The sequence below is a fragment of the Schistocerca cancellata genome, chromosome 2 (genome assembly GCF_023864275.1).
Source record: "Schistocerca cancellata isolate TAMUIC-IGC-003103 chromosome 2, iqSchCanc2.1, whole genome shotgun sequence".
Taxonomy (NCBI): domain Eukaryota; kingdom Metazoa; phylum Arthropoda; class Insecta; order Orthoptera; family Acrididae; genus Schistocerca; species Schistocerca cancellata.
The window spans coordinates 208784966-209062532 of record NC_064627.1 but is presented as its reverse complement, the minus strand read 5'-3'; the positions used below and the strand labels follow the sequence as shown (position 1 = coordinate 209062532).

At 41.1% G+C, this 277567-nt stretch overlaps 2 protein-coding genes across 2 annotated transcripts; one reads left to right on the top strand and one right to left on the bottom strand.

Moving 5' to 3' along the window:
• Positions 1–23863: 23863 nt before the first annotated feature.
• On the top strand, positions 23864–92811 carry LOC126161540 (N-acetylglucosamine-6-sulfatase-like). The gene is made up of 9 exons (XM_049917465.1): positions 23864–24266; positions 58655–58714; positions 71862–72065; positions 79984–80142; positions 87468–87638; positions 88090–88291; positions 88623–88936; positions 89170–89286; positions 92316–92811. The coding sequence occupies exons 1-9, from the start codon at positions 24132–24134 to the stop codon at positions 92469–92471; spliced, it is 1518 nt and encodes a 505-aa protein (XP_049773422.1). The 5' UTR covers positions 23864–24131; the 3' UTR covers positions 92472–92811.
• Positions 92812–99863: 7052 nt separating this feature from the next.
• Positions 99864–210445, bottom strand: LOC126161539 (N-acetylglucosamine-6-sulfatase-like). The gene is made up of 9 exons (XM_049917464.1): positions 210314–210445; positions 169763–169822; positions 154765–154968; positions 150872–151030; positions 147003–147176; positions 128266–128467; positions 118972–119282; positions 108292–108408; positions 99864–100707 (listed from the first exon to the last, which is right to left on the bottom strand). The coding sequence occupies exons 1-9, from the start codon at positions 210443–210445 to the stop codon at positions 100552–100554; spliced, it is 1515 nt and encodes a 504-aa protein (XP_049773421.1). The 3' UTR covers positions 99864–100551.
• Between the last annotated feature and the right edge of the window lie 67122 nt (positions 210446–277567).

Sequence of the window (277567 nt, the reverse complement as noted above, 5' to 3'; positions counted from 1 at the left end):
AGCGAAACCAAGGACAAAAGGGGAACCAGGAGATTGAAATTAGACCAGCAAATCCTAATGCACGTCAGAGGATGGGGAGTCTGACAAGGGATTGGCGCTAGTCCATAGGACTCCACCACATCTCTCACACAAAGAAGTTCGTGGAATAATAGTAGTTTAAGTGGTGTACACAGTAGAATAGGCAAATATATGAACCGTTGTTCGGGGAACAATAATCGTTGCATTAATAGATTCAGATTGTTAAAGTATTAACACGCTGCGTTTTCTCGCATAAGAATTTACTGCTGCTAACTTTTTGTTTTGTTTATGTTCGCGACTACCTTTTCATGAGCAATGTTTTTGTCCTTTCCTGTCTGGTGTCCATGTTGAGGGATAATGATGAGTGAGGAGATGTAGCACAAACGAGCGCATACAAGAACGTGCTCTTAGAAGTGTTCTGAGAAGTCGAGATATGGTCCATAGCGGCCACAACCAGTTCGTGAGACGTTCATACCAATGCTTGCAGGCACGCAAGATTGTGGTATACTGCGTGATTTCGAGGATGAATATGGGCAGTATAGTTTTTACAAAGATGCGCCAGCATCGTTGTCTTGCAAGTCGAGGTGAACCTGTGAGCGTTTGACTCCAATGGTGCCCTAGACGGTAGAATTGCGGGCATAAAGCCTACGATGCCAATGTGCTAGTTGGGGATTTAGTGTGCTGCTCGTGACTGTCACAGATGAATAACCAAGGAATTATACTTGGATATTCGTGACATACTGTGTAGCTGGCGTGCGGTGGGCGACGGAATCCAACAGGAACCAGTCCTGGCTCGGTCATATTACATTGCCTCTGGAAAGGTGCCCTTTGATCGCTAAAACAGCATCACATAGAAAAAAGAAGTTGCAACTATAAATGTATTGTCTTGTATAGCCGTGGCTATCCCAGTCTCTGGAGTTTCAGTGAGGCGTAGTGAGAACTCGGAGGCCGTGTCGTACGGCGCGCATATCACTGTCGTCGTCAATAGTGGCGAGCAGCGAGACATCTCAGCGTAACAGGAATTATGTAAGAGTATTGTATAAGGTAAAAAAAGGAGAGTACCATATACTAGGATAAGTTAAACTTTAGGATTTAACAATAACTATATCATTAATATTGTGGGGGTTTTCTACCACAAGTGTTTGGCGCACGCCTGTTGGGATGCTATTTTTCAGGTCACCAAACCACAGACCCCGAGATGGAGGGACGATGGGCGAGAGAACGTAGAATAGTTGCATGTTCTTTATAACTCAGTAAAACTTCCACCTGCATAATAACATAATTTATTCAAAAGACATAGAATGTAGATCGTTGGCAAATGGTAGTTAACTCTTGAGCATGTCTACTGTCGCTCTAATTAAGTAATAGTAATATTAGTGCGGGCCCGCACATTTAGTTGTTCATCCAATATAGCGTCACACACCATGTACAGTACTGAAATTGGTCTCTACACAAATATCAAGATAAATTATTTCCATGTCTAGATTAGATACACCAAGAGTTTGTTATAATGATAGCCATAGATTGATAACTGTAAAATTAAAATAAGAGTGTCTGAAATGACAGACCATCAATGTATCGTTATGTAAATTTATTATAACATAGAAGGTCATGGGAAAAAGTTAGGCAGAAGATTTTTGTCAGAACTGTGCAGATGACGGGAATCGGGGCAATGCAGAAGCCAGCCGGAGCAAAAACAAGAGGTCATCGGCTATCTGCAAGAAGGGGAGCGTCAGCACGCCACCTGATGAGAAGGGCGCGGGAGCGTCCGGTCCTACAAGCTGACAGTCACCGGACCCTATACCTGAGGGATTAGGCGGCAGACAACCCTCGCCGGGCCACAACCGAAAGTGAGGCTGGCCGTTGACACTGACACGTGACCAGGACGCAACAGCCACCTAGCTCTCTGGACGCGGCAGCCGTTTGGAGGGATTCCCTGTGGCATACCATGTTGTTGTGAGTACACAAAGAAGATCACGTACAGTGTCAGAACCTGCGTCTCATGTGCCTCAGGACAGAAAGGGACGCTATATACTCACCTGTTTGAGTTTTTACAACTAACTAGCTATGGCCGATCTGCATACACAAAGCAGTATCATGCCACAAACTCTAACAAATGAATTGTCTCATTTCTAACTTGTCCTCTCTATTAGACAGCAGTTGTAGCAATCGTCGCTCCTAGTTTGATCCTGTATGGATGACCTCACACACTTGTGGGGTCACTCCACGTGCCATCATCCCTCGTCGAACTTCAATATTGGGAAACGTAAAGTGCTGCCCAGGGAGAGAAGAGATCTGGACTAGTGATGCATCCCAACTAGTAGACCTCAGAGACAATTAATCGACATGAGGGGAGCCTATCACTATGACTTCCTACCATACTGCCATGATCATATGCATGGCTCTTGCTGCAATCTCAAAAGCGTACTGCAGATGCTCCAGCACACCCTATTGCTGTTGCAACAACATAGCAACAACACCTGACGTTTAGCCCTATGTGATGTCAGTACTGTGGCCTCATCCCAAAGGCCCCCTCCGATGCCCAATACATGGAACCACGTGCATCAATGCATATGACTCAACATACCAACGCTCTCAGAGAAACTAACGAATTTGTGAAGTGCTTCGAATATTTCTAACAATGTGATCTAGTGCCTCATTCTCAGCACAGTCGTGAACATTGTGCAATATGCAAGCACAACTTGACACCCCATGAACCTTGTTTTTTTTTTTTTAATTTCTTTCTCTAGTGTTGTTTTTGTAATGTATGTTATACCTTGTATGTGTTTGTGAATTTGCATTGTAATTCTTATGTAAGTGATACAGTAGGGCGCACAAATTACAAATTACTGTATTGTTCTCTACACCATGTTTTTTTGTATTCAGTATTTATTGTTGTGTGTATGCAAACAGTGTGCCTAAAGTCCCCATAAACTGAAGCAGATACCACCACTGTCATTGTGAATGGACCATCAGTTCAGGGAACATTTTGTAAAGGTTATTCTTACTGCAGGGAGACAGAATGAATCGGGGGTTGTAATTAGATTCTGAAAGCTCACAAAGAGATTGTTAACTCAAAGAGTATCATGTGTGAGTGAGTTCAGACGCCGACACTGTCATAAGAGTGGGAGCGACACGCCCAGATGGGCCGGAAGGGGCGACTGGGCTAGAGATTCCGTTACTTCGCAGAAACTTAGTGAAAACCGTTTCTGGCGGGCTACCAGCGAGACGTGGGAATGACTTGTGTTCCCAGGTAGTCTTGGCGGGCAAACTCCCGCGTTTTCTGCAAAATCGTAACTGTGATTGGCTTGCTCAGGGCATAGCTCCGTGACGTAGCAAAATCGGCGCAGAAATTGGCACCAAGAATCTCCATTGGTGGAATGGTAGTGCTTCGGCAATAGAGTGGAATTTTCCGCTGGTTTTCGAGTTGCTGATTGGAACGTTTAACCACGGCCACTGTCGTGGGGGCGGGAATGTGCTGTGTTCGGCTTGTACGGGTGCTCTTGAAGGAGTCGGCTCTCGCCTTTCGGTCGGAGTAGGTTACAAGTCTGAGCTCTCGCTGCTCTGAACAGCCTGCCTTCCGTTGGCTGTCTAATATACTTTTATTTAATTGTAACTGTTTGACGAAGTTGCTCGAATTTCGATTTCAACGTAACTTTCCCAGTACAGTAGGCAATTGAGCGTTCTGCGTACAAGCAGCCTATGTTGTCTGTCTTGAGCAGTTTTGGCTAAAGTTGACTGTATCGGAGTTACTGTGTGACTTCGCTTGTTAAAATCAATCACTGTACCGTCAGTGATTGTGTGGCGAGCCTTCTTCGTCTCCCTCAGAGACGCATTTGTATTGCTAGGAAGTCTTTAGTCTGGAACAACCAGACAAGGATAATTTGTTTCGGGATATACTCGCAACATTATCACTACGACGGGACGTCGAAGCAACCAGCCATCGCCTCCGGTACGCCAGATCGTGTTCTTGCAGTTAAGAGGACAGCTTGGTAATGTACGTCCACAGCACCGGCAGATTAGCGATTTTCCTAGGTGATAATCAGAGCTCAGCAGAGCACGCCTGTTCGCCATTTTCTAACTTTGTTCTGTGTTGGGTGTTCATTGTCTGAGTTCTCACTACTGTAGCAGCAATTAATGTTGGGTTGGCTGTGTTTTTCTCTTAAGATTTGAGTTGCAAGGAATTGGCTACACATACCACTTCGTCATAAATGTCACAATCTAGTTTAGGGACAACTTCACCCTCACAGCATTTATTCGAGTATCCAATCTGAGCCAATTTGATGTATTGTAAATGTTTCATGTGTTTTGTTTATTATTTTGAGTTTAGTCATAATAAATCATATTGTTATTTTGGACAGAACTTTCATTCTGTTAATTGGTAGAGAAGCCTTTCATTTCTCACTACGTTAATGAAACTTTCCTTTATTTAATTAATTTATATCAAATTAAATTATTGCAGGTGCCAAACTTTTCTACTCCACTTGCAGGGTCGATTACAGTCAGTTCGCGTTTCTTTTTAATCCGTGTGCAACAGCAAAAGTCGGAGTTACAATAGGGGGGGGGGGGGTTTACAGCATCATTTACATATGAAGTTTCTAGAAGAATTTAGTGTTAAATACGCTGCTAGCCCCGGCGCCTCGCAAGGTATGATATACAAACACCTGACTAAGCAAGACCTCAGCTCCGTCACATAGACAGCAAAGCGATCTTGGTCTTATCTTTGTATGTCATTCTCTGCAAAAATAGACAGTACTTTGTCAATATACTTATTACGGTATTTTCTATAGAGTCATTATTACCTGATTGCATCTGAGTAGCTTTAGCAATAATATCACTCTCTTTACATGTATCTTTTCGACTTTCCTCTTTGTTAGGGCCACATTTGTCTATTGCTATCTTCAAGTCAGCTGTCGATGCTGTAATGGTTCTATCGTCTCGTTCAGCCTGATATTACTCTTTAACCCTTTCTCAAGTAATTTTGTTTCTTTATTGTTAAAGGAGGTTACAGTAAGGGAGACCAGCTTTGTCGCAAATGTAAACACACCTTTACCAGAGTGTGGGGGCAGCCTGTTGTGCCAAGTGTACGGTTGTGTAAGACCTTCTAGTTTATGTTCGATCATCTGGCCTTCCTCCCAAACAATGACATTAATAAACTGTAACATAACATCAAAAGTAATGGCATTAAGTAATGAAGCTGTGGAAAAATATGCATTGTAACCTAGGACATTTGAACTAACTTTCTTTACACACAATTGTCTGATTTCATTGGCAATTATAGTCTTAGCACATCTAAACATAATATGACTTGGGAATTGGTTCCTTTTTTATTCTAATAGACTTGTGCACATACACCGGAATTAACTTTTTCTCCAGGCATTGTTTGTTAAATTTGATGTTCAGTGATGCCTTCATAGTTTTGTATTTCAAGTTTTGTAGTTACGACACTCCCCCTATCTCTGCCCAACCAGACAGATTATTGTGAAACTTTTTCCGTTCATCCTGGGGTTGGCACAGCAGCCAGTATGTATGTTATAAAAAACAAGCAGTCTTGGTGTTAAAATTTTTATTATTTCCCAATGATGCGTTTCAGCTTTATTGAAGCATCTTCGGATTGCCCTACAGAAGAAAAACAAAATTTCATAATAGTGGTGTGATCCATTGTAGTGAGATTGGATCACCAAGGAAACAAAAAAGAACTTATTGACATTTGGTAGTGATCAGTACATGAGGTCATCATCAGTTTTCTGCTATATTGGCAGATCCTTTGCCTCTCCATTTTCTGCGATCCATTGCTTCCTTCTTAAGGCTGCTGTATGTTGTACCGCCCATCACGTCATCCAGTATCTGTAATCTCTTCCTTCCTCGCTTCCTTTTCCCTTCTACATAACCTCCTAAAACTGTCATTCTTTCTTCATATATTCCCAATCCAATTTCTTTTTCTTCTTTTTATTACGTCTAGTAACTGTTTTTTCTCTCCCACTCTTCTCAGTACCTCTTCATTTTTTACTCTGCCCATTCAACTCATTCTTTCCATCCTCTGCCATGTCCACATCTCAAAAGCCTCCAGCCTTTCTCTGTCTTTCTTTCACAAAGTCCATGTTTCAGTGCCATACAGAAGAATACACCAAACAAAACATTTTATGAGTCTTTTCCTTAGTTCTCTGTCCAGACTGCTGCAGAAAATTCTCCTTTTCTTATAAAGGGCCTCTTTTGCCTTTGCTAGCCTTGTTTTAATTTTAGTGCAGCACTTCCAAGATTCCTAAAATTTTGTATCTGTTCCAATATTTCTTCGTTCAGCATAATTTTTATTTCTTTATTTCCTCCTAGTGCCAATACTTTTGTTTTCTTTGTGTTAGTTTTCGTTCCATAATTTTTTCCGTTAGCTTCATTGGTGTCCACTAAATCCTGTAATTCTTTTTCCCCTGTGGCTAGAAGGAGCATGTCATCAGCAAACCTCAAACAGCCTACTCTCCTTCTTCCAATTTCTACTCCTTTGTCATCTAATGAGCATTGGTCAATCATATTTTCCAAGTAGAGGTTGCGAAGGGCAGGTGATAGACAGCATCCTTGTCTTACTACTTTTCCTAGTCCGATCCAGCCTTATTAAAGTAATGGTTGCCTGGGTTCTACAGGTACCTCTTAGTGACGCAGGCATCAGCGTAGAACTTAAAAACCTCAAACACTTTGCTATTAAGAGTGGCTACAGCGCTCCCATGTAAACAAACTCTATGAAGCAAAAAGGGTAAAGATCACCTTAGTTCTCCTGACAACCCTGTGTTGGAAGCACTAACTATGTATGCTTGCCCTGTTTAAGCAACATTTGATACGATCCTGCTAAACTTTTCAGGAGAACAGACATTCATGGAGGTACCAATATTCAGAGTATGTACATACAAAATTAGACACCGACCAGAGATAAATTCCTAAGTTCAGGCATCTAATTGCTCGAATGTGATGAATGTCAAGCTGCATACATTGGCCAAACTGAAAAACACTGAAATCTATATTTCAAGAACACCTTTTAAGTAAGGAAGGCCTAGTTAAGAAAAACTCAAACTTCACAGATCATATAAAGTCCAGTGACCATCACCCTCCCACTCTGCAAAATTCAAAAATTCTCCACTGTGCTGAAAAAGATAAAAACTCAACATCGTGGAAGAAATGAAAATAGCCAAGCACAAAGCGAAAGCAGACAGGTGCTTCCTAAACCATCAGCTGGCTAGAAGGTACCAAATGTACTTCGACAGTAGGAGATTTTGTTTAATGTTTAAGAGCTAAGCCTTGGATGCTATGTAATTGGATCATGCCACCTACTACATTTTTCAAAAATTTATCCTTTTAAATGTCTTATTTTTAAAGTTTACTGATTTTTATTTTTATTTGTTGCACCCTTTAATGGGTGTTCTATTATTATGCACACTGTGACATATAGCAGCCACTGGCGCTCTTCCACTGATGTAGCTCTTATATTTTTAACAAGAAGGTTCATTATTGTCTGGAAGTTAGATTTTTAAGATTGATTTTTGCTATCGGCTTTTGCTCTGAGGTATCTGTGTTTTATGTTAGGTGCCATATAGATAACCACAGCAGTTTTTTACATTGATGTGACTATATGTTATATTTCATGTTGGTATTTGCATTTATCAGCATTCCACTGAAGTATATTTTACGACTTAGATGCCACACTTGTTTGGCACGTGGACAAGGCATTAACAATGTTAGTCAGTAGTGACAGATTTATGGAGATTCAGGTATGAACAATGTAGTTGGCTATAATACTAGTTGGGACACTCAAAACTGGTATTCGGAGATCCCTATGTACCTGTATGCTTTCCCATTACAGCAATGTATTTTTTATTTGTGATATACTTTAGTTTTTCATTGTTATTCACCTTCATTTCTGGCTATTAATTTAAGCATTTTATCAGCAATTTTAGAGTACCAGTCGTCGATAATAACTGTCATAGTTTGCTGTTATGACAAGATTTAACAACTGAACACCATCGTAACTCCCTGCCAGCAGGTTTCACCTGCCGAGAGCTGCATACAGTAGTCTTAAGACCCTTGCATGTTTTCATTGAATGTGATGTGTGCAGCCAGATTATTCACCTCTAGTATATTTCTGACGTACAGATTTACTGTAAGACTGAGCTTGCTTGGTTTGCACTGCAATGCACTACATGCTGTAAAAAGGTAATCTGCTGCTTCCTTTTTATTTCTAGTGTTCGATGTCAACCTAAGGATAAAGCAGGTTACATATATATTTTTAAGTACTTTTTCGACCATCTTCTGTCTTATTACATTTTACAGGACACCGTGCAGTGTTTTTAAAGCTTTGACAAGGGGCATTTACCTGCTGGGATATTTTATGCACTGGTTGACACCAAATATCAGCAAGTTCTTTTACATTTTCTTGGTAATCCAGTCTCACTAAATGGGGTCCCACCACTATTATGAAATTTTGTATTTCTTCTGTATGTCAGTCAGAAGATGCCTAAAGAGAGCTGGCACACGTCGTAAGGGAAATAATAAAAAATTTTGACACTGTAATCAACACTACTTGTTTCTTCACATGTAGCGTATTTGTAAACTGTTATGGAATATTTTGAATCCAATGCAATAGTTTTGAACTGACAACTATACTGGACAAAGTTCGGTAGAAGGTAAACGAATGAATAAGACAAGCAGAATATAATAGTACACTACAATTAAGAAACGTTGTTGTTGTATCCGAATGCCATTCCACAGACCGCTTGGTCTGAGTTGTTACTGTGGATTGTGGCATTGTTAGTTTCAGAGGGTGGCCAGATGCCCTTCCTGTCGCCACCTTATACCCCCTGGGATGGAAATAGTGTACCCCAGCTTGCGTCTAGTGCAAAACTTTGAAATAGTTCAAAGGTGTTACAAATGTCTGCGAGTCGTGTAACTGAGGTGGGATGTGGGGACCAGCCCAGTATTCACCTAGTGGTATGTGGAAAACCACCTAAAAATCACATCCAGGCAGGCCGGCACACCGGCTCTATGTCGTTAATCCTTCGGACGGATTTGATACAGGGCCAGCGCGCCTACCCAAGTCCAGGAAGCAGCACATTAGCGCTCTCGGCTAGCCTGGTGGGTTATTCAAGAAACGTATTAGGGATTTTTAGAAGTGGCTTCGCACTATACGAAAGAGGACCTGCACATTTCTTAATTTCGTATATACCAGAATTTTCAGATAAATCTACAAGATCACTGGTGCAATAAAAATTTCTTGCTACTGCCAGTACAAGGGCCTCAGCACACACACTTAAAATAATGCAAGGCAACCTGAAATATACATATCTGAAAGGCCTGGAGGAAAGTAAGTAAATGTACACATCTCAGTACTGTAGATAAAAGTTGTGTGATAGACTGCTACAGCTGAATAAAATGTAGTAAAGATAGGTGATGTAAAACAGCAGCACAAAACATAACTGCAGCTCAAATCCATGGATACAATTTTTACATCTACACAGATACGCATGGTGGAGAGTACCCAGTGCCACTACTAGTCATTTCCTTTCCTGCTCCACTCACAAATAGAGCGAGGGAAAAACGATAGTCTATATGCCTCTGTATGAACCCTAATTTCTCATATATTATCTTCATGGTCCTTAGGTGCTATGTATGTTCAGCAGTAGAACCGTTCGGCAGTCAGCTTCAAATACTGGTTCTCAAAATTTTCTCAATAGCATTCCTCAAAAAGAACATCGTCTTCCCTCCAGGAACTCCCATTTAAATTTCTCAAGCATATATCGAGCACTTTTGCGTTGTTTGAACCTACCAGTAACATATCTAGCAGTCTGCCTCTGAACTGTTTCAATGTCTTCCTTTATTCCAACTTGCTACATATCCCAAACACTCAAGAAGTACTCAAGAATAGGTTGTACTAGGGTCTTATGTGCAGTCTCCTTTACAGATGAACCACGTTTTCCTAAAATTCTCGCCGGCCGGGGTGGCCGAGCGGTTCTAGGGGCTGCAGTCTGAAACCGAGCGACCACTACGATCGCAGGTTCGAATCCTGCTTCAGGCATGGATGTGTGTGATGTCCTAAGATTAGTTAGGTTTAAGTAGTTCTAAGTTCTAGGGGACTGATGACCTCAGAGGTTAAGCCCCATAGTGCTCAGAGCCATTTGAACCTAAAATTCTCCCAATAAACCTAAGTCGACCATTCACCTTCCCTACCACAGACCTCACATGCTTGTTCGATTTCATGTCACTTTGCAATGTTATGCCCACACATTTGAATGATGTGACTGTGTAAAGCAGAACACTATTAATGCTGCATCGGAAAACTAAAGGTTTGTTTTTCCTATACATCTGCATTAACTTTCATTGTTGTAATTTAGATCTAGTTGCCATTCATCACACCAACTAGAAATTTGTGTAAGTCATTTTGTATCCTCCTACAGTCACTCAACTTCAACACCTTACCGTGCACCACAGCATCATCAACAAAAGACAACCGTAGATTGCTGTCCACCCAGTCCGTCACATCATTTATGTATATAGAGAACAACGTCAGTTCTAACACACTTCCCTGGAGCACTTCTCATGACAATCTTGTCTGCGATGAACGCTCCCATAGCGGACAACGCGCTGGGTTCTATAAGTTAAGAAGTCTTCGAGCCTATTCCATACGGTCATGCTTTCGTTAACAGCCTGAAAAAGGGGCTCCATGTCAAATGCTTTCAGGAAATCTGGAAATATTGAATCTGCCTAATGCCCTTCGTCCACAGTTCGCAGTATATCGTTTGAGAAAAGAGCAAGCTGAGTTTCGCACAAGTGAAGATTTCTAAAACTGAGTTGATTCATGAATGTAAGCTTTTCAGTCTCAAGATAGTTCGTTATATTTGAAATGACAATTTGTTCAACAATTCTGCAGCAAACCAAAGTTAGGTATATTGGTCCGTAATTTTGTGGGTCCCTTCTTTTACCCTTGTTGTATACGGGAGGCACCTGCACCTTTTTTGAGCCAGTTGGGACATTCTGCTGGGTGAGAGATTTGCGATAAATGCCATACAGGTGAGAGGCCAATGCCGATGCTTTGTAAAACTGAATTGGGATTCCATCCAGATCTGGTAACTTACTTGCTTTCAAGTCTGTCAGTTGTTTCTCTACGCCAGGTATGCTTATTACTATATCGTCCATGCGGGAGTCTGTCCGATGTTCAAATGACGGTATATTTATAGGATTCTCCTGCATGAACGATTTCTTAAATGTGAAATTTAAAGCTTCGGCCTTCATTTTGCTATCTTCAGCTCCCACACCTGATTTGTCAACAAGGAACAGGATGGAAGCCTTAGACTACCTTAGTGGTTCTAATACGACCAGAATTTTTTCGAGTTCTCTGCAAGATCTTTTGCTAAGGTTGACAGTGGTAGCTTCGCGCCTAGGTCTTTTCACAGATGCATGAATCTCTACTAAACTTTGCTTGTCGTCATTTGTGCATTCTCTTTTGAAACAAGAGTGCAACAGCCTCTGCTTCCTTAGCATTTTCCGAATTCCATTATGAAATCATGGTGGGTCTTTCCCATCTTTAATCCACTTACTAGGCACATAACTCACCAGATGACGATTTACAATCTGCTTAAACTTTCCACATAATTCCCCTGCGTCGTTCTTACTGGAATCAAGTGATGTCAGTTCACTGCCTAAGTGAGACGCTAACAACTGCTTATCTACTCTTTCTTGAATAAACACTCTCGCAGCCTTCTTCATTTATTAATGTTCATAATCATAGTAGTTATAATGACATCATGATTGCTAATCCCTGGTTCTACACTGACACTGTTGATGAGGACTGGCCTATTTGTAGCTAAGATATCCCCATTACGTGTGGGCAGCCAAACTAGCTGCTCAAGACAATTTTCAAAAAATGTGCTCAAAAGCACTTTGTGTGATGGTCTGTAGATATCCTCCGCAATGGATCCATAGACATTCCAGTCTGTACTCAGCAGGTTAAAGTCGCCTCCAACTAGTAATGCATGATTTCGGTATTTACAAGTCACTGGCCGCAAACTTTCTTTGAATGACTCTAGAACTGTCACAGTGGGATCAGGTGGCTGTTAAAAACATCCAACAAGTGTGACCAGGTAACTTCACTGTCACACTCAACTTAGACCTCAGTAGGAACAATACGTTTGTCAACTGCCATGAATATTTTCCCACCTATAGCCTCTAATCTGTCTTTTCATTATACATTCCATGTCCTGCTAAATATTTCAGAGCTTTCCACTTCAAGTTTCAGCCACCTCTCTGTCACAAGAATAATTTGGGCGCAAGAATTTTCCTGGAGGGTAGTAAATTTGCGAACTTTGTTATGAATACTTTGACAACCTACTGATAAAATTTTGAAAGTTTAGGTATCTTTACTCTAAATTCCATCAGAATTTCTAAAATCATTGGGGGAAGTGGCAACAAAACGACTATTCACGTTGGTGTGTACAATATATGAGTCTGGCGATATACCATCTGACTTTCGGAAAAGCATCATCCACACAATTCCGAAGACGGCAAGAGCTGACAAGTGCGAGAATTATCGCACAATCAGCTTAACAGCTCATGCATCGAAGCTGCTTACAAGAATAATATACAGAAGAATGGAAAAGAAAATTGAGAATGTGCTAGGTGACAATCAGTTTGGCTTTAGGAAAAGTAAAGGGACGAGAAAGGCAATTCTGACGTTACGGCTAATAATGGAAGCAAGGCTAAAGAAATATCAAGACACTTTCATAGGATCTGTTGACCTGGAAAAAGCGTTCGACAATATAAAATGGTGCAAGCTGTTCGAGATTCTGAAAAAAGTAGGGGTAAGCTATAGGGAGAGACGGGTCATATACAATATGTACAACAACCAAGAGGGAATAATAAGAGTGGACGATCAAGAACGAAGTGCTCGTATTAAGAAGGGTGTAAGACAAGGCTGTAGCCTTTCGCCCCTACTCTTCAGTCTGTACATCGAGGAAGCAATGATGGAAATAAAAGAAAGGTTCAGGAGTGGAATTAAAGTACAAGGTGAAAGGATATCAATAATACGATTCGCTGATGACATTGCTATCCTAATTAAATGATCTGCTGAATGGAATGAACAGTCTAATGAGTACACAGTATGGTTTGAGAGTAAATCGGAGAAAGACGAAGGTAATGAGAAGTAGTAGAAATGAGAACAGCAAGAAACTTAACATCAGGATTGATGGTCAAGAAGTCAATGAAGTTAAGGAATTCTGCTACCTAGGCAGTAAAATAACCAATGACGGACGGAGCAAGGAGGACATCAAAAGCAGACTCGCTATGGCAAAAAAGGCATTTCTGGCCAAGAGAAGTCTACTAATATCAAATACCGACCTTAATTTGAGGAAGAAATTTCTGAGGATGTACGTCTGGAGTACAGCATTGTATGGTAGTGAAACATGGACTGTGGGAAAACAGGAACAGAAGAGAATCGAAGCATTTGAGATGTGGTGCTATAGACGACTGTTGAAAATTAGGTGGACTGATAAGGTAAGGAATCAAGAGGTTCTACGCAGAATCGGAGAGGAAAGGAATATGTGGAAAACACTGATAAGGAGAAGGGACAGGATGATAGGACATTTGCTAAGACATGAGGGAATGACTTCCATGGTACTAGAGGGAGCTGTAGAGGGCAAAAACTGTAGAGGAAGACAGAGATTGGAATACGTCAAGCAAATAATTGAGGATGTAGGTTGCAAGTGCTACTCTGAGGTGAAGAGGTTAGCACAGGAAAGGAATTCGTGGCGGGCCGCATCAAACCAGTCAGTAGACTGATGACCAAAAAAAAATAAAACTCTAAATGCAGTCTGACTTCCCCTGCTGTGTATCGACTGACCAGTGTTCATCTGAGTATCTTAAACTACCACCTACACTAAAAAACCCTCCACAAGTACTCTGGTACCCAAGTAGCTGCTTCCTTTGCATAGTGCAACCCTGACCTATCAAGGGGACACTTACAGATCCATACCTGGTAACACAGACCTATAAATCTGCAGCCATGACTGCCACAGAGTCAACGAAGCCTTTGTTTGAGACCCTCCACTAGACTCCAAATCAAAAACCCAATCAATTCTGGGATCAATGATGCAAAATGCAAGCTCTGCTTGCACCTCACACGCAAGGTTAGCAGCCTTCACCACCTCCGCCAGCGACCTGTCAAACTGAGGGTGGCCTCATAAACCATGCAACAGACGTTTTTGGTGCCAACATGAGCCACAACTTGCAGATGATTGCTTCCTGCACACTCAACAGCCACGGGCAGGGCTGCCTGTACATCTCAGATGAGGCCCCCTGCAGACATACCGAGTGCACACTGGCTTTCTTTCCAGCCCTGAACACTATGTATCTAATGGGTTCCATAATATGTCTAACGTTGGAGCTCCCTGTAACTAGTGAACTCCTCTCCCCATTTTCCTGTTGGAACCTGCTGAAGCAGCAGCCACATGTCCACTCACAGGATGAAGGGATAAAGCCAGATGGCTAGCCTTCATTTTCGCCCTCTGCTCCGAGCATCGTGAACGTGTTACCATCCGCCACTCATCCTGCTGCCAAAGTGAACCCACTGTGTCAGGTACACTAGGACGTACCTTGGCAGCAGATCCCTTGGGCAAAACAAGCAATATCTGAGCTGCTCCATGTGATGCGACAGATTCTCTGCCACCACTACACCCCTAGGCAGTGGCTTGAAAGTGACTGGCCATAGCCAAAAGTGCATTCAGTTGTTCACGAACTGTGGCTAGTTCCTCCTGCGTTTGCACAGCATGCACACATCCTATCCATCCTACCAAGTCTAAGTGCAAGACAAAATTGCAAAAGCAGACAGAATACTGGATGTGCAACTTGCTACGCTCGTGACGTGGTACCAAGGGATTCTGATGCATTAATGAGCTATTTAGGACCGCAGAACGAATGAATTTACATGTATAAAAATGTGATTTGTGGAGATGGAGGCTGTTAAGTACCACCTAGAAACATTGAGAAGGATGTTAGTCGCAAGAGTTCCAAATATTTTCAACTAATTTACAGAGTTACTACTTGAATGTCATCAGTGGTTCTGAAACCTCAAGTTCTGACTTAGCTACCGACAACACAGGCACTCAGGATGACTTTGAAGCTATGAGAATAAATCGGTCTTTTCTCATGTCCTTAGCAACAAATCTTGTTCAACTTTACTTGCACTTTTATCCAGAAAATATCCTAAATGCGAACCTCAGGAAGAAACAAAATGAAAGAAGAAAACAACTACACACAATTTGGACAAACACACACATGACAGATGACACATTGCCACAGCCCAAGAGTTGAGAAAAATGCAGATATTTGAAGAAAAAAAGGAAAAAAGAAAAAATAACTTATCGAGTTATTATGGATTTTACGGGATTTTTTCAGTGTTAACAAACAGTTTAATTTAAATTGTTATGATTATTTTATTAAAAATGGTAACCTGTTCTTACAACCACTTTGTTCAAAATGCGTAGCAACTGAGACAGAGCACTTTGAAAAAGTCCCTGCTAACATTAACAAAATCTTGGACAATGTTGTAATTTGTAAAGGTGTCATTCATCTTCTCTGACAACAGTCAGAGATTTATAGAGTCCTGGGCCTTCCTCAAGCTGACAGCACAAATATTGCTCAAGCTGTCGAACTATGGATCGATCTTTTAGAAAGTACTGATATGGGATCCTGTAACAACGTAATAAAAACACAAAAGAAGCATATGCTAGGGCCCTTCCACGATCTTGCTCGTATGCTACATCCAAGACTAAGAGGGAGCAGACTAACTGCTGGACGAAAAGAAAGTGCAGAATATTGGCTCACAAAAATGCATCCAGGTTGGATTCCAAATGTTATGTCTTTTAGGATTGCTGATCTCGATTATTTTCTTGCCACTATGTTTTCTGATGTAATTGCAACACAGATCAATCCAAACAAATGTTGGAAGATAATGGACTTAAAAAAACGAAAATTATCAACAGGATTTATTACTTTTGCAAAAAAAAACCCATTTTTTTCCCTGCCAGCGCTGCATTCACTGAGAAAATGTCTTCCATCTAAGGACTTGTTTGATCAAAATGAAGAAATAATGTTGGGAGAGACAAGAGCTGAGGAATTAATTAATATCTATAAATATCTGCATGATTCCAGAACGGGGTAATTTGTACTTTACAGCCATTACAATTCTATACAGTTTTTTTTCTTTCATTCATTTTTTTCTGGAAGTATAAATGTTATTTAATCTTGTTTCTTATATTGCAAGACATGATAAAACGCAATATTAGTAAAATAATTCTTGTGACAGTTAACAGTTGCCTTCAATAAAGGTGATCGCTCTTTTTAATTTGTATAATGCTATCTATGTAATTTTCATAATCAAATACAGCTTCTTTTCTTAAAAAAAAACTCACTCATGTTTTTTTTTTTTTTTTTTGGGTCAGGTTAAACTGCAACATCCCTGAAAGTAACACACATTAATCATACATCACAGTTCTAGAGCCAGTAAACCAACCACTACCACTAACAGCAGCACAAACAGGTGATGCGGCCACAGCTGGTGGCCTGCAGCCAATTATCCATGCCTCCTCGCAGCTGAACTTCAGTGCTAGAGAGCGACAACAGCAGCAAATCTTGGCGTAGAAGACGTGAAGGACCCTGACTGCAAAGTGGACATAAATTACTGTTTAATCACCCATCTTCGTGTATTGACAGTGGTCTGCTGACAATATTTTTCCTTTCTGAGGTGTCAGGCTTCATTATACACAAACATGTCATCTCACATTTCCTTTTGATGGCCACATATCTTTTCTGAGGCTCACATTTAGAACCTTTGCTCGACAAAAGTTTAGGTAAAGTTGACAAAGATTCCACTGGGCATTAGAGAGAACAGACATTTCCTGATGCCTTCACATGCCTCTTCAGATTTTTCTTCATTCAGACAGAGTTTAAACTGTTGCAAAAGCTGTTCTCGCATGTCTTCCAGGATTCCACACTGTCTTGCAACTCCTTTGTTATGACGTGCTGATTATCACCGCTACATGACTCTCAGATAATCAGCTCAGTGTCTGAGGACTCAGATTCATTCAACTTTTTCAGCTATAAATCTGCAAATTAAATGAATATATTTACAGACGTTGAATTTTATGGCTGAATCGACACAGCTACAGATGTATTTATGAATGCAGGCTTTGCAGTCTGAACAACATAGTTCACATGTGCAGGAACTGCCTTGTAACTTTGTCACAATCTATGTCTCCTTATTGGTTGGTACTGCTACTTTCCATACCATCTCCACAAATGACATGTTTAGGCTTAAGCTCCTCTGATGACTTACGCTGCTGCCTTATGGCAGACGTTTTGGATGTCACTTTTCCCTCATTCAAATGTAAAGTGTCATGCGAGTAGAGCATAAGCTTATGAACAGTCATGCCCAGTCACTTTTTGGCTACTGTCCCTTCAGGCAAATATGTTTTATTACATAATGCATCCTTCCTAAGCGCATGTTGATGTTAAGGCCGTTGTGTTGTCTGTAACAACATACACAATTTGCAATTGTGGCCTTGTAGTTTTTTTTTTTAATATATGCCGAATTTGGGTCTGTCTTCATGTAAAGTATGGTCTCTGCTAACATTTCCTGGAAACTTTCTCGGTCACTGGTTCCACGAACGTCCTGATACGTTTATAAACCTATACTTGATTTTCATGTCTCTATATCTCTAACACACATTTTTTCACCACACATTGTCAATGTACAGTGAACAAAACAATCAATGCTGTGATGGAGTTGTGGGTTTTCTAGCTATAGCGACTGATCGCAACAGAAAACTCAAACCTATTACGATCAGGCACTTTTATTAAGGTTCGTGTAATTATACAAAACACGAGAAAAACACTACAGAAAATCACAACACACAAATTGTAATCAAAGTCCATCAGACCGAACCCAAAGAACAGCGAGTCCCCAAAGACTTTTTACTTTGCACTTCGTAAGTGGCAGTTACTGGTAATCGATGGCCACCACAGAGCCCCCCCCCCCCCTTTCCCACCGGGGCGTCTTCCTGTGTAGTGGTGAGTGGTGTTGTGGGACGCTAGCTGGTTGATAGAGGTATGTGTGAAGAATCCATGCTGTCTGTGCAGGGTAGACTTGCGCTGGTATAGTCCCCCATCCAGTTGGGGGGCGGACTGGTCAACCTGCACATGTGAACTGGACTGGCACAGAAGATGTCAGTGTTGCAGTACAGGCAGAGTGGGGGATGTGAATCTTGAGCATCCCGTCAGTGCTGAACGTTGCAGCTATGCCAGCCATATCCACCCCTTGGTGATATTTGATGTGGGAGTACACTCACATGAAGTGTCCCCCATGCGGAGGATGAAGATGGATCCCTCGTGGAGCTGCAAGGAAAGCTCATGTGGGCACTCAGAGGCACTGATTGAGATACAAATCTCGTCGACAGTGGACATAGGGGGCACTAGGGGAGGTAGTGGTGAAAAAATAATGTAGTTCAGAAGAAACACTGGAACACTCTGTGGGCGCATTGAGTGCTGACACTTGCGACGGTGTTATGTCACACGGCACATGTGATTGAGCCTGAGGTTGTGAATTGTCACACACAGAGCCTATGTGAAACGAGGGTAGAGTATTGTCATATGCAACAATTGAGCTGCCCACAGGTGTAGGCTCACTGCAGGTATGATCATGGCAGGGCGCAGGGGAGTGGTAGGTCTGTGTGAGATCAGAGTCATCATCTGACACAGGAACACTCGACTCGAGATGGTGTGGTACAGATTCCTTGATCATCCTGGCTGGTTTCACGTGTTGAAGGGAAGCTGTCTGCCAATGGCCACTGATGAAAATGTCCATAGTATTGTCCGTGTGAGCTACTACTCGATGTGGGCCAGAATAAGGTGGCTGTAATGCCGGTTTGACTGTGTCGTCCCGTAACATAACAAACTCGCAAGAGTCTAGTGCTGACTGCAGAAAGACCCGAGGATGGGTGTGTGGTCATGGAGGGGGCATGCAGATCGCAGCTATGTGTGTCCAGACAAGCTCAACTAGAGTAGGGAGGTTGGACAGGTCGACGTCCCTTTCATCATTGACGAACTCTGCAGGGAGAAGTAGGGTCTCACCATACATGAGCTCTGCAAGTGAAGCCTGGAGGTCTGTCTTACAAGCCTTATGTATTCCTAACATAACCCAGGGAAGGGCATCGGACCACTCACCACCGTGGCACATGAAAAATGAGTATGTCATCAAGGTATGCGTAACAATATGTGCAGTTAAACAGAAGTGAATTTATACAACGTTGCCAAATTTTGGCTGTGTTTTTGATACCATAAGGCTAGTAACAAAATTCGTAGAGGCCAAAAGGTGTGATCAACACTGTCTTGTATGTGACTCTATTCCATGGATATCTGCAAATATGCCTTGTGGCAGCCCAAGACACTGAAGATGCGTGCTCTGCTAAGTACTTGCATGAAGTCTTGTATACAAGGTATCGGATAATTGTCTAGTACGGTGTGCACTTTGAGGCAGCGATAGTCGCCGCAGAGGTGCACTGTGCCATCCTTTGTGAGAAGTAAATGTATGGACAAAGACCAGTTGCTGTCCAACAGACGAACAATACCATCAGAAGTTCCTCCGCTGCGGCCTTAGCAAGGTGTAGTTTATGTGGCAGCAGTCAGTGCACTTTATGACACACTAGTGACCCATCTGTTGTGACAGTTTTATGTGTCGTGCAATTCGTGATAGGGTTCAGCTGGGCTGGCGAACCTGCTCGTGGGCTGTCACTAACGGGAATCAGTAGCATCTAACAGTCACTAACCTGATGTGCCAGGGAAGCTGTTCATGTCGGCAGTGACAAAGTTCCACGAGGTGCGTCTATGGTGTCGGGGGCAGCAGCATCAAAGACCCACATGGTGCTTCACCAGTGTTGGAGGGTGGTGGCATTGACAGGCATTGTACGAGGCATCATGCCTCAGTGAGGGCTTGCGTAGCCTACGATATGGTGTGGTTCAATTTGGTGTTGCAGTTGCAGTAATCACTGACTGCAGACTGCTCGGACTGAAGCTGGGCGATGGAAGTTGCAAGGCTGTCCGTCAGTGAAGAACACTCAATGAGAGCTGTGCCAGAATCGTCAATAAGCTAAGGGAGAGGGCGGCCAAGGAGGTGAATTAACAGACAACATGAGTGGATGAGGTGTGATGCAATAATGCGGCTGATTATAGAAGTCTGTCAACAGTCCAAATTGAAAAAGGAAGTCAATGCCTAATACTGAATCTTCTATGTCAGCCATGTAGAAGGACCAAGTAAACTGTTTGCCAGGTATAAGTTCAATAGGTAACTTGGCCAAATTGTCGACACGAAATGGCAGTTTATTTGCTGCTTGAAGATACAGTTTGGCTGGTTTCATGTTCTTTACAGTCAATGTGGGAGCTATGACACTAATGTCCGCTCTGGTATCGACGAGAAAATACTGGCACAAACCTAAATCCAAGGCATACAGATGTGCTTGTGAGGTGGGGGATCTGACAGAATGCAATGTCTGTGGGCACCCTTGCATGTATCCAGGAGCCGTGGGGCCTACTGTGGCCCATGTGCAGTATTTGGGGATGCACAGGGCAGGTGGTAGTTGTGAACAGCGTCCCTGTAAGTGGAGTGGAACCAGCATATGCATGAGTCAGCTGTACTCGTCCCACCTACTGAAACGTCAGGCGAGGGGAAGGTGGGGCTGGCAGACGCTAGCCCAGTTGGGGTGGGGAGGGTCTGGTGCCGGCCTGCTCACGATTCCCTGTCTTGGCCGCTAGATGGCTGCTGTCCACAATACACATGCGCCTGGCCTCTACTGCCCAATGGTGGAATTATATTCACAGGATTACCGACCTTGGCAGTATTAGGCACAGTACTGCATGGAGGGAGGTGGAAGTGCTGAATAATGGCGTATGCCTGGTCTGTCAGTTGTAGTTTATCTGTGAGTGAGACTGCGGTATGTGGGCGCAAATGTAATAGTAGTTCTTGTGGCAGCTTCACCAACCACAATGCCCAGAGCACTAAGTTCGGCAAGATCTTGGTACTGACTTGCACATGCAAGTGTCGCCACAACTGTGAGGGGTTTCTCTCACCTAAAGTCTCATAATAAATAATGTTGTGAATTGTATTGGCTGGCAGATGAGAAAGGCATTTGATGAGTAGTGCATGGGCAGAGGCATATTTCTTGCTCTTAGGTGGGTTAAGCAACAAGTCACTGATGAGATCAGGGTGGTCACGCAGGTGGTTCACTAAACACACAAACTGAGTGCTGTCATCCGCAATACCGTGTATGTCCAACATGTTGTCCACCATGGTAAACCACATCACTGGGTTGTCTGGTTGTGACGGCGGCAGCTTCGGAAGACAACCGGGGACCAGTGCTTGTGGGGGTGTAGGGAAGGCACAAATTATACGGGGATTCTGCACAGGGTTTACTGATGCGAACTGTACCTCACTGGTGGGCGGTGTGTTGCATTGAACGTCCGTTAGCTGTGCAGGCGAGACATGATATCCAGTCCTTGTAGGCAGGAAATCTGTATTGCCACACGATGAGCATGGCACGGCAGGTGTGGAAGTATCAACGTCCGATGCAGATGAAATCTTGAGCAGAGGCAGGAAATCGTGACTAAGCGCTGAGTGACAGGGTGGGACCATGGCAGGTGCATCACCCGAGGTGTGGGTGGGGTGGCAGGATGGGTAGGCATACACATGCCAACATACAGTTGCATGGATGTCCCTTCGACTGGCACGGAGGGGGATACATTAAACAGCAGACCACTCTGAGGAGGGGTCGGCCATCTGTGTGGACCCCGAAACTGGACAGCTGCATGGTCCATGTGCAGTAGAAACTCGGGCTAGGGGTTTCCGTGATCTTGTCCTGGAGGAGCATTCTGTAGAGTGTAGAATGCCAAAGAATGTGTCCACGCCAATGTGTACAGCGGCTGGTGTGGTGTGCCGGTGGGGGTTAGCATCATCTGTCCAATCGAAACTAACACCGGACATACGAACAATCCTGGTGTATTAGTAGCACATGGGGTAAAGCATTGTGCTTCACAGTCGAATGTCCTTTCTGCAGTCATGGTGTCCTATACTGCCGGAAAAACTGGAGTTTGTGACATTGTCTATTGGTGCGAAACCAGTGGTACACAGTGAGTGAATGCAATGTATTTTCGCGACTCAAGGTGACCAATGTGGTTTTTCTGGCTATAGCGACTGACCGCACACAGAAAACTCCAACCTATTATGATCAGGCACTTTTATTAAAGTGCATGTAATTACACAAAACACAAGAAAAACACTACAGAAAATCATAACACGCACACCGTAACCCAAGTCCACAAGACCAAACCCAAAGAACAACGAGTCCCCGAAGACTGTTTACTCTGCAGTTCGTAGGTGGCAGTTATTGGCAGTCGATGGAGTCATTCTTTTGCACCATGCTTTGAAAAATACTTCTGTTATGTCAGACATCAGTTAACATCTGTCTGCACTCACACTGAAAAAGTATTTTTTGACACTTAAAAAAACTTCCATAACTTGACGATCTCGTGTATTCAAAAACATGAGTGAACATGGAAATCCCGGCAGTAATTCATCTAACACAAGTAAAGTTGTTAGTGCAAACCCATATTCATTTAAATTTTGGGTGTTATCTATACAAAGAAAGTTACTTCCAAATTTGTTTAAGATGGTTTTTTGCATTTCATTCATTATTATTATAACAATGAAACCTTCGTTTCGTAGATCATATGTTTCTGGCACAACACCTTGTGCTTTCAGAGCTGGACTGTGAAACTGTTTCCTCCAAGTCCCTCACCTAAGATTTACACTAGTGCAATCGTCTAAGTGTCTTGTTGCCTCACAGTTTAAGTAGTAACTTTGTATTTAATTTTGTATATCTTTTCTTGACAACAAGTTAGGATGCTGCTAACTATTGTCTTGACCCAGATACCTAAAACAGTCACAAATGTTGTCAAATGTAATTTTCGATGCTGTTTTCCTGGATATTTCGTTTCTTTTACATTTCAAGGATCTTAAATTGATTATCTCCCAATAATGATCCACATGTGTACCACAGAAGGTAACTTTAACTTCACAAGATGGGTAAAATGTACGTCCATTCTGGTTGAGCAGAGACCACCAATATAATTATAGCCCAACATTTTTTGTGACGTACATTACTTCCACAGAACTTGAACACCCCATCACAGTGTCACATAAAATATAACTTCGTGCTTTCATCTGCACTTTTAACCCACTGTCCTTATATCCACACAAACACACTCGAAGTATCTTTTTCAACTTCGTGCTTCGTTTCATAAAACTGAGTTTCATGCCAAAATTCGTGAATCTCTTCACAGATAGTTTTCTTATGTATCAAATGCTGAAACATTTCTTTACGTTGGGACTACTAAATTGACAAAGCATACTGCACTTTACCCTCCCGATCCGTTTGGTGTAGTGTTCTCATGTTGCTCGAGAGAGTCTGCACTAAACACAAGTAAATTTTTCATCATGGGTAACTGGATGCTTGCAGCAGATGTGGCGATTCAAGTTTTGTTGCTGCCACATGTAGCAGTGCACCAGTTCCAACTATATTCCTCCATTCTCCAAATGAGACTGTAGCAATGTGGCTGTACAAATACAGACAACAGCCTAACAAATGCGCGCGAACAGAACAAACGTTACAGTACTGTGACAGGCGACAGCACTGACAGAAGAGTATTGCCGGTAGTCTTTCGCTGTCTGCTACCAGAATGCGCTGCAAGCTGCATACCCGAGCACTACCGATTGGCGCCGAGTTTTGCTGTCCGTAGACACAAGTGTTTGTAAACATAAACACCTGTTGTGGCGGGTAATGCGAGGTGGCTAGAAGAGAACTTTTGGCATAATTCCGCTTCATTTGCTTTAAGTTGTCAGTGACGTCGGTTTTAGGTTTAGCTTTCTGGAATGAGAACTCGCGAAAGTGTCGATAGTATTTTATTTTTTCTGACAATCGTGACATGAAAGGATGAAGTAATCAGATTAATCAAGGTGAAGGACAAAGCATAGGATCGGAATGACAGCTTCAGCTATTAAATTTTTCTTTAAACTTACAGTAGTTGTAGCAATTTCACGATGCAGCAGCGAATCGACCAAGCCAAATTTCGTTGTTATTCTTACAGATGATCAAGACATAACCATTGGTGGAATGGTGCGTGAGTATACGATATAACCTTTACGTCTTCCATCACATTTTCGTGCTCTCAGATACAAAATTACTTACGCGTTCTTTAAACTGATGTTGTCATTAATCCCTTGAGACGTGAATAGTTAAAACGAGCATATGAATGGCGTGATAGAACAGCAGTATGTTTTGTATATCTCTTTCTGTACGAAAACGTTGTTAAATTATGTGAATAATTCTTCAGTTTCCAAAGAGAAAAGAATAATAAATTATATTATTCGGGCAACGAATGTTTTGAAACCGTTTGACTGTTGCCCCTCCTTTAGTAATCTCTGTTATGTTTCTAAGAATGTATTTCTTATAAAAATAGCAAAATTCAGGCCCCGAAGCAACCATTTGTACTCCCTACAGCATTCCAGTGGTGGATATCGAAACGTGGACAACAGCAGAAGTGATTTTGAAATAAAATGTTGCTCATAAGTATGTAACTGTTCGTATGTTAAAACGAAGGTATGCATCAGTGTATTTAAAATTTATCAGTGCCCTGCAGCTGTTTAAAACAACAATAACATGTGTCACTCCACTAAAAGCTTCAACTACATCTACATCACTTAGAAAGCTCACCTCCTGCAATTAACATTTATTTAATTACATTATTCTGCACACTTCTGTATTTATTTATGCTTTAAGAATCAGCAATTAACATTTATTTAATTACATTATTCTGCACACTTCTGTATTTATTTATGCTTTAAGAATCATACAGTTATAAAAAAAACAACGTGATTTTCAGATAGGCCTGCCACACATTTATTTTGTTGGTGAAATCATTTGTAAAAGCGTGAATATATAAGAAAGACTATAAGGCACTGCAGACAGAAATATTACATAACTGAGAATGTTATCCCAATTATGCAATGGGTATAACTCTATCCATGTTGGCACTTAGTAGTAAAGATTATCTGTGGAACGAGTGTTAATCTAATCTAGATGACAAACCATTATTATAATTATATTCTGAGCATACAGTGGCACTCTTGAGTTTCTCTTTTTCTCTCAAAATATTTTGGCCACAGGACAATAGTTCCCCAATTGACAGCTGTTCACTATATTACACCTTGAAATTTTCAGACGTATTTCATTACTAAGTACCACTGTCTTCCAGAGCGAGTTCTATTATTACTTTTTTTTGTGCATCTTGAAACTCACAGATTTGTGCTTATATATCACACCTAGCTTATATCTCATTCCTATCCTCATTTTCATGTAAGATTGTCAGTTTCTTAACTAGATTACTATCACATCTACTTGGTCTACATTTGTGCTACTGATCTCAAATTATTAACTCCCCATTGCTGATGTTTACAGTGAACATTATCAGTCAGAAATTTGCTTATTAGGAAGGTATAAGATTTGACAAATGCTCGAAAACTTCTCTTTTGTTACTATTTAATGAGAGAACATAAGTACCCCAGAAATGCCCCTAGTGTTTCATTCAAAAGATCACCTCTGTGGTTTTCCCTCTAGCATGGAGAACTGTCAGAAAATGGTTACACTCATGGCCAGGTGAAACTCAGATTTTGTGAAGAATGCAACCCAGTAGTTTATTCTTTGAAGTGAGAGACCACATGTGTTCGGTGTTTATTGTGTTTCAGTTGTGGATATTGTTCGTGAGCTATATTTACAGTGAGCTGTTTAGTTCTCATGGGTGCAGGCTTAGATTTGGTTGTTTATTAGGTTTAAATAAGCCTAGTGAGGATAGTAAATGCACTGAAGTTCATGGTAATGTTGTTCTGCTTTGACCAGTGTTATTATTATTGTATATAGTGGCAGTTGGCCCTGACCATAAATAAACGAAAACTTAGATTGTCCGAGGGGTGAGGAGCAGTGCAGGGGAATAAGCCCCTCCTTCCTGTCGAAGGGCTATCAGCCTATGCCCATGTTCTATGCTTCCATGAAAGCAGAAGCATCCAATTCCACTCATCTGCTTTGACCCATGATGTCATCAATATGACAGAAATGGTTACTTCCAGCATATACAAAATGGCGACAATGATGTCACTACATACACACGCCAACAAATGCAAACAAAAATAAAAATTAAACATTAACATAACACTCCAAAAATAAAATAAAACTAACTGGACAACCGCAGAAAATTGGGGGTTTAGGTTGGGAACAAGCTAAATATACAACAATAAAAAAACATCGCACCATTCCAAAACAAATAGTATCCAGCAAAAAAAAATTAAATTACAGCATTCTGCTATGCCAAAAAACCACAGGAATAGGACACTGACCTATATTGCTCAACTGCAGCTATCAATACCAAAAAATCAACACCTACAACTCCGAAAAGTATAACCAAAACACCAACAGCTCAAACACCCGACAGTCACAACAACAATTAACACACATCCAACTTACCGTAAATATACAGCCGCAGCAAAACATCACAATTACCAGGGAATAAAACCAAAACAAAAATTACTTACCAACAAAAGCCTCCGACAGTACCACTGTTGGCCACCAAACGTGCGCGCAGACACACACACACACACACACACACACACACACACACACACACACACACACACACACACACACACACACACACAGAAAACAAACAAAAAAAACAAAATCACCCACAACCTGCCACCCATAAATCTACCCCAATCCATCCGTTGTCACCTTCGAAAAAAAACACCACCAACAAAGAAAAAATACAATCAGTCACACCTTATAAAAAACAAAAACTGCAACCAAACTGGTCCTCTCCAACATAATTTCTAAACACCCTCCCCCAACCTATAACATATCCCATTAACCTCACAACCAATACTCACAGCTCCTCCATCCCTTACACACACATACCCAGCCCTCTCAACTCACCACCCTCGGCCTATATGTCCTCGCCACAGCCCTCTAAAAGGTACAAACAGTATAGAAATTCTCAGGGATGATACTCATCTGAATGAGACTGTAGGTTGGAGAGTGCCTTTTTTCCCGCCCTATAACTGATATAATTCCCCCCCCCACCCCCCCCACCCCCCCCAATCTGTCTATCATGTTAGTACAAGCACCAGTGTCACAATCCTTAAACTCCATTCTGTAGTTTACTATTCAATGACTATAGCCGCTCTTCTCATGAAAATGAATGCATCATAAATTATAGTACTACCTCTTCAATATATTGCTCAATCAGACCCACTAGTTCCCTTACACTTTGACCCTGCAAAACCCTAAAAACACAATCAGCATAACCGCCGCCCAAAATAAAAGCCACCCCCCCTCCCTCAAACCAACCCAAGAACTGCCCCTCCCATACTTCTTCTTACTGAACTGTGATTCGTCAGTTTCAACAATCACCCCCAGTCCAGCTAATTTCCCTCTACACTTCACGTTCTCCGAACAAACCTCTCAGCAAAGTGAAAACTAATCCAAAACAGCCCTCTCATTCACACCAGTCTCATGTGCTCAATAACTTATAGAGGACCAATAACAAAATCAATAAGGAAGCAAGACAATCTCCCTCATGGCCAACATAGTTTTCTCGAACCAAGTACCACATCTTATCAACCACCAAATACTGTAACACCAATAATGCCACATATACATGTCACTGGTCTGAGCTGCCAGAACTTTCGTCAACCTCATGTTTCAACCTCATGTTACCACAAATGTGACACTTAACATATTCAGCAATAAGATTGAACATCTTACAGCAATTGTATGACAGACATCATGTCATCACCCATCACAGAACATAATGATACACTCATGTACTTCACTGCCATATCCATACCTAACAAAAAAGCAATAAAAAAATTAGGCTTCCTTCTACACAACAAACACCAAACAAATCAGAGCATACGGAAATGGCAAAAACATTAAAGAAATAAAGAAAAACCCTTAATAACTCACTGAAAACACTTCCACAACCCTTGTTACTGCATCAACAATATAAACTCAAAACTAAGTTAGCAAGATGACAATCAGAACTCAAATGAACCCAATACTATGCATTAAACACCACTTGTCTACATCCACAACCAGAGGACACCATCAAGTACAACACAACATCTACAAACCACGCCATAGTGACCTCACACACAACACCACCATTACGCCACAGGTCAAAGCAGACAGGTGGAATCAGACAATTCCGTAGACTGACGTAACTGTCATAGGGATTGGTGATTCCTTTTGCTCTGGTGAGAGTCACTTTCAAATCCCTTTATTCATCAGGATTAATCTCTTCACGCATTTCAAAAAAGAAAAACAAAAAGTCAGCTTTATGTGGGAACATTAGTTAATGTTGCAATTATATAAGCATTATTGTCAATCTGAGCAAAGAAGCATCAACAGGGAAAATAATAAATGATAGTTTGTTAAAGTTGTTAAGTGGGTTTCTGAAATGGGCCAGCTGTAATGTTGGCAAAAAACTCATCCAGTTTCATACTGTCAATAATTCCCCACCTCCTGTTAATGTAGTGTACCAACAGAAAATAATAAACACAGTATTTCTCAGGTGTCTATATTGGTGAAAACAGATAGTAGACCTACTAAAACATTTTGGTACAGCAGCTTTTGCCAGAAGGCAAATTGCCATCTGTAGGGCATAGAAATAAGTAAGTTAACATATTTTCATATAGTGGCAGTCTATGGAGTAATATTCTTGAGTAAATTCTCACTTAGCAAAAAGTATTCACTGCAGAAAAGAAAGAAATTACAAGTGTGGGAGTTGTCATGTGCACATCTTTCAGGCGTCCGTTTAAGCATTCAGGAATATTAATCAAAGTACACGTAACCCCCCCCCCCCCAGGGGGCTCGCCACTCTTTGGTGGGTTCGTGCTTGGCTACCAAGGGGCCTCAGCCTTTGCAGCTTCTTTTCCCTTGTGTGCTGCATGTCTGTCCTCTTGTTATTCTTTTTCCCGTCCCTCGGGGAACATGTCTGGGGTGTTATTAGGAATGTTCTGCATTTTCTGTCGCTAACATAAGAACAGTCTCACCACTGTTTTTCATTCCCTTTTCCTTTCTTTGCTTCCCTTCTGCTCTTGTTCCTCCACTTCGGCATTTGAGGTTTCTCTTTTTCTTCTTCCTCCCTGTCTGCTCCTGAAGACCGGCTCACAAGTCTGACGTGTAACAGGTGACGGGGTTACGTGTAATTCCCAACCCCAGGTCGACAGGTAGGGTTCGCACGTACACCCTGGTACAGGCCAGGCCCAGGGAGGGGTGATTGCCTGAGCTGCAACCTTCCCAAATTGCTGACTGGTCACTCTGTCAGGTGTTTGGGAGGTGGGACCTGAGATGTGAATGATCACCTACGGCAGGTGTGCCCCCTTGTGAAGGAGGCCCCCAGTTCGAAGGAGTGCACCATCGGAGACACTGGCTATCATGGGGGATTTTCCCGCAATGAGCCAATCATCTTCCCAATCAATGTCTACAAAACATAAACATAATGAGGCTAATGATTCAAAGATCATTCCTGCTGCACCATGGTTCCTCGTGGTCTCAAGTACTGAAGATGGTCAGTCCTTTGCCATAGAAGATCCGTTTATTATTCAGAAAGGTGTTGATGCAATTGCTGGCCGTGTGAAATCCTGCTCTCGCTTATGGAATGGCACTTTGCATTTGGAGACTACTGATTATCAAGCACAACAACTGCTTGCCGCCTCACTTCTCCACAGCTACCCTGTTTCTGTCGAGGCTCATAGAACTCTGAATTCTTCCTGGGGTGTTGTTTGCACTAGGCTGCTCAATGGTCTAACCGAGGCTGAAATCCAATCTTACATCTCTGATCAGGGTGTCATTGCTGTCCATTGGGTGATGAAAAAGCTAGATTCCTCCTTGGTGCCCACCCACACTCTTTTCCTCACCTTTGATAGAGTGGTGCTTCTGTCCAAGATCAAAGCAGGCCATGAAATTATCACAGTCCGACCATGCATTCCGAACCCGATACGCTGGTACCATTGTCATCATTTCAACCACACTAGAATGTCTTGTCGACACCCAGCCAATTGTGTAACCTGTGGTAGGGATGCACACGAGGGCGACTGTCTGCCTCCTTCTCCACACTGTATCAACTGCAAAGGCGGCCATGCCACCTCCACTGGAGATTGTCCTGTGTATCTTGATGAGCGGGCTGTCCAAGAGATCCGGGTAAAGGAAAAAGTGCCTTACCCAGTTTCTTGGAAGTTATTGGCTAGTTGCAAACTCTGTGTTCTCCCATCTGGCACCTGTAGTTCTATTCTTGTTAACCCTTGCTCCATGAAGGACATGGCCATGCAGACATGTGATCTCAAATTCAGCTCTCAGGTTGTAAAATCGCCCAGTGTCAAGGTAGCATCACTATCCCCCCATCCAGCTATGCAACAGGCCACCAAACTCTCACCTCAAGAGGCGAAACCACCAGCTACACAACCGATAGACTGGAAAGGACAGAAGGAGTACTCCTGTGCAGACTTCGTACATCCCTCCAGCCAAACAACACCCGAGTCTTCCTCTGCTAACCGGAAAGGCTTGAAGAAGTCCACTAAAGGCAAACAGTCTTCTCCTTTGCTGACTCGAAGATCCTCTTCAACAGTGTTGCCATGTGATACCTTAACTTGACTGGCCTCTGTGTCGCCAGTGTGCATGACAAACCATTTTTCAGCGTTGGACTTGCAGACTGACAGCACGCCCAAGCCGATGCTTCTGTGGATCCCATAGAGTAGGATCCTCCTCCTTCTATGCCCTGTAGCAGCGACTCTTCACAGGCTCTCACTCAGCAACTGCTGAGATGACATCCCTTCATTTCTTTCCTCATCATGACCTCCCTCCAATAGAACGTTTGCGACCTTCGGTCCCACAAAGTGGATTTACAGCTGCTTTTAGCATAGCAGTGCCCCTTTGTACTCTGCCTTCAGGAAACGAAATTGCGTCCTAACGACCACTTTGAGCTTTCACAGACTTCCTTCAGCTTATTGGGCAGTGATCTCACCCATTTTTGCTACTTGGTAACTTGAATGCGCATCATCCCCTTTGGGGTTCTCCCAGGACCTGTCAGAGAGGTGCCCTCGTGGCTGATTTTAACCAACTTAACCTCTTCTGCCTTAACGTTGGAGCACCCACTTTCCTTTCCAACTTCTCGCACACCTATTCCCATTTGGACCTATCCTTCTGTGCTGCCCAGCTTGCCCATCGTCTTGAGTGGTCCGTTCCTTCTCACACCTACTCGATCAGCCATTTCCCATGTACTATCCTTTTGCTGACTCCTACCCCACCAGCATGCATACCCAAATGGCTACTTACTAAGGCTGACTGGCAGCTTTACTCCTCCCTGGCGACCTTCGAAGAACAAGATTTTCCCAGTTCTGATGACAAGGTGGAATATCTCACAAATGTTATCCTTACTGCTGCAGAACATTCCATTCCTCACACTTCCTCTTTACCACATTGTGTCCCAGTCCCTTGGTGGACTGAGGCATGCTGCAACACAATTCATGCACAGAGACGTGCTCTCTGCATTTTTAACCATCATCTTATGATGCAAACTGCATTCATTATAAACATATGCATGCAAAGTGTCATCGCCTTCTTCGGGATAGCAAAAGAGTTAGCTGGATTTTATTCACTAGTTCTTTTAACAGTTCCACCCCTTCCTCTGTCATGCAGACCAACCTCCTATGGCTCTCTGTGATCAATATCCATTCCCCAATTTCCAGCCTGACAGAAGAAGACGATGTCATCATGGACACTATTCCTATCTCCAACATCTTGGGCCGCCATTTTGTGGACATTTCGAGCTCTTCCCACTATCACCCTGCCTTCCTCCAACGGAAATGAGTCGATACCCATCTCTTCTCCGAATCGCGAGTGCTACAATGCTGCCTTTAGTATGAGGGAGCTAGATCATGCTCTCAGTTCATCCTGATCCTCCGCCCCAGGGCCAGGCGCCATCCACATTCAGATGTTGCAGCACCTTTCTCTTGCGGGCATACACTTTCTGCTTAACATGTACAACTGCATCTGGGCAGAGGACACATTTCCCAGGCATTGGTATGAAGCCATTGTCATACCTATACCTGAGCCTGGTAAGGACAAAAACCTTCCTTCTTCTACCACTCCATCTCTCTCACCCTCTGCGTTTGCAAAGTGAGGGAACGTTATGATTCGTGCCCAGCTGATATGGTGGCTCGAGTCTCGCAATTTACTGATGAATGCACAGTGTGGATTTAGAGCGCAGCGTTCTACAGTCGACCATCTCATTACTTCTCCCACCCATGTCATGAATGGTTTTCTGCGGAAATCCCAGACTGTGGCCCTGTTTTTTGATTTGGAGAAGACCTACAACACCTGCTGGAGAACTGGTATCCTCCGTACTCTTTACACGTGGGGCTTCTGTGGCCGCCTGTCTGTTTCGTTCCGGAATTTTTAAAAGATCAAGTTTTCAAGGTGCATGTGGGTTCCACCGTGTCGAACACCTTTATCTAGGAATTGTCCTCTTTGCTATTGTCATTAACCCTATAATGGCCTGTCTCCCACCGGGCATCTCCAGCTCCATTTTGTTGACGATTTTGCCATTTATTGCAGTTCTCTGTGGACCTGTCTCTCTGAGTGGCATCTTCAGCAGTGTATTGATCCTCTTTACTCCTGAAGCATCGACAATGACTATCACTTTTCCACTGACAAAAATGTCGGTATGAATTTCTGGCAGCGCAATTGGTTTTTCCCACCATCTTTAAATCTTGGGCCTGTTGCCCTTCCATTCTTTGAACTATGAAATTCCTGGGGCTCATGCTCAATGGTAAACTCTCTTGGTCCTCCCATGTGTCTTACCTGGCAGCCCGCTGTATGTGGTTCCTGCATGTCTTCAGTGGTACTTCCTGGGCTGCCGATCGAGCCACCCTCCTCCGTTTGTACTGGTCCCTTGTCCATTCGAAAGTTGACTATGGGTGCTTTGTTTATGCATCTGCACATCCATCCCTCTTATGCCGTCTCAACACTATCTACCATTGTGGCATCCATTTGGCCACTGGTGCCGTTTACCCTAGCCTGGTTGAGAGTCTGTATGCTGAAGCTGCTGAACTACCACTGTCTGATTTTCTCCTCAGCAGGTATGCATGCTGTTTGTCTGCCATGCGTGGCCACCCATCCTATGCCTCTTTCTTCAATGATTCCTTTGATTGCCAGCTTGGGGCATGCTCTTCTGTTACCTCCTGGAGTCCACTTTCGGCAATTGCTACAGCGGCTTAAGTTCACACTACTGCAACTTTCCCGGTGGGTGTGAACCCTTGACCACCTTGACTTCGTGAAGCAGTCCATGTTAACTTTGGTCTTCATTCGCTTCCTGAGGACACTACTCCAGCCTTGCTCTATCACCTTCAGTTTCATGACCTTTGCATGGAACTTCGCGATAGTACCTTTGTATACACTGATGGCTCTTGGACTGACCATGGGGTCAGGTGCACCTTCATCCTTGGCACCTGTGTCTTTCGATATCAGCTTCTGGCATACTGCTCAATATTTTCAGCTGAGCTCTTCACCTGTATCAGGCCACGGAGTACATCCGGCGACACAGACTTTTCAGTTGTGTCCTCTGCTGAGGCTCACTCAGCGCTGTTCAAAGTCTATGTGCACTGTACATCACCCATCCCTTACTGCAGCGGGTCCAGGAAAACTGTCACTTGCTCACTCTTGGTGTAGCCAGTGTGATGTTTATGTGGGTTCCTGGTCATGTCGGTCTGTCAGGAAATGAGGCTGCTGACACTGCTGCCAAGGCTGCAGTCCTCGTACCTTAGCTTCCTAGTTCCTGTATTCCCTCTGATGATCTCTGTGTTGCCATCTGTCAGGAGGTGGTGTCCCTTTGGCATCGCCAATGGCCCTCCCTTCCCGGTAATAAGCTCCGACTTATTAACCCTTTCATTGCCCTGGATGTTTTAACGCGCGCACCTTTGTACCTGTGTAGACAAGTTCAGAGTACCAGGTAGGACTGGTGGCGTGTGTAAACACGTTCAGAGCACACAGGGACAGGTACAAAGGCACTCGAGTTAACACATCCAGAGCAGTTAAAAGGTTAAGCCTCTCCCAATGGCTTGGACAACCTCCTCTCAGTTTAACTAGGCTGCGTATTGGGCACTGCCTTTTTAGCCATTGTCATTTTTTCTGTATGGTGTCTTTTTTCAGCCCTTTCTCCACGTGCTAGTTTTTAGCTGTCTTCTCTTATGTCAATTGGGACTGACGTAAAGCCATTTTTTAACTCCTCTTTGTCTTTGTGTTCTGTATCTTGGACTTGGGTGCATATGACCCCAGTTGGGTTTCACACCCTAAAGCAAAACAAAATCAAACAGTACATGTATTCACAGATGAAATATGTTACCCACAACCCAGTGCAGTTTGAGGGCAATAGAGGTATTCACAAATACAATACTCAGAAGAATAATGATTGCACCTTCAAGTGAACCTACCTTTGGTTCCAGAAGGGAGTAAATTACACAGTTGTAAAACTTTGACAACACACAAGATACGAGGTATATAATCTATTTAAATGAAAGAGGTTTTTTTTTTAAATGCAAGAAGAATAAAACATTGTAAAAATTTGATCATGGTAGTCATATGAAACAACAAACAGAACTGTGTGTTAATGTGTTAAATGATTGTAAAGTATTTTTATACACAAATTGTTTTAGCTTGATAATGTGCTGATATACTTTTTCCCCCTCTACAAGGGATTCACTTTTGTCTTCCTCCCTATGCAGCTACCACACCACATCTGAAAATTGATAAGCCAGTACCGTCTTGCTACTGTTAATGAAAATGTGGACAATTTTATTGTTGTTTCTTCTTCTATTTGCTTACTTTCTCCATTGACAAAGAACGCACAAGAATAGGATTATAAGTTAAGAATAGTAAGACCAGCGACTTCTGTTGAATTTATCATAATGTGCAAAAGCTTCTAGGTTTGAAATCCACATTATTCTTTGTATGACTTATCATATTGCTGACAATTCATGATCTTCAGTAGAACTTCTTTGTTGCATAACATTCACTTCACGTTGGTTTCATTTATGATTCTCCTATCATTTTAATTGGATGACTTCCTCCAATTTTTCAAACAATGAAAAATCCAGGACGGAGTGTAACAATATAATGAAAAGGATAGTTGCCACTCACTATATAGCACAGAATCTGAGTCGCAGAAAAGCACAACAAAAAGACTGTTGAAAAGTTAGCTTTCAGCTGACAAGGCCTTTGTCAAAAATAGACAGCATACATACATGCACACACTCACGCAAACACAACTTACGCACACATGATCAGTGTCTCTGGCAGCTGGATCCAGACTGTGAGCAACAGGGCATTATGGAAGGGGCAACCGGGTGGGAGTAAGGTGGACGCTGGGGCAGGGAGGGGGAGAGATAACAGGGTAGCGGTGGGGAATGATAAAGAGTTGCTGGCAGCCTGCAGGGATGAGGTGGAGAGTGGGACAGCTAGGTGCAGTTGGAAGTTTAGATGGAGGGTGGCGGAGAGAGGAAGGGGGATAGTGGGAAAGGAGAGAAGTAAAAAGACTGGGTGTATTGATGGTGTATTGATGGAATAGAGGGCTGTGTAGTGCTATAATGGGAACAGGGCAGGGGCAAGATGGGTAAAGACAATTACTAATAAAGGTTGAGGACAGGAGGGTTACGGGAATGTAGGTTATATTGCAGGGAGAGTCCCTACCTGCACAATTCAGAAAAACTGGTGTTGGTGGGAAGGATCCAAGACTGTGAAGCAATCATTGAAATGAAGAATGTCATGTTGTGCAGTGTGCTCAGCAACAGGATGGTTCAGTTGTTTTTTGGCCATAGTTTGTTGGTAGCCATTCACGCAGAGAGACAGCTTGTTGGTTGTCATGCCCACGTAGAATGCAGCACAGTGGTTGTAGCTTAGCTTGTAGATCAGATGACTTGTTTCACAGGTAGCCCTGCATTTGATGGGATACGTGATGTTTTATACAGGACTGGAGTGGATGGTGATGGGAGGATGTATAGGACAGGTCTTGCACCTATGTCTATTGCAGGGATATGAGCCATGAGGCAAGGGGTTGGGAGCAGGAGCTGTGTGGCGATGGACAAGGATATTGTGTAGGTTCAGTGGGTGGTGGAATACCACTGTGGGAGGGGCATGATGATAGGTAGTCAAAACCCGGGCAGAGAATGTAATTCAGTTGCTCCAATCCTGGGTGGTGCTGAGTCACGAGGGAAATGCTCCTCTGTGGCCGGACAGTGGAGCTTTGGGAGGTTTTGGGTGGCTGGAAAGATAATGCATGGGATATCTGTTTTTGTATAAGGTTGGGAGGGTAATTATTATCTATAAATGCCTCAGTGAGACCCTCAATATATTTTGAGAGGGACCACTCATCATTACAGATGCGACGTCCATGGATGGCTGGGCTGTATGGAAGGAAAGTCTTGGTATGTGATGTGTGGCAGCTGTCAAAGTGCAAATATTGCTGTTGGTTGATGGTACCTGCAGCTCAGGCCAGAATGCATCTATGAAGAAGGATGGCAGCAGCAATCTGGAGGGGGCAGAGAGAGGGAAGGGAAAGTAGCGTATGAGGGTACAGAGGAACACTGTCTGGCAGCATGTGCAGGGACTAGAATACCAACAAGTGCAGGATCAGAAGGTTGTAGGGCAGGAAGGTGGGGCTAAAGGAACGAAAAGGAGAGGAGTGGGGAAAAACGGGTAGGTGTGTTGGCAGAGGGTGGCAAACAAAGAGGCTGATAGACAGGAATAGGGAGGAGATGATAGGATGATAGGCATTGGAAACTGTTGGGTGGAGGGTGTGGGGGCAGTATGTTACCATTGCTTGAGGCTGGGATAGTTACAGGAGTGGAGAACATGTAAGGATAACTCCCATCTGCACAGTTCAGAAATTCTGGTAGTGGAGGGGAGAATCTAGATGGCTCGGAAAGTGAAGCAGCGATTGAAATTGAGCATGTTATGCTCATCCACATGTGCCACAGGGTGGTCTACTTTGGTCTTGACCACAGGTTAGTGATGGCCGTTCATCCTGGTGGACAGTTGGTTGGTAGTCATGTCAATATAAAAGGCTGTGCAATTAATGCAACAGAGCTAGTAAATGACATGGCTGCTTTCACAGATGACCTGGCCCATGACGGGGTAGGATAAACCTGTGAGAGGACTGGAGTAGGAAGTGCTCGGTGGGTGGACAAGGCATATCTTGCACCTAGATCTCCCTCAGGGATATGATCCTTGTTGGAGGAGGTTGGGATTGGGAGCATCATAGGGATGGACTTGGATGTTGTGGAGGTTGGATGGGTGATGACACTACACTTTAGGAGAGGTGGGATGGGTCTCAGGTAGCATGTCCCTCATTTCAGGGCATGGTGATAGGTAATCAAAGCACCAGCAAAGGATGTGATTCAATTGTCTGAGTTCAGGGTTGTACTGGGTGACAAAGGGGGCACTCCTTTGTTTCCGGTACCTGGGAGCATCGCATTCTGGCCCAAGCTACCGCAATTGGCAGTTGTGTGTGTGAGGTGTGCTTGCTTGTGTGTATGAACGGTGTGTGTTTCTCTTTTGCTGATGAAGGCTATGGCCACAAGCTTTGTGTAAGTCTTCACATCTTCATTATAGTAATTAGCAATCTATCTGTCCGCCCCCGGTAGCTGAGTGGTCAGCATGACAGAATGTCAATTCTAAGGGCCCGGGTTCAATTTATGGCTGGGTCGGAGATTTTTTCCACTCAGGGACTGTGTGTTGTGTTGTCCTAATCATCATCATTTCATCCCCATCGACGCGCAAGTCGCTGAAATGGCGTCAAATCGAAAGACTTGCACCTGGCAAACGGTCTACCCGACGGGAAGTCCTAGTCACATAACATTTATTTTAGCAATCTGTCTTTTCCTACTTTGTTGATACTCTTACGTGGAGTTTCCATTGTTTGTATAAGTAAATGAATTATGCGAGGTGCCTGAATTGTAGCTGAATTCTTCAGCATTACAGTAAAATCTGTTAAAGTTTGCTCTTTTCTTTTTCTTTTGGCTCCTCTCTGTTCCTTATATCAAATGTAAACTGTCTTCAACTCAAAGGTTCTAAGGTTCTTTTCCAGATATAAATAATAGCCACAAATTCACCGTAACAGTGCAGACAGCCAAAATACAGACTTGATGGCTGGCAGACCATGACTGACAACATTTCTCCACAAATTACTTCTATGCTTTCCTTATCAGGCACAGCTGTGAAATTCCTGTGGAGAGTGGTTTCATCAGTTTCCATAACTCATTTGGAAAAAATACAGCAAAATAGGTCATTTGCCACTACATCAAACCAAAAAACACTAACTGAATTGTTACAAAAATGCTTCTAAGACGATAAATACCTGTAACAATGTCATATCAGAAGGTGACACAAGTCTCAGCTTTTCATATCGTTTCATCTTCCATAAGGGGGAATGTTTTCAAGATGAGACCATTTTCAGCATTTGGTTTTCAGATTCTTTACACAGTGACTCTAGTGTCAGAAACTATAGTGTCAGAAACTATCTCACGTAATGATCTAGAAGAGTTATATCATTATTATTCTGTGCTGATCAAAGCAAACTGAGAGAGTGCATTAAATTATGAAGCACACATTATGCTGAAGAAAATGCTTTCTCAGTGTTGCAGAACTTGTCCAATGCCTTTCACAATCATTAATAACCTTAAGGTCAGGGTGGATAAATTACATTATCAAAACATAATTACACCAGTTACATCCACCCAGTAGGCTATACCCCAAGAGATCGTCATCTAAGAAACAGAGACTAGATGCCGTAAGGAATTGCAAGGTTTACCTGGAAAAGTAATTTATTCATGGGAAATTTATCTTTAATGTAGCACTATTTCATGCCTTGAAATGATCTCAGAAACAAAGGAATAAAATTTGATTGGTCATAGAACGTAGTTGACCTTGGAATTTCATGGAAGTGAGAGTATAGTCAGCACTACGTTTCCCAACCTGTATGTCAGGGAGTCATTCGGTCTTAGCAATAATGCCTTTCAAAATGGTGTTAATGCAGTTCTTCCCCAGAAGAGTTCAGACAGGCCTGCACAAAACAACCTATACTTTTGTCCTGGAGCTGTTAAATGTAGCACAGACTATTTTCAGTTTTGGACGAAGTGTTAACAATAATTTATGCAGTGAAAAAAATTTAAATTTTTTTTCTGCAACACATGAAATTATTGATTTATTCAATGCAGATTTAAGATTGCATGAGACAACTGCCCAAAGGCAGCAGTAATGGCAGATGTTCCTAAATAATTATAAAATATATTTCTAATACTAGTAAGTGTGTTCACACTTTATTGAGATTATCCACAGGTCCCACCCCAAACAGGCTAGAAATGTTTCCAATTAGACACAGACTTCCAAAATACTAGTCACCTTGGGTGGCCCTCATAGTAGCACAGTCAACAGCCGCAGAGTTCCTACTATATTCTGTAATAAAATTCATACAGTTTGGCCACAATAAGTTGATGATTTTTACTGGTGTGGCTTGTAGCAGAAAAAATTGGCACTAGTCGTAAGATATTCATTTGCCTCCCAGTGCTGCTAGTATTTCTGTGTTTGTCATGTCTGGCTTTGTCTCAGTACAGTACATGGGTAATAGAGCCAGCACTGTGGGAAGGAGACGAAGCTGCTTTCCCCTCACTGCTCCTCTCCCCTTGCCAATCATGATGTGTGGGCAAGGTGTGACTCATACCATTCCTGATAGCCACCATGTGAATTGTCAACTTACTGTGGTCAGTGTGCACAGGATGATCACAGGATCCTCCAGCTGACAGACCAGTGGCTGAAACATTTTTTCTTTAATGTAGCTCCATCACACTGTATCTGTTTTTGCCAGGGGTTATGGAAAGCCTATGAAATTTAAGTTTGTTGGTGATAAGACCATGTGTAATAGCATATGAGATCTGTAACATCAGTCGAGAACTGGACAAGAGTACACCGAGAAGTTAGAGATGTAACAAATGATTAAATAAACTATACACTGATCTTCTCAAAAGCTGAGAAGTGATTTCTTGTTTTCATTTTTAACCACCCTGGACCCTCACCTCTATATTCTATCATCTGGGATTGTGTGTAAATTCAGTGGTTACATAATCTGTTGCAAAGTGCTGTTGTGGCCTGTTGAACTTGACTGCTGATAGGCTGGACTACTAAAGCTCTATTGGCACAGTGCTTGAATAAAAAAAGACTTAAATCAATTTCACAATGTAGATATGTTCATAAAGTGCAGTTGAACTAGACTGCGCAGTCTATTCAACTGCACTTTATGAATACATCTACAATGTGAAATTGGTCTGTCATTCCATGTGACTGTGTATTATGCGTGTTTTACCTACATGTGAATTGATTGTTGCCTGACCAAGCACTAGTAGCACTTTAATACACCTAGCTTGAAAGTGAACTTCATAGTTCAGAATTAGGCACCAGAATGATAAAATGCAATTTGATCGAATTACAACTTTTGGCCATCATCAATATAATCCACACTAGAAAAACACTCCAACCTACAGTTTCTTCCCACAAGTACAACAATGAATACTGTGGCCAAAGGAGTCTCCGTGCATTGAAATGTTGGCCTTGGAGCAAAACTACCAATTCCACCCCTTGTGTTTCACACACCACCAAAAGCCATCTCATTGTCACCCACCCACTTGCGGTAGGGGCACACTACCTTTCATCATGGAACCATTGACAAATGTTCAAACAGTGTAGTCACATCTATCTCACCAGCCCTGTCACATGAATTGTTGGAATTAGCTCTGTGCAGTGTTTACAGAAAATAGCCAACAACCAGACTAAGATTTGGCAGCAGCCCTACAGTCGACATGGCTTCAGTATACCTCCAGAGCTTCGTAACCATGCCTCATGGTGGCCATTCAGGTGGTGGTGTGTCAGCATAAAAGAGAAGCCACAACCACCTACTATCAATTTCTGGAGTGAAACACTTCTCTTTCCTAGTAAGCAAGATTACGCTGGATGGCCGAAGCAAGAAGGTATCAAAACTAGATTTTCACAGGCAAAGAAAGGTTTCTTCAGTAAAACAGTGTTTCTGTATCTAATATAGATCTGTAAATGAGGTAGAAGTTAGAGAAAGTGTATGTCTGGAGCACAGCACTGTAAGGATGTGAAACATGGACTACGAAATATCTGGAGAAGAAGAATTGAGACATTTGAAATATGAGCCTATCAAAGAATGTTAATAACTAAGTGGACAGATAAAAATCAAAATTAACTGCTAGAAAGAATAGGTGAGGAAGATATGGAAGACAGTTGTCAGAAGAAGGGACAGCTGCAGCATCCAGGAACAGTTGACTTGTTGCTGGAAGAAGTGGCAGATGGAAAAAAATAGCAGGGGTGGCCAAAGGGGCTGAGTATGAAAAATAGCTTGTAAGTGACATTTAGTGTAAAAGTTGCATGAAGCTGAAAATAATAGCCCCAAATGAAATTCGGATAGCATTAATCCATTCAGCATGCACCAGTTCTTTACCTACCTGAATGATTTATTGGAGACACTGAAGGATATTAATAGACACTTATTTTTAGTTTCCTTTCTTTTCTTTTTCAACTTTTCCATTATATGATCAGCTGAAATCTACATTGGTTATTAAAGTGAGATGTTTGTGTGTGTGTGTGTGTGTGTGTGTGTGTGTGTGTGTGTGTGAGAGAGAGAGAGAGAGAGAGAGAGAGAGAGAGAGAGAGTGTTTACCTGTAGTTAGGATTGTAAGCATACTTGAGACAAAGTGTCTTACTTCAATAACCAATGTAGACACTGTTATCTATTTTGCAGTTTGAAGATGGCCATTTAACTGGTTGAAACTAATAATTGTTGTATCCTTCCTTGAGATCTTGGTAAATAAAAAGTTTTCCAAAAGAAGGCTGCAAAACTTTGTTTAAGATAACCTCCTGCAAACTTTTAATGTCAGGCAGTTACACTGGTGTAAAAAAAAATCAAAACAAAAAAAATAATAATAATGATGATAATAATTAACATGGAGTAATAAAATTCCAGGAAGATGCTTGTGTAGGTAACATATTGAAGTGACTAATGTTTCAAAATCACAGGTTAGCTTAAGTGTGAGATAAGCTAGTGCAAATTTTAAATGCTGATACATTAATAACCAGTGTAACCACCAGAATGTTCAATGCAAATGTGCATACATTGTGTTGTACAGGTGCCCAATGTCAGATTGTTGGATAGATTTCCATGCCTGTTGCACTTGGTCGGTCAATGCAGGGATAGTTAATGCCAGTTGTGGATGATGCTGAAATCACCATCCAATGATGTCCCATTTGTGCTGGGTTGGTTACAGATCTCATAATCAAGCAGACAGAGGCAATATGTCAACACTGTACAGCATGTTGAGTTACAACGGCGGTATGTAGGCGAGTGTTAATCTGTTGGAAAACACCCCATAAATGGCAGCACAACAGGTCGAATCCCCAGAATGATGTATAAATTTGTAGTCAGGGTGCGCGAGTTAACCACGAGAATGCTCCTGCTGTCATACAAAATTACACCCCAGATCATAATTCCAGGTGTAGGTCCTGTGTATGTAGCACACAGGCGATGTGGTTGCAGGCCCTCAACTGGCCTCTTTGTAACCAATACACGGCCATCACTGGGACCGAGGAAGAACCAGCTTTCATCAGAAAACATAACAGACCTCCAACCTCCCCTCCAATGAGCTCTTGCTTGACACCACTGAAGTTGAACATGGCAGTGGTTTGAGATCGGTGGAAAGCACACTACAGAGCATCTGACTTGGAGCTGTTGGTGAAGTAACATATTTATAATAGTTTCTTGTGTCACTGTGGTGCCAGTTGTTGCTCAGATTGCTGCTGCAGACACAGTACAATGTGTCGGTACCATACACCAAACATGATGATCTTCCTTCTCAGTAGTGCCACTTGGCCATCCGGAGCCCTATCTTCTTGTGACCATATTTTTGTGACCAACACCACCATCAATCGTGTACAGTGGCTAAATTCCTGTCAAGTCTTCCTGCAATATCACAGAAGGAACAACCAGCTTCTTGTAACCTGATTGCACAATCTCATTCAAACTCAGTAAAGTGTTAATAATTGTGTTTTTGTCACCTTTAACATATTCGTGATTAACATCAACTCACCACATCAAATCTCAAAGGTAACTAACACTCATGACAGTTACAGCGTGTATATCAGGCAAACCTGATTTGCATCCTCAAAGAGGCATTTCTGATACAACTCTTACGCGATTAGTGCGAAGTTTGAATAGACATCTTTCACATGTAGAAACATGCTTACCAATTTTCGTTTGTCCAACAGTTCCTTCTTAGTGTTGTGTTTTGTTTTCCCGTCAGTGTATATTAAAGTAGTGGTTGTAAGTACCTGTCTAAGTAGATTTTGTTATTACAGTAGAGTCTCAATAGTTTGAGTTACAATTAAAAATAAATAAATAAATAAAAAAAGGTTGCAACACAACTTTCTTTTTTTTACTGACATGATAAATAATGAAAACATCATTGCAAAAGATAGTTAGGGGAGAGTACAGCTCAGTGACAAAGCAGACAACAATGCAATCAACACCAACGATTAGCTCGCTGCCCTGTTGCATGAACATCTGTTGTCAGTATGGCACTAAATACTCCGACTGCTGCTGGCTGCTACTGATCAAAACTGGGGAGTTCATAAGCTGCTGTAGTTCCCAGTACCTGTACTGTACAGTGTTGTGTGTCGTTTTGTTTGTTGACTGTGTGTTCCATTGTACACCTTACAAAGATGAGTGCTGTAACAAAAAAGAGGAAATTTGTGCCTTTGCATCTAAAATTAGAAGCACTAAGACGACTTGACAAAGGAGAAACAATAAAAAAACTTGCTCTCGAATATGGTGTTGGTGAAGTTACTATTGGTGACTGGCAAAGAAACCAACTTAAATTGTGTTATAACCTTTAATTCACTAATAAATTGCATGGATATACAAACGTAAAAACAATAGTGGGTTTCATGCTACCAACTCCGTAGCTGTCACTCAACTCCCGTGCCGTGACATGCGGCCGGCGCCGTTCATAGCCAGGTGGCGCTCCCGCGCTCAGCCGAGCTGCGGAGCGCCTCTACGCCGTGTTTGTGTACTGACGTAGCGGCACTTTTAAATCTCGTGGCACTGTCACAACACTTTTCCCCCCTTGAAAAAAAAACACACTCACTTCCTTGGAGACACGGACAGTGCGGAGACATCCATGGCCTCTTGGGAGACCCCTAGAAGATCCCGCGGAGAAACATGAGAATATGGTCGAAAATGTCCAGGACGGAAACCTGTGCATGGAACGTGCCTCCTGGACGAGATGATGGGTGAAAACTCCGGAGCAGCATCCATAGGTGTCGTGGACCTGGAGGTGTGCTCCAGCGAGATGGGTCCCGGAGAAGGCGGCGTCGCGACTGGGGCTGGTTCCGGCGTACTCGGAAGCGGCAGCGACGTTGGCTGCAGCAACACGCACGGGAGATCGGCAGCAGCGACAGGACTGGCTTCTCGGGCTGGTGGAGGCGAAAGAAGGGGCGGTGGCACCAGCTTGGCCACCACTCGTGGGCGCATCTGGTCGTAATGACGAACAACCATGCAGTCCTCCGTACGTATTTCACAAAGCCGGCGGCCGCGAAGAGCCTTGACCACCCCTGGAATCCATTTAGGGCGAGATCCATACCCTCGTGCCCACACGTCGGCGCCCACTGAGTATTTTCCCACATGGGGGACACAGTACTAGGCCTGACAGGGTGAAGCAGGTGCAGTAGAGTGCGCGGTTGGCGGCCATGCAAGAGTTCAGCAGGGCTGCGATCACCCAGAGGCGTGAAGCGATAAGAACTCAGAAATTGCAACAGAGCGTCATCGGTAGAAAAATCAGTAAGGAATTTTTTCATCTGGCTTTTGAAAGTGCGGACAAGGCGCTCGACCTCCCCATTCGATTGTGGATGGAAGGGCGGTGCTGTCACATGATGAATCCCTTGTCCAGTACAAAAATCACGGAAGGCCTGCGAAGAGAACTGAGGGCCGTTGTCCGTGACAATCGTGGAGGGAAGACCTTCTAGCGCAAAAATTTTGGACAAAGCCAGCGTCGTCGCCGCAGTGGTGGGCGACGGACATCGAACCACAAACGGAAACTTCGAGAAGGTGTCAATCAACAGTAGCCAATAAGTGCCGAGGAAGGGGCCGGCAAAGTCAGCGTGCACCCATTCCCATGGCTGCGCCGGATCAGGCCACGGAGAGGGCATTGTACGGGGTGCAGCCAGTTGTTGAGCACACTGACCACACGCAGCGACCATGTGGGAGACGTCCGAATCAATACCGGGCCAATAAACATGCCTGCGGGCCAGGGACTTAGTCCGAGAAATCCCCCAATGGCCTTCATGCAATAGTGTGAGAACATCTTTGTGAAGAGAAGCTGGCACCACGACCCGTGGAGATGCGCCATCCGTAGCCAGAAGAACAACACCCTCACAAACAGACAGACAAAGGCGCAAGGCATGGTAGTTGCGAAGGGGATCCGATGCCCGGCCCTTGGTCCTGTCCGGCCAACCCCGTTGAACAAAACCGATCACCTGACGCAGGACCGGGTCCCGCGCAGTAGCCGACGCGACCTGCGAACCTGTAAGCGGAAAACCCTCGACTGCACGACGTTCTTCCTCATCGATGTGGAAACAGAGTAGTTCATCGCGATCGAAAACCGGGTCGGGGCCCATTGGCAAACGCGACAACGCATCAGCGTTGGCGTGCTGGGCCGTGGGGCGATAGTGAATCTCATAGTGAAAACGAGACAAGTATAAGGCCCAACGCTGCAGGCGGTGAGCCGCCTTATCCGGAAGCGACGCCGAAGGGCTGAACAGAGAGACCAGCGGCTTGTGGTCGGTGATGAGGTGAAACTTAGAACCATACAAAAAACGCTGAACTTTTTCAGAGCATAGATGATAGCGAGCGCCTCCGTTTCGATTTGAGAGTAACGCCGTTGGGCATCGTTGAGGGTCTTTGAAGCATAGGCGATGGGTCGTTCCGACCCATCCTCATACCGATGAGCGAGAACAGCACCTAGGCCATACTGTGATGCGTCAGTCGCCAGAACCAAGTGCTGACCCGGACGGAAGGTGGCAAGACAAGGCGCCGACTGCAAATGAGCCTTCAGGTGAACAAAAGCCTGCTCACACTAGTCGGACCAACAGAAAGGTACGTTTTTGCGTAACAGCTGATGCAGCGGATGAGCCACCGCCGCCGTGGAGGGAATGAATTTGTGATAATAAGCAATCTTGCCTAGAAACGCCTGAAGTTCTTTGACCGTAGACGGCCGAGGGAGAGCGGTGATGGCCGCAACGTGCTGACGTAGAGGACGTATACCTTCACGGGGAGAGCGGTGATGGCCGCAACGTGCTGACGTAGTGGACGTATACCTTCACGGGACAAGTGGAAACCAAGATACACAATGGAGGGTTGGAAGAACTGTGACTTGTCCAGATTGAACTTCAACCCAGCCGAATGCAGAACCCGAAATAATGAACGCAAATTGCGAAGGTGCTCCTCAGTGGAGGCCCCCGTTACAACAATGTCATCCAGGTAGTTGATGCAGCCAGGAACGGAAGCTGTGAGCTGTTCCAAAAACTGCCGAAAAATGGCCGGCGCGCTAGCGACACCAAATGGTAACCGCTGGTACTGATACAACCCACAAGGAGTGTTGATGACGATAAATTCCTTGGAAGATGCATCCAAAGGCAGCTGATGGTATGCCTCCGATAAGTCAAGTTTGGAAAAGAACTGGCCCCCAGCGAGCTTGGTAAATAACTCCTCAGGACGGGGAAGAGGATAAGTGTCAATCAGACTCTGAGCGTTGACAGTGGCTTTAAAATCGCCACACAATCGCAGACTCCCGTTGGGTTTAGAAACCACCACGATTGGCGATGCCCATTCGCTGGAGGTAACAGGAAGGAGAATCCCTGAAGCTGTTATCCTGTCTATCTCAGCCTTGACAGGTGCACGCAACGCCATCGGAATAGGGCGTGCCCGGAAAAACTTAGGGCGAGCTGTAGGTTTAAGAGTAATGTGGGCTTCAAAATCCTTGGCACGACCCAGACCAGCAGAGAACACGGACGAGAATTCAGAACACAAGCCATCCAGCTGTTGATACGGAATATCCTCAGATATGAGGTGCACATCATCATCAATGGAGAACTCGAACAACTGGAAAGCATCATAACCGAACAGGTTTTCAGTGCCCGCATGATCCACCACATAAAACCCAACATAAAGCCCAACTCCAGATACGTGCGAGAATTAATGAGAGTTACTGCAGAGCCAGTGTCCACTTGCATGCGAATGTCTTTCTCCAGAACACGAACAGTAACAAACAACTTATTTGTTTGAGAAAGCACACAGTTAACATCCATGTCCGATGCCTCGTCCTTGTCGACAGGAACGTGAGGGGACCGACACACAGACACAATGTGGCCTTTTTTCCTACATGAATTGAGTGAACCGCCGCCACATCATCGTTCTCCTGGGAAACAGGCAAATTGTCCATGTCGAAAGTTGACTGTACAGCGCCCACATCACACCACGCGTCTATTTGCGCGCCAGCAGCGTGAGACACTTCAAAGGATTGAGCGATGCTGAGAACTTCCGACAACGACGGGTCTGGCAGTTGTAGGGCACGTTGCCGAACTTCTTTATCAGGAGCAAGCCGTAGAATAGCATCCCTAACCATTGAATCAGCATAAGACTCGTGATGAGTGTCCGTGACAAACTGACATTTCCTACTCAGACCGTGTAGTTCCGCCGCCCAAGCCCGGTAAGATTGATGGGGCTGTTTACGACACCGGTAGAACGCCACACGGGCGGCAACGACGTGGGTGTTTTTGCAGTAATAATTAGACAATAAGTCGCACATTTCTTGGAAGGACAGGGAGGCAGGTTCCCGCAGAGGGGCTAACTGAGATAGCAGCTGATAGATCCGTGGGGAAATCCAAGATAGAAATAACGACTTACACATAGGAGCGTCGACAACGCCAAAAGCCAAGAAGTGTTGCCGCAAACGCTTCTCATAATCCTCCCAGTCTTCAGCGGCCTCGTCGTAAGGAGGGAACGGAGGCGGAGAAGAGGACGACAGACGATGAGTAAGCGACGTCGACAATGCCTGAATAGCAGCCGTCAGCTGTGTTTGTTGTGCCTGAATAGCAGCCGTCAGCTGTGTTTGTTGTTCAATGAGCGCTTGCATAAGCTGTTCCATGTCCGCCCAGACACGAACGCGCAATACTCCAACACTGGAAAAAAAATATCCGACCTCGTCGCCAAAAAGTGTTATAACCTTTAATTCACTAATAAATTACGTGGATATACAAACGTAAAAACAATAGTGGGTTTCATGCTACCAACTCCGTAGCTGTCACTCAACTCCCGTGCCGTGACATGCGGCCGGCGCCGTTCATAGCCAGGTGGCGCTCCCGCGCTCAGCCGAGCTGCGGAGTGCCTCTATCGCCGTGTTTGTGTACTGACGTAGCGGCACTTTTAAATCTCGTGGCACTGTCCCAACAAATTGGAACAGTTTTCTTCACAGAAATGCTCACAGGAATCTCTCAGTCGAAGAAGTATAAAGAAGACAGACTTCGAAAAAACAAGTGAGGCATTGTTCATGTGGTTTACCCAACAGACAGTAGAGTGCTCTGATTTCTGGCCCAATCTTGCAAGCAAAAGCTTTATTTTTCAGAAACCAGCTGCAGGAAGGAGATGACGATTTCACCGCTAGTGTGGGCTGGCTCAAGAAGTGGAAGATGAGGTATGGAGTGCGTCAACTAGACGTATGTGGAGAAAAACTCTCTGGTGATGCTCAGGCCGTTTCAAAATTTATCGTCGAGTTTAAAAAAATCATAACTGACGAAAATTTGTCTAATGAACAAATATATAACTGTGATGAAACTGGGTTAAATTTTAAAATGTTACCAGTGAGAACACTTGCTTCTTGTGAAGTAAAAAGTGCTCCTGGGCACAAAAAAAGCTAAGAGCGGCTCACAGTTATGGCAGCTTCAAATGCAACTGGAAACCACAAACTAAAACTAGTTGTGATTGGGAAGTCTGCCCAGCCAAGAGGATTCAGGAATGTATCCATCTCAGCTCTTCTGGTTGTCTATACACATCAGAATAATGCCTGGATGAATCAGGAAATCTTCAAGAACTCATTTGTACCTGACTGCAAGAATTTTTTAAAAGAAAGGGGACTGCCATGCAAAGCAATTTTGCTCATGGATAATGCATCCTCACATCCAAGTGCAGGAGAACTGCAGTGCGACAGTATCCACACCTTGTTTTTCCCACCAAACATTACCTATCTCATTCAGCCCATGGATCAGGGTGTTCTGGAATGTCTAAAAAAATCCTGCATTCCGAAGACAACGAAAGCATTGTAGGAGCTTTGAAGAAAGTGACTTTGTAGGACGTCGTGTACTGGATTAGTGAATCTTGGAGCGAAATAAAGTCGGACACAATTTCTAAGTCATGGAGGAAAATTCTACAGGAAAGTATGCCAGACACAGAAACTGAAGATTGAGCAGATGAGGCTGATCAACCATTGTGTAATTTAATCAGAAAATTGCCAGGGTGTGAAGAGGCAGAAGAGGTGGAAGTAGGCGAGTGGTTAAATTCTGACGAACAGTTGGAAGTGACAGACTCTTCTATAATTGACATGGTTAACATTCCATCACAGTGTGAGTGTGACAAGGATGACGAGGCAGAGGTTGCACTGATGATGAGTCACACTGATGGTTATGCTGCTCTCGAGGCCACCATATGCTATGTGGAACAACAGCCTGAGGCAACACCAACTGACCTACTGCTCCTGAGACGGTGGCATGACATTGCCGCGAGGAAACATTGCAGCTTAGCCAAACAAAAGACCTTCACTATTACTTGTCTAAATAAATCATTATTGTTATTCTGCCAATGCAAATGCATGTGTAAATACTTTTATTTTGATAAAGTTCATATTTTGACCTGTATTACTTACAATATCATAATATTTCTTTTTCCCATTTAAATTTCTATAGTCCGAGTTTTCAATGGTTCGAGGTGGTTCCGGTCCCGTTCACCTCCAACTATCGAGACTCTATTGTACCATCCTTCAAAGAAGTTGGTATTAGTTTATGCTTCTGTCTGTCAATGTATACAGTATCTCATTCCACACTACTGAAAGCTCTTCTCAATGTTGGGACTTGCAGAATACAGTGCGTGAATGAATAAATGAATGAGTTTGTAGAAACAGTCAGGACCAATGGAGAAAGAAAAAAGAACACTTAATGAAAAAAGAAACTGAATGGAAATAAAATGAAAACCAGTGGCAGTAGAACACAGTGACAGTGGGAGACTGAATCTGACGAACCACACAGTCAGATGGTGCTGGCTGTGCACAGTAGATAACATGAGGAAAGTTCATTTTGTACAAAAACATATTCTCGCATATAGCGTAAACCATATCTTCTTCTAAGTTAAGTGAATGTCCATTATGGAGAAACCAGTAATTTTACTGAAATTTCATTTACCATTCTTTCCATTCATGAATCCTTTGGTGGAAAAGACTATGACATTCTTATCTGCATCATTTTATTTATTTTTATCATATGACATACATCATGATAGTCCACCTTTGTAGCTGAGGTGTTGGTGTGCCTAGCTGCTGTGCGGAAGATCTGGCTACTAGGTCAAGAAAGCCGACAATGGCTGAGAGATAGGTGTACTGACCGCATGGCCATCCAAATGATGCCATTGCCAGAGTATGATACAGTGGTTGGTTGGTTACATTGGCCCATCTGGGCCGGAACGTGGTGCTTTGCTTGCTATTTTTACATAATATACATGTATATTCATATAAAAATAAATTCAACATAGTTCATGTTTATGTGGTGCATATTATGTAGCAAACTTGGTCACAAATTAACATTGAATCATTGGATATAATTGATCGCCTGATCGTCTCCTGCAAAGAAATCGATAAAGGGTCCCTTTCAGAATTGTAAAAAATCAGACGGATACTTTCCATCTCTTATATTTTTCTCCCCCCCCCCCCCTAGAATTATTATTAATTACTGTTGTTATTATTATTATTATTATTATTATTTCTTTCCTTTTCTCAGATGTTATGTCTGGTTAAAAATGGAAAGTGATGCGGACCTTGATCACACGTGACTTCCTTTTAACTGTACGGTATATGTTACATTGCATTTAGGAACTTTCAGGTATTTGAACATGTATCAATAATTACAGATTTCTGTAGTTGTATATATATGTTTGGATGTAGCTGTATTGCGTTGATGTACTGGTGGATATTGTGTGGTATGACTCCTGTAGTTGATAGTATAATTGGTATAATGTCAACTTTATCCTGATGCCACATGTCCTTGACTTCCTCAGCCAGTTGGATGTATTTTTCAATTTTTTTCTCCTGTTTTCTTCTGTATATTTGTTGTATTTGGTATGGACATTTCGATTAGTTGTATTAATTTCTTCTTTTTATTGGTGAGTATGATGTCAGGTTTGTTATGTGGTGTTGTTTTATCTGTCATAATGGATCTGTTCCAGTATAATTTGTATTCATCATTCTCCAGTACATTTTGTGGTGCATACTTGTATGTGGGAATGTGTTGTTTTATTAGTTTATGTTGTATGGCAAGTTGTTGATGTATTATTTTTGCTACATTGTCATGTCTTCTGGGGTATTCTGTATTTGTTAGTATTGTACATCCGCTTGTGATGTGATCTACTGTTTCTATTTGTTGTTTGCAAAGTCTGCATTTACCTGTTGTGGTATTGGGATCTTTAATAATATGCTTGCTGTAATATCTGACGTTTATTGTTTGATCCTGTATCATTATTATTATTATTATTATTATTATTATTATTATTTACTTTTTAATTTTTCTCCAAATATTTTAAGTATTGTCATTTATATGGAATGTGCATAGTACATAAAAATATCTAATATTAACCCAGGATCTAGCCAACTTAACTTTAGTACCTATTACAGTCTGTTAATTATTTAGAATCCATAAGTGTAATTAGTTTACCTAAAAACTGTGCTAATTACAAAATACCAGTAATCTAAAACTTCATTATCATTGTTCATATGTAAATATATATATATATCCAATTACCAACTTCCTGATAGAGTAGATGCAAAAGGTATGTAAATAACAGCAGCAATTGTACAGCTAATTATGAAAACATGTTAGTGAGATTTTCCCTCATTTAGTGTCAGTGTAATTAGCTTCTTTAGTTAAAACTGTTACTGGAATAGAATTCCACAACTAAGCAAACTAGTCAGCTTAATTCAATAGAGGTTATTATTTTATCTAAAAGTCCTCATTCAGAAGAATATTCTCCTACTGTTCATTTGCTCAGAAACATAAACCTCTAATTTTAATTTGGGAAAACTTAGTAAACATCAATAGCTGAATTTTCAAATTATTGCAGATTTATAGAAAAGGCAAGGTGGAAACCATTTTCGTCAGTCTCCAGAAGGTTGTGATATCAGCAAGAGCTGTGCCCAAAATTACTGGACAATGTACCACAGACAATTTAGTACAGTTTACAAATCAGAAAATGTACCACAATTTATTCAAATTTAGAGTCTGAGAGTTCGTTCCATGGGTCCAGTGACCATTTTTTGGTGACTGATTGTGAACTAGTAATTTTTGTCATCAGTGGCGTTAATCTTCAGTAATGATGATCATCTACTGTGACAATTGGGTCAGACTGTGAATTGAGTTATTTCCAAAGTATTTTTACTGTGTACATCGTTTTTATATTGATTTGACTGCTAGATTTCAAGGACAGTGAAGAAATGGCTTCAGTGACTGCATTAATAATATACATTTGCAGGTTAGTGTGCTCGAACAATCACATCACAGATCATCAACCGAGAGTAGTATATGGATAGTCAATTATCTGTGCATAATTTAAGTAAATGAGACTCAGTCAGGCCATAAACATTAGTTTCTTTGGTGATCAAAGTGTAGTTAAAATGTTTGAACTGTAACCTTTGTTTGGAACATTTCATTTAATATAGCCTATTTTCAAACACCAACTTTTGAGCTAGATTTGACAGAGGCAAATTTGTACAGATAAATATGGTTACACTGCAGGCTTGATTTGTACGTTCTTTCACCCTGTGTCAGGTAATTTGCTTATTGGAGATGGTATCTTCCCACATTTATGGAAGACATCGGCACTTCTGGTGTGGCCAGTGGATATTCAGTTTGGTGTTGTCTGCACTCTACATGATTGGTTGAAACCAGGGGGCTTCTGTGTGACTGCAAAACTCTGACACTGTGGTGGGCAGTGCTCATGTTATTGTTGTTTACAGACATTGTGAATGTCGGAATTTGAGCTTGTCATTTCCTTAGTAATGACTAACGTTGGCCACCTTGAATTTAGTTATTTGCAATCCAGGGCAGTTATGCGTTATGCATGTGTAGGTGTCGCTTATTATTAATCTTGTGGTACTCTCTAAGAAGAACATTGTTACAATTTATCTCCAGTGGTGGAATACAGCTCTAGGAGAGCAGCCATGCAGTAGGGATGGATTTTGTTGTCTTTCTGATAGTGTCATTTAGCTCCACGTCAGTCTTTTTCAAGTGTGATGTAATGATCCGTATATAGGCACAGTGTTTCAATACCAAATAGACAAGCCCAGTTGCTGATGTATGAAGTGTATTTTTTGTGAAGCCCGAAGAGGTGACGCACCAAAGAGAACTATACTGAGGACCAAAAGTCGTGGCAAGGTACTGGGTGTGATGTTAATAGGGATTGGTTCCTTTACGAGCCCTCAAACCTGCAGTAACCGACTGACATATGGACTTTATAAGGTTATGGAATTGTTCTGAACTGTTTATCACGCCACCTGCATGCATTCACTCAGCATTTCTGTCAGGTTACTCTAATTCCAGAAAAGGATGTAGATGACCTGCAAGAATGTTCACATAATGTGCATCTGTCAGTGATTCTTACTACAAGACAGTGGGCCTAATTGTGACTATGCGAACACAGCCTGGGCCAGAACTGAGCCACCTCCTGCCTGGGCACAGCGTTGTTGAGAAGCAGGGTCCATAACTTCATGATTTATAAGCCACACTTTCATGAATATATTATTTCAATGTCATTGAGACTAAGATTGGTATCTCAGTATAGTTGAGACTAAGATTGGACCATGCCACATGCTGCCACCATGAGATTACCAAAATCTTTTATCAGTTGAACCACAAAATTGTGTTTGGCGAAACTAAAATTTTATGGTATGAATGACATCCCTTTTGTATGGATGGAGTCTTACCTTAGTAACAGAAAGCAAAGAATCACATTAACAAAGTCCACCCCAGAAATAAAGTCAAATTCGAAATGGTGGGAAAATAAAATATGAAATCCCACAAAGTTTGTCAGTGAGGCCATTCCTGATGCATTCATCATGTTCAGTAGGTTCATTCATGAGGGAAAGTGAAATGAGATGAGATCTGCTTTAACAAAGTGAAGCAGGGAAACATGAATGAGTTAATGAATCAACATAAAGCTGCTTCATGTGGGCTGAGATAGAGATATGCATACATAAAAAAATAAATTTCAAGCCAATTAGGAATGCACACTGGGTATTTTTGATACAGTTCCTTTCTGTTCATATAGTCCCTTCCTTCCTTCCTTCCTTCCTTCCTTCCACTTGGGTGGCTTATTAGTAATCCAACCATGAATGCTGCAGCTGTTGCGAAATACATTCAGATGAAATAGTGCCTCTTCTGTAAGAAAAAATTCCACCAAGGAACATCCTCACTATTATAATACATTTTGGCAGGAATATTGCGTACTCAGCTATAAGTACCATCATAATACTATCACTGTCTCTCAAGCAACAGGGGCAGTATGGATGATCAGTGGTTTATGTCATGTGAGGTTAATATCAGGTAGTTACAGCCAGTCAAGTTAGAGGACTGACTGACTTACAGCACCACATGCAAATCCAAAATTCAAGAAACTGCTGTATATGAGGGTGAATCAAATATAAATTAGAATTTTAGTTTTGTAAAACTTCTCGTAAGTAGAGAGCAGTGCGATCTCTGCTCATTGTTGCTTTCATTCCCAGTGATTGTTCTCCACAGCTAGAGCATTGTTATACTGTTTCTTTACTCATAAACATAGTGTCAGAGCAAGAGGTACCAATCTCTCTCTCTCTCTCTCTCTCTCTCTCTCTCTCTCTCTCTCTCTCTTTCTCTCTCTCTCTCTGTCTCATTTCAGGCGCACATCACCATTTGACTGTGTATTACTGTAATTTTTCTTCTGTATAAGCTAGATTTTGGCTTTTACGTCATTATTGTGTACATTTTACCTGATAGCAATGTAAAATCCGAAATCTAGATTTACAGAAGAAAAATGCAGTAATATACAGACAAATGCCGGTGCATTCTTTCAAAAAATGCTTTATGACTGGGGTCAGCAGCATCAAAAACTTTTTATGCATCATCTGTTACATGATGCATTAAAATCAATTTTATCACAACAAAGCTCATTAAACTGTCCAAAATTTTGGAGATTTGTAGCAAAGTTGAGGGACAACTCTCTGAAAAAGACTGAAGGACAGTTGGCACAAACACTTTTTATGAGATCCAGAAACTGTTGAGAAAGCAACTTACTGATGTTGCCCAAGGACTAGCGTGACTCAGGAGAATATTCACACTGTTAGCTAGCTTATTGAAGATGATCACCAAATAACAGTTGCTGATATAGCTATTGAGGTTGGCGTAAGCTACAGTAGTGCTCAGGTGATCATTACTGATAGCCTTAGATTTCAAAAAATGGCCGCAAGGTGGGTGCCTTATCTTTTCACTGCAGAGCACAAACTGTGTCATTAGGTGTGCAAACAGCTACTGACACACTACCAAACTGAAAGGGAACATTTTTTGTACCAGATAGTGACTTGCGGTGAAACGTGGGTGCACCGTTCATCTACATCTACATTTACATGGTACTCTGCAATTCACACTTAAGTGCCTGGCAGAGGGTTCATCAAACCATTTTCATACTACTTCTCTATCATTCCACTCTCGAATGGCGCATGGGAAAAAGGAACACCAAAATCTTTCCGTTCGAGCTCTGATTTCTCTTATTTTATTACAATGATCATTTTTCCATGTGTAGGTGGGTGTCAACAAAATATTTTCGTATTCAGAAGAGAAAGTTGGTGATTGAAATTTCGTAAATAGATCTTGCCACAAAGAAGACCGCCTTTGTTTCAGTGACTGCCACCCCAACTCACGTATCATATCAGTGACACTCTCACCCCTATTGTGCAATAACACCAAATGAGCTGCCGTTCTTTGCACTTTTTCGATGTCCTCCATCAATCCTACGTGGTAAGGCTCCCACACCGTGCAGCAGTATTCCAGTAGAGGATGGACAAGTGTAATACAGGCTGTCTCTTTAGTGGGTTTGTCACATCTTCTAAGTATTCTGCCAACAAAGCGCAGTCTTTGTTTCACCTTCTCCACAGTATTATATATGTGGTCTTTCCAATTTAAGTTGCTTGTATTTGTAATTCCTTGGTATTTAATCGAATTGACAGCCCTTAGATTTGTGCAATATATTGTATACCCAAAATTTATCAGATTTCTTTTAGTACCCATGTGGATGACCTTGCACTTTTCTGTGTTTAGTGCCAATTGCCAGTTTTCGCACCATACAGAAATTCTCTCTAGATCATTTTGTAATTGGAATTGATCATCTGATGATTTTACTAGATGATAGATTACAGTGTCATGTACAAACAATCTAAAGGGGTTGCTCAGATTATCACCTAGATCATTTATGTAAATCAGGAACAGCAGAGGGTCTATGACACTACCTTGCAGAACGCCAGATATCACTTCTGTTGTACTCGATGATTTACCATCAATCACTACGAACTGTGACCTCTCTGAGATGAAATCACAAATCCAGTCACACAACTGAGACGATACTCCATATGCGCACAATTTGATTAATAGTCACTTGTGAGGTACGGTATCAGAAGCTTTCTGGAAATCTAGGAATATGGAATTGATCTGAGATCCCTTGTCGACAGCACTCATTACTTACACCCTTAAATAAAAAAATAGCAGCATGGTGTGACACAAAAAAGACAAATCTGCATGTGCCAAAGCCAAAAGCTGTCTCTTTGCTGGGAAAGTTCTCTCAACATTCTTCTTGGGTTCTAAAGGTTTTCTTTGGATCAATTTTTTCCATGAACACCATACTGTGAACACTGTGTACTGTTGTCAACTTTTTGACCATACAAAACATGCATATCTTTTGAAAAGACATCTATTTCCAATCCGAGATGTGATGGTGCACATAACAAAAAGTTCAGTAGCTGTTGTGGACCACACTATAACCTCCTCCCAAGGATCTGGAGTATCACCCTGTGATTTTCATTTGATTGGACCACTAAAAGAAGCAGTCATAGGACACAGATTTGATTATGATGATGATGGCGCTGTCGGTGTGTTCATGTGCAACTGGCTGCTCTAACAGCCTTGTTCATTTTACAAAAGCAGGACCAAGAAACTCCCTATTGTCTGGGAAAAATGTGTTTCCTGTTAAGGAGACGATGTGAAAAAAAAAGTTAATGTGTATAAATTTTTGTTAAGGTTACGTAAACATATTGAAAACATTCCAGTTTATGTTTGATTCACTCTTGTACTTCCTTTTTTGAACTGTGTGGTTACTTTTCACATACAGTGTGTTATATCTATTTGTTACTGCATTTATCTTCATTCCAGTGCTTCTATCTGTGTTCTTTAATTGAATTTAACCTAACAGTGTTCTTATATGTAACTTATCTGTGTTTATGTGCTCTTTCTGCCCTGAATATCATAAAACAGATTCACCTGGAATGACCTGACTACTTGTCAACAGATTCTCCAAATTTCCTCTGGTCTCTCCCTCTCCCTATCTTCCCCACCTCCTCACTGTTCCTAAAAGTGAAGCATTGTTTCCTTAATCAAATGATACAGTTTTCATTTATTAGATGTTCATGTGGTTGTGAGAAAAAATTTACTCGTACTGAATAGATGAGAAAAAATATTTGTATTCAGCACTGTAAATAAGAAAAAAAGGTCTTATTTCTGCAAAGATGTGCAGACAGATGTTCAAAGTTCCATTGCACATGCATTAGGTGAAACATGTCATGCAAATAATAAAGTATGAAGCACTTTCTTGTCAATGGAAATATGTTATTTGTCTTCTTTTTCTTATTTCATTGGTCAAATAATGATTGGTGGCATGTGATTTAAAATTGTATTTGTGCAGTATAACATGAAAAAAATCCGAGTCACTCAAGCTGATTTTGTTTTATTTTCAGACTCCCATGAAGAAAACACAGAAACTTATAGCCAACGAGGGAATTACCTTCCCTAATGCGGTAAGACTTCTAAGAACAGCTAGGTAAAAAAGAAGTTATAAAATGTGATATATATATATACACACAAAATTCAAGCTTTTGCAACCAACGGTTGCTTCATCAGGAAAGAGGGAAGGAGAGGGAAAGACGAAAGGATGTGGGTTTTAAGGGAGAGGGTAAGGAGTCATTCCAATCCCAGGAGCGGAAAGACTTACCTTAGGGGGAAAAAAGGACAGGTATACATTCGCACACACACACATATCCATCTGCACATTTACAGACACAAGCAGACATTTGTAAAGGCAAAGAGTTTGGGCAGAGATGTCAGTCGAGGTGGAAGTACAGAGGCAAAGATGTTGTTGAAAGACAGGTGAGGTATGAGCGGCGGCAACTTGAAATTAGCGGAGGTTGAGGCCTGGCCGATAATGAGAAGAGAGGATATACTGAAGGGCAAGTTCCCATCTCCGGAGTTCTGACAGGTTGGTGTTAGTGGGAAGTATCCAGATAACCAGGACGGTGTAACACTGTGCCAAGATGTGCTGGCCGTGCACCAAGGCATGTTTAGCCACAGGGTGATCCTCATTACCAACAAACACTGTGTGCCTGTGTCCATTCATGCGAATGGACAGTTTGTTGCTGGTCATTCCCACATAGAAAGCTTCACAGTGTACGCAGGTCAGTTGGTAAATCACGTGGGTGCTTTCACACGTGGCTCTGCCTTTGATTGTGTACACCTTCCGGGTTACAGGACTGGAGTAGGTGGTGATGGGAGGGTGCATGGGACAGGTTTTACACCGGGGGCGGTTACAAGGGTAGGGAAGGTGGTTTGGGGATTTCATTGGGATGAACTAAGAGGTTACAAAGGTTAGGTGGACGGCGGAAAGACACTCTTGGTGGAGTGGCGAGGATTTCATGAAGGATGGATCTCATTTCAGGGCAGGATTTGAGGAAGTCGTATCCCTGCTGGAGAGCCACATTCAGAGTCTGATCCAGTCCCGGGAAGTATCCTGTCACAAGTGGGACACTTTTGTGGTTCTTCTGTGGGAGGTTCTGGGTTTGAGGGGATGAGGAAGTGGCTCTGGTTATTTGCTTCTGTACCAGGTCAGGAGGGTAGTTGCGGGATGCGAAAGCTGTTTTCAGGTTGTTGGTGTAATGGTTCAGGGATTCCGGACTGGAGCAGATTCGTTTGCCATGAAGACCTAGGCTGTAGGGAAGGGACCGTTTGATGTGGAATGGGTGGCAACTGTCATAATGGAGGTACTGTTGCTTGTTGGTGGGTTTGATGTGGACGGATGTGTGAAGCTGGCCATTGGACAGATGGAGGTCAATGTCAAGAAAAGTGGCATAGGATTTGGAGTAGGACCAGGTGAATTTGATGGAACCAAAGGAGTTGAGGTTGGAGAGGAAAATCTGGAGTTCTTCTTCACTGTGAGTCCAGATCATGAAGATGTCATCAATAAATCTGTACCAAACTTTGGGTTGGCAGGCTTGGGTAACCAAGAAGGCTTCCTCTAAGTGACCCATGAATAGGTTGGCATACGAGGGGGCCATCCTGGTACCCATGGCTGTTCTCTTTAATTGTTGGTATGCTGGCCTTCAAAAGTGAAGAAGTTGTGGGTCATGATGAAGCTGGTTAAGGTAATGAGGAAAGAGGTTTTAGGTAGGGTGGCAGGTGATCACCGTGAAAGGAAGTGCTCCATTGCAGCGAGGCCCTGGACGTGCGGAATATTTGTGTATAAGGAAGTGGCATCAATGGTTACAAGGATGGTTTCCAGGGGTAACAGATTGGGTAAGGATTCCAGGCGTTCGAGAAAGTGGTTGGTGTCTTTGATGAAGGATGGGAGACTGCATGTAATGAGTTGAAGGTGTTGATCTATGTAGGCAGAGACATGTTCTGTGGGGGCTTGGTAACCAGCTACAATGGGGCGGCCGGGACGATTGGGTTTGTGAATTTTAGGAAGAAGGAAGAAGGTAGAAGGTAGAGGTGCGGGGTGTCGGTGGGGTCAGGTGAAAGGTTTTGTAGGGGGCCTAAGGTTCTGAGGATTCCTTGAAGCTCCGCCTGGACATCAGGAATGGGATTACCTTGGCAAACTTTGTATGTGGTGTTGCCTGAAAGCTGACGCAGTCCCTCAGCCACATACTCCCGATGATCAAGTACCACGGTCGTTGTTGTGTTTGTTTGTGTGTCTATCAACCTGCCAGCGCTTTCGTTTGGTAAGTCACATCATCTTTGTTTTTAGATATATTTTTCCCACATGGAATGGTTCCCTCTATTATATTTGTATATAAATAGAAAGAAACGTTCCACATGGGAAAAATATATTAAAAAACCTAGATGCTGTGACTTACCAAACGAGAAAGCACTGGTAGGTAGACACAATAAAAAAACACACAAACACACACACACACACACACACACACACACAATTTCAAGCTTTCGCAACCCACAGTTGCTTCATCAGGAAAGAGGGAAGGAGAGGGAAAGACAAAAGGATGTGGGTTTTAAGGGAGGGGGTAAGGAATCATTCCAATCCCGGGAGCGGACACACACACACACACACACACACACACACACACACACATCCATTCGCACATATTGGTATATGTGGGGATGGATATGTGCGTGTGTGCGCGAGTGTATACCTGTCCCTTTTTCCCCCTAAGGTAAGTCTTTCCACTCCCGGGATTGGAATGACTCGTTACCCTCTCCCTTAAAACCCACATCCTTTCGTCTTTCCCTCTCCTTCCTTCTTTCCTGATGAAGCAACCGTGGGTTGCGAAAGCTTGAAATTTGTGTGTGTGTGAACATAGAAACCGCTAGTGGTTTTTTCCCACTCCCCTCTTCCCAAAAAACGTCATCATCAGCCTTATGACTGGTTTAAGGCAGTCCACCATAAATTCCTCTCCTGTGTCAACCTTTTCATCTCAGAGTAGCAAATGCAACATACATCTTCAATTATTTGCTATATGTATTCAAATCTCTGTCTTCCTGTACAGTTTTTACCTTCTGCAGCTCCCTTTAGTACCACTGAAGTTATTCCCTGATATCTTACCACATGTACTATCATCTTGTCAATATTTTCCAAATGTTCCTTTCTGTGCTGATTACTGTGGAGAACTTAATCTTTTCTTTCCACCTGATTTTCAACATTCTTTTGTAGCACTGCTTATCAAAATGCTTGATTCTCCTCTGTTCCAGTTTTCTCACAGTCCATGTTTCACTACCATATAATGTCATTCTTCAAACGTACATTGTCCAAAATTTCTTCCTCAAATTAAGGCTGATGGTTGATAATAGTAGACTTCTAATGGCCAGGAATGCCATTTTTGCCAATGATAGTCTGTTTTTTATGTCCTCCATGCTCCATCCATCATGGGTTAATTTGCTGCCAAAGTAGCAGAATTCCTTTGCTTCGTCTACTCTGTGATCCCAATTTTCATGTTCAGGTTCTTACTGTTCTCATTTCTGCTACTTCTCATTATTTTCATCTCTCTTCAATTTACTCTCAATTTACTCATTAGGCTGTTCATTCCATTCAAAAGCTTCTGTAATACATCGTCACTTTCACTGGGGATAGCAGTGTCATCAGTGAATCTTATGACTGATACCCTTTAATTCTGAATTTTAATCCCACTCTTGAACCTTCCTTTTAGTTCCATCATTGCTTCTTCAATATACAGATTGAACAGTAGTGGTGGAAGATTACATCCTTGTCTTAAACCCTTTTTAATATGAGCAGTTTGTTCTTTGTCTTCCATCCCCTCTTGGTTCTTGCGCATATTGTGTATTACCTATCTTTCCCTGTAGCTTACATCTATTTTACTCAGAATTTGGAACATGTTGCACCACTGGATTGAATAATGGTATGGCATTGATGGCCAGGAGTCACCACATGGGTAAGTCCAGCTGCCAGGTTGCAAGTCTTTTCAGTTGACACCACATTGGATGACTTGCATGTCAGTGCTGAAATAATGATGAGGACAACACAACACAACACCCATTCCCCAAGTTGTGAAAATCTCCAACTCAGCCAAGAATCAAACCCTGACCCACTGCATGGCAGTTAGACATCGAAGGGAGTGGACTTGCACAATTTTATACTGTTGAATACTTTTTGTCTTGATTTTTCTTTAGTCTTGCTTCCATTGTCAGCTGCAATGTCAGAATTGCCAATCTGGTGCCTTTACCTTTCCTAAAGCCAAACTGATCATCTAACTGATCCTCAATCTTTTTGTCCATTCTTCTGTTTACTATTCTTGTCAGCAACTTGGATGCATGAGCTGCTAAGCTGATTGTGCAATAATTCTCATACTGATAGCTCTTGCTATCTTTGAAACCAACATGAATAGTGGTTTTGTTGTCACTTCCCCAATTATTTCAGAAATTCTGGTGAAATGTTGTCTATCCGTACTGCCTTATTTGATCTTCAGTCATCCAAAACTATCTTAATTTCTGATTCTAATATTGGATTCCCTATCTCATCCCTGTCGACTCCTGTTTCTTCTTCTATCACATCACATGACTAGTCCTTCCTCTCATAGAGGTCTTGAGAGTACTTTTTCCACCTATCTGCTCTCTCCTCTGTATTTAACAGTGGAATTCCCATCAGATTCATAATGTTGCTGCTCTTATTTGAATTTCACTGAAGCTTGTCTTGACTTTTTTATATGTTGAGTCAGTCTTTCTGACAATCATTTCTTTTTCAATTTCTTTACATTTTTCAAGCAGCCGCTGTGCCTGACATTCCCTGCACTTCCTGTTTATTTCATTCCTAAGTTACTTGTATTTCTCTATTCCTAAATTTGCTGTAACATTTTCATACTTCCTTCTTTCATCGATCAACTGAAGTATTTCTTCTGTTTCTTCACAGTTACCTTCCTTGTGCGTATGTGTCTCTTTCCAACTTCTTTGATTGCCCTTTTTAGAGACGTCAATTCCTCTTCAACTGAATTGCCTACTCAGCTATTCATTATTGCAGTATCTATAGCCTCATAGAACTACAAATGTACAAAGGACATTAAAAAAGTTGTCTCTAATTTTTTTATTTTTTCCAGGAGAAGAATGAGTGTTTTTGTGAACATACTTGGAACATTTAGCTATACATTGAGCTTACTCAATGTCGCCTCCATCAGCTGTCACACATCTGACCCAACGTTCTTTCCATGATGTAAATGCACTTTGGTAAAATTCTGTGGATTGACTTTTACACAATCGCTTGATACAGGAAAGAAGGTCTTTCTCACTATCAAATGTTTTACCACACAGGTGGGCCTTGAGATGACCAAAGAGGTAAAAATCATACGGAGCCAAGTCCGGACTAAGGAGGATGAGGACCAATTTTCCAACCCATTTTCCTGATTTTTTCATGCATCATAAGGGCTGTATGGGGTTTGGCCTTGTCATGGTGTAGTCTGATGAACTGATTCTGAAGCTGTGGTCTGTGGGTCTTGATGGCACGTCGCAGCTTGTCCAATGAGAAACAGTAACGGTCCCAGTTAATTTTGGAGCCAGGTTCCAAAAAGTCAATGAAAATGACACCACACTGATCCCAGAAGAAGGAGGCTATCACCTTTTCAACCTGTTGTTTGTGAAAGTCTTGGTTTCTTCTTCTGAGGGGAACCCAGATGACATCACTCCATGGATTGGGTTTTGCTCTTGGGTTCGGACAAAAAATGACCATGTTTCATCCTGAGTAATGACGCCGTCAAAACACTGTTTCCACTCTTGAGTAAAGGTCTTCATGAGACCCTCACCCACATTCTGCCTCATTGTTTTCATTTCTCTTGTCAGTAATCTAGGCACCAAACATGCACAGATTTTTCTGTACCAGTGATATCACACTACCCAATGACAAACGAGTCATTTCAGCAAGCTGTCACGTTGTCACACATCTGTCATTTTGGATGATTTGATTAATGGTCTCCTTATTCATATCACTCACTGCCGTCGATGGTCTATGGCATTGTGGGTTGTCCAGTAGAGGGAAATCACTTTCTTTAAACCTCTGCAACCACTGCTGGATACTGCTGCGATCCACTGTGTCCTCCGCATAAACAGGGAGCAACTTCCTGTGAATCGATGTGGCAGAGTCATCGCCGGTCTTGAAGCGGAACACCATCACCGACCATTGTTGCAACCTGACATCTACTTCACGGTCCATTATGGCTCACCTGTAAATAAAAGAAAATACTTTTATATACCAACTTATAGCTAAATGTTCCAAGTATGTTCACAAAAAATTTCATTCTCCTCCTGCAAAAAATATAAAAATTATAGAAGACTGTGCAAAACTTTTCGAATGCCCTTTGTATCTCTTCATTACTTAGCATTTCTGTATCCTGTTTCTTTGTGCATTGGTTCTTCCTGACTAGTTTGTTAAACTTCAGCCTACTCTTCATCATTACTGAATTGTGATCTGAGTCTATATCTACATCTACATTTATACTCCGCAAGCCACCCAACGGTGTGTGGCGGAGGGCACTTTACGTGCCACTGTCATTATCTCCCTTTCCTGTTCCAGTCGCGTATGGTTCGCGGGAAGAACGACTGTCTGAAAGCCTCTGTGCACGCTCTAATCTCTCTAATTTTACATTCGTGATCTCCTCGGGAGGTATAAGTAGGGGGAAGCAATATATTCGATACCTCATCCAGAAACGCACCCTCTCGAAACCTGGCGAGCAAGCTACACCGCGATGCAGAGCGCCTCTCTTGCAGAGTCTGCCACTTGAGTTTGTTAAACATCTCCGTAACGCTATCACAGTTACCAAATAACCCTGTGACGAAACGCGCCGCTCTTCTTTGGATCTTCTCTATCTCCTCCGTCAACCCGATCTGGTACGGATCCCACACTGATGAGCAATACTCAAGTATAGGTGCTCCTGGGTGTGCCTTACAATCAAACATTTGATTTCATAATCTCTTACTGACCATGATGTAATCCAACTGGAACCTTCTTGCATCTACCGACATTTTCCAAGCATACTTCCCTCTCTTGTGTTTCTTGAACAGAGTGTTTACTATTATTAACAGATATTTAATGCAGAACTAAGCTAGTCTTTCACCCCTATCATTCCTGTGATGAACATCACCTGCAACCCTTTCTTCTGGTCCTTCCCCTAGAGCCACATTCCAGTCCCCAGTCAATATTACATTTTCCTCTCCCTTTACTTACTGAATTACCCATTCAGAATCCTCATATACTTTCTCTGTCTTTTCATCCTCTGCTAGTGATATCAGCATGTATACCTGAACCATGGTTGTTGGTGTTGGTCTGCTGTTGATACTGATGATAACAAACCTATCACTGAACTGTTCAGAGTAACTCACTCACTGCCCTGTTTTCCTATTCATAGCAAATTTCACTCCTGTTATACCATTTTCTGCTTATGTTGATGTTACCCTGTACTTGCCTGACCATAAATTCTTGTCTTCTTTCCAGTTCTCTTCATGGGCCCCACCGTATCTAGATTGAGCCTTTGCATTTCCTTTTTCAGATTTTCTGTCTTTTCTACTGCGTTCAAACTTCTGACTTTCTGTGTCCCTACTTGTATAAAGTTATCCTTTTGTTGGTTATTTGGTCTCCTTCTCATGGTCATCTCCCCCTTGGCAGCCCATTCCCCAAGGTCTGAAGGAGAGCTAGTGTGGAATCTTTGGCAGCGGAGAGATCATCATGACATTTTTTTCAGACACATGCTTTCTGCATTCTCAGCCATTGATCACTGCTGATTCTTCTTCCTTTTAGGGGCAGTTTCCCACCCCAAGGGCAAGAAAGTGCCCTGAACTGAGTGTGTTCAGTCGTGGAGAGACAGTTGGGCCTCCTGTATTTACCTGCAGAAGGCACTACTCCAAGTACTGCTATACATGTAAATAAACAGTAGCTCTCCATGTATCTTTCAATCACAAGCTCTTTCTCCTAGAAGAAGAGAGGGAGAGGTCAAGTGAGATCAGACCGGGTGGTGGTGGTGGTGGTGGTGGTGGTGGTGGTGGTGCAGCAGCTGTAGGTTACTCAGAACTCCACCTAAGATGGCTTTCATGATGTGAAAGAGTACAAAGATCTCATACAAGATGGGTAACAATGAGCCAGGACCAAGTTACAAAAAAAAAAAAAAAACAAAAAAAAAAAAATAATAATAATAATAAATCCATAAATTCATCTTAAAACATACTTGTTCTTAATTGGGTAAAAATATAACTTTTCTCTGTGGATAATGATGTAAGGAGAATTTAGTGTTTTGCACAACACGTATAGTTCATGTGAGAGTGAGAAGCGGAGTTATTTATAATTTATCTTGATTGGGGTGGCCGAGCAGTTCTAGGCGCTACAGTCTGGAACTGCGTGACCGCTACGGTCGCAGGTTCGAATCCTGCATCGGGCATGGATGTGTGTGATGTCCTTAGGTTAGTTATGTTTAAGTAGTTCTAAGTTCTAGGGGACTGATGACCTCAGATGTTAAGTCCCATAGTGCTCAGAGCCATTTGAACCATTGTCGCGGAAGGCAAGTTGTCATCTGTCTTGTTGTTCATGGTACACAATCCAATACTCTTATTCTTGAATTAGTTTTTGCAGCAATTACTTGATATGGCTGGGTTTATGTAATAAGTACAAAACATCATTTTCTGATTCCTTTTACTCGAAACATTTGATTCACAAATTGCACTTTAATCAAACTGCATACTGCTCGGCAGTTCCAACTATCCTACTCTTACAACATGCTGTATGACATGGGCACAAATTACTGTAACTGTGCTCCTTGACAATGTTAGTGCCAAAACTTTTTCAGGTCATTGTCTTATTTCAATGCTAATTTTTGAAATTTACAAATGTTTTCCAGTTTTCTGTGTTTGTATTTTACAACTCTTTATTTAGTTGCTTATCAACTGATGTTATGATATTATTATGTGTGTATTCAGTTTTACATTAATTTCAACAAATTGGGACCCATATGTCCATATATTTTATGAATTTTATTCTAACTCTTATAAAAAACACAGTTTATAGATTGTATTCCATAAATTATACCAAAAGTCACCAGTTGCATAAGAAACAGCAAAACATAAGTGTTTTGTTATAAAATCTGCTACATATATAAATTTGGGATAACTTCTCCATTTTCAAAGAAAACACCACCCCCACTGTCATAGAGATGAATGTTGTTATACTAATGAACATCTGCTGATATATAACTTCCATATGACAGTTTGGACAAATAATTCACACTCTGTCTTTTGTTCATCTTCTTCCAGCAAGTTCTTTGCAAGCATTTCTGTTAGCTCTTGCGGTAGTTGCACCTCATGAATGTAAGCTGTGGTCGAGAAATTTGTCAAATAAATTTAACAAAATTATTTGTGCAGCTTAATTAATTTAGTATAGTGTACTTATTTTATGGGGCCAGAGAGCAGTTCTCAATGAGGGTAAGGGAGCATGAATTGGGAGGAGGTGATAGGACAGAAGGGATGGAAACTGTAGAGTGGAGGGTGTGAGGACAGTAGATTACTATAGGTTGAGGCCAGGATAATTTCAGGAGCAGAGAATGTGTGCAGTTCAAAAAAGATGGTGGTGGAGAGGAGAATCCAGATAGACCAGGCTATGAAGTAGCTATTAAAATCAAGCCATGTTATATTCAGCTGCATGTTGTTCCAAAGGGTGCTCCACTTCACTTGTGGCCACAGTTTGGCAGTGGCCATTCACCCCAGTGACAGCTGGTCAGTAGTCATATCTGTATAGAAAACCTGTGCAATCATTGCAGCTCGGCTGCTATATGACATAGCTACTTGCACAAGAGGCCTGATCTCTGATGGGGTAGGATAAGCTTGTGACAGGGCTGGAATAGGAAGAGCTGGGTGAGTGGATTGGGCAGCTCTTGCATGGGTCTTCCCTATAGCAAGGGGTTGGGTTTGGGAGTGGTATAGGTGTGGTCTAGGATGCTGTGGAGGCTTGGATGGAAGACAGAATAATTCTTTAGGAGGGCTGGGAAGAATCTTGGATTAGGATGTCCCTCATTTCAGTATATGATGATGATAATAATAATAATAAAGTCATGATTAAGGACATGGAGCAGTTATTCCAGTCTGGGTGGTATTCAGTGTCAAAAGAGGTGCTCCTTTGTAATTGGTTCTTTGGGGGCGGGGGATTTATATGTAACAGGAAATCTGAGGACTAGGTCTGGGGGTAGAACCTGTCTGTAAAGCCTTTGTCATATATTCAGCATACTGAGCAAGGGAGTTCTTGTCACTGCAGATATGCTGTCCCAGAGTGGTCAGGCTGTATGGGAGAGTTTATTTTGGTATGGAAAGGATAGCAGCTGTTGAAATGCAGGTACTGTTGGTGGGTCGTGGGTTCAATGTGGTCAGAGGCATGGATGAAGCCATCAAAGAGGAGGTGGCCAACGTCAAGGAAGGTGAGGAGGACCAGGTGAAGCTGATGGAAGAGAAGGTGTTGAGGTTGTGAAGGAATGAGGATAGGGTATCCTGGCACTGAGTTCAGATCATGAAGATGTCATCAATGGACATGAACCAGAGCAGGGATTTAGGAGGCTAGAAAGGTTTCCTCTAGATGGCCCATAGACAGAATGACATAGAATGGTGCCATTGCTGTGCTGCGGATTTGTTTATATACCTTCCCTTAATAGCAAAAGTAATTATGTGATAAAGTAAAGGTGTAAATGGAATGAGGTAGAGGATTTGGAGTCAAAGGGACTTTTGGAGAGTTAGTGTTCATTAGCGGGAAACTGTGAGCATGAGGGAAGTTTGTGTATAGGAAAGTGATGTCAACAGTGACGTGTAAGGATCCAAGAGGTAAAGGCGTGGGGATGGTGGGAGTCAGTGAAGGAACTGGTTGGTATCTTTGACATGGGAGGCTCGATTGACTGGAAGTGTTGGTCAATGGGGGTCAAAATTCTTTTAGTGGGAGTACAGTAACCAGCTACATTGTGTCATCCAGGATTGTTGGGTTTGTAGATTTTGGGGAGCATGTAAAAGGTGGATGTGTGGGGTGTCATAGGGGTGAGAAGTGAAATGAATTTGGGGGATAGGTTTGGGGGGGGGGGGGGGGACCTAAGGCTTTAAGCGGGGGTTGGATGTTATGTGAGACTTCTGGGATTGGATGACTATAGCAGAGTGTATAGGTGGAGGAGTCAGACAATTGGCAGAGGTCTTCCGCCAGATAGTTACTGTGATTCTGCAATTCATAATGTCTTGCCACCATCAGCCCCTCCATGCTCTGCCAAGCATTGCTCACTGCTACCCATTCACCCTTCCCCTTCCATTATACATTGCTATCCTTCCTCTTTCTCCGACCACACTCCGGGTTCCTGCTTCTGTTCAGATAGTGGTCATGTGTGTGTGAGGTGTGCTTGTGTAAATTTGTGTGTTTCCTTTCTGGAGAAGGCTTAGGCTGAAAGCTCAATGTGTAACAATCTTTTTGTTGTACCTGTCTGCGACTTAACATGGCATCTTTATGGTGAGTAGCAATATATCCTTTTCATAATATTTTTGATATTCGTACTTGGACTTTCCACTGTCTGTACTCTTAATATACTTGATAAATGGAGCTTTCAGACAACATATTGTCATTTCTGCATGTGCAAAGAAACTGAAAAAGTGAATATTGACATACATTTCTGATGTGTCATTTTGAAACATACACTCATGTGGTGGACAAAGTAAATTTTTAAAGTAGGGCACTTTACAAGAAACTCTGTTTTTGTAGTCTTATTACATACACATACACATACATATTCATTCTGTTTGGGAAAGCATTTGGCACACATGTCAGAAATGTCATTTTTGAAGATGCAAATATAGTTTATAAAGAAGTGAACAGAATGTGAGACTGGCTGAGTGCTGAATTTCTATCACTACAGTATATTTCTATGCCCAACTGTGTGAACTAAGTAACACCTTGTGATAGTTTAACTAGCACTTCTCCTTCCATCATACAATACATTTAACATAACCAATTTATGGAAAGTACTTGTCTGAACATGTTAACATACACTGATGAGCCGAAACAATACGACCATTGTCCAAAAAAGAGACTGAATGCTGGTGAGGTGACTATGACAAAGTGCAGATTGTTATTACCCAGCATTTGTAAACCAAACTTTCAGAAACAGCAAAGGTGGTCATCTGTTCGCATGCTACTGTTGTGAGCATCTATGGAAAGTGTTTGAAAGCTGTTAAAACCACAAATAGGTGACAAGGTGTTGGTTGTCAACACATCAGACTGATTGTGAAGGTTGGAGGCTTGCCTGCACTGTAAAGCAGGATAGATGGTTAACTGTGGCAGACCTGATCACAAATTACAATTCTAATGCAGGCAAAAGAACTTCAGAGTGCATATTTTTGAACATGCGGCTCCGCAGCATGTGCCTATGTTCACCCAGCAATATCATCAATTAAGACTTCAGTGGGCATGGGATCATTGAGTTTGGACCATTGCGCAATGGGAATGTGTTGCCTGGTCAAGTGAATCATGTTTCTTGTTATGCCAGGTTGGCCACTGGAGACTGTATTGTACTGTGGGGGGCATTCACCTGGCCTTCCATGAGACCTATGATAGTAATCGGAGTCACCATCACAGCTGTGGATTATGTGACCATTATTGCAAACCGGCTGCATTCCTTCATGTTTGATTTTATTCCCAATGATGGTGGCATCTTCTAACAGGAAAACTGTTTGTGTCATGGGGTCTGAATCATGTTACACTGGTTTGAGCATCCTGATGGTGAACTCGTGTTGATGTCTTGGCCACCAAATGTGCCTGATCTGAACTCGCTGGAACACATTTGATACTTTATCAACTGCTAGCTCCATGCTCGCAAACCATCATCATATACTTTAAGGGAATTGCATGACCTGTGGATAGAAATCTGGTGCCACATAGTTCCGCAAACCTACCAAGGACTTGTCAAATCCATGCCATGCAGAATCATGGACCAACACATTAATAGGCAATTGGTCATAATGTTTTGGTGCATCATACCTTTAGATTGAAATTATGTTTGTAACACAGAACATAAGAAAAGTTTAAATAAGTGTAAGAGAAGCTTGTAAATAGCAACTATGTTTCACTGCTTGTATAGATAGGACTGAAGTACTCAATGTAACCTGCCACTGTTTTGACATTTACTGTTGCCTGCAATGAAATGACCTGTTGAGTTCTTACAGTTTGTTACGACACCTATATGCTGTCCCAGCAGAACATCTATTTTGACGGGCCTTTACCAGCATAATCATCGCACTGTGAACAATTCATTTGAAGGAAATTGTTTTGGGAGGAAATGGCAAAATGAACTGGAACCATATGCTTTACCAGTTCCTCTGAGATCTCTTGGTTATAAAACATTTTATGCTGGAAAATACCTCAATCAGGTCAGTAAGTTATCTGTTCTCTTTCAAGAACATAATCATTCTCATTTGTGTCTAGGAAATCAAGATAAATAACAATAATATGGAAATTTTAGATAAATAACAATAATATGGAAATTTTACTAAGTTGTTTTTAAATTAGCCTGATACTAACACTGTTCATCATAAGTGTAGCGTAATAAATACTTACTCTTAATGGATTTGGTTAAATAATATTAAAAGTACTTTCAATTTCGTTATGACTTTATTCTGCTGAGAATTACATACATGTTTGACTGAACATAGATTTGCATAAAAGAAACATACTTGGATTGCAGTATGATAAAAATATTTTGACAGGCAAATTGCTGTTCAATGTACTAGCAGTAGCGCTATTAGAGAGAGTATGAGCTTAGATAGGACATGCATGGCACATGAAACTGACTGTTGCTTTTTGCAAGGTATCATGCTGTCAGTCAACTTTAGTGATTTGGGGAAATCATGAGAGACATTACTGTGGGTGGCTAGACAGGGAGTAGAATAATATTCTGCCCATTTAAGTGTCTGATGCGTCACCTAGTTTGTGATACCAAAAATTGTGTTTGGACTCTTGTCATTCTCTGTTGTATTATTTATGATACCCACCAGTCTTTAAGTTTGAAAATGATTTATAAACTATTTCTTTTTGTGGTAATGTTGAATTAGTAAAAGTACATGAAGATCCAAATACTGAGAGAATGTCATCGTTTTGGATTAGTTATCATAGAGAATTATCAGTAAACTCATATTGGGTTAATGTACTGGCCAGTAAATGTTTTATCAACCATTGTGTATTGAGCACCTGCCATCATACAACATTGGAAGCACATGTGGTATTGAACATGGGATACTTGTGCAAAACACAATGCTTACAGACTTATAAATGTCACTGTCTGTTGTGTGACATCCATTGTCATATACAGGCCTTCTCTGTACTTCCCCATACATTAAGTCTTCAGCTGTATGCATTCATGTTTCTTCTGCCCATCTTCTGTCACATACTCACTTTCCATTAATATTGTTACCTCAATTTTATCTTGTAGAATTTCATGTAGATACTTACCTTGTCTACCTCAATTTCATTTTCAGTTCACTGTCCTAGGAATTCCTTCCGTGTATCCCTCCATTGTTTACTCAGCCAACCCTCAGTTCTTGTATTCTTTCATTGTGTAACACAACTAGCTGTTTATTCACATGAAGTGTTGAGTGCTAATGATAAGGGATTCCAAATCGATTCCATATTTCTGGATTTCCGGGAGGCTTTTGACACTGTACCACACAAGCGGCTTGTTGTGAAATTGCGTGCTTATGGAATATCGTCTCAGTTATGTTACTGGATTTGTGATTTCCTGTCAGAGGGGTCACAGTTCATAGTAATTGACGGAAAGTCATCGAATAAAACAGAAGTGATTTCTGGTGTTCCCCAAGGTAGTGTTATAGGCGCTTTGCTGTTTGTTATCTATATAACCCCCATCCCCCATGAACCATGGACCTTGCCGTTTGTGGGGAGGCTTGCGTGCCTCAACAATACAGATAGCCGTACCGTAGGTGCAACCACAACGGAGGGGTATCTGTTGAGAGGCCAGACAAACGTGTGGTTCCTGAAGAGGGGCAGCAGCCTTTTCAGTAGTTGCAGGGGCAACAGTCTGGATGATTGACTGATCTGGCCTTGTAATGCTAACCAAAATGGCCTTGCTGTTGTGGAACTGCGAACGGCTGAAAGCAAGGGGAAACTACAGCCATAATTTTTCACGAGGGCATGCAGCTTTACTGTATGATTAAATGATGATGGCGTCCTCTTGTGTAAAATATTCCGGAGGTAAAATAGTCCCCCATTCGGATCTCCGGGCGGGGACTACTCAATAGTACGTCGTTATCAGGAGAAATAAAACTGGAGTTCTATGGATCGGAGTGTGGAACGTCAGATCCCTTAATCCGGCAGACAGGTTAGAAAATTTAAAAAGGGAAATGGATAGGTTAAAGTTAGATATAGTGGGAATTAGTGAAGTTCGGTGGCAGGAGGAACAAGACTTTTGGTCAGGTGAATACAGGGTTATAAATACAAAATCAAGTAGGGGTAATACAGGAGTAGGTTTAATAATGAATAAAAAAATAGGATTGAGCGTAAGCTACTACAAACAGCATAGTGAACACATTATTGTGGCCAAGATAGACACGAAGCCCATGCCTACTGCAGTAGTACAAGTTTATATGCCAACTTGCTCTGCAGATGATGAAAAAATTGATGAAATGTATGATGAGATAAAATAAATTATTCAGGTAGTGAAGGGAGATGAAAATTTAATAGTCATGGGTGACTGGAATTCAACAGTAGGAAAAGGAAGAGAAGGAAACATAGTAGGTGAATATGGATTAGAGCTAAGAAATGAAAGAGGAAGCCGCCTGGTAGAATTTTGCACAGAGCATAACTTAATCATAGCTAACACTTGGTTCAAGAATCGTGAAAGAAGGTTGTATACATGGAAGAGCCCTGGAGATAGTAGAAGGTATCAGATAGATTATATTATGGTAAGACAGAGATTTAGGAACCAGGTTTTAAATTGTAAGACATTTCCAGGGGCGGATGTGCACAATCTATTGGTTATGAACTGTAGATTAAAACTGAAAGAAGTGCAAAAAGTTGGGAATTTAAGGAGATGGGACCTGGATAAACTGAAAGAACCAGAGGTTGTACAGAGTTTCAGGGAGAGCATAAGGGAACAATTGACAGGAATTGGGGAAAGAAATACCGTAGAAGAAGAATGAGTGGCTTTGAGGGATGAAATAGTGAAGGCAGCAGAGGATCAAGTAGGTAAAAAGACGAGGGCTAGTAGAAATCATTGGGTAACAGAAGAGATACTGAATTTAACTGATGAAAGGGGAAAATATAAAAATGCAGTAAATGAAGCAGGCAAAAAGGAATACAAATGTCTCAAAAATGAGATCGACAGGAAGTGCAAAATGGCTAAGCAGGCATGGCTATGGCTAGAGGACAAATATAGGGATTTAGAGGCTCATCTCACTAGGGGTAAGACAGATACTGCCTACAGAAAAATTAGAGAGACCTTTGGAGAAAAGAGAACCACTTGCATGAATATCAAGAGCTCAGATGGAAACCCAGTTCTAAGCAAAGAAGGGAAACAGGAAGGTGGAAGGAGTATATAGAGGGTCTATACAGGGGCAATGTTCTTGAGGACAATATTATGGAAATGGAAGAGGATGTAGATGAAGATGAAATGGGAGATATGATACTGCGTGAAGAGTTTGACAGAGCACTGAAAGACCTGAGTCGAAACAAGGCCCCCGGAGTAGGCAACATTCCATTAGAACTACTGACAGCCTTGGGAGAGCCAGTCCTGACAAAACTCTACCATCTGGTGAGCAAGATGTATGAGACAGGCGAAATTCCCTCAGACTTCAAGAAGAATATAATAATTCCAATCCCACAGAAAGCAGATGTTGACAGATGTGAAAATTACCGAACTATCAGTTTAATAAGTCACAGCTGCAAAATACTAACGTGAATTCTTTACAGACGAATGGAGGAACTGGTAGAGGCCGACCTCAGGGAGGATCAGTTTGGATTCCATAGAAATGTTGGAACACGGGAGGCAATACTGACCTTACAGCTTATCTTAGAAAAAAGATTAAGGAAAGGCAAACCTACGTTTCTAGCATTTGTAGACTTAGAGAAAGCTTTTGACAATGTTGACCAGAATACTCTCTTTCAAATTCTGAAGGTGGCAGGGGTAAAATACAGGGAGCGAAAGGCTATTTACAGTTTGTACAGAAAGCAGATGGCAGTTAATAAGAGTCGAGGGGCGTGAAAGGGAAGCAGTGGTTGGGAAGGGAGTGAGACAGGGTTGTAGCCTCTCCCTGATGCTATTCAATCTGTATATTGAGCAAGCAGTAAAGGAAACAAAAGAAAAGTTCGGAGTAGGCATTAAAATCCATGGAGAAGAAGTAATAACTTTGAGATTCGCCGATGACATCGTAATTCTGTCAGAGACAGCAAAGGACTTAGAAGAGCTTTTGAACAGAATGGACGGTGTCTTGAAAGGAGGGTATAAAATGAACATCAACAAAAGCAAAACGAGGATAATGGAATGTAGTCTAATTAAGTCGGGTGATGCTGAGGGAATTAGATTAGGAAATGAGACACTTAAAGTAGTAAAGGAGTTTTGCTATTTGGGGAGCAAAATAACTGATGATGGTTGAAGTAGAGAGGATATAAAATGTAGACTGGCAATGGCAAGGAAAGCGTTCCTGAAGTAGAGAAATTTGTTAACATCAAGTATTGATTTAAGTGTCAGGAAGTCGTTTCTGAAAGTATTTGTATGGAGTGTGGCCATGTATGGAAGTGAAACATGGAGGATACATAGTTTAGACACGAAGAGAATAGAAGCATTTGAAATGTGGTGCTACAGAAGAATGCTGAAGATTAGATGGGTAGGTCACATAACTAATGAGGAGGTACTGAATAGAATTGGAGGGGAGTTTTTGGCACAACTTAACTAGAAGAAGGTATCGGTTGGTATTGTTAAGCATCAAGGGATCACCAATTTAGTATTGGAAGGCAGCGTGGAGGGTAAAAATTGTAGAGGGAGACCAAGAAATGAATACACTAAGCAGATTCAGAAGGATGTAGGCTGCAGTAAGTACTGGGAGATGAAGAAGCTTGCACAGGATAGAGTAGCATGGAGAGCTGCATCAAACCAGTCTCAGGACTGAAGACCACAACAACAACAACATCTATATAAATGATTTGGGAGACAATTTGAGCAGCCATGTTAGGTTGTTTGCAGATGACGCCATTGTTTACCAACTAATAAAGTCATCAGAAGATCAAAACAAATTGCAAAACGATTTAGAAAAGACATCTGAATGGTGCAAAAATTGGCAGTTGGCCCTAAATAACGAAAAGTGTGAGGTCATCCACATGAGTGCTAAAAGGAGTGGTAAATCAGTCTAATCTAAAAGCCGTAAATTAAACTAAATACCTAGGTATTACAATTATGAACAACTAAAATTGGAAGGAACACATAGAAGATGTTGTGGGAAGGCTAACCAAAGACCATTTTATTGGCAGGACACTTGGAAAATGTAACAGATCTACTAAGGAGACAGCATACACTACATTTGTCCATCCTCTTATAGAATACTGCTGCACGGTGTGGTATCCTTACCAGATAGGACTGACTGATTACATCAAAAAAGTTAAAAGAAGGGCAGCACGTTTTGTATTATCATGAAATATGGGAGAGAGTGTCACAGAAATGATACAGGATTTGGGCTGGACATCATTAAAAGAAAGGCATTTTTCGTTGCAATGGAATCTTCTCACAAAATTACAATCACCAACTTTCTCCTTCGAATGCAAAAATATTTTGTTGACACTGACCTACATAGAGAGAAACGATCACCACGATAAAATAAGGGAAATCAGAGCTCGTACAGAAAGATGTAGGTGTTCGTTCTTTCCGCACGCTGTGCGAGATTGGAATAATAGAGAATTGTAAAGGTAGTTCAATGAACCCACTGCCAGGCACTTAAATGTGATTTGCAGAGTATTGATGTAGATATAGATGTAGATTCATTCATTCATTCTTTCATTCATTCATTCACACATTGTGTTCCATCAACCACATCAGGAAGGAGTCCCTTTAGGGATGTGGAACGAGTCAAGTTATACATTAACAGTTAGACATGAACAACTGCTGGATACTTTGGTGAAGTATACTAATAACAAATTATATCTAGTGCTAAACTACTCAAATTGATAATTATAATAATTAGTTCTACAACACTTTATACATGTACTTTATGAGAAAAATAGCTATTATTTAAAACAAGAGAACAATGGCTACTATGAAAAAAAGCCACTGCTCCTCCTCCTGTAGTACTCAGCTGCTTTTATCTGATACTTGTAGTTCAAACAAATCATTTTAACTGTACTCAGACCACTGTTATCTTTCTATATGGTGGAGAAACTGGGATCTGATGGTTTTGCATTGTAAGTCCACATCTCACTATCCTAAGTCACAACTGGTAATACAAACTGATGACAAACTTTCCGTTTCAGGTACATCGAAAGTTTAGCTTGAGTGAAGAGGTGCAGTGATTGAAACATTTGATTTATGTTTGGGAAAGTCAAGTTCTGAAACCCTGTTTGGACACTCAGGTTTAGCTACTTCATGGTTTATCTAAACTGATTATAGCATATGCCAAATTGGTTCCCTTAAGTAGTGTGCAGCAGATACCTCATATTTGTTATATGAGAGCTTGTGAATTGTATCTGGTGATCTCATCTGCGTGATAGGAATACAGGCTGGGCAGCATTTGCTATCAGGGGACACAGGTTCCAGTGCACCTGGTACATAGATATGCAAAATAGCATGTAAGAAAGTGATTACTTTCTCTCTTTGAGTACACCATTGTTAGAAGTTGAATAATGTAGGAAAGAAGGGTTGGGAGGAGGGAGGGGGGTGTCAATGATAGGTTGCTCAGAACCCAGGACAACAGCAACTCCTGATGTGCTTGGAGAATCAAAAATGAGGTGGCCTCTATAAGACTGTAGTAATGGCACTATAAGCATACTATCATTTAGGTAGTTCATAATCTACCATCTATGAAGACAATATATATTTGATTTGTAATTTTGTTCTTCATTTGTTGCCAAAGGCCACTAAATCAGCTTTCATAGCCAGAAGGTAGCCAGGTCATATTTTGATTTTAGAAATTGTTGCCATTACCAGTGTGTGGCAAGCAGAGGTTTAAGAATGTTGTCATGTAGTTTATATGCTTGTCATTGTGTATAAAAGCCTTCTGTTAAATACGACACACACCTGCAGTTTAATGTGCTCTGTATACTGTTCCAGAAAAACGTTTACCAGATTGGTATATTAACCTCTATGGCTCCCCTCTTGCTGATTCATTTCCATAGCAAAAATACATGTAAAACTGTTAAAATACATGATTATTACAAGTCATAGCTTTCAAGTGAACTTCAGAAAATTACATTTAAGTGCAAGTTACTTAGTGCATTTCACCCTAAAAATGTCTTTATCACCAGTTGATTAGCAGAAATTATGTTTAAAATGTTTTCATTCTGTGGTATCACATCATGTTATATGTTTGAATAATTTATCATCCAAGCAAAAAGTAATTAGAATGACAGCTCAACATATACATGTCTTGCAAGTTTAAATGTTTTTCTCTGTTGCCTCCACTCCTTGTCATCCTAACACTTCTTGTTGCAGTCTGTCCTTTTTTTTATGTCTTCCCTGTCTGCTACTGATAGTCTTACACCTTATCAGGTTGCATCTGTTGCTACTGTCATATCATTATTTCTCTCTTTGTGTGTCATGATTGTTCTAATTTGAACTGCATTTCTGGGTAACTGCAGCATCTAATCTTCAAAAACACTGATATCCTCCAACCATCCCCACTTCTCAGGCAGTAAATGGCATATGTTTGCCAACTTGTGATATAAATTTTATAAGAAACTGTTGTTGAAAGATAGAAGTCCCTGTAATGGTCATAAATGTGAGTTATGGTTGTGAAACAAAGTCCTTTGCATAGTGATATAGGCATCCAAATAGTACCATTGTTTTGTGGTCTCTTGTCTGAATTGTAAACTTAGTTGGGTCAAAATTTAGTCAACTGTACGTTTTTGTGTAAGTTTAGCTTTTCTTTTTCTGAGGCAAGAAATTTAAAATATTTATTTTATGTTTTGCATTGCAGTATCACAGTGAAAATATTTTGAATCAATTATTTAATAACAAGTTTGTGTGAAAGAAAATGAAAAATAAATAAGTGAAGCATAAATTATAAAATATAAAAATTTGAAGATGTACATGTTTTGTCTAAGTGTATGATAGCACATCTATTGTATCCATTGCAGTATGGAAGGAAAGAGAAGGGAACTGCACATGTTCCACCTGGATGGGACTGGTGGATTGGTCTTGTTGGAAATTCCCGTTATTATAACTACACTCTCTCTGTCAATGGAAGCAGAATTCAACATGGAGATCAGGAGGGTGATTACTTGACAGATGTGATTGTGAGTATCTTTTTAAATCTGAGACATCACAGGAGGCAAGTTGACTTGAAAAACTTGTTGATAATTTATTATATCCAGTCAATATCCAAGTTGACGAGCTTTACAATGATAATTTGAAACTCAAACTGTAGAGATTTTAATACAGCATTTTGCTGCATTAGTTCGACAGCTTTTTGAGGCACATGTTTGTTTTGTTCTAGTGGCAAACTATTGCTCACTCAGAAATCCTCAGGTCTTGAATGGTTTTTACATTTAGATTCCTTTTCTGACTGTGATAATAAATTAAAACGGGTAATACACATTTCTGACAAACATGGCAAAGTGTTCATTACAGAAACAATGTGGGCTATATCTGTGGAATGACCCATTGAAAATGCCACAAGCTGCCAGAGGACAGAATGTTTATTTGATAATTAGCTCCAGTCTAACTGAGCAACAGCCAGTCAGTCTACATTAGGAATTGAAGAAATCAAAACACAATCCTGCTATTGAGGTAACATGAACACATAAAATAACAAAATTATTTACACACACAGCTAAAGGATATATTCCTTCATTCATCCATCCATCCATCCACCCACCCATCCATCATGTTTCATAAATACCACCAAGAAGGACAACATTCAAGAATGTGGAATAATACAAGGTATACATTAACTAAATGCCAGGAAATCGTGGAAATTTAATTTGTGTGCTATATCAACAGCAAACTATTATTGTAATGCTTAGTGCTATTTATGCTTATGATAGCTAAATTTAACTGAGTAAATGAGAAAGCTGCTAATTCAAAAAATATTGTTACCATATCCGTTGAGCTATATAGCTGATGGTATCTGCTATTGATAGCTTAATATTTACTTGACTACAACAGTATGTTTTCAAAGAAAATATTTACTTACATCTGTAAATACTGAGTCCAATTTAAAGAACATTATTACTTGTCATGCAGCTTTACAGTGAAATCATATTAAGGAATAAGTGTATTGGGAGGTGAGTGTAAGAATTCCAAGATCCTCAAAAAGGCTTCTGCAAGATATACGGTTAGTTACTTTACACAGTATTCTTAATGCTTGCACCTGCTGAACAAACACCTTATTTGGTTAAGGTACACTGTCCCATTGCTCATGTCTGCTACATAAACACTTTATTTACTTTCCGCCTCTCCTGTCCTATCACCTCCTCTCAACTCACGTTTGCTCACCTCATTGTGCAGTGCTCTCTGCCAGTGCACTCACTGATCTTTTCCCCTTCTCTGGTCCTCTCCTTTCTGCTCTCTTTTTTCCCCTTCCCTCCCTCCCCCACAGCTTCTCAACTCTACACTAGACAACCCTGTCTGCCACCTCTAGTCTCTGCACACTCCACTGTTCCCTGTTCTCTCATCCACACCCTGCTATCCTCCTCCTTCCCCATCCCACTACACACTACAGATTGTTGCTCCCATTCAACACATTACAGTTGCAGTCTGGCCTAAGCAGCCAGAGATAGCAATCATGTGCCTGTGAGGTGTGCTTGCTTATGTGGATGCATGTGTGTTTTTCTTTTCTGATGAAAGCTTTGGCCAAAAGCTTAATGTGTTGTGCCTTTCTGCAACTCAATAAGTTATCTTTACAGTAAGTAACAATCTATTCATTCCATAATTGTTGTCTTTATTTACTTTAGGTATACTGCCTCAAAATATAGTTCTGTTAGACAAGGAGTGAAAATGAGCTATGCCTTTGTCTTTAGATCAATACATTGAGAGATAATGGCATATCATGCTGAATTGAGCTTCTTGATCCAATTATCAAGACAGTCAACTGTTATAACCTTTAATCACCAATAATTGCGTGGATATTCAAACTTAGAAACAATAGCTGGTTACATGATAACAACTCAGTCTCTCTCATACGACTGCCATGCCGTGACATGCGGTCAGCGCCGTTCGTAGCTAGGTGGCGCTCCCGTGCTCAGCCGAGTTGCGGAGCACCTCTATCGCCATTTGCGCGTACTGTCGTGGCAGCACTGTTAAATGTCGTAGCACTGTCGCAACACTTTTCCCCCCTTGAAGAAAAAAAAAACACTCACTTCCTTGGAGACATGGACAGTGCGGAGACATCCATGGCCTCTTGTGAGGCCCCGAGAAGATCCCATGAAGAGATATGGGAGTATGGTCGAAAATGTCCAGGACGGAAGCTCGTGTGTGGAACGTGCCTCCTGGACGAGATGATGGGTGAAAACTCCGGAGCAGTATCCATAGGTGTCGTGGACCTGGGGGTGCGCTTCAGCGAGATGGGTCCCGGAGAAGGCGGCGTCGCGACTGGGGCCGGTTCCGGCGTACTCGGAAATGGTAGTGACATCGGCTGCATCAACACAGATGGTAGATTGGCAGCAGCGACAGGACTGGCTTCTCGGGCTGGTGGAGGCGAAGGAAGGGGCAGTGGCACCGGCATGGCCACCACGCATGGGCGCATCTGGTCGTAATGGCGAACAACCATGCCGTCGTCCGTACGTATTTCACAAAGCCGGCGGCTACGAAGAGCCTTGACCACCCCTGGAATCCATTTAGGGCGAGATCCATACCCTCGTGCCCACACGTCGGCGCCCACCGAGTATTTTCCCGCACTAGGGGACACAGCACAAGACCTGACAGGGTGAAGCAGGTGCAGTAGAGTGTGCGGTTGGTGGCCATGCAAGAGTTCCGCAGGGCTGCGATCACCCAGAGGCGTGAAGCAATAAGAACTCAGAAATTGCAGCAGAGCGTCATCTGTGGAAAAATCACTAAGGAATTTTTTCATCTGGCTTTTGAAAGTGCGGACAAGGCGCTCGACCTCCCCATTCGATTGCGGATGGAAGGGCGGTGCTGTAACGTGATGAATCCCTTGTCCAGTACAAAAATCATGGAAGGCCTGTGAAGAGAACTGAGGGCCATTGTCCGTGACGATCGTGGATGAAAGACCTTCTAGTGCAAAGATTTTGGACAAAGCCAGCGTCGTTGCCGCAGTGGTGAGCGATGGACATCGAACAACAAACGGAAACTTCGAGAAGGCGTAAATCAACAGTAGCCAATAAGTACCGAAGGAGGGGCCGGCAAAGTCAGCATGCACCCATTCCCATAGCTGCGCCAGATCAGGCCACGGAGAGGGCATTGTACGAGGTGCAGCCAGTTGTTGAGCACACTGACCACACGCAGCAACCATGTGGGTGATGTCCGAATCAATACCGGGCCAATAAACGTGCCTGCGGGCCAGGGACTTAGTCCGAGAAATCCCCCAATGGCCTTCATGCAACAGTTTGAGAACATCTTTGCGAAGAGAGGCTGGCACCACGACCCGTGGAGATGTGCCATCCGTCGCCAGAAGAACAATACCATCACGAACAGACAGACAAAGGCGCAAGGCATGGTAGTTGCAAAGGGGATCCGATGCCCGGCCCTTTGTCCTGTCCGACCAACCCCGTTGAACAAAACCGATCACCTGACGCAGGACCGGGTCCCGCGCAGTAGCCGATGTGACCTGCGAACCTGTAAGTGAAAAATCCTCGACCGCACGACGTTCTTCCTCATCAATGTGGAAACAGAGTAGTTCATCACGATCGAAAACCGGGTCGGGGCCCATCGGCAATCGCGACAATGCATCAGCGTTGGCGTGCTGGGCCGTGGGGCGATAGTGAATCTCATAGTGAAAATGAGACAATTATAAGGGCCAACGTTGCAGGCGATGAGCTGCCTTATCCGGAAGCGACGCCAATGGGCTGAACAGAGAGACCAGCGGCTTGTGTTCGGTGATGAGGTGAAACTTAGAACCATACAAAAAACGCTGAACTTTTTGAGAGCATAAATGATAGCGAGCGCCTCCTTTTCGATTTGAGAGTAACGCCGTTGCGCATCGTTGAGGGTCTTGGAAGCATAGGCGATGGGTCGCTCCGACCCATCCTCATACCGATGGGCGAGAACAGCCCCTAGGCCATACTGTGATGCGTCTGTCACCAGAACCAAGAGCTGACCTGGACGGAATGTGGCAAGACAAGGCGCCAACTGCAAATGAGCCTTCAGGTGGACAAAAGCCTGCTCACACTCATCGGACCAACAGAAAGGGACGTTTTTGCATAACAGCTGATGCAGAGGATGAGCTACTGCCGCCGTGGATGGAATGAATTTGTGATAATAAGCAATCTTGCCTAGAAATGCCTTAAGTTCTTTGACCGTAGACGGCCAGGGTAGAGCGTTAATGGCCGCAACGTGCTGACGTAGAGGACGTATACCCTCACGGGACAAGTGGAAACCAAGATACACAATGGAGGGTTGGAAGAACTGTGACTTGTCCAGATTGCACTTCAACCCAGCCGAATACAAAACCTGAAACAGTGAACGCAAATTGCGAAGGTGCTCCTCAGTGGAGGCCCTCGTGACAACAATGTCATCCAGATAGTTTATGCAGCCAGGAACGGAAGCCGTGAGCTGTTCCAAAAACCGCCGAAAAATGGCCGGCGCACTAGCGACGCCAAATGGTAACCGCTGGTACTGATACAACCCACAAGGAGTGTTGATGATGAGAAATTCCTTGGAAGAAGCATCCAACAGCAACTGATGGTACGCCTCTGATAAGTCAAGTTTGGAAAAGAACTGACCCACAGCGAGTTTGGTACATAACTCCTCAGGACGGGGAAGAGGATAAGTGTCAATGAGGCTCTGAGCGTTGACGGTGGCTTTAAAATCACCACAGAATCGCAGACTCCCGTTGGGTTTAGAAACCACCACGATTGGCGATGCCCATTCGCTGGAGGTAACAGGAAGGAGAATCCCTGAAGCTGTTATCCTGTCTATCTCAGCCTTGACAGGTGCACGCAATGCCACCGGAATAGGACGTGCCCGGAAAAACTTAGGGCAAGCTGTAGTTTTAAGAGTAATGTGGGCTTCAAAATCCTTGGCACGACCCAGACCAGCAGAGAACACGGACGAAAATTCAGAACATAATCCATCCAGCTGTTGATACGGAATATCCTCAGATATGAGGTGCACATCATCATCAATGGAGAACTCGAACAACTGGAAAGCATCATAACCGAACAGGTTTTCAGTGCCCGCATGATCCACCACATAAAACGTGAGGGGCCTGACAGCAGACTTGTAGGCAGTGGAAGCATCAAACTGGCCAATAATAGGAATTTTCTGTTTATTATAAGTTCTCAGATTTCGCGTAACTGGAGACAAGGGAGGGGAGCCCAACTCCAAATACGTGCGAGAATTAATGAGAGTTACTGCAGAGCCAGTGTCCACTTGCATGCGAATGTCTTTATCCAGAACACGAACAGTAACAAACAACTTATTTGTTTGAGACAGCACACAGTTAACATCCATGTCCGAGGCCTCGTCCCGTCGACAGGAACTTTAGGGGACTGACACACAGAAGCAATGTGGCCTTTTTTCCTACATGAATTACACGTGGCCCAATGGTTTGGACACATGGCCCTGTCATGATGTACGAAACAACGTGGACAAGAAGGAAGTGCGGAACGAACCTGCTTCTGTGGTTGCTGTTTTCGCTGTGAGCGTGGCGGCCCAATGCGACGTTGTTGACGCGAGTGAACCGCCGCCACATCATCGTTCTCCTGGGAAACAGGCAAATTGTCCGTGTCGAAAGTTGACCGCACAGTGCCTACATCACACCACGCATCTATTTGCGCGCCAGCAGCATGCGACACTTCAAAAGGATTGAGCAATGCTTAGAACTTCCAACAACGACGGGTTTGGCAGTTGTAGGGCACATTGCCAAACTTCTTTATCAGGAGCAAGCCATAGAATAGCATCCCTAACCATTGAATCAGCATAAGACTCGTGATGAGTGTCCGTGACAAACTGACATTTTCTACTCAGACCGTGTAGTTCCGCCGCCCAAGCCCGGTAAGATTGATGGGGCTGTTTACGACACCGGTAGAACGCCACACGGGCGGCAACGACGTGGGTGTTTTTGCAGTAATAATTAGACAATAAGTCACACATTTCTTGGAAGGACAGGGAGGCAGGTTCCCGCAGAGGGGCTAACTGAGATAGCAGCTGATAGATCCGTGGGGAAATCCAAGATAGAAATAACGACTTACACATAGGAGCGTCGACAACGCCGAAAGCCAAGAAGTGTTGCCGCAAACGCTTCTCATAATCCTCCCAGTCTTCAGCGGCCTCATCATAAGGAGGGAAGGGAGGCGGAGAGAGGAAGACAGACGATGAGTAAGCGACGTCGAGAACGCCTGAATAGCAGCCGACAGCTGTGTTTGCTGTGCTGTCAGCTGTTTTTGTTGTGCCTGAATAGCAGCCGTCAGTGGTGTTTGTTGTTCAATGAGCGCTTGCATAAGCTGTTCCATGTCTGCTCTGTCACAAACACACAAATCCACAACGCAGTGAAAAAAAAATATCCGACCTCGTCGCCAAAAAGTGCACCTTTAATCACCAATAATTGCGTGGATATTCAAACTTAGAAACAATAGCTGGTTACATGATAACAACTCAGTCTCTCTCATACGACTGCCATGCCGTAACAGCCAAGGTGCGGAGTGCCTCTGTCGCCGTTTGCGTGTACTGTTGTGGCGGCACTGTTAAATGTTGTGGCACTGTCACAACATCAACATGTTATTTGCTCATTTCACTCATGAATTATGATGTTGTAATTTGTGTAAATATTCCCAGTCATCCACGCCTGAACGCCTGACTTCCGCGGACTCGCTGAAACCTGTGTATTATGACATACTCCATGGCAATGTTTGGCTGAATATCTGGCTTTGTAGGATGGCTAGACATCTGGTATCTGACCAAACAGCTATCTATTTCATCTTAGGTTTACATGTGTGAGGGAAGTCATGGAGATAGCCACTTCCATGGGACCAGATGATGGACATGTCATCCACATAATGGAAATACCAAGTAGGTTTTCTACTTGAGTGACTTCTGGGCTTCTTTCTATGGCAGTTTGCTTCACAGCTACATGCCATAACAATTATTTCAAAAGTGCCATGTCTTCAGCAGGGCACCTACCTTGTATCTAGGATTAAGTTCCTGATCTGCCTGTTTTTGCGAGTACCATAGTAATTCATTACTATATTGTGTAAGGTGAAAATACAGAATTTTTTAACAAAATTTAGTTTCATTGTGTGTCAACAATGAAAGATAAAGACCAAAGTGAAAAAAGTGTATATCTGTAAATTCATTTTTGTTTTTATTTTATTTGTTTATTTTTTTCATTGATTTGATGTGCATAATTTATGCATATAATATGAGCATGAGCCATTGCTTTCTTGTGTTAAAATTTTCTCTTTTGTATTGAAAAAGAAAGTAAAGGTTTTCTAAAAATTTGCAGACCTCATACAGCTTGGAATTCTTAAAGCAGAAAGATGTTCTGTCCTCTGGTTTTTTTATGATGCTGGCTCCACCAGCACCTCATGCACCATTCACACCTGCACCAAGCTACAGTGGTTACTTCAAGCATGTCACAGCCATGAGAACAAAAAATTTCAATGTTCCCAGCAAAGTAAGTCACATAAAATTTATTATCAAATTCGTTCTACAGGGTGCTCAAAAAGTATCTCCACAGTGTCGTATGATTGTTAGCCATGCGTGCACTTTCGACATTTAATGTGAAAATTTGTAAGTAAAAATGATTATTCAATAAATTAATAACTTGTATTTCACTGAGTTTAATTTCAGTATATTCACTGCGGCATACGGCACCCGCGGCTAACAATCATAAGGCACTGCGGAGAGACTTTTTTTACACACCGTTTAAAATTTGTTTTTTATTATTCCTTAAGCAATATTGTATTTCAATCTAAATTCTTTTTGTATTAAAATCCAACTTTGCCCTGTCTCCTTTAACGCGTCACTGGATGCAACTGAGAACTAAATGTCCTGCAAAAGGACATTGTTTCTGTTAAGTACTCATTGTGTATTTGTGTCTAATTTCTCCTCTTTTTTATCTTCAGCACAAGCACTGGCTTCTACGTATGCCTCCTGAAGAGCTTCCAGCAACTACCTTGAAAACACTTGATACATATTACCATAAACGATGGGAAACATTGTTATCAGTGGATGATATGGTAGAGTCAGTAGTAAACAAATTAAATTCTATGAATGTACTGAACAATACATATATTATTTACACATCTGACAATGGATTTCATATAGGTATGCATTCAAGTTATTACATGCATTGCTCTCAATTGAGAGATTTTTTAAAAAAGTGGAACATAGCATATTATTGACAACAGTAAATGAGTGAGCTGTACTTACTTCAAGATCAAATGAGTAATGCTGTCTCCAATATTTAGGATCAACGAATCTTTGCTTAAGATGTAAATATTTTTTATCTTTGTCTACTGGTTGCTTTGAGAGAATTCTAGCAGTAACCTGTACTTCATGTATGTCAACCTAATTTGATATCTTAATTGTGTTGCTACTCTACAAGCAACAGATTCTTTACTGTTTGTCCATATATCAAGCCATGTTTCCTTTGCAGGTCAGTTTGCTCTACCTTGGGATAAAAGGCAGCCATATGAATTTGATATCAGCGTCCCTATGTTAGTTAGGGGCCCAGGTATTCCAAAGAAAAAGGTTATTTATGATATTGTTTTAAATATAGATTTGGCACCAACCATTATTGATATTGCTAATGCTTCACCTTTGATAAATATGGATGGAAAATCATTTAAACAGTTATTAATATCTGTGAACAAAACTAACAAAAGAGGTTTTCTTGTGGAATATGTGGGTGAAGGAAATGATGAAACAATTGATCCAAAATGCCATTTACCAGTGGATAATGATATCAGTGTAAGTATTTTCCACATTGGAAATATATTGTCTTCATTATACTACTCTCACAAACATTAATTTTCCAATGCAAGCTCAGTATTGTGTACTGCTCTGGATCAGGAGTTGATTCATTGGGGACAATAAATACTGTTGCAGTCGATCTTTATGACCTGATGAGAAATGTAACAATTTAAAAAAGACCACTTTGATGTAAATAAGTTTAACTTTTTGTTTCAAATTTTATGTTATAGCAATGTGTTCAAGCAGCATCCTGCAAGTGTCAGGATTCACGTAACAACACTTACACCTGTCTACGCTATATGTCTTCAGCAGAGAATATTATTTACTGCCAGTTCAGTGACTCAGAGGTAATTATATCTCGGTATATTCTTTAAGAGCATGCATATTTAAGCTGTGGATAGGACAAAATGTTCCCGAACATGACATACAACACTCAATCTACATGACACTGCAATGTTGCTCAGTGTCCCACAATGTGCTGCATAACATTTTGCGACACATTGACGTGATGGAGAACATGTTGCAAGCTCTCGCTCTAAGAGCGAGTGCGCGTGTCGTGTCAGTTCCATGCCATTTGTTGCTGAGTGTAATTGTGTGTGCAACATGACCCTCAACATGTATGTAGTGTGGGGAAATGAAACTGTGCTTTTACTTATTGAAGTTTACCAGAGTTATAATTTGTTGTGGGATACTTCAAACCATATTATCAATATAAAATAAAGAAAAATGACGCATGCCAAAGTGCTTAAGTTTCTGAGAAAAGAAATAGAAGTCTGATTGCATACACTCCATTCATAATTTATCCATGAAAAATAACAGAAAATAACATCTTCAAAACCTACTGGTGGCAGACAAGAGGATATGAAGTTCAGTGCATGGTTTGCGTATGATGCAATGAAGCTTTTGCTGAAGGGGACAACAACTTCTGGTGACTTTGACATGTTGGAGACACACACAAGTCATGTTTTAATTATTTATTGTGAGAATTTACATAAAGGATGCTAAAACAATTATTTTATTGTAGGGTGGATCATGTTCAGTAATCAGAATTGGTAGAATTTTTTCACTCATTCTCCAAAGAGATATTACACATAGAGAGGATAATGCCCCCCTCTGAAATCCCTTAATTTTGTTTTTCATATTTCCATCCCAGGACAGATTTCTTATATTATTTATTGTTTGTTTTGCATTTCTCCCAACTAGAACAAAAAAAACTAAATATGTCTATTTATTACTTCGTTTACAGTAATCACACAAATCTGATTCCATATTTCTAGATTTTCATAAGGCATTTAACACTGTTCCCCACAAGCAACTTCTACGACTTTTAATCAAATTGCATGCTTACAGAATTATCATCTCATCTAAGTTTTGGTTACATAACAAACACACAAATCTAAAAGCAGTGAATTGAGCTAAATATGTGAAGATCACAATTTTGAATAACTTAAATTGGAATGACCACCTAGATAATGTTGTGGGAAAAGTGAACCAAAGACTGTGATTTATTTCCAGAACACTTAGAAGGTGCAACACATCTATGAGAGAGACTGCCTATACTACACCTTGCCATCCTCATCTGGAGTATTGCTGCATGGTGTGAGATCTGCATCTGATAGGACTTAGGAGGCACATCAAAATAGTTCCAAGAAGGGCAGCTCATTTTCTGGTGTCACTAAATAGGGAAGACAGTGTCATGGATGTCATACATGAGTTGGCATCACAGTCATTCAAACAAAGCCATTTTTATAGCAGCAGATCTTTTCATGTAATTTCAGTCACCAACTTTGTCCTCCGAACTTGAAAAAAGTTTGTTGGTGCCCTTCTACGTAGGGACAACTGATAATTGTAATAAAATAAGAGCAGTCACATGGAAAGATTTAAGTGTTTATTTTTCCCATGCACTGTTTGAGAGTGGAACAGTAGAGAAATTGCTTGAAGGTAGTTCGATGAACACTCTGCCAGGCACAAAATTGTGAATTGCAGAGTAGTCATTTAGATGTAAAATTACTAGGATGGAGACTGGCTAGCCAATACTTACTTTCAGGGGGTGAAGTTTCAGTAAATACGTTTAAAAGTGTGGATACTATTTTTAGCTTTTGAAACTGTTAGGTCCTTCCTCTAGGAGGGACAGGTTTGAGCAGGTCACTCGGACATTGTGCTGAGAAGGACACACTAACTTACTTTGTAGAATAAACACCAAACTAGTATCTAATCTCATTTCTCTCGTAACATGTCTAGTTTTGGTTGCCCTAAGTCATTGCCATCTCTGCTAGCCATCTTCTTTCCTCTACTATTTGTATACCACTCACATTTTGTTGTGCCCCCACCCCCTGCTCTCTACTTTGCAATTCATAACACCCTACTCATCCATACATTCATTCATCAGGTTCGATAGACTTTTCCATTTAGAAGTTGATCCTTCAGGTATGTGGAATGAGTCAGAGTATACATTAGCAAAAGACAAGCAAATCGCAGAAACAATGTGTGTGCTGTATTAACAGTAACTATCACTGTACTGCTCAATGCTATTCATGTTTTTGACAGATAAATTTAAATAAGGAAGCTAGAAAGAAAGCTGCAACAGCAAAAAAAAAGCAGTTGCTTTCTCAGCTACACAAAATAGCTGCTATTTATCTCCTGTTGTTAGCTTAATATTTACTTGATCACATTAGTATTTCTCAATTACATATGGTAATTGGAAGTCCTGTTGGAATGTAAATAATTTAAGGAGTAACCTGACAACACAATGAATAGTAGATGTGTTGAGTCATCAAAAGGACACAACTAAGACTGAGGACCTTTTTATATTCAGGCAAATTCTTTTTCTAGCTCAAAATTATTCTTCCAAAATCTATAAAAGCTCTCTGTCTTATTTATGTGTCTTTTGAAGACTTAACACTTCTACTGTTTGTGGAGTTATTACCTTTACTCCTTAAATTATTAAAATAGTTGCCTACATTTTTAAATACATAAGGCTCTTAGCTCTGGGAACTACATTCTTGAGAAAAGTTTTATTTTTGTTCCAGTAAATTATTTTAGTAGCTCATTTTAAATCAGCCTTTGCAACAACTTATAAATGTTTGCTGGAGAAGAAAATGGTATCAAATCTCCGATATTCCTAGAAGTGCTCCTCCTGTTCAGCTGTTCAAACATACCTCACTTACTAATTCAGAACTTGAGTTTAGATGCCCCTGTAACACTGTAATTACCATCTCAGTTTCCCACAAAAGACAGGGATTTTAGTTCGAGTCTAGATTTTGCGCACAATTTTATATCATTAATAGTCACATCCTCAATAGGCACTACACTAATGCATCTAAAATTGCTTTCAGTTTGATGTGGTTTTAATAATTCATTTTTGTTTATATTTCAGAACTACAAAGAAGCTTACAATCTGAATGTTGACCCATATCAGTTAACAAATCTGGCATACAATTTATCCTCAGATTCAGAATCCTGGTATGTGAAAGTACTAAAACATCTTTCATCTTGTGTGGGACTGAAATGTAATTCCTTAATGACCAGATGACACATTTCTTAAAAACTCCAGTTGATCAATGTTTAAGATAATTCACTGAGAAAATATTAGCAGAACTGTTTGTTGTGGTGGCAACACCCAGTAAATTACTGTGTAATTACTGTCGTTTTGTCTGTATCCCATCTAATATGATATGCTGTCTCTACTTTTTCCCCACGGTCACCTAGATGTTGAGCTGGCTCTCACAATGAGCCAAAATGCCTTATCCACAAACATATGTGTTTTGTGGAACCAATAGCTCACTGTGTAAGCTCATTTAAAAGTAATGTGATGATTTCTTAATATTATTTGGCATTAGTGTTAATAAATTTTGTAAGTGATAACACCTAAACTTTGGTGTTTTTTCTTATCTGATTGTATACAGTGTAAACCAATTCTGATGTAAAGAAACCATTACACATAGTGTGTGTGTGTGTCCTTCCCCGTCCTTCTCTAATCAATGAGACCAATGACCTTGCTGTTTGGTCTCTTCCACCAAATCAAGCCATCCCAATCCAAAGCACCACATTCACTTTCAGAATTAAAATACAACTGGTTTGTGAGACTACATCAAGTTATTGATTAAATTTTATAAAGTTGAATAAAAACCAACTACATCTTCATACTTTGTTTTACTGCTCAAGATGGCATTTAGTGCAGTTGTGTCTAATGATCAAGCAAATAGAAATTACACTTCTGCCATAAAAAAGGGAATTTGTGGGAATCGTAATAGTGAAATTCTGAAACTAAACAAACACACTTCAAGTTAACAAAAAGCTGTGGAACTTCTAAATAGTGTTATTTTACATCTAATAAACAAAAATTCTGAGTTGCAGATATCACAACATTGTTACTAACAATAAAACAAGTAAATTGCAAAATGGGAATCAGAAGAGTTACCAAGAGTGGAAAGGAAGTGCCAAACAGGTATCAAACTTAGCAAATGAAATGATGGTCGTGGGTAGAAAGAGTGCAGTGTGCTGTCACAAGTAATGATGATTGCGAGAATGATGATGGATTTTGCAAACAGCATGTTAACAGAAGAACAAACCAGTTCACAAAGGGGGGAAAAAAGCAGAAATCAGTTTCCAGTGATGAAAGGTAGTTAACTTGTGGAATTAGATGGAAAAAAGGCTGTTAACAAATCTGGTAAAAAGAGTTAAGGTAACAGCAACTGCCCTCAGATATCATCAACGAAGTACAACATACTTTTGTTTTCTGACAGCCGTGGAAGAAAGTTAGCTGATACTCATAAAGCCACAAAACTGAAGTTAGCAATGTGATGTAGCAAGTAGCAAGAACAAAAAGCATTGCAATAAAGGAGATTTAGAAGGGACAATCTTGCATGACAATGATTTTGTTGTTAGTGTAACAACTGCAGAAGATGGGGCATTTAATGAAGCCAATATCAGTATTGAAGGTTTAGCTAAGTTCTTAGATTGAAACAAATTGGAAAACATAACTTTTGCTATCATTGTATGCAATGCAAGAATTACAACACTGTGGGAGAAGGCAGATTGCTACTTGCTGTAAAAAAAGACATGTTAAGTTGTAGACAGATACAATGAAAAGATACTTACATAAAGCATTCGGCCACAGCCTTCATCCGCAAAAGAGAGACACATACCATTCATACACACAGGCAAGCATGTCTCATGCACACATGACTGCTAACTCCAACATATCAATGACTGCTTCACAGCCTATGCTGTCTGGATCCTTCTAACAAACACCAATTTCCCTGAACTGTGCAGGTGGGAACTGTCCCTGGAATATATTCTATGTTCCCATAACCCTCCCAGCCTCAGCCTTCGTTAATTCGTTAATCATTGTCCTTACCCATCAGCCCCTTCCTGGTTCCCATTCCAGCACTACACAGCTCTCTATTCCACCAATGCACCCACAATCTTACTGCTTTCCTCCTTTTGTGCCCCCCTGCCCTCCGTCGAACCTCTCAACTGCAGCTAGCTGCCTTACCCTCCTTAACCTCATCCCTAAACACTTCCACCAGCAGCTCATACCCCTAACCTGCCATCCCTCCCCCTACCTGCCCCAATCTCCTTCTTATCCCCACCACTTGGCTGCCTCTCTCATCATATGCTGCTACTCGCATTGTAGCTTCAGCAACCAGAGACTGTGTTTTAAACCAATACATTCCGTCCAAGTCACCCTGTATTGTGAAAATTTAAAACTTCAATTTTCCTTTTGCTGTCTACTCTTGCCACAATTGACTGGTCTAAGAGTAGCCTTGGATCCACTCAGCAGTTTTACATATTATCAGTATTTTCTAGGATTCTTAACTATCTCTTTCACTAATCTATGAGTGTGGAAGTTGTGTGGATCACACCTTTTACAGATGCATAAGTTTCTACCAATTTTTGAATGTTGACATGTCTAAGTTCATTTTTGAACCAAGAGTGCTACAACAATCTGTTTTCTCACATTTTGTTATTAAACCACATTAGGTCTTTTCCATCCTTAATCCACTTACCAGATACACAGTGCTCCAGAACAAGATTAACAATCAATTTAAGCTTTGCATAGAATTCCTCTATGTCCATCATATAGGAACTGAATGATGTCCATTCATTGTCTAAGCAGGATGCTAACAACTTTTACGTGCTCTTTCCATCATAAAATCTTCCCAGACTTCTTGATAGGTTTATTAACTTTTTTTAATTATTCCGGCTGTAATACCACGATTGCTAATCCCTGTGTCTCTACTGACACTGTCGATAAGTTCAGGCCTGTTTGTAGCTTCTAGGTAATAAATATTTTCGTTATGTGTGGGTTGTCTCACTACTTGTTTGTTTTTAGAGAAAGGTTCAGAACTTCTGCACAAGGTTATCTGTCTGTACCATGTGCAGCATCCCAGTCTCTTCTTGATGGGTTAAAGTCACCTCCAACTAATACTGTGTGATTAAGGTACTTCCACTATGCTGAGCATAGACTTTCTTTGAATGATTCAACAGCTGTTATAGTGTAATCAGGTAGGCGGTAAAAAATTAGATGATTAATTTGAGTTGACCTTGTCTGGTTACTCATGTTCAGATAACTTTTCAATGAGACACAATTTTAGTAGATGTAATCTTTTTGTTGACTGCTATGAACACTCCCTCTCCTATGACGATATCCTGTCGGTATATGTTCCATGTCTTGTTAAATATTTTGGAGCTGTCTACTTGGCTTTTGTTCACCTTTCATTTCAGAGTATACTCTGGGTATGACAGCTTTTCTGGAGAGGTTGGTAAATTCAGAGCAATGTGCTGTTAAAATCTTGGTATTTTAAGTGCCTGTACTTTGTACATGATCAGTTTTGCACTCTGCATATTTTGACCGGTGAGCCTTCTATCAGAAGACCGCAAAGTATGACCTAGCCTTAAGCAAATGTTTCTTCTGTGTAGTGCACTCTCACCTATCCAGAGGAATCCTACAGTTCTCTCCCACCAACTTTCCTTCCTTCTATTAGGAAGAAATGGCATAATACTTTCGCATAGCACATATAGAAATAATGAACTCTCAGGAATGTCTTTAAAGTTCCATAATACTGTTCCCCAGATCGTACCCTTGTACCTAGTTACATTTTATAGACAAATGAATACTTGTTCATCACTGAAAACAAACCTCCACAGCAGAATACAGAATCGCTCTAAATTTTAAGAATCCACTCTAAATTTTAACAAGACAAAGTCTATTTGAATATTATTTTTCTGTTATTGTGGTTGTACAAATCAGAGTTAAACTGAATTGTAAGGCACTGTTAATCTTAACTATGCTTGTGGGAGTCCTTGACTCAAACAATTGAGGAAGACAGTGAATGATCTTCCCACAGCCACTGTTAGGACAGTTTATTCACTTGACTGGTTTTTATACTTTAAATCTCATTACCACATGTTTTGTTATTTTGTTGTATATACTGAAATCAGACATCTAACTGTTACAATGCAGATGAAAATTTTTGTTTAAATTATGTGTTACATTAGTGATGTATGTCTTCTTCTGCATCATTATCTGTTTCTCCTTCATCTTCTATATGGAATACAGTGGGCAGTCATTTCACTGGTCAGAGACACAAGTGTATTACATTAGTAGGATTCCAATTTGATTACTCTTCCCACAAAGAACAGAACCCGATTACTCTTCCCACAAAGAACAGAACCCAAAAGGAAAGGAAGCTGCCAAAATGACTGCTCAAAATGACTAAATAGAAGCTGCACTTCCAGCTGTGTATGTTTTAACATGAAGGCAATGTGTAGGAATTTGTTAGCCACGTCATAAACTTGAGTTGCCTTGGCGTTGATGCAACCATCTCATAGATAGTGATTCTCAACCTGTGGATATGGGGAGGGGGGGGGGGGGGGGGAGAATCATGGTAATGCTAAATGGCTAGGCACGAGCTTATAGAAAAGAAAAAAAAGATGTTAATTCATAAACTGATCATATTACTGAAAGAAAAGAAAAGCAATACACATTCTGATAAAATAAGAAATTAAAATTCGTATTTATACTGATATAACCCACTTATAAAGAGGACTGTAGCAGTATTACACAATGCCTCTAATAATTAACTTAGTACTAAACTAAAAGCAGGTTTTATAATTATTAGTTACTCCATAGGGCCAATCTCACAGAGCAAAGTTTTTTGAAGGAGGATTTAGTATTAGAAATAATCTTTCAGAGTTCTTTTTGTGTGTTTAGCTAAGATCTGTATTTTGTTTTCAAACCAGCAAATGCAGAAAACCCAGTTTTGAAAAAGTAGGGTGTTAAAAATGATAACAGTACATAAAGTGCTCTTGTTTTGAATGCAGAAAACTCATCAATCCACCCTGTCTAAAATTCAGAGATCTTAGTATTACTAAATTGTCTCTTAATCATGCCACTTGCTGTGAACTCAATGAAGACTTCTTCTTTGTCAGGTAAGATAACTTCAGGAGTATTTTCATGCACTACCCGTTAAGACAGAGAGCATTAGAGGGCAACTGATTCTGGTTTTGTCAAGGTGCAAGTTGGTTTTATGAAATAGCAATAAATTTACTTATTCTCGGCCATTGGTAATGTTTGTGACTTCAACATTAAGATTCTCAAAGTACATTATGCACACCCCCTCCCACATGCACGCAGAGGCGCGCGTGTGTTTGTATTAAAAAAGGCTACATTGCTATGACCTTTCGGAGGAGTGTATTTTAAATTTAGACTTCCTAAAGCAGTGTTTTAATCTTTTTCCGTACATTTTAAAAGAGTGAATACAACATTTGTACTGGTAAAAAATAAAGTTCTGTTGTACCACATCTCAAAATTTGCATTTATGCTTTTTTTTCAGAAGTTCTGGTGCAGGATTCCAGTACATACCATCACAAATCAAACAGTGTTTTTAAATATTGTTATCATATGAAACAAAATGGGGGAAGGGGTGCAATGAAAACTGTGATTGAGAATTGGTCCATGAATAGGGAAAGGCTGAGAAGCACTGCCATAGAAATCAGGAGAGCAAAAGAGGCAGTCTGTGCCCTGGTGGAATGGAGAATGTCACTCTAGTCCATCAAGAGACAATTATTTGCCTTTTAGATAAGGAGGACCAAGTCCTGGCAAAAAATCAGAAGTGGAAAGAATTCATCTCATTAGTTTCTAAGTCCAGTAAATCATTCTCTTCCAGCCACAAGAGAATAGTAGCCGATCACAAAGATTGTTGAGGGAAGGGTACAATTATAACAGCACCTGTACATTGAAATGGTGTTCTTGTATGGTCACCACATCTAACTGAGTGGAGAGTGGTAGAATGTCTGTATAAAGAACATTTAGTGTGAGACAACATCACAACACCGCCAGCAACCTTGGAGAAAAGATGCTCATGTCTGTGGAGTTTGATGGACAGGAGAAGTGTTTAAACTCAGAAGAGTGTTCCTGAAGCCACTGTGTAGCAATTCGGGACATGCTGGAATAGCCCATGTCTGTCGGAATACACAAAGGACATGAATGGATGCAGGTGATCAGACAGGGTGCTTACGTACATGTCATCTGTCAGTCATATCTAGACATATCATGGATCCCATATCACTCCAACTGCATACCCCTGGCACCATTACAGAGCCTTCACCAGCTTGAACAGTTTCCTGCTGACATGGATTCATGAGGTTGTCTCCATACTCTTACACATCCATCTGCTCGATACAACTTGGAATGAGACTCATCTGACCAGGCAACATGTTTCCAGTCATCAACAGTCCATTGTCAGTGTTGGCAAGCCCAGGTGAGGTGTAAAGCTTTGTGTCATGCAGTCATCAAGGGTACACGAATGGGCCTTTGGCTCCAAAAGCCCATATCAATGATGTTTTGTTGAATGGTTCACACACTGACACTCGTTGATGACCCAGCATTGAAATCTGCAGCAATTTGCAGAAGGGTTGCACTTCTGTCATGTTGAATGATTCTTTTCAGTCATCGTTGGTCCCATTCTTGCAGGATCTTTTTCTGGATGCAGCGATATCTGAGATCTGATGTTTTACCAGACTCCTGATATTCACAGTACACTTGTGAACTGTTTATACAGGAAAATCCCCACTTTATTGCTACCTCGGAGATGTTGTGTCCCATTGCTCATGCACTGTCTATACCACTACATTGGAACTCACTTAAATCTTGATAACCTGCCATTGTAGTAGCAATAACCAATCTAACAACTGTGCCATACACTTGTTGCCTTATACAGGCATAGCCGAGCACAGTGCTGTATTCTGCCCGTTACATATCTTTGTATTTGAATATGGATGTGTCTAGGGAATTAATATCTGTCTTGTCTGTAGAAAAAAATATACTACTTGGCCCTGGCAGAATTTGTGGGGAAGGTGGGGGGGGGGGGGGGGGCAGTGGGCAGGGGGTACTGCTACAACTGAACCCTCAAGGAAATGAAATGTTCGAGGAACTTTTTAAAGGGATCTGGGTAGCTGGACAGTTTACAAAATCCTGTAAGAAAGATATTGTGATTTTGCCAGCATGTGAGAGAGACTTTTTTGCAGATGATCATCAACAGCCTTGTTTGGCTTCTGGGAAAAAAATAATCTTCTGAATAACTTCCAAGGTAGGCACAGAAGCTGCCATTCTAGTCTGAGCAACATAATACAACTGGAAGCAACATAAAAAGGGTCTCTCCTTCATAGCAGGTACCTCCTCACAGCAAGCAACTAAATGTCATCAGCTGTAGCTGATGCTGAAGAGGTTGAAGAAAAGAGCAAAGAATACTGGTATTAAATTTTTCATGAATAAAGCTGTGCATGTCAATTTTAATGTGTTCCTGTATTGTTTCACCACACATAACATGCCCTGAGGAGGTCTGCTCCAACTTCTAAGGTTTTGGTTAGGTTCCTGTAGTGAGATGGGAAGAATAGAGAAATATTTTTTGGTCCCACCTCAGTTGTTGTTGTAGCATATTTGGATTCACACAATCTTCATATCTTAAAAAAGATAAATGCCATTTATCAAGAGAGCATTAGATTGACTTCTGAAGATTAGAGAACAAGCCCCCATACTCATCTCCATACTGAGGCTGGGAAGCCACTACATTCCATCCAGCGGATGCACCTCATGATGTGACATTAGTGCAGATATTGTGCTGTCACCTGCACATTCATCAGTTGCCCGTTCACATTTTGTGTGCATGACACCCATTCATCATGAAGACTTTTGTAGTTCAAATGAAGCATCATTTACCTGACTTAACTGTACCAAGTATAAGTATTTTTTCTCAGTATTGTTCTGTTATCGTTACGTGAGATTGCATAGTGGTCAGCATGCTGGACTCACATTCAGGAGGAGGATGATTTAAATCTGTGTACAATTATCCAAATTTAGGTTTTCTGTGCTTCCCTTAAATTGCTCCAGAAAAATGTTGGGGTGGTTCCTTCAAAGGCATGCCCAATTTCCTTCCCCGCCCTTGACAAACTCCGAGCTGTTGCTCTATCTCTAGTGACCTCAGTTTCTATGGGATGTTAAACCCTAATATTCCTTCCTTCTTTTTCTGTTCTGTTATTAGGTGAAATTTATTATTACGTAAAAATTGTATTTATTTTGCATATCATTGTACAACTGTGCAGCACTCTCATTGTTTTGGTGGACTGTTGCATGCTGCTCCTGCACATGTGGACATGTACTGCAGTGTACTTTCATATTCACTCACTACATCTGCACTCAGCTGGTATGCTAAGTTGTTTAATTGATCTGGGTCTGCATTGATGTCATATGCTTCCTTGAAAGCCTGAAAACCAAATAAAAATAAATCAGATTGTGAACTCTTCACATCATAGGCAATATGTAAAATAAAAACTTTCTGCAGTAATCTATTAAGTGTTCATGTTTTCTCAAAGACAACTATAAACAGTACAGTTAAGATAGCTCATACATATTTTCTCATGTTATTTGTACATGTTGGGAATATAGAAAAAATAGTAGCAGTTTGATTTGTCTCCTTCACTGTTGGATGAGGTGGGTTCTGTTCACCAGTTTTCAAATCATCGTATTTAAATTATTTACACACATGCACAGTAAGTACTCACTTGTTTACTAAATGAAAATAAAAACAAAAGGCATTCCATGCATACATAACCAGATGTTTATGAAAGCTATGAGGTTTCAGTGCTCACGCATTGCTAGGATACGCTTTGTGTGAAGGCTTAATTTTGAACAATCATTAATGAATTATGTTAAAAGCTAGGCATTGTTGTGAGTGTCGTAATAATGTAACCTGCAACCATAATGAGACTGTGAGAGCACAGAGGTGTGAAAGGTCAGAGCAGGAATGTGGATTTGCATGTAGTGTATTTGCTATTGTTAGGTCCTTTCATGTAGATAAAGTAAAATGTCTAATGCTGTGGCATCAATCAATAATTATTTCATTTAATTTAAGTGGAATATACAAACAGCATCTACCTTGTCTTTTATTGCAGACCAGAAATTACTACAAATAAATGTCAGTTATTAATTTATATCTGGATTTCATAATTTTAGACTGTACTTGTGGTGTCACCGCGCAGACACCACACTTGCTAGGTGGTAGCTTAAATCGGCCGCGGTCCATTAGTACGTGTCGGACCCGCGTGTCGCCACTGTCAGTAGTTGCAGACCTAGCGCCACCACATGGCAGGTCTAGAGAGGCGGACTAGCACTCGCCCCAGTTGTACGGACGACATTGCTAGCGACTAGACGTACGAAGCCTTCCTCTCATTTGCCGAGAGACAGTTAGAATAGCCTTCAGCTAAGTCCATAGCTACGACCTAGCAAGGCGCAGTTAACCATATCTGGAGAGAGTCTTACTTGTATTCACCATAGAGATGTACCACACAAGAGAATAAAGTTAAGTATATGAGACGCTCCGTTCTTTTCTTATTAGCATTCATTGAGCATCCTGTTTCAGACTTCACGATATTCTGGGTGAGATTATAGCGTGCCTATTCGGCCCGTCTAAATAACACTGTGTCGGCACTTCTGTCGACACATAACAGTACTAATGTGGAACTCGTGGAAGAGTTAACTAATCCCACTCCTGTGACAAATGCAACAGTGTTGTAAAGTCACACCTTAGCACCAGTCTTGAAGATGTATACTGTCACAAAGGTGGTGGACAAAACAATGTGGACAATCTTCAGTTATGGTCAATCACAAAATATCTTTGTGTAGTGAATGAGCAGTATAAGCACAACAGTCTATTGGTAGAATTTGAAGTCAATGTTACATAGGATATTTAATAGTGACTTTGAAAGTGTTCATTAGTATACCATTATTACAATGACAATCACTGATAATTATGACAGGATGTAGAAAAACAGAATTGATATCAAGTGATATGGAAACAATAAATATAAATGTAGAGTGTAGGGTGTATAATAATGAATAAACACTGCAATGTTGCAAAGCTAATTGGCTAAGATCAAGGATGCATAAATGCATACAGAATGTGGCAAAATTTAACTTCTCAGAATAGGCATAAGTAGGATAGTGGATTTAAATATCTGTTGTCTGGAATGGGTTGAAAACAGTCACCTTTGGATACAGTAGGTCTTATTAATTGATAGGCTTGTAAAGAAAAATTGAAAATTCCCATCCCATGCAAGGCATAATTAATTTATCTTCCTTTTACATATTCATGGTTCATCACTCTATGTGCTATCTTCAGTGATTTGTTTGTTATTCTGCCTGAAAATGTTTTTTGACCTGACAACATATTCTGGACTTTCATATGAATTTTGCTTAGATATTTCTGTATAAAAAGAGTTGATTATTTGACATTAATTTAAATGAGCCTCAGGGGCTCAGACAGCCTTGCGACAGTATTGGATGCAAATTTCTTGACCTCTGCTATCAGGAGCAGAATTGTAGGGTTCCCCTTAATAGGTCAAGTGTGCACTACATGCAGGAAACAGCTACTACAATAGCGGATTATGTGTGGTGTGCACATGGGGCTTTTTTAGGTTAGAAGACCCCTCCCTTGAGAGCAAACACGTTTTGCCTGTAAAATCAGCCACAGCAACCTCAGAGAATCTTGGGCAGTTAAGAGATAGAAAAGATTAGTATGATTTTAGTAAATTGTAGGAGCATCTAAGGAAAGGTCCCAGAATTTGTATCACTTATTGAAGGTTATAATGCACAAATAGTATTGGGAACAGAAAGCTGGTTGAAGCCAGACATCAATGACAACGAAATCCTAAGTTCAGATGGGAATGTTTATCGTAAGGATAGGTTAGTCACCAATAGTGGCTTGTTTATTGCAGTAAAAAATTTGATAAAATCTAGCAAGGTTATCACGGATTCTGAATGTGAATTAATCTGGATGAAACTGAGTATCAAAGAACGGTCAAAAATGGTGATCGGATGCTTTTATAGACCACCTGGGTCAGGATCTGCAGTTGTAGAATGCTTCAGACAGAGCTTGCAGAATATCATTAGTAATTTTCCTGATCATGCCATTGTAGTAGAGGGTGACTTCAACTTGCCAGGTATAGATTGGGAGTGTTATGGCATCAAAACTGGTGCCAGAGACAGGGAATCATGTGGCCTTGTTCTGGATGTCTTGTCCAAAAATTAATTTGAGTAGATAGTTAGAGAACCAACTCTTGACAGTAACATCTTGCACCTTCTGGCAACAAACAGACCTGAACTTATTGAATCAGTTAATGTAGAGGAAGGTATCAATGATCATAAGTCTGTGACAGCATCTATGACGACAGGTCCTACAAGGAATGTTAAGAAATGTAGGAAGACATATTTGCTCAGCAAGGGTGACAGGATACAAATTTCAGAATATCTCAGCAATCAGCATCAAATATTCGGTGATGGGGACGAAGATGTGGAGAACAAATGGAAAAATTTCAAATGCATCGTTCAATATGCCCTAGACAAGTATGTTCCGAGTAAGGTTTTAATGGATGAAAACCTCCACCATGATTTAATAGCCATCTTAGAAAAGTGCTACACAAACGAAGAGCACTTCATGTCAGATTTGTGAGAAGTAAAAACCTAGCTGAACAAACAAAAACCGAACAAAGTGAAAATGAGCGTAAGGAGAGCAATGAGAGAAGTGTTCAATGATTTCAAAATTTAAGACATTGTCAACCGACCTGAGTAAAAACCCTAAAAGATTTTGGTCATATGTAAAATCAGTAAGTGGGTCAAAATCATCTATTCATTCTCTCAGCGACCACACCGGCACCGAAACAGAAGATAACAAAGAGAGGACCAAAACACTGAATTCGGGTTTCCAAAGTTGTTTCACCACGGAAGATTGTAACACTGCCCCTCCTTTCAATTGTCGTGCGAACGTCAAAATGGCAGATATTGAGATAATCGATAGCGGAATTTCAATGCAGCTACAATCGCTTAGTAGTGGAAAGGCTTCGGGACCAGATGAGATACCTATAAGATTATGCAAAAGAACTTACTCCCCTTCTAGCAGTAATTTATCGTAGATTGCTTTAGCAACAAAAGGTACCTAATGCCTGGAAAAAAAGTGCAGGGCATTCTCATTTTTAAGAGAGGCCGTAAGACAGATCCACACAATTATAGACCTATATCGATGATGTCAATCCGTTGTAGAATTATGGAACATGTTTTATGCTCAAAAATTATGACGTTCATGGAAAATGAACGGCTCCTCTATAAAAACCAACATGGATTCTGCAAACAGAGATCCTGCAGAACTTAGCTCGCTCTGTTCCTCCACGAGATGCACAGCGCAGAGGACAATGGTGCTCAATCTGATGCCATGTTCTTTGATTTCAGTAAGGCATTTGACACCATCCCGCATTGCCGTTTAATGGAAAAAATACGAGCTTATGGAGTATTGGAGCAGACCTGCGATTGGATTCAAGACTTTCTTGCAGCTAGAGCTCAACACGTCACTCTTAACAGAACTAAATCGACAGATATAAAGGTAATATCCAGAGTACCACGTGGAAGTGTGATAGGACCGTTGCTGTTCACAATATGTATTAATGATCTAATAGAAAGCGTCAGATGCTCTTTAAGGCTATTTGCAGATGCAGTTGTCTATATAAACGTAGCAATGCCAGAATATAGTAAGAATTTGCAGAATGACCTGCAGAGAACTGATGAATGGTGCAGACTCTGGCATTTGACCCTGAACATAAATAAATGTAATATATTGCGCATTCATAGGAAAAGAAATCCACTACTGTACGGCTACACTATTGATGACAAACAGCTGGAGACAATGTCTGCCGTAAAATATCTAGGTGTCACTATCCAGAACGACCTTAAGTGGAATGACCATATAAAACAGCAGACACAAGACTCAGATTCATCAGAAGAATCTTAAGGAAATGTAACTCATCCACGAAAGAAGTGACTTATAGGGCACTTGTTCGCCAGATTCTTGAGTATTGTTCATCTATCTGGGATCCCTTTCAGGTAGGACTGATAGAGGAGATAGAGAAGATACAACGAAGAGCGGCGCGTTTTATCACGGAATCGTTTAGCAGGCGAGAGAGCGTTACGGAGATGCTAAACAAACTCCAATGGCAGACGTTACAAGAGAGACATTGTGCATCACGGAGAGATTTGCTACTGAAATTTCGGGACAGAACTTTTCAGGAGTAGTCAGACAACATATTACTCCCCCCCTCCACATACATCTCGCATATTGACCACAACAGGAAATTCGAGAAATTAGAGCCAATACAGAGGCTTACCAACAATCGTTCTTCCCAAGAACTATTCACAAGTGGAACACGGTTGGAGGGATCAGATGGTGGTACTGAAAGTACCCTCTGCCACACTCCATTCGGTGACTTATGGAGTATGATGTAGATGTATAGATAAAAGTTGAAGTTAGATGTAGTGGGGATTAGTGAAGTTCAGTGGCTGCATGAACAGGACATAAAATTGGGGAGAAAAGAAATTTGGGGCATCATTTGACTAAAAGAAGGGATCAGTTGATAGGACACGTTCTGAGACATCAAGGAACTTAGTGTGAGAGGGCAGTGTGGCGATTGAAAATTCAGAGGGAAACCAAGAGACAACCACAGTAAGCAGTTTCTAATGGATGCGGGTTACAGTTGTTATTCAGAAATGAAAAGGTTTCCATGGATAGAGTAGCATGGAAGGCTACATCAAACCAGTTTTCGGTTTGAAGACAACAGCAGCAGCTGAAGAATATGATACATATAACAACACAGTAGCTGATATCATAAGCTTTTTGTTTTCATGGTGAAGTAAAATAAAATCTGCATATACTAGTTAAACAGCATCAGTGAAGAAAATATGTGTCTTGACGCATCTAATGCAGTAAGATAACAGTGCCAAAAATTGTAACACCCTAAAATTGCAATATGATATAGCGATTTCGAGTCTGAAATGAAAGAAAAATAGAAAATATCTTGCCATTTTCAGGTCACAAGGAACACAACTGATAGCAAAGTGTAGCAGTACACCTTTCTTATTTTGCCAAACAGTATTGTGATATGAAATTAGAATTATATATTAATACCTTCAGCTGCTGACAGGCATTGATACATATGAACAGGGACAGGTGAAAATGTGTGCCCCGACCAGGACTCGAACCCGGGATCTCCAGCTTACATGGCAGATGCTCTATCCATCGGATCTGAGACACTGAGGGCACAGAGGATAGTGGAACGGCAGGGAATATCTCGCGCACACCTCCCGCGAGACCCACCTTATATATCCACACACTACATTCGTAGTGTCCCTACGCAACACACTCATTACTCATGGAAGACATTCTTACCAAGTCCCGTAAGGGTTCAGGTAATATGTGTGCATCCGCACAGAAGAGGAAGGTCATGGCCGGTATTGCCAGAACTATATACTTATATGGATATGGTGTCTGTTCTTTCGGACATTAGCACTATATATATTTATGTCTTCAACTGCTGACGGGCGTTGATATATATCAATGGAGACAGGTGAAAATGTGTGACCCGATCGGGACTCGAACCCAGGATCTCCTGCTTACATGGCATGTCTGAGAGATGTAGTATTTCATGGCTTGACTGTCTGACATATGTTGCAGCTATCGATACACACACACACACACACACACACACACACACACACACACTCTCTCTCTGACATAAATTAATGTCAGATATCAATTTGTTTTGTGTACTAATAGTTTTCAGCAGAATTCACATAAATCTCCTCAAAATGTTATCTTATTTAAGGTGGAAATATTCAACAAATTTTTGAATGTGTTGGCAGATTTGCAATACTATACTTCAAGTTGTTTTCTTACTTGTGTGTCCATCAGAACTGAAGTCAGTATCTTACTTTGCAAAGTTTCAAGTGATTTACATTAACAACCATTAACTGAACGATCTCAGCATGTTGTGCAATATCCACCAAGCAAATCAGCATGAAAGTTTATCAGAACTAATACACAGTATACGTATAAATTCAATATCATTGTAGGTGTGAAACCCTACTCTTCCTTCCTTAAGTAATATAATTCATAGAGAGCCAGATGATGTTGTTCCAGGCTTACTGCCCATCCTGAATAAGACAAGTCACTTTTTTATGATAAATTTTAGCAGCTTGAGATCTAACAATTCACATGGATATGAATGTCAGGTCCAGAATATCTCTCAGATGTTCAAGCATTTGTTCTCTCTCTTTCTCTCTCTCTCTCTCTCTCTCTCTCTCTCTCTCTCTCTCTCTCTCTCTCTTTCTTCCCCCTCCTCCCTCCCTCCCTCCCTTCCTCCCTCCCTCCCTCCCTCCCTTCCTCCCTCCCTCCCCCGCCCCCACCCCCCACAAACAGTGGAGGCTTTGGTTAAGGGATTTGCAGAACCAGAGGATGTGGCAGAGGACAGTGCCCAGCTGCTGAATGTGATGCGAGAAGTACCCAAATGGCACAGCCACTGAACCAGCAGCTGAGGTCACGAGTGTGATGGCATGTTACTGCTGGTCCCAGTTTGGTGGTGGCCATTAATGGGTTAAACATCTGGAAGTTGTCAAAACCTCACATGCGCAGTAGTTGTAGCACAGTTAGCTATGGGACAATTGCACCAGGTATATGCTATAGGGCATGATGTGTGTGTGTGTGTGTGTGTGTGTGTGTGTGTGTGTGTGTGTGTGTATGTGTGTGTGTGTGTGTGTGTGTGGAGGGAGGGAGAAAGGGGGGGGGGGCGACATAGGGATGGACTAGGGGGACAAGGATGTTGTTTAGGTGGATGTGTGATGGAATAGGTTGAGGTCATTGGCATGGAATAAGTTGTATTTCAGGTGGCTACAGTGTATTTGTTGACATATAAACATTGTTTGGTTACAAAGCACAATAAATAGGGGGGAAAAAAGCAAAAAGGTACTTTACCTCATCATCATCAAACTGGCAATACAGGATATTTTCTGCAGCTGATATACGCCGCAGACAGCTATACGTGTTATTACGTGAATCCTGGCATTTACAAGAACCATCGACGGAGCAATACTGTAAAATTTATAGAGAATTATGTACTTTGGTGCATATGAAAATTGATTTACATTACATACTATTATTAATGGCAATACCTGTTTAAATACTGACTTTTCATGTCATTACAGAGACAAAAATTTTAAATATGGATGATGATTGTCATAAATCCTATTCTTCTCATCAATTTACAAGATTACCCAGTCGTACCATAAATTAAAAAAGACATGGTGCTGGTGTAATATTCTACAATATTGTAATATATAATATTGTACAATATTGCACCGGTGATGTGTGGTTTTTCATTCATAATGTATAAAATATTCTACCAGAGACTGACAGATCCGTCAGTTAATGCAATAACTGAGTCTCATAACAAGTGCTCCACTGTAGTATTAAGTTAAAGTATCATCCAAATTATCCTCAGATTAATATTTGCCTTTCGTAGAAACATATAGCTTACTTAACCAATTAAATTCTTCAGCAATAAACTAAGGTAGATAAAAAAGGCCCTTAAAGACAAGATACAAAGTTATAAAGCTCTGCATCCTGTCCAAGATGGGTAGATTAGGATTGATTGACTGCCATTTCTTCCACTGCCAATGGCATCATTGGATGTGGTATGGAGGAACATGGGGTCACACACCACTCTCCCGGCTGCTGTTGGCTTTTTTAACCTCAAAGCCACTATTTCTCATACAAGTATTTCTTCAGTTGGCCTCCTGAGTGTACCCTGTAACCAGTCCACCCACTAAGGAAAACTCCCTGGCAGTATTGGGTATTGAACACGGGCCTCTGTGTTGCAGTCAGACATGACACTGTGCTATGGAGGCTCATAAAATATGCAATATAGCAGACATATTGCTTGATAAGTAGGTCTGACATCTAGAGGATCGGTGAAATAAGGGCACTGCCCAATCATTCCCAATGTTCCATAGAGCTCATCATAGACGAGAATCTCTGGGATGCAGAGTGTTTATAATATAATAGATAAAGGCCTCAATGTGTACTGAGAAGGGAGTGCTGCGTTCATTTTACTGCAGGGGAAAAACAGATAAAAGGTTGACAGGCAAAACCAAACAATGGGAAGGCTAAGATGGAATAACAAAAATATTATGAGCTAAAATGTGTGGCAGTCTTTATAACTGAATGTACAATGGTCTTTTCATTGTGCCTGTCTGTGACTCCTCATTTCCTCTGTATGGTGAGTAGTGATCTATTGTTTTCATAATATTGTTATAAACAGAGCAATTGAAAATTAGTGACTTATCCCTGGCTGTAGCTGCTCATGTAAAAACACCCATGAATGTGTCTTTTCTTTGGTTACCCAGCATATGAATTTCCTTGAACCAAAGCCACTTCCTAGACCATCTGAAATCTGTGCTTATCCCTCTTCACTCACACATTACCATTCATTTCTCACTACACCAAGTCTACCACATGGTGTAGCTACCATGAATCAAGTGTGAGCCAAACCTCACTTGAAAGTGTTTCTCCTCACCTTAATCAATTTCTTACTTAACAATGTCTTGTCCACCCTTTAGAGTTAGCCACCACAGGTGTACAGCTGTCAGAACCAAAAATGGAAGTGAATGGAAAGCTATAGTTTGAAATTTCGTATACAGAGATCCCATAAGGCAGAGTACTAGCTGTTCTTTTGTATATAATTTATTATAGTTTAATTTCTGAGAGCCTTGTTTTTATATAAAAAAAGTGTGAAGTATTTTAGAGGTGTTCAAAGTTATAGAAAAAAGTTAGTCTAGAAAATTTGCAGGATAATCTCATCTCAATGGACAATGAGGTAATTCATATTCCTGACTAGATTCTGTTGATAACAGAATCCACTCAAAAACTTTATTGGGATACAAGTAAGAATTCATAATGACTAAATGAAATTAAACTAAAGTGATTTTCATCACAAGATTCTCAATCACCAAAAATATGCAAGATTTAAAATGAGTTCATTTGACATTAAGAAGAAACGGTTAAAATGTAAAGGTGCTGTACCAAGTTGAGCATTTCACAGATAACACTTTCTTTTATTTTAAGGAAGTGGCACTCAAATTTTCTCCAGCCACCTTGACATAAATTTATCTCTGTCTCCCTAAATCAAGTTTCAAACAAACTAATTACTAGTATTCAGACAGGATACTACACTCTTACAAAAAAGAGGAAGGGAAACAATGTAGCAGTTGCTGTTAGTTAATATCATTGGGTGTAATTGAGAATGATCTCTCAATATACAAGAATCTGACACAGTATTCCAAGATGGCTCATGTGCCACAAAATAAAGAGGAATTAAACATCAGTTTACGTCTTGCTGACATAAAAATCATTAGATAATTTGGTTCCATAATAGTGAGTAATCTGGTGAGAAAGTGTGTCTAGACAACAAATATATTATGAGCCTGTGGGATATTGACGTAAACGTTGATGCCAAAGGTAAAGACAAGCCAGACAAAGGAATTTTACATCACATCATGTCAAATCGCATGAACCATATTTCACAGATGGGCCAGGAGACAATGTACAAATATAGGATGTGGATTTTATGTAAGAAAAAAACAAAAAGTTGACTTAACTTAATGAATATTACACTGTTAATGCTGATATGACTATAACCTAAAACATTAATTTTAAGAATTTCTGTAAAGACAGATTTCAGTGGGGCAAATGAGTTGCAGTTCAATTCTATCTTAAATACCACTAACAAACGTGATTGTTGGGTTCAAATTAATGATATGAAAATAATAGAGGGAAACATTCCACGTGGGAAAAATATATTTAAAAAGAAAGATGATGAGACTTACCAAACAAAAGCGCTGGCAGGTCGATAGACACACAAACAAACACAAACATACACACAAAATTCTAGCTTTCGCAACCAACGGTTCCTCGTCAGGAAAGAGGGAAGGAGAAGGAAAGACAAAAGGATATGGGTTTTAAGGGAGAGGGTAAGGAGTCATTCCAATCCCGGGAGCGGAAAGGCTTACCTTAGGGGGAAAAAAGGACAGGTATACACTCGCACACACACACACATATCCATCCACACATACACAGACACAAGCAGACATTTGTAAAGGCAAAGAGTTTGGGCAGAGATGTCAGTCGGGACGGAAGTACAGAGGCAAAGATGATGTTGAAAGACAGGTGAGGTATGAGCGGCGGCAGATTGAAATTAGAAATTAGCGGAGATTGAGGCCTGGCGGATAGCGAGAAGAGAGGATATGCTGAAGGGCAAGTTCCCATCTCCGGAGTTCTGACAGGTTGGTGTTAGTGGGAAGTATCCAGATAACCCGGACGGTGTAACACTGTGCCAAGATGTGCTGGCCGTGCACCAAGGCATGTTTAGCCATGTTAGGCATGTTGGTAATGAGGATCACCCTGTGGCTAAACATGCCTTGGTGCACGGCCAGCACATCTTGGCACAGTGTTACACCGTCCGGGTTATCTGGATACTTCCCACTAACACCAACCTGTCAGAACTCCGGAGATGGGAACTTGCCCTTCAGCATATCCTCTCTTCTCGCTATCCGCCAGGCCTCAATCTCCGCTAATTTCTAATTTCAATCTGCCGCCGCTCATACCTCACCTGTCTTTCAACATCATCTTTGCCTCTGTACTTCCGTCCCGACTGACATCTCTGCCCAAACTCTTTGCCTTTACAAATGTCTGCTTGTGTCTGTGTATGTGTGGATGGATATGTGTGTGTGTGCGAGTGTATACCTGTCCTTTTTTCCCCCTAAGGTAAGTCTTTCCGCTCCCGGGATTGGAATGACTCCTTACCCTCTCCCTTAAAACCCATATCCTTTTGTCTTTCCTTCTCCTTCCCTCTTTCCTGACGAGGCAACCGTTGGTTGCGAAAGCTAGAATTTTGTGTGTATGTTTGTGTTTGTTTGTGTGTCTATCGACCTGCCAGCGCTTTTGTTTGGTAAGTCTCATCATCTTTCTTTTTAAATATATTAAATACCACTAATATATCCAAAAGAATCTAAAAAGCTCAGGCACATTGTTAAATACATGTATATCTGCTCTATCTGCCCTGGTCTGAAACCCCTGTAGTCTTGTTAGAATGAGAAATATTGGAAATGATAAAGGACATTAACTAATATATGAACTGTGAAGCAGTTGTCAAAATGTGAAGGTTTTTAAAGAGGTCTTTGAAAAATGTTGTAAGACCAATATCAGCTGTGGCACAGCAGAAACATGTCAGACAAAGGATCCAAAGATCTCTGGTTCAATCCCTAGCCAATCTTAGGAGTTTTATCTCTCTCCAATCAGTTCTTTCATGCCTGGCAATGTTTATTGATGCGAAAAATGTTGACTCGTGGCTTGGTTCAAAGTCCACATTAAACTGTAAGCCCACCTGTAACTGCCAAGGTAAGTCAGTTCAAAGCTCAGAGGAATGGACAGCAGACTACCTCCAAGAGGATCATGCCAGGTAAAGCTCTGTGTTGTTAACAGATCTTCAAAATGCCTCAAAATACTTCTTATAATTTCCTTCTAGCACAAGTAGAACTCAACATATCATTCTCTGTGGGATTAAACCAAAAGAAGTAAAAGTAGCCGTGGGAGTACTCCAAGGCAGTATTACAGGGCCATTACTATTTAAAATATATGTAAATGATTAGCAGATAACATCAGAAGGTCCTTGAAGCAATTTGTGGACAATCCAGTTGGCTGTAAAAAGGTTTCAACATCAGAAAGCTGTAGCGAAATGCAGGAAGATCTTCAGAGAACTGACAATTGGTGAGGGATCTGGCAGTTGACAATTAACACAAATAAATGTAACATATTGCACATAAATTGGCAGAGAGACCCATTACTATTTGGTTACACTATTGATGAAACATTACTGAAAATGACAATAACCATAAAAATATCTAGGAGTAACTGACTAAAGCGGCATAAGTGTAATGATCAGGTGAAACTAGTTTTAAGAAAAACAGATACCAGGCTGATATTCATTGAAAGAATCTAAAGGAAATGTAATTGATCATGAGAGAGAGAGAGACTAATATAGAGTGGTGTGTTTTGTCACGAATTAATGTAGTGATTATGAGAGCATTACAGACATGCTCAGCAAACTCCAGTGGCAGGTGTTACAAGAGTGTTGTTATGCGTCACTGAAAGAGATTTACTGTTAAAATTCCAAGGATGGGTGTTTCCAGAAAACTTGAGCATGTATTGCTTCCTTCCAGACAAGTCTTGTGAAATGACAACTACTAGAAAATCATAGAAAATAGAGTTCACGCAGAGGCTTACTGATACTCCCTTGTGTCTCATACCACTCATGAATGGAGAAAGGTAAGGGAAATGATTGTCATGCATGAAGTACCTTCTGTCACATCCCACAGTGTGGCTTGAGAAGTATAGATGTAGCTATATTCCAAAAATATTAGACCTGGAAGCTGAATGTCAAAAAAGGATTTCTGTACTTCACTGTTGAATTCAGTTATCCAGAATAAACTGATTTCTAATTTTTTAAGTCATACATATTGAAAACATAAATGAACTAAAGCATTTATTAACTCTACAATGTCAGTTTTCCAATTAAGATTGAGATATCTCTGTAGTCTCCAAAACTGGATGCTATATACTTCTTGTATTCCATTATTGGGGAAGCAATTTTTATGGCTTGTGGAGTAACTGAATTGTAAGTATAAAACATTGTAAAAATTTAATGATAATCTGTGTATATAAAAACCCTGACACACACTGTGTCTGATTGTTTGAAATTCCAAGTGCCTGTTGCTATGTTACTGACCTGGAGCTGAGCCACAGTTTTTGTCACACACAAGGTAAACGCCATGAATCTGCGGTGTCTGCTTTTCCATCCTTGTATCTGGGAAGCTACTACCAGTGCAGCAACACATATCCAATTGGAAAATTATTTTCAGCTGAATTTCTTGCCATTAGGAAGTAGCATCAGGAAAATTATTTGCTGTGACTATCATCACAGAAAAGTAAGGGTTTAATCACATAGATTATTGCTTGGATCTGTTCCTGACATTCTTAAACAATCCACTGATTCTTACAACAAGCTCTACCACTCTATTCACTGAACAGAACAGAGGGAAGGTTGCCTCATCAGTAGTGAAAAGATGCTTCATGCATTATAATCAGAAGATTCATCACAAATTCCACATGATTTAGATACATGTGAATTAAGTAGTTTGATGTCCTTAAACACATGACCTTTGTACACATACAGCTTTAGTTTTTTTGTTGTGAATGAATAGTTCCTGATTAGTATATTGGGTATATTTTGGTTGGATATGGGTAAATGTCTCCTCTAACTTCATGCAACTGATAAGGATGGTGTACATGTTCCCCGTCAGTTAGAGGGTAGGACAGCTAGGTGCAGTTGGGAGTTTAGACAGAGGGCTGGGAGATGAAGTAAAAAGACTGGGTGCATTGGTGGAATGAGGGCTGTGTAGTGCTGGAATGGAAACAGGGAAGGGGCTGGATGGATGAGGACAATTACTAACAAAAGTTGAGGCCAAGAGGGTTACAGGAATGTAGGATATATTGCAGGGGGAATTCCTGCCTGCACAATTCAAAAAGCTAGTGTTGATGGGAAGGACCCATATGGCACAGGCTGTGAAGCAGTCATTGAAATGAACGATGTCATACTGGGCAGCGTGCTCAGCAACAGGGTGGTCCACTTGTTTCTTGGCTACAGTTTGTCGATGGCCATTTACGTTGATAGGCGCCTTGTTGGTTGTCATGCCCACATAGAATGCAGCACAGTGGTTGTAGCTTAGCTTGTAGATCACATAACTGGTTTCACAGGTAGCCCTCTCTTTGATGGGATAGATGATGTTTGTGACCGGACTGGAGTAGATGGTGGTGGGAGGATGGATGGGACAGGCCTTGCATCTAGGTCTATTACAGGGATATGAGCCCTGAGGTAAAGGGTTGGGAGCAGGAGTTGTGTAAGGATGGACGAGTGTATTGCGTAAGTTCAGTGGATTGTGGAATACCACTGTGGAAGGGTTGGGAATGATGGTGGGCAGGACATTTCTCATTTCAGAGCATGACGAGAGGTAGTCAAAACCCTGGCAGAGAATGTAATTCAGTTGCTCTAGTCCTTGGTGCTACTGAGTTATGAGGGGAATGCTTCTCTGTAGATGGACAGTGAGACTTTGGAGTTAATGGGAGACTGGAAAGATAAGGCATAGGAGATTTGTTTTCGTACAAGGTCTGTGAAGGCTTCAGTGAGATACTCGGTATATTTTGAGAGGGACCACTTGTCACTGCAGATGTGATGACCATGGGTGACTAGGCTGTTTGGAAGGGACTTTTTTTGTGTTGAATGGGTGGCAGTTTTCATAGTGGAGGTATTGCTAGTGGTTAGCAGGTTTGATATGGACAAAGGTACTGATGTAGCCATCTTTGAGGTGGAGGTCAACATCTAGTAAGGTGGCTTGTTGGGTTGAGTAGGACCAGGTGAAGCAAATTGGGGAGAAGCTGTTGAGGTTCTGAAGAAATGTAGATAGTGTATCCTCACCCTCAATCCAATCACAAAGATATCATCAGTGAATCTGAACCAGGTGAGGTGTTTAGGATTCTGGGTGTCTGGGAAGGATTCCTCTAGATGGTCCATGAATAGGTTGGCATAGGATTGTGCAATGCGGGTGCCCACAGCCATACCTCAGATTTCTTTGGAGGTAATGCCTTCAAAGGAGAAGTAATTGTGGTTGAGGATATAGTTGGTCATGATGACTAGGAAGGAAGTTGTTAGTCTGGAATCTGTCAGGCGATGGGGAAGGTAGTGTTCAATAGCAGTAAGGCCATGAGCATTAGGGATGTTAGTGTAAAGTGAGATGGCATCAACAGTGATGTGCAGGGCACTGTGTGGTAAAGGGACAGGAACTGTGGAGAGTCAGTGGAGGAAATGGTTGGTATCTTTTATATAGGAGGGTAGCTTCCAGGTAATAGGTTGTAGGTGTTAGTCTACAAGAGCAGAGATTCACTCAGAGGGGGCACAGTAACGCCACCATGGGGCATCCTGGGTGGTTTGGTTTATGGACTTTCGGAAGCATGTAGAAGATAGGAGTGCGGGAAGTGATAGAGGTGAGCAGAGAGATGGACTCTGGAGAGAGGTTCTGGGATGGGCCTAAAGATTTGAAAAGTAACTGGAGATCCTGCTGGATTTCTGGAATTGGGTCACTGTAACAAATTTTGTAGGTGGATGTATCTGATAGCTGGCAGAGTTCTTCTACCAGGTAATCCTTGCAATTCAAAACAGGTAGGATTATAAGGCTGGGATCAGTTTTTAGCTGGTGGTCTGTGGTTCTCCCTGTAGATGTATGGTTAGTTTCCATGTTGAGGGATTTGGGGAATGGTGGTGAGGCAAGGTTCAAGGTTAAGAAAGTTATTGGGGTGATTTGGGGGCAGTAGGGATGGATCACAGATGGATGGAGGAGTGACCTGAGTCAGTCAGGGTTCAACATTGGTCTTTGGTTGACTCTAATTGGTAGGGTTGGTGGTGAAAAAGTGTTTTCACCGTAGGGACCAGAGGAAGAACTGAATCACTGAATTTGGGAGTGAGGCCTAAGATGAGGCCTTTGGAAAGGGCTGATATTTCTGTGGGGCTAAGGCTTCTGGAGGAAAGGTTCGTGACTGTGTTTTGGGTTCTGGATTCTGTGTGATGGCGGGAGGGAGTTATGGAGGGTGGGGTAAATGGAGTAGGTCTGAGAGACAGGGTTTGTCATCTATGAGGGGAGTTGAGAGGAGGGGGGGGGGGTTGGAGGTTGTTGTAGAGGTGGTGGACAGCAGTATTCCAAGGCAGGAGCAGGAAGTGAGCAGGGTGGAGAGTTTTTTGAGGTGGTGGTGTGCATGTTGCACTAGTTCCTGGAAGGCAAGAGTTTCAATGTTTGTTATGGGTTCCAGGAATTTGGGATTCCATAGCAAGAGAACTTTGTGGATGGAGAGAAGGTACTGCAACCCCCCAATCACCACCTGCCCTTTGTCTAACTTTCTGACTGCACCTAGGTGCTCTACCCTCTCTCCACACCATCCCTGCACACTCCCAAGTAGCACTTCACTGCTCCCACACCTACCCTACTATCTCTCCCTGTCCCAGCCTCCTCCTTACCCCAACCCACTTGCCACTCCCACCATGCATTTGTGTTTGCAGAGTGTGTGTGTGTGTCATCTATTTTTGACAAAGGTCTTGTTGGCCGAAAGCTTATTTGCGACAGCCTTTTTGTTTTGAAACTTGGTTAGTTTCTTAAATTGTTTTAACCAATGCTTGAATGGCTGTTCTGTGGATAGATCTTATTAAAGTCTGTTTTGTGTTGGCAATGAAACACCACAGGTTGTGCACCAAAGTCAAAATAAAGAAGCTGCCTTTTTTTGTACTGTGACCTCACTGAGCATATAGTACTCACTGTTGCCAGTTTATGCAAGAAAAGAAGTCGTTTCAATTATCATTATCACAAAACGCCATTTTAATTGAAAATTCTTTTCTCTGTTTATTTATAATATAGCAAACAATCTGTGGATAACCTATGCTTTCGGTTACAAGATAATATAATGGAATAATTTATGTAGGTATCAAACCCTGGTTATATGACTCAAGATACAAGAGAACAATTTTTGCACAGTAGGTTAACTCCAAAGGAAGCAAAGCAAATAGAGTTACTGTCCACATATACCATCATTTGGTTCTTTACTTTGTATCTGTGTATGTAGTTATGTTCTTCTGTTAGTTTTGGTTTAAGCAGTTGTTTTTAACAATTAAAATTTACATTACATAAGAGATATTTCTTTAAAAGTGTAGCCATATAGATGCAGCTTAACTCTGTGTCACATATTAGAAGAGCACTTACCCAGTTACCAAATCAGGATAAATTGGAGCAAATCTGATGGCATAAGAAAAAAATGAAGTAAAAGAAAAACTAGATGCTATATTCTAAGCTTCAGGAGGAAGAGCTGTATTCAAAAATAGGAAAAATATATGCAAATAAACTAGGGAAGGTAAAGTCAGTCACTCACATATGACTGTAGGAAGAGAATCAGGTGCAGCCCTGGTTATTTTTTTATTTCCTCCTTCACCTGTATGTCTTTCTATTGCCTCCATCCTTGCTACACTCCCTGTTTTCCTTTCCCTGTTGCTTCATAACCTGGGTTGTGAGTAACTGAATCCACTTTCCCTTTCTTTCCCCTCTCTCCTCCCTGATGAAGGAACATTTATTCCGAAAGCTAGGAACGTAAATTTTCGGTTCTGTTTTTTGTGTATCTATCGGCTGTACTGAGCTGAGGTAAGTACTGGCCAGCCCCTCTATCTCTTTGTTAGTATTTGTCTTTCTATTGCCTTTTTTTAGAGCCTAGATAATTTTTCCTCACAACAAAGTCATTATTTTTCAGTTATGAAAGCTCTAGGTTCTGTGTCTGTTTCTCCCATTTGTTATTTGCATTCCACCCATTCTTCAGTTCTTGGTATTTCAGTACTTGCACTTAAGTCACTTTTTTATGGATCTTGATGTTCACAATCAATTCTTTAAACATTACCTCCTTCCATTTTCAATATTTATGTTCAACCAAATATGTATTAATAAGTAATGCACTTACCATGAGCTTATTATCCAGCACTAGAGGGCAATCTTCATCAACAGTGAGATCAGATCCCTCACCTACATATTCTATTACAAATTCTCTCCCAGTTGTGTTCTGGCCTGCTAAGGATTCCTTAAATGATTTGCCATCCAGTTCCACCAGAGATGAAAGATTTGCAATGTCAATAACAGTTGGTGCAATGTCTATGTTTAATACTGGATCAGATATAATCTGGCCCTTTGGTATACCAGGTCCCCTCACCAGAAGAGGAATCCTAATATCAAACTCATAGGGCTGCCGTTTGTCCCAAGGCATTGCAAACTGACCTGTAACAGAAAAATGTAATATCTATAAACCATTTGTGATTCCTGTAATTTTTTCTTGCCACATCTGGTGGTATACAATAGCAAATTTTTTATTATGAAAAGATGGTTTTCACTTTTATGATTGCACAACAAAGATAAAAAGTTAATCATCAACTGCATAAGAAAACCTTTGTTTGGTTCATTTTACCAGTTCCAACAGTTTAAATTGTGATCTTCAGAAGTGAAACAGGCTCAAATTGTTGACTCTGCAGCTGCTCAACTACAGCTATGAACAAAATCATTTACGATATTGTCCCTAATGCAGGATATTAATTGCTTTTTTAACAATTCGAAAAGGACACTTTGAAAAAATGTACTTCATTGGCTGCATCTATACTTACCTATCACCTGTTGTAAAAAGGAAAACTGTATAATGAGTTCAACAACTTGGAAAGTTACTAGAAGGAGACAAGAGTCTCACACATGTGACATGCATTGTCTGTCACTCAGGCATGTCGTACATGCACAGTCTGCACTTTAATACTGCTAGTAAAAGGACACTTGTGTGACAAATTTCCTGTAGTATCTCCTTTGACAGCGTTTTCCAACGTTTTCACTAATTCTTTTGTAGGTTAAATTATTGGGAACCCATAGCTGCTGGGTGAATATAGTTACTAACCAAATCAAACCAGCTACTAACCAAACCAAATACGGCAGTTTGAGCAAAATAATGGCATGGAAGAACACTCATTAAGCATCCTCCACAAAAAAACATAAGAAGTCTCAAAATTAAAATGATAGATTATTAAATTCAACACAAGAAAATAAAGATAGAAGTGGGATGTCAGCATTTTTTTTTTTTTTTTTTTTTTTTTTTTTTTTTTTTTTTTTTTTTTTTTTTTTTTTTGCGTTTCTGGATGAGGTATCGAATATATTGCTTCCCCCTACTTATACCTCCCAAACAGATCACGAATGTAAAATTAGAGAGATTAGAGCGTGCATGGAGGCTTTCAGACAGTCATTCTTCCCGCGAAACATACGCGACTGGAACAGGAAAGGGAGGTAATGACAGTGGCATGTAAAGTGCCCTCCGTCACACACCGTTGGGTGGCTTGCGGAGTATAAATGTAGTGTAGATGTAGATACATATTATGGTTTTCAGAGCACCATTTGGAAATCATTGACATTGAAGTGATGTATCTAGAAGATAAAAGTTAATTCCATAGAAAATTATTAAAATCTTCTCTGTGTGAATCTAGCCTTTGCTAGTGTATACTGCTGATAAAATCTTCATGGACTTCCACTTGGGTGGCTGCACTGAAATTCTATTATGTTTTAATGAGTGCCAGTCTCATCACTTTCTTGCAATTTGTTGAGATGATGTGAGCATCCCTGAGTGGTGGCCACCTCTCCTCAATTCTTCCCCATGGTGCAGACATGGTGACCCATGATGGTGGAGGGGGGAGGCACAGACTGTCATTTAACTCTCAGCACATTCGGTTCCATCCAGACTCCCAAACAGCTAACTGCTAGGCACTGTCTCAGTGTGTAGCTGTTAATGTTAATGCAGGGTTCCATACCAAACTTAGCTGGTAGCCCTCATTGCTCTTGATGAGACTTTCATGGAGCCTTATCTCAATTGATTCTTCATAATACTCTGCCAAAAGCCACCAGATCAGCACAACATTTTTGTTTTCTCAAATTTGAACATATGTCCCTCATTGAGTCTGTGTTCTGCCACTGCCAACTTACCTTTATGCCCCAGAAGTGGGCATCTACTGTGTTTCTTGCAGTGTTGCATCTATGCAACACTGTGTTTGCCTAATGTGTTGGAGTCCACCCTCATAAGCAATGATATATGCACCAGATAATTGGAGTTTCAGTTTGGCCTTTACCAAGCCAAACATATGTTTCATTTTTTATATTGATCAAAAATTAGTTTCGAAGTTGTTTTTTCTGATGAGTTTAACAATTTTGGCTGAAGGATGCTCAATATAGTGGTTAAAAGCAAAGGCAAATTCCTGTTGCTCTACCTCGTATTTGCAGATAGCTGTGTTGCTTGTTTTCTTCAGTGCACATGTGATCTGCACTTGCTTTATCTATTTTGACAGTGTCTCTTTAAGATGTTGCAACCCAGCTGGGAAGCTGTCTTTGTTGCAAATAGGGAGGTGCTGCGAACTAGAGTTATTAGAATATTGTACTACTGTGCTGAATGATGACAGTTCATTGCATGGAGCTACATATCTGTGTGAGTCTCATTTCTTTTTAAAAATGGAAGACATCCATTCTGTTCTAGCTCCATCATGAACTGTATGTTTTGACAGATATTGCTCAGGTGGTTCAGGAACTAATTCAGTGTGGTTCTGCCGTGTTTCCATGCAATGAATGTGTCATCCATGTAATGGAAGAAGTTTTTAGGTTTGAACCATGCAGTTCTTAGTACCATCTCCTCAAAGTTCCCCATATAGAGACTGAGAATCCCAGCGGCAAGTGACAAGCCTATGACTACTCCAACAGCTTGTTCATTTAAGTCCCCACCACATCTCATGTAGGTTGTAGCTTTCCTGTTTGGGGCTGAGAAAGATCTTCTAAGACTACAGAGGTCTTAGTGATACTTGTGTGAAAAGAGCTAAGCTAAGCTAACAAGCAGGTCACTCTTCTACAGCCACATCCTTTTTAGAGAGGTCATGAATTGAGCCAAGATCTTCCCATGATGAGTGCAATGTTCACTATTGCTTTCAGAAGGGAGGCTAGATACTCAGTCGCTCCATACATGGGCAAATTAAAGGTGTTGACTATTGTCCACAGTGGTACACATTCTTTGTGAATTTTAGGCAGTTCATACAAGCATGTTGCTGCTTGAACTTTGAGAGAGCAGTTTCATATCATCTTTTGTTACAGCTGACACGTAAAGCAAAACTATTATTTTCCTTGCCTTCTTTGGTGTTGTGTCCTATCTTAACTTCCTGTTTGCTGGACCCTGTAGCAGAGTGCTTGTCTTCCAGTGGTAGTCTGCAGCACACAATAGAAATGTAACATGTCCTTTTCAAGCACATAGGCCTATTGTGTTTTATCTTCTCTTAGCAATCAGTGGTTTCCATTCTTTTGTGTAATATTTGATTTTGGAACTTGGGATTTCTTCATGATCCTGCATGTTTCTTGCCTAATTCCCTAGGCCATTTCCACTGGCAGGCCACAGACTGCTTCTTCATCACGAACTCATGACCATATGCAAAGGAAAGCTGCTGCAGAAGGATGACCTGCCTCTGACCTTCACATGCCTACCACTTCAGTACAACTTGGTAATCTCATCAGATGTGGTGGGGATTTGTATGTACAAGTTGATGGAGTACCCATAGGCTTCTCAAAGCTAAAAACTTCTTCTGTTATGTGGATGACACCTTCATCATATTGGAACATGGAAGAGAGCTATGAATAAGTTCCTGGACCACCTGAATGTGTCCATAAAAACTTACAGTTCATCAAAGAGCTGCAAGAGAATGGAGGTCTTCCACTTTTAGAAAGAAAGAAAGAAAGAAGTCCCACACAGATCTTCCAGCTGAGCTACAACATTTTGAAGATAAGTTTCACCAAAAGGGATGTAGTTAAGCACAAATTAGATGTATGTTGAAGAAAACGAGTGACACACAGCTGGGGCAAAAACTTGATAGTAGCGACCCCCACTCCCCCCCCCACCCCCCCACCCACCCACCCACCACCACCATGGAGCATTTGAGATAAGACATCACAAACTGAAAAAATCAGTTTTTCAAACGTATGTTCATTTTGTAGCCCACATCTTCTGAAGAGTGTGGAACATAAAACATATGTGTTTGAGGAAATGTAAGACATATTATTTGGTCTTAAGTGTGCCAAAGAGCAGTGACATGCCTCTTCACACAGCATTCTTCTGTCCCACATCACTATATTTTGCTTTGTGGAATTCAAAAGTGTATATTTTATAATGGAAGCCATCAATTTGCTGCCTCTCTCGCTCCCAGCTGGACGGTGTGATGTCCTAACCCCCTTAAAAAAAAGTCAAAATTACTACTGAGAAGGATTATTTGTCACCAGGAGAATAGGAACTCACAATTAATACTGTGTAGGATTATTTGTGACCGGGAGAATAGGAACTATTCTGAAAATTTACATTCTTTATTGCCTATTAACTAATAACTTTCTCTTTTGCGTGACATAAAATTAAATATAGGAAACATAAAACAAATAAAGACAAAAGACAAGCAAGACAGTAATTTCTTCTATTCTTAGGTCCCATCATTGTTTTCTCTCTAATCTTGCTACAGTTTTTCATGGAGTGCTTTCCTTTCTGCAAAAGAATCTCTTACCCCATAAAAGTTTGTCAAATGAAAAATCAAACTATCATTATCTACTACTGAAAAAGCTGTTAATATGAATAGTTTCTCAATCTGATTACATCTATTTTGTCACTGTCTGCTAGACAAAATGAAATAGATCTTTCTAATATTGCAGCAATTGTAACACATGCCAAATAAATGAGACTGTTTTGGCACAAATGGTCATTTTTGTGAACCTTGTTTACATAAGTAACATGTTGTTGTGGTCTTCAGTCCTGAGACTGTTTTGATGCAGCTCTCCATGCTACTCTATCCTGTGCAAGCTTCTTCATCTCACAGTACCTACTGCAACCTACATCCTTCTGAATCTGCTTAGTGTATTCATCTCTTGGTCTCCCCCTACGATTTTTACCTTCCACACTGCCCTCCAATACTAAATTGGTGATCCCTTGATGCCTCAGAACATGTCCTATCAACCGATCCCTTCTTCTGGTCAAGTTGTGCCACAAACTTCTCTTCTTCCCAATCCTATTCAATACTTCCTCATTAGTTATGCGATCTACCCATCTAATCTTCAGAATTCTTCTGTAGCACCACATTTCGAAAGCTTCTATTCTCTTCTTGTCCAAACTATTTACCGTCCAGGTTTCACTTCCATACATGGCTACACTCCATACAAATACTTTCAGAAATGACTTCCTGACACTTAAATCTATACTCGATGTTAACAAATTTCTCTTCTTCAGAAACGCTTTCCTTGCCATTGCCAGTCTGCATTTTATATCCTCTCTACTTCGACCATCATCAGTTATTTTGCTCCCCAAATAGCAAAACTCCTTTACTACTTTACGTGTCTCATTTCCTAATCTAATACCCTCAACATCCCCCGACTTAATTCGACTACATTCCATTATCCTCGTTTTGCTTTTGTTGATGTTCATCTTATACCCTCCTTTCAAGACACCGTCCATTCCGTTCAACTGCTCTTCCAAGTCCTTTGCTGTCTCTGACAGAATTACAATGTCATCAGCGAACCTCAAAGTTTTTATTTCTTCTCCATGGATTTTAATACCTATTCCGAATTTTTCTTTTGTTTCCTTTACTGCTTGCTCAATATACAGATTGAATAACATCGGGGAGAGGCTACAACCCTGTCTTACTCCCTTCCCAACCACTGCTTCCCTTTCATGTCCCTCGACTCTTATAACTGCCATCTGGTTTCTGTACAAATTGTAAATAGCCTTTCGCTCCCTGTATTTTACCCCTGCCAGCTTCAGAATTTGAAAGAGAGCATTCCAGTTAACATTGTCAAAAGCTTTCTCTAAGTCTACAAATGCTAGAAACGTAGGTTTGCCTTTCCTTAATCTTTCTTCTAAGATAAGTCGTAAGGTCAGTATTGCCTCATGTGTTCCAGTATTTCTACGGAATCCAAACTGATCTTCCCCGAGGTCGGCTTCTACTAGTTTTTCCATTCGTCTGCAAAGTATTCGTGTTAGTATTTTGCAGCTGTGGCTTATTAAACTGATTGTTCGGTAATTTTCACATCTGTCAACACCTGCTTTCTTTGGGATTGGAATTATTATATTCTTCTTGAAGTCTGAGGGTATTTCGCCTGTTTCATACATCTTGCTCACCAGATGGTAGAGTTTTGTCAGGACTGGCTCTCCCAAGGCCGTCAGTAGTTCCAATGGAATGTTGTCTACTCCGGGGGCCTTGTTTCGACTCAGGTCTTTCAGTGCTCTGTCAAACTCTTCACGCAGTATCGTATCTCCCCTTTCATCTTCATCTACATCCTCTTCCATTTCCATAATATTGTCCTCAAGTACATCGCCCTTGTATAGACCCTCTATATACTCCTTCCACCTTTCTGCTTTCCCTTCTTTGCTTAGAACTGGGTTTCCATCTGAGCTCTTGATGTTCATACAAGTGGTTCTCTCATCTCCAAAGGTCTCTTTAATTTTCCTGTAGGCAGTATCTATCTTACCCCTAGTGAGATAAGCCTCTACATCCTTACATTTGTCCTCTAGCCATCCCTGCTTAGCCATTTTGCACTTCCTGTCTATCTCATTTTTGAGACGTTTGTATTCCTTTTTGCCTGCTTCATTTACTGCATTTTTATATTTTCTCCTTTCATCAATTAAATTCAATATTTCTTCTGTTACCCAAGGATTTCTACTAGCCCTCATCTTTTTACCTATCTATCTGATACCTTTTAGTATCTCCAGGGTTCTTCCATGTATACAACCTTCTATCATGATTCTTAAACCAAGTGTTAGCTATGATTAAGTTGTGCTCTGTGCAAAATTATACCAGCCGGCTTCCTCTTTCATTTCTTACCCCCAATCCATAATCACCTACTACGTTTCCTTCTCTCCCTTTTCCTACACTCGAATTCCAGTCACCCATGACTATTAATTTTTTGTCTCCCTTCACTATCTGAATAATTTCTTTTATTTCATCATACATTTCTTCAATTTCTTCGTCATCTGCAGAGCTAGTTGGCATATAAACTTGTACTACTGTAGTAGGTGTGGGCTTCGTATCTATCTTGGCCACAATAATGCGTTCACTATGCTGTTTGTAGTAGCTTACCCGCATTCCTATTTTCCTATTCATTATTAAACCTACTCCTGCAATACCCCTATTTGATTTTGTGTTTATAACCCTGTAGTCACCTGACCAGAAATCTTGTTCCTCCTGCCACCGAACTTCACTAATTCCCACTATATCTAACTTTAACCTATCCATTTCCCTTTTTAAGTTTTCTAACCTACCTGCCTGATTAAGGGATCTGACATTCCACGCTCCGATCCGTAGAACGCCAATTTTCTTTTTCCTGATAACGACGTCCTCTTGAGTAGTCCCCGCCCGGAGATCCGAATGGGGGACTATTTTACCTCCAGAATATTTTACCCAAGAGGACGCCATCATCATTTAATCATACAGGAAAGCTGCATGCCCTCAGGAAAAATAACGGCCGTAGTTTCCCCTTGCTTTCAGCCGTTTGCAGTACCAGCACAGCAAGGCCGATTTGGTTATTGTTTCAAGGCCAGATCAGTCAATCATCCAGACTGTTGCCCTTGCAACTACTGAAAAGGCTGCTGCCCCTCTTCAGGAACCACACGTTTGTCTGGCCTCTCAACAGATACCCCTCCGTTGTGGTTGTACCTACGGTACGGCTATCTGTGTCGCTGAGGCACGCAAGCCTCCCCACCAACGGCAAGGTCTATGATTCGTAGGGGGGGATAAGTAACATGACAGAACATAATTAACAAAATACCAATATCAAATGGTTAATAGGCCTACTATAAGCAAAAGTTTTATGCTAGGAAATAGTTTCACATTTCATTCATATGCTCCATTTTCTCAAGCATAAGATCAAAAAAAAGTAGTAGTATGAAATTTATTTGTTATTGTCATATTCATCCATATAACTTTTGTCATGTCCCCATTTCTTCTCCTTCCTCATTCTAAAAAACAATCTTGTCATCAATAATTCTGTAGCTATTCCTGCCATTGTCAAAACTTATTCTCTGGTTAACTTCACTAACCCTGCCAGAATCACCTGTTTAGTTATCCTGCATTTATCCTCCAGTTAGGCATTATTACTTGTTTGTACAATGCATTTTCCATGCTTATCCAAGACTAGAACTTAATCTGCTTGTAACTGGGGACTGTACAACGGGCTCCTAGTAGTGTACCATCCTGGCAAAAGTTTTCTGTCAAAATTTCATTTTCTTGGGCACACCGAGGAACTAATATGTAATCTTTCAAACCTGTTATTTCTGTTAGTTTTTTATTTCCATTCTGGTAGTCTGCAATCACCTGTTTGAGTTTATTCAGCTCGACTTGTATAGCCCTGTCCCCTTTGGCTGTAGGAAAGTTTGTTATTTCTAGATGCCATGGGGATTCCTCTGGCAGAGACACCATATACACTATGCACACATTCAAAAATCAACTTACCATTCATTCAGAAATCAGCTTAGAATGTGTTCAAAACTGTTCAAAAACCAGCTGGGATGCATTTCAAAATCATGTGAATAATCGATAGACCAATGTGCCCTGGATACTAGGTGCTTTGTGAAACAAGGTTATTTTCTTCAAGCATATGACTTTGGTGCCCCCTGAAATTGCTGCCCGGGGCAGACACCCTGGATTTCCCCCCTCGCCCCTCATCCTAGATCTTGGCCTGTTGACACAGCCATGTACAAACAAGAAGTAGAGGAAGAGAAACTCAGACCTACTTCTTGCACTTGCCATGAGAAGAACCTCTGGTTGTTAGTTCAGAAAAATTAAGTGGAAAAATATAAAATTATTAGTATTTTGGTTAGTTCTGGAGATGTGCTTGTATGATCTGATTTTTGATTCAAATCCTGGTGTGGCACAAATTTTCATTTCCCACATTTACTATATTACAAGTCCAGCATTCCAAAATATATTTCATTTATATCATTTCATGCTGTTACGTTTAATTGATTTCATTTCAGTAAATTTAACTGCTACAAGAATATGTTAGATATTCTAACACAATGTCCACTAATTGGGTGAGAAGTGTGACATGGAACAGGCAAACAAATTAGTTTCGTTGTTCGGTACTTTTCATTGCTGTATCTTTAACTTTATGGAAGCATGTTAACATCAATTTAATGAGACAGACAAGTCAACTATTAATAAAATAAAACTCTTACCTATATGAAAACCATGGTCTGAAGTATATATTATGTAAGTATTGTCTAACACTCCTAATGATTCAAGCTCCATTATTACACTTTCTATTAGATCATCCACTGATAGTAAAGTTTCCCAGCGGTTGCGATAATGTGCATCTAGTATTTCCAGTGTAGATTCTGGTAAGACACTGGGTGACATGCGTAAAAGCCAGTGTTTATCCTGTACAAAAGGAAAAACATATAAATGTTCATATGCAAAATTATTATCATGTTTTACCAGTTGGAAATTTGTTGGCTGACAGTACTGGCAATAATGGAAATTTCTAACACATTAGCAAATGTATTCAAGTTAATAGACACTCATTACTGATTTATATTTTTACCTGGTGGTATGGATCGTAAATGCAAGGATAGGCAGTAGTGATTTTAAATCTGGCACAGAATTGTAATTCATCATAAACATCCATTAACACCATTGCTAGAAGTCAACAACATCAGCCACAATTATCTATTAGCAAGCATTTTAACATTTATTACAATGGCAGATTTTATAATAATGTGTAGATACAGTGCAAGATAACTAAGAAAGGAAACATCAAGGAATAAATTTCAGAGTACATAGAAAATTGCTCTAAATTTCATTATTCTGTATCAGACATAATTAGGAATTGGAAAATACCTACCAAAGAAAATATCATGATATACAATTCATTTTATCTATCAGTTTTGACCTATGGATCAGAATGTTGGACATGGACAAAGAAAGATCTGAGTGAAATACCAGCAACAGAGATCATCTTTCTATGAGGTATGCTGGATTATATGAGAAAGGACAAGGCTATGAAATGAAACAATATGAAACATGCTTCAGATCAACCCATAAAATAATTTCACTATACTACACCAAAATCAAAAAGAGAAGTAAATTTAATAATTTTGTGACCAACAGTAGTCTTTTTGATTCGTCAGAAGCTTTTGGCAATGATATTAAATAAATTGCAGATTTATGTGTTTACAGAAAACTATGTGGAATTACTGACATCTTAGTACTAGAATGTAGAAAGTTATTAATAGTCGAGAGGATGGGAACTTGCTAGTGCAAGGTTTGTTACTAAGTGTAATCTTATTTATTATTTATATTAACGACTTGCTATATAACATAATTAGACCATCTATGTGCAGTTATTTATTTGTTAATGCTGTAGCACTGTCTATAACTTCAGAGACAATAGAAATGTTTGAGTATGAAATAGGTTGGATGACTGATAGTTTTGAAGCTCAGTGTAGTACAAACTCCCTCTGTATCAATCAAGATGGAGCACAAGACCTCCATATTAAAGAGAATCATAAGATACCAATTGACAAGAACTGAGTGCTGTTAATTTCCTTGAGATAACAATTGATTCCAAATTTTCTTGGAGCTAAGTAGTACAGAAGGAAGAGTAGTGACCTTTTTCAAAATAGTTGTTTCTCTCCCAACATACACATCTGAAGTACTCTTGAAGTAATTACCATGATTAACAGTTTGAGTAGATTGGCACTAGTGATAATTTGTTGTTAGTATTTCACGCTGCTTGGTTAGTAATCAAAACTTCTTCGGTTCTGCGTCTGACACCCACCACAACTTAAATATTGATTAATAATCAACATTTGCAGCTAAAGACTTTTGGCATAAGAAGTCACCCTCGTTCTGCCAACAGCCTTGTCAAAAGAGGGCAGAGGCGCAGACAGAGGTTAAGGACACTCTCTTGCCTGTGGTGGTAGGGAGGGGCGGAGGGGGGGGGGGGGGGGGGGGGGGGAACTGCCCTTTCAGGTGGAAGAATCAGCAATGATCAATGGCTTGAGGGTGCAGAAGGCATTGGAAACCTCTGCATTAAAGATACATAATGTGTATCCACAGGACATGTGGTTTGTAATTGAAAAAAGTGTCATGAATATCTCTCCAATGGCAAAAGATACCAGAATAGTCCCCCATTCGGATCTCTGGGAGGGGACTATCAAAGGGGAGGTGACCGTGAGAAAAAGAGTCAGGGTGTGGAATCAGAAGCTTGAACATGGTAGGGAAGCTAGAAAATCTGAAAAGGGAAATGCAAAGGCACAATCTTAGATATAATAGGGGTCATTGAAGTGAAATGGAAAGAAGACAAGGATTTCTGGTCTAATAAGTATTGGGTAATATCAACAGCAGCAGAAAATAGTATAATGGGAATGGGATTTGTTATGAATAGGAAGTCAGGGCAGCGAGTGTGTTACTGTGAACAGTTCAGTGATAGGGTGTTCTTATCAATAGAAGTGAAGTGAATAATTGGCGCAGTAAAAATATTAAGTTAACTGTCAATAGAAGTAATGAAACTGTCAATAGAAGTGAAGTGAATAATGGGTGCAGTAAAAATATTACGTCAACTGTCAGTAGAAGTAATGAAACTGAAAACCATAAGAAAGCAAACCGCAATTGCAGACCTAGGCCTGTGAAAATACATTTATATGCAGACAGTCAAGGAAGGAAATTAAGGGATATAGTTGAGAACAATTCAAGCCACCATATCTCAGCCACAATAAAACCTAGTGCAAAATTTAAAGATGTAGCAGGTTCTTCACCAGCAGAAGCCATGGAACTGGCAGTTTTTCTGGCTGGATCAAATGACGTAGCGAGAAATGAAGGAAAAGACTTCTTGTCCTCATTAAAGAAGAAACTGCAGGAACTACAAAATACAAAAATCCTCATCTTTTCAATACCATTTCAGCATGATCTTCCATCCTGGTCGTGTGTGAATGTTGAAGTGACAAGAGTAAATAAAGAAATGAAGAAAATTCGTAAATACTTTAAAAATGTGTGTTTTGTAAACATAACTAACTTAGGTACTAGAGTCCTGCAGGACCGAGTAAGCGAGCACAAAATACGAGATGGGGCGAGCACACCCTAACTGGATAGGCTGCCCGCACTAGTTCTAGTGACCGAGCATAGAAGCCGTGACCAAATACGTAGCACGCAACTTCAAACACATTACACGTGCCATTATCCGTGTGAGAATGAGCCAGTACGGGCTTCTTATTTTTGGTCTCTCTGTCTCTCTCTGCAATCATGCAGTGTGAGGAAACCAGTGCAGTAAGACGTAAGATTGAAATCAATGTTTACACGTTGAAGAGACGGGAAGGTCTAAAAAGCCAAGTATGGAGCATATTTTTGGTGGTTGTAGACGAAAACAGTGCGTCTACTGGATACGTATCGTGCATAAACTGCTGCACATTATTGTGTTTCCAATCGGGAACCACTCTTTTAAAGAAACACAGTTGCAAGAAACCTCACAAAGATACAGCTCCTTCAGGAATACCGGCAGTAATAAAAAATAGTATTACAGCAAAGTGTGTTGCAATGTGTGCTAAAGATATGAGACCTTTTAATGCTGTTTGCGGTGAAGGTTTCAGATAACTAGGCCATGAATTAATACATCTAGGTGCGCATTATGGAAAAGTTAACGTGGCAGATGTCATGCCACATCCCTCTACTATAAGCAGACATGTCAAAGAACAAGCTGATGCAATACGAAACAATATAATGCCATCTGTTATTGCGGAAGTTATTAATAAAACATGTGCTGCGACAGTTGATATGTGGACTGATTCGCATAATCAGGTGCACTATTTGACGCTTACATTTGATTACATTAACACAGACTGGTCTCTTGTGATCAATGTTTTATTTACAACAAAATTCCTGGACGTTAGGAAGACGGGAGTAAATATTATAAAAGAAAGTGCTCTATGAATTTAGCTGTGTAACGTACCCGTTCTTGGAAACGTTACTTTTGTATTAAAAGAGAGAGAGAGAGGCGTTGGATTTGTACAGTACAGTACAGTACAGAGCAGCGAGCCGTGGCGAAGCGACGTGAGACGTCAGTGGTGACCGGTCGTGCTCGGTTATCCGCGTGTCCGGAATCCGGACATCAGACATGGGGCGAGTACGTGACCGAGCCGAGTGGTGTGGGGCCGGACACTAGCGGCTCGGTCCCCCCGTCAACAGGCGAGCAGTGACCGGTCAAACATTGAGCGTTGCAGCACTCTATTAGGTACAAGATTTCACACTGTTCATGGTCTCCATCTGAATCAACTCGGAAAGAAGTATGTGAGTAATGAAATCATAAAACTAGCCAATGAGTTAGGCATAACAAAAATCGAGAGCTCTAAGTCAATACCACTTAGATTTAAGGAAAACTCTTTTTTAGAGGTAGCAAAGAAGGGCTGAGACCAACAGCTTTGCCCAGATTCACACTGGATGACCAGATTAAAGATAAGAACAGTATAATAAATGTCAGTAACACTAGAGAGAAATATAGCAGTAATGATGAATGCCCCATTAACAAAAACCACTCACCAACTTTGTCTTTCAAGATAGGTTATCTCAATATTGAAAGTATAAATGGAAAACACATAATTTTAAATGAATTTGCAAATGAGAACTTATTTGATGCATTATGCTTAAGTGAGCACTGGTGTAAAGGAAATGAAATATCTTTTCATGTACTAGATGATTTCCACTTAGCAAACAGTTTTAGCAGAGAGCAACATATTCATGGGGGTGTATCAATTTACATTAAGAAGGAATTAATAAATTGTAATAATGAACTAGATCTAGGATTTTTGTGCAGTGAGATACATTTTGAAGCCACAGGCGTATATCTGGATCATTTAAAAATTGCTATTGTATCTCTTTATAGATCACCAGATGGAAGTCCATTAATATTTTTAGAAAAACTTGAGACTTTACTAAATTTCTTTCTTAGTCCTCAGTGGAAGAAATATAGTATTGTGATTGGTGGTGACATCAATGCCGCATTTGTTGTAAACAAAGATGTGCACACTGTAAATTAATTTAAAAACCTGTTATGACAATTCAACTTCATTTTTACGAACTGCAAACCCACAAGACAGTCCACTTGTCTCAACAACATACTTACAAATGTCAATAGAGAGTTACTGTCTTCAGATGTAGCTGTCTTCGATTTCTCGGACCATGACTCAGTTTGGGTAAAAATGGGTACAGATAGGCCTAACATTGAGTATAAGGAGTTTAAAGAGCCTAAAATAGTCATCACAAGACCAATAACGCAAGAAAAATTGTCTAATTTCATGGTCTCACTCAGTAATTATGACTGGTCACATCTGTTTAACAATAATGCTCAGGGCTCTGCCAATACATTGTTTGATAGATTTTTTCATTATTTCTTAAATATATTCGAGACCAACTGCCCTCAATACAAATGTAAAGTTAACCCTAAAAGTAACAGTAATAGACATAGGGATAAGAGTCCATGGTATACTGCTCAACTAGCCAATATGAAAAGAAGGTTGTTTTTGTATAGAGATTCTTACAGACTTCAGAAAACTGATATGGCTAAACAAAGGTACTCAAGAGCACAAAAGGAATATAAGTATGCTTTAAATGAGGCCAAAAAACAACATAACCTAGTCAGCATTGAGTCATCAAAAAATAAATGCAGAAAAGCATGGACTATAATAAATTCAGTGGCCAAAAGCAAGCAGAAAGTTGAGGTAGTAATTTCAGCAGACTAATTTAATAACTACTGTATAAAATCTATTAACCAAATTAGGGAAAGCATTGTGAGGCCACAAGAGACTGTTGCTGATCTCATTAAATACCATAATGTAGACTACACCCTGAACGATAAATTCCTTTTAACAGAGGTCACACCAGATGTTGTTTTGAATCTTGTAAATATCTTTAGACCCTCTGATAGTGAAGATATATATGGTATTTCTTGTAATATGTTAAAAAAGATACTTGGCTACATAGTATATCCTCTTACTAAATGTATAAATAGATGTCTAATTGAAGGAGTATTCCCAGAAGTATTAAAATTATCCAGGGTAGTGCCCATTTACAAGAAAGGAGACAAAAATTGCCCATCTAGCTATCGCCCAGTATCCCTGACACCTATTTTATCTAAAGTTTTGGAATCCATCATCAACTCCCAGTTGTGTGATTATCTGACATGTAATAACATTATTACTCTGGTACAATTTGGCTTTAGGAAGGGCAAATCCACACTCCATGCCATTGACTTCCTGATTAAAAAAGTGCTTAATGCCTATGAAAGAAAAAATTTTGCTCAGGCTACCTTTTGTGATCTTAGCAAAGCCTTTGATTCTGTGGAGCATATTTTACTCCTCAGCAAACTAGTTTATTACGGAATCACAAACAGTGAAGTCGACAACATTTTTTAATCTTTCCTCAGCAACCGTAGACAAATTGTTTGTATTGGTAAACAGAGATCACAGCTAGCTGAAGTTAAGTGTGGTGTGCCACAAGGCTCAGTATTAGGACCTCTGCTATTTATCCTAATGACAAATGATCTACCATCCTACATAAATACTCACTCCATTCTCTATGCAGATTATACCACTTTTTTCAATATCAGCTCAGACATTGATATGCTCCAAACTGTGGCAAATGATACAATATCACAGGCATCAGTCTGGTTCCGAGCTAATGGGTTCCTGCTTAATGAGAGTAAAACTCAAAAGATTGTATTTAGTTTGAGAGATCCGCCAGCAGAAGACTTCAAGAATAATGTTAAGTTCTTAGGTATTGTTATAGATACTAAACTGACTTGGGAGCCACATATTAAATACATTAGTGCAAGGCTGTCTAGAGTGGTGTATTTGTTAAAGAATTTAATAAACCATGTACCTGCGGCCAATGTAAGATCAGCCTACTTTGCTTTTTTTCGAAGTATTATATCTTATGGGCTTTTAATATGGGGCAATAGCTCACACCTTCAGGACATTTTGGTACTTCAGAAGAAAGTAATTCGAATTATCACAAACAGTGATAAACTGGCCCACTGCAAACCACTGTTTATCAACTTAAAAATATTAACTGTGATAAACATGTATATTTACACTGCCCTACTGCATATAAAGAGCAACTTATCAGAATACCAGCGTTAAAGAGATGTACACTTTCATGGAACCAGGAATAGTAGCAATCTTGACATACCTTACTACAGATTATCCAAGTCATTGAACAGCTACGAAGTGGTGGGTATGAAGGTGTTTAATAATTTGCCACTAGAATGGGTAGAAGCTTCATTTGATGTATTTAAAGACAAATTGTTCAGTTGGTTAGCTGCAAATCCATACTACTCACTTCAGGAATTTTACAACTGTAAAATATCATAGTGGTACCGATTTGGAGAGTGCAGCATAATTTCTTTAACTGAATCAGTTATGATGCAATGTTTTCATATTATTTCATTTTAAATATTGTATTTTATGTAAAACCTATGTCACATATTGATCTTTAACCCATGTATACTTGTATATATGTAACTTGATTTTGTCAATTGCTGTAATAGCTAAATGACAATAAAATTTCATTCATTCATTCATTCATTATCAGAATTGACAGCAATCCACCATCAACAACAATAGTTCAGATATATATGCCAACATCGCAAGCTGTAGATGAAGAGATAGAGAAAGTATATGAGGATATTGAAAGGTTAATACAGAACATAAAGGGAGATGAAAATCTAATAGTGATGTGGGCCTGAAATGCAGTTGTAAAGGAAGGAGTATAAGAAAAGGTTACAGGAGAATAAAGGCTTGGGACAAGGAATGAGAAAGGATAAAGACTAATTGAGTTCTGTCAAAAATGTCAGCTAGTTATAGTGAATTCTCTGTTCAAGAATCGCGAGAACAGCAGATATAAATGGGAAAGGCTGGGTGGTATGGGAAGATTTTAGTTTGGGTAAATCATGGTCAGACAGAGATTCCGAATCAAATACTGGATTGTAAGGCATACCCAGGAGCAAATATAGACCCAGATCACAAGGCAGTAGTGATGAAGTGTAGGCTGAAGTTTAAGGGCTTAGTCAGGAAGAATCAATATGTAAAGAAGTGGGATACAGAAGTACTAAGGAATGACAAGATAAATTTGAAATTCTCCTACGCTATAGATACAGCAAGAAGGAGTAGCTCAGTAGGCAGTACAGTTGAAGAGGAATGGATGTCTCTAAAAAGGACAGTCACAGCAATTGGAAAGAAAAATATAGGTACAAAGGAGGTAACTGCAAAGAAACCATGGGTAACAGAAGAAATACTTCAGTTGATTGATGAAAGAAGGAAGTGCAAAAGTGTTTAAGGAGATTCAGAAATGCAAGACACTGAGCATGAAAAAAAGAAATGAATGTCAGAAGGATTGATTCAGCACTCTGGAAAGTCAAAACAAGCTTTGATGAAATTAAAAGTAAGGGAGGTAACGTTAAGAAAGCAATAGGAATTCCACTGTTAAATGCAGAAGAGAGAGTGGATAGGTGGAAAGAGTACATTGAAAGCCTCTGTGAGGGGGAAGATTTGTCTGATGTTATAGATGAAGAAACAGGAGTTGATTTAGAGGCGATCGAGGATCCAGTATTAGAGTCAGAACTTAAGAAGCTATGGAAGACTTAGGCAGAAGGGATAGCTAACATTCCATCAGAATTTCTAACATGACTATCCATGTCCATTTGTAGAATATATGAGTCTGGCGAAATACCATCTGACTTCCGGAAAAATATCACCCAAACAATTCCAAAGACTAGAAGAGCTGACAAGTGCAAGGATTATTGCACAATCAACTTAATAGCTCATGCATCCCAGTTGCTGCCAAGAATAATATACAGAAGAATGGCAGCAAAAATTGAGGATGTGTTAGATGACAATCAGTTTGGCTTTAGGAAAGGTAAAGGCTCCAGAGAGGCAATTCTGATGTTGCAGTTGATAATGGAAGCAAGGCTAAGGAAAAATCAAGACATGTTCATAGAATTTATCAAACTGGAAAAAGCATTTGACAATTTATGAGTAAAAGGGTGCAAGTTGCACCAAATTCTGAGAAAAATGGGGTAAGCTATAGGGAGAGATGGGTAGAATACAATATGTACAAGAGCCAAGGACGACCAAGAACAAAGTGCTTGATTAAAAAGGACGCAAGACATGGATGTAGTTTTTTGCCCCTTGTGTTCAATCTGCACATTGAAGTGTCAATAATGGAAATAAAAGAAAGTTTTAGAGTGGAATTAAAATTGAAAATGAAAGGATATCAATGATACAATTCACTGATGACATTGTTACCCTGAGTGAAAGTGAAGAAGGTTTACATGATCTGCTTAATGAAATGAAAAATCTACTGAGTATGGAAGAAAGACAAAAGTAATGAGAAGTAGTAGAAATGAGAACAGTGAGAAACTGAACATCAGGAATTGGTTACAAAGTAGATGATGTTAAGGTATTCTACAACTTAGGCAGCAAAATGACCAATGACAGATGTAGCAAGGACATCAAAGGCAGACTAGCTCTGGTGAAAAGGGCATTCCTGGCCATGATAAGTCTACTAGTATCAAACATAGGCCTTAATCTGAGGAAAAAATTTCTGAGAATGTATGTTTGGAGCCTAGCACTGTATGGTAGGGAGACACACACACACACACACACACACACACACACACACACACATATACACACACACACACACACACACATCTGCAGTCTCAGAGATCTGAAACCACACTGTGAGTGTCAGCACCTGTGCATGATGAGAGTGGTGACTGTGTGGGGATAAGGAGGAAGCTGGGATGGGGAGGGGAGGGGGAGGGATTTTATGGTGGGAGTGGCGAACAGTGGAGTGTTGTGGTTTAGATGGAGGGCAGGAGAGAAGGTGTGGAAGGGGGAGAGAAATAAAAATAAATAAATAAAAATAAATTAAAAAACTGGGTGTGACGATGAAATGACGGCTGTGTAGTGCTGGAATGGGAGCAGGGAGGGGGCTGGATGGGTGAGGACAGCAACTAACGAAGGTTGAGGCCACAAGGGTTATGGGAACATAGGATGTATTGCAGGGAAAGTTCCCACCTGCACAATTCGGAAAAGCTGGTGTTGGTGGAAAGGATCCTCAAATCCCTCAACATGCAAACTAACCTTACATCTGCAGAAAGAACTGCAGTCCACCATCTAAAAACTGATCCTGACCTTATAATCCTACCCGCTGACAAAGGCTCCACCACTGTTGCTTTGAACCACAAGGATTACGTGGTAGAAGGACTCTGTCAGCTGCCAGTTACTTCCACTTAGAAAACATGCCACAGTGATCCCATTCCAGTAATCCAACAGGATCTCCAGTCACTACTCAAATCCTTAGGCCCATCCCAGAACCTCTCCCCAGAGTCCATCTCTCAACTTAACCCTACCACTCCCCACACTCCCGCCTTCTACATGCTTCCTAAAGTCCATAAACCCAATCTCCCAGGAAGCCCCATTGTGGCTGGTTACTGTGCCCCCACTGAGAGAATCTCTGCTCTCGTAGACCAACACCTTCAACCTATTACTCGCAACCTATCCTCCAATATAAAAGATAGCAACCATTTCCTTGACCGACTCTCCACAGTTCCTGTCACCTTACCACACTGTACCCTGCTTGTCACTATTGATACCTCCTCCCTGTACATTAACATTCCTAATGCCCATGGCCTTACTGGTATCAAATACTACCTTTCCAGATGCCATATGGATTCCAAACCAACAACCTCCTTCCTGGTCTCCATGACCAACTATATCCTCACCCACAATTACTTCTCCTTTGAAGGCATTACCTGCAAACAAATCCACGGTACGGCCACAGGAACCCACATGGCATCATTCTATGCTAACCTATTCATGGGCCATCTAGAGGAATCCTTCCTAAAAACCCAGAATCCTAAACCCCTCACCTGTTTCAGATTCATTTATGACATCTTTGCTATCTTGATTGAAGGTGAGGACACCTTAGTCACATTACTCTAGAACCTCAACAACTTCTCTCCCATTTGCTTCACCTGGTCCTACTCAACCCAACAAGCCACCATCATAGATTTTGACCTTCACCTGAGAGATGGCTACATCAGTACCTCCGTCCATAATAACCACCAGCAAAACCTCCACTTCGACAGCTGTCACCCATTCCATACCAAGAAGTCCCTTCTGTACAGCCCAGCCACCTGTTATCGTTGCATCTGCAGGGACGAGCAGTCCCTCTCAAAATATACCAAGGGTCTCACTGAAGCCTTCACTGACCATAATTATCTTCCCATCCTTGTACAAAAACAAATCTCCCGTGCCTTACCTTTCCAGTCTCCCAACACCTCCCAAAGTCCCACAGTCCGGCCACAGAGGAGCATTGCCCTGGTAACTCAGTACCATCTGGGACTGGAGCAACTGAATTACATTCTCCACCAGGGTTTCGATTACCTCTCGTCATGCCTTGAAATGAGAAATGTCCTACACACTATCCTTCCCACCCCTCCAACCGTGATATTCGACTGTCCACCAAACCTACACAATATACTTGTCCATCCTTACACAACCCCTGCTCCCAATCCCTTACCTCATGGCTCATACCCCTGTGATAGACCTAGATGCAAGACCTGTCCCATACATACCCCTACCACCACCTACTGCAGTCCGGTCACTAACATCACCTGTCCCATCAATGGCAGGGCTACCTGTGAAACCAGTCATGTGATTTACAAGCTAAGGTGCAACCACTGTGCTGCATTCTACGTAGACATGACAACCAACAAGCTATCTGTCCACATGAATGTCCACTAACAAACTGCAGCCAAAAAGCTAGTGGACCACCCTGTTGCTGAACACACTGCCAAACATGATCTCCCTAATCTCAATGACTGCTTCACAGCCTGTGCCATATGGATCCTTTCCACCAACACCAGCTTTTCTGAATTGTGCAGGTGAGAACTTTCCCTGCAATACATCCTACATTCCCGTAACCCTCCTGGCCTCAACCTTTTTTAGTCACTGTCCTCACATATCCAGCCCCCTCCCTGTTCCCATTCCAGCACCACATAGCCGTCATTTCATCACCACACCCAGTCATTTAATTTCTTTGTATTTATTTCTTTTTATTTCTCTCCTTTCCACTACTTACCCCTACCCCCTCTGCACCTTCTCTCCTGCCCTCCGTCTAAGCTGCAACACTTCACTGTCTGCCACTCCCATCACACTATCCCTCCCCCTCCCAACCCCAGCCTCCTCCTTCCCCCCACCCAGTCGCCACTCCCATCATGCACTGGTGCTGCTGCTCGAAATGTGATTTCAGCTCTCTGAGAACGCAGACGTGTGTGCAAGTTGCATTTGCATGAGTGTGTATGTTTATGTATGTGTATGCGTGTCTACTGCTGACAAAGGCCTTAATGGCCAAAAGCTATAATTGTGTGAATCTTTTTGTTGTGCCTATTGCGACTCAGCATCTCTGCTATATGGTGAGTAGCAACTTTTCTTCAGTGAATGTTGAAAAGTAAATGGACTGATAAAGTAAGGAATGAGGTGGTCTGCGCATAATCAGAGAGGAAAGGAATATAGGGAAAACACTGATAAAGAGACGGGACAGGATGATAGGACATCTGTTAAGATGTCAGGGAATCAATTCCAAGGTACCATACTAGAGGGAGCTGTAGAGCGCAAAAATTGTAGAGGACAGCAGAGATTGGAATACATCCACCAAATAATTGAGTATGTAGGTTGCAAGTGGTACTCTGAGATGAAGGGGTTGACACTGGAGAGGAATTCGTGGTAGGTCACAACAAACCAGTCAGAAGACTGTTGACTCAAAAAAAATGTACACTTGATAGAAATATTGATCAGTGATAGCTTCTGACTATTGATGTGTAACTTGACATGTTTCACTATCCCTGAAGTGTGTCCTTCATGGTGGGATTGATGAAACACAATGAATGAATGAGTGAGTGAGTGATTGAGTAACTGCACAACAAAAGAGATATGTATATACTCACCCGGAGGGAACTATACCTTTTTGTTAGTATTCTGGTGATGAGTGCTGTCTATTATGCCTTTATATGTAGTCATATAGCATATTATACCATTAAGTGGGCTCAGGGAAAAAATGTGACCAATGTATTTAAATTATAGAAGAATACAGTGAGGATAAAGGACACAAACCTAGCTTCAAATAATTAAAGACGCTACCATTGTTATGTATGATGGAAGATTGGAAAGTTATGCACAGTAATTTTATGACCAAAACCTTTAAAAAAATCATAAATGAACTTCAATCTTGTACCTACTTTTCTACATGGTCACCAACATTTACAACACATTTCTCTGATTGCAGTACCATATGCCTTGTAATTTCTCCATGGGACCTTAGATATAAAGTACAATACTACAAGGTCCAGGCTGTATTATGGATGCTGGAGTGCCTTCCATCAAAACTTGGCAATTTTCTCACCAATAAGAGCAGCAACAAAGGGGCGAGCATTATCAGGAAGAAGTTTGACACCATTGGCACTAATGTTGTGGTGTTTGTCACAAAGGACACTATGCAGTTCAACCAAAGTTTTACTGTAGGCTGCAGCATTCACCGTAGTCCTGTGTTCATCCAAATTCATCAATAACACACCATGTGTATCCCAGAACACTGTCACAATTACCTTCCTAGCAGATTAAGTCACTTTGAAGTTATCTGTACTGGGGAACCAAGAAGTTTTCACTCCACAGAGGACTGCTTGGTTTCAGGCATGTAGTGATATGCCCATAATTCATCACTAGCGATGATTACTTTAAGAAAGTCATAACCCTTTGGCTGCATGGTGCATTAAGTGATCATGTCTTCATCCGATGGCTCTTCTGGTTGTCTGTCAAGTTCTTAGTCACCCAGCAAGCACTATCTTTACAAAATTTCAACATGTCATGAACAGTACCATACACTGCACCATAGGAAATGTTGAACTGCTGTGATACAGTTTGCAGTTGCACATACCAGTCATACAAAATTGCTGCTTCAATGGCTCTGGCATTCTGTGAGGTTGCAGCTGTTACCAGCTGCCCACTGTGTGGTGCATCACTAAGGTTCACATGCCCCTCTTTAAACAAGGCACACCACCTGAAGATATTAGTTGTCCTAACACACACACACACACACACACACACACACACACACACACACACCATGTATGTCCCTGTGAATTTTATTTGGTTTGCCCTTTGGTCCACAAATATCAAACTACAGTTCACTGTTCTTCACAAGTTGTTCATAGTAACATGCATGCCATGTTTGTTTCTTAGTTCAAGCTTCTATCACTAGAACTGCACATGAAAACAGAATGCCGTCTGTAGTACAAATTATATCATCAAGAAATTTCAACATTCCAGCTGTAATAACAGAGGAGAAAAAAAATTATTGTGCATTACTTTCCTATCTCCCTTCGTATTTTACAACGTGTAATGCATACCAAGGAGAACTACTATGGATACTAGCAATACGACTTGCCCTACTTACAGTACCAGAAACAAGCATTATCTGGTATCATTCCAATGTAACTATATAGAAAACAGATAGAAGTGCTTCGTTAACAAATTAACCAAACTTTTCACTCTCATATTTCAGTGTATCAGGTTGAAGATTGGGAAACACGGAAAAGGAAGGGAAGGTCACTCAGCCACAGGATGAAGAGACCCACCTCTAATGAGGAATTTAACCAATGTAAAGTTCCAAAAATTAGGACATGTTTATTGTCAGTACGTCCCAGAGATGGCAGCACCATACGTCAGATGGAATTTTACCACCAGCAGCAAGAATGAGAACTGTTTTAAATACTTAAAATGGCGATGTTTTCCTTACTTGAACAGCGTGCAATCATTCATTTTCTGAATTTGCGTGGTGTGAAACCAATTGAAATTCATCGACAGTTGAAGGAGACATGTGGTGATGGAGTTATGGACGTGTCGAAAGTGCGTTCGTGGGTGCAACAGTTTAATGAAGGCAGAACATCGTGTGACAACAAACCGAAACAACCTCGGGCTCACACAAGCCGGTCTGACGACATGATTGAGAAAGTGGAGAGAATTGTTTTGGGGGATCGCTGAATGACTATTGAACAGATCGCCTCCAGAGTTGGCATTTCTGTGGGTTCTGTGCACACAATCCTGCATGACGACCTGAAAATGCGAAAAGTGTCATCCAGGTGGGTGCCACGAATGCTGACGGATGACCACATGGCTGCCCGTGTGGCATGTTGCCAAGCAATGTTGACGCACAATGACAGCATGAATGGGACTTTCTTTTCGTCGGTTGTGACAATGGATGAGACGTGGATGCCATTTTTCAATCCAGAAACAAAGCGCCAGTCAGCTCAATGGAAGCACACAGATTCACCGCCACCAAAAGAATTTCGGGTAACCGCCAGTGCTGAAAAAATTATGGTGTCCATGTTCTGGGACAGCGAGGGTGTAATCCTTACCCATTGCATTCCAAAGGGCACTATGGTAACAGGTGCATCCTACGAAAATGTTTTGAAGAACAAATTCCTTCCTGCACTGCAACAAAAACGTCCGGGAAGGGCTGCGCGTGTGCTGTTTCACCAAGACAACGCACCCGCACATCGAGCTAACGTTACGCAACAGTTTCTTCGTGATAACAACTTTGAAGTGATTCCTCATGCTCCCTACTCAGCTGACATGGCTCCTAGTGGCTTTTGGCTTTTTCCAACATTGAAAGACACTCTCTGTGGCCGCACATTCACCAGCCGTGCTGCTATTGCCTCAGCGATTTTCCAGTGGTCAAAACAGACTCCTAAGGAAGTCTTCGCCGCTGCCATGGAATCATGGCATCAGTGTTGTGAAAAATGTGTATGTCTGCAGGGCGATTACGTCAAGAAGTAACGCCAGTTTCATCAATTTCGGGTGAGTAGTTAATTAGAAAAAAAATCGGAGGCCTTAGAACTTGAATGCACCTCGTACTTGCATAGACAGGTAATGCTTACTCCATATTCAGACATCAGTTTTGCTTACTCATGTGTTAGAGAAACGCTAAAAATCATTAGGTTACCTGTTTCTGTGATGTTAGCCAAAGTACTAAAAACTTGGGCTGACTCGATAGTCGATGAGTCAAGGGGTATTTCCTAAAAGACTTAAGTACGCTTTAGTAACACCAATATACAAAAATGGAGAAGGTAAGTACTGGTCACCAATTCTGTCTCACAATTTATTAGTTTTCACAATTGATTTTTTCTTTGAACCAATACAAAGTCAACCAAACACAATGCATAATTTACATAATTTATTTTAATGTCGTAAATGTTCTGTCAATATTGATATCATTTATGTACTGAGGTATGTAATGCCACAACAAGTAAAAATTTGTTGTATATGTAACTATATTGACACATGACCCAGGTGCAAGATCTGCCCAATCCACCCACCCAGCACTTCCTATTTCCAGTCTTGTCTTATATTTATCCTACCCTGCCAGGGGCCAGGCAACCTGTGAAAGCAGCCGTCATTTACCAGCTCTGCCGCAACCATTGCATAGCTTTTTATGTTGGTATAACTTACAACAAGCTGTCCACCAAGATTAATGACAACTCCCAAACTATAGCTTAGACCAAAGGAGACCACCCTGTGGCACAATATGCAGCTGAGCATAACATGCTTAATCCCAATGTCAGCATCACTACCTGAGCCATATGGATCCTCCCCTCCACCACTAGCTTTTGTGAATTGCACAGATGGGAGTTATCCTTACAACACATTCCCTGCTCCTGAAATTATCCTGGCCCCAACCTATGGTAACACAGCAACTGTACCCACACCCTCCAACAGTTTTCACCCTCTCTGTCCTATCATCTCCAATCCATTCCTGTCTCCCAGCCTCTTTGTTTGCTGCACTCTACTAATGCAACTGCCCATCTTTCCCCACTCCTCTTGTTTTCACTCCTTTTCGTCCCACTTCCCTGCCCCACAGCCTCCTGATTCCATGCCTGTTGGCACTCTAGTCCCTGCAGACTGCACTAAGCAGCATTCCTCTGTCCCCACACCTGCACACTACTATCTCTTCTCCTTGTGTGCATTAGGTGTTGTGAGGTGTGCTTGCTTGTGTGTATGAATGGTGTGTGTTTCTCTGTTTGTCTTTTGCTGATGAAGTCTGTGGCCAAAAGCTTTGTGTGACTTTTAATTGTACCTATCTGCAGCTTAACATGTCTTCTTTATGATACATAACAATCTGTCTTTTGCTACTTTGTTGATATTTTTACATAATGACAACATGTACATGAAATGAAAATATAGTCACAGGTCCACCATTAAAATCATAGCAGTGTACAAGTAGTGGATAATGTATGCTCAATATAATCAAAAGAATGAGAAAAAGATGCTGACTTGGGAGAAATATAATCTGCTCATATCCTTATTTAAACTGAAAATGTCCCAGTCTTCTTAAAACGAAATACAAGGTGTATCAAAAAGAATCATCCAATTTGGCATGTTTATATTTCTGAAACGAATAAACATGTACTGTGGATTTTTTTTTTTATTACTGTCTCGTACTGTGCCAAACATAGAACACAAACAGGAAACTCAAAAAGTTTTTTTCCCAATACCTTTTTGTAGGTGTTCAATGTGCCCCTCTTGAGATGCACGGCATATGCCAATGTGGTATTTAAATTGTTCCCACACTGCAGCAAGGGTATCTTGAGTTACAGCTTCCACAGCTGTTATTAAGCAATGTCACTTCATTCATTGTTGTTGGTAATGGAGGCATATAAACAGAGTCTTTTATAAACCTCCACAAGAAATAATCACATGCAGTCAGGTCCGGTGACCTTGTAGGCCAGTGATGTAAGGCTAAATCATTTGGTCCAGTGTGACTGAACCATCATTCAGTAATACTTTGATTTAAAAATTCCAATACTTCCAGAAGGCAATCTGGTGGTGCCCCATCCTGTTGGTAAATGAAGCCATTTGAATCAGACTCCAACAGTGGGAAAAGAAGGTTCTCAAGCATATCAAGATAAGTGCTTCCTGTGACAGTGTTCCTGGCAAAGAAAAATGGACTCTCCTTTACACAAACAACCTGTTTCTCAGAATTGTTGATGCCATTGTCTAATGCTTTGTACTGTAGGAGGATCCGCATCATACTTAGTATGAAAGGCACACTGAACAATTATTACTGACTCGTACTGTGCCAGACATAGAACACAAAGTGCTTTCTGTTGTCCTGATACCATTTTTACTAGAACTGAAGTGGGTGCACACTGCTGCTACCTAGCAGTAACCATGTAAAACTGGAGTGTTTGCTCTTTCCAACAGTTTGTTGTTCATGCAAATATCTCAAATAACGTAATAGTTACAATTTTTTTAAAATCAGAAGACTCTTTGTGATACACGAAACTCCTACCCTGTAATGCAAGGTAAACTTTTAGATGTTTTTCAGTGGAGCATATTATTTATTGTTTACTACAGTAATGGAAATTGAACAGAGAAAACAATAAATAAAAATGAGGGATGACAACCCTTCACAAATATATAAATCATGTGTGTAGTATTTGAACCATTGTTCCTTTCTTGTGTAAGTACATACTCTCACAAACACAACCATACAAAAATATGAGTGCATCCTTCCATGGTGGGAGACAATGGAGTTGCAGTTGGGTGAATTTGAGTGTCTGTGTTGTTGTGTGAGAGATTCAATGTGTGCACTTACACTAGTAGAGTGTTAACTCAGAGGCTGTTTAAATTTCTATATTATTTTGTGTCTCTCTGTATCACATGTCAATCATCTATGGTGAATGGCTGCCTTTCCTAATTTTTACATATTGTTCAGTGGTACAAAACTAGTGTTCACAATTTCTATTAAAAGCCAAATTTTACACTGAATATTCAAGAAATGTGATCCAAATTAAAATACTTACCTCACCAACAGGGAGATTGAAGTTCTGTGTTTTCATAGCTGTAACATTCCTGAAATAGTCTGTATACTTTTTGGAAGGTGTGAAAGGAGCATGTGCAGAAGGGGGGCACAGCATCATCATGAACCCAGAAGAGAGAATGTCACTCTGTCTTAGAAAATCCAAGCTGTATGAAGTCTGCAACATGAACATATATTGTCTCTGTCATCAAATTAATACATAAAAATTAGTTTAATACTTCCTAACAATAATGTACTTACCTTTAGGAGACAGTGGAGGATACATGATAAATGGTAGGTGTAATTATACAAGAGGACAATAACAGACTTCTCTGCCACTAAGTTTGACACTAGTACTTCTTTTGGTCAGGAACGTCCTTTTTGCCAGTGTTGGTCTGCTTTTTATGTCCTCTTGTTCCATACACAATGGGTTATTTTGCTGCCCAAGTAGCTGAATTACTTAACTTCATTAACTTTGTGATCACTAATTAAGATGTTAAGTTTCTCATTGTTCTCATTGCTGCTGCTTCTCATTACTTTCAGTGTTCTTCAATTTATTCACAATCCATATTCTGTACTCATTAGACAGTTCATTCCATTCAACAGATCCTTTAAATTTTCTTCAATTTCACTGAGGCTATCAAAGTCATCTGCAAATCTGATCATTGCTATCCTTTCACATTGAGTTTCAATCCCACTCTTGAACCTTCTTTTATTACCGTCATTGTTTCTTCGATGTATAGACTGAACAGTAGGGGTGAAAGACTATATTCCTGTCTTAATCCCTTTTCCGTTTGTGCAATTTGTTCTTTGTCTTCCTCTCTTGGTTCTTTTATGTATTGTATATTATCCATCTTTCCTCATAGCTTACTGCTATTTTTCTCAGAATTCAAACATCTTGCACCTCTTTATACGGTTGGTTGTTTTTTCCATGTCAACAAATCCTATGAACATTTCTTGATTTGTCTTCAGTCTTGCTTCTATTAAAAACTGCAATATCAGAAATGCTTCTCTGGTGCCTTCACCTTTTCTAAAGCCAAATTGATCATCAAACAGAACTTCAGTTTTCTTTTCCATTCTTCTGTATATTATTTTTGGCAGCCACTTTGATGCGTGAGCTGTTAAGCTGACAATGATAATTCACACACTTGTTAGCTCTTACAGTCCTTGGGATTGTGTGGATGATATTTTTTTCTGAAAGTCAGATGGTATATTGCCAGTCTCATACATTCTACATGTCAATGTGAATATTTGTTTTGTTGCCACTTCCCCCAATGATTTTAGAAATTATGATGGAACATTACCTATCACTTCTGCCTTATTTGATTTTTAAATTTTCCAGAGCTCTTTAAATTCTGATTCTAATACTGAATCCCCTGTCTCATTCTTATTGACCCCTATTTCTTCTTCTGTTGCATCACCAGACAAGTCCTCCCCCTCATAGAAGTCTTCAATGTAATCTTCCCACCTATCCACTCCTCTGCATTTAACAAAGGAATTCCCATTGCACTCTTAATATTAATGTCCTTGCTTTTAGTTTCACCAAAGGTTGTTTTGACTTTCCTGTATGATGACTCAGTCCTTCTAACAATCATTTCATTTCTGATTTATTCACATTTTTCACTGAGCCATTTCAGCTTAGCTTCCCTGCTTTTCCTATTTATTTCATTCCTAAGTGACTTGTGTTCCTAGATTCCTGAATTTCACAGAACATTTTCATACTTCCTCCTTTCATTGATCAACTGATGTATTTCTTTTGTTATCCATGTTTCTTTGCAGTTATCTTCTTTGTACCTATGTGTTTCTTTCCAACTTCTGTGACTACCCCTTTTAGGCGTGACTGTTCCTCTTCAACTGAACTTCCAACTGAGCTAGTCATTATTGCAATATCTATAGCCTCAGAGAACTTCAAGTGTATCTTTCCATTCCTTACTATTTCCATATCCCACTTCTTTGTGCACAACTCCTCCTGACTAGTTTACAGCAGCCTACTTTTCATCATTACTAAATTCTGCTCCTGTGTACACCTTACAGTCCAATATCCAATTTTTGAATCTCAGCCTGACAGTGATGTAATCTGACTGAAATCTTCCTGTATCTCCTAGCCATTTCCAAGTATACCTCCTTCCCTTGCGATTCTTGAACAGAGTATTCGCCACAACCATCTGAAATTTATTGCAGAACTCAATTAGCCTTTCTCCTTCCTTATTCCTACTACCAAGCCCATATTGTTCTGTAATCCTTTCATCTATTCCTCCCCCTACAACTGCAGTCCGATCCCCATGACTATTAGATTTTCAATTCCCCTTACACAGTGAATTACCCTTTCAGTATCCTCATATACTTTCTCTATCTCTTTATCTTCTGCTTGCAACATCAGCATGTATACCTGAACTGTTGGTGTCAGTGTTGGTCTGCTGTTGATTCTGACAAGAACAACCCCATCACTGAACTGTTCAAAGTAACTCACTCTATACCCTATCTTCCTATTCATAACAAATCCTACTCCTGTTATGCCATTTTCTAATGCTGTTGATATTGCCCTATACTCATATGACCTGAAATCCTTGTCTTCCTTCCATTTCACTTCACCTACCCCCACTATATCTAAATTGAGCCTTAGCATTTCCCTTTCCAGATTTTCTAGTTTCTGCATCACAGTCAAGCATCTGATGTTCCACATCCTCACTCATAGAACAGTATCCTTTCATTGGTTATTCAGTTTTTTTATCATGGTCATCTGCCCCTTGGCAGTCCCCTCCTCACTCATAGAACAGTATCCTTTCATTGGTTATTCAGTTTTTTTATCATGGTCATCTGCCCATTGGCAGTCCCCTCCTGGAAATCTGAATGGGGACTAGTCTGAAATCTTTTGCCAATTGAGATATCATCATGATACTTTTTCAGATATAGGCCTCATGTCCTATGAATACACATTATGCATCTTTAATGGGGTGGTTGCCATTGCCTTCTCCATCCTCATGCCATTGATCATTGCTGATTCTTTCACCTACTTGGACAATTTCCCGTCTTAAGGGCAAGAGAGTGCCCTGCACTTCTGCCACTCCTCCACCCTCTTTGACTAGGCTGTTAGTGGAATGAGGGTGACATCTTATACCAGAAGTCTTTGGCTAACATTGCTGATGATTTTTATTCAAAAATTAAGCAGTGGTGAGGTTCAGACACAGGACCAAGACTGCTTTGATTACTAATCAAAGACACTACCCCTAGACCATGGATATTCACTAATTACCAACAATTAATTTTTTCACATTGTATTTTTATTCATTCTGGAACCCTACTTTTTATCACTGTATTGCACATTGATTATTCACAGATATATTATGTAAAGACTCATACTTTTTTCCTACACCATAACAGAATCATTGAAACAGAGAGAAAGTTATAGAAAATTCTGAGACTTGAAAATCGTGTGGAAATTCCTTTTTCCAAAAAAAAAAAAAAAAAAAAAAAGAAAAAAAAAAAAAAAAAAAAAAAAAAAACACACATTTGTCGATGAGCATAATTTTCAAAATTGTTCTTATTATTTGTGACAGTTAACGTATCAACAGTATGAGGATGATAAAATAGTAAAATAAACATATTTGGAATTTTGTCTCAGTTGCACAGCTGTGTATTTGTTCTTGTTCTGCTGTTGCATTCAACAAGTTAAAAAGATGACTTCATTCTTGTGTAGATAACTGCCTTATCATTTGTGTAGTAATTTGCAGAAACATTGATACAAAAATTAAATGATTAAACACTACTGGTCTTGAATGTATATGTAAGCCAAACCGTATAGTTTCCACTTTAGAATAACACTATATGTTGCAATAAACTTACATCACTACCTCATGTAAAGAGTATACTTACAATCAAATCTGTTAGATAATCTTCCTCTGAATCCCCATGCTTTACTTCAGTGCCATTCACAGAGAGGCTGTAATTGTAGTACTGAGAATTCCCAACAAGTCCAATCCACCAATCCCATCCAGGAGGTACATGTGTGACACCTTCACTTGTGTACCCATACTGAAAACATTATGCAAGAGCACAGACTGATTTACACCAATAAATTATGCGATTTCTTACTTTATTGCATAATAAGGCAGTCATAAAATTGAAATTCTAATTGAGAATAAATGTATTTGTATATGAATTAAAATACAAAGATTCTAGAGATATTTCCTTTAGCAAAGAAATACTCAGTTACTTCCCCTGCAATACACTACAAAATAATTCTGTAAATTTACATTCGGTAGGGCCAGATTAAAAATATATTGGAATTTTTACTGTTGTCTGCATGCTAGAAGTCATGATTCTGTCTAACCCATCAAGAAAGTAAACCTTTTTGAATATAAATCAAGAAAATAACAACTCAGAACATGCCTTGCTGTACTATTACATGCACCATTATATAAGTACATTGGAAAGTGGCTCATTATGGCATACAAAGTGAGATGATTCCAAAGGGAATGCTGCTATGTAATGTTAGGCTACTTACAATGTTAGGCTTCCTACAAAAAATATTATACATTATATATTTGATTGACAAATTTCCAATGAAGAAAGAAGGATGAGATCCGAGAGAATGAAGAAGTACTGGGCTGACAGTAAACTGAAAAATTCTTTGTGAAGTTGGCTAGAGTGGCCCCATGAAGGCCATAAAATGTAAATAACAACCACAGCAACAACAACAACAACAACAACAACAACAACAATAATAATAATAATAATAATAATAATATATTTGATTTACAGCCAAACACATCCATTCCAAGAGCATCAAGGCTATGATAAACATGAAAGTTTTGAAATTAATTAGGTAACTATTACTGATCATCAAAGACACGTCCGCAATGAGAGATTAAGCCTTGTGCTTTGAGGCATAGTGGAAAACCAAAATTATCAGAACTGTTTTCATCACTATCTGCAACGAAATGTTGGAGTATACCTTTACTGGTTATTTCCTCAAGGACAATCTGTCTGGCTTAACAGGCCTATTTTCATTTCAAAGATGGAAGTGCACCTCCTCAGAAATCTTAAGCAAGTAATTTGTGGGCAGGTGTAGATCTGCTTATTTAAGCTCAAGCATACTTCAGCCCAAAACTCTTGGTTGTCAAATCTATCTTTGAAGATAAGTCAACAATGGAAATAGGAAATGTTCTGCATGCCAAATTGTTCGGGAGGACGACGGTTCAATCCCGTCTCCGGCCATCCTGATTTAGGTTTTCCGTGATTTCCCTAAATCGCTTCAGGCAAATGCCGGGATGGTTCCTTTGAAAGGGCACGGCCGATTTCCTTCCCCATCCTTCCCTAATCCGAGCTTGCGCTCCGTCTCTAATGACCTCGTTGTCGACGGGACGTTAAACACTAATATCCTCCTCCTCCTCCTGCATGCCAAATTTGATGTCAGTTAGGAGAATTAAAAGAAAAAATCTCCATTTGTGCATAACTGATTTGTATCCGACGAATTGAGAAGATATAACAATGAAAACAATCAATTATTGACAAAATTATTTAATTGTATCTAAAAACAAAGATGATGTGACTTACCAAACAAAAGCGCTAGCAGGTCGATAGACACACAAACAATCACAAACATACACACAAAATTCAAGCTTTCGCAACCAACGGTTGCTTCATCAGGAAAGAGGGCAGGAGAGGGAAAGACAAAAGGATGAAGTTTTTAAGGGAGAGGCTAAGGAATCATTCCAATCCCGGGATTGTTACCCTCTCCCTTAAAACCCACATCCTTTCGTCTTTCCCTCTCCTCCCCTCTTTCCTGATGAAGCAACCATTGGTTGCGAAAGCTTGAATTTTGTGTGTATGTTTGTGTTTGTTTGTGTGTCTATCGACCTGCTAGCGCTTTTGTTTGGTAAGTCACATCATCTTTGTTTTTAGATATATTTTTCCCACATGGAATGTTTCCCTCTATTATATAAATTATTTATTTGGATAGATAAAAGAAAATCCACTTACCAAGCAGTGGCAGAACAGACACGTAAAAGAACACATAAAAGATGGTTGTAACTGGCAAGCTTTTGGACCCATTGGCTTGTTCTTCAGGCAGAAGGATTGAAGGGAAAGGAAGAGTGGTGAAGGAAAAGGACTGGAGAGGTGTAGGAAACTGGGTATATTTTCAGAAAAGTCACCCAGAACTGTGGATCAGGGGAGACTTACCATACAGGATGAGAAGAAAAGATTGATTGTTGGGGACTGCATCAGATGAGATTTGACATTTTCAAATCTTGTCTGATGCAGTCCCCAACAATAAATCTTTCCTTCTCATTCTGTATGGTAAGTCTCACCTGACTCACAGTTCTGGGTGACTTTCCAAAAATCTACCCCCTTTCCTAGACCTGTTGAGTCCTTTTCCTTCAACCCTCTTCCTTCCCCTTCAACCCTTCTGCCTGAAGAAGAGGAGCCATTGGCTCCAAAAGCTTGCCAGTTACAACTGTCTTTTATGTGTGTGTTCTTCCGCCACTTGGTGAGTAGAATTGAGAAGATAGTCTGATGCCACAGAATTATGCAGCTAACCACATGATTGCAAAAAATAATGAGATTAATTAAAAACAAAAACTGTGTTAATAATATGCTCAGGAAACTGACTGGTTCTAAGTGTTAATAATAAAGCTTTTACATGTTGATTCTTGCAAAGAAGACAACAGAAACTAGAAATGGTTAATAATGCTATTGTGTTTCTGCAAATAGTACCATTTCCAGTTTTGAACTGACAGGTTCACCTTCTGATGGCTGTTCATGTTTATATGTGCATGTATATTGTTGTTTACATTAGATGTTGGCTGTTTTTTCCCAACAGCTACTGTAAACAACAAAAAAATGTAATACAAGCATAAACAGCTATCCGAAGATGAACTCCTCAGTTGAAAACTTGTAATGATGTGATTTGCGTAAATAAATATCATTATTGACAGTGGCTGATTGCTGTTTTCTTCGTTTGCCAGAATCAGCTTATATATTGTACACAGCCACAGTCTCAAAAATGTAATTTTTCTACAAAATAGCAGGAAAGAAATTTCGAGCCAAGTGCCATTAATACTGATGCAATACATTTTATTTGTGATGATACAAGTACAGAAATGAAAATACTACTTCTCATATCTTTTAAATTTTGGAACTCCAGGTTGATACAAAGCCCATGTGCCATCAACTAACATATGTTTGAAAGACTTTCTTTGTGGTTTGTCACCTTGGTCAAGTCTAGGGACATGCAACAAAGTAGTGAGAACACAAAAGCACTGAAAATGCATTTTGTGAAAAATGGCACTTAAAATGTTTTCCATTTCCATTTTCCCAAGTGTTCCATGCTTCTTTGTAACCTACATCATCAGCCACTGTGTGAAAATTCCAATCCACAAAACCTTTGGAGCATCCAAACTGCTATTGAGAAATAGAATTTGTATGCAACATACAAAACATCATTAGCAATCAACAGTTTCAGAGGACATTAGAGTAAGTACAAATTATTTGACACATTATTTTGGTGTTCTTTTTCAGTTAAGTTGTGCAGTACTATACTGAACAAAAGTTTCCATCAAAACCATTCATGCTAAAAGAAATACATTTCTGAGGGGAACTGAAGCTATGGCAAAACCTCTGTTAGCCTCTGCATGTGATAGAAAGGGAAATTAGTCAAAATTGCCATTACGGGTTACTGGATCTGCATCAAATCTTGTGCAAGAGATGTTAATTTTATGTTCACTGCACATCACATTTTATGATGGTGTAAAATTTGTACTTACCATATTGAGATATTTTCCTGCATAAAATGTTCTATAGCCATCTGAATTTAGAACTGTAGGAAATGCATATGGCTCAACCTCCTCTCTCCATCTTTCTCCAAAACAGTTTCCTTCCTCTGTGTTGTTAACTGTTCTATGATTGTGCTGGTAAAGTCCACTGATAATTGATGTTCTGCTTGGGCAGCAAACAGGAGTTGTAACAAACTGGAAAAGAAAAATGACTATTGTATTTCCCACAATCATAGTAACAGGTTCTAAATAAGTCTACCTTTTTATCTCTCCTGTTCCTTATCTTCCCTTTTCTCTTTGGTCCTGGCTCATTCTCATCTAGTATCTATGAAGTATGTATGTACAGCAATATAATAAGAGCCAGTACATCAGAGAGAACTAAAGTCACCTACAACTTCCAAGTTGTGTACAGGGTACTGATCTGATAATGATTTGAATTGGAACTTTTGTGTGTAAACTAATCATTTTCATGCTGCAGCAACAAATATGTAAAACAATGCATTCCTCTCACCTACATCAGCTAGATTATTCCATTTTTTTCCGTAGGAAATGCTACTCATTCCACCATCTGGAATTGTTTCTGAAAATACATGATTTGATGCCTTTAATGAATTGTTCACAATAATAGTAACACAGAACTCACCTTCATTGGCTGTATCATAGTTGTACTGAACACTACAAATACACTTCACAACAAAAGTTTGATAAGCTGGAAAAATATTGTCCTGTAATATTTTCTTTCCTTTATTTGTTGAATTTAGCTCTAAGTATTTAAATATTCAATACACTCCATTGATACCCTATTGGTGTGGTATTACTTCTACTACCCCACTTTTTTCTGAAATCAAACATTGGAAAATCCAGGATGAATGTATCAATACGAAAGAAGGAAAGTTGGTACTCACCATATAGCGGAGATGCTGAGTCACGATAGGCACAACAAAAAGATTCACACATAGCTTTCGGCCATTAAGGCCTTTGTCAGCAGTAGACACACATACACACACACACACACTCACGCAAGCACAACTTGCGCACTCGTCTCTGGTCTCAGAGAGCTGAAACTACACTGCGAGCAGCAGCACCAGTGCATGATGGGAGTGGCGATTGGGTGGGGGGAAGGAGGAGGCTGGGGTGGGGAGGGGGAGGGATAGTATGGCGGGAGTGCCAGACAGTGAAGTGTTGCAGTTTAGGTGGAAGGCAGGAGAGAAGGTGCAGAGGGGGGGGGAGGGGGGGGAGGGGGTAAGTAGCGGAAAGGAGAGACATAAAAATAAAAATAAATTAAAAGACTGAGTGTGGCAGTGAAATGACGGCTGTGTAGTGCTGGAATGGGAACAGGGAAGGGGCTGGATGGGTGAGGACAGTCACTAACAAAGATTGAGGCCAGGAGGGTTATGGGAACATAGGATGTATTGCAGGGAAAGTTCCCACCTGCACAGTTCAGAAAAGCTGGTGTTGGTGGGGAGGATCCATATGGCACAGGCTGTGAAGCAGTCATTGAGATGAGGGGTATCATGTTTGGCAGCGTGTTCAGCTACAGGGTGGTCCACTTGTTTTTTGGCCACAGTTTGACGGTGGCCATTCATGCGGACACACAGCTTGTTGGTTGTCATGCCTAAATAGAATGCAGCACAGTGGTTGCAGCTTAGCTTGTAAATCACATGACTGGTTTCACAGGTAGCCCTACCTTTGATGGGATAGGTGATGTTAGTGACCGGACTGGAGTAGTTGGTGGTAGGAGGATGTATGGAACAGGTCTTGCATCTAGGTCTATTACAGGGGTATGAGCCATGAGGTAAGGGATTGGGAGCAGGGTTTGTGTAAGGATGGACAAGTATATTGTGTAGGTTCGGTGGGTGGCGAAATACCATGGTAGGAGGGTTGGGAAGGATAGTGGGTAGGACATTTCTCATTTCAGGGCACGGCAAGAGGTAATCGAAACCCTGGTGGAGAATGTAATTCAGTTGCTCCAGTCCCGGGTGCTACTGAGTTACGAAGGGAATGTTCCTCTGTGGCCAGACTGTGGGACTTTGGGAGGTGGTGGGAGACTGGAAAGATAAGGCACGGGAGATTTGTTTTTGTACAAGGATGGGAGGATAATTATGGTCAGTGAAGGCTTCAGTGAGACCGTTGGTATATTTAGAGAGGGATTGCTCATCACTGCAGATGTGACAACCACGCGTGGATAGGCTGTACGGAAGGGACTTCTTGGTATGAAATGGGTGGCAGCTGTTGAAGTGGAGATATTGCTGGTGTTTAGTAGGTTTGATATGGATGGAGGTACTGATGTAGCCATCTCTGAGGTGGAGGTCAAAATCTATGAAGGTGGCTTGTTGGGTTGAGTAGGACCAGGTGAAGCAAATGGGGGAGAAGTTGTTGAGGTTCTAGAGTAATGTGACTAAGGTGTCCTCACCTTCGATCAAGATAGCAAAGATGTCATAAATGAATCTGAAACAGGTGAGGGGTTTAGGATTCTGGGTTTTTAGGAAGGATTCCTCTAGATGGCCCATGAATAGGTTAGCATAGGATGATGCCATGTGGATTCCTGTAGCCGTACCATGGATTTGTTTGCAGGTAATGCCTTCAAAGGAGAAGTAATTGTGGGTGAGGATATAGTTGGTCATGGAGACCAGGAAGGAGGTTTTTGGTTTGGAATCCATAGGGCGTCTGCAAAGGTAGTGTTCAATATCAGTAAGGCCATGGGCATTAGGAATGTTAGTGTACAGGGAGGTGACATCAGTAGTGATGGGCAGCGCACCGTGTGGTAAAGGGAAAGGAACTGTGGGGAGTTGGTTGAGGAAATGGATGACTTTCTCATTTCAGTGTTGTGAATAGCGGCAGAGATGCAGATGGTTCTCTTGTCTGTCCATAAGACTGTTGCTACTTATTCTCATCTCAAAGACTGGATTTTAAATCTTTGCAAGTTATTCTCATGTAAAGACAGAGCCGTATGTCTTGTGCATTTCACTTTTGTGAGCAAAAAGTGGGAGATATCTAGTAATCGTCAACATTCAGGCAATAAAATTTGTTTAGTTGTTAATAATAATAATAATAATAATAATAATAATTTCAATAATAAACCCCGTGGAGGCCTGGGAAAACAGGGTGTATACGTGAAGAAGGAAAAAAAATTCCCAGATTTCCCGGTTAGAAATACACTTTCTCCCAGGTGACAGTATATATTCCCTTATCAATCCTTTCAATGGTTATGGTCTTATACACGGGCGTACAATTTCCCGGCACTTTAGAAAACGAAACTCGGGCAAAAAGACACGTTTTGGAAACATCTTTGATGTGCAGCAACATGTACGCTGCGTATTTTCGTATTACGAAAGTAGATACTGGAATTCCACCAAACACCGCATGTTACTTTCCGAGTCATTGAAATCGAGAGTTCGATGCGCTTTTGTAGGCCGTTCATAGCTCATGTCACGTGATCTCGCCAGCCGGTGACAGCGGATATTCAGGGCATAGGACACGTGATGTAGTCAGCCAACAGCAACATCACTGTTAAGTAGCACCAACATACAAGCAGGGAAAGTTAATAGTTTAAATTAATATACATAGTGTTGCTGCAAGAAAAGCAAAGTTTTCACATATAATATTGTTCTCACGCTGCAAGAGAAGCTATGCTTTCGCGTATACTGTTGATCTTTTTTGCGAGTGTTACACTTTAAGATATATCACACAAATGTGCCAGTAAAATTTTTAATAATGACATAAATGTCTGATCTTCAGGGTTCGAAATTCTTCTAAATGGCGCGTCATCAAAGAGTTGATTTTTAAATGAGAGTCAAACGCTTTGTGATTTAATAAATTCATGGTACATTCTTGCACATAGTTCAACATACGTAAAAGGATGTTTACTTTGAAAGTAACGCTTTTCAAACCATTATTCGCAATATTTTCCGCGACCTGTTAGAAATAGATTCGTTTCAACAGTTGCCAGAAAGCGCAGATAACAGGCGACACCGCGCTTGGGTAGCTATCATGACGTAGGAAGCCCTATGTACGTACGTATAAAGTATTGAAAGATCATACATTATGTCATAAAAGAAACAAGACATCAGAGGATTCTGCAAGAGCATCAGAATTTCGTGAACAATAGTAAAATGTGCACATTTAAAGTGCATACTTAAAGTGCTCATTCGTATGTCCGGATTCCCAATGAAGTAGGCCACGACCTGATATTAAGCTGTTCAGCATGGTTTTCGGGATGTAAATATTCTTGGAGCACCAGTACTGTATTATATCATGTTTGGTTCTTTATTATGACATAATGCCATAGGTGCTAGAAAATGAAAACGTGCACTTGAAATGCAGCGAACAGTTGAAACTAGCCAGTACTGTGGAATTAAACATTTCGTTTAAAATACATTGACTGCCTCTGCGGAAAAGGTTAACAAAAGTCAAATTTCTTTAGCAAACATACAAAAATAACTTCATTGTTCCGCAAGGCGATTAATGCTTGACTGTCAGAAAGGTGGAAATAAAATAAAATCCATATTTTAGCCATCCGTAATTATGTGAATGTGTTTTAATTCACTTGATAGCTCCCGGCCACAGATATCCGTTTTGTTTTCATTTGACGTGAGAGTAAACCGCAAAATCACCAAATGTAAACACGGGTCATGTGGAGACTACTCACTATAACTCAGACTGCTCTGCGCATCAGCCCCGGATCTACATTTGCGAACCGAGTCAATACCAAAAATATCGAATTTTCAAAATATGTTCATCTTGTAGAGCACATCTTTCTGAAAAGTCTGAAACACAAAAAATATGCATTTGAGGAAATGTAAGACATATTATTTAGTCTTAAGTATGCCAAAGTGCAGTGCCACGCCTCTTCGTAAAGCATTTTTCTACCGCACATCCAAACTATATTCGGGCGAGTGGAAATTGAAATGTCCTGTGGTGCCTCTCCTGCTCCCAGTCGGCCTGTTTGACGGCCCATCCCTCTTTAAAAAAAATCTCGCAGTTAATAGCGCATGGGATTATTTGTAATCGAGAGAACAAGAACTCTTCAGAAAATCTGAACTCTTTATTGCCTATTAGTTAGTAACTTGCTGTTTTGTCTGACATAAAATTAAATATAGGATATATAAAACCAATACTGACAAGAGATAAGCAAGAAATTACACATTTCTTCAAACCTTAGCTCCTAGCATTTTTTCTCTCTCACCTTGCTACAGATTTACATGGCGTGCTTTCCTTTCTGTGAAAGATTCTATTACCTCATCAAAGTTCGTCAAACGTTTTGCCACATGAAAAATCGGAATGTCATTATCTAATACTGAAAATCTGTTAATACAAATAATACCTCAGACTGGTGTGGTTTCTCGATCGGATTACGTCTATTTTGTCACTGTCTGCTAGATAAAACAAAATAGGCCTCTCTAATATGGCAGCAATTTTGTAACACATCAAATAAACGAGACTGTTTTGTTTGGCACAAATGGTCATTTTTACAACACGACAGAATATAATCCACTAAGTACCAATATCAAATGCCTATTAGGCCTACTACAAGCAAAAAGCTTTATGTTAGGAAATAGTTCCACATTTCATTCAGACGCACCAGCTTCTCAAGCATAAGATCGAAAAGTAGTATTACAGAATTTTTATATAAATTTGGAATCGTCTTATTCTTCCATAAATTGTGTGATGTTCCCGTTTCTTCTCCTTCATCGTTCTAACAATCTTATCACCAATTCTATAGCTATTGCTGCCATTGTCAAAATTTGTTCGCCGATTAACATCACTAATCCTGTCAGAATCACAGGTTTAGTTATCCCGCGATTATTTTCCGGTTAGGCGTTATTACGTGTTCGAACAACACGTTTTCCGCGTTACTTCCAGAATAGAACTTACGCGTCTGCTAGCCGGGGACTGTACAACTGGTCCTTACTAGTGTAGCGATCTAGCCAAAACTTTTCTGTCAAAATTTCATTTTCTTGGATACACCGAGAAGATAATACGTAATCTTTCTCACCTGTTTTTCCTGTTAGTCGTTTATTTCCATTCTGGTAGTCTGAATCTATGGATTTTGCTAGTAATTATAACAATGCTGATCATTAACAAACCCAATCAACCACATAATCAGACAGCGATTGGCATTCATCCGTTCGGCTTTACTCCCTCAGCTCGTATTGCCCCGCCCCCTTTTGTCTGCGGAAAGTTTATTTCTAGATGCGACGAGGATTCTCCTGACAGAGACTTCACGTTAACTATCCATTCATTCAGAAATCAACTTAAAATGTGTTCAAAAACCACCTGGGAAGCGTTTCAAAATCATATGAATAATCGATAGATAAACGTGCAATGGATGCTAGGCGCTTTGTGAAACAAGTTTTTTTTCCTCAAGAATATGAATTTGGCGCCCCCTTTTCCCGGTAGCATCTAGCTGCGACTGCTTGCACAGCCAACCTCAAACGTGACTAACTGCGCATGCGCATGAGCCCGCGCGTAACTGCTAAAACAGATCGGATGTAAACATTTGCGACTTCATTCTCATAGGAGGCAATTAGTTGTTATAAAGCACTGCAAAGTCTTCTGAAGCCTTTGACACATTTTCACTTGGCAGACGCTTGCATGAGCACTGTGTGTCGTTGTTGTATATGGCGCATTTCCTTTGCAATTTAAGTTATTTTCGTCTTTTTCTCTCGTTTATGTTTTATTGTTGAAGTATTATTCTGCAGTAGCGGGATACAATAATATCCTTTGTTAGAGTATCTGTTCTTACCAGTCAAAATTACAAAACTTTAATTGAAAACTCAAACAATGAAAAATTCCCGGAATTCTAAAAATATCCCGGGTTTTTCCCGGTTTTCTCCGAGATGAAAAAATTCCCGGGTTTTTCCCGGATCTCCCGGTTGTCCCGGGTCGTATACACCCTGGAAAAGTATAGGCCTCCGGTATGTTCTGCCAGTCGTAAAAGGCGACGAAAGGAACAAACCACTAATAAGGCTAACCCCTCTATTAGTGTGATTAGTTGGTTCAGGACAGAACTAATGAAGCCTCGGACAAGCGCTGTCATGGTCGGGGACGACGCTTGAACCCTATGCCAGTCCACAATCATAACGACACTGCTAGCCACACGGAAAATGATTTAAATCCAAATAGAGGTGTTTTGCAGGATATGCTTCCTGCAGCCACTGTAGAAGGAAAACAGAGACAGAGGATGAGATGGTCAGATGAAGTTAACCGATACCTCATGTTCTGTTATTACCAAGCAACAAAGTTAGGAACCAACACAACTGGATACAGATCACAAGTATACACAACATTTATTACCAGATACCCAGAATTAAAATTTTTAACAAACAACGACTAGCTGATCAGATCCATGTAATAATAAAAAATAACAGGATACCCCAGTCAGAATTAGAAAACATCAAACAACAAGTACTGGAACAAAATAATGTGCAATCATAAGAAGAAGAAAATACAGTAATGGACTCAAACATCCCAGAGCAAACAAACAAAGAACAACACGCATCAATTAAACAATCAGAGGAAAACGAAATCTTAAGACAGCCACCAGAACAGCACACATACAACATGAAGTGACACACATGTTAGATATAGAAAAAAATTTCAGCTGACATATATAGAATACAGAAACACAAATACAGACATTAGACCATTCTTGTATAGACCACCAAATAACCCACAAGTCGAAACAACAATAACAACTATCAACACAATCATACACAACAAAATAAATGAAAATACAACTATGGAAGAGTTTCAACTACTGGTTTATATAGGAGCACTCACCACACTAAATATACACACTAGGCAGAGATCAGAACCAACCAATACACAGAAGAAACCCACAAAACCAGCATGGCAACACAAGCTACAGATCAGAATAGAAAAACTGAGAAAAGACATCGGGCAGCTAACACAATTTATAAGAAATGAAATATCAGACAAAAAACAAAAAAGGTTAGGTAAAATCTCACAAGAAGTGGTAGAGCAAATAGATGAAAAGAAGCAGAAATTACAAGCATTGACCAAACGACTTAGAAGTTCCAAAAAAAGTGAAAATAGAAGGAAACGAAAGCAAACATTCAACACAAACCAAAAGAAATTTTACCAGACAATACATAATACACACATTAAAATAGAAAATCCACCAAATATAACAGACATGGAACACTTCTGGAGCAACATATGGTCAAACCCGGTACAGCATAACAGACATGCACGGTGGATACAAGCAGAAACAGACACATACAAGATGATACCACATACCTTAGGTGGAAAAAAGGACAGGTATACACTTGCACACACACACACACATATACATCTGCACATATACAGACACAGGCAGACATATGTAAATGCAAAGAGGTTGGGCAGAGATGTCAGTCAAGGCAGAAGTACAGAGGCAAAAATGTTGTTGAATGACAGGTGAGGTACGAGCAGCGGCAACTTGAAATTAGTGGAGGTGAGGCCTGGTGGGTAACAGGAAGAGAGAATATATTGAAGGGCAAGTTCCCATCTCTGGAGTTCTGATAGGTTGGTGTCAGTGGGAAGTAACCAGATAACCCGGACGGTGTAACACTGTGCCAAGTTGTGATGGCCATGCACCAAGGCATGTTTAGCCACAGGGTGATCCTCATTACCAACAAACACTGTCTGCCTGTGTCTGTTCATGTGAATGGACAGTTTGTTGCTGGTCATTCCCACATAGAAGGCTTCACAGTGTAGGCATGTCAGTTGGTAAATCACGTGGGTGCTTTCACACGTGGCTCTGCCTTTGATCATGTACACCTTCCGGGTTACAGGACTGGAGTAGGTGGTGGTGGGAGGGTGCATGGGACAGGTCTTACACTGGGGGCGGTTTACAAGGGTAGGAGCCAGAGGGTAGGGAAGATGGTTTGGGGATATCATAGGGATGAACCAAGATGTTACGAAGGTTAGGTGAATAGCGGAAAGACACTCTTGGTGGAGTGGGGAGGATTTCATGAAGGATGGAACTCATTTCAGGGCAGGATTTGAGGAAGTCGTATCCCTGATGGAGAGCCACATTTAGAGTCTGATCCAGTCCCAGAAAGTATCCTGTCACAAGTGTGACACTTTTGCGGTTCTTCTGTGGGAGGTTCTGGGTTTGAGGGGATGAGGAAGTGGCTCTAGCTAATTGCTTCTGTACCAGGTTGGGAGGGTAGTTGCAGGATGCAGAAGCTGTTTTCAGGTTATTGGTGTAATGGTTCAGGGATTCAGGACTGGAGCAGATTCGTTGGAATGGGTGGCAGCTGTCACAATGGAGGTTTGTTAGTGGGTTTGATGTGGATGGATGTGTGAAGCTGGCCATTGGACAGATGGAGGTCAACATCGAGGAAAATGGCACGGAATTTGGAGTAGTACCAGGTGAATCTGATGGAACCAAAGGAGCTGAAGTTGGAGAGGAAATTCTGGAGTTCTTCTTCATTGTGAGTCCAGATCACGAAGATGTCATCAATAAATCTGTACCTAACATTGGGTTGGCAGGCATGGGTAAAGTGTTACACCGTCCAGGTTATCTGGATACTTCCCACTGACACCAACCTATCAGAACTCCGGAGATGGGAACTTGCCCTTTAATATATTCTCTCTTCCCATTACCCACCAGACCTCAACCTCCGCTAATTTCAAGTTGCCGCTGCTCGTACCTCACCTGTCATTCAACAACATCTTTGCCTCTGTCCTTTGCCTCAACTGACATGTCTGCCCAACCTCTTTGCATTTACATATGTCTGCCTGTGTCTGTATATGTGCAGATGGATATGTGTGTGTGTGTGTGTGTGTGTGTGTGTGTGTGTGTGTGCGAGTGTATACCTGTCCTTTTCCCCCCCTAATGTAAGTCTTTCCGCTCCTGCGATTGGAATGAGTCTTTACCCTCTCCCTTAAAACCCCCATCCTTTCGTCTTCCCCTCTCCTTCCCTCTTTCCTGATGAAGCAACCTTGGGTTGCGAAAGCTTGAAATTTGTGTGTGTGTTTTTGTGTTTTTTATTGTCTCTATCAACATACCAACACTTTCATTTGGTAAGTTACAGCTTCTTTGTTTTTATATGTATAAATTATTTAACAGTTACATTGCAGACCCATACACAGACCCTGATACACTTACACAAGGAATAACTTATCTGAAACCTAAAGATCAAGCAGACACAGCAAACCCAGCAAAATATTGCCCTATAACATGCCTACCAACAATATACAAAATATTAACTTCAGTCATTACACAGAAGTTAATGACACATGCAACACAGAACAAAATTATAAATTAAGAACGAAAAGGCTGCTGCAAAGGAGCACGAGGATGTAAAGAGCAACTAATAATAGATGCAGAGATGACATATCAAGCTAAAACTAAACAAAGGTCACTACACTACACATACATTGATTACCAAAAAGCTTTTGATAGTGTACCCCACTCATGGTTACTACAAATATTGGAAATATACAAAGTAGATCCTAAATTGATACAGTTCCTAAACATAGTAATGAAAAATTGGAAAACCCCACTTAATATGCAAACAAATTTAAATAATATCACGTCACAGCCAATACAGATTAAGCGTGGAATATACCAAGGAGACTCATTATGTCCCTTCTGGTTCTGCCTTGCTCTGAACCCACTATCCAACACGCTAAATAATACAAATTATAGATATAATAATACTGGAACATACCAACACAAAATCACACATTTGCTATACATGGATGATCTGAAACTACTGGCAGCAACAAATCAACAACTCAACCAATTACTAAAGGTAACAGAAGTATTGAGTAATGATATAAATATGACTTTTGGAACAGACAAATGTAAGAAAAATAGCACAGTCAAGGGAAAACACACTAAACAAGAAGATTACATATTGCATAACCACAGCGACTGCATAGAAGCGATGGGAAAAACAGATGCCTCTAAATATCTAGGATACAGAAAAAAATAGGAATAGATTATAGAAATATTAAAGAAGAACTAAAAGAAAAATATAGACAAAGACTAGCAAAAATACTGAAAACTGAATTGACAGCAAGAAACAAGACAAAAGCTATAAATTTTTATGCTATACCAATATTCACCTTCTCATTTGGAGTAGTGAAATGGAGTAACACAGACCTAGAAGCACTCAAGACACTTAGACGATCACGATGCCACAAATATAGAATACATCACATACATTCAGCAACAGAAAGATTCACATTAAGCAGAAAGGAGGGAGGAAGGGGATTTATTGACATAAAAAACCTACATTGTGGACAGGTAGACAATTTAAGAAAATTCTTTATAGAACAAGCAGAAACTAACAAAATACACAAAGCAATCACTCATATAAATACATTGGCTACACCATTGCAATTTCATAACCACTACTACAATCCTTTAGATCACATAACATCAACAGATATGAAGAAAGTAAATTGGAAAAAGAAAACACTACATGGCATGCACCCGTATCATCTAACACAGCCACACATAAATCAAGATGCATCCGACACATGGCTAAGAAAAGGCAATATATACAGTGAGACAGAAGGATTCATGATTTGAATACAGGATCAAACAATAAACACCAGATATTACAGCAAGCATATTATTAAAGATCCCAATACCACAACAGATAAATGCAGACTTTGCAAACAACAAATAGAAACAGTAGATCACATCACAAGCAGATGTACAATACTAGCAAATACAGAATACACCAGAAGACATGACAATGTAGCAAAAATAATACATCAACAACTTGCCATATAACATAAACTAATAAAACAACACATTCCCACATACAAGTATGCACCACAAAATGAACTGGAGAATGATGAATACAAATTATACTGGAACAGATCCATTATAACAGATAAAACAACACCACATAACAAACCTGACATCATACTCATCAATAAAAAGAAGAAATTAACACAAGTAATTGAAATGTCCATACCCAATACAACAAATATACAGAAGATAACAGGAGAAAAAATTGAAAAATACATCCAACTGGCTGAGGAAGTCAAGGACATGTGGCATCAGGATAAAGTTGACATTATACCAATTATACTATCAACTACAGGAGTCATACCACACAATATCCATCAGCACATCAGCACAATACAGCTACATCCAAATGTATATATACAACTACAGGAATCTGTAATTATTGATACAGGTTCAATTACCCGATAGTTCCTGAATGCAATGTAACATATACTGGACAGTTAAAGGGAAGTCATGCTTGATCAAGGTCCATGTCACTTTCCATTTTTAACCAGACATAACATCTGAGAAAGGAAGGAAATAATAATAAAAGTGTCTGCACATGGTTTACAGAATTGATAGCTAGAAAAGTAAAGACACGTTTCTAGCATCAAAAAGCTGGTAGACCTCAGAACCGTTCAGAACATTGAATATTTTGCCAATAATATTTAATAGTCTAGCTTCTTCACAAAGATTTTGCAACAGTGATGACTTTTTATTCTTCTGTTTCTGATAGTGTCTTTTCCCAAAAAATAAATTTTTCTAGTGCATATGTTTGTCGCTGTGACAATAATGTTTACTGTCTTGCTAGCAACAAACTGATTAACATAATTCGTGATATTATCCACCTAATGGAACAGTGTCACATAACCTCACTTCAAGTGACACTGCAGAGAAATATGGAATTTAGTTCAAGATTGTTGTTATTGTTGTTGTGGTTCCGATGTGAAGAGTGGTTTGATGCAGCTCTCCATGCCAGCATGTCTTGTACAAGCCCCTACATCTGTGCTAAACTGCTGCAGCCTACATCCTCTTGAAATTACTTACTGTACTCCAGTCTTTTTACCCTCCACAGTTCTCTCCATTACCGAGCTGACAAGTACTTGCACTTTAGGTTATGTACTAAACCAGCTGATCCTTTTTTCTCCAGTCCAGTTCAGTCCATCTCATTAGTTATTTGATCTACTCTTCAACATTCAGTTTTCACTGTAGGTTTTATTCTCTTGTTGGGGGAATTGTTATCATCTATGTTCCACTTCTATACAAGGCTGCTCTCCACACAAGTACCTTCATAACTGACTTCCTAACACTTAAATTTATATTCAGTGTTAACCCATTTCTATTTTTCAGAGATGCTTTTCTTACTATTGCCAATCTATATTTCACATCCTCTCTTCTGCCATTTTCAGTCATTTTTCACCCAAACAGCAAACTCATCTGTTCCTTTTAGTTTCTCATTTCTTAAACTGATTCTCTCAATGTAACATGATGTAAGGTGATTACATGCTACTACCATTGTTTTACTTTTGTTTGTGTTCATATTATAAACTCTTTTCAATTAATAACTATTCCATTCAACTGCTCTTCCAACTCCATTGCCGTCTCTAGCAGAAATACAATGTTACCAGCAAATCCCAAAGTTTTTATTTCTTCTCCCTTAATTTTCATTCCCTTTCCGAATTTCTCTCTGTCTTCCTTAAGAGCTTGCTCAGTGTTTAGACTGAATAATGCCAGGAGCGGGCTACAACCCTGCTTAAATCCCTTGTCAATTCCTGCTTCTCTTTCACATCTACAGAGTCCTAATTGCAGTCTGGTTTCTGTACAAGTTATAGATAACCTTTTTCTCCCTGTATTTTACACCCTGATACCTGCAGAACTTCAAAGAGTGTATTACAGATATAATCATCAAAAGCTAATGCTACAAATATTGATTTGCCTTTCTTCAGTCATAGGGTCAGTATGGTCTTGCATCTTCCTACATTTCCCAGAATCCAAACCAATGTTCCCTGAGCCCAAGATTATGTTGTCAATTGCTTCTTGTGTTCCGACATTTCTCTGGAATCCAAATTCATTTTTCCTGATCCCTATATTATACCATTAATTTTCTTAATTATATGGCAAGCACGATTAACATATTGACACAAACTCTGGTGATTTATAATTTTGTGTCTCCCAGCTCTCCTCAGGTATGAGCATAAAATATTTTAACCACCATGATTCAAACTGGTTGTCTCTGAGTCAAGGGCCATTGTAAAAGTGTGTGTTAGTGACCGTAGCTACTGACGCAGGTTTCCAAAAAGTCATTAGAGGTAGGATCCATCATGAAATCTAATGTCATTCCATGTTAAGTGGTATGAGAAGCTGATCAGATGTCATATGCTGTGGTGGGAAGGGCAACAAGAACAGTAAACTCATAAAATGGTCATATTAGAATAGTCTATTATCAAGTAAAAGAAGGATCATAAAGAGCTGCAATCAGGATGAGAATAGAAACCTTGGTGACTGTGAAAGATTGTGGCAGTTAGTAGGAAAGAAGAAGGCAAAAGGAGCTGATCGGCTTAGGAGCCATTTAACGAAGGAGAAAGAGAGGAAGAGGAGGGCTAGAAGAATACCACTAAGTAAAATGACATCATGAAATTTATAACATGCGTTACATAACAACAATGATTACGTGAACAAATATTGCAAAAAAATGATAAATGATACTGGTGCAAGAAACAAGGAAAGCCATAAAATAACTGGGATGGATGGAGAGCACAATAGAGACTACATAGATATAAATTCAGACCAAGCAGCCTGTAGGAATGCATTGTGTGTCTGGTGTCGAACCTGGGTATGAAGTATGAAAAAGCTGATAGCAACATAAATTTGCTCATTGAAACAGAAACAAAATAAAAAGTAAAATTAATAGTATTTATTGATATGGTACATGATTTCTAAAAAAATGTGTGTGTGTGCGAATGTCAAAAAAGTCATTTACAAAACTGTAGAATGTTTAGAGAAGGTACAAATTGAACTGCAATAGTAATTTGGGATTGATATATGTCTCACAGTTTTTCTTTCACTTGGTTGTCTTTATGTGTGAAAATTGATTAATTCCCAAATTAAAGGCATTTTAATACTATTCACTTTTAAAACTTAACTCTTAAACTGTGTGATACTGAGTTTTCTACTTTTTTTACTGCAGTTTTCTTACCATTTAAAGAGAAACAACTATTTATATCTTACCGCATTGTTAAATGTAACTCCCATGTCTCCAATTAGGGACTGCGCTTTCTGCATTGGTGTCTGGAACAAAAACAAAGAATTGCAGGAAATGAAAAACTGAAATTGAAGGACATGTTTATTGAAGAATGAGATTTTCACTCTGCAGTGGAGTGTGCGCTGATATGAAACTTCCTGGCAGATTAAAACTGTGTGCCCGACCGAGACTCGAACTCGGTCCCGAGTTCGAGTCTCGGTCGGGCACACAGTTTTAATCTGCCAGGAAGTTTCATATCAGCGCACACTCCGCTGCAGAGTGCAAATCTCATTCTGGAAACATCCCCCAGGCTGTGGCTAAGCCATGTCTCCGCAATATCCTTTCTTTCAGGAGTGCTAGTTCTGCAAGGTTCGCAGGAGAGCTTCTGTAAAGTTTGGAAGGTAGGAGACGAGGTACTGGCAGAAGTAAAGCTGTGAGTACTGGGCGTGAGTCGTGCTTCGGTAGCTCTGATGGTAGAGCGCTTGCCCGCGAAAGGCAAAGGTCCCGAGTTCGAGTCTCGGTCGGGCACACAGTTTTAATCTGCCAGGAAGTTTCATATCAGCGCACACTCCACTGCAGAGTGAAAATCTCATTCTGGAAACATCCCCCAGGCTGTGGCTAAGCCATGTCTCCGCAATATCCTTTCTTTCAGGAGTGCTAGTTCTGCAAGGTTCGCAGGAGAGCTTCTGTAAAGTTTGGAAGGTAGGAGACGAGGTACTGGCAGAAGTAAAGCTGTGAGTACCGGGCGTGAGTCGTGCTTCGGTAGCTCAGATGGTAGAGCGCTTGCCCGCGAAAGGCAAAGGTCCCGAGTTCGAGTCTCGGTCGGGCACACAGTTTTAATCTGCCAGGAAGTTTCATATCAGCGCACACTCCGCTGCAGAGTGAAAATCTCATTCTGGAAACATCCCCCAGGCTGTGGCTAAGCCATGTCTCCGCAATATCCTTTCTTTCAGGAGTGCTAGTTCTGCAAGGCTCGCAGGAGAGCTTCTGTAAAGTTTGGAAGGTAGGAGACGAGGTACTGGCAGAAGTAAAGCTGTGAGTACCGGGCGTGAGTCGTGCTTCGGTAGCTCTGATGGTAGAGCGCTTGCCCGCGAAAGGCAAAGGTCCCGAGTTCGAGTCTCGGTCGGGCACACAGTTTTAATCTGCCAGGAAGTTTCATATCAGCGCACACTCCGCTGCAGAGTGAAAATCTCATTCTGGAAACATCCCCCAGGCTGTGGCTAAGCCATGTCTCCGCAATATCCTTTCTTTCAGGAGTGCTAGTTCTGCAAGGTTCGCAGGAGAGCTTCTGTAAAGTTTGGAAGGTAGGAGACGAGGTACTGGCAGAAGTAAAGCTGTGAGTACCGGGCGTGAGTCGTGCTTCGGTAGCTCAGATGGTAGAGCGCTTGCCCGCGAAAGGCAAAGGTCCCGAGTTCGAGTCTCGGTCGGGCACACAGTTTTAATCTGCCAGGAAGTTTCATATCAGCGCACACTCCACTGCAGAGTGAAAATCTCATTCTGGAAACATCCCCCAGGCTGTGGCTAAGCCATGTCTCCGCAATATCCTTTCTTTCAGGAGTGCTAGTTCTGCAAGGTTCGCAGGAGAGCTTCTGTAAAGTTTGGAAGGTAGGAGACGAGGTACTGGCAGAAGTAAAGCTGTGAGTACCGGGCGTGAGTCGTGCTTCGGTAGCTCAGATGGTAGAGCGCTTGCCCGCGAAAGGCAAAGGTCCCGAGTTCGAGTCTCGGTCGGGCACACAGTTTTAATCTGCCAGGAAGTTTCATATCAGCGCACACTCCGCTGCAGAGTGAAAATCTCATTCTGGAAACATCCCCCAGGCTGTGGCTAAGCCATGTCTCCGCAATATCCTTTCTTTCAGGAGTGCTAGTTCTGCAAGGCTCGCAGGAGAGCTTCTGTAAAGTTTGGAAGGTAGGAGACGAGGTACTGGCAGAAGTAAAGCTGTGAGTACCGGGCGTGAGTCGTGCTTCGGTAGCTCTGATGGTAGAGCGCTTGCCCGCGAAAGGCAAAGGTCCCGAGTTCGAGTCTCGGTCGGGCACACAGTTTTAATCTGCCAGGAAGTTTCATATCAGCGCACACTCCGCTGCAGAGTGCAAATCTCATTCTGGAAACATCCCCCAGGCTGTGGCTAAGCCATGTCTCCGCAATATCCTTTCTTTCAGGAGTGCTAGTTCTGCAAGGTTCGCAGGAGAGCTTCTGTAAAGTTTGGAAGGTAGGAGACGAGGTACTGGCAGAAGTAAAGCTGTGAGTACCGGGCGTGAGTCGTGCTTCGGTAGCTCAGATGGTAGAGCGCTTGCCCGCGAAAGGCAAAGGTCCCGAGTTCGAGTCTCGGTCGGGCACACAGTTTTAATCTGCCAGGAAGTGACATGTTTATTATTTCTTTGATAAGAGATGTGTATAGAAACATAGGTTAGAATGGACATACAATAGTAGATGGACTATTTTGTAGTTTGTAAGCAATATTTAAATGTGGTGTTGTTGACATGCCAAACTGATAGCAGATGCCTTACTTCATGTAACATGGTAGACAAATGGGATTTTGTCCATATCCATGTGTTCTTATGAACTGGGAGACGCCAAATTGTTTTATTTAATTAACTCATTCCTTATTAAAATTAAAATGTTCTGCAAACCTGAGATTCAAACCAACTGTATTAGTTTCTGTATCAAAGCATTGTCCCTGATATTCACAACATTGAACTTCACAGAAAATGAATATGACTAAAGCAGTTAGTAGTCCACAAAACAGGAACTCCCCACACCTATGAACCAGGAACCTTGCCAAAGTGAGATGGCTTATATGCCTCAGCAACACGTAGCTGTACCATAGGTGCAGCCACAATGGAAGGGTATCAGTGGAGAAGCCAGAATAAACTAGGCTTTTTGAAGAGTTTCAGCAACCTTTTTAGTAGCTGCAGGAGCAACAGTCTGGATAATTAACTGTTAATACTTGTAATATTAGCCAACATGCTGTGCTGTGAATGGCTGAAAGAAGGGGGAAACTATTGCCATTATATTTTTTTTAAGGACATGCAGCTCTCTTGTATGGTTGAATGATGATGGCATCCTCTTGGATAAAATATTCCAGAGGTTAAATACTCTCCCATTCAGCTCTACAGGTGAGAAGTACTCATGAGGATGTCATCATGAAGGAAAAACAAATCACAGTTTATGTTTCAGAGAATGGCATGTTAGATCTTCTAATCAGGTAGATATGGGTATATATGTTAGAGAATTTAAAAAAGGAAATGGATAGGTTGAACTGTGATGTTTTGGGAATTATGAAGTGCAGTGGCAGGAAGAACAGGACTTCTGGTCAGTTAGTACAGGGTTATCAACACAAAATCAAATAGGGGTAATGTGAAAGTAGACCTAATAATCAATAAGAAAACAGGAATGCTGGTAAGCTACTATGAACAGCATACTGACTGCATTATCATAGCAAAGACAGATACAAAGTCAACACCTACCACTGTAGTACAAGTTTATATACCATCTAGCTGTGCAGACAATGAAGAGATTGAAAAAATATGTGATGAGATATAATACATTATTCAGATAGTTAAGGAAGATGAAAATTTAATTGTTGTGGGGGGCTGGAATTTAACAATAGGAACAGGAAGAGAAGGAAAAGTAGTAGAAGAACAAGGACTGGGAAAAAGGATTGAAAGAGGAAGCCATTTTGCAGAGAGCTATTAACCTTTGATAACACATGTTTAAGAATCTCATAAAATAAGGGCACATACACAGAAGAGACCTGCAAACATTAAAAGATTTCACATTGATTATGTGATGGTAAGAAAGAGATTTTGAAATCATATTTTAAATTGTAGAACATTTTCGGGGACAGATTTGGACTCTGTCCATGATTTATTGGTTATGAACTGCAGGTCAAAACTGAAGGAATCACAAAAAGGTAGGAAATTTAGGAACTGCGATCTGTATACAATGAAAGAACAAGACGTTGTTGAGAGTTTCAGAGAGGGCATTAGGCAATGAAAGCTCAAAATAGAAAGGAATACAACAGGAAACGGGTTGGTAGCTTTGAAAGATGAAAAACTGAAGGCATCAGAGAATCAAATGCATAAAAAGATAAGACCTATTGTAAGTCCCTGGATAACAACAGAATAGCAAATTGTGGTTTATTGATTTGCTGTTGTATATCTGCAATCAATTTGATTTGCATACAGGTGATATATACATACTTGTATCCAGCTCTAATTATGAGTTTGTCATGTATGAATTCATCCCCTGAGTAATAGCATTTCAGCATCAGTACCTTCTTTTCAGTAGTCCTAAATCCATCTTCATTAACTTGTATCTTTTTAAATCACTATGAGTTTCATTCCCATAGATTGAGCTGCCTGGGCATACATTTTTAAGTGGTGGTCGACAGACACACAAACGAACACAAACATACACACAAAATTCAAGCTTTCGCAACCAACGGGTGCCTCATCAGGAAAGAGGGAAGGAGAGGGAAAGACGAAAGGATTTGGGTTTTAAGGGAGAGGGTAAGGAGTCATTCCAATCCCGGGAGCGGAAAGACTTACCTTAGGGGGAAAAAAGGACAGGTATACACTCGCACACACACACACATATCCATCCGCATATACACAGACACAAGCAGACAAGCAGACATTTCCCTCTCCTTCCCTCTTTCCTGATGAGGCAACCGTTGGTTGCGAAAGCTTGAATTTTGTGTGTATGTTTGTGTTCGTTTGTGTGCCTTTAGACCTGCCAGCACTTTCATTTGGTAAGTCACATCATCTTTGTTTTTAGATATATTTTTCCTACGTGGAATGTTTCCTTCTATTATAACCATATATATATATATATATATATATATATATATATATATATATATACTCGCACACACACACACACACATATCCATCCACACATATACAGACACAAGCAGACATATATATATATATATATATATATATATATAATAGAAGGAAACATTCCACGTGGGGAAAAAAAATATATCTAAAAACAAAGATGATGTGACTTACCAAACGAAAGCGCTGGCACGTCGATAGACACACAAACAAACACAAACATACACACAAAATTCTAGCTTTCGCAACCAATGGTTGCCTCGTCAGGAAAGAGGGAAGGAGAGGGAGAGACGAAAGGATTTGGGTTTTAAGGGAGAGGGTAAGGAGTCATTCCAATCCTGGCAGCGGAAAGACTTACCTTAGGGGGAAAAAAGGACGGGTATACACTCGCACACACACACATATACATCCACACATATACAGACATATTTAAAGACCTATATATATATATATATATATATATATATATATATATATATATATATATATATATATATATATATATATATATATATATATATATATATATATAAACAAAGATGATGTGACTTACCAAATGAAAGTGCTGGCAGGTCGTCAGACACACAAACGAACACAAACATTTGAATTTTGTGTGTATGTTTGTGTTCGTTTGTGTGTCTGTCGACCTGCCAGCACTTTCATTTGGTAAGTCACATCATCTTTGTTTTTAGGTATATTTTTCCTTCGTGGAATGTTTCCTTCTATTATAACCATATCATTAATTTGAACCCAACAATTACGTTTGTTATTGTCGCCTTTGCATTTCGAAATCTTTCCTGTCGTCTTATTTCTCTTTTTTCTCTTTATTTCCACTTCCGTTTTTCGCACTTCACTGATCATTTTAGCCGCTCCCCACAGGTTTTAACGTCATTATTTCTACAAATGTTAGCCCCATTTTCGTAATCTTTCACCACAACACCACTCCTTTAATACGTTTTTTCGAAATTTTCTCGAAATTTTCCCGAATTTCTCCGTCCTTTAACGTGATTTAGCGGCAACACAACCACCTAACCTTTTTGCACATCGCTGTCTACCAACCCAAGTTCACCACAGGATCAACTTAACCAACACTTTTTCGTCTTTTTTCATACCAGATCTCCAATTGCTTTCTAGTTCACCTTCATCTCTTCCCATATATTTCTATCTTTCTTTTTCATTTCAACCTCATGTTAAACTTTCCACCTTCTAATACCATGTCACCCTCACAACACCCCCACAATGACCCCATTAAGTTTTATTTACATTCCCTCCGCAAACATGCCTTCACCCTAGCCAGATTACGCTCACATATTTTATTTTCTCAGGTTTGTCTGAAATTTGGCATAACCCCCAAAGGCCTCACACTTAAAGTTCCCATCTCTGGCTGCAACCCTTCTTTCCATCAGTCCCTATACCAGTTCCAAACTGAACAATCAATTGCCCTCACCCACCTAATCCTTCACCTACACATCAACTCAGCCAATGAACACACCCGTCAACTCCTATCCTTAATAAAAGTCCTCAATCTTTTCTCTCCCACATCCACACCGGCTATTCAGAGCATCCTCCTACAGGCCAACCGCCAATTAGAACAGCATGCCACCCTTCACCTCAAAAAACTATCCAATCTCCTGATTTCCCACCTCCAGAAAGGCAACTCACTCACCCTTCACAACCTTTCCAGCAAACCTCAACCACCTCTCATTGCACACAAACCCAGTCTCTCCCATCTACTCAATCTCCCACTTCCAGCTCCACTCCCTCCAAAACCTCAAAATTCCGATCAACACAATCTGGCACCACAACACCCTAATTCAGTAGTTAACCTTTCCTCCAAACCTCTCTCCCAATCCGAAACCTCTGTCCTATCCAAAGGCCTCACCTTCAGCCCCACTCCCAGATTCAACCAAACAGCCCTCGTCAAAGATTTACTGTCCTACACTCGTACTCTCTGCTGGAAGTATCACTTTGCCACCAAGAAAAATGATCCTAATCCTGCCCCTAATGATCCAACTCCCCAAGACACTATCCAAATTGAACCCTGCCCGGAACAGTTCCGTCCTCCGTCACAGCGGGACCCACCTCCTCTTCCTCAAAATCACCCTCTCCAAACCTTCCAGGAATTTCTGACTTCCAGCCTTGCCTCTCAATCCTTCTTAAAAAACCTTAATCCTACTCCCAACATCACCACTGCTGAAGCCCAGGCTATCCGTGATCTGAAGGCTGACCGGTCCATCGTCATTCTTCCGGCGGACAAGGGTTCCACGACCGTGGTACTTGATCGTCGGGAGTATGTGGCTGAGGGACTGCGTCAGCTTTCAGACAACACCACATACAAAGTTTGCCAAGGTAATCCCATTCCTGATATCCAGGCAGAGCTTCAAGGAATCCTCAGAACCTTAGGCCCCCTACAAAACCTTTCACCTGACTCCATCAGCCTCCTGACCCCACTGACACCCCGCACCCCTACCTTCTACCTTCTTCCTAAAATTCACAAACCCAATCATCCCGGCCGCCCCATTGTAGCTGGTTACCAAGCCCCCACAGAACGTATCTCTGCCTACGTAGATCAACACCTTCAACCCATTACATGCAGTCTCCCATCCTTCATCAAAGACACCAAACACTTTCTCGAACGCCTGGAATCCTTACCCAATCCGTTACCCCCAGAAACCATCCTTGTAACCATTGATGCCACTTCCTTATACACAAATATCCCGCACGTCCAGGGCCTCGCTGCGATGGAGCACTTCCTTTCACGCCGATCACCTGCCACCCTACCTAAAACATCTTTCCTCATTACCTTAGCCAGCTTCATCCTGACCCACAACTTCTTCACTTTTGAAAACCAGACATACCAACAATTAAAGGGAACAGCCATGGGTACCAGGATGGCCCCCTCGTACGCCAACCTATTCATGGGTCGCTTAGAGGAAGCCTTCTTGGTTACCCAGGCCTGCCAACCCAAAGTTTGGTACAGATTTATTGATGACATCTTCATGATCTGGACTCACAGTGAAGAAGAACTCCAGAATTTCCTCTCCAACCTCAACTCCTTTGGTTCCATCAGATTCACCTGGTCCTACTCCAAATCCCATGCCACTTTCCTTGATGTTGACCTTCACCTGTCCAATGGCCAGCTTCACACGCCCGTCCACATCAAACCCACCAACAAGCAACAGTACCTCCATTACGACAGCTGCCACCCATTCCACATCAAACGGTCCCTTCCCTACAGCCTAGGTCTTCATGGCAAACGAATCTGCTCCAGTCCGGAATCCCTGAAGCATTGCACCAACAACCTGACAACAGCTTTCGCATCCTGCAACTACCCTCCCGACCTGGTACAGAAGCAAATAACCAGAGCCACTTCCTCATCCTCTCAAACCCAGAACCTCTCACAGAAGAACCACAAAAGTGCCCCACTTGTGACAGGATACTTTCCGGGACTGGATCAGATTCTGAATGTGGCTCTCCAGCAGGGATACGACTTCCTCAAATCCTGCCCTGAAATGAGATCCATCCTTCATGAAATCCTCCCCACTCTACCAAGAGTGTCTTTCCGCTATTCACCTAACCTTCGTAACCTCTTAGTTCATCCCTATGAAATCCCCAAACCACCTTCCCTACCCTCTGGCTCCTACCCTTGTAACCGCCCCCAGTGTAAAACCTGTCCCATGCACCCTCCCACCACCACCTACTCCAGTCCTGTAACCCGGAAGGTGTACACAATCAAAGGCAGAGCCACGTGTGAAAGCACCCACGTGATCTACCAACTGACCTGCCTACACTGTGATGCATTCTATGTGGGAATGACCAGCAACAAACTGTCCATTCGCATGAATGGACACAGGCAGACAGTGTTTGTTGGTAATGAGGATCACCCTGTGGCTAAACATGCCTTGGTGCACGACCAGCACATCTTGGCGCAGTGTTACACCGTCCGGGTTATCTGGATACTTCCTACTAACACCAACCTATCCGAACTCCGGAGATGGGAACTTGCTCTTCAATATATCCTCTCTTCCCGTTATCCACCAGGCCTCAATCTCCGCTAATTTCAAATTTCCGCCACTCATACCTCACCTGTCATTCATCAACATCTTTGCCTCTGCACTTCTGCCTCGACTGACATCTCTGCCCAAACTCTTTGTCTTTAAATATGTCTGCTTGTGTCTGTATATGTGTGGATGGATATGTGTGTGTGTGTGCGAGTGTATACCCGTCCTTTTTTTCCCCCTAAGGTAAGTCTTTCCACTCCCGGGACTGGAATGACTCCTTACCCTCTCCCTTAAAACCCACATCCTTTCGTCTTTCCCTCTCCTTCCCTCTTTCCTGATGAGGCAACAGTTTGTTGCGAAAGCTTTGAATTTTGTGTGTATGTTTGTGTTCGTTTGTGTGTCTGTCGACCTGCTAGCACTTTCATTTGGTAAGTCACATCATCTTTGTTTTTAGGTATATTTTTCCTTCGTGGAATGTTTCCTTCTATTATAACTATATATATAAACATTCCACGAAGGAAAAATATACCTAAAAACAAAGATGATGTGACTTACCAAATGAAAGTGCTGGCAGGTCGACAGACACACAAACGAACACAAACATACACACAAAATTCAAGCTTTCGCAACAAACTGTTGCCTCATCAGGAAAGAGGGAAGGAGAGGGAAAGACGAAAGGATGTGGGTTTTAAGGGAGAGGGTAAGGAGTCATTCCAGTCCCGGGAGCGGAAAGACTTACCTTAGGGGGAAAAAAGGACGGGTATACACTCGCACACACACATATCCATCCACACATATACAGACACAAGCAGACATATTTAAAGACCTTGCGGAGGGAATGTAAATAAAACTTAATGGGGTCATTGTGGGGGTGTTGTGAGGGTGACATGGTATTAGAAGGTGGAAAGTTTAACATAAGGTTGAAATGAAAAAGAAAGATAGAAATATATGGGAAGAGATGAAGGTGAACTAGAAAGCAATTGGAGATCTGGTATGAAAAAAGACGAAAAAGTGTTGGTTAAGTTGATCCTGTGGTGAACTTGGGTTGGTAGACAGCGATGTGCAAAAAGGTTAGGTGGTTGTGTTGCCGCTAAATCACGTTAAAGTACGGAGAAATTCGGGAAAATTTCGAGAAAATTTCGAAAAAACGTATTAAAGGAGTGGTGTTGTGGTGAAAGAAATAATGACGTTAAAACCTGTGGGGAGCGGCTAAAATGATCAGTGAAGTGCGAAAAACGGAAGTGGAAATAAAGTTTTAGTTATTAGAACTAGCCGAAACGGTTGTTAAATACGTGAAAGCAGCTGTTATTGAACTAGAAACGGTGGATTTTATAGCAGCGGTAGTGTTGAAGGCGGAAAATTAAATTTTTTGGTTATGGTTGGGAAGTGGGTTACGTATTGTTGAGCATATATAGGCGGGATAAAATTGTATCGTAGATTACGGTAAAAGGGGAAGGTGAATACAAAGTGAAACTACTGGTAAAAACAGAAAGAGAAAATAAAGAGAAAAAAGAGAAATAAGACGACAGGAAAGATTTCGAAATGCAAAGGCGACAATAACAAACGCAATTGTTGGGTTCAAATTAATGATATGTTATACACACACACATATCCATCCACACATATACAGACACAAGCAGACATATTTAAAGACCAGTTAGGTATGATTTAAACCATTTGAGCGCTGTCCCATTTATACCACAGTATTTGAGCTTATCTAGAAGTATTCCATGTTTTACACAATCAAAAGCCTTTGAGAGATCACAAAAATCCCAACGGGTGACTTCCGGTCACTCAGAGCATTTAATATTTCATTAGTGAAAATATATATAGCATTTTCTGTTGAAAAACCTTTCTGGAAACCAAACTGACATTTTGTTAAAACTTTATTTTTACAAAGGTGTGAAGCTACTCTACAATACATTACTTTTTCAATAATTTTGGATAAGTCAGTCAGAAGAGAGATTGGGCGGTAGTTGTTGACATCATATGTATTCCCTTTTTTATGCAGTCGTTTAACAATGGCATACTTCAGTCTATCTGGGAAAATACCCTGCTTCAGAGAGTTATTACATATGTGGCTAAGAATCCCACTTATCTCCTGGGAACAAGCTTTAATTATCCTGCTGGAAATCCCGTCAATTCCATGTGAGCTTTTATTCTTGAGAGAGTTTATTATCTTCCTAATTTCAGAAGGAGAGGTGCGTGGAATTTCAGTTGTATCAAATGGTGTGTGTAAGAGTCAAAGGACATGGAATGGAAGCAGTAGTTGAGAGAGTGAAGAAAGTAGTGAAGGAATTATAGTCCTGAGAGAAAAAATAAAAAAAATTGAAGTTTTGCTGATGACACTGTAAATCTATTAGAGACGGCAAAGGACTTAGAAAAACTGTTAAATGGAACAGATAGTGTCTTGAGAAGAAGACAGAAGATTAACATCAACTAAAGTAAAACATCGGTAATGGAATAAAGCTGAATTAAATCAGGTGATACTGATGTGATTAGGCTAGGAAATTAGGCATTAAGAGTAGTAGACAAGTTTTACTATAGTAAAAGAAATGATATAGCCAATGTAAAGAAGACAGCAAGAAAAATTATTTTTGAAAATTGAGGAATTTGTTAACGTGTAATATATATTTAAGTGTTAGGAAGTCTTTTCTGAATGTATTTGTCTGAACTGAAGCCTTGCTTAAAAGCAAAACATAGATGATAAGCAGTTCATGCAAGAAGAGGGTAGAAGCTCTTGAAATGTGGTACTACAGAATAATGTTTAAGATTCCATGAGTGTATCAACCCAATAATGAGGAGTCACTAAACCAAATTGGAGAAGAAGCAATTTATGGCACAACTTGTCTAAAAGAAGGGAGAATTTGAGAGGGCACATCTTAAGACATACAGGAATTGTCAGTTGATGGACAGTAATGTGAGGGGTAAAGTTGTAGAGGGAGACTAAGAGATGAATACAGTAAGCAGTTTCAGATGGATGTAGGTTGCAGTAGTTATTCAGAGATGAAGAGGCTTACATAAGACAGATTAGCATGGAGACTGCATCAAACTTGTCTTCAGACTGAAGATCATGGCAACGAAAACAACTACAACAACAACAACAAAACAGTAATAATTTTGTCTTTTGAAGCACCAGAAGTCACATGCATTGATGAAAATATGACATTCGTAGTGCTATATCATTATAGCAGATCTAGGACATCAAAGTGAGATGATATGGCAATTCTTACTGGGAGCTGCTTAACTAGCAAAATAAGAAAACTGAAAATAAATTTGCAGATAGCAGTATTTTGTCTGTAAGGTGTATGTATGCACTGTAACTTGTTTTGGCATACTGCATCATGCACAGAATTGGAGCCTCTAATCTGTTATATGTGTCATCGGTACGGCCATTTTGAAAGGCAGTGCAGAGAGTCTAGGTGGCTCGTGATATAACATAGAGAGTAGTTTGTTATGATTTTTTTGGAGTTGTGGTTTCTTTTTGTATTATTGTGTGTAATGGAGAGTTTGAGTGTCACAATGACAGAGTCAGAGACATAAGATTTTCTGAAGCCAGAAGCAGCACAAGCATTGTTAGAAAAGGTAGCACAGTTGGCAATGGATAATACGCAGTTACAAGGGCAGCTGAGAGCTGGTGACAAGCAGTTAGCATTGCTTCAGACACCATAGTATGAGGTGCATCCAGCTGCTGCAAGATTTATTGTCCCCATTTTTTGGAAAATTGTCATAGGATGTGCAGTCTTTCTTAGAGGAACTTCAGAGACTGGCAGAGATGGGTGCTTGGACTGCTAGCCAGTTGTGGGTAGCAAAACTGTGACTAGTGGGAGGAACAAAAACATATTTAAAGTATACAGAGACATTAAAGAATGCAGCAAACTTTGAACAGTTTGAGAAGGGGCTTTTGTAAAGAGGCAAAATACAGGATAGTGTGAGGTATTTTTGGGAGCAGTCAAGCCCTATTGTGAAGAGACATGGGGAAAATGTGGAAGATTTCACAGACAGGATAAGGGAAGCTAATGGACACATGTATGCATGTATGAGTTGGTGCAGAGTGATGCACCAAACACAGTTTGTTGCAAGAAGCAGAGCAGAGGGCACTCAGTGCCTTTCTGAGGGGGGGGGGGGGGGTTGCCATCATACATGTGAAGAAGGTGTATACAGGAGCTCCAAAGAATCTGCATTCTGCTATTAGGTTAGCAATGAAATGCAAAGAAACTGGCATCTCAGCAGTAATATGGGATAGATGAGGGGTATTTTCTGTGAACATTAACGGTAACAGATGTGGACAAAAGGGGCATTTACAGAGGTAGTGCCACTAGTCACAGGGAAGTAGAGGAAGTGGAAGGTATCAGCAGCAGTGTTTTAATGATGATCATAGGGGTGGATGAGGAAGTTATAAGCAGCTCTTAAATGCAATGGGAAACCCAAAGTCCATGTAAAGGTGCTGCTGTTAAAATTAAATTAAATGAATATTTATGCACAGGTGGAGTGTGCAGTGTTGTAAGAGGTGAAGAGTACTAGTTTTTGTTGGACACAGTGATCCATTTGGTAAGAGGTAAAGAGTACTAGTTTTTGTTGGACACAGTGATCCATTTGGTGGTTGCCAGTGGAGACATGGTAGATCAGAGGCAATGGAACCCACGACACTATAAGTTACATGGGGTCAGGGATAATGATGTGAGGTCACTGGAGTTAGTGGACATAGATTTTAATATGAGGCTGATTTGGTTTAATCAGTGTGTGTAGGTGTTAAAACATGTAATCAAGGGTTACAGCATTATCCTGGGCTTATATTTTAGGTATCAATATTGTTCTGAGACTGACCTTTCCCAATATATGGTAGAACTCAGTGGAATGACATTCCAGCTAGGAGAAGCTATTGCCAGAGTAGAACTGTCACAAGGGGTGTCTAGCATATTAGAGAAACCAATTGAAAAGCGTACAACTGCACTAAGGTTTAACTTTAATGATTGTGTGCTGGGTACCACCAGTAAGTCGCTTTGGATGAATGTGGAGCCACATCTAACTGTGGGTATGTCTTGTAGAGCCTCTGGAAGAGAATGATATACTGGATCCAGCAAGTTGTTTCATTAAGAGAAGAGTTGTGCTGTGCATGTACAAGAGATGAATGTTGGGAGAATGGTATCCATAAATATAGATAATTTTGGTGCCAAAGAAATGAAGCTAACAGCAGGGATGTTAACAGCAAATTTGGACTTTCTGGATGAGTTGTGCACAATGAGTATCAGCCACAATCAGCTACAATCCATTGTTCAGGCAAGTTATGTAGGCAAGTGGAGCGTCTAAAGGGAGTAAAGAGAGAGTGCAGATGGACGAATTGCTGTTTGAATGGGGTCCATTGCCAATAACGCTCCTGACTCAACACGAAATATCAACAGGAAATGAAGCAGTGGTCTATTGGGACTGTATTGGATACCATGATATTTGCAACCAATTATGGAAGATTTTATTAACCAACAGTTAGTTGATGGAACAACAAAAAAGAGTGCAAGGATCATGGCCATACCAAAGAAGTTAAGGGAGTTTCTAGAAAATGCTGGTTCTGCTATAATAGCAGAAAATGAAGATGAAGCAGATCCATACCCCATCCCCAACATTACTGAGCCCATGATAACTTCTGACAATATCGGCACTTTTCTACCATAAATTTAAGGTATGATATCCCGCAGGGGGCTCTCGTCTTGGGAGTATGTGGGTGGCAACCACACGGGCCCTTAGCTAAGCCTGGCGTTACTTCCACTTACTTGTGTCAGGCTTTTCCTGTTTCCTTTCCTATCCGGCCTCCCCCGGCCAACTCTTGGTTTCTTCCACCCCAACGGTATTAGGTTTCCGAGGCCCGAGGGTGTCTTTCACTTTCCTCTCTAGTATCTATCATCTACCCTTCGACCCAACGGCAAAGTGAGCGAAAGAACAATCTTATATCCCAGGTTCTCAACGATCGTGGAGGCAGAAGAGGTCATGCCAGACAAATTGGCTGTAAAGGCGCCGCTCAGCCACCATTGAGCTCGCGGCAGTTCGTTGCAGTTCTAGTACCTGAAGTCACATGTCACATACAGATATGCCGTGATGAATTGTTCCAGAATCATAGTGTGTGGGTCACTTCCTCGCAAGCTGTAATCCACCTTAAACAAATTCACGCAAATGGCAATTTCTCCTGTCATTTTCTCTAAAGACCAATGGCGATGAGATAAGGACGATGGTAGCAGTCTCCGAGTGAGGCTGGAAGCTACTAGTCTGGACCTGCACATTGGCGGCAGGTGTGTGTTGGTCGCCTTCCTGAGAACCCGTGTGACTACTCGGGAATCCGGTCCTGCATCTGCAACTGGGCAGGCCTATTTAGGATGACCGCTGCCCACCCTGAATGGGGAAGGCCCTAGAAAATGTGGGCTAAACATCGGAAGTCACACTTGAACCAGGCTGGGAATCTGCACACAGTAGGTCACTCCTTATACTGCGGACGTAAACAAAAGAAGAACGAAATGATTATGACAATAGGGACATGGAATGTCAGGACCCTCCTGGACGTGAACAATTACAGGCCAGAGAGAAGAACCGCTCTTATCACCCAAGAACTAGCCCGGCTAGATATAGACATAGCTGCCTTGAGTGAGACAAGACTCTCAGATGAGGGACACATTAGTGAGGTACGTTCAGGGTGCACCATCTTGTGGACGGGAAAGGATGCAGGAGAACCACGCATCCATGGTGCAGGATTTGCCGTAAAAACGAAAATAGTGAAAGATCTTCGACTTACACCTGTCTCAATTAATGAAAGACTGATGACTCTTAGAGTAACCATTGGTCCAGACAGTTTCATCACCTTCGTCTCTGCATATGCTCCTACTTTAGACAGTGATGAAGACACAAAGAATCAGTTCTACCACCAACTGAACAGTACTCTCTCTAAAATACCCATTCCAGATAAATTTATTTTACTTGGTGATTTCAATGTCAAAGTGGGAAGTGACAACCGTTTTTGGAGAGACGTCATGGGTAAACAAGGGGTGGGAAACTGCAATGCAAATGGGTTGTTACTTCTTGGTGTATGTGCTGAGCACGAGCTTTTCATCTCCAATGCCCAATTCCGTTTGCGTAACCGCTATAAGACCACATGGATGCACCCACGCTCCAAACATTGGCATCTTATAGACTACGTTATTACGCGACAGCGTGACAAGAAAGACATTCTTATCACAAAAGCAGCACTAAACATCGATGAGTGCTGGACTGACCATAGACTTTTAGTCAGCCGTTTGAGAGTACCAAAGTATCGCAAGCCACGATCCCACTTTTCAAACCCACCACGCAGAAAATTCAACATAAGCAACCTGAACAACAAAAACGTCCGCTCACACTTCCAAGACATACTGTCTGAACAACTTAATAAAGCTCCAGTAACCACAGATAATGTCGAACAAAAATGGACCACATTAAAGAAAATCATCAAAGAAACTGCTGAGAATGTTGCTGGTTTTAGTGCACGGAAAAGAAGTGACTGGTTTGATGACAACCATGGAGAAATCCAAGCCATCATCAATGCAAAGCGGGATGCTTACCTATCCCTTGCTCAAGATCCGTCCTGCGCAGAAAAGAAAGCACACTTTCAAGAACTCAAGCAGAAATGTCAAAGTGAAATACGAGTAATCAAGAACAAATGGTGGCAACAGAAAGCCACAGAACTCCAAAATCTTTCCGATGCAAGGAACCTGCGTGGTTTCTATGCTGGTATTAAAGAGCTGTATGGACCTATCCGCTCCTCATCAGGAACACTGAAAGTTGCTGACAACTCCACCATTCTTACTGAAAGTCAGGACATCTTAAATCGTTGGAAAGAGCACTTCAGCTCACTGTTAAACAGCCCTTCTACTGCCGCTGGAGATTTTCTCAAAAATGTTCCACAGCACCCTCCAAAACCCTGGATGGCTGATCCTCCAACTTTTCAAGAATTTTGCAAGGCACTCAAGAGTGTGAAATCTGGGAAGGCTCCTGGACCTGACAGCATCCCGATGGAGCTTATTGAGGGTGGCGGCTTGCCTCTAAAAACTAGACTCTTCTCACTCATTCTATTAATGTGGGAAACCCGCAAGGTACCAGCTGACTTGAAGAACTCCACAATTGTCACCATCTTCAAGAAGGGCGACAGAAGCGTCTGTGGTAACTACCGGGGAATATCTCTACTCTCTGTCACTGGCAAAATTTTTGCAAGAATCCTTTTAAATCACCTCCAGACACTTTGAGAGACTACAGGAGAAGTGCAGAGAACAGAAAAAGCCGTTACTACTTGTTTTCTACGATCTAGAAAAGGCCTTTGATACAGTTCCCAGAGAAGCCATGTGGATGGTCTTAAAACGCTTCGGCTGCCCTGAACATTTTGTTGATCTGATTGAAGCTCTCCACGATGATATGACTGGACAGGTCCTCTGCCAGAATGAAACGGCTGGTGAATTCCCAATAACAAGTGGGCTTAAACAAGGATGCGTTCTTGCACCAACATTATTAGCATTGTATCTGGCAGCTATGCTTTACGAGACAACCGTAAGCCTGCCATGGGAGTACTACCGGTTCAGAAGAATGCTGTTTGGACAGAAAAATATGCCTACAATATTTCAGAGGTTATTAGGTGGGGTACTGAGAGGTTTGAAAGTGTGCCAGTGTGAAGTTTAGCTAGATGATACCACTGTATTCTCAAAAGACATGGAGCAACACAGACAATGTCTGAAGGAAGTGTTTAAGAGACTGAGGGCTGCAGGTTTGATGTTGAGCACAGAGAATGGCAATTTTGTACAACGTTTGAAGGAAGTGGTTGGGAGATTGAGAGTTGCACGTCTGGCCAGAGAACAGAGAAGGGTCATTTTGCATTAGAAAGGGTAGGGTATTTAGGCCATGTAATTAGTAAATACAGGGTAAGGACAGACCTGAGGCGAGTGCATGGTGTATGAGGGTTCCGATCACCTAAATCGATGAAGGAAGTACAATCTTTTTTGGAGATCTCAAATTTTTACAGAAATTCATAAAACGGTTTTGTGACATAGTATGACCACTCATGCAGTTACTAAGGAAAGGAGGATCGAAGAGAGTCAGGGTGTGTATAAAGAATTAAAGAATTTCATTCTCGTATATCGCTGTGTCGAACAACCTTCAAGGAAATTTCTTTCCGGGTGAAAATGTGCACCGAACATGACGAGTTCCTCGCCTCAAAACCAAGTTATTTCTTCAGTCCCCAGCGTTGGCAGTCTGTGTAAATAGTCAAGGACAGTAGATTATTGATGACTATCTCTTACGTGTATCTCCTGTGTTTATTAAACCTACTCTATGGAAAAACGCTACAAACTTATGCATCAGTCCAATACTTACAGATAATGTCATGAAGGTTTCAAGAATTAAGGTAGGCCACCAATCGCTTTTCTTAAAATATATATATTATCTTAGTGACGAAACAGAAATGTTGTATTGAGGTCAAATATTTGATCATAAACCTTGTGGTAGATCATTCGTGGTCCTGATTCCGTAAGAGGCACGTGGACGTACGGGTTTTTTATGCCTGTAAAATCTGTATGAAGTAATAGCTGACACTCTATCCTAAAATGTTGGTAAGTGTTTTAATAAATAAAAAAAAATAAACAATTTTCTTGTGAAGGGTAAAGGCCCCAATTTCGAGACCAGATCCTGCATATAATTTTAATCTGCCGTGTTTCTTGACTTCCGTAAGGCGTTCGATACAGTTCCCCACAGTCGTTTAATGAGCAAAGTAAGAGCATATGGACTATCAGACCAATTGTGTGATTGGTTTGAAGCATGTCATTCTCAATGGAGAGAAGTCTTCCGAAGTAAGAGTGATTTCAGGTGTGCCGCTGGGGAGTGTCGTAGGACCGTTGCTATTCACAATACACATAAATGACCTTGTGGATAACATCGGGAAGTTCACTGAGGCTTTTTGCGGATAATGTTGTAGTATATCGAGAGGTTGTAACAATGGAAAATTGTACTGAAATGCAGGAGGGTCTGCAACGAATTGACGCATGGTGAAGGGAATGGCAATTGAATCACAATGTAGACAAGTTAATGTGCTGCGAATACATAGAAAGAAAGATCCTTTATCATTTAACTGGAAGCAGTTAATTCCATAAATTATCTGGGAGTGGGCATTAAGAGTGGTTTAAAATGGAATGATCATATAAAGTTGATCGTCGGTAAAGCAGATGCCAGACTGAGATTCATTGGAAGAATCCTAAGGCAATGCAATCCGAAAACAAAGGAAGTAGGTTCAGTACATTTGGTCGCCCACTGTTTGACTATTGCTCACCAGTGTGGGATCCGTACCAGATGGGGTTGATAGAAGATATAGAGAAGATCCAACGGAGAGCAGCGCGCTTCATTACAGGATCATTTAGTAATCGCAAAAGCGTTACGGAAATGATAGATAAACCCCAGTGGAAGACTCTGCAGGAGAGACGCTCAGTAGCTCGGTACGGGATTTTGTTGAAGTTTCGAGAACATACCTTCACCGAGGAGTTCCCCCTATGTATATCTCGCGAAGAGACCATGAGGATAAAATCAGAGAGATTAGAGCCCACACAGAGGCATACCGACAATCTTTCTTTCCACGAACAATACGAGACTGGAATAGAAGGGAGAACCGGTAGGGGTACTCAAAGTACCCTCGCCACACACCGTCAGGTGGCTTGCGGAGTATGGATGTAGATGTAGATGTAGAAATTTCAAAATAGTTGAGTTGCACACACAAATGTATCCCTATAGGCGGTGTCCAGCAAGAATGACGATTGAGCGAACGTGCAAAAAAATTTTAATTGGGTGATCACTAGGATACTATGCAAATCGTAAGGAGCAAACCTGCGCTGAGCGGGCTGAACGGAATACATGCTCTGGCAGTTGTTGCTCATAACTGACATGTTAGCTCCAGAGGGATTCGAATGCCTCTGGAATAAGTCGCGTTTTGCGCACGAACAGCTTCCATCCACTTCGTAACTCACTCAGCAGCAGATTGGCAGATAGAACTCTGTCGCTCGGTTCTGATGCGACAGTAGGACAATAGATTGTTTCTTCTAAGATTTTTCATTATTAATGAAGCTACCGTTTCAAATTATTGGAAGCTGAATGTATGAAAAATGCATTAGTGTGCCGCTGAGAATCCTCACCGGATGAGACGGGTAAAACATCAGAGGCAGCGGATTGTGAACGTTATGTGCGGGGTTATTGGAAACTGTGTCAGTGGTCTACTACATTGAAAAAACTTCTACGGGTAAAGGGTACGCACCTTTAATTACCGAAGTGCTACCCGCTCTCCTAGAACACATGTTTAGTACCATCAAGTACCTGGCTCAGTACTCGCTTGTGGTTCCGATTGCGCTCATACAGCCCTTTCCGGGTAGATAGATAGGGCGTCAAGCCGTTATGTTGTCTTTCTGATCTGATGGCACTACGCTTCTTTCTCTAGGATAAACTCGAAGATGAAGACTATACGTACAAGTTCCGACGACACAAGAAGATTTGAAATATCGCATTGTTGCAGCATATGCAATGGAATCGGAGGAACCTCTTCATTTTTTCCAGAAATCCTTGCACCAGCGATTACAAGAGTGTATTGTGGTAGACGGTGGGCATTTAGAACATCCGATGTCATAAATGGAATTTCAAGGTAGTGTGATTACCTTTTTGCTACCGTTGTCGATGTAATTTTGTAATGAGTTTGTATCTTGATATTACACTCATGACAAAAAGTTTTTTCTTCAACAGTTTTCATGCCTCGTCCCTTGTTTTCACACCCATTCAATTTTTGACGTGCACCTGTCTTTCGAGGCTGTGACAGAAACAAAAGCAAAACTGTAGCCATAGTTAACTGGCGAGTCATCCTTAGATGCCATGTCATTTGCCTTCCAGTCTGAGTGCCGGTCCCACCACATGTAGCGATTAGTTTGTTTTCTATTAATATTTTATTCCACTGTTCCTCCTGTGCTCGCCGGGGTGACCGAGCGGATCTAGGCACTACAGTCTGGAACCGTGCGACCACTACGGTCACAGGTTCGAATCCTGCCTCGGGCATGGATGTGTGTGACGTCCTTAGGTTAGTTAGGTTTAAGTAGTTCTAAGTTCTAGGGGACTGATGAGCTCAGAAGTTAAGTCCCATAGTGTTCAGAGCCATTTGAACCATTTTTGTTCCTCCTGTGAAGTAAACACTCTTTAGGTATGTCAAGCTGGAGCGCTCCACCAGCCTGACGCGAAAGCTCCGTATAACAGTACAATCTACAGCATAAGGCGGCAATCGGTTTCATACTGAAAACAGGTTAACGATAAAATTATAAATAGTGTAATTTCTACGAAAGCGCTAACTGGATTTTGAAGAGTGAAACGCCATTGAAGTCTTTTCTTTGGGAAGTTGGATGCTGGCTGTAGAAACCACTGCATTTACATTTGAAAAAGCGAAGCTGATGGCAGTGTCTTTGTAATTAATGAAGCTATGAAAAGAGGCTGAACGTAGTTTAGTGAGTAATTTGACAATTCATATGGAAGAAAAGATAATTACGATATCTTAAAAGTTCCCAGAAATATCTAAAATGAACAGCTTAGCTGAACCACAGTGTGTTTGTTTGGTAGCCATCTGCTCACGGGAAACTAGACTGTTTTCTTAGCGCAGCAACGATTTCGGCGCCGTTCTGTTACACAGAGCATGTGAATTTTTACAGAGAATTGTTCAAACAGGGTCCCGAGTCGATTCTCTGTCGCTTTCTCGTACAGCCGTTACTGAGTGGTAGAAAAGATGGCATGCGGATTCCGATGCTACTGCGGATTCCGATGCTACATCCTGCGCAACGTAAAAAGTCTGAAGTTTACTATATGCACTTTACACTGAGGTGACAAAATTCGTGGAATACCTCCTAATGTTGTATCGGACATCTTTTTGCCCGTCATAGTGCAGCAACTTGATGTGACATGGACTCAACAAGTCGTCAGACGTCTCCTGCAGAAATGCTGAGCCATGTTGTCTCTATAGCCGTCCATAATTGCGAAAATGTTTCCAGTGCAACAGTCATGTCCGGCGATCTGGGTGACAAAATCGTTCGCTCGAATTATCAAACAAAATGTGAAGAACTGCAGCCTGATGACATGGTGCATTGTCATCCATAAAAGTTCCATCTTTGTTTGCAGTGCTGGATTAACATATAAGCCCACTAGGCACCGGCCGGGGCGGCACCTTGCTCTGTACTCATTTTAACCTTTTATATTTTAAAACAACTGCGCTCACAAACGACAAAATTTTTTAACATTGTTAAACAACTTGCTAGTTTAAATAAGCCTTAAGAACGAAATTCGGCAATACAAGCTTAAAAATATACATAGTTTACTTGATGACTAAATGGAAATTTAAAATTGAGTTTCTGTCTGGTATCATCTTCATGATTGTTCAAAATACAGGGTGTCCGAAAAGACTTTCCCTGATTACATAAATTGATAACTCAGGCTAGAAGTAAGATACAAATATGAAACTTGTTTCGAATTGTTTACAACTATCAAAGTTTTTTTGTTTTAGGTTCGCAGTACGTAAGTAGTGGATGAGGTGCAGTGCCCAAGAAGCCATGTTAACCAGTCAGGCGAAGGCACAGTGTGTCCTGTGGTACCATGAGACACGATCACCAACCACAGTGCAGAGACACTCCCAAGCAACATTTGGAAGGGATCCACCTGATGTCAAGAGCATTAAAGCATGGTATGAGAAGTTCAAGAACACAGGATCGGTTGCTGACCTTCCGAAGTCGACCAAGAACCTCAGCAGACAGGGTGGAAGCTGTAAGGCAGTCTTTTCTACAAAGTCCGAAGAAATCGGTGCGCAGGGCCTCACGTGAATTACAGACGCCAAAAAGCTCTCTCCATGACATTTTACACAAACGTTTATTGTTTCGTGCATACAAAGTGCAAATCGTTCAGGCCTTGTTGCCCAATGACAGTACACGTCGATATGACTTTGCGGTCGAAATGCTATCTCACTTATTGAGGACGATGATGGTTATCTCAGACGAATTGCCTTTTCCAACGAAGCGACCTTTTTTGTCAGTGGAGTAGTGAATCGCCATAATGTGCGCATTTGGGGTTCACAACCCCATGGCGAGGTCATGGAGTGCACCAGAGACAGTCCAAAGGTGAATGTTTGGTGCGCACTATTGCACCATCGAATTATCGGGCCATTCTTCTTCGCTGGGGCTACCATCACATCTGTAGTGCATCTGGACATGTTGCAACTGTATGCTGTTCCTCAGCTGCTTCAGTATCACCCCGATGTCCTGTTTCAGCAAGACGGTGCACCGCCTCATTGGGGTTTGGACGTCCGTACCTATCTCGATATGACATTTCCTGGGCGATGGATTGGTCGTGATGGGCCAACGGTTTGGCCTCCACGCTCTCCTGACATAAACCCATTAGACTTCTTTTTCTGGGGTTATGTCAAGGTCGAGGTCTACCGAACACGTGTACCAGATCTTGAAACCCTGCAGCAACGGATAACCACAGTCGCTGAATCGATCCCTCCAGTGATGTTGGCTAATGTATGGACGGAAATTGAATATCGCCTAGATGTGCTACGTGCTACCAAGGGTGCTCATGTGGAAGTTTACTGATGTGTGAAAAAACTTTGATAGTTTGTAAACAATTAGACACCAGTTTCGTATTTGTATCTTACTTCTAGCCTGAGTTATCAATTTATGTAATCAGGGAAAGACTTTTCGGACACCTTGTATTTTGAAGTAAGCTGTCGGGATGGCAATCTACAATACAATGTTTGAAACATTATTCGGAGAACGTTGTCGGCTTCTACTTAGCCCTACCATATTTTCCCCAGGAAAATACCGGGACCCCTGGAAAGCTGTGGTAAACTAATCAGCAGTTTCTTAAATACTGTAACATGTATGGGTCTCCGTATGTGAAACCCGACTCTACTTAAATTTCTTGTAGTAATTACGGGGAAGTATCAAGTCAACCCTCCATTACTGTAATTAATGTGAAAGCTCTGTGGTCTTCAATATCTAAGCTTTGATTTAATGACACCCGTTTAAGAATGTGAAACATTCCCAGTATCAACATGTTTTGTTTATACGAAAAGAACATAAGCAGAATATCTAATAATGTGTGAAATACACTTCACAACAATTTAAAAGTTTTATTTATTTATTTACTTACTTTTTTTGGCGAAAAAAGAAGAAAAAATCAACTTTCGTTTGTCTCATTTATTGTGCTGCAGCCTGCATGATTTCAAAGTTCCCACTCTGTGCAATCAAATAGCATGTGCAAATTTTATATTAAACTTCTTAACTAAGCTTTTTTTCTTCGAGAAAAGGTTATTTCTATTTTATGTTGGAACAAAGGTGCATCTGCGTGTAGACATAACACCAGTGTTCACACAAATGACAACACACAGCATCAACTGCCAACAAAACTACTTAAACTTTGTCCTCTCTGCCCACAGAAACGGCTAAAATGTTATAAGAATAAATGAGATAAGTGTCGATCAAGCACACCTCACTGCAAGAAATTGCAAAAATTATTTGCTTTTTAAATTAGAAAGACAGTGTCAAGAATATTCAGAACATATTTGCGTGGCAGCTAAAATTCCGGCGACCCGGGAGACAGAAGCCAAAAAGGGACTGTCCCGATTTCTTTACGAGACGAATTCCAGCCGGCAGGTGTACTTCTGCTGTTCACTGACAACAAAGAAACAGGCGACAATGAGATTAAATTATTCTGCATTGTCGTTCTTTCATAGCACAGTTACGTCGAGTAATCCAAGTTGGTCAGTTCATTGCTCCGTGTTTAAAGGAAAAATCTTTGTGCTCGGGTGCCGTGTTTAAAGTAAAAAGCTTTGTGCTCATGTGTGGTGTAGTACGATCGGAAGTGAATACAGTCTTTCTCTCTTCCTTTTACAAATTTTTTCTTTTGTTTTGACTGTTGTTTTCACTATTTTGTAAGTGCCTTAACATGAATAACAGTGAAAAAAGCAAATGTGCAAAATTAAGTGGTGCAGCATTTCGGAAATTATCGAAGGAAAGTCGAGAATGACAAGTCAATATTCTAAAAACGCTTGGCAGAGTAGATAAATTTTTCACAAAAAAATGCTGCTGGTTCAACTTCGAGTTCAAGCAGTATGGGTGATATATCCGGCACCGCATCTGTTGTAAAAGAAGTAAATACAGACTAAACAAAAGTTAAAAATGAAGGAAAGCAAATTGTTCCTCATTTCGAGTTTCACGAAAAACTAAGTGTCGAGTCAGACATTACAAAAAGAAATAACCTCGTTAGTAATGATCCTGCAAAATGGTGTGTCAATAAATTAACAATCGACAGTCTCTTACAATGTGGCATTAATAAAAATTGTAACGGTGATTTTTCTAATTCAAGATGATCAATAGGCGAAAAAACCAGGCAATTTGAACATAAATGTATTTTACCATAAACTTTTAACTGGTGAATCAACTTTGTGTGATTTTCTACTATACTTCTGTAGCACCGGTGCTAGTTTTTGAGCACCATGTAAATTGTTCAGAGGTAAGGCTGCGATTGCTACTCATGGTATTGCAGATTGGAAACATATTTCTAATATTTTATCTCATCATGAGAATTCACTTGAACACAAAAATTCTGAGTCATTGCCCTTAACAAGAAGAAAGTTACTCGGAACAATAGATAACCATTCCGAGTTATAAGTTGAGACAGAAAAAAACTGTACTGTCGTAGTATGTTGAAAAGTGTGTTTGCAGTAGTGAAGAAGCTAACAAGTGTCGGTTAGTGTTTGAGTGCTTACTACACACAACCTTTTATTTTAATAGTGTAGTGTACAGTACCGCCGTTGCTATCTAACCTCGTATCTTACAGGCTTTTGTTTGTTTAAAAAACCTTGCTTCACCTGGCCTCGGTGATAGTACCTCGTGAGGGCCCCTTGCCAGGGATACGGTGAAGACCTCAACGGCAGCGAAGGCGGAGAAGATGGGCTTCGGTACGGCGGAGCTGGCGGAAGAGGCACCTTTTCTCTTTGGGTACAAAAAGAGTACAAGTAGCGGCTGAACCCCAGAGGGGCGGCTACAGACAGCGTCTGACTCATGGTGAGCGGCTGACTTTAGGCTGGGCATCCTACTGCCTATGTGGAAAGTAATGGGAAACTACCACATTACATTCCCAAGCAGTACATGGTATATCTCTCCATGTGAAAGATTCCAGAGTTGAAACTTCCCCTCATTCGGATCTCCAGGAGGGGAACACATTAAGAGTAGACATATTTGAAAGGAAGAAAGGGACAGTGAAGGAAGGAAAAATACGGATTGGAACATGGAATGTGAGGACACTTCTGCAAGCAGGAAATCTAGAGAATGCAGAGCAGGAGATGAAAAGGAACAGATTAGATGCCCTCGGTTTGTGTGAAATGAGATGGGGAGAGAATGGGGGGATAGAAAGTGGAGATTATAAACTCTTTTACTCAGGGGAAATCAAGAATGGTGAAAACAGAGTAGGAATATTGATAGGGCAAAAGTTGAAAAATAAGGTAATGAAGATACAATATATTGATGGAAGACTGATGATGATACGACTGAAGGGTAGTTCAAAAAATTTGGTATTAATACAGGTATATATGCCAACCAGTCAGCACAGAGGAAGTGGAAGAATATTATGGGAAAATACAAGAACTCATAGAGAAAGAAAATAGAAAAGCCTGCATTATCATCATGAGGGACTGGAATGCAGTGGTAGGAAAATTTTGATTAGGAATAAGAAATGAGAGAGGTGAACGACTAATTAGTTTCTGTAAAGAAAATGCATTAGCAGTGGGTAACACGTTATTTGAACACCACAAGAGAAGACGTTACACATGGATATCAAATTTGAATAGGGAAAGATATCAGCTGGACTACATCCTGATACAAAAAATGTTTAGGAACTGTCTGAAGAATGCTAAAGCTTATCCAGGAGCGGATATAAATTCAGACCACAACCTAGTGATGGGAGAAATACAAGTGAAGTTGAAAAAAGTCTGGAGAGGTAAAGCAAAGGAAAGACTAAACATAGAAAGACTCAAAGAGGTAGGAAAGGCATCAGATTTGGAGAACAGATTTATGGAAAAATGGCAAAGAGGTAGTGTTGATGAAAGTGTTAATGACAAGTGGATGAAAATGAGGGAAGGACTCATGGACTCTGCCAAAGAAGTACTAGGAATTAGAGTATCCCAAAGCACCAGGAAAGAATGGATAACAGAAAACATGTTGAAAAAGATGGAAGAGCGCAGAAAGTGGAAAAGTTTAGAAACTGAAGAAGGCAAAAACAGGTACAGGAAACTGAATAATGAATTAAGAAGAGAAACTGAAGAAGCAAGAGAAAAATGGATGAAACAGAAATGCGACGAAATAGAGAACATGGAGAGAGAGGGAAAGTATGAAATGATGTATAGACTGGCTAGTGATATAGTTTTTGAACGGAAAAGAAAGAGGAATAACATGGAAATGGAAAGAGCGGATGGTACTCTAGCAGAAGAACCACAGGATGTTTTGAACAGATGGCAAGAATATATTGAATGTCTGTATAAGGGGGATGAAATGCAAAGCGAAATTAAGGTTGAAGAGGAGCAATATGTGCCGGAAGATGGAAAGGGATTTACCATCTTGGAAGCAGAAGTAGAAAACTCGCTGAAGGAGATGAAGAATAGGAAGGCATGTGGAATAGATGATTTGCCAGCAGAACTGTTGAAGAGTCTGGGAAACAAGGCAAGAAAAGAAATAGTCTACCTCTGTAACGAGATATATGACAAAGGGGAATGGCCTGAGGACTTCGCTGCAACATTTATGATACCAGTAGAGAAAAAGAGAAATACTAAAAAATGTGAAGAGCACCGGACCATCAGTCTAATTTCTCATGCAGCTAAAGTCTCGCTGAGAGTGTTGAATACAAGGTTATATGGAAAGCTGGATAGAGGGATTGCAGAGGAGCAGTTCGGATTTAGAAGAGGAAAAGGAACAGAGATGCTATTGGCCTGCTGAGAACTATAGGGGAAAGGTATATGGAAAAGCGTAGAGAAATCTTTGCTGTTTTTATAGATTTAGAAAAGGTTTTTGACAGAGTTCAGTGGAACAAGCTGATGGATATCTTGAAGAGGAAAGGAGTAGATTGGAAAGAGAGATGACTGATACAGAATCTATATTTACATCAGAAAGTAAGGATAAGGATTGGAAATGAAATGTCAGAAGGAAGCAGCATTGGACGAGGTGTTAGACAAGGTTGTTGCCTTTACCCACTGTTGTTTAACGTATACCTTGAAGAGATTATTGCGAAAAGTTTAGATGGGAAAAGAGGAATATGTATTGGTGGAAAGAGAATAGAATGTATAAGATTTGCTGATGACATGGTATTAGTGGCAGAAAGTGAGCGGACAGTGAATAACATGCTCAAAGATTTGAATGAAGCTTGTGTGGAATATGGGATGCAAATAAACACAGCAAAAACAAAGAGTGTGGTCATCAGTACAAGACGCAGACTGTTCAATATTAAAATAGGCCAATCTACCATTAGCCAAGTAAGTGAATTTAAATATCTCGGAAGCACAATAACTGAAGGCTTGAGATGTCACCAGGAGGTGAAAACTCGAATTGCCATAGCGAAGGAGGCATTCAACAGAAAGAGGAGACTCTTATGTGGCAAATTAGATAAAGGACTAAGGAAAAGGCTTCCCAATTTTTTTTCTGGAGTGTGGCACTATATGGGGCAGAAACATGGACTCTGAGAGGATGAAAAAAGGTTAGAAGCATTTGAGATGTGGATGTGGAGGAGAATGGAGAGAATAAGCTGGATGCAAAGAGTGAGTAATGAAAGAGTATTGGAAAGGGTTGGTGAGAGAAGATGTCTGCTGAAGGTTGTAAGAGAAAGGAAAAAAAGAACTGGTTGGGACATTCATTGAGAAGGGAGTGCTTGCTAGTAGATGCTTTGGAAGGATTGGTTTGTGGGAGAAGACTGAGAGGAAGAAGGAGATACAAGGTGACAGACGACATAAAGGGAAGAGGAAATTATGCAGACCTGAAGAGGATGGCAGAAGAGCGGACAGCCTGGAGAACTACCATGTGAAAACCTGCCTTTAGGCAGAACACTGATGATGATGATGATGATGATGATGGTTAGAACAGCTCAGTGTCGGTTAGACTGTCAGTGAGAGAGCACTACGATTTCCCACTGCTAACAAGGCGAGTACACCGTTCGTTTGTTGCATATTTTTACGACGGTAAATGTTAACAGCCAAACAGTTGCAGGGTAAAGATTTATTAAAATTCTTGACCACGGTTTCGGTACATGTAAATATACCTTCATCAGAAGTAAAATACACTAAAATCACAAAAATCACATCCTGTACTGGAGATACATAAAAACAATTGTGCCAAAGGCGTCGTCAGTAGTTAAAACATCATCTCAATTTATACAACATAATTATGGACAGAGAGTTGATGCGAACATCATTATCACAGGCGAGGTCCAGATTGTATACCAGTCAGGTTCGTCTCAGAGTAAGCTGATAAAATAGCTCTATATTTAGCAATTATGTACAACCACTCGCTCACAGAAAGATCCGTACCTAAAGACTGGAAAATTGTGTCACACCAATACACAAAAAGGGAAGTAGGAGTAATCCGCTGAATTACAGGCCTATATCACTAACGTCGATTTGCAGCAGGGTTTTGGAACATATACCGTATTCGAACATTATGAAGTACCTCGAAGAAAACGATTTATTGACACATAGTCAGCGCGGTTTCAGAAAATGTCGTTCTTGTGAAACACAACTAGGTCTTTATACTCATGAAGTAATAAGTGCTATCGACAGGGGATATAAAATTTATTCCATATTTTTAGATTTCCAGAAGGCTTTCGACGCCGTTCCTCACAAGCGACTTCTAACCAAACTGCGTGCCTACGGAGTATCGCCTCTGTTGTGCTACCGGATTCGTGATTTCCTGTCAGAAAGGTCACAGCTCGTAGTAATACACGGAAAGTCATCGAGTAAAACAGAAGTAATATCGGGCGTTCCCCCAAGGAAGTGTTATAGGCCCTCTATTGTTCCTGATCTATATTAGCAACATAGGAGACAATTTGAGTAGCCGTCTTAGACTGTTTGCTGTCATTTACAGTCTTGTAAAGTCATCAGATGATCAAAACGACTTGCAAAATGATTTAGATAAGATATCTGTATGATGCGAAAAGTGGCGAATAAGGAAAAGCATGAAGGGCAGGGACACACAAGTTATCTTTCTTCAACAATCTGTGATGAAATAATAGAGCTTCTTTCTGAACGAGTAAAAAGAATTTTCATAAGTGAAGTAAAACAGGCCAAATATTTCCTGTAATAGTATATTCTACTGCGGACATTTCACATATTGATCGATTATCTTTCAAATTAAGATATGTGAACGAGAATGGTGAACCTGTTGAACGTTTTCTTCTGTTTTTACCAAACATATGACACAAGTCCGAAAAGTTAGCTGTGGCCGTACTAAAAGTCCTGTCTACAAATTCCATTGATGTTACTGACAGTACGGGCCAGTCATTTGATAATGCAAGCAGTATGTCAGGAACCTACACTGGTTTGCAGGCACACATTAAAGAACGAAATCCGAACGCGCATTACGTGCCTTGTGCAGCACATTCTTTGAATTTAGTCGGCACTAGTGTTGCAAGCAGTTGCCAGGAAGCATGTTCATTTTTCGATGTAGTGCAAAACCTTTATAATTTTTTCTCTGCGTCTACACTGCGCTGGGATAAACTTCTTTCTTTCATGAAACCAGGAAGCAAAACGGTATAAAGTTTATCAGAAACACGTTGGTCAGCAAGAGAGGAAGCATGTGGAAGTCTATACGAAAACTGGGAGGGCATTATCAGTGCCCTCACACACATTCCCAATAATAAGTTTGAAAAACCACTTGTGCGAAATGAAGCTTCAGATTTATTGAATCAACTCAGCAGACTAGAAACCGTATTTATGATGACAATTTGGAAGGACGTACTCCAGAGATTTAATAGTGTAAATATGAAATTGCAAAGTGTAAATATTGATCGTACTAAAATAGTACATGAATTATATGAATCACTTGTAGGATTGATTGCATCTATTCGTGGCATGTTCGACTATTATGAAAATAAAACCAAGGCAATTGTGACTGATATAGACTATGAATGCACCTATAAAAGACCACGAAAACGCAAACTTCATTATGACGAAGAAGTGCACTGTGAAGAAGATTTTCTGACTGGAAGGGAAAAATTTAGAGTTGAAAAATTTCTCCCAGTACTCGACAACTTGAATGCCGAATTAGTGAGGAGCAAGGAAAGCTATAGAACACTGTTGGACTCCTTCACAGTTTTCAGTAACGTTAAGAAGAGTTCACCTGACGATATTGCTGAACGTGCAGCATAACTCCAAGTGTCATACGACACTGATTTAGAGCCTTTCTTCCCTAGTGAATGTGTACATTTCGCGGAACTTTTGAAATCTTCTGAGATTAGTGATATACCAGTCGAAATGAGTAAATATTTACGAAAAGAGAGGCTACAGTATGTGTTTCCGAATGTTGACATTACTCTTACAATATTTCTATGTACCGGTATGGCACAAGCTGTTCAGCAGAACGCTCGTTTCTGGCTCTTAAAAAAGTCTGAAATCGTACCTACGTTCTACGTTGTCTGCGGAGATTTGAACACCTTGTCCATTCTTTACATCGAAACCGACCTCCTAACTGATAACCGTCTGAACTATGTACATATGATCAATGAGTTTTCTGCCGTCAAAGCCAGACGCAAACTTTGCTGTCTGGAGAGTTTCTTCATTTATTCATTTTAGTTTTAAAAATTTAAGATTATAATGTGATTTTTATTATAACTTAGAGCACATTCATTGGATTTACAAACTACGTATTACCTGTTTATTTTACATTTGTCGATGGCAGAACGCGGAACTAAACCTCGTATATGTGCAGACGTGACCGAAGGCGCCCAACAATGGTAAACAATACCCGAATGACCCAGGCCGCTCGGCGCTGTACAGTCAAGTCATACTGATACTGTAGTATATTACTACTGATGCGTATTCTTGGTGTCTAATGAAACGTATAGTTATCGCGGCATTACACGTTATCGGATGAAAAAGTGTTAACAAATAACGTAGTTCAGTTCTGTCAATAAATACGTAAAAGCTTTGTTAATACCGTTAGAAAGAGCTATGGTGAGAGCAATAGCTGCAGTACAAAACTGTTCAGTCCTTACATGGATTAAAGGTATTGTGTACATTTATTATGCAGCATCTAGCTACACAGACCCTAATGCTTTACACGTTAACTGTTAGATTTTTCCACACTTGTCTGTAAAATTATGTAATAGCTAATCCAGTTCTGTGTTTGTTCGTCTGTACTTAGTTATTAGTTCGTGCACCGAAATCCTATTTCATTTCCATTTCTTACGCTTTCCTATAGATACAGTTATTTACACCGAATGTGTTTTTTTTTATCTGCTACACATGCAAGTTATTAGATCGTAAAACGACAGTTTAATTTTAATTTTGAACACGTCTCTGTAAAAGTACGTATTAATTTCTAATGTATGAGACGTTCGCTTCAATTTTTATATCGTAACACAACTTTTTACGTTCATTTTCAACGGTTTCGTGTAAAAGAACATATTAAAAGTGAGTGTATAACAAAAATCCGTTGTCTACTACACGCTCTGCTGAATTTTTAGGCCATAAAAGAAAAATTGTTTTCCTTGTGTTCGTTTCTGTTGTCTTTCGTCAGAAGAATGTGTTAACACAATGCAGTTTTAAGTTTCTTTTATCCGCTGCCGTACACCAAGTACAGTTCAGGAACCATACTACATTCTGATTGAGCGCGACTAGACCGCTGACGCGCCCTTCAGAACAACGAATAGCAGAGTACGGACAACAGCTCACAGCGCTCCCACCCAAAACGGCAGTTGTGAAGTGACCGGATAATAGTTATTGTTTAAAACATGTTTCTTTTGTGGAGGATGATGATGAGCGTAGGGAACGATGCGGGAGACCCGCACCGGCGACTAGGCAAGGTCGTAGCGGAGATGGTTTGCCATTGCCTTCCTCCGACCGTAATGGGGATGAATGATGATGATGAAGACAACACAACACCACCCAGTCATCTCGAGGCAGGGAAAATCCCTGACCACGCCGGGAATCGAACCTGGGACACAGTGCGCGGGAAGCGAGAACTGGCGCATATAATATGGTGTGCAAAATTTTTTAATCTGCGACTGGTTGATTGGGAACATGAAATCAATGAATGGCTACAAATTGTTTCCAGGTAGGCGGGCATAACATTTCCAGTCAATGATTGGTTCAGTTGGACCAGAAGACCCAGTCCATTCCATGTAAACACAGTCCATACCATTATGAAGTCACTACCAGCTTGCACAATGTTGGTCGGCAACTTGGATCCATGACTTAGTGGGATCTGCGCCGCAATAGAACCCTGTCATAAGCTCTTACCAACCGAAATCGGGACACATGTGACCAGGCCACGGTTTTCCAATTGTCTAAGGTCCAACCGATATAACCACGAGCCCGGAAGAGTCGCTGTAGGTGATGTGATGTTAGCGAAAGCACTCGCATTCGTCGTCTGCTACCATAGCCCATTAACGCCAAATCTGGCCGCACCGTCCTAACGATTTCGTTTGTCGTACGTCCCACATTGATTTCTGCGGTTACTTCATGCAGTGTTGCTTGCGTGTTAGCAGTGACAAATCTATGCAAATGCCACTGCTCTTTTGTGTTTTTTTAATTCCACAAAAACAGTAAAAAATGGCTAGCTTGCTCTCGGTCGTTAAGTGAAGGCCGTCGGCCACTGCGTTGTCCTTAGTGAGAGGCAAAGCTCGAAATTTGGTATTCGCAGCAGACTCTTTACATTGTGGATCTCTGAATATTGAATTTCCCTAACGATTTCCAGATGGAGTGTCCCACGCGTCTAGCTCCAACGACCATTCCGCGTTCAGTGTCTGTTAATTCTCGTCGTGTGGCCATAATCACTTCGATAATTTTTCCACATGAATAACCTGAGTACAAATGACAGCTGTGCCAATGCACTATCCTTTTGTACTTTGTGTACTCGATACCTACCGCCGTCTGTATATCTGCATATCGCAATCCCAATAATTTTGTCACCTCGGTGTATAAATTGGCCCATTTCTGCGAAGGATGGATTCGGCGGAAGTCGGAGGCAGTATGAAATTGGAGACAGTATGAAATGTTTCAGCCCGTTGCAAACCTTAACTGCTAAACAATACAACACGCCGTAGCATTTCAGTAGGCACTGTGACTGCAGTGTTGGTTCTAGTGTGCTGCCGGCAGTGCGAGAAAGATGCATGGCTTCTGTCATCCACATCTTCCTCCCCCCCCCCTTCCCTCCCCACTCCTTCCCTCCTTTCCCTCCCGTATCATGACATATAGACCGCGATTACGTGTTTCCACTCCCTGCGCCCATTCCAAAAGCATGAATTACATTCGGGGATAGTACCTGCCCCAAATACGTCCCCAATCCTCACGTGGGCACCCTACCCTCTATTGAAGTGTTTTCACCTATTGCCAGCCGTAGCTACTAAACAATACTACATGCCTTAGCATTTTATTAGTCACTGTCACTTCAATGTTGATTCCAGTGTGTTGCCTGCACTGCGAGAAAGAAGCTGGGCTTGTTTCATCTACATCTCATCTTCTCCAGCAGCAACACGTAAACTAGGAAGCGACATACCCAGAATCAGCTGCAAAATCGTCACAGTTACATTGTAGGTTTAGTACCTGCCCCACATACGTTCCTAATCCCCGCAAGCTGCCTGCTCCCTGCGCACTCCCTACTGCACAACTTTGTCACAACAGCTGTTTCCCATTTGTCTGTGGCCAAAGAACTGCCCCAACAGCTTCCTAGTTCTACATCCCTTTCTACACGGCATGGCTATTACAATAGACCCTGAAGGACACTGACATACAATACTGTAGGTGGATGTCTACACATCTATGAACCGACATGCATCGATAGAGAAGAGAGGGAAAAAGTTTGTGATTTCGACGTCGAAAAACATGTCATCTTCTGCAATTGGAAATACTCAAAGTCTGTGGGGTGTAACACGCTGCAACACGTAGGCATAGAATTACGAATTCTACAGTCCATGGGCATGGCTGTACAGTGTATCAAACTGGGGAGACAACGATCATCTTGATTCAATACCAGACCTGAACCGACCAGTTGCAGGGTGTTTTTGGAAGGTTTCCCACATTCATCTAGTCTCCTGGGTCAAAATACCCAAAGAACACAAAAAGATCTGAAACGCATTTTATTCAGCTTTATTGATGGAAGTCAACATTAAATAATAAAAGGTGAAAATAATAAAACAGTAAATCCATTGCGATGGTCAGATGTGAAGTTTCGTAAGTAAAAAACGTGTTAAAAGGTGACATAAAAGTTGAATAGGCGTGTTTTTTTTAAGTTTGTTTTCTTTTTCTTCCCTTTCAGAAGTATTAATTTAGCATTTCTTGCTGGTTATTTTGGTTGCTGTACAGCACATTATTTTCATCGTTCAATTTTTTTTCTATTTAATATTTTTTTTATTTTCAGTGTCAAACTAACATTAGTATACGAATGAAATTTTTTTAATAAGTCATAAGAGTGTAATTTCAGAGCGCTGAACTAATATTCATATTAACAACATAAAAAGATGCGTTTCGCTTATACTAATTAAAAACGATCAAAATGTAGGTATCAAACTTATACTTCAATAGTATTGAGCGGATACCTGTCAACTTTAAGTCTTAAACATTCCATACTCCCGAATCAGTTTCATAAAGGATGGTAATTTAAACCATTGCCTCCTCTTCGATAAATCTTTACGGGCGTCTACGATACTTGGCGGATTTGTCAGTTCAAAATTCGGAGGAATGCGATGGCAATACATATCAAACTGAACCATTACTAGTAAAGCGTAGCAATTTAAACCAACCTTCGAGTTGACAGCTTTATTTTTATGTTAAGGGTTATTTCTACACTTATAGGTCTACTATGGTACTGATACTGTGTTCTCCTGTCCATATTTTCGGTGACAGCTACCCCAGCTAACTGCGTACAGTCCGAGTCGAAGATCAATGACAGTTCAGCGTCCTGTCGATCTTGACGTGATAGAGCAAGCTCGTATAGTAATCGGTTTTGTTTAAGGCGTCATCCTGACATTCACCTCAAGTTGTTTACGAAAAGTAAGGAAAACGCAATATTGACCAATGCGATTAGACCCTACAATAGTGCTTTTTCACCACTTCCCTCGGCGCTCGTCAACGATTGACAGCCAAGGTCCGACTGTGGTCATTATAAGCTGCTCCTCCGGTCGCTGTGATAAAGATCTCGCTAGAAGGAACAGAGAGCAATGATAAGAGTCAGGTGCCGTCGGGAAAGGTGTAAACAGTGGAGGTTCAAGGTTCCGGCGTGCGAACGATCCGCCAGTGGCAGTCAATAGAAAAGAATAAAATTTCTGCATCAATGAAAGACTTGCACTCCTTCCTCTTCGATCTCGTCACCGAATCTGTATCACCGCACGGAGTACCCGGTAATGTAATAACCGAAGCGACAAAGTCCCGGCAAAACGGATGCCAGTGTTATTGTACATCGCTTGTTGCATAAGATGGGAGCTGCCTCCAGTAGGCCAAAGATTGACGTTCACAGTGCATCACGACATGCACAATCACCAAAGCACTTTTACTGAATGTCATACTGGCTTCTACAGCTTAGGCTCACACAAAGATTTGTGTAGTTTTTAACGCAATTTACCTATTTGCCATGTAATGAGTTCCGTTGAAAGTAGTAACAGTACTTACTCCACCACAGATTTCGAGTTCATGGCTAGTGTGACGAATGCCTTGGAGCATCTGCGATAGATTTTCAACTCAAAGACTCTTGTCATCGACGTACCAAAAAAAAAAAAAGTATAAACATGTAAACGAACCAAAGCTATTATAGCAATCATAATTTTTATGTTGCGCAATCCTAGAAAAATTATATATCGTTATGGTTATGTGGTTATTATTTGAGCTAACGCTTATTCTTCTTGTTTAAAATTCAGTGAAGTTTCGCTATCGTCAATTATTTCATTTATCAAAAATGATTCAAATGGCTCTGAGCACAATGGGACTTAACATCTATGGTCATCAGTCCCCTAGAACTTAGACTACTTAAACCTAACTAACCTAAGGACATCGCACAACACCCAGTCATCACGAGGCAGAGAAAATCCCTGGCCCCGCCGGGAACCGAACCCAGGAACCCGGGCGCGGGAAACGAGAACGCTACCGCACGACCACGAGCTGCGGACTTCCATTTATCCTCTGTCAAATAAAATCTAAATAAATTTTATATAAGCCATACGTTTTGAGATTATGGTATTTATTTTCATAAAATTATTAGCAGGAAAAATATAAACCTTAATAGTACATACTGATGTGTGTGTTGCATCTGTCTCAAATTTGTAGTACAGCTGATATTTTGCTGTCATATGCAATTAATCAGGATTTATTCAATATAATATTACGTTATGTAATGAATATGGGAAACCTGGAATAAGGGTTATGAAAGAATCTCCCCAATTTGGAACTGGTTTTATAGTCAATGTGAAAATAATAGATTCGATTATCTATTTTGAAGCCATCTCCCTTAGAATTGCAACTTTGAGTTTAAAAGCATCCAACAAAATTTATACCATCATTAAAGCCCATGCCCCTACTAATGACAAGAATTTTCTATCAAAGACTAGGAAAGAAGTGGAGAAGTTTTGAGATCCCCTTGACCAAACAATAAACCAAGTAAATATTAACAATGTTAAGATCCTGTTAGGGGACTTCAATGCCCAACTTGGAAGAGAAAAGAAATACCGGGATATCATTGGGAAATGGGCTACACATAAACAAACAAATAAGAATGGCCAAAGACTTGTTGAACTATCTAGGGAACACAAACTGATCTTAAAAAGGAGGCCAAACAAACTTAAAACTTGGAAACATCCTGATTGCAGAAAAGGAGAATGGCAGCTGGATCATGTATTTATGGACAAATTCTTCCGCAGAGAAATCTACAATGTTAAAGTATTAAGAGGGGTAGATACAGGTTCAGATCATTACATTGTCAAAATAAAAATTGAGTTCACACAACTAAAAAAGAAACCAAAATGCAATAAACAGAAGAGGAACTTCGATCCCCACCAATTAATTAGAAATGATAGAGAAACCACACAAAACATAAAACTGACAGATAATTTAGAAGAACTGGTTCAAATTCTCAGACAACAAGCAGAAAATTTAGCCCTATTGAACCCATATAAAAGACATGCTGGGGTAACTGAGAATGTGACAAAATTCATGAAGAAAGACATCATGCATGTTTAAAATTTCAAACACACAAAACAGAAGAAAATGCAACTAACTTCAAAAATATCAGGAAAAAGTTCACAAATTATCAGGCAAACCAAGAAACAATCACAGAAATATCTAATCAACTCAGTAGTAGAAATTTACCATAAAATAAATTCCAGAGACTTTTACAAAATGTTTGGAAGACAATTACAAAAATTTACCCCTCCCACGTTAATGCTGAAAAGGGAAGATGGGAAAATGACACATAATGACAAGGAAAATGCCGAAATCATGGCAAAAGCATTTAGTAAACTTTTGAATTGTGAAAACCCAGGAATTTTTAGCAATTAATACAGACGCACCTATCAAGATTCTACCTGCTCTCATAAATCCTCCAACAATCCAAGATGTGGAAACGGCACTCAGAGAGATGAAAAATAATAAGGAAACCGGAGAAGACAAAATATTTGCAGAAATGTGGAAATATGCCAGTGATACAGTTCGAACATCCTTAAACATAGGTCTAACAAGAACCTGGACACAGAAAAGTTTCCCAGACATTGGACCTCAGCCACAATCCACCCACTCCACAAAAAAGGAGATAAAAGCAACCCAGATAATTACAGAGGTATCTCTCTCTTAGACCGCACATACAAGATTTTCTCCAGAATCCTATACAAGAGGATCAAAGAGCAACTAGAGGAAGAATTAGGTGAATACCAAGCAGGCTTGAGACCTTGGAGAAGCTGTGCAGAACAGATCATCACTTTAAAATTAGCCATAGCATATTACAAGAAATGAAATAAACCTCTTGTAATAACCTTCAATGTTAAAAATCTTAAGATATTTGGGCTCCATACAAAATTAATCAAATTGATAGAACTCACCTTAACCAACACTGTATCAAGTTCAGGGAGGAACTTTCTGAGCCATTCATTATAAAAACAGGTTTAAGACAAGGAGATTGCTTGGCACCCCTGCTGTTCAACTGTGCTTTAGAATACATAATGAAGGAATGGTGCAAGATTAACCCAAAGAACATCCGAATTGGAAGACCCAAAGACAATATGAGTTTAAATTGTCTAGGATTTGCTGACGACCTTGCTCTCTTGTCCAACAGTATTCAGGAAACCAAACAACAAGTTATCTCACTACAGGAAACAGCACAGAAAATTGGTCTTGGAATATCCTTTAACAGTCATCATGTTAACTGACCCACCACTTACAAACATAGGAAATCAAGAAATGAAAATTGTAGATAAATTTAAATGTCTGGGAGAAATCATAACATATAACCTCACTGAAAAGCCAACATGGCATAACAGAATAAACAAAACGAGCACAATATATCACCAAGAACACCTACAGCAAAAAGAGCCTGTCAATAACAACAAAATTAAAACACTGCAAAACAGTCACTCAACCAGAAATAACATACGCAAGTGAAACCATCTTCAAAACAACTAACGCTGCACGAATAGACAAAATACTCAAAATAGAGTGAAGAATCATCAGAACGTGCATCAACAAATCGTACCAGAAAGGTGGACACTGGAGAGTAGCTACAAATGAAACTAGGAAATAGAACTGGTAAAAAGTACAAGCAGGAAGAAACACATTTCATTTTTCGGACATCTAATCAGAACACCAGAGAACAGGATCATCAGGAGAATAACAGGAAAATTGTGGAATAGTAAGTGCAACATTAAGTGGATTACAGAAATCGAGGAGGATATGGATGAGCTACAGATTACATTGGAAGACCTAAGAAACAAAACCGACAAAATCAGGAAACTCACAGACAAACAAACCAGACTGTAAACGAGAATCAACAAACAGACAATAGGAAGGGTGATTTCCGATGAAGAAAGAAGGATGGGATCCGAGAAAATGAAGAAGACTGGGCTGAGAGGAAACTGAAAAATTCTTTGTATAAAGTAGGCTAGGGTGGTCCAATGAAGGCCGTAAAATGTCAAGAAACAAATAAATAATATTACCTATACTCACCAAAAAGTTAGGCCTAAGACGAAACTATTACGTTTTTCTGCGTTTTAATTTTATAGTACTATTTGTCAAATATATATAATGACAATATTACTATAAAATTAACTTTGGCAGTTAACATGTAACTATTAAATGCTGCGGGATTAGCCTGTTATCCACCAGTTTCAGAAATGAAACTCAAATTTTACGATTGATAACTTCACTTGGTTGACAAGTAGTTAACGTCCAAATAACATTTTACATACCATGCCGCCAAGTGTGATATCCTGGTCGTCCGTGAGTATGATGACGAAATTCGGTTTGTTTGCCCCACCCCATTGCAGCAACAGGGCGAAGGCAACCAGTTTTAGGAAAAGACTGCCAGCCGGCTTGACCATTGTGATCTTATGAAACAAGCCTTTTTACAGGCAGAACAGCTTTTAAATACCTCTCATCCGACTGCAATCAAAAGATAAGAGGCGTTTTACGTGATAAGAGTGGATGGCGAACATAGTAGTTTAAACAAACTGCCCTAATGGATCTGTGTAGCGGATTTTAACAGTTGTTTTCATTTTGTGATGAAGGAAAGAAAACTCTTATCAAGGCCTTCAGTATGTGTACTGCGACACGATCGACTGAAATGCTGCATTAAGTCACCGTGCGTGTATTTGGGAAGACTGGTTTTCAAATTCCCATCAGACCACCCCGATTTAGTGTCTCGTGGTTTCACTAACACACTTCACTCTAATTTCGGGATGACTATGACACTAAGGCAAACTTCGTATTCCATGTTCTAAAATGAGGATTGGCGTAGGTGCGCATGCTTGTCGTCCAGGTGTTAGACAGTAGTAGCACAAGAATTCACAGACAAGGAGCCATCTCAAACTGCAAGACGATCACAGCTTTACTTAGCAGAAATGTAGTAATCAGACTGAGCTTATAACGACATATAAGTATTTTTCTTGTTTTGCTTCTGTTAACAAAATTACTTTTCTATTGTGAATTACGACAATGGTGATACAGAAGATTCTTGCACGTAAAACATGAAACAATAATGTTTTCAATTTTGAAGAATAAATCGCAATTATATCCAAAAATGGCTCTGAGCACTATGGGACTTAAATTCTGAGGTCATCAGTCCCCTAGAACTTAGAACTACTTAAACCTAACTAACCTAAGGACATCACACACATCTATACCCGAGGCAGCATTCGAACCTGCGACCGTAGCAGTCGCGCAGTTCCAGACTGAAGCGCTTAGAACCGCTCGGCCACTCCGGCCGGCGCAATTATATTAGCTTTGTAAGATGTTCACTATCTTTTGTATGACCTACTTCTTTTGTTACTTCCTCAAGGCATTGATCTGTTAAGGTACGAGTTCCAAACATGATAGCATTAATGTCAAGGACATGGGGAAGAGAAATAATGCAGAATCATTTCAACTGAAACACCTCTAATGTGCTACAACGGTACATCATACCATTACATACCGGTACCATTTCTGCTACAAAATGGGCTCAATATTGCGCCCATCAGCGTCCAGAAGAGTCTGAAAGCCCAGGACTGCATTCTGCACAGCAGAACGAACTATGTCCGTAGGTAGCTGGCTATCCCTCTTGATATGCTGCTCTTCAGATCAGCACCTGTGTGAATGTTTCCCTGGAAAACCCTGTGCTCCAGGTAGCTCCATAACTAGAAATCACAGGGAATGAGATCATGTGATCGTGCCGGCGAAGCATTTGTATGGATCGGCTGATAGTTCGATCGTTTCCAAATGTGTTTCGAGGAAGCGGGCGAACTTCACGAGCGATGTGTGGTGGGGGCCCAACTTGCATGGAAACTGTTTAGTTCAATGCGTCTCTCTCCTGTAGGGCGAGTATGACATGCTGGCGAAGCATATCAGTCACACTATAAGACTTTGGTCTTTGAGCGCCAATGGCAGTTACGCTGGCCAGTCACACTGCACGTCTGTGGTCCTTGAGCCCCAAACTGTTCAAAATGGGCCAATGATGAACGTAGCCGTGAAGCCACACCATAGTGTGACACGTTCACCATACAGACGATCTTCATGCACAGTGATTGGAGGTGAAGATCCCCACACTCGGCAGTTCTGTGTGTTCACCTCCCACGTCAGACAAAAATGAGCTTCCATCCTCGTCAGCTTTAGTCCTCGCGAGAAAGTGGAGAGCGAAGTCAATAAATTGTGCGTCCTGTGGTGCAAGCTGCTTTACGATATGGATCTTGTACGGGTGTCATTTGAGAATGATTCGAAACACCCTTCCGTACAGTGGACCACGGTATTTTCAACTGTTGTGACACAGCACACACGCTGCCTGACGAATGGGAGTTGCGCGTAGCGTCGTCTGCCATAGCAACAGCGATTTCACAAACCACTTGTGGTGCAACCGGTCGTTGGCCTCTTCGCGGAGCGACGTCCAGTTCTCCAGTTGATTCGAACTACTTCATCATGCTCCGCACAGCAGGTGGTGAAAGAGGTCCCTTCAATAATCTTTTCAGCCGGCGATATTCTCAAAGTGCAGCTGCCAGCATTACTGTTGTTTTGATAATAAAGCTTTACCAATAATGCCCTTATTCCTCGGTCCAAGCTCACGTTGACACGTCAACAAGTGCACTGTGACTGGTCAGGTGTGTGAGACTATGAATCATATTGACTGATCACGGCACCTGCTGGCCATGGTTGGAACTGGACAGTGGCGCTGTGACGCATGGATATTATGCACCCCGCGCCCTACACATTAGTGCTACCAAGTTCGGTACTCGTACAGTAATTAGTTTCCGTGTTATTACGTGTAAAATAGGGAAAGTTCAATTACAACCACCCGATATGTGCCAATGTAAGTTCCTATAAGTAAGAGTTATTACTTATTTTCGTTCAAGCATTGACTCACGTTTTTGTATACGATACCACTAATCTCATTCATATGTTACTGACAGGTTTCAAGTAAAGTGTGGTTAAGCCTAATGTATGAACGGAAATAACCGACTTAGGCGATATCTGTTTAGCTGCCATTGCGACCATCTCACAGAGATAACTATACTTTGAACTCCTCCGTCCGAACAGGCTTTGGAAGGCCTAACGCTACCGACCAATCGCCGTTTCATACTCAGCCGAAGGTGTCACTGGAGTTCGGACAATCCCTTCTTAAATGATGCCTACAGTATAAGATCCACATCCTCTCTGAACTTCAAGTTCTATCCTTAGTAGTTTGGGCTGGGCGATGATGAGTCAGTGAATCATTCTCACCCTATTTCACCCCCTTAGGGATTGAATTTCCAAGAACTGTGAAACATGTATTTTTTCATCTCCAACCGAGAATCCAAAGACCGATTATCAAAGAATTAGTTTTAAAATTGCTTTCAAAACTAAGTTTTTCATAAAACGTTTCGCCCCCAATTTCACCCCCTTAGGGATTGACTTTCCAAACACACTGACATGCGTTTACTTTATTTCTAACAGAGAAGCCAGATACAAATTCTCATAGATTTAGCTCAAAAATGCTCGCACAATGAACTATTTCCACATAAACTTCCATCGCCCATTTCACCACCATAGGGGCTGAATTTCCAAAAACAGTGAAACACGCATTCTTTTATTTCTAACTGAGCTGTCAAATTTAAATTTTCATAGATTTAGCTTTAAAAATGCTTTCATAATATAATATTTTCATTAAAAAATCTAATCCCCTAATTCACTCCCCTTGGGATTCAGTTTCCAAAAACACTTAAACACGTATTTTATTATTTGTAACCGAGAAGTCAGATATCAATATTCATAGATGTAGCTTAAAAATACTTCACCAGTTGTTTAATAATGATATATTTTCAAGAAAAGCTTTCACCCACTGTTTCACCCCATAGAGGATTAAATTTCCAAAAATGACGAATCTCCTGTTTCTTTATTTCTGACCGAGAACACAAATATCAATTTTCGTAGTTCTAGCTTCAAAATTGCCTTAATAGCGACATTTTTCAAACCAAGCCTTCATCCCCTGTTTCACCCCCTTAGGGTTGGAATTTCGAGAAATCCCTTCTTAAACGATGCCAATAGTATGGCATCCACACATTCTCCAAATTTCAAGTTTCTACCCTTAGCTGTTTGGGCTGGGTGACGATGAATCAATCAGTCAGTCATGACATTGCCTTTTGTATACAGAGATCTAAAAACATAATCAAATTGTGGATGGCAGCTATGTTAAATGATAAACAATCTGTAGAGTTATAGAAATAAATTATTTTAAAAAATATTTATACAAAAATATTCCAGCTTTAGCAGTGGGGGTGGGGTCTTGTTTGAACTGTAATATATACTGTGAATAAATGCACGAACTTAAATCAAAAATGCTTCATCTCAATCAGTTAGCGCCATTTGTCATCTGCTTCTTACACGTTCTCGCCAATTTTATGTTAGCGTACCAGTTTTGACCGATCTCCGGGTGCTTCGCCATCCAATATTCGTGTTATGAATGCATTGTTAGATTCAAAGCGCTGTTGGTTATATTCTTTGCGCGACACCTTTGCAGCTTCAACAACTTATAGAATTGGTACCGGATAATGTATAAATATGTATGTACACATACAAATAACAGTCAGTACTTCCAAAGAGTCTGACGTTCAACCTCACTTCTATTCACAATGTAAATTATTGTGCTGTTGCCCTGCATTTATGGCATAATATATTGAACGAATACCTAAATAATATGCACACACACACACACACACACACACACACACACACACACACACACACACACACTCGATCGCGCGCGCGCGCTAACGCAAGAGATGGTGCGAAAAAAATCGGTAGTTACACATCTCATGAAATGCTTGTGACGTTGTTGGGGAGTAGTCTCATCATCATCAGCAGCATAATCCAGCATTATCAGCCACTCAGCTGCAGGCATTTCGGCTGTAACGCATATGGAGTGAACCATTGTGAACATACACACACACACACACACACACACACATACATACATACATAAATACACTGCGTTTTAGATGCATACATGAGGTGTCTTAAGAAAGGCAAGGGCTTTTGCTCTCATCACCACCAGACTGGATGTAATACCGTTTTACGGTTATGGATAAAAGACACTAGCCGGCCGATGAGGCCGAGCGGTTCTAGGCGCTACAGTTTGGAACCGCGCGACCGCTACGGTCGCAGGTTCGAATCCTGCCTCGGGCTTGGATGTTTGTGATGTCCTTAGGTTAGTTAGGTTTAAGTAGTTCTAAGTCCTAGGGGACTGATGACCTCAGAAGTTAAGTCCCATAGTGCTCAGAGCCATTTGAACCATTCTTTTTTTTTTTTTTTTTGTGAATAGACACTAACTCTGCAGTGAGCTCAACCAGAGTACCTGCGCACTATACAAGGTGTTACAAAAAGGTACGGCCAAACTTTCAGGAAACATTCCTCACACACAAATAAAGAAAAGATGTTATGTGGACATTTAATTTCCATGTTAGAGCTCATTTAATTTCGTCAGTATGTACTGTACTTCCTCGATTGAAGGAAGGTAATGTTGACTTCGATGCTTGTGTTGACATGCGACTCATTGCTCTTTAGTACTAGAATCAAGCACATCAGTACGTAGCATCAACAGGTTAGTGTTCATCTCGAACGTGGTTTTGCAGTCAGTGCAATGTTTACAAATGCGGCGTTGGCAGATTTCCATTTGATGTATGGATTAGCACGGGGCAATGGCCGTGGCGCGGTACGTTTGTATCGAGACAGATTTCCAGAACGAAGGTGTCCCGACAGGAAGACGTTCGAAGCAATTGATCGGCGTCTTAGGGAGCACGGAACATTCCAGCCTATGACTCCCGACTGGGGAAGACCTAGAACGACGAGGACACCTGCAGTGGACGAGGCAATTCTTCGTGCAGTTGACGATAACCCTAATGTCAGCGTCAGAGAATTTGCTGCTGCACAAGGTAACGTTGACCACGTTACTGTATGGAGAGTGCTACGGGAGAACCAGTTGTTTCCGTACCATGCATAGCCAGCGTGTGCAGGCACTATCAGCAGCTGATTGGCCTCCAAGGGTACACTTCTGCGAATGGTTCATCCAACAATGTGTCAATCCTCATTTCAGTGCAAATGTTCTCTTTACGGATGAGGCGTCATTCCAACGTGATCAAATTGTAAATTTTCACAATCAACATGTGTGGGCTGACGAGACCCGCACGCAATTGTGCAATCACGTCATCAACACAGATTTTCTGTGAACGTTTGGGCAGTCATTGTTGGTGATGTCTTGATTGGGCCCCATGTTCTTCCACCTATACTCAATGGAGCACGTTATCATGATTTCATACGGGATACTCTACCTGTGCTGCTAGAACATGTGCTTTTACAAGTACGACACACCATGTGGTTCGCGCACGATGGAGCTCCTGCACATTTCAGTCGAAGTGTTCGTACGCTTCTCAACAACAGATTCGGTGACCGATGGATTGGTAGAGGCGGACCAATTCCATGGCCTCCACGCTCTCCTGACCTCAACCCTCTTGACTTTCATTTATGGGGGCATTTGAAAGCTCTTGTCTACGCAACCCCGGTACAAAATGTAGAGACTCTTCGTGCTCGTATTGTGGACGGCTGTGATACAATACGCCATTCTCTAAGGATGCATTAGCGCATCAGGGATTCCATGCGACGGAGGGTGGATGCATGTATCCTCGCTAACGGAGGACATTTTGAACATTTCCTGTAACAAAGTGTTTGAAGTCACGCTGGTACGTTCTGTTGCTGTGTGTTTGCATTCCATGATTAATGTGATTTGAAGAGAAGTAATAAAATGAACTCTAACATGGAAAGTAAGCGTTTCCGGACACATGTCCACATAACATATTTTCTTTCTTTGTGTGTGAGGAATGTTTCCTGAAAGTTTGGCCGTACCTTTTTGTAAAACCCTGTATAGTATGAACAAATGCACGAACTTAAATCCAAAATGCTTCATCTCAACCAGTTTCCGCCATTTGTTATCTGCCTCTTACACGTTCTCGCCAATTTTATGTTAGCGTAGCAGGTTTGACCGATCTCCAAGCGCTTCGCCGTCCAATATTCGTGTTATGAATGCATTATTAGATTCAAAGCGCTGTTGGTTATATTCTTCGTGCGACACCTTTGCAGAGAGATGGTGCGAAAAAAATCGGTAGTTACACATCTCATGAAATGCTTGTGGCGTTGTTGGGGAGTAGTCTGATCATCATCATCCAGCATTATCATCCACTCAGCTGCTGGCATTTCGGCTGTAACGCATATGGAATGAACCATAGTGAACACACACACTCACACACGCCACACACACACACACACACACACACACACACAAACACACACACACACTGCGTTTTAGATGCATACCTGAGGTGTCTTAAGAAAGGCTCGAGGGATTTGCTCTCATCACCACCAGACTGGATGTAGTACCGTTTTACGGTTATGGATGATAGGTACTAACTCTGCGGTGAGCTCAACCAGAGTAGCTGCGCACTATATACTAAGTGTGACGGTAGGGGACGGCAGGATCATTGTTGCATTGTGTGTTCGCAGAGACTAGTGGGATGGATTCTCGGCAATCCTTCCCCCCCCCTTTCACCCTCCCCTAAAAAAATTACATTGCCTTTTGGAAACACATACTTTTCTGAGACTTACCAAAGCAATAAAACATATCTCCGAATCACCAGAGTGTAATGTTTATAGCTTGTTCTGTCTTAATTGAAGGACAAAATTATAGGAACACTGAAATATATTGTAGTGGAACGGATGCTGCTGCAATCAGAACCCCTTGGGAGCTCCTAATTAGAAAACAAGAAAAGATATCAAAAAAGGTCGTGGGAGAAAACGGGAGCACCTCGTAGCTTCTGTCTGTTTTGTATGTATGAATGTCTTCCGAATGAAATTTGATGTGTTGGCACGACCCTCATTATATAGAACGTGGATAATAAATCTGTAGTGAAAACACTAGAAACTGCTGTCTGATACTGGTATGTAGCACGAATCTCATTAAGCTGCAGCATCTGGTTACTCCTCTTCATAATATGCCAATCTTAATGAGCGTATTTAGGACCAACACGCGCTATTTCACCAGAGATCTCGAGCTGTCGCTGAAGGCTGCTGCAGGCAGACATTTGCGTCCGGCGGACATCAATGTCACTGCATCGCCTTTCGGAAAAGTGCCCACATGTTGGCGTACTTGTAAAATACATAAACGCTAATCATGTGAAATTATCGTAGTGTTTCCCGATCCTCCTCTAATATCTAATCCTTTCACATCTCATATCTCACACCACCGCTGTCTGATGCGCAGTGTCGTCAGACTTTACAACGAAAATGTTGTCATAAAGCTCTGGAAACTTAGAAGAATTCGTTACAGCAGTCGTTTGCTACTATACTCAATCTTATGACGATCATTAGCCACTGTATGAAGTACAGCGTGAATCGTAGCAGTGGGCCTGTCTACAATGGTCATTCGCAGACTTATGTAAATAAGTGGCTGCTGTTGATCTCTATACAATTTTATAAACATAGGCAAAAGTAGAAATGAAAGTCACTTTTGCTAGGTGGTCTTGGCGTGAGATTTGCCAGAAATCAGTAAACATAAAGCTGTATTTCACATAGCACACTAACCTATGACGCGCTAACTAACGTGAATTATTTTCCTGTAAAGTATGTAGAAACTCCTGCACTAATTACCATTCTATAACCGACACTTGCCTTCATCTGACATGTAATCTAAAGGAATTTTATCGTGACTTCAGTGGCGGTTAAGACAGGTTGCTTGAATTCTACGTAAGATCCTGACACACATCTTCCTGACTTCAGATCGTGATATTAAGCTCTGTTAAGTCACATATATTCCTAGTAAAAAGTAATAGTATTTATGATGGTGTTAAACACATATTACAGCTTGTGAAAGTAATCAATTTATTAATTTTTTTTTTAGTTTCATCTCATTCATAGTGTTATACGAGGCAAACCACCAGGAATTGATAGGGAACCTAAATAGAAACAGAAAAGTTCACATACACAAATAGTCACTTTTTTAGTTTCTTACTGGCACATTTTTTTGTTACGTGTTTGCTTCGTTTCAGTCTTTTTGTTTTCAGATTTTCAGGTCGGTTCTGCAGGTATTTTTTCTTTTGAAATGTTATCTTCTGATGGTTAAAAGAAATGCTCAAAATGTCTAGCATTAGCTCTCACACAAGCGTCTAAACACCGCAACATGGACTGTCTTAGTCGCTCCCATATTATAGGTGTCTGCTGTATCAGCTGAACACTTGGCGAAGAATATCAGCATTAGCAGTAGGTCTTTAATGCCTCCAAAAATAAAAATCCATTGGATTGAGATCAGGAGATCGAGAAAGCGAAGATGTCGCTGCCCCAACACCACATATTCTGACGTAAGTGTAGCGGAATGTCTTCCAGCAAAACATTTAAAAGCTTGATTAAAATTCACTATAACATGTCCCAGTCAGTTCCATAGGAAATGAAAGATCCAATTAATCGGTCTCTAATTGCATCAGCCAATACACTTATCCCAAACTGTTGTTAATGTCTTATTTCCAAAACTACAAAAGGATTTTCCGCCCATACATGAGTGTTGTGAAAATTCTGCATTCCATTCCTGGTAAACTTTTCTTCTTCAGTGAATAGTGTGACAGACAGACAGACAGAGTTGGTCTTGAGCATATACCATCAATATCCAAGCACGAAAACATTTTCTGGATTGAAAATCTGTTTCAATAAGACCTTGTACTCTCTGAAGATGGTATAGGTAAACGAGTTGCTCTCATAATACTTTCTACACTGTCAGATGACTCACATTCTTAGCTTCTGCTATTCATCTGCTCGTGCTGCCGTTTGATTGTCCTCAATATGATGTAGCACTCGAGCTTCTAAATCAGGCGTTATAACACTTTTTAGTTTTCCAGCATGAAATGGCCTTTTCTCAAAAGAGCCTGTCTCCGCTAGACGTTCATGTACATTTTGAAGCGTCTTATTGTTGGGTAAATGTCGATTACGAAATCATTCAGCATACAGACTTCTGACTTTAGACGCATTGCAATTTGTAAGTCCATACATCAGGTGCATATCCGTCGTGTGCTGATTAGAATACATTCCAGCCAGAAATATGCGGTACACACTAGTCCAATAACACTACAGGCGGGCAGGAGTCACGCTCATCACTAAGTCAGACAGCACGTCGCTGTACCGCTGAGGTCACCAATGCATGCTTGTTCTGTGGTGCCCTTCTCAGAACTAGACGATTACATTCCAGGTGGCAGAAGAATGTTCAGTACACACTAAACACTAGTCCAATAAGAAATGTAGAACAAGATTCAACTACTGATTGTGTTTTCAATACCAAAAGGACTTGTTTGTTTACTAGTTCCAAGGCAGTTAAGATAAATATAAGAAGGTTTTGACTTAATAGTTCCAAAACATACAACTTTTTAAATGGAAAAAATAAGTGTAGAACCAAGCTTGTAAATTTGAAAACGAAAAACAGAAACGAAACAAACATGTAACACCAAAAATGTGTTTGTAACTAAGAAGATAAAAACATTACCATACGTCTGTCTGAACTTTTTTACTTCTTTTTAAGTCTTCTATCCATTTTCCAGATGTTTCCCACATGTTAGTTAACGTCCTGTACATTTACATAAAGAATGCCCTGTCAAAGTGGCAACATTGTTCACTTATTGAAACTTTAACTATTCTAGTACTACTTTGGTCAAATGACGCTATAAGCACATTGGAAATATCCCCTTGTTTTGAAAACGGTTATTTTCAAAATATATGGATTTTTCTAGTCAATGGTATCCAATGACATTTTGTTCATTTTTATATTTACAATACATTAAAATCTATTCTTGGCTTTTCCACTGACAAGTGTAAGGCCTGATTCGGCTCAGATTTGGAACGCGACTTGTATACAACCTTATATGAAAGACTAAGATATTTTGACTCAATACCCCCACCCCCTCCCCGTTTTTGAGAAACCCACAGCAGAAATTCATGACGCGCAATCGACTCTGAATTGACGAGATCGATAGATGATTGAAAACTAAGCATTGTTCATCATACATATAGCTCCCGCAAACGCTTATTTTCCTCGAAATCTGGGAAAGAAGCTTTTTTGTCTGTAGCGTTGTTCGATTTCCAAATACATTTTTTAATTTGTATTTTTTCGAAATTGGTAGGAATGGGAGGGTTAATAAGTTAAGTAGGCTCAGTCAGTAAGAAATAATAACAAGGTGGGCAAATAAATTTATCATTCGACTGGATTAAGAAATAATTGAAGCTTTAAGTCTCGTTGTATGAAAAAGTTCCGAATAAGAGTGCTGCGAGGACGGGCATTTGGCGCACGTTATCGCGTAAGAGAGAAAAACGAACGTCACTCGCAACTTTACACGTAAAACAACGCATTCGTACACGGTGCAACATTCCACCACAACGTCTGGAAAATTGATGCCTAAAGCCTACCTGCCCTTATAAGGAACAAATGATTAATTTTGTTCTTGACCTGTAAAAGAGATCAATCGTTTAACCAGCTATTTAAAACTATGTACGTCACTTGCTCCAAATAGGGTAAACTGACAAAATTTGCAAACCATATCTAGAGAACATTTTGAAACCATTCGTTTGTGATAAGTTTTGTCTGATGCTGGACTCCTGGGGTGGACAGACTAATACAGTCATGTATGATAGCATCTGTATTGATGGTCAGGGTCAACCGAATTGCACGGTAGAAGTAATACTGCCGAACTGCGAGCCCGTGTGCCAGTCACGCGATGTTTATTTTTATCGCCAAGTTAAAAAATTGCAATCTGCTTCTGGAAAACCATCTGGGACCTCACAGCCGCACGGATGCAATAACGATTCTCAGCATTATTCATGATCAACTTCCAGCATCGATATTTCAGGCAATACTATTCGTATATGTGGTACACATCAAAATTAATTTCCGGAGAAGAAATATTTTAAAATGTAAACCCAGTCTGTTTTCCGCCTAATCTTCGAAAGGAACGATGTAATTGCGTGAAGACTGCTTTCATGAGACGTTCTTGATGCCGTGAGTATATCTGCTTCGAATGTTTATGTGTCAGTATCCATTAGTTGTTCGAAAGAAATACAGGAGACGTAACAGAGCGAGTGAAAGAGCCATTGTAAGGTAAACAGGTTCAAATTTTTAATTCTTTAGTAACCCAAGTCAATGAAACATTTATTTGTCTACCTTTTTGTTTTTTCCATTTTGGTTTATTTGCATTATTAACCCTCCTATTCCTACCAATTGCGAAACGGAAAAAGTACAAACGGAAAAATGCACTGGGGAATCAAACACAGCCGGCCAGTGTGCCCGAGCGGTTCTAGGCGCTTCAGTCTGGAACCGTGCGACCGCTACGGTCGCCGGTTCGAATCCTGCCTCGGGCATGGATGTGTGTGATGTTCTTAGGTTAGTCAGGTTTAAGTAGTTCTAAGTCTAGGGGACTGATGACATCAGCTAGTCAAATGTCTTGGTCGTTACGCCAGTGGCGCTTTCATTGTACAGCTACATTTTGGATACATCAGCGACAGTTTAAAAACAGTGTCTTTCCTCGATCTCTAGGAATGTGCGCGTTTTTGCGGACTCCAAAAATGATGCTGGTCGTAGGTGTGTTCCAAAAATGAACAGCATAGAGACGGAAATGATGACACTTTCTGCAGGACCTGACCATCATTTTACAGGACAATGCTCAAGCATGTACAGTGCAAGCTGTTACTGCTTTGTTTGACTGACGGGGCTGCTAAGTGCTATACCATCTACTGCACTACTCCCCTGGCTTAAGCACTCGTGAGTTCAACTCGGTTTCTAAACTGAAGGAAACACTTCACGGCATTCGCTTCATTTCTTTTTTTTTCCATCAGTCTACTGACTGGTTTGATGCGGCCCGCCACGAATTCCTTTCCTGTGCTAACCTCTTCATCTCAGAGTAGCACTTGCAACCTACGTCCTCAATTATTTGCTTGACGTATTCCAATCTCTGTCTTCCTCTACAGTTTTTGCCCTCTACAGCTCCCCCTAGTACCATGGAAGTCGTTCCCTCATGTCTTAGCAGATGACCTATCATCCTGTCACTTCTCCTTATCAGTGTTTTCCACATATTCCTTTCCTCTCCGATTCTGCGCAGAACCTCCTCATTCCTTACCTTATCAGTCCACCTAATTTTCAACATTCGTCTATAGCACCACATCTCAAATGCTTCGATTCTCTTCTGTTCCGGTTTTCCCACAGTCCATGTTTCACAACCATACCATGCTGTACTCCAGACGTACATCCTCAGAAATTTCTTCTTCAAATTAAGGCCGGTATTTGATATTAGTAGACTTCTCGTGGCCAGAAATGCCTTTTTTGCCATAGCGAGTCTGCTTTTGATGTCCTCGTTGCTTCGTCCGTCATTGGTTATTTTACTGCCTGTTGTTGTTGTTGTGGTCTTCAGTCCTGAGACTGGTTTGATGCAGCTCTCCATGCTACTCTATCCTGTGCCAGCTTCTTCATCTCCCAGTACCTACTGCAACCTACATCCTTCTGAATCTGCTTAGTATATTCATCTCTTGGTCTCCCCCTACGATTTTTACCCTCCACGCTGCCCTCCAATACTAAATTGGTGATCCCTTGATGCCTCAGAACATGTCCTACCAACCGATCCCTTCTTCTGGTCAAGTTGTGCCACAAACTTCTCTTCTCCCCAATCCTATTCAATACTTCCTCATTAGTTATGTGATCCACCCACCTAATCTTCAGCATTCTTCTGTAGCACCACATTTCGAAAGCTTCTATTCTCTTGTTGTCCAAACTATTTACTGTCCATGTTTCACTTCCATACATGGCTACACTCCATACAAATACTTTCAGAAATAACTTCCTGACACTTAAATCTATACTCGATGTTAACAAATTTCTCTTCTTCAGAAACGCTTTCCTTGCCATTGCCAGTCTACATTTTATATCCTCTTTACTTCGACCATCATCAGTTATTTTGCTCCCCAAATAGCAAAACTCCTTTACTACTTTAAGTGTCTCATTTCCTAATCTAATACCCTCAACATCACCCGACTTAATTCGACTACATTCCATTATCCTCGTTTTGCTTTTGTTGATGTTCATCTTATATCCTCCCTTCAAGACACCATCCATTCCGTTCAACTGCTCTTCCAAGTCCTTTGCTGTCTCTGACAGAATTACAATGTCATCGGCGAACCTCAAAGTTTTTATTTCTTCTCCATGGATTTTAATACCTACTCCGAATTTTTCTTTTGTTTCCTTTACTGCTTGCTCAATATACAGATTGAATAACATCGGGGAGAGGCTACAACCCTGTCTCACTCCCTTACCAACCACTGCTTCCCTTTCATGTCCCTCGACTCTTATAACTGCCATCTGGTTTCTGTACAAATTGTGAATAGCCTTACGCTCCCTATATTTTACCCCTGCCACCTTTAGAATTTGAAAGAGAGTATTCCAGTCAACATTGTCAAAAGCTTTCTCTAAATCTACAAATGCTAGAAACGTAGGTTTGCCTTTCCTTAATCTTCCTTCTAAGATAAGTCGTAAGGTCAGTATTGCCTCACGTGTTCCAGTATTTCTACGGAATCCAAACTGATCTTCCCCGAGGTCGGCTTCTACTAGTTTTTCCATTCGTCTGTAAAGAATTCGTGTTAGTATTTTACAGCTGTGGCTTATTAAACTGATTGTTCGGTAATTTTCACATCTGTCAACACCTGCTTTCTTTGGGATTGGAATTATTATATTCTTCTTGAAGTCTGAGGGTATTTCGCCTGTTTCATACATCTTGCTCACCAGATGGTAGAGTTTTGTCAGGACTGGCTCTCCCAAGGCCGTCAGTAGTTCCAATGGAATGTTGTCTACTCCGGGGGCCTTGTTTCGACTCAGGTCTTTCAGTGCTCTGTCAAACTCTTCACGCAGTATCGTATCTCCTATTTCATCTTCATCTACATCCTTTTCCATTTCCATAATATTGTCCTCAAGTACATCGCCCTTATATAGACCCTCTATATACTCCTTCCACCTTTCTGCTTTCCCTTCTTTGCTTAGAACTGGGTTTCCATCTGAGCTCTTGATGTTCATACAAGTGGTTCTCTTATCTCCAAAGGTCTCTTTAATTTTCCTGTATGCAGTATCTATCTTACCCCTAGTGAGATAAGCCTCTACATCCTTACATTTGTCCTCTAGCCATCCCTGCTTAGCCATTTTGCACTTCCTGTCGATCTCATTTTTGAGACATTTGTATTCATTTTTGCCTGCTTCATTTACTGCATTTTTATATTTTCTCCTTTCATCAATTAAATTCAATATTTCTTCTGTTACCCAAGGATTTCTACTAGCTCTCGTCTTTTTACCTACTTGATCCTCTGCTGCCTTCACTACTTCATCCCTCAAAGCTACCCATTCTTCTTCTACTGTATTTCTTTCCCCCATTCCTGTCAATTGTTCCCTTATGCTCTCCCTGAAACTCTGTACAACCTCTGGTTCTTTCAGTTTATCCAGGTCCCATCTCCTTAAATTCCCACCTTTTTGCAGTTTCTTCAGTTTTAATCTACAGGTCATAACCAATAGATTGTGGTCAGAGTCCACATCTGCCCCTGGAAATGTCTTACAATTTAAAACCTGGTTCCTAAATCTCTGTCTTACCATTATATAATCTATCTGATACCTTTTAGTATCTCCAGGGTTCTTCCATGTATACAACCTTCTATCATGATTCTTAAACCAAGTGTTAGCTATGATTAAGTTGTGCTCTGTGCAAAATTCTACCAGGCGGCTTCCTCTTTCATTTCTTAGCCCCAATCCATATTCACCTACTACGTTTCCTTCTCTCCCTTTTCCTACACTCGAATTCCAGTCACCCATGACTATTAAATTTTCGTCTCCCTTCACTATCTGAATAATTTCTTTTATTTCATCATACATTTCTTCAATTTCTTCGTCGTCTGCAGAGCTGGTTGGCATATAAACTTGTACTACTGTAGTAGGTGTGGGCTGCCTAGGTAGCAGAATTCCTTAACTTCATTGACTTCGTGACCATCAATCCTGATGTTAAGTTTCTCGCTGTTCTCATTTCTACTACTTCTCACTACCTTCGTCTTTCTTCGATTTACTCTCAAACCATACTGTGTACTCATTAGACTGTTCATTCCGTTCAGCAGATCATTTAATTCTTCTTCACTTTCACTCAGGATAGCAATGTCATCAGCGAATCGTATCATTGATATCCATTCACCTTGTATTTTAATTCCACTCCTGAACCTTTCTTTTATTTCCATCATTGCTTCCTCGATGTACAGATTGAAGAGTAGGGGTGAAAGGCTACAGCCTTGTCTTACACCCTTCTTAATACTAGCACTTCGTTCTTGATCGTCCACTCTTATTATTCCCTCTTAGTTGTTGTACGAGGTGCATTCAAGTTCTAAGGCCTCCGACTTTTTTTCTCCGGACTGGAAAGAGATAGAAATATGCGCATTGTTTTAAAATGAGGCCGCGTTCATTGTCAATACGTCCCAGAGATGGCAGCACCATACGGCAGATGGAATTTTACCGCCAGCGGCGAGAATGAGAACTGTTTCAAATACTTAAAATGGCTACGTTTTCCTTACTTGAACAGCATGCAATCATTCGTTTTCTGAATTTGCGTGGTGTGAAACCAATTGAAATTCATCGACAGTTGAAGGAGACATGTGGTGATGGAGTTATGGATGTGGCGAAAGTGCGTTCGTGGGTGCGACAGTTTAATGAAGGCAGAACATTGTGTGACAACAAACCGAAACAACCTCGGGCTCGCACAAGCCAGTCCGACGACATGATCGAGAAAGTGGAGAGAATAGTTTTGGGGGATCGCCGAATGACTGTTGAACAGATCGCCTCCAGAGTTGGCATTTCTGTGGGTTCTGTGCACACAATCCTGCATGACGACCTGAAAATGCGAAAAGTGTCATCCAGGTGGGTGCCACGAATGCTGACGGACGACCAGATGGCTGCCCATGTGGCACGTTGCCAAGCAATGTTGACGCGCAACGACAGCATGAATGGGACTTTCTTTTCGTCGGTTGTGACAGTGGATGAGACGTGGATGCCATTTTTCAATCCAGAAACAAAGCGCAAGTCAGCCCAATGGAAGCACACAGATTCACTGCCACCAAAAAAATTTCGGGTGGTGTCTATGTTCTGGGACAGCGAGGGCGTAATCCTTACCCATTGCGTTCCAAAGGGCACTATGGTAATAGGTGCATCCTACGAACATGTTTTGAAGAACAAATTCCTTGCTGCACTGCAACAAAAACGTCCGGGAAGGGCTGCGCGTGTGCTGTTTCACCAAGACAACGCACCCGCACATCGGGCTAACGTTACGCAACAGTTTCTTCGTGATAACAACTTTGAAGTGATTCCTCATGCTCGCTACTCACCTGACCTGGCTCCTAGTGACTTTTGGCTTTTTCCAACAATGAAAGACACTCTCCGTGGCCGCACATTCACCAGCCGTGCTGCTATTGCCTCAGCGATTTTCCAGTGATCAAAACAGATTCCTAAAGAAGCCTTCGCCGCTGCCATGGAATCATGGCGTCAGCGTTGTTAAAAATGTGTACGTCTGCAGGGCTATTACGTCGAGAAGTGACGCCAGTTTCATAGATTTCGGGTGAGTAGTTAATTAGAAAAAAAATCGGAGGCCTTAGGACTTGAATGCACCTCGTACATATTGTATATGACCCGTCTCTCCCTATAGCTTACCCCTACTATAGCTTGCACCATTTTATATTGTCGAACGCTTTTTCCAGGTCGACAAATTCTATGAAAGTGTCTTGATTTTTCTTTAGCCTTGCTTCCATTATTAGCCGTAACGTCAGAATTGCCTCTCTCGTCCCTTTACTTTTCCTAAAGCCAAACTGATCGTCACCTAGCGCATTCTCAATTTTCTTTTCCATTCTTCTGTACATTATTCTTGTAAGCAGCTTCAATGCTTGAGCTGTTAAGCTGATTGTGCGATAATTCTCACACTTGTCAGCTCTTGCCGTCTTCGGAATTGTGTGGATGATGCTTTTCCGAAAGTCAGATGGTATATCGCCAGACTCATATATTCTGCACACCAACGTGAATAGTCGTTTTGTTGCCACTTCCCCCAATGATTTTAGAATTTCTGATGGAATGTTATCTATCCCTTCTGCCTTATTAGACCGTAAGTCCTCCAAAGCTCTTTTAAATTCCGGTTCTAATACTGGATCCCCTATCTCTTCTAAATCGACTCCTGTTTCTTCTTCTATCACATCAGACAAATCTTCACCCTCATAGAGGCTTTCAATGTATTCTTTCCACCTATCTGCTCTCTCCTCTGCATTTAACAGTGGAATTACCGTTGCACTCTTAATGTTACCACCGTTGCTTTAAATGTCACCAAACGTTGTTTTGACTTTCCTGTTTGCTGAGTCTGTCCTTCCGACAATCATTTCTTTTTCGACGTCTTCACATTTTGCTTGCAGCCATTTCGTCTTAGCTTCCCAGCACTTCCTATTTATTTCATTCCTCAGCGACTTGTATTTCTGTATTCATGATTTTTCCGGAACGAGTTTGTACTTCCTCCTTTCATCAATCAACTCAAGTATTTCTTCTGTTACCCATGGTTTCTTCGCAGCTACCTTCTTTGTACCTATGTTTTCCTTCCCAACTTCTGTGGTGGCCTTTTTTAGAGATGTCCATTCCTCTTCAACTGTACTGCCTACTGCGCTATTCCTTATTGCTGTATCTATAGCGTTAGAGAACTTCAAACGTATCTCTTCATTCCTTAGTACTTCCGTATCCCACTTCTTTGCGTATTGATTCTTCCTGGCTAATGTCTTGAACTTCAGCCTACTCCTCATCACTACTATATTGTGATCTGAGTCTATATATGCTCCTGGGTACGCCTTACAATCCAGTATCTGATTTTGGAATCTCTGTCTGATCATGATGTAATCTAATTGAAATCTTCCCGTATCTCCCGGCCTTTTCCAAGTATAACTCCTCCTCTTGTGATTCTTGAACAGGGTATTCGCTATTACTAGCTGAAACTTGTTACAGAACTCAATTAGTCTTTCTCCTCTTTCATTCCTTGTCCCAAGCCCATATTCTCCTGTAACCTTTTCTTCTACTCCTTCCCCTACAACTGCATTCCAGTCGCCCATGACTATTAGATTTTCGTCCCCCTTTACATACTGCATTACCCTTTCAATATCCTCATACACTTTCTCTATCTGTTCATCTTCAGTTTGCGACGTCGGCATGTATACTTGAACTATCGTTGTCGGTGTTGGTCTGCTGTCGATTCTGATTAGAACAACCCGGTCACTGAACTGTTCACAGTAACACACCCTCTGCCCTACCTTCCTATTCATAACTAATCCTACACCTGTTATACCATTTTCTGCTGCTGTTGATATTACCCGATACTCATCTGACCAGAAGTCCTTGTCTTCCTTCCACTTCACTCCACTGACCCCTACTATATCTAGATTGAGCCTTTGCATTTCCCTTTTCAGATTTTCTAGTTTCCCTACCACGTTCAAGCTTCTGACATTCCACGCCCCGACTCGTAGAACGTTATCCTTTCGTAGATTATTCAATCTTTTTCTCATGGTAACCTCCCCCTCTGCAGTCTCCTCCCGGAGATCCGAATGGGGGACTATTCCGGAATCTTTTGCCAATGGAGAGATCATCATGACACTTCTTCAATTACATGACTGCTGCAAATTCGTCGGGCAATAGACCACGCCGCTCGAACTGTCAACACAACTGGCACTGCTAAGAGTATCCTACGACTTCCGCATCGCCAGCAACGGGTTATACACAATGCTGGTGACTACTTTGAATGTCAATAAAACTTTGAAACACGTATCTATTTGTACGAGCTGTAAATAAATAGTTGCCACTATTAAAGTTCCAACGCTCGTATATTCTCCCTGTTATACTGTCTACGCACAACAAGTAAAATTCCTTTATCTGGTATCCTTCATAGTGTTCCAATTTTAATGCCCAGTAGTGCTAAATATGAACGAGTGTAGATCGAAAAGATGCAAGAACAAATTCAGTCCCATGTCACTGGCAACAGATCGAGTTATGACTGAAGGCTACTCATTCTTGCCAGCTAGCAAGGTTTCTGGCTTGTCAGGAGTCCTCACAGACCTCGTTGGTAGTTATAGCATGGTATCACCTACCCTACTTCCCTTAACGTTGGCGCGAGCCTCAGGCAAGAAGACTCGTTGCCATAAGAAGAGGATTTGCAATACACCACGGTGCCCGCTTAGGTACTGTTGCTCAAATGGATGTCGAAACCCTGGACACTTTTGCACGCAACAAGCCAACTTTGGCTCATACAAATACTGGCCACTGAAGCAGCGAGTCACCTATTCGGCGTCTGCTGTAGTGTCGGCTTCTTCTATGAGGCCACTACCACTCCAACCTCATCTTGACGAAACTGCCTGTCAGGTTGGTCCAGCCACAACATTGATGGGCCTGGGGTCGAACTGAGGCGCTTCCAGCCACCGAGCCAAGAGGTGCCCGCTAGCAACAAACAGCACCAGCCAGATGCCAGTCTGCAGTTCGTTCCCTGGATGCCTACGCCTCTGTCATTTGCCATGATGGGCAACGTAACAACTCCAGACTGTCGTGTCAGAACCTGACGTAGAACCGCCGAGTTATGCCAACCACGCAAGGCCGCTGCTCCACTGGGCCGTGCAGGACGTAGCGACAACTGGGTCTTCAGGACAACACGTGAGGCTGAAATCTGTGTGTTTTTTTCTTTTTTTTCCATATAGAGCGCCCACTACATGTGGGCATGAGCTACTAATAGAAGGAGTAGAAAAATAGTAGAGAGATTTTGCTGTCAGCGAGTGGCTTTTGACTTACCCCGATCCACACACACTACCAGCCACCAGAGGACAGTCACACCTGTTACAGCTGAAACAGTCTTGGGTGAGCATTGGATGTGTTCTACGTCCAGATCTGATATAACTGTCAGCTTCCCTATGGATTTTTCAAGACTGACTCCGTGCAGTATTAAAGAGATTCCCTCCAATTGCGGTCCCCTAGTGCAACCCAGCGATGTCTGTTTTTATCGTCAGGTAAAGAATACGACCAAAAAGCTTCAAAGCTGCTCTTATCTCATCGAGAGAGAGAAAGAATTCGCGTGCCGAGAACTCTGTATCCAAATACACTCCACTCCACATCACCAGCTATCCTGGCCAATATTTGGTTAAATGATTCGTTACGTGTTTTTTGGTGCGAAACTGGAATGAGAGGGAACATTTCATGAATGTAAACTAAGTTTGCTTTCTATAGAAATTCTGAAACAGCTTGTAATAGTAAAAATGCGTCGTCTGTAGAAATAACGAGAAAATTATTGCTGCCACGCAGAATTAGCCAAGCGGTCTAGGGTGCTGCAGTCACGGACTGTGCGGCTGGTCCCGGCGGAGGTTCGAGTCCTCCCTCGGGCATGGGTGCGTGTGTTTGTCCTTAGGATAATTTAGGTTAATTAGTGTGTAGCCTTAGGGACTGATGACCTTAGCAGTTAAGTCCCATAAGATTTCACACACATTTGAACATTTGAAAATTATTGCTTCCCCTGAATATCACCCCAGCACGGGTAAATCATAAAATGTAAAATAATAAAAGTATCTAATTTTAAATACGAAGTTCTAGTGAACGCCTTTCAATCCCTTCATGGAAATTTGTTTGCAGTCCCGAGTTTTCCTTTTCCTTTCCTTCTTATGCCTTTTATGAAAATATTAATACATACAATATACTGAGAATTATTTTGGTTTGTTTACAATTTAACAAAAAACTGAAAATTTAAAAAGAAGTGGCTGCATAGGGACTCGAATCAACGACCCTCAGAATACCGTTCTGTATTCCTTCTGCTGCGCCAACCGCTACCTGGAAACTACGCTGCCATAAATGGCTCTCATCTCGCCCGACGCTCTTCAAAAATGCTGGCCAAGCGCTGTATGTACCCTAAATTTGGACTAAATCAGTGACGACGATTAGTACACGTCCTGTCCTGCTTGCGGTTCCTGTCCTGACTTATACATACGTAGCGCTACCTTACTCGGTTGCCTACTTAGCATCAGCAGTGCTACTACATCGAGTAAAAAGTTTGTACATTACTTGCTTATTAGTTGTATTTCTTTCTTAGTTGTTTATTTGCATTTTTACAATTATTTAATTTTTTCATAATTTATCTCATCCATTATGTCTTTAAGGCAGAAATTTGATGACCATTGCAGAAAAAGACGAAAAACAAAACAGGAACTGGTTGCCAAAGTAGCCGGAAGTTTTGAAAGATTTATTATGAAAATTGTTAATAGCGTCAGCTCTGTAAGTACACCAGAATTTACATGTTCATCTGTTCTTGAGCCCGTAAGCTGTTCACCCTCTACAGTAGAGCAGAGACAACTTTGCCTTAAGACCTTCAACGTCTGCGCAGAAAATCTCTCTCTCGGAGCAGACTGATTAGGAAGTACGACTGATAATATTTACTGGCCAGAAAATGTAGCGAGACTTTGAACATTGGACTTGTGAAGAAAGGGACGTGTGAACTACGGAATAAATGCGACATTTTTATCAGCAGAGAATACTCGCAGATCATTTTCTGAGTGTTAGTTTTATACGAAGTTAGAAAATGGCTAGAGGCCTTTAAGGTCATGGTTTGTTGTACGCTTCTGTGAAATGTGGCTTATATTGCTTGTCTTGTATCCCTTGCTAAAAGTAGAGGAACAAGTTCTTTTGTACAGCCGCATGGTTTTTAGACATGGGGAAACTTAACCCCAGAGTCTCAGATGAATGATAAAATGTATCAACAAGAGTTCTTGATTGTATATTATATTTATCCAGGCAATACTTACACTTGCGTGGTTACTCAAAATATCTTTGTGGAAGTGGTAACTCTGGAAAATGCCTTGAAGTTTTCAAGCTACTTTCTAAGTATGACCCAGTTGCGAATCATCATCTTCAAGTTCAGCAAACAGGTGGATATCTTATCTCTCATCTTTCTACACGAAGCCAATATGAATTCATCAAACTAATTGGTGATCATGTCAGAATAGAGGTATTTCAGGAAATTTCTAAGGTTAATTATTTCTCCATCATGCTTGATACTAGACACATTTATCGCATACCGAACACCGAGTAGCGCGTTGTGTACATACTGAAGGTTCAGAAATCACAGTAGCTGAATTTTTATTGACTTCACTCCGTTGCATGGGAAACCAGCTAATGACATTACAGAACAAATTCGTGACAAGTTGCAGGGGAGATAGTCTAAAACTGGAGTAGCGCTATGGACAAGGATGTGATAATGCTGCGACCATGGCTGGACACATTAGTGGCGTTTAGAGACGTATTTTGGATATAAACTCCATAGCAGTGTTTGTGCGATATAACAGTCACTCGTTTAATCTTGCTGGACTACATGCAGTTACTGTTGGAACAAAATCAGTGACTTCTTTTGGCGCTGTGCAAATTGTGTACATATTCTTCTCAAGCCATTCACATACGAAGCATGTTCTTAAATAATATGTTCTAGTTAATGTGAAGCGATCCTGTCACAAAATGAAGTTCAAAGCATGAATAGGTACACGTGTTTGCTGAGCACATTGAAAGCATAACGGAAGCTTTGGAAGTCTTGAGTAATGGATCAGAAGAAATCTCAGAAACCACAGGAGATGTAGGTAGTTTTTTTGTTTGCATTACGACCTATAAGTTCTTTACATTCCTTTGATTTTGGAGCCCATGGCTTACTGAAGTGAATGATGCCAGGCATACGTACAACAAAGAGGATTTGGACTCGATCAGTGTGTTCGAAGGCTGAAACCACAAACTCCCATTTGTGAGGAAAAGAGTGATTCTCTAGGCACGAAATCATCCGAGAGAACCATGCAGATACGCATATTTCAACAGAAAGAACAATCGAAAGACGAAAAAAAAAGTTTGGTGAGAAAAGCATCGGCTGGCCTGTGGCTTACACGTAATTCAGGAAGCTCTTCGGCAACAGCTAACATCAGAATTAAAAAAAAAAAAAAAAAAAAAAAAAAAAAAAAAAAAAAAAAAAAAACACTTACGCCACGAATGAATACACCTGACGAGCTTTTTGCCTTCCTTCAATTTCAAATGTTATTGGACGTAGAAAAGATGAATTCGTTGTTCTAAATATTCAGCATTTATGAGAAAAATATTCCGAATTGAATGGATCAGGTATGATTGCTGAAGTCCATCACATTAGACTCCGTATTTCCGTATTTAAAGAAGTTTTCGATGTACAGCTTTAAAATTATTAATGTAAATACTTAAGTGGTAGGTAAAAGAGAGTTCAATAACATTGTTGTGATACTAAGAATTCCTTTAGCAGTCACTGTGTCAAATGCTTCTTGTGAAGAAAGTTTTTTTTTTTAATTAAAGTTGATAAAGACTTACCAGAGATCGAATGTGAGCCGGGAAAAGTTATGTAACCTAGCAATTCTAAATAAACGTAATTTATATACATAAATTTCTAATGTTTAATGTTTCCTGTTTCCCTATTTTGTATACTTGTACTGGTACCCATAAACAGTTACGAAGCAAACAGTAATGATTTTAGGGAAGTAATTTGGTTTTACAATTTTAACTGTAGGGTTAGAAAGTAAATACTTGACCCTGAATAGATGGAAGTAGTGTTGCGTTCATGATGTATAAAATGGCACTGCCTTGGTGGAGCTGTCATTTATACTCAGGCGATTCACCTGAAAAGGTTTCCTACGTGATTATGGTCGCGTGAAAAGGTTTCCGACGTGATTACGGCCGCACGACGGTAATTAACAGACTTTGAACGCGGAATGGTAGTTGGAGCTAGACGCATGGGACACTCCATTTCTGAAATCATTAGGGAATTCAATATTACGATATCTCCAGCGTCAAGAGTGTGCCGAGAATACCAAATTGCAGACAGCGGCCGTCGGACTTCACTTAACGACCGAGAGCAGGAGTGTTTGTTTAGAACTGTCCGTGTTAACAGACAAGTAACACTGTGTGAAATGACTCCGAAATCAATGTGAGACGTACAGCGAACGTGTCTGTTAGGACAGTGCGGCGAAATTTGGCGTTAATGGGCTGTGGCAGCAGACGAGCGACGAGGGTGCGTTTGCTAACAGCACGTGGCATGGTCAGATGAGTCCCGATTTCAGTTGGTAAGAACTGATGGTAGGGTTCGAGGGCGCAGACCGCACTAAGTCATGGACCCACTTTGCCTACTACGCACTGTGCAAGCTAATGGTGGCTCCACCATGGTGTGGGCTGTGTTGACATGAAATGGACTGGGTCCTCTGGTCCAACTGCACCGACCATTACCTGGAAGTTGTTCTGTTGGGCTTCGTGGAGATCATTCGTGGATTTCATGCACCAAAAACAGATGGAATTTTTATGGATGACAGTTCGCCATGTCTCCGGTCCACAGTACTTCTTGATTGGTGTGAAGATCATTCTGGAGAATTCGAATGAATGATTTGGCCACTCAGATCGCCCGACATGAATCCCATCGGATATTCATGGGATGTAATCGAGAGGTCAGTTTGTGCACAAAATCCAGCCCTGGCAACACTTTCGCAGTTATGGATTGGTATAGAGGAATCATGTTTCATTATTTCTGTAGGTGACTTTCAATGACTTGATGAGTCCATGCCACGTCGAGTTACTGCACTACGCCGGGAAAAAGGGAGGACCGACACGATATTAGAAGATATCCCATGACTTCTGTCACCTCCACGAACACCTCAGTCATATGACATAAATCACCAAATGATGCCGGATACGGGGATCTATACCGTGATTAGGAAAGCCTCTGGAGATCATAGTCTGCAGAGCTTGACCACCACATCTGGCAGGTTAGTGGCGATTCAAATTTAAACTGCCACAGCCCAACTTGCAGACATGATTTAACTGCGCAGCCGCTAAGCACACGCTGACACTCAGAATATCAGCCTTAAGTCACTGGGGCTTAGAGTGACTACCGGCCGCCGGCGACACGGTATCATAAGGTCTTGGTAGTGCCACCGCCACGCCACCTTGATCGCCCTGCAACGCATGTTGTCCCGCGATGACGTGCAGACATGATCATAATCGATCTGACACACTCGAGACAGTATCAAACTGGCTCCAAGGCGATCGAGTATTGCCCTTCATTCAACATCTTCATGATGAATATGCCGTGGACACTCCCGTCATCCAAGACGACAGGGTTGGGTTGGCTTGTTTTGGGGGAGGAGACCAGACAGCGAGGTCATCGGTCTCATCGGATTAGGGAAGGACGGGGATGGAAGTCAACCGTGCCCTTTCAAAGGAACCATCCCGGCATTTGCCTGGAGCGATTTAGGGAAATCACGGAAAACCTAAATCAGGATGGCCGGATGCGGGATTGAACCGTCGTCCTTCCGAGTGCGAGAAGACGACAGGATCAAGTTCACTCGGCTGCATACATACGTAGTTTGACTAACACTCAGAAACACTATCATCTGGCCTTAATGGCACATAAAATCTCTGGCACTGTTTGGAACGGTAGGTAAAGCTTAGCAAACTGTACCCTATCATTTTGGTACCACAACGGCATCGAATAATCTATGAGTGGCTTCAGCTGGATATAGCTTACCTGAATAAACTGGTGGACTCTCTTGCTCGCCGAATTGAGGTCATTACGAGGCGAGAGGCGGTGTTTCAATGTATTTGTGTGATGTCTCCTGTGGGTGAATAGTTTTTTGTTCATTGTACTTAACGAACAGTCACAGCACTATCACATCTGCAGGTACACCTGCATCCACGAGGCTACTCTGTTCTTTACACTTAAGTGCTTGTTGGATGGTTCACCACCTTCAGACCATTTCTCTACCATTCCGCTCTCGAATAGAGCATGGGAAAAATAAACACTTCTTTCTGTTGTAACCAGAAGAAACTACTTTCGTCTGCTCTGGTAGAAGGCTCACCAAACTAGAACACATGAAGTATTAGTTCACTTTGTTACGTAAATGAATAAAAGGTTTACCTTACTTCGACACATTTCTTTGCTACAGAATGCTTGATAATTTACAACTGTCACTGACTATGTAAACATCATGAGGTGCATAGATTAACAAACTATTCTCTTGTAGCGCAAAATGCGACGTTTACGACAGTACACTTCATCAGTAACTTTGAGAACTGTCACTGTCCTATATTATGGTGTTGACTGCTGTAGCAGTTACGAACTGCGCTGAGTGCTTCCTTGCTCGGTTCTGTATTGACCTCCAGTGCGAGGGCATTACTGTGCTGAAGAGGAAGATTCGTCTTCTTCCATACGTCATTGTGGAATGCAATGGAACATCGCTAACCTTTGTGGTATCAATATGTGATGGCAACTTTGGTACGGCACCACGATCTGTGGACAATACCACACTTCCTGTAAGAGCTCTGATTTATTTTATTATAATTATCATTTCTCCCTATGTGGGTTGGAGTCGATAAAATATTTTCACATTCAAAGGGGAAAGATGGAGATTTAAATTTAGTCAAAAGATCTGCCTGCAACGAAAAACACCTTTGTTTTAATGATTGCTATTTCTAATCGGTTATCATATCTGTGACACTCTCCCCCATTTTTCGTGATAATACAAAACGAGCTTCCCTTCTTTGAACTTTTTCGATGTCCTCCCCCAATCCTGTCTGGGGAGGATCCCATATTGCACAGCAATAGTGTAGCAGCATGCTTCTCAACAGTTTTTACTTCGGGGCACACTAAACTGCGTTTCAGACTTTAGCGACACCCTTCAAAAAAGTAAACACATAAAGAACATACAAAAAATTACTTTTCCTTGTTATGGACGACTATGAGATGCAAATTTATCACGTAAGGCTCATGAATAAGAACATAAGACTATAAAAATAAGGCTTGCAATAAAAGAAACTTACTACTCTTCAGCAGGAACATAAAAATCTCGCGAAACACCTGACATGTATTCGAGACACACGAATATTGCGACACGGAGGTTGAGAAACGCTGCTCCAGTGTATGCAGTCTCTTTAGTAGCACTGTTGCATCTTCTAAGTGTTATGCCAGAAAAAGACAGTCTTTGGTTCCACTTCCCCACAATATTATCTATGTGACCTTTCCAATGTAAGTTGTTCGTAACTGTAACTCCTACGTATTTAATTGAATTGACACCCATTATATTTGTGTGAGTTATCGTGTAACCGAAATTTAACTCGCTCCCTTTGTCCTTATGTGGGTGACGACACAATTTTCCTTATTTAAAGACAATTGCCAATTTTCGCATCATACAGATGTTTTGTCTAAATCATTTTTCAGTTGGTTTTGATCTAATGACGTCAACAGATGGTAAATGTCAGCATAATCTTGAATTTAAGATTGCTCACATTGTCTTCTAAACTGCATGTATAGATTAAGAACCGCACAGGGCCTATAACACTTTCTTGGAGAAGGCCAGATATTACTTCTGTTGTACACTATGGCTTTCCCTCATTTACTACGAACTGCGACCTTTCTGACAGGAAATCACGAATCCAGTCGCAAAACGCTGCCGTAAGGTACACGCAAAACCGCTTTTTTGGATTCCCTATCAATGATGCCGTTCCCAAACAGTATTTTGTGCCCACTGTTTCTATTTAGTTTTGCGTTCCAGTTGTCATTCCTGGTAACTGTAATCGGTTACTGACGCTTACGGCACTCAGCGGATGGCCTGAGATAAGATGCCGTGAGAAGAAGCTATCGATAACGTTAGCAACATGTTTACCGTTCTTTCAGACGCTGGGTTTTCCTCTGGTCGCGAGCAACGAATTGATGACAGAACAGTTTAATCAGATGACATTCATTTGCTCAGCCACTTGTTAAGTGATGCAAATGTAGGCCATTAAAAGTTAATTAGACAGTTCTCATTTATCTGACATTTTGTTTATATGTATTTAATCTACCAGAGATATTATAGTTAACGTTGTGTCAATAGCCTCCAAAAATTAAACATCATCCATAAATTCGATAACGACACGTGAACGGTATGCCAGAAAAGTTACAGAAGGAGGTAAAATTTAACAACAAGACAACACTGTCCAAAACAGTTTTTTAGAAAACGTACGATGCCGAAAACATATTTTTTAGGGAAGTAATGAAACCATGAAATCTTCAGTAATGACTAGTTGCATTCAGACACGTCAACTTCAAACAGTTCAACAAAGCGTTTTGAGAGGCAGTTCTCGATACAAACGAAAAAATGTATTTCTTTGGAAGAGCTCTATGAACTGCGGCTATAAGTGCTTCACTATATTTGCATGTTTTGACCAGTATAGCTGCACAACCGATTAGTCTGTAACGCTAAACGGCGCGAGCTTGTTGCGATTACTGGCTGCCTAATCGCGACGATGACCAGCTCAGCGTTTACTATTCTTGTATCTTTTATTTTTGAGGTTCTGATCCCAGCTCTCTTCTTATTTCCGTATTTCGATTTCGATTTTGTCTTATGGATCCCCTAACGTGTCTCACAAACTTCATTTCCGCACTCAGGATTTTTATTTAATACTAGATGACAAGCCCAGCCCTGCGAGGATATTCATTTTGCCAATTTTCTGTTGGAAACGAAAACAGAAGAATGAACTCTGTTTGTAGTGTAATACCGAAAAAATTCCAGTTCCATGTATTCATGAAAACAGCTTTGAAATTATTAACAGTTTCTGTACACTGGAAGCAGCTGCTTCACGAGAGTGCTACTCGTTCTTTTTTTGTAAAAGTCACTATGGCAACGCCTCTTCATAGTTCTATAAGCGACTATTGTTTTCGCCTACAGCTGTCTGCGTTTTGCATTTGCAAGCTGTCACAATCACTGCCAGATGTGAGAGATTTCCTTACGTTGTCTCTCTCGACTGTAGGAGTGTCTGAATAGCAAAGAATATATGCATTAAAACTTCATGCATGGTGCGGCGTTTCTTCACGCTTGTCAGTGTTTACGACGACATATATCCTGATCTGTGTGTCACAGAATGATATAATTTTGTTGATACATTCAGAGGCATACGAGGTGTGACAATAAAGTAATGAGACTGATTTTCTTTGCAAGATGTGGCAACCCTGCAGGCTTGTGTAGACACAATGTCTTTGACCTTGGTCTATAAGCTGCTTCTAGTCCAAGTGGCACATCGATGCAACTGTTCAGTCGTGAGTTGTGGAGTAATAAGTTCACTCGTGTTTGTGTCCCTCGTCATGGAAATGGAACCGCATAATATTGCGCAACGGTATGCCATTTCTTTTTGCGTTAAACGCGACGACAACTAACAGTAAACTTCAGATGGCTTTTGGAGAGAAGGTCGTGTGAAGAGCTCAAGTTTTTCGTTGGTATAAAATGTTTAGTGAAGGCAGAACGAATGTTGAAGATGACGACCGCAGTGGACGACCATCAACCTCTTGGACAGATGTCGCCCAGGGTGCGTGAACTCGTACAATCTGATCCAAGATTATCCGTGAAAATGATTGCAGAAGAACTGAACATTAATCGAGAAACAGTTCGTCTAATAATAACTGAAGATCTTGGTATGAGAAAGATTTGTGCGAAAATGGTCCCCAAAAATCTCGCACCACAACAGCGAGAAACACGGAAAAATGTGGCAGCCGATCTGTTAGTGCAAACGGAAATACATCCACAATTGTTGAGCCGTGTTATCACTGGTGATGAAAGCTGGTTTTTTCAGTACGATCCAGTGACAAACCGCCAAAGTTCGCAATGGTGCTCAAAGGAATCACCCACACCAAAGAAAGCTCGCATGTCAAAGTCAAAAGTGAAATGCATACTTGTGTGTTTCTTTGAAGGGAATTGTTCATAAAGAGTGGGTGCCTCCTGGACAAACAGTTAACCAATATTACTACAAAGAAATTTTAGAAAGACTTTGTTAAAGAGTTCTTCGTGTCCGTGCCAACATTGCTGATAATTGGATTCTGCATCACGATAATGCGCCATCCCATACTGCTCTGTCTGTACAGCAATTTTTAATCTCAAAACAAATTTCAGTACTACCACAGCCACCTTATTCACCAGATACCGCTCCGTGCGACTTTTTCTATTTCCAAGAGTCAAAACGGCGGTCAAAGGGACTCCATTTTCAAACAACACAAGATGTTCAAAAAGCTGTGGCGAGGGTCTTGGAGGATATTACAGAAGATGAGTTCCAGAAATGTTACCATCAATGGCAGAAGCGCTGGAAAAAGTGAGTGCAATCAGAAGGGAATTACTTTGAAGGAGACAACACTAAACTTGACTAAAACGGTAAGCAACATTTTTTTTCACATCAGTCTCATTACTTTATTGTCACACCTCGTATGTGGATACTGTCTACGAAATTGATTTTGAATCGAATTAGTAGCAAAGATTTCATAAACTGTGACATAGTCGCGAACTAAACGGTGACCCGAATACAGAATAAATTTCCTTCACTCTACGTCTATGGACTCAAATTTTTTTGTCATCAGACTACCGGTTTCGGTCTATAATAAACATCTTCAGATCTGTTTTATAAATACATGTCCTAATATACTGCAAAAAAAAAAAAAATGGTTCAAATGGCTCTGAGCACTATGGGACTCAACGGCTGTGGTCATCAGTCCCCTAGAACTTAGAACTACTTAAACCTAACTAACCTAAGGACATCACACACACCCATGCCCGAGGCAAGATTCGAACCTGCGACCGCAGCAGCAGCGCGGCTCCGGATTGGAGCGCCTAGAACCGCACGTCCACCGCGGCCGGCTAATATACTGCAGCCATAGTGGTATCGTCAAGAGCTAAAAATAAAATCATCGTCAAATGTATAAAAATAATGGTGTATACAAGAGTCATCTTGTCAGCAGCACTACTGTTCATAGCAAACTCTCACAGGACATATTTTTATAAGACAGATCTGAAGATGGTCATTACAGACCGAAGCTGGTAGTCTGCTGACAAAAAATTTGTGGCCGTGGACGTAAAGTAAAGGAAATTTATAGTAGCAAAGACGTAATAAAATTAAACGTTATGCACAATGGGCAGTTTTTCACGCCTCTCAGTGTTTAAGACGTCATATCTCCTGAAATACGAAAGGTAGATGTTTCTTGCCCCCACATCGCTGTTGTCTGACAGCAAGGGTATGCATACCAAGTGTGGTTGAAACTGGTCCAGTGGTTGAGGAGGAGATGTGGATCATACACACATACAAAGAACCATTTCGGTAATATGTGTGAATATCCTATTTTTGTTTCCCCCACTGTCACTTCCAAATACCACAATTGAAAGTGATGGTTTTTAATTAATTTTTAAGTGCCCTGTGCCCATCAGATACATTAATAATGGCTATAACGGTCAGCCTGTCCCAGGTCAGGTTGGCTACCTAACGGCTTCCAAGGCTACCACCAATTTTATTTTCAGCATTTCACGTTACTGTTGACTGAGTTTAAAAATTTAAAATTTTGTCAGACTCTACTCATTAAGAGGAATAACCTTACGTTAAAGATTCATCACAGCAAGTATTAAAGTTAGAAAATGCGATTACGTCTTGAATCAGCGTAAATGACAGCTCACAGACTGCCCGGACTATACTCACGAATTATATGAGAATAAGCGTACTTAGCGACTTTCAACGAACGTTGCACATATTTAAGACTTCTTCACAACTTTTTTTTCCTCTAATACCTCCTACAAAATAACGAGAGGAATCAAATTTATCGTTCACATTTTCGTTGCGCATGCAGTAAAACTTCAGAATGAGGTACGACGCTTTAATTTATTACTGCTGTACTACTAACTCAATTCGCAACACATTTTGCAACAAGTTTCCACATACACCATTGAATATACCTGCTACATTATTTCATTTTACTACATACAAATCAGGAGACATGACGTCGTATACACTGAGATGCGCGGAAAACCAGCGGTTTTATGAATGAGAGTTGGATTTCATAAATAATCGAGACTGAGGTTATTCTTCCACTCTATGGTACGCTCGACGGCAAGAATCATTAGCCAGCCGCTGTGGCCGAGCGGTTCTAGGCTCTTCAGTCCGCAACCGCGCTGCTGCTACGGTCGCAAGTTCGAATCCTGCCTCGGGCATGGATGTGTGTGGTATCTTTAGGTTAGTTAGGTTCAAGTAGTTCTAAGTCTAGGGTACTGATGACCTCAGATGTTTTAAGTCCCATAGTGCTTAGAGTCATTTGAACCAGGTTTTTGAACGAATCATTACGTTATTTTTCCACGTCTTAAATCGAAAACCCATTGCATCTTCGAGCTGTGTGTTCCCTGCTAAATATTTACTTGTTCAATTGTCTCTCCGATCATTATAATTTGAGACTGTTTTTCGCACAGATGCTACCTGATACCTGCGAGTTTACGAAGCACAGTCTCATTGCAGTTCATATGCTGTTCTTTAAAGTATCCACTCTGGTCGGTAATTACCGGTCATCTGCTATCAGCACTGTTGGAGTATCCAGTTTGAATTATTAAGATTAAAAGAATAATTAGCAGGATGATTTTCCGCTCCAAAACGATTTCCTTCATGAGAATACAAAAACGGAATGGTGATAATACACCATGGTCTTCAATCTAAAGTTAATATTCCCTCTTTTTTAAATACTTTTTGCTGCAACGGAAATATGTGACTTTTCATGTACTCTTCTATTGAATCTGTATTGAGACTACTGCTGTCATGTCCTAGAGAGGTGTGCCTCCTTTTATGCTTTTTTTAAGAAAAGTTAATGAAATCAATGAAGACTGTAATATTATTTCTTCATTTCCTTTGTAATATATTGAATGAATGCCTAAACTGGGAATGCATACAAAACTAGTGTTATTGTGTGACGTGTTGTAACGGCAAGTGGTGTGGTTATACTGTGTTGTTGTTAGGAAAATCTTTATACGAACTGATTGGGCAAGGCAACTCCCAATACCAATAAAGGAATACAGTCACTGCAAAATACATTCAGCCCCTCTGGCCCTGTTCAAAACTGATAACTTTGGTCCCTGCACACATAACAAGTAAATAAAATTGTCTTACCTCTAAAGCAGCAACGGCGGAGCTCGATATATTCTGGTCTCTCATGAAGAAGAATAAAATACACCAGATACAGGCTCAGCGGTGTGCAATGATGGCCGTAATACTTTGAAATGTACATGAGATTCTTTTGGCTGATAAATGAAAACATTTAAGAAAAATTCAATGTCTTTGAGAAACGTATGACATGGATAGGGAGGCGCTACTGATTTGGGTGAATTACAACACTGACGTTTTCCCTAGTGAAATTATATTCGAAGTTAAGTTTGACTTTCCAAAACATCTGACAATTGAAATTACATTACTCAGAAAAAAATACATCCTTTTTACTAATTGAGTCACAAACAATCAGGCTTATACAGCAAGTATTATCTAACTTAACTAAAAAAGCATAAAGAGAAATCATCAAATTACGTTACCTGTGTTAACGAGTCTTACACACACTACAAAAGGGAAATACCTAACTAGCCTGTACATCAAATCTATTTACGTATATTCTGGGGTTACTCAACACAGAAGTCACTGTTACCATTTATTAGCCAACTCATTTACACTAACGCGCTGGCAAAACGGAAGTCATAAAAATTTAACTTCTTTACCATAATTGCGAGAAGACTTCTGCTTCCACATTTATATTTCCAATAATACATGTACTCATAATTCCTACATTATAATCTAACACTTAGTGGCTTTACATAGCACACTACAAAAACTGCGTACTGCATCCTCTTTCGAGAGAGATACCCATTGCTGTGTGCCAAGCGCTCTCTTACTCCAACACTATAATCTCTGACCAGAAGCAGTATCTTTGGCTTTAAGGTTGTGCACAGTCAGCGACCCGCTTTATAGAGCCAATGAGAGACATATATCGTTTGTAATATAATAGTTTCATTTTAGTTTATATCAGTACCATTACAATATTCAAATGCCACATATAAGTCTACCCCAGTATACTCCTTTCAAGATTAAGCATGTTAACGCACTGTAGTTCCTATAATTCACAGAAATTTGCTTCAAAATAGACATTTTAAGAATACAACTCCTACCATATCTGTATCCTGACTGAATAAATGGTTGGAATTCTGTCGTAAGTTGCATTAAGAAGTATCCTTTATTTATTGTATTTATTGGTGGTAACTAGTTTCGGACACTGAGTTCATTCTCAAACTATCCTATAAAAACAAATTTGCAGCAGATGTTATAATAACGATACCAGTGAGGCAAGAGTATTTGCAGTAGTTCCCATTAATAGTGCGTTACATGAAAGGCTACATACCGTCTTCGTAAGTAACTGGAATACAGTGAAGCATGCATGTTTGGAACAGCCACAGCAGACAGTTCAAATGGTAATGCAGGTAGTTTACCATACAACAGGTAAGTTACAGTGAACAGTAGGAAGAGAACTGATGCTGGAAGACACCAGCATTTACCAAGTGACAGAGCCAGAAGCCGCCAGCAGCGGTGCGCCCAAGGGACGAAAATATTTACTATGTAATACAAAAGTTCTGATACTGTAATGTTAACATTATACAATGACAAAATAAGATAAACTGTAACCACCTGCGGGTCGCAATCGACCCAAATTAAATTGAAGTCATAATGACTCATGTAAAAATGTAGCAGCACATACGGTGTGATTCACAAGTTACAGTGAAAATTGCCAATAGCCGAAACAATTTTAAATAGAATGCAGGAACAATATAAATAAAATATGAGTAGAGTATTTCTATAGTGTTTATAAAGGATTCAATAGTGTCGCAGACTACGTAACACGTAGTCACGGTACAACCTATACTAAAAACATGTCCTTGGTGGCAGTTAATATGCATCTTCTCATCTAATAGAAGAATTATTATGAAATGAAATACATGTGTAGAACAATGAGAATATCTGTAGAGTGTCCAAGAAGGGCCTTATACACTCCTGGAAATGGAAAAAAGAACACATTGACACCGGTGTGTCAGACCCACCATACTTGCTCCGGACACTGCGAGAGGGCTGTACAAGCAATGATCACACGCACGGCACAGCGGACACACCAGGAACCGCGGTGTTGGCCGTCGAATGGCGCTAGCTGCGCAGCATTTGTGCACCGCCGCCGTCAGTGTCAGCCAGTTTGCCGTGGCATACGGAGCTCCATCGCAGTCTTTAACACTGGTAGCATGCCGCGACAGCGTGGACGTGAACCGTATGTGCAGTTGACGGACTTTGAGCGAGGGCGTATAGTGGGCATGCGGGAGGCCGGGTGGACGTACCGCCGAATTGCTCAACACGTGGGGCGTGAGGTCTCCACAGTACATCGATGTTGTCGCCAGTGGTCGGCGGAAGGTGCACGTGCCCGTCGACCTGGGACCGGACCGCAGCGACGCACGGATGCACGCCAAGACCGTAGGATCCTACGCAGTGCCGTAGGGGACCGCACCGCCACTTCCCAGCAAATTAGGGACACTGTTGCTCCTGGGGTATCGGCGAGGACCATTCGCAACCGTCTCCATGAAGCTGGGCTACGGTCCCGCACACCGTTAGGCCGTCTTCCGCTCACGCCCCAACATCGTGCAGCCCGCCTCCAGTGGTGTCGCGACAGGCGTGAATGGAGGGACGAATGGAGACGTGTCGTCTTCAGCGATGAGAGTCGCTTCTGCCTTGGCGCCAATGATGGTCGTATGCGTGTTTGGCGCCGTGCAGGTGAGCGCCACAATCAGGACTGCATACGACCGAGGCACACAGGGCCAACACCCGGCATCATGGTGTGGGGAGCGATCTCCTACACTGGCCGTACACCACTGGTGATCGTCGAGGGGACACTGAATAGTGCACGGTACATCCAAACCGTCATCGAACCCATCGTTCTACCATTCCTAGACCGGCAAGGGAACTTGCTGTTCCAACAGGACAATGCACGTCCGCATGTATCCCGTGCCACCCAACGTGCTCTAGAAAGTGTAAGTCAACTACCCTGGCCAGCAAGATTTCCGGATCTGTCCCCCATTGAGCATGTTTGGGACTGGATGAAGCGTCGTATCACGTGGTCTGCACGTCCAGCACGAACGCTGGTCCAACTGAGGCACCAGGTGGAAATGGCATGGCAAGCCGTTCCACAGGACTACATCCAGCATCTCTACGATCGTCTCCATGGGAGAATAGCAGCCTGCATTGCTGCGAAAGGTGGATATACACTGTACTAGTGCCGACATTGTGCATGCTCTGTTGCCGGTGTCTATGTGCCTGTGGTTCTGTCAGTGTGATCATGTGATGTATCTGACCCCAGGAATGTGTCAATAAAGTTTCCCCTTCCTGGGACAATGAATTCACGGTGTTCTTATTTCAATTTCCAGGAGTGTATTATCATCTGAGATGAAACATAATTACACAGCCTGTTATTACAGATAAAACTGCTTGTGGGAGGATAGGTAAAGTTGGTATGGTCGTCCATATGACGACCATCCTTCACATCAAGGAACATGGCATGCCCACGGATACTGAGTTTTCTCGTTGAATGACACACTTAAACCATAGTGCAAAATCTGCCACGAACAACACGTGTAAGTGAACGGCCTCCATATCAGTCGTATATTGGACAGACAAGAGTTCCTGCTTAAACAGGGCAAAAGAAAAAAAAAGTTACACGTAAAGGCTACCTGCTCATTGAGCTCTTTATCTGGGACTTTGATCTTACTTTTATGTATTTCTAGATTTTCTAAAATGTGCTTAGAGGCGACGTGTAGTACTTGCATCCACTTCTGTATGCTATCACGTATCCTTCATTAAGTAATTGCAGGCCCAAGGCTGTTTGTTTATCGGGCCTGTGTGGTCTCTGAATCTAGTCAAGAATGATCTGCCCGTCTGGCCAATGTAAAACTTTTCACAAGATTTGCATTTTAACTACTATACCCCAGATGCGTCAAATTTCATCGTGTCATCCTTTTCTTACCTCCTTACCCAATCTGTGTTTCAATCTATAGGCTGTTCTCCCAACATGCCTTCTACAATGTACCTAATTTTTCTTATAATGACTGTGGAGTACACTTTCTAGGCCGCATACAATAAACTCGTACCTGGGTAGTTTCCGAAGTTTGAACTGTCACTTTCAGTATTGGAAGTATCACTGCGCACTTCACTTGCAACAGAAGAATTAGCAACAACTTTAAAACGCTACGAACTTAATGAAGAAAATTATACATAAGATTTATGTTTAGGAAAGAAATTGTGACCAAAAAGGATTATTTCAATAGCAAGATACATGTATTTATTTTTACTCAGAAGAAATATTTCATCTCTAACTTACCATGGATATTTTGGAAGTTTGTAGTAAGGTCTTATGGGACCAAACCGCTGAGGTCATCGGTCCCTAACCTTGTGCACTATCATCGTTAGGAGGCAGGACTGTGGTGCTCCAAAGCAACGCCGAACGCCCGCATCGCGTTGAAGAGAACCCGTCGACGTGTACTTGACAATTGCGCGTGCAATGGTTGTTAGTCACAGCATAATCTTGGACGTTCTGAATTAGCAACAATTATATCCATATCTTTTACGAAGGGTACACGCTATGCGTCCAGAAGCCGATTTTCCACAACTTGTTGCCTACTGCACGTGATTTCTCTGCCATTTGAGCGACACACCCCTGTTTCCATGTCGAGTTCTGTTCACCGATGAATGTGAGTTCACTAGTGACTATTTTCTGAATTCGCGAAACAGTTACATCTACGCCGAGAAAATCCTCGTGCCACGCATGTTCAGGGATTTCAACACTGGTTTGGTATTAACTGTGTTCTGGGCGGTCATGTAATTGGGCCATATCTACTTCCACTCAGGCTAACTGATCCTGCATACTTGACCTTCCTACAAAAGGTATTGGACACGTTCTTGGAAGCTCTGCCACTGAATGTCCGTTTGAAAATTTCCATTCAGCATTATGGTGCACCATCACTCTTCTCACGTGCTATTCGGAGACATCTCAACAGACGATATGGTGAAGGGTGGACAGGCCGAGCTGGTCAAATCGCCTGTCCGCGGCAACCGCCGTGTTTAACTCCTATGCACTGCTTCTTGTGGCGTCGTATGCAAAGTTTAATTTACGAGACTCCTGTGCAGACACAGGAAGATCTGCTGGCATGAGTTCTGGCCGCTGCGCTAGAAACTACAGACAGAATTCGCATGGACATAACGAAAAGTCCCCGCAAATCGATAAATAGGTTGTCGCAGCGGATTGGTATATCTTGTGCATTGTGTCATCGAGCACTACAAGATACGAAATTAAAAGCCTGGTGTGAGTGGCAGCAAGAGCTGAAATTTGAGAATCACGAAAAAAGATATCGTTATTCTAACTAGCTGTTAACATCAATTGCTAACTGTTACTTGGACCCCTTGATTTACTTTATATCAGATGAGGCCTGGTTTCACTTGTCAAATTGCATAAAATACCAGAATTGCAGTTACTTGTCACAGAACGACCCACATATTCTGCATGAACAACATTTTCACTCATAGAAGATAGGTGTTTGATATGTGTTGTCCAGCATGCACATCATTGGCCCCAAATATTTTAATTACTCCTTAAACAGTGCCAGGTATCTAGAGATCTTTTACTCTTTATACGCACAGTTAACAGATGCAGAGAAGCTATATGCAGTATTCCAACAAGATGGAGCAACAGCTAACACATGCAGCCGTCCTGTGGTGATGACCAACGTGTTCCCTCAAGACAGACTTGTCAGTGGAGGCCTTTGGCCCCCAAGGTCCCTTAACTTAACATTGCGTGATTTTTATTTGTGGGACACACTAAAAAGCAAAGTATATACTGACAATTCTCGCTCAACACGTCTTAAACGGAATATTACTAGAAAATTTAACATTACACCTGCAGAATTGTAGTGTGTTGCTAGTAACGTCATCACATGAAATCAGCTATGCCTGAATGCCCATGGCGACCACTTCCAGCATGTCTTATAAACAAGTAAGTTCATGCATTTTAACGTTATTGTTATCTTTTCTATTTTCGTTAGTTCAGTGTTATTTGAATCTCAAGCACAAGGTGCAATGGTTTTATGTGGGACACCCTGTACTACTGATTTTCTCTTTCATCTAAGTTTCTGTTTTTCCTACACAGAAGTCATGAAATTCGAAAGGATCGGACAGCAGTTTTTCAGAGGATGTGTCAGACAATAAAGCATTTTGTTTGTTGCAGATGATACTGAACATAATACTTGAATTTAGATGGTAGTGATACAAGTAGAGGAGCAGGGACGATATGAGAACACTTTTGAGATTAAATTTATATCAAATTAATTGACTAATTAATTAAATTGATCAATTTATCCTCCCAACCCTCAGGGAAATCCCAGCCCTCCCTCCTCCTCCTGGGAATCCCCAGTTCTTTCCCCTCCTCCTGGGAAATCTTCAGCTCTCTCCTCCATAACCCCTACCCCGCCCCCTACTTCTGCACACTGTAGTGGCTGGCTGCAAACTGCCCACTCACATGGCCATGCACCATGTGCACTGTCATGTGGGGGCTGTTGGACTACTTTGGCATCTGGTGTTCTGACTGCATGTGTGCATCGCCCAGTGGTTTCCGTGGTAACTACAAACAGTCAGGCGGTCGATCCACAGCAGCCTAAGGCTTTGTTCAAGTGGCTGTATATTGTCCCGCTGACTTCGCTGACTGCCTGTGGCAGCTCATAATACCCAAAGGACTCACGCTAGCAGCAGCTTGCTTTGTTGTTGCTGTTAGCCAGCTCCAGGACACCTGCACATATAAGTGCTGCTGACAGCTTGAAACATCAACAAAGAACGAAGCACCAACAAAAGAACGATGCATTTCCGACACACACACACACAAGCAGGTGATTCAAAGACATTCCTCAGACTTGTAAAAGCTGTTCTATTCTTCTCAGAAGGATGGGCAAACACCTGTCCACTGAAGTGTCACTGCCCACCTGAGCAAAGAGAAATACCAGACGCCTCTTTTGTAGCGTTTGCTTCAAAGACATTCCAAAACTGTCCTGGAATACCTGGACATTTAGCTAAATGTTAACCTTGTGAACGATACCACCCCATCCCATATGTCCTAGGGGATTTGTGCTAGCAACAGATTGCAGCGATGTGGGACGTTTAGTTTGTAGCGAGTGGATCAAAGACAGTCCTAGAATAACTGGCTGTTTAACAATATGTTTCCTGTCTTCCCACATGTGTTCTGTATGTGGGTGGTCTTGAAGGATATGAATGACACCTGACATGTCTGGAGATCTGTAAAAGCGTTCTTATTGGTTCCCACCAAATTTGTCACTGATCTCCAGAACTGGGAAATCCCCAGCCCTCCCTACCCCTTACCCTCCAATCACCATTCATCCTTCATCCACCTTTCCCTCTCAACCTGGAAATTGACGGTAAGAGCCCAGTCTGTGCTGGACTTTGGTGTGGAAGCAGTAGCGTGTGCACAGCGTGTTGACTTGATGAGATGTTGGTGTCAGACAGAGGGGAGTTTAATAACTGTATTACTTGAAAGTACACAACTGATGACTGTATCCATAGCTTCATATGAGAGGAACGGAAAGACATGACAATGGAGGAGCGTGAAAAGAATACTTTTTGGCAAATAGTGCTGAAGCAATGGGATGACTTGAAGATGCATTTCGCAACTGATACAGATGGTTGCTGGTGTTCAAACTGCCGACCTTGTTTGCGACGTGATTGGCAAGAGGTGATTGGCACCTATCCAGCAGGTAAGTGACATTATCCTTAGGGCATCACACTGATAGTAGTAATACGCTGAGCGTGTTGCAGTGACCCATCCTATTCCGCAGCCCCAGACAGACCGATGGCTGTGTGAGAACCCAATGTGAGGTCCAGCAACACTCGAAGTATAAGGCGACATGGTAGCTCACTGGTCCCACAAGTCAGTGGAAGGACTATGATGACCAGTAGCAGCGGAGATCATTTAGTGCCTCCCAGCAGAACAGAAAGAAGTGGAAGAGTAAGCACCCCTTGCTCAATAATATTACATCTATATCTGTCGCATCTGTGTCTGTAGTTCCTATTATTATTACTATCACATGTCTTCTTCTTTGTTCAACAGCACAACTGAGGACTGCCCTCCAACTTGTTGAGATTTTCATTGTTGACTTCTAGCTTGTCAGGACCTCCAGCAGCGGCAGCGATCTTTGGCACATGGGATCCTGTAGCAGAACTAGTTGGCATATTAGAGCAAGGCAAGGAGCTGCTGTTGTCTGTGTCACTCATCAATTTGTGTGATGAAGACACATGACAGCAGTAGCAGAACACAGATATAGTTGTCCACGAATCCTAGAAGTGCACCAGAGGCTTTTAATTTCCACATTCACAACATGCTGAGCAGCATTGGCAGTGCACTGGGAGTCACAGACAGCAAGCTCTCCAAAGTATACACCATCCATTAAACCATGAAACATTCCAGTGATACTGAAAGGATAGAGTATGGATACAGTGTATGAGGAGATACCACATCTACATGTAATTTAACTGTTAGTGTTCAAAGCGTCTGACTATAGGAATAGAAGCAGAAAATAAGTGGCATGTGCGGATGGAGATTGAGAATGTGATGAAGGGTGTTAAAGTGGGGCTTACTCGGTCAGAATGGGACGAGGTATGTCGTGCAATGCCATACATCAATGCTCAGATGACCACAGAGTAAAAACAATCTCTTTGTCCCCCGAACATTCACTTACTGTTCTGACGATATCTACCACTTCAATGTATGATTACTCTGCACTCAGGGTGAAATCTGGAGACCTATTCATTTATTTACAGCAGTCTACAGTTATGAACTTATTTGGACTAAGGATGGGGTTATCACTTGTCAGAGGGAGTGAACCGCTGGCTTCCATGTACACAAGTTGCATGTAAACTATCTTCATGCGTATAGTATACATGTGAATTATTTACAACAGTGCTTCAGTTCACGTGCTCATGCCATTCTGAAGTCAGCTACTATTGCTCCAATGGGTACGGAGTCCATCCACACTAAATTTACAGATGGAATATCTGAGTTTTGTGATGCTCCCATCTATTTGAGGAAAATACAAACAGAATTTAGTACATGGAAGAAACAGTTGTCCAGGAAATACTGTACTGCTGTGAATAATGAACCTGTGTATGTTGCTGTGAAATTTTTTAAAGAACCAAATTGTATCATCAAGAACTGAAATGTATCTTTTGTATATATATATATATATATTTATATATATATATATATATATATATATATATGTGTGTGTGTGTGTGTGTGTGTGTGTGTGTAAGGTTTGCGAGATACAGAAATGACGTTCGTTTTGAGCATGAGTATGCAGGAGGAGTGAAATAAGAAAGTGGAGCATTTTAAGATGGAGTGTAGCAGTGTAAAATTCTGTTATAATGCTCCAGGTTAAGACAACGGAATAGGTTCTATGATGTCAGAATCCAGGTTCTGGAATAATGGCATTGTGCAGGAAAATGTGCTATAATAATTCATATCACTACATAATCGAAGAGAAGTTATGATATTGCACCATAGGTGGTCTCTTCATAGCGCTTCATATTGCAGAGTACAAGTCTCACACAGTCAGCTCAAATGAATGCTGAAAGCTGCTGGTCAGAGTCGCATACTCCTTCTCACGTTGCTCCATATGCAAGTGGAATAGAAAAAAGAGACTGACTAGTTCTGACATTAGATAATCTCCATTATATGTTGCATGCGGGCTGACTACTCACCAAGAATATACTGGAGCAAGAGAGCATCGAAGTCTCTAACACCACACACAACACACCCCAGAAACAACACACCACATCTCCCATTTCTGATGAATTGTACTGGTATTTGTACAGGAAAATGGACTATAATATTTCATAGAGACTTTGGGGTGTTTTGGCTCAGTTGGTACAGTACTGTACTAGTATTTGCAGTAGTAGATTTAATAGACTCAAACAGTAGGCACCATGAGGAATTCAGATTGCAATAGGTTCCCAACTAACTGTAGGATTCTCTTCCAGTAGTACAGTACTATAGTGACCCACACACTCCTTCAATGGATGGTAGTACAGCTGTTTTAACTAACACCGATTTTCGCTGCAGATATACCTTGGTGTACTGGGAATTTGATACTGATCCAGACAGAATGTTAAACTACATCCACAGTTCCTATAAACATATTGTGACCTAGTGTGCAGGCTGTCACAGCATTTTAAGTGATTTTTCTCACAAATTATAAGTGTTTTCCGTTGTACATAGGACATCTGAGATTTTGAACATATTTCTATCCACAATTCACCTGTAGCGGCCTGGCTTACTACCCATTAAGAATGAAGTCTGCTATGATACCGACAGAAGCTGAAGAAATTAACTGAAACTTGTGCCAGACCCAGGACTTGAAACCAGATTTCCTGCTTACAAGGCAGATGTGTTAGTTATTACACCACGACAGCAGAATAGATAACACCGGTACATGGAGTACCCTAGTCCAGTGCCCTCCCTAATACAAACTTCATTTCACACCTTCAGCCTATTTTCCCCTTCTTATATCGTCAGTACTGCTGAGGCTCTCTGGTATTGAAGTAGCACCCAAGCTTCGTACGTAATGGGGAAATCCTGACTGTATATGAGGCATAGGTGATATAGGTGTTAGGATCACTACAGTAGTATACATTGCTGTGGAACTGTAAAGGCTATCACATCTGCCTAGTAAGCAGAAGCCCTGGTTTCAAGTTCCAGCCAAGGCACAAATTTTAATTCATTTCTCCCACTTCTACCGTTATCATAGATAAGGTTGCGGCTCGTATGCCTCAAGGAAAATTTAATTATGTAAGAACTATAGATCTCTGCTACGAATTTATAACATGTTATTCTCATCTGATATTCCAGCATAGTAAATCGCTGAGCAAGAGGAGCAGAATTTCCTATGACATCATCCTGCAGGTACTAATCTGTATGGTTCTAAGTTTAGAATCCATAAAGTTCTCGGTGTAATGGAATGAGATGTGTTTAATTCAGTCTTCAAACATCTGTCAGGGCTATTTCAATACAGTGATGCCATGTGTGGTATTCCCAATATCCATTAAAACTAAGAGTCTTCCATATCATATACATGCAAAATAGGCTTCATTCTAATTTCGAAATGTAATTTGCCTATGACGAAAAAATAGCTCAATGATCCTACAGTGCATTAGAATCAGATGTGTGCAATACAGGTTCCGAACGACTGACAGTACTATTTAAGTACTGCGATGATGTGTAGGTTATTCCTTTCTATCATTAACATATTTTCCACTAAAACTACAGTCTTCCGCACCATATACATCCCATACTAATTTTGAAAAGTACGTCCGTGTCGCTAGCATTAAGATAGACTCAAACTCGAACAGTTATTTCCATAGTTGTAAATCAGAGGTTAAAAACTAGGTTCATTTTAGCTGAGGAAGATGTAAACGTTTCTCCCCTAACGTTACGTAGTCGCACATATCCATTCTGATAAAAAATCTAGTGTTTTATCCGAATCCGTAATCTAGTAGTCTTCTGTAGAAGGCTATTGCAGTATTATAGGCTGATGGTTCATTTTATCATCAACCAGTTTGCCTTAGATGGACTTTTTTTTATATTCCCACTGCATCCACACCAGTTTCCCGAAATATAGATCATTTTCCTGACTATGGAATATGGTAAACGTGTCTAGAGTGCATAGACTTGCCCTATTGAAGTACTGACGTTGACATTATCCTTCCATCTAAAATGTCGTGCATACATTAGGAAACCAAGGACCTTCAACCTCCAATTCTGATTACATCTGATGTGTAATGCTTTATACTAAAGAAATATGTTGCATGGCCATAGGCATCTCTCAGATTTTCTTTTTCTCCCTGCAATGCACCCCAATACAGAATCAAATGGGGTGTACATGTCGCAAAGAACTTGTTTTCTGATCATGTGGAACTTCGTAGGACAGATCTTAACAATTGTACTGCGCTGGAGGGCGAAATGATGTTTTTAACCCTATGGAAGACTGAATACGTTGACAGAACGGTGGTATTGCATTTCAGTTCCATGCTTCAACACTAAAAATTAGGATTCTTCCCCACATGTCAGGAAGTGTTAACCTATCATATTGAGAGCAGACCTAAGCGTGATTGATGTAGGAAAAAACAAGAAAAGATTTTGACGATGATACTTTATTCTTCACAATGTGTATTAGCAAAGTATAAAGAACACATAATAAAATAATAGTATCTCTTACTACATCATGGTCTTCATAAAAAAAAATGCTCTTACTGTAGCTAAAACAGGTCTCTGAATTACAGCACACAAGGAAAGATAGGTTCACATTTAATGCAAGCAACAGCATGTCTGCAGGGAAGCAATACCGCTCCCACTTCTTCCAGGAAGCACATTTTCACACAGGTGAGCATTGTCAGAGACTCCTAGTCATGTGGTGTTCTGATGCTGTTGTCAGAAGATCTGATGGAGGTTTAATGTTAGCTGCAATCGTTCTAGTAATTTCTGCATCTCTCTTCTGACAAATATTATCCGCAAAATCCTTCCCCCTCGCAAGAAACACAAACAAGCACTTGGAAAACCACACAGCATATACAACCCATGGTTTATTATTTCATCCCAATATTTCAAGCCTCCGCCGCAGTAGAAACCCATGGTTTCATCTCCATTACCGATATACAAGAAGAACGAAATGTCTTTGTTCCACCTGCTGCAGTCTTCTACAAGCCAGAGACTGCAACTTAGTTCGCTGTGGGAAATACGTTTGCTGACGTTTCTGAGAGAAACCGGAAGCACTTTGCCCTTTGTCAGTGTTTCAAGCGGTCGATGGCAGTTAAGTTGCCACATGTATGGGTCCTTTGGGCATTATGAGCCATTGCAGGCAGTCAGCAAAGCCCACTTGACAATAAACAAACACCAGGTCGTCATCGAGCACCTGATTGTGCAAGCGAGTTCTTGGTAGTGAATGGGGTGGCCACTGAGCAGCATGTGCATGCAGTCCGAGTGCTAAGTATCACAGTAGTTCCAATAGCTGCTGTGTATCGGTGCATGTGGCATCGGCGCACCCGAGTGCACAGCTTGCAGTCAGCTGTTAGCTGCTACAGCATGCAGACATAGGGGGTGCAGTAGGAGTGTGGGAGGTTTGAGGAGAGGGTGTCCTCATATCGGCTCTGTACCTCTATTAAAAATTTCAGGGCATGGGAATACACTAGTAATGAAATTACAACCCATTGTTCTGACATACAATGTCACAGACAGCGAGTACTTACTAGTGAATGGGGAGGCCACTGAGCAGCATGTGCATGCAGTCCGAGTGCTAAGTATCACAGTAGTTCCAATAGCTGCTGTGTATCAGTGCATGTGGCATCGGCGCACCCGAGTGCACAGCTTGCAGTCAGCTGTTAGCTGCTACAGCATGCAGACATAGGGGGTGCAGTAGGAGTGTGGGAGGTTTGAGGAGAGGGTGGGAGGGGTGAAGGGACAGAGGAGTAGATATTTACCAGGAGGACAGGGAGGGCTGAAAATTTCCCTGAGGAGCAAGGGAGGGGGTGAGGGTATTAGTTGGGAGGGGGTGAGGGGATTAGTTGATCAATTTAATTATTTAGTCAATTGATTTGATATCAAAACTGTCCTCATATCGGCTCTGCACCTCTATTAAAAATTTCGGGGCATGGGAATACAGTAGTAATGAAATTACAAACCATTGTTCCGACATACAATGTCACAGACAGCGCTATAAACAACATTGCCCATGCTACGATATCAGAATACAGATTCCCTAGAAATCTTCTGATGGATATCACTTTCCATAAACTAGAAGGAATTGGCGCCAACATCACCACAATTGGTATTCTCTGGCAATTGCCTTCGTCGTTTCCGGGAAGAGATCACTCCAATTGGTCTGGAATGATGCAGATTTGATACAGTAAGTCAAATCTCCAACATTATGAAAAGGCGTCTCATGGGTATTTACAATTAAAGTGCAGCTACTCACAGAGGTGCAGTGTGGGCTGTGATTATCGTATGTCAGCGAAACTTCGTAGATATCTTAATGTGTTAATGCGGAACAGATTTGCGCTGTATTAAAATAGTTCCAATTTTTACCAGCAGGTGCAAGTCTGGAACTGTGAATGCAAGAAAGACGTACAGAAATGTTTCCGTATGTAATCTATAGAAAATGGGACGTGGGCAGAAAAGGTAAGACAAGTGAGAAGGCATACACAGTTTGTTCGGTATGAGCAACGGAGATTCGACGAGATGCTGCATCCGTAAAACGACTTGCACAGCAGTTACTCGCAGCAGTCCCAGTGGAATGTGAGCAATGCGTTTCTGTATACAGGCTTTCAGATCAATTAGGGATCGAACGTATCCCTGGTGAACACGTTCTTTCACGGCAGATATGCCCAGAGCCAAAATTCGCATGGATTCATCATCTGATCTCGCTCGTCATGCATCTCGAAGATCTCTGGAGATAACACGTTAGTGGAAGGTCGCATTAAGCACATTTTTCTCTGGGCGAGCGATATGAGGTATTGCTCCATCTTGCACGAAAACAGTGGTTTGCACAGTATTGTGCTATTCGAAAGCAGGTATTGCATGGTGCACAAGTAGGTACCTCACGGCACACCTGACAGACCCTCTAGATGTATCCTCTTCAAAGAAAAACGGACGACAATAAAGATGCTTAAGTATTCACACCACAAAGTCACATACGGTAATTGCATTGGCTCCCCGCGCGTAACGCGCTGTTTAACTGTGCCCCAAATTAGGCAGTTCTGTGTATTCACTGCACCCTGTAGTGTAAAACGAGCCTCGTCATGGCCACATGTTATCAACTTCGATCCGTTCCAGAAATTTAAGAGCAAATTCAGAACATTGCTGCGGATCATGAGGTTTCTGTTACTGCAACGTCTGGATCCCATTCGTATTGGTACCAATGTAGAGTAGACGGCAAAACTCTCCATTCTACTGATCGTGGGATGAACAATTCTCGTGACAGTGCACGAGCACTAGCACTGACCGGGGTACGTGCTGCACTATCAGTTAAAGCAACAGCAATGTCGTCAGTAACTTCCAACAGGATAGGACGCCTTTCTCTTCCAGGTGCCACACCAAACTCACGCGTGCTTTCGAATTTCATTCTCATCTTCTTCAAACCATTTAATGACTTCAGGCCTCACCTCAGGCCTTTCAGTCGGCGATAATCTCTCAATGCAGCATTGTAATTGCTGCCGTTTACATAAAACAGTTTTACTGACCAGGGCACTGTCTCTCTTCTCTACAACCACGCCGATTACTCAGGTTGTTGTTTGTCAAATGAGAGAGTGGATGTCATACCATCATACAAACAATGCACAGCGCCAGATTTACACCTGGTGGCCACAACTGGAAATAATTTGTTTTCTAGCATAAATCGGTTTCGCATTAATGCATCAGCAGTTACGCCGCAGTACGAAAATTACAGCTCACGCTTTAACTCTGTGATTAGTTGCACTTTAATTATAATCGCCCGGTATTTGGTTCCTGCCAACATTAATACAGCACCAAGTGGCATGACTTGCAAATTATCAGTACTGCTATATTTGCATAAAGTTGTGAGGTAAAAAGTTTTCTGTAACCAAGATCGCAAAACTATTTTTTATTTTCAGTAACCAGCTTCAACAGACTTTGCTGCTGTCTCCCGGTCTTCAAAAATTTTAGAAGACCATGAGACGATAGCAAAGTCAGTCTATCCGGTTGTTGAAAATAAAGAAGTTTTTATGCGATTCTGATTATAGAAAACAGATTGCCCCATCTCATTTCTCAATATCAGAAAACTCAGTAAACCTGAGCATGATGAAAAGGTTCTATGTATACACTCCTGGAAATGGAAGAAAGAACACATTGACACCGTTGTGTCAGACCCACCATACTTGCTCCGGACACTGCGAGAGGGCTGTACAAGCAATGATCACACGCACGGCACAGCGGACACACCAGGAACCGCGGTGTTGGCCGTCGAATGGCGCTAGCTGCGCAGCATTTGTGCACCGCCGCCGTCAGTGTCAGCCAGTTTGCCGTGGCATACGGAGCTCCATCGCAGTCTTTAACACTGGTAGCATGCCGCGACAGCGTGGACGTGAACCGTATGTGCAGTTGACGGACTTTGAGTGAGGGCGTATAGTGGGCATGCGGGAGGCCGGGTGGACGTACCGCCGAATTGCTCAACACGTGGGGTGTGAGGTCTCCACAGTACATCGATGTTGTCGCCAGTAGTCGGCGGAAGGTGCACGTGCCCGTCGACCTGGGACCGGACCGCAGCGACGCACGGATGCACGCCAAGACCGTAGGACCCTACGCAGTGCCGTAGGGGACCGCACCGCCACTTCCCAGCAAATTAGGGACACTGTTGCTCCTGGGGTATCGGCGAGGACCATTCGCAACCGTCTCCATGAAGCTGGGCTACGGTCCCGCACACCGTTAGGCCGTCTTCCGCTCACGCCCCAACATCGTGCAGCCCGCCTCCAGTGGTGTCGCGACAGGCGTGAATGGAGGGACGAATGGAGACGTGTCGTCTTCAGCGATGAGAGTCGCTTCTGCCTTGGTGCCAATGATGGTCGTATGCGTGTTTGGCGCCGTGCAGGTGAGCGCCACAATCAGGACTGCATACGACCGAGGCACACAGGGCCAACACCCGGTATCATGGTGTGGGCCGTACACCACTGGTGATCGTCGAGGGGACACTGAATAGTGCACGGTACATCCAAACCGTCATCGAACCCATCGTTCTACCATTCCTAGACCGGCAAGGGAACTGGCTGTTCCAACAGGACAATGCACCTCCGCATGTATCCCGTGCCACCCAACGTGCTCTAGAAGGTGTAAGTCAACTACCCTGGCCAGCAAGATCTCCGGATCTGTCCCCCATTGAGCATGTTTGGGACTGGATGAAGCGTCGTCTCACGCGGTCTGCACGTCCAGCACGAACGCTGATCCAACTGAGGCGCCAGGTGGAAATGGCATGGCAAGCCGTTCCACAGGACTACATCCAGCATCTCTACGATCGTCTCCATGGGAGAATAGCAGCCTGCATTGCTGCGAAAGGTGGATATACACTGTACTAGTGCCGACATTGTGCATGCTCTGTTGCCTGTGTCTATGTGCCTGTGGTTCTGTCAGTGTGATCATGTGATGTATCTGACCCCAGGAATGTGTCAATAAAGTTTCCCCTTCCTGGGACAATGAATTCACGGTGTTCTTATTTCAATTTCCAGGAGTGTATTTCACTTTTGACCAATCTTTATATTGGAAAGCATCAAAAATTATTTATGAATTCAAAGAACTTGAGAACACAGTATTAATACTTTGGTTCTTCCACACTCTGATGAATCTTGTGGATTCGATATAGACCTCAATGAAAGGTTCAGGTTTATATGAAATGTCACAAGAGATATATGCGATGTGGATGCAAGCAAAACGGGCGGGCTTGTTCGCCCTCTTGGGGGTGTGCTAGATCAGCAGAGTGGCAAGAACGTTGTAATTCAAAACAATGACAGTGCTTTATATGCCTTGTTTTTCCAACACGACTTATTTAATTCTTAGAGAATGTCTTCATACCTGTTTACTATGAAAAAAATCGTTTATACTTATCACCAAAAAATTAAAATTATGTCTATATTGTCTAAATAAAATCTATTGTTGCAATATAAATTCTATGTAGATTAAACATATACAATGAAACTTACAGGCTTGTTTTTATTGGAATAAATATTACTAAATATCTTCAAATTAAGTAATTCAATAGAGAAAATTTTTAATTTGATCTTTCGGTACTTCCCTATGGGCCAATTTTGTCTGATTTTGGATATATTAAAAAGCAACATTTCTTGAGTTGAATGCGACTTCAATCGGTTTGCTGCAGTTTTGCCCAGGGTTATGGCTCATTTTTCTTAATTTGAGTGGACTATACCTATTTTTCATAGTACAAGATATGAGATCCCACTGAAATTTGTTTAACGTTCGCTAGTGGCAGTCTATGATGTGTTAAGGAATGGTGAAAGCTAACCACGATGTCTTCTTGCAGAAATATTCATCTTTTAGTTTGACCTGTGGAAGACGTTCATTCAGCTTTGCGTTTACCAGCTTAGAAGGAAGCATGTTGTTTCGAATTTATTATCTATTTTCATTATCTGTTCGAAACGTCTGCCTTTCATGGAACTGATATCATACTGTGTGTCGAGCCATCAATATCGTCTTATCTTTCCTCCGTACTGATATGATGTAGTTTTGACGACATAGCGTACAACTGATACAGCTTTCTAAGCTACCAACATCCAAAACGAAATGAATACGTTACAGTAGTTTGAACCTGTAAATAGCGTAATCAGTCAACTGTGCAATAAATAGATATTTGGTTACTATTGTTAAACACACACTGCAGTTCTTGACATAAAAACATTTTAGGGTATCAAACGCATACTATACAGTTGCAGAAAAACGCAATAAGAATAATACGTAAAAGAGCAGATAGGTTTACTACAAGATATGTTTAAAATGTTGATATTCTTACTTGTTTCCGTCGATTACATTACCAAAATCACAATGTTCACAAAATATAATAAAGCTGTTCAAACCACGAATAAGAATCAGACGGATCTTCAATAATGAGAAGGAAAATAAATTGAATATGCAATACTCGAATTTGTGAATGAAATGATATGGGGCACACTTCCACAACAGATTAGAGAGATAACTGAAAAACGTGTAATAAAAATTGTTAATCTCTTCATTTTCACGAATTATTCCAAAAATATCTTAGATGATTAAAATGAACCAAACTATTACCTTGCGAAAATATAAACATACAATGAGAGACGTAGTTTTGATATATAATGATCTATAATATATTGCATCCGCCTCAAAACTGTTATAGCCAATATTTACTTTACCTGACATCTTTTTTCACTAACTTCTCATGAGCAGGTTCACAGTGACGTAAAACTTTTTAAATCGTGTTCGCCCTTGACTGTAGAAATTATTTATTTCACAATTGCAATTGAGGCCTTTGGGCCATTTTCAAGTGCTACTGCGAAAGATTTTGCTTCAGCACATTTAAGACTTTAAAACCCTCCAAAATATTGTGCACTACCACTTGCAAACTTGAAATGCATGATTTCTACAGTCAACGGTGAAAATGACATGCTTTAAAAACTCTCTTTTCACTTCCCTACGTTAAGCGTTTCATTCATTACGACGAGGTCATCACTCAGTTCCTCTGACAATAAGGCCTGATGGAATAGAACGTACGCAGATAGCTACTGTAGGTGGTCTTTTCGTGTTACTTTCGTTCAACAGATTCATGACCTACGTCGAACACATGTCAGCATAATGTCAAGTGCTGTAGTGATTTAGGTAACTTTGAAGACTAGTGTTATACAGGGGATGTAGTTAAAACGGCTTCTCAAAGTATTTCTCACAATTACAAAAAGAAGATAGAGAGGGAACATAAAATTACTATGTACTTCCGCAATATTGTGGCTAAATCAGTTTTCGCTGTAGGCGATTTGACAGAACACTCACAACAGATTAAGGAGCCACTGTTAATTGTGCCCGTTTGCGTTGGGTGACGTATCAAGAGGTGCGGCAGAATTTTACCCGTAAATTGACGAGGGTTAGTCAATTATTATCCGCAAAGTAGCTATAAAATTTTATTGTAATTAAATAGGAAACTTACAAGAACATCATTTTTCGATATAGTCCCCTTGCGTTACAACGCACTTCGTCCATCGTTGTACAAGCTTCCTGATGCCCTCATAAAAGAAGGTTCTCCCTTGAGGTGAGAGCCAGGAATGCACCGCTTCTTTCACTGCTTAGTCAGAGGCAAATCGATGGCCCTTTAATGCCTGTTTGAGTGGACCAAACAAGTGATAGTCAGAAGGGGCAAGATCGGGACTATATGGAGGATAATCCAGTACTTCAAATTTGAGTTTCTGGAGCGTTTCAACAGTGTGGGCAGCAGTATGCGGACGGGCATTGTCGTGCAACAACACAACACCTTTTGACTGCAATCCTCGGCGTTTGCTTCGAATTTGCAGGCTGTAGCCTGGCAGTAAGCATCTCACTGTAACGTACCCTGTTTACTGTTGTGCCCCTTTCCCCATAATGTTCCAGTACTGGACCTTGTCCGTCCCAAAAAACCGTAAGCATGTTTTCCTGCGGACGGTTGGATCTTGAACTTTTTCTTGCACGGCAAATTTTGATGTTTCCATTCCATACTCTGCCGTTTACTCTCCGGCTCGTAATGATGGATTCATGTTTCGTCACCAGTAATGATGCTGTCTAAGAAGTTGTCCCCTTCGTTACCACAGCGATTCAAATGGTTTTTTTTTTTTTTTTTTTTTTTTTTGCGCAGATGTCCAAGCGCGTTTGTTTATGCAACTCTGTGAGGTTTTTGGGACACCCATCTTGCACAAACTTTATGAAACCCAAGTCTGTTGCGGATGATTTCGCATGCAGAAACGTGACAAATTTACAGACGATGTTCCACTTCGTCAATAGCTAATCGTCTGTCTAAGAGAATCATTTCACGTGAACACTCAATGGTTTCTTCATTTGTGGCGGTAAACGGTCGTCCGGCTCCTTCATCATGCGTAACACTTGTGCGACCATTTCGGAATTTTTTCAACCCATTCGTAGACACTCCGTTATGGCAAAACACTGTTCCCGTACTGTACCGAAAGTTTTCGATGAATTTCGGCCCCCAATACGACTTCCGACCACAAAAAAATGGATCACTGAACGTTGCTCTTCTTTGGTGCAAATAGACAGCGGAGCAGCCATGATTAACAGCACGGCAGCGATAACGAAACTAACCTAGCAGCTTAAATATTGCAAAGATGTAACAACAAATAAATAAAGCATATGTCATCAACGTAAAACGACAGTACTACCAAAATAAACAAAAATATAACTAAATCGCGGATAATAATTGATTACTCTCGTAGAAAGTGGCAAACAAGCTTTTAGTTAAAAATTCAAACGAACGGTTGATGTCGGTGATGAGGAACTGTCTGGGAGGCCGTCTATAACTGAAGAAACGGTGGGACGTGTAGAGAATGGGATCACATCGGGACCCTCTACACAGGGGCGGATTCAGGGGGGGGAGCAATTCCCCCTGGAGCGTGACCGATCTTTTTTTTTCCGACTGCTTTAGGGGCTGATTACGTCGGCCTATCTGGTATGTTTTACTTGCAGTCGAAGACGTAAACAATGGCACGCAGTTTGATGTAACAATTCAAAAAGAGACCTTGAAGCCTCTTCCATTTAGTGAATAAACTACGGAAGAAACAACTATACATACGAATAAAATGATAATATTCTCTGAGGCATGAGCGATCTGTGTCCCTTTTTTAGCACTTTCCCTGCAGTGCGTATGTAAGATTTTGTTTCTAGTGGCAATTTGCAAAGAGATGGTGTTGATAATTAAGCGATGAACACCGAAGGAATACTTGAAAATATTCTCATTAGTAGCAAATAGTGAGAACCTTACAACAGTCCCTTTTATTCTGCAATTGCACGTTTTCGATCTGGATGAACGCTTCTCCCTCATTTTGGCTTTCTTCTCACTTTGATGCGGCATGTGAACAAACATTAATTAGCCAAATGTAATAATGTACACGAAAATAACGTCTGAGGAGTCATTCACAATCCATTCTCTCATACAGTAAGAATATAAATGTTACGGTTAGCAGATTCAAACAAATACTGACGTAATTAACAATATAAGATAATTTCCTGAACACTGTCAAATACCCTATTATAACTTTTCGCAGTCGTATCGTCATTGCTGCGTATAAACACATGCGCGAATTCGATGGCAACATTCTGTCATATGAAAGCAATTGGTGAAGTAATTTCGAAGATTTAAGAATGGAAACGAACATTAGCATTTTTATAGATTATTTTACATTAGCAGACAAACACGGAATTTTTTAAGTGCACGTGTCGTATTTGAAGAACAGTTTTTAGGTAATGCAGTAAGTTATTTCATTAAACACACTTAACACATAGCGATAAACAATAAAACTAAAAGCAGAATATATATATATATATATATATATATGTGTGTGTGTGTGTGTGTGTGTGTGTGTGTGTGTGCGCGCGCGTATATAGAGTAGACTTGGCCATTGTTTCTATGTTTCGATACAGTGTATCGATACGTGGAACTGTTTCAGTGTTTCGGAACGGCTGTGGTTCACTGTTTCGAAACAGTGGTGTATCATTCCGCCCCTGTTTCGGATAACCGCACCAGATTCGATCTCGTGCCAGACACAGAAACTGTATCGTTGTTTCAAAATAAGGCTGTTTCAGTCCACCTGCGCTTGGAACGGACTAATTGTATCGAAACAGTGATGTTTCATTCCGCTCTGTGTCGTACGAGATTCGGGCTCGGCACAGATACTGAAACACAACATAACACTTTCAAGAGTGTCGAATTATTTTTGACAAGCAATAGAATGAAGCTTAAGATATCCGAAAATAAAGCTTCGTTTCTAGCTGACTGTCCTATTGCGAAATGGCGTAACATCTGCTTTATAAACACTAACCAAACAATGAAACAACGCATACTATTCCCATTCAAAATAATAAATATGTGAAAATCATTCGATTAAATTACACTTTTTTTTATAACATACGCTTCTCTTTTCATTTACAGTAATCGTATTAAGAAACGCAAGTAAGCCTACAACATTTTGAATAAAAAAAGGCTTCGAGTGACAGTTATTAGACATATACATAAATTTGATATGGGTGTAGTTGCAAGCAATCTGTTTGACATATCACTGATAGTGTAATGGTGAACGGGAAGGGCTGGGAAGCATGGTGACTTTATAGTAAAGGTTCGAAACACCTTGAAAGACAAAATTTTTTTCTGTTATATTTTGTTATTTATTCGAATTATTTGGCGTTATTTGTGAGTCTATAGTCACTGTGCCTATTATCCACAATGATTCCCTTTGTGTGCATGGAAATTAGCAGGATGGGTATATTACCCATACTAACGGAATGTGGGAATCCCAGTAGCATATCCGTTGTTTCTGCAGTTTGCTCCTACCTCCAGTTCCGTTCGTGGTGGTTCTTCTGTCTTCAGCAATGGCTGTCCTCAGCCAATTGAAAAGTATGAAAGTCACACAACACGAAAGCAGCGCATTTGCTGCAGGAAATACGAAACTGCCAAGACGCCCAGGTGATAGTTTCATACTTTCTGCGAAATGATTAGCGCTCTCGCACCTCACTTGTGTTTATATGGACATACTTACACAGTAGCCATTCAAGATGATTAAATGTGTACGTTTATCAGATTACAAAACACGAACTGTTTTCACTGTTTCGAAACAGCGTATCGAAACATTACATTGTACTGTTTCATTCGTTTCGAAACAGTTAAGTGTTTCAGTTTGCCCATCTCTAATATAGAGTATTAATGCTTTTATTTGGAATTAATTTTTTGGAAGGCAGGTACCAAAAAATTTGCCCCCTCCCCTGACCGAGATCCTGGATCCTCCCCTGCCTCATCATAGAGGATGGGATCACATTGGGCCCCTCCACGTCTACCGGGAGACTGAGTAAGGATCTGGGTATTTCACTACCCACAGTTCGGAAAACCCTGCGATAATATTGGAGAAACGTGCATATATTGATCAGATTCTGCACGAGCTGGAAACTGAGACTTGTGCAGCCCTACAGACTATGTTTTGTGATCTGTTACAGGCTGTGGAAAATGAAAATCTCGTGAGACATATTGTATTGTTCAGTGATGAAGCAAGATTGCACATATGTACACATGTGAACAGACGCAATTGCAGAATTTTAGTAAACCAACAGCTACTCGCAGAGGAAAATTGACAACGAGACAGTCCCAAAGTCAACGTTGTCATTAGGGATGACAAGAACTGCCGCTTATGGACTCTGTTTGCAGAGAAAACTATTACCGGAGACATGTTTCTCGATATGCTGGAAATACTTCTGAAGCCACAGCTGGTAAAATATGGGATAAAGCGTTCACATCAGTAGTTTTATGATGTATACCTAATGGAATTTTTCTAGTTGGATAAGGCTATCTTCCCCAAAGAAGTAATACCGATAAGTAGGGGGAAAGTGTACAACCGATCTTTCTGATGGAAAAGTCTACTAAAAATAAAAAAGTAATTAAACCGAACAGGGCTACAATTTGGAAGAATGAAAGTTATTTTGTGCATTCACTTACGAACAACACTGGACAGACAAGGGGTACCATTGATCATGAATCCAACAGTTACACTAATGAACGAAAAGGGAATAATTACCATCGGCAGCCCACTAGGGCGATTTACATCCAAAATCCTGTACTAGGTACAACTGAAGGTTGTCACGTTTTTTGACGCTAATTTTAAGTGAGTATGTAATGATAAAGAAAACTGAGAAGTCACTTTTACGTTAAGTTTGTGATTAAATTTTGAAAAGGCAATCGAGCAATGATTTGAAACTATCCGCTTAAACTGTATGTTAGTACTGAACTTTGTTACGTGAACAATGACTTTCAGAGACCTCAGCATAACGTCATTAAAGAAATTTAGAGAAAGGCGAGCACTTTTTACTTTGCAGTTACTTAATTTTCAAATTGGATTTCATATTATTGTCTGAACAACTGAGCCTTTTTACTGACTTGAACAGAAGTAAATACTAAATACGTACCAAACCAAACAGCCATGTGCTCCAAGCTACACGTAAAATAAATAAAACTTCCGCACTTTTAATTTGCGTATTTTCTTTAGATTTGGTTTTTTTCCAGTGATAGATTCTCAAACTTCGGTTAGCATATAAGGAAAAAAGGGAACAAGGACCCTGCTTGGTAACAATGTCTAGGGGCAATGAGGACACAATCGCCCTGAATTTAAATGATTATTATTTAAATAAAGTTCATTAATCAAATCACATTCAGTTGTGCTGCTGGATTAGCCGTTAATACTTTCTACCAATGAACAGTCTTACTTCAGTGCTGTGCGTGCGACGAAACTCGGAGCCGACGACGAACCTGTGTTGCTGGAATTGCTGCTTTTGAAGACGGTAACATCTTGTGGGGCCACAGCTAATTACAGGAACGGGCAATCGTAATTAATACAGCCTCTTCCGCCCGTTCACTGTCCTTCCTCCTGCTACTAGTTATCTGGCCGGAGAGCGTACATGATGCCGCCGAAATGGTACTCCCTACTGCGAGAGCGTTAACACCACACTTCCGCACACTACAAGCGCTGGAACCCGTTTCTCTCTCCACGCGCTCTGCCCAACAACTCCCTAACCAAATATTTTACAACGCACAAGCACTGCTATTACCGTCGCTAGTCGATACAAATAACAAGTCATTTGGCTTTTTCCCAGAGCTTATAAGTTTCACAGTAAAACACAGATAAATACAATGAAACGTCAACAGACTTCTGCCTAAATGTATACATACAGTGAAGTAATGTCCTTACTTATTAAAAAAAGCATTTAAATTACAAATATTTACATACAATTAAAAAAAATTATATATCGGTAGCAGGTCCCATGTATCCTACATTTTCGGTGTTAAAAGCAGTTGACACCACAATGACACAATAAACTGTTACAAATAGTTTACTTCAAGGACAGGTCCGAGCCGGCCTCCATGATTGCAAAGCACCACCATTTGCGACTTCAGTCGTGTCAAGCAAGAGCTCATTTTGTACGTCTGTCGAGTTTTCTGTTGAAAGCCGGTTTTGCCTCATTGCTAGTGATGGCCGTGTGTTGGTTAGAAAGAGGCGAGGTGAGCACTTTTAGCCTACTTGTCTTCGGCCTAGACACACTGGACCAACAGCTGGAGCTATGGTCTGAGGTGCGATTTTATAAGACAGAAGGAGCACTCCCGTAGTTAGCCCAAACACCCTGATTGCAAATTTGTACGTCAGTCTGGTGATCCGACCTGTTGTGCTACATTTCATGAACAGCATCCCAAGGGGGTGTTTTCCAACACGACAACGCTCGCCCACAGACCGCTGTCCCTGAATAGACCGACCAAGTGTAATAGGCATGGAACTGCATCCCACAAACTGTCATCTGGCATCTTTACAATAGAATGCGAGCGCGTTTAGATGCTTGCATTCAACAATCTGGTAGCTACAGCGGTTATTAATGTGCCGGAATTTCACATTTCCAGTGGCTTTTCTTGCGCTTTTATTAAAGAGTGAAGCATGTTAATCGCTGAAATATGTTAAACAGTTGAAAATCCAGGACGGAATAATGAGTCTGGCCAGAGATAGAGGCATGTGTATGCGAGTTACGAATTTGTGAATGTGTATGTGTATTTTGTCTCATTCAGAGGAAGGCCTTTTAGCCGAAAGCTTACTTGTTTAGCAGTCTTTCTGTTGTGCCTGTCTGTGACTCAACATACCCACTTAAATATGTTACCTAGACACATGTATTCCCGGAACTTCGTTACTGTACATTAATTATTTCTTGGCGCTCAGATTTTTTTCTGTTAGTGCATTTGAAGACAGAATCCAGTTATGGTGCAGGCGCAACTGCTTCATAGCACACTTCTCAGTGCTCCGAAGCAGACGAACTCTTACGCGTTCCTAAATCAATTGAACAATAACGTCAATTATGAGTGCCAAGGGCACAGAATCGTCGAGATTAGACTGTGGATCGTTGGGAATGTGTAGCTTAGTTGGCTGAATCACGTTTCTTGTTGCTCTAGTTGATGGTCGTGTCTGCATACGCACGCCGTCATCCTGGTGAACGGGTACTCGAAACATGCTCCATACTGCTGATGCATTACATTGGGGGCAGTATTATGCTACGGGGGACATTGACTTTTGCTTCTAAAAACATCAAAAAAGTTTTGCCTCACCCCAGTCCCCAGAACTCCTGAAGATAGACGTTGACTGTGGATATTGTATCACAGACACAGTCCCTCTGACTGTTCAGAGATGTCACTAAACCCGGCCAAAGCTGTAAAAAAACCATGCATGAGCAGCGCCTATTAGACAGAAGGGGTCCGACAGCCAATCAGTTCCTGTCATTCCACCAGGAAGGAGGTACACGGCTCGTGTTGTCTGTAGTTCAACCATGCCTAGACCGTCAGTACTGCGGTTCGATTGCGTCCGCATTGTTACTTTGCGCCGATCCACGATTTCTACCATCATAAGACTCCGCTTCAATCATGCCTCTTTCCCACAACATCTACATCGGATCAACGTTTACAGTTCACCAGCATGTGAGAGTGATCCTGAGTCGGAAGCTGATGTCAACCACATCTTATTTATGTGCCCCAAATTTGACTGTGAACGGTTGGTCTTTTTGAAGACATTGCTGAGTATGGGCTACCGTCTTCCTCAATCAGCTTCTTCTCTTTTGTGTACTAAAGACGTTCGTCTATATAAAGTGATCGTTAACTTCATCAAGAGTACTGGTCACAATCTGTAGGTTTTAATGGTGTACGTCAATTATAAATATGTCTTGCTGACGAAGATATTTCAGAATTGGTGTGAATTGTAAGACAAGACACTTTTAATTATTTTCCAATTCAATTCAATTCAATTTTTAAAACAGTATGTACAAAGCTGTAACAGTTAAGCTTTTTATTCTTGTAAATATGCATTTCTGTATTTGTTTATTCAATTATGTGTACGTTGTCACTATGTTTTGCCGATGGCTAAATTAAGTACACACTCAAAGGCCAAATAAAAAAAATAATAAAACAATAATAAGGGCTCTCAACAAGGGGTGTGTCCAAGCGACTCGGAGTGAACCAAAGCGATGCTGTTCGGACATCGAGGAGATAAATAGAGATAGGAACTGTCGATGACATGCCTCGCTTAGGCATTACAATGTTATTACTGCAGTGGATGACCGCTACCCATAAATTATGGCTCGGAGGCAGCCTGACAGCAACGCCACCATGTTGAATAATGCTTTTCGTGCAGCCACAGGACGTCGTGTTACGACTCAAATTGTGCGCAATAGGCTGCATGATGCGCAACTTCACTACCGACGTCCATGGAGAGATCCATTTTTGCAACTACGACACCATGCAGCGCGGTACACATGGGCCCAACAACATGCCGAATGGACCGCTCAGGATTGGCAACACGTTCTCTTCACCGAAGAGTGTCGCAAATGCCTTCAACCAGACAATCATCAGAGACGTGTTTGGAAGCAAGGCGGTCAGGCTGAACGCCGTAGACACACTGTCCAGCAAGTGCAAGAAGGCAGAGGTTCCCTGTTGTTTTGGGGTGGCATTATATGGGGCCGACGTACTCCGCTGGTGGTCGTGGAAGGCGTCATAACGGCTGTACGATACATGAATGCCATCCTCGGACCTATAGTGCAACCATACAGGCAGCATATTGGCGCGGCATTCGTCATTATGGACGACAGTTTGCGCCTCCATCCTGCACATCTTGTGAATAGCTTCCTTCATGATAACGGCATCGCTCGTCTAGAGTTGCTAGCATGTTATCCAGACATGAACCCTATCGAACATGCTTGGGATAGGTTGAAAAGGACTCTGGGGGATATACCCCGAATCGCCGTTGAGGAGTGGGACAATCTGGACCAACAGTGCCTTGCTGAACTTGTGGATAGTATGGCACGACGAATACAGGCATGCATCAGTGCAAGAGGACGTGCTACTTGGTATTAGAGGTATCGGTGTGTACGGCATTCTGGACCACCACATCTGGAGGTCTCGTTGTATGGTGTTACAACATGCAAAGTATGGTTTTCATGAGCAATAAAAAGGGCGAAAATGATGTTTATGTTAATCTCTATTCCATTTTTCTGTACAGGTTCCGGAACTCTCAAAACCGAGGTGATGCAAAACTTTTTTTATGTGTGCATATGGCCAGCATGTAATCAGAGGCACATGGACAGCTGTGGACTACATGACCATCATTGAGGATCATCTGTACCCCTTCATGCTTGACGCTTTCTCCGATGGCGGTGGCATCTTCCACTATAACCGACCATATCACGACGGCATGATTGTGCAACAGTGATTTGAAGAGCGTGGCAGTCGACTCGCGTTGATCTCTTGGCCACAAAATTCGCCTGCTCAACCCAGTGGAATACGTCTGAGGCACTAACGGCTACCAGTTACGTTCCCACAAACCACAGGCTTATCAATAAAACATATGCTTTTTATTGTAAGTCAGATAATGTTTCAGACATCAAGGCACTTATCAGCTGTTACTGATCATATTTTTTTTTGGTCATCAGTCTACTGACTAGTTTGATGCGGCCTGCCACGAATTCCTTTCCTGTGCTAACCTCTTCATCTCAGAGTAGCACTTGGAACCTACGTCCTCAATTATTTGCTTGACGTATTCCAATCTCTGTCTTCCTCTACAGTTTTTGCCCTCTACCGCTCCCTCTAGTACCATGGAAGTCATTCCCTCATGTCTTAGCAGATGTCCTATCATCCTGTCCCGTCTCCTTATCAGTGTTTTCCACATATTCCTTTCCTCTCCGATTCTGCGTAGAACCTCCTCATTCCTTACCTTATCACTCCACCTAATTTTCAACATTCGTCTGTAGCACCACATCTCAAATGCTTCGATTCTCTTCTGTTCCGGTTTTCCCACAGTCCAGGTTTCACTACCATACAATGCTGTACTCCAGACGTACACCCTCAGAAATTTCTTCCTCAAATTAAGGCCGGTATTTGATATTAATAGACTTCTCTTGGCCAGAAATGCCTTTTTTGCCATAGCGAGTCTGCTTTTGATGTCCTCCTTGCTCCGTCCGTCATTGGTTATTTTACTGCCTAGGTAGCAGAATTCCTTAACTTCATTGACTTCGTGACCGTCAATCCTGATGTTAAGTTTCTCGCTGTTCTCATTTCTACTACTTCTCATTACCTTCGTCTTTCTCCGATTTACTCTCAAACCATACTGTGTACTTATTCGACTGTTCATTCCGTTCAGCAGATCATTTAATTCTTCTTCACTTTCACTCAGGATAGCAATGTCATCAGCGAATCGTATCATTGATATCCTTTCAACTTGTATTTTAGTTCCGCTCCTGAACCTTTCTTTTATTTCCATCATTGCTTCCTCGATGTACAGATTGAAGAGTAGGGGCGAAAGGCTACAGCCTTGTCTTACACCCTTCTTAATACGAGCACTTTGTTCTTGATCGTCCACTCCTATTATTCCCTCTTAGTTGTTGTACATATTGTGGATGGCCCTTCTCTCCCTATAGCTTAACCTTATTTTTTTCAGAATCTCGAACAGCTTGCACCATTTTATATTGCCGAACGCTTTTTCCAGGTCGACAAAACCTATGAAAGTGTCTTGATTTTTCTTTAGCCTTGCTTCCATTATTAGCCGTAACGTCAGAATTGCCTCTCTCGTCCCTTTACTTTTCCTAAAGCCAAACTGATCGTCACCTAGCGCATTCTCAATTTTCTTTTCCATTCTTCTGTATATTATTCTTGTAAGCAGCTTCGATGCATGAGCTGTTAAGCTGATTGTGCGATAATTCTCGCACTTGTCAGCTCTTGCCGTCTTCGGAATTGTGTGGATGATGCTTTTCCGAAAGTCAGATGGTATATCGCCAGTCTCATATATTCTACACACCAACGTGAATAGTCGTTTTGTTGCCACTTCCCCCAATGATTTTAGAAATTCTGATGGAATGTTATCTATGCCTTCTGCCTTATTTGACCGCAAGTCTTCCAAAGCTCTTTTAAATTCCGATTCTAATACTGGATCCCCTATCTCTTCTAAATCGACTCCTGTTTCTTCTTCTATCACATCAGACAAATCTTCACCCTCATAGAGGCTTTCAATGTATTCTTTCCAGCTATCTGCTCTCTCCTCTGCATTTAACAGTGGAATTCCTGTTGCACTCTTAATGTTACCACCGTTGCTTTTAATGTCACCAAAGGTTGTTTTGACTTTTCTGTATGCTGAGTCTGTCCTTCCGACAATCATTTCTTTTTCGACGTCTTCACATTTTGCCTGCAGCCATTTCGTCTTAGTTTCCCTGCACTTCCTGTTTATTTCATTTCTCAGCGACTTGTATTTCTGTATTCCTGATTTTCCCGGAACATGTTTGTACTTCCTCCTTTCATCAATCAACTGAAGTATTTCTTTTGTTACCCATGGTTTCTTCGCAGCTACCTTTTTTTTACCTATGTTTTCCTTCCCAACTTCTGTGATGGCCCTTTTTAGAGATGTCCATTCCTCTTAAACTGTACTGCCTACTGCGCTATTCCTTATTGCTGTATCAATAGCGTTAGAGAACTTCAAACGTATCTCGTCATTCCTTAGTACTTCCGTATCCCACGTCTTTGCGTATTGATTCTTCCTGACTAATGTCTTGAACTTCAGCCTACTCTTCATCACTACTATATTGTGATCTGAGTCTATATCTGCTCCTGGGTACGCCTTACAATCCAGTATCTGATTTCGGAATCTCTGTCTGACCATGATGTAATCTAACTGAAATCTTCCCGTATCTCCCGGCCTTTTCCAAGTATACCTCCTCCTCTTGTGATTCTTGAACAGGGTATTCGCTATTACTAGCTGAAACTTGTTACAGAACTCAATTAGTCTTTCTCCTCTTTCATTCCTTGTCCCAAGCCCATATTCTCCTGTAACCTTTTCTTCTACTCCTTCCCCTACAACTGCATTCCAGTCGCCCATGACTATTAGATTTTCGTCCCCCTTTACATACTGCATTACCCTTTCAATATCCTCATACACTTTCTCTATCTGTTCATCTTCAGCTTGCGACGTCGGCATGTATACGTGAACTATCGTTGTCGGTGTTGGTCTGCTGTCGATTCTGATTAGAACAACCCGGTCACTGAACTGTTCACAGTAACACACCCTCTGCCCATCCTTCCTATTCATAACGAATCCTACACCTGTTATACCATTTTCTGCTGCTGTTGATATTACCCTATACTCATCTGACCAGAAATCCTTGTCTTCTTTCCACTTCACTTCACTGACCCCTACTATATCTAGATTGAGCCTTTGCATTTCCCTTTTCAGATTTTCTAGTTTCCCTACCACGTTCAAGCTTCTGACATTCCACGCCCCGACTCGTAGAACGTTATCCTTTCGTAGATTATTCAATCTTTTTCTCATGGTAACCTCCCCCTTGGCAGTCCCCTCCCGGAGATCCGAATGGGGGACTATTCCGGAATCTTTTGCCAATGGAGAGATCATCATGACACTTCTTCAATTACAGGCCACATGTCCTGTGGATACACTTTACGTGTCTTTAATGCAGTGGTTTCCATTGCCTTCTGCATCCTCATTTCGTTGATCATTGCTGATTCTTCCGCCTTTAGGGGCAATTTCCCACCCCTAGGACAAGAGAGTGACCTGAACCTCTATCCGCTCCTCCGCTCTCTTTGACAAGGCCGTTGGCAGAATGAGGCTGACTTCTTATGCCGGAAGTCTTCGGCCGCCAATGCTGATTATTTATCAAAATTTAGGCTGTGGCGGGGATCGAACCCGGGACCGAAACATTTTGATTGTGAATGAAAGACGCTACCCCCCCCCCTTTTTTTTAAATCTCATTTTGTTCGTCTTAGTTCGTTTCATCTGCTCGGTGCGGACGTCGCAAGACACCCGTTTTAATTCGTCTTAGATCCATTAACTCAGTTTTCTTATTACAAAGGGCAGCTAACCCTCTGACCGAACACGCTGTGTTACCGTGCCGGCTGTGATTTCAGCATAGACATCTGGTACTACATACCTGGGGAAACCTACTTAAGGATCTGTCGAGTCCATACCTTGCAGAATCGCTGCTGAATTGCGTTCCAGGAACGGGCCAACACTCTATTAAACAGGCGGTCACAATGTTTTGACTCATCAGTGTATGTCATTGCCGTATAACGGGCTGTGTTTTCGAATATTTGAACATATTCTTCATAATTCTGTTTCATTAAAGCAGATTTTACGTCTTACAAAATGCCAGAAGAATTTTGTTTACATACTGCGCTCCGTTCTGGTATGCTATGCTTTACTACGAACTTGCACCAAAATACGGTCACAGAGATTGCCGTACAGTTTTTGTTAACTCGCCTAAAAATCGTTTGTTGGCTGCCGTGTCTCGTATAACACGAGTAGGCCCAACAGAATACTTTCAAAATTCTAAAGTTATTCGAATGAACTAAGGTTAGCGATAACAGCTGTTTTTTCGAACCCGTGTTTCATTCCATTCATTAATTGACTCAACAGTCATAGTACTACGTCTCTGCGAATAGGTGATAAATTTTTGAAACCGTTCTAGCAGTTACGAAATGCGTCATCACAGATAAGGAAACTGGACGACACTTACCTTATTTTTCTGTGGCCTCTAGCAGCTGGACAAAAATATCAGAATCAACACTCGCTATCTGCGCAAGCGGTG

Excerpts from the sequence above, each read along its gene's own strand:
- LOC126161540 (XM_049917465.1), top strand. The coding sequence starts at position 24,132 with ATGACAGCTTCAGCTATTAAATTTTTCTTTAAACTTACAGTAGTTGTA. Across the intron at positions 58,715-71,861 it reads GAATTACCTTCCCTAATGCG|TTTGTTACGACACCTATATG; the intron begins GTAAGACTTCTA and ends GAGTTCTTACAG. Across the intron at positions 80,143-87,467 it reads ATTACTTGACAGATGTGATT|ACCTCATACAGCTTGGAATT; the intron begins GTGAGTATCTTT and ends AAAAATTTGCAG.
- LOC126161539 (XM_049917464.1), bottom strand. The coding sequence starts at position 210,445 with ATGGTCAAGCCGGCTGGCAGTCTTTTCCTAAAACTGGTTGCCTTCGCC. Across the intron at positions 151,031-154,764 it reads CAGGAAAATATCTCAATATG|TATGGGTACACAAGTGAAGG; the intron begins GTAAGTACAAAT and ends TAATGTTTTCAG. Across the intron at positions 108,409-118,971 it reads TGCTGGATAATAAGCTCATG|TATTGCTCCGTCGATGGTTC; the intron begins GTAAGTGCATTA and ends TAAATTTTACAG.